Source organism: Bos indicus, chromosome 12 (assembly GCF_029378745.1).
Source record: "Bos indicus isolate NIAB-ARS_2022 breed Sahiwal x Tharparkar chromosome 12, NIAB-ARS_B.indTharparkar_mat_pri_1.0, whole genome shotgun sequence".
In the NCBI taxonomy this organism is placed as follows: Eukaryota; Metazoa; Chordata; class Mammalia; order Artiodactyla; family Bovidae; genus Bos; species Bos indicus.
In genome coordinates this window covers 50,462,570-50,750,927 of record NC_091771.1, presented here as the reverse complement: position 1 = coordinate 50,750,927, position 288,358 = coordinate 50,462,570, and the positions used below count along the sequence as shown (strand labels likewise).

General features: G+C 40.9%; 1 protein-coding gene across 15 annotated transcripts; it reads right to left on the bottom strand.

Annotated features, from left to right (window-relative positions):
- Positions 1-60,095: 60,095 nt before the first annotated feature.
- On the bottom strand, positions 60,096-279,329 carry LMO7 (LIM domain 7). Of its 15 annotated transcripts, none has more exons than XM_019971569.2 (34): positions 278,999-279,328; positions 205,118-205,188; positions 189,892-189,961; positions 164,008-164,114; positions 127,254-127,284; positions 126,152-126,265; positions 122,063-122,261; positions 116,326-116,578; positions 115,700-115,933; positions 115,092-115,370; positions 114,605-114,805; positions 113,028-113,750; positions 111,970-111,999; positions 104,128-104,245; positions 100,944-101,086; positions 99,241-99,673; positions 96,599-96,907; positions 85,338-85,452; positions 84,097-84,258; positions 83,129-83,235; positions 82,070-82,130; positions 80,400-80,456; positions 80,207-80,248; positions 78,493-78,518; positions 77,480-77,584; positions 73,011-73,103; positions 72,178-72,497; positions 71,173-71,238; positions 69,027-69,079; positions 66,245-66,458; positions 65,325-65,603; positions 63,407-63,515; positions 62,239-62,341; positions 60,096-60,863 (listed from the first exon to the last, which is right to left on the bottom strand). In XM_019971569.2, the coding sequence occupies exons 1-34, from the start codon at positions 279,056-279,058 to the stop codon at positions 60,841-60,843; spliced, it is 5,310 nt and encodes a 1,769-aa protein (XP_019827128.2). In that variant the 5' UTR covers positions 279,059-279,328; the 3' UTR covers positions 60,096-60,840. The 15 variants fall into 15 exon arrangements, with proteins under 15 accessions (XP_019827128.2, XP_019827133.2, XP_019827125.2 ...); XM_019971574.2 differs by having other exon boundaries at positions 83,129-83,316; positions 278,999-279,327; XM_019971566.2 differs by having other exon boundaries at positions 83,129-83,316; positions 115,700-115,930; positions 278,999-279,327.
- Between the last annotated feature and the right edge of the window lie 9,029 nt (positions 279,330-288,358).

The following is a 288,358-nucleotide window of genomic DNA, read 5'->3' as shown; positions in this document are numbered from 1 at the left end:
CTTCAGAATGGACTGGTCGGATCTCCTTGCAATCCAAGGGACTCTCAAGAGTCTTCTCCAACACCACAGTTCAAAAGCATCAATTCTTCGGCATTCAGCTTTCTTCACAGTCCAACTCTCACATCCATACATGACCACAGGAAAAACCATAGCCTTGACTAGACTACAACAAATGGTAAATGGTGACCAGAATTTATATTTAGGTCTGTCAGGTTCCAAATTTGATCCATGTCCCACTAAACCACACAGCCTCTTTTTTCCTTAGGTGTATCCCAAAGTCACTGTCAAATTTAATCCATAGTTTATCTCACTTTTCAATGCTTTAAAATGATACCTGAGCTTCTCTGGTGGCTCAGTGGTAAAGAATCTGCCTCCCAATGCAGAAAACCTGGGATCTATCCCTGATCCAGGAAGATCCCACATGCCTCAGAGCAGCTAGGCACGTGTGACCTGACTACTGAGCCTGTGCTCTAAAGCCCGGGAGCCACAACTACTGAAGCCCTGCTCCCTAGAGCCCACGCTCCACAACAAGAAAAGCATTGCAATGAGAAGGCCGTGCACTGCAACCAGAAAGTATTCCCCGCTCACCCGCCGCAACTGCAGAAAAGCCCGTGCAGCCATGAAGACCCAGGACAGCAAAAAACAAATAAAACTTTCAAAGTAAATTTTAAAATGACACGAAGTTTTTAAGAATAATCATGAAACAGTGAGTAAGCCACACTGTTAAAAATATGACAAGATAATATAAAACAACCCTTCAAAATCTATCCCTATTTCAACAATTTTCCTTATATTAGGAAAGAAAAATAAGGCTGAATGACTTTCAACAGAAAGTTTGAAACTAGCATTATAAATTTAATCTTTCATTAAAACAAAAGAATTCAATTAACCAGAACACTTATTTAAGAGTTCTGACAATAAAGATTTAGCCATAATTTTGTAATTTGTAATTCTTTAGAAATATGACTGAACTATCTGGAGACATTCAAGTGAAAAAAAATGATTGCAACTGACATAAAGCAAGAACAAGAATATAATTTAAGTTAATAAGTCATATCAGAAGGCTTTTTTATCTTTCCCTCAGCTCCAGTGCTGACATGAAAAGTATCAAAATCATCAAAATCAGGTGTGCTGATTCCTATTGTGACTAGAATTATAGAATAATATAATACTATGATTCAATGCTGATACCTTTCTCTATCTGCCAGTGAATTTTGTAGTCTCCTGAATCTGTTCTCCCTTTTGAGTAATTCATAAAGCAAAAGCCTTAGACCCCCACTTTAACATCTGTCTAGAATGATTCCTGACATAGTGGGTGTTCAATAAATGTTTATGGACAAATGAACTGTTTTACAATATGTATTAACCAGAGAACTAATACATTTTTCAAAACTCCACAGATACATAGAACCTCAAGTCAATTATTGTTTAATCTTTACAGATACTTTGGAAATAACAAGATTACAAGCTAAAAAAGATAATGATAGAAGAGAAGAATTGGGTGTGATAGATGCCTTTTAGAACTTGTCAAACTGGGAATCTTCACTTTCTACTCTAGGGCAGATTTCATTTCTTACACACTCGTGAAAGCTAATCTTAAGGAGAGTAAAAGAGAATTATTGTACTCAGTAACTCAGTTGTGTTCAACTCTGTAATTCCATAGACTGTATGTAGCCTATGAGATTCCTCTGTCCGTGGAATTTTCCAGGCAAAAATACTCTAGGGGATCTTCCCAACCCAGGGATCAAACCTGCATCTCCTGCATGGACGGGCAGATTCTTTTACCACTGTACCAGCAAATGGGAAACGTGATACAAATTTGAACCTGAGCTGAACATTCAGTTCAGTTCAGTTGAGTCACTCAGTCGTGTCCGACTCTTTGCGACCCCATGAACCGCAGCACGCCAGGCCTCCCTGTCCATCACCAACTCCCGGAGCCTACGCAAACTCATGTCCACTGAGTCGGTGATGCCATCCAAACATCTCATCCTGTGTCGTCCACTTCTCCTCCTGTCCTCAATCTTTCCCAGCATCAGGGTCTTTTCAAATGAGTCAGCTCTTCACATCAGGTGGCCAAAGTATTGGAGTTTCAACTTCAACATCAGTCCTTTCAATGAACCAGGACTGATCTCCTTTAGGATGGACTGGTTGGATGGAGCTGAACATTAGTGTTTTATATATTCTACTTTTTTACAGGTAATGTTCTCAGGGGACTAGAAATAGTCTAGACCAGGCTGGGTTCCTTGTGACAAACCTATGATGTAAGTAAGAATTATTATTTTCTCCATTTTACAAATAAAGACACTAAGCCATGGAGAGGCTAAGCAGCTAGCTGCAGCTCACAGAGCTAATAAGTGGTCTACTCCGGATTCCAACCGAGGAATACGGACCCCGCTCCACGGTTTGTCAGCCCCTGTGACTGAAGAACAAGGTACAGCTCAACCTGGAGGGAGACATTGAGAAAAGAATTTGGGGACCAAATCAAAGGGCTTTGGTTGTAAGATATAAGGTTGTGGTTAATTTCACATGAAAGGCTTAGCTAAGGAGAAATTTCTGAGCATGTAATAGATCATAGGCCGTACTAAGTCACCACCTCTCTGCATCACTAATAAGATGAACAAAAGTGAGCTCCCTTGACTGTGTCAAATACAACTTGTCCCCTGAATTTCGATAACTCTTGCCTTTCCCTTTCTCCTCTCTGAGCTATAGAAGCATAGAAGATTACAGGGTGACAAAGGCTTAAATATGAATTCAACTTCTGCTTAAAAATGCATAAAGCTTTAAGAGAACATCTTTGCCACCCTAACAACTAGAAAAAGTCAAGAAGTCTACAGAATCATAAATTTTCTTCAGGCCATCAGAGAGCTGAGGTTGCAAGGCTCCTAGTGAAATGCAAAATTGAGAAGCTCTGAGGGGGAGGAAAGGACACGTGACTCTTTCACCCTTAGCAGAGCCGAGGAGGAAGAATCAGCTATTATGAAATCAGGTGAGGAAAAAGCAGTTAAAACATTCATGAATCCATATGCAGACTGCTAGAAACCAGTTTAGAGCAAAAGCTTGAAAGGGCTTGGAGAGGGTCAGGAAACTGCCCCCCCCGTCCGCCCACACCATGGCCCAGGTAAAGTCTACTGTTTCTTAGGGAGAAATACAGGCAAAAGTGTGTCCTCCCTGAGGGAGAGCAGATCCTTTCTGTCCCCAGCTCTGAGTCTTACGCTGAGTAACAAGCAATAGGAGTCTCAGCAAAGGGAAAGACAGGGCTAAAGGAGGTGTGTTGTTTAGTCGCTCAGTCGTGTCTGACTCTTTTGCGACCCCATGGACTGCAGCCTGCCGGGTTCCTCTGTCCATGGGACTTCCCAGGCAAGAATACTGGAGTGGGTAGCCATTTCCTTCTCCAGCTGCTGCTGCTGCTAAGTCGCATCAGTCGTGTCCGACCCTGTGCGGCCCCATAGACGGAAGCCCACCAGGCTCCCCCCATCCCTGGGATTCTCCAGGCAAGAACACTGGAGTGGGTTGCCATTTCCTTCTCCAATGCATGAAAGTGAAAAGTGAAAGTGAAGTTGCTCAGTCGTGTCCGACTCTTAGCGGCCCCTCCGGCAGATCTTCCCAAACCAGGGACTGAACCCACATCTCCTTCATTGGCAGGCAGATTCTTTACCACTGGGCGGTAAGAGATGTAAAAGCGTTTTGACTTGCAGGGAGGGGAAGATGCTGGGCTCCGGGATGTTGCACGGATTGCAGACAGAGACATGTTACCAGGGACACGTGAAGGGGGAACTATCTCCTAGCCACCTAAGACCCCCACAGATACAAGGAAGGATTGGGGGTCAACTATTATTAAATGGTAATTTAGCCTACCCAAATTTAACCGTCCTCCTAACCTGAATCAATATTATGGACAAAAAGGGGAATGTGGAGTCCATCTTCAGAAGAAATATAAGATCTGTATTAGCTTGTGAAATATAGATCAGGCCAACTGTTTCTATAATGGGTTTGGGGCTGAGCATCCCTAGTGCAATTTCAGTTCCTGACCTCATTCCTATGACCCTATTAGTATTCTGATCTTTGGACTCCCAAGGCAAAATGTTCTAAATATAATGCAGTCTTTTAGGAATTTCTAAAGCCTGTTATATTATTTAATTTTTGTTGTGGACCAAACACCCTTCTGAATGTTTCCTGTGTAACATTCAAACATTTTTACCTAATGAAAATTGTTCCATTTGAGAATTTTTGGAATATCCCTGGAACAAATCACTTCCATGTTCAAATTTTCTTCTTCTGGCTGCTGGCTTGCTTATTGACCTTTCCTTACCCTAGAGGACACTGAGATAGGATGTGAGGAACACTGAAGAAATCCAAGTAAGCTTTGCCAAGACCTCCCAGGCTCCCTGCCTCCAACTCACCAATCCACAACCTCAGTGAGAAGCCACAGCTCATGCAAGTTTTCAGTTTTTTGCCAATTCATTTACAGTGTTCAGAGTCATCACCAAATACTCTTTGCCCAATCCTCATATCCCTGGCATTTTCAAAGAAAGTATTTGCTTGTAGTGCAAATTTAACCCAGTTTTGTTCCTTAAAGTTCACCAGAGACAAGGTATAATTTCTTTCTTTCTTTCTTTTGCTTTTCTTGCTCAGTGAAGAAATCTAAACTCATGTTTTGCAAAATATTTGAAAAATGTGAATTTTTACAAAGACTTAGCAAACATTGAGTATCTTCTAGATTTGACTCAGCAATGTGTTTTAAAGGTGAAATTTTAAATAGATTTAACAGATACTCATGTAGTACAATCTCTGACTTAGGATGTTTCGATGTATGGTTTTTTCAACTTTTGCATCCATGTACAAGTGAGACAGGCTGGGACCCAGCGCCCTTTGCTGGGATACTTTACTGCAGTGCTCACACATGGACAAACGTCTCCTCCAGCAAAAGAATATTGAGAAAAAAAAAAAAAAAACTACAAAGGATTAAAAATAACTGCATGCATAGGCAGTTGGGGCAAATTATGAACAGTAAGACAGAAAAAGACCAAAAAACCAACTACTGCTTCTGAGGTTCTGGGAGCAACAACAGCTTCTGCGCATGATCCCTGCACATGGCACCACCAGGGGCTGGGTGGACCACCTCAGCCACCCTTCTGGCCCAACCCCTGGACTGCCCCCACCCTCGACTCATTTGAGGGACCCACTCACCCCCTCTTAAAGAGCAAGCAAGGGAAGTTGTTACTTGTTTTTGCTGTCTCCTTTTGCAGCCCAAGTCCCAGTAAAGCCTTGCCTGAATTTCTCATCTGGCCTCTTATCAATTGTTATTGATTAAAGAGTCCAAGAACCCAAGTCAGCAATAAAAGCAATACACATTTAGCAGAAACCATACATGGAATTTTGAATTTTGATCTTTTTCCAGATCAGCTGGGTATAGCAGGGTATATAGCAGGATATGCTCTCGTGATGCCAGGAGCAGTGACAAGCCACAGCACCCAGCAGCCATGTGGTCACAGGGTAGACAAACAGATACACTTACAACCATCTGTTCTGTACCCAGACAACCATCCTGTTTTTCACGCTCAGTAACAGTATCCAACAAATTACGTGAGATATTCAACACTCTGTTATAAAATAGGCCCTGTGTTGGATGATTCTGCCCAATTTTAGGCTAATGTCAATGTTCTAAGCACATTTAAGGTGGGCCAGGCTAAGCTCTCATGTTCAGTGGTGATGGTTTAGTCACTAAGTTGTGTCAGACTCCTCTGTCCATGGGATTTCCCAGGCAAGAATACAGGAGTGATTTGTCATTTCCTTCCCCAGGGGATCTTCCCAACTCAGGCATCGAGCCCACATCTGCTGTATTGCAGGATTCTTTACTGCTGAGCCATCAGGGAAGCCCAGTGTTCAGTAGGCTAGGTGTATTAAATGCATTTTCAACCTAGGACATTTTCTTGTCTTTTTTAAACTTACCTTGGGTTTATCTGAATGTAACCCCATCTTAAATCAAGGAAGACATATACTATAAGTGCACTAGACCCAGTACAAATATTTACTCATTTAATCCTGCTAATATCTAACAGCAGGAAATAAACTATTCCCTATTTTACAGATGAGTACACAGAGCATCAGTTCAGTTCAGTCGCTCAGTCGTGTCTGACTCTTTGTGACCCCATGAAATGCAGCACTCCAGGCCTCTCTGTCCATCAACAGCTCCCGGAGTCCACCCAAACCCATGTCCATCAAGTTGGTGACGCCATCCAACCATTTCATCTTCTGTCGTCCCCTTCTCCTCCTGCGCTCAATCTTTCCCAACATCAGGGTCTTTTCCAATGAGTCAGCTCATCGCATCAGGTGGCCAAAGTATTGGAGTTTCAGTTTCAACATCAGTCCTTCCAATGAACAGCCAGGACTGATCTCCTTTAGGACGGACTGGTTGGATCTCCTTGCAGTCCAAGGGACTCTCAAGAGTCTTCTCCAACACCACAGTTCAAAAGCATCAGCTTTCTTTATAGTCCAACTCTTCTGCGCTCAGCTTTCATTATAGTCCTACTCTCACATCTAGCCTTGACTAGACAGACCTTTGTTGACAAAGTAATGTCTCTGCTTTTTAATATACTGTCTAGGTTGATCATAACTTTTTTCTTCCAAGGAGTAAGCATCTTTTAATTTCATGGCTGTAATCAGATTTTGGAGCCCAGAAAAATAAAATAAAGTCAGCCACTGTTTCCCCATATATTTGATGATCTGGTGATGGGACCAGATGCCATGATCTTTGTTTTCTGAATGTTGAGCTTTAAACCAACTTTTTCACTCTCTTTCACTTTCATCAAGAGGCTTTTTAGTTCCTCTTCATTTTCTGCCATAAGGGTGGTGTTATCTGCATATCTGAGGTTATTGATATTTCTCCCAGAAATCTTGATTCCAGCTTATGTTTCTTCCAGCCCAGCATTTCTCATGATGTACTCTGCATATAAGTTAATAAGCAGGGTGACAATATACACCTTTGATGTATTCATTTTCCTATTTGGAACCAGTCTGTTGTTCCATGTCCAGTTCTAACTGTTGCTTCCTGACCTGCGTATAGGTTTGTCAAGAGGCAGGTCAGGTGGTCTGGTATTCCCATCTCTTTCAGAATTTTCCACAGTTCATTGTGATCCACACAGTCAAAGGCTTTGGAATAGTCAATAAAGCAGAAATAGATGCTTTTCTGGAACTCTCTTGTTTTTTCCATGATCCAGCGGATGTTGGCAATTTGATCTCTGGTTCCTCTGCCTTTTCTAAAACCAGCTTGAACATACAGAAGTTCACGGTTTGCATATTGCTGAAGCCTGGCTTGGAGAATTTTGAGCATTACTTTACTAGCGTGTGAGATGAGTGCAATTGTGTGATAGTTTGAGCATTCTTTGGCATTGCCTTTCTTTGGGACTGGAATGAAAACACCTTTTCCAGTCCTGTGGCCACTGCTGAGTTTTCCAAATTTTCTGGCATATTGAGTGCAGCACTTTCACAGCATCATCTTTCAGGATTTGAAAGAGCTCAACTGGAATTCTATCACCTCCACTAGCTTTGTTCATAGTGATGCTTCCCAAGGCTCACTTGAATGCTTCACATTCCAGGATGTTTGGCTCTAGGTGAGTGGTCACACCATAGTGATTATCTAGATCATGAAGATCTTTTTCATCAGAGCATCAGAGAGGCAGAGTAATTTACCCAAGGTCACACAGCTAGTGAGGGAGAGAATCAGGATTCAATTCCAGGCCACCTAACCACAGAGACTGTGCATGATAACAGGAAGGAGGGATATGAAGAGGCTCTGCTGGGAAAAATAACCAGTTTCAAAGCCTTTGTAGGAAAATCAATGAGAATCATAGTTTTTCTCATAGTTTTTCTCATAGCCTCAAAGCCAAAGGAGTCCCCATTAATTTCCAAAAAATTCAAAGATCTGTGGCTTCCCTCAGACCTCAATTATTTGTGGTTATTGGCTGAAGAACATGTAGGCAAACATACTAGTCAGAAATAAGCCTGTCTTGATATTTATTTGACATAAATTTGCCAAATAAACTTAAGTCTTAATTGTATATATTTCATTCCTTTTCAGGTTAGATGGAAGATAAACTAGTTACGATTTGTAGAAATAGCCAAATAGATAAGACATCCATTTGAAGGGAAAATCGTATTTATTCTTGATCTCCTTACAATCATTTGGTGCATCCAAGGTGGCAATGTTCAGTCTGGAGAAGGAAAGCGACTTAGCTGTGTGTTTTCTGACTGCTCAATGCCAGCATGCCTTCTATGCTGGGGGAGGTCATTCAGTACTAACAAACCACTCACTCACAAACCACATGGAGTTTCTCTGCATAGTCTTACCTCTACACATGTTACAAATGTCAAACTATCAAATTATAAGTGGGTATTCTAGATAAATGTGAATTCATACAATAGTAAGTACATATCATTATCCACAATCAGAACTCACACATACATACAGTAACTTCCAGTGAGCAAAAGAAAGTCAAATTTTTGAAAAATGTAAAAGGAATCATGCTTGTTCCTAGTCCCTCAATTTATGCACAGCTTTCTGTCTAAACCAACAGCTAATTCATTGAATGACCTGCAGCTAATATCTGATTAATGATGCTTAATTACCAAGAAGCACTTTAAAAATATGAAGAGCTGTGTAAATGTTAAGGATATTATCTTCAAAAGTCTTTCTAGTGCTTCCTTAGAGGCAGGATAAAAAGCTCTTCACTCCCATCTGCCTTCGCATTTCTTTTCACTCACCGTGAACAACTCATTCTCTCCTGTAAGCTCATTTTCTTGTTTTTGCAACTCAGAACTAATTCCATCCAGAACTAATTCTCTAGGAATGGTGCCCCCACACTATAGATGACTGTTTTGACAGCTTGCCAAGCCATGGACTGTGCTTTGAAAAAATTCATAAGACATATAATTCATTAGAGAAAGCAAGAGACTGCCCACAAATGATATTATCTTCCAATAGGTAATCAACCACCTTAGCCTTCCTAGAGAGAGCCATATGAACCATCACACAAAATGGAAAAGATAGAGTCATAAGCAAGGCAGAATTAAATACTCTAAGTAAAAAATGCAGTATTCTAAATGACCAGAAATATGAGGGTTACTATTTAACTTACTGTCACCTTGTCACACTATAACACAGATGTTAGCTGCCTCTGTATATGTCCACTTTCAACCCAATTTTCACCCAAACACAGAAAGCACATACGTGTGAAGTCGCTTCAGTCGTGTCCAACTCTTTAAGACACTATGGACTGTAGCCCACCAGGCTCCTCTGTCCATGGCATACTCTAGGCAAGAATACTGCAGTAGCTTGCCATGCCCTCCCCCAGAGGATCTTCCCAACCCAGGGATCGAACCAGCATCTCTTATATATCCTGCATTGGGGAGGCAGGTTCTTTACCACTAGCGCCACCTGGGAATTCCAAACACAGAAAGGCATCCCCTCAAATTTCTCAAAGTATCCACTTATACTCCACTGAATGGAAGAGAGAGAAATTTCCATATCACTGAAGATTTTTACTGGGAGTCTAAGGGTAGAAGCTGAGAAGAGAGAATTGACCGAGCACAAATGAAAACCAACTTGAAGATTCATAAAACACATTTCTCTTTCCCCAAAATTTCTTAAGACTGTGCTGCCCCTGGAGCTCCCAGCTCTAACTCTTCTCCCTCATCCCCACCCATTTTGCCCACAAATTTCCTTTCTCAGATCTCCCTTATAGCAGTTAAGGGATTATCTTTTCTTTCCCAGGCCTGCCCTTTGGGCCTCACTCTCCTATCCCAGGCAATTCACTGAAATCCCTCCCCGCCCCTCCCCACCCACCACACACACACACAGAACAAAGTGCTGTCCCCAAAAGAGACCCTCTGGCCATCAAACTTTTCTTCATCTTGTTACACCTTTTTGGTTAAACTCAGACTTCCTTGGGTTTTTATTTGTTTCACTGAGGCTGGAAAGAAACTGAACCACTATAGTATTATTTCTAAAACAGGGTTTATTTCTGCTTTGTACATCCCTCACTATTCTCCCTTCTTCCCTTCCTAATGAAATTTTCAAAAATGTTTAAAAGAAATGACTATGAATTAAACCTGGGCAGCTTGGCTAAACAACAAGTGAAGCTGATAGCCACTTCAACCCCTAGTCCTTGACTTCAGAAGAGTTTTATTTTTAAGGACATCCTTTCCTTACATGGATTTATAAGATGGTTGCTATCCTGTTGGTTTCAGAGAATCATTTTTGGAAGAGGGCTACTCTATGAAGCAAGTGCCAGATACTATAATCAGATTGTTATTTTACCATTCCTGTGGACATCATGATCCCTTTCATTTGACAGTTATCCAACTAGATGGGAAATTACCCACGAGTTTCTATTTCCACTTGTGCATCACTCCATTTAGCCTTCATGATGAATCCTCAACTGGTTAAAATGTGCTTAATACTACAACCTAGTATTACACACACACACACACACAGAGTGCCTGGGAGGACCTGGCTATGGCGCACAGTCAGGGCAGGGTCAACTCCAGGCCTAAAGAGTTTGTCTCTATTTTCTTCTCCCTCCTTAGCTGGGGTCCCTGCACACACCCCTCCCAGCCATACCTCCACAGGAGAACCTCTCTGACTAACTATGGGGAAGTTTCTTGATCTCTCTACTCCTAGATTTTCCCATCCACCTAATAGACACAGTACTGTGAAATTCATAGGGTTTACTAAAGATTTAAATGTGATGATGTACCTAAAACACTTAACACAGTCCCCCTAAAACACAGTGGATACTCTATGAATACCAACTATTTTTATGGTTATTGATATCAATTGACTCCTTCTAGACCAAATTACATAGTAAAAGAGGCCATGGGAGAACTGTGTCACCAACTCTCCTCCAAAATCATTTCCCTTGAGAAAGAGCAATGGCCCACCTACTCCATCCTAACTCCCTCCCTCCATGTCCTCCCAGAAATGATAATTAAAGGTCTCAATCTTAAAGAATTGCAGATAAGTAACATCTGAACATTATAAAACTGCCTTTACTTCTCCTTCCCCCCAATCCAACTGGAAACCAGTGGGTACCACACCAAACCAGAAAGAAGCTGTTTCAAGACAAAATTCTATATGGAGACCAGCTAACCTAGCTTAGCACACTCAACCTTGTAGGCCAGATGAGACTCAGGTATCTGTTCAGTTCAGTTCAGTTCAGTTCCATAACTCAGTCATGTCAGACTCTTTGCGACCCCATGGACTGAGGCACACCAGGCTTCCCTGTCCATCACCAGCTCACTCCTGGAGCCTGTTCAAACTCAGGTCCATCACATTAGTGATGCCATCCAACCATCTCATCCTCTGTCTTCCCCTTCTCCTTCTGCCTTCAATCTTTCCCAACATCAGGGTCTTTTCCAATGAGCCAGTTCTTCGCATCAGGTGGCCAAAGTATTGGAGTTCAGCATCAGTCCTTCCAATGAATATTCAGGACTAATTTCCTTTAGGATTGACTGGTTGGATCTCTTTGCAGTCCAAGGGACGTTCAAGAGTCTTCTCCAACACCACAGTTCAAAAGCATCAATTCTTTGGTGCTCAGCTTTCTTTATAACTCTCACATCCATACATGACTACTGGAAAAAACCATAGCTTTGACTAGATGGACCTTTGTTGGCAACATAATGTCTAAGCTTTTGAATATGCTGTCCAGGTTGGTCATAGCTTTTCCTCCAAGGAGCAAGCTTCTTTTGATTTCATGGCTGCAGTCACCATCTGCAGTGATTTTTGGAGCCCCCAAAAATAAAATAGCCACTGTTTCCACTGTTTCCCCATTATTTCCCATGAAGTGATGAGACCAGATGCCATGATCTTAGTTTTCTGAATGTTGAGTTTTAAACCAACTTTTTCACTCTCCTCTTTCACTTTCATCAAGAGGCTTTTTAGTTTTTCTTTGCTTTCTGTCATAAGGGTGGTGTCATCTTCGTATCTGAGGTTATTGATATTTGTTTGGGAATCTTGATTCCAGCTTGTGCTTCATCCATCCCAGTGTTTCTCATGATGCATTCTGCATAGAAGTTAAATAAGCAGAGTGACAATATAGAGCCTTGATGTACTCTTTTCCTATTTGGAACCAGTCTGTTGTTCCATGTCCAATTCTAGCTGTTGCTTCTTGACCTGCATACAGATTTCTCAGGAGGCAGGTCAGGTGGTCTGGTATTCCCATCTCTTGAAGAATTTTCCACAGTTTGTTTTGATCCACACAGTCAAAGGCTTTAGGGTAGTCATTAAAGTAGAAGTAAATGTTTTTCTGGCACTCTTTTGCTTTTTTGATGATCCAGCAGATGTTGGCAATTTGATATCTGGTTCCTCTGCCTTTGTAACAAAACCTGGACAGGTTTAAAGACTTAAAAAAAAAAAAACCTCTCAGATTTCTCAGGATCAACTTGAGAGTAACTGAGTCTGTATCTTTCACATGTATATTCTACTATTCATAGTTAAAAAACGTGAATTTCATAAGACAGAAAACTGATTCCAGTTAACAATTTTCCTTTATTATGAAACTGACAACATTTTTTTTGTTTTTCAATCTGGTTTAGATGAATTCTTGTTTAGGTGTCAGATGATTCTTGCCCCATTCATCCATGTTGGGAATTCTGCTTTTTAATCCGAAGCCTTATTACTAAATCCACATTTTTGAGTAACCCTTGACTCAGAGTACTGAGTTCATTAATTGATTTCCATATATGAATATAATGAAGTGCTGCAGATACTTGGGTACAAATACGAGGGCATCTCTGCTATTAACAGTTCACAGTGAAGCTGGCCCAAGCCTCTTCTTATTAGCAAAGCTGGTATCTTCTTGGGGTTTCCCCCTCCTCTGGACAGTCTACAGGGTCAAGGTCAACCCAACTTCTGCACACATGGGTGGGGAGCCAGAAAATCAATGGGCTACAGGCATTGCTTCTCCCTGACACAAAGAGCCCTGGTTCCCTTCTGACTCAGAAACCCATGAGGGTCACGTGGATCTTTGAGGGAAGATAATCCACTTCTCTTTATCTTCAGCAGAAGGCAATTCTGCTGATGTATTCCTTCAACAAACATTCACTGAACGCCTCTAGGTCAGGGGGCAGCAATGTCGAAAGGACAACGTTGTCCTTACTTTCCTTGCACTGACACACAACAAGCACCGTGAGCCCGTGGGGCCCTGACATCTGGGCCACACTCACTAAAGAGCAGCAGAGCCAAAGTCATCTTTGATTTCAAATCCTCTCTCTTAATGTTCCCCTGGATGGTTTGTATTTATTTTGTTGCAGTAAGAACATATGAAATGCACTGTCTTCAGTTTTTAAGTGTATTGTTGACTATAGGCACAGTATTGTACAGCAGATTTCTAAATTGCCAGCCCCTGGCAACCAGCACTCCACTTTGACTCTATGAATTTGACTAGTTTATGTACATCATGTAAGTGGAATCATGGAGTAGACACCACCCTGAACACACCTCAGTTCAGTTCAGTTCAGTTCATTTGCTCAGTCGTATCTGACTCTTTGCAACCCCATGAATTGCAGCTCACCAGCCCTCCCTGTGGAGAAGGCAATGGCAAACCACTCCAGTACTCTTGCCTAGAAAATCCCATGGATGGAGGAGCCTGGTAGGCTGCAGTCCATGGGGTCGCTAGGAGGCGGAGGTGACTGAGCAACTTCACTTTCACTTTTCACTTTCACACAATGGAGAAGGCAATGGCAACCCACTCCATTGTTCTTGCCTGGAGAATCCCAGGGACGGCAGAGCCTGTTGGGCTGCCATCTATGGGGTCGCACAGAGTCGGACACGACTGAAGCGACTTAGCAGCAGCAGCAGCAGCATGCCTCCCTGTCCATCACCGACTCCCGGAGTTTACCCAAGTCGTCCATCAAGTCGGTGATGCCATCCAGCCATCTCATCCTCTGTTATCCCCTTCTCCTCCTGCCCCCAATCCCTCCCAGCATCAGGGTCTTTTCCAGTGAGTCAACTCTTCACATGAGGTGGCCAAAGTACTGGAGTTTCAGCTTTAGCATCAGTCCTTCCAATGAACACCCACAGGGCATAGCTTAGTTTCATTGAGTTAGACAAGGCTGTGGTCTGTGTGATCAGATTGGCTGAACACACCTAATCTCATCTAACTGATTTTTTAAAATTTGCTTAATCTAGATTATTTTTTAATTTCTAGTTTTTTTAAAAAACACAGCTATTAGAAAACAGGACACATCTACCTCACCCAAGCTTGCAATGCATTCAGTGTCATTTGAAAAGAAATATTGTGCACTGCAGAGAAATATTTGGAAGCATTCAAGCCAGGCAGGTACCCACCAGCCTCATCTTAGGAAGGTTTTTGTTTTCACCCCTGTGGCCTTATCCCTTAGGGGTGTTCTAACTCAGAGTTCAGCAAGAGATTGGGAAGAACAATGGCATCTTGGTTGTGGGGAGCAGTGGTTGGGGTGCAGAGATGGCCTGGACTATCTGCAATCGCATGGCCCAGTTAGAAGATAATTGCATACCCATATGACTTTATATTCAGAATCTAACTTTATCCTAAGAGTCAATTGGCCCTGCTAAACAGCACAGTGGTGTGAAGGATAATTACAATGAAAGGCAGCAGCTTCCTAAGGTTCTGGAAGCCAGCGTGGTTTTTAACAAGTCATCTCACACACACTGTCCTAAGAGAAACAGAGAAACAAGGGCCAAGTGGATGGGGCTGGAGCCTGCCCTCAGAGCTCAGGAGTGGCTTTGCACACAGTCTGCCTGCACCATTTGGGGAGCCAGCTGGGAAAGGGACCCGGAGGTTTCCCTCAGCCACTTTGGCCTTGCAACCCTGCCGGGTTTGTCGCCATGGGAGGCAAAGAGCAAAGAGCCTCGCTTGCAGAAAACGGACATTATGAATGCATCTGTTTCGCCAGCTCAGCATGGCAGCAAGACTGGAGATAAATATACTGGCAAACAATCTAACAACTGCTGTTTCCATGGAGGGAGACAGTAGTGCTTGAGCAACACGCATAAATTACAGGGACTTGGAAAATCAAGAGTCCTAACTGCAAAGAGGCTGGTCTGATCTTGTGACGATGGAAGGCCACAGTGAATGAGGTGAGCTTAGGCGCTCGTCTTTTAAAGAACTGAATAAAGTCCTGTACCTCCAGGGAAGCTTTGGAGAGGTGGAACCACAGGAAGGTCAAGGTCTTTGCTGTCTGGCCACAGCCAGGTAGAATATTGCTGCCCCCAGGCCCAGGCTGAGGCAGAGGGAGGGGATGAAAAGCCTCCACGTCCAAATCCCTGTATAGGCCTTTATATGCATTTGGCTCAGAGGTTAAAGCATCTGCCTGCAAAGAGGGAGACCCGGGTTCGATCCCTGGGTCGGGAAGATTCCCTGGAAAAGGAAATGGCAACCCACTCCAGTATTCTTGCCTGGGAAATCCCATGGACGGAGAAGCCTTGTGGCCTACAGTCCATAGGGTCACAAAGAGTCGGACACGACTGAGCAACCTCACTATCACTATCACTAACAAGCTTAGGCAACTTCATTTCTCCTAAACGTTTGCTTTGCATTTCAAATCAGCTCCCAAGATCCTTGCAGAAATTTGCAAAAGCTTCTCTTTGGTTTGGTTTTGTTGATCTTTTCATTTTCATTTCAGTATATTTGCTTTACAATGTTGTTAGTTTCTGCCATATAGCAAAGTGAATCAGCTATGTATGTACATATATCCCCGCTTTTTGGGGGGTTTCCTTCCCAATTCAGTTACCACAGAGCACTGAGTAGAGTTCCCCGTGTTATACAACAGGTTCTCATAGTATCTATTTTATGCGTTGCCTCTTGGCCTTCTGGCTAAGATCAAGTGTAGCATCTATTTTATACATAGTAGTGTAGGTATGAATCTCCCAATTCCTCCCACCCCCTTCTCTGCCTCCCTTGGTGTCCATACATTTGTTCTCTATGTCTGTGTCTCTATTTCTGCTCTGTAAATAAGATCATCTAGACAGTCACCAATTTTTTCAGATTCCACTTATGTGCATTAATATACGATATTTGTCTTTCTCTTTCAGATTTACTTCACGCATGACCATCTCTAGCTCTCTTTGAAAGACAGTTCACACAGAGAGAAGGAAGCGTCCGCATGTCAGATCAATAAGGTTTTTACCTGTGACTGAAGCCAATTACATAGATCGATGGAGTTTGGGACCCCCGTGGGGCATAATTAAAATTATGCAAAGTAATAGTCAATCAACCATGGTTGATAACAGTTATGGTTATAAAAGCCTGTGATTCTCTGCTGTAGTGTCAGCACAACCCCCACCTCCCAGCCCCACCATAAGCTTTTCCAAGAGAGAAAGGTATATTTTTTTTTCATGGCTTCTGCATTCAAGACAGGCAGAAAAAAACCACAAAAAAAGAAACAGGGGTAAAGAGGCCATGACAGCTTATGGAGAAAGAAACTTTTCATTTTCTTGAGAAAAAAGTGCCTTACATTTTATTCTTTTTTAAAAAAATTTTCCCTCTACAGTCTATTGTTTTCCATTTTGTATTGTATTGTATTAATATCTCATTTCTTTCTGAAAATTTGGAAGTGTTTTCTCCCTAGTGATAATGTTCATATTTATGACCTTACATAATACATTTAATCTTCTGTTTCCTTGAAGTTTAGAATAGAATAGAAGTTTCTTTGAATTATCACAGATTATAAATCCTTCTGTTATGGTTTGTGCTGAGGGATCCTTATTTAATAAATTCTTGCCTACTCAGTCACAGGGGCATATTTTTTGCAGTACCAATTAACTCCACACTTTGACCAAAGAGAAATTAGCACATGTATTTTTGCTTTCTCATTGCCTCCCTCTACTCCGCTGCCCGGTTTAGCTGGATGATATTATCTTTTTTGGCATTTTCCTTTGTAATGGTAAGTGTAATTGTACGTTTATCCAGTGGATTACCAAGGATGACTCTATGGAAGCAGCTCATGCCAGATGCCAACAAGAAGAACATGCATTGTTCTTCAGAAAATATTTAAGCATAATAAAACCAGTTGCAAGTCAGTCTGGTCATTATTACCACAATGCTCTAACAAAACAATATCACTGATGAAATATTTTTTCTTATAAGGAGAGACCACTCCACTGCCACCTATTGCGTGTGTGGGTCTCTATCAGTTGCTTTGTCAATTTAACGTTAATATCTTTTAACATTTCACTAAAAGATGAGAAAGCCATCCAAATAATAATAATCCATTCTCCTGTCTTATTATCTCTTTCCAATATCTGTCAGGGTTTGTAACATTTGTGACAGGTTCTAGGCCATATTCCCCATGTTTGTTTATATACATTCAGAACATACCACCCTTCTCTATATTTTGCCACTTTTCTGACTGGCTGAAGTTTATCCTTAAGTAATTTTCAGTACACTTGGAATCAAAATTCCCTGCATTGTAACATGTTCCAAATGTTTGTCTTAATACATGCGGTTTGTATTTATCATTCTAGGTCAAATGTTCTTAGGAAATAGCATGCTCTTTCAAACTATAGATTCTTTTACCCATAAAAATTCGAAATATTTTCCTAAATAATTATCTCCTTTTTTCCTCCTTAGGACACCAGTTATTCATATCACCCTTGTATGTTCATTATTTTTTCTCTAATCTTTTAAACTCTTTGCTTCCACTTTAATGTGTCCCATTTTTATCAGGTCCCTTATTGTACTTCATCACCCTCTAGTCTCTGTTGGGTTGTTTTGCCTTCAGTTCAGAGTAGTTTTGTTTATATTTTATTTATTTTTTTGCTTTGACCCTCCTGAACTCTGCCAGCTCATGCTTTATCTCCTCATACCACCTCCTCTAACCACCACCTCTCCCTCACCTCATATTTCTGCTTTGTCTCTTTTCTATATTAGAGCAATTGCCTTTTTAATTTTTTAATGAATGGTGAAATATCTGGTTACAGTTTCCACCTGCCCTTTATTCTTTATCAATATTCTTCATCAATATTCTTATTCTTTATCATTGATAAAGAATATTCTTTATCAATGATTCATTTCTTATTTCCATTTCTTCTTTTTTCTAGTAATAACTTTATATGTATGCTAATTTTTAAAACATTTTCATCTTTTGAAAGAGGTAAAATTTTCCTGAACCAATTATATGAATGAGGGTCATATCGGGTAGGAGCCATGTCCTGGCTCCTAGTATCCCATAGTATGATCTAAGAGCTCTTTGGGAATTTACTTTTCCCTAGCTGTGTGTGTATGTTCCATGGATTATAGCCCACCAGGCTCATCTGTCCATGGAATTTTCCAGTGCCATTTCCTACTCCAGGGGATCTTCTCAATCCAGGCATCAAACCTGGAATCTCTTGTATCTCCTGCATTGGCAGGTGGATTCTTTAACACTGTGCCACCTGGGAAGCACTCCCTAGCTGTAGAGACTGTCAATTGTTTATAATATAAAGACCCATGCAGTTCCACCCATCACCACAAAGGTGGGCTACTTTTTGCAAATTGTTTTACTTATGCAATTCCTCCTTTGATCTCATTCTTCAATTCTGAGAAAAAAACCAAGCAGAGGGAAAACTTCCACACCAGTCAGTGAACCTTGTTCCCAATTTCCTGGCAAAGGTCTTAGCTTTGCACCTCTAAGGCCCCTGCCTTAGAAAAGCACACTTACTTCTGGGATCTATCTAGAGGAACACCTTCTAATTCTTCCCATCCCTCTGTCTGACCATGACCACCATTATACCACTTCACCTACTTTGTTGTTCCAAATTTATGCTGTCTCCCACTTTTCCTGAAGACAGATATTGTTTTAATTTTTAATTTTTCTTGCATTTGCATAAGACAAAAGGAGAAGAGGGAAATGCCAACTTTAAATGGAAGCCACTGGATCTTCTTACAAGAGAAACAATTCTATACATAAAATGACACTTAGAGAGTAATCAATAGAAAGGGAGAAGAAGGAAATTCAACTTCGCAGTAGAAAATCTGTTCTTTATCAACAAAATCACAGTAGTCACTACACACTCTTGGGTTCTGGTTTGCTTTTTACACTGGTTACTATTTCTATCAGGGAAATGCACTACCATGTCAAGTTGTTTGACATTTCTTGTTAACAAGAAGTTTATGTTACTTTATTCCCAGATAATTGTCATCGCAACAGATACTGCTGATTTAATAGCAATTGCCATAAGTTTTAACTCATAGAAACAGACACTAGAATGGTGGTTGCCAGGGGCTGGAGGTAAGGGGAAATGGGAAATTATTATTGGTTAATACGTATAAAATTTCAATTACAAGAAATGAGTAAGTTCTAGAGATCTACTGTACAATAGTATCTATGGTTAACTATAGGGTACTATGCATCATTAAATGAGGATTGATTTCATATTAATTGTTCTTACCACAAAACACACACATATACATGAGAACACAAGGACATCTTCCGAGATGAAGGATATGTTTAGTACCTTGATGTGATGGCATCACAGGTATATGCATATATCCAGATTTATCAAGATATAGACAGTAAATGTGTGGGGGTTTTCGTATGTCAATTACACCTCAGTAAACTAAAAAGCACAAAAAAAGTAAAATAAATCTTTCTCTTAGTATCAATGAGACTATGATATATCACACTATAGTACTGAATATAGACAGTAAATGTGTGGGGGTTTTCGTATGTCAATTACACCTCAGTAAACTAAAAAGCACAAAAAAAGTAAAATAAATCTTTCTCTTAGTATCAATGAGACTATGATATATCACACTATAGTACTGAATATATTGACTTTTATTTTAAAACAAAATTATAAAGTGAAAACAAGAATAATTCAACAGGGCAGAAGAACTACCTGACACCCATTGACAGTCAGCTTTTTTGCACTTGTGGGTGGCACAAACACTGCTGAAACAAGAGAATTTTCATCACTGAAAGCATCACAAAAATAGCTGTCACATTTGACATTAATGTTAATTGTGGACAAACTGAACCTTCTGACAGGTTTTCTGCAGCCAATAATTTAGTAAAAGTGCTCTGCTTTGGAAAGCCAAGAATGTCAGCTAAAGGTCAATCCCCAGGGCTTTGAAATGCCCCCTTTCTGCAACAAGATGTTAAAATTGGACTATTTCTGCCTCAGTCTAAAATTGGAGAAAGCAAACAATAGGTACTAAGTACCCCTACATTACAAAGTGCAGGGCGAGACCACCTGTGTAGAAGTTGCAAAGCAAATGATAGGAAATCAGTGCGGAAATAGGGCATCATCCAAGATTTGCTCATCCACCCTCTTGAGGGTATAAAAGGATGGAAGTTTAAAGGGACTGCAAACCAAAACTACTGAAGCCAGTTTGGAAGACCATAATATTTTCTTTTCCCATCATAGAGGAGGGAAGAGGGCAAATAAAAGAAGCATCAAGTGAATGGCTGAGAGTGGGTGACCTTGACTGCCTGGCGTATCTGGAGTCCAAGACTGATGTCAGAACCATGCTTGAAAAAGCCTGAGGCAAGAAGCTGAAGCCCATGGCTACAGAGTAAAACCCTACACTGGGAACAAACTGAAATTCTTGGTGGGACAAAGATTTGTGAGCATTTTTAGTGGTGAGATGTGGTCTACGTGGGGAAGCAACTGACCTCAAGCTATCTTAAAGTAAACTTTGCTCAGGTGAGTCCCTGAGTGTATGATGGAACCCTGAAAGAGAGACTTGGAATGGAAGGGGCCACTGGATACACAAAGGTTGAGACCGAAATCATGACAAATACAATTAGAGACCCTTCAGGGGTATTTCTGTGGAAGCCTAAAAGAAAAGTACCTAAAAGAAAAATAATCAGGGTTAGTTCAGTTCAGTTCAGTCACCAGTCGTTTCCAACTCTTTGCGACCCCGTGAATCTCAGCACACCAGGCCTCCCTGTCCATCACCAATTCCTGGAGTTTACCCAAACTCATGTGCATCCAGTCGGCGATGCGATCCAGCCACCTCATCCTCTGTCATCCCCTTCTCCTCCTGCCCCCAATCCCTCCCAGCATCAGAGTCTTTTTCAGTGAGTCAACTCTTCACATGAGGTGGCCAAAGTATTTGAGTTTCAGCTTCACCATCAGTCTTTACAATGAACACCCAGGACTGATCTCCTTTAGGATGGACTGGTTGGATCTCCTTGCAGTCCAAGGGACTCTCAAGAGTCTTCTCCAACACCACAGTTTAAAAGCATCAATTCTGTGGTGTTCAGCTTTCTCCACAGTCTAACTCTCACATCCATACATGACTACTGGAAAAACCATAGCCTTGACTAGACGGACCTTTGTTGGCAAAGTAATGTCTCTGCTTTTCAATATGCTATCTAGGTTGGTCATAACTTTCCTTCCAAGGAGTGAGCGTCTTTCAATTTCATGGCTGCAATCACAATCTGCAGTGATTTTTGGAGCCCAAAAAATAAAGTCTGACACTGTTTCCACTGATTCCCCATCTATTTGCCATGAAGTGATGGGACCGGATGCCGTGATCTTTGTTTTCTGAATGTTGAGCTTTAAACCAACTTTTTCACTCTCCTCTTTCACTTTCATCAAGAGGCTTTTGAGTTCCTGTTCACTTTCTGCCATAAGGGTGGTGTCATCTGCATATCTGAGGTTATTGATATTTCTCCAGAAATCTTGATTCCAGCTTGTGCTTCTTCCAGCCCAGCGTTTCTTATGATGTACTTTGCATATAAGTTAAATAAGCAGGGTGACAATATGCAGCCTTGACATACTCCTTTTCCTATTTGGAACGAGTCTATTGTTCCATGTCCAGTTCTAACTGTTGCTTCCTGACCTGCATATAGGTTTCTCAAGAGGCACGTCAGGTGGTCTGGTATTCCCATCTCTTTCAGAATTTTCCAGTTTATTGTGATCCACACAGTCAAAGGTTTTGGCATAGTCAATAAAGCAGAAATAGATGTTTTTCTGGAACTCTCTTGCTTTTTCCATGATCCAGCAAATGTTGGCAATTTGATCTCTGGTTCCTGTGCCTTTTCTAAAACCAGCTTGAACATCTGGAAGTTCACGGTTCACATATTGCTGAAGCCTGGCTTGGAGAATTTTGAGCATTACTTTACTAGTGTGTAAGATTAGTGCAATTGTGTACTTCCCTGCCAGGGAAGTCAGATCAAGGTTAGGAACTTGCCATAAACAAAGGCAAAAATTTCATCCTCTGTGCAGAGGCAACTACTGTCCAATATTATCACAGATTAGTTTCACTTTTCTAGAACTTTATAAAGTAAATTCATATAATATGCCTTCTTTCATGGCTTATTTTGTTCAGGATAATGTGTTTGAAATACATCCCTGATGTTGCATATTATCAGTGGGTTATTTTTCTTCCTTTTTGTTGAGTACATTGTTATTCAGTCACTAAGTCGTGTCCAACTGTTTGCGACCCAAGGACTGCAGCACACCAGGCTTCCCTGTCCTTCGCTATCTCCTGGAGTTTGCTCAAACTCATGCCCATTGAGTCAGTGATGCCATCCAGCCATCTCATCCTCTGTCACCTGCTTCACCTCCTGCCCTCAATCCTTCCCAGCATCAGGGTCTTTCCCAATGAGTTGGCTCTTCGCATCAGGTGGCCAAAGTATTGGAGTTTCAGCTTCAGCATCAGTCCTTCCAATGAATATTCAGATTTGATTTCCTTTAGGATTGACTGGCTTGATTGTTGAGTATGCTGCTGCTACTGCTGCTAAGTCGCTTCAGTCGTGTTCGACTCTGTGCGACGCCATAGACAGCAGTCCATTACATAAATAAGGTAATGATGTGTTTGTCCATTACATGAATAATGTAATATTTAATGTGTTTATCTAGATGTTCTAACTATTTTGTTCTTACATTTGATTCTACCTTCCAATTTGAGCTGTTTTATATATAGTACAAAGTACGGATTGAGGCTTATTTTTTTCCATATAGACATCCAGCTGTTCTTGCACCATTTCTGGAAAAGACTCATTTACCCATTAAATTATCCTATCACTTTTTCCCCGTAATAAACTATCACAGGAGTGACTGGCTTAGATCAAAGCTTTTACTTTGCTACTTTCTGGGTCAGCAATCTGAGAAAGGCTCTGCTGGACAGTTTAGTTGTGGCGTTTCTCATGTGGATACACTTAGATGTTGCATCGGGTTGCAGAAATCTGAAGGCTCAATTCTGCTGGACTCAAATATGGCTCACTCCAGTGACTGGCAAGCAGGCTGGCTGTAGAGGCTCAGCTGAGAGTGCCAACCAAAATGTTTACACATGACCTCTCCAGCATAGCAACCACAGGGAGACAAACTTCTTACATAAGGAGTGGCTTCCCACAGAAGACGTGTCCAAAGAGAACCTGGCAGAAAAATGTGTTGCCTCTTACTCTCAGAAATCATAGTGTCAATTCCAACCAGGTTCAAGAGAACCCCATATCCTGACGGGACGTATATCTAAGAATCTGCGATCATCTTTAAAACAATAACATCCTGCATGTGTGGGTCTGTTTATGGACTCGATTCCTCCATTCTATTGACCTATTTGTCTATCCTTGTGTGCGTGCTAAGGCACTTCAGTTGTGTCCGACTCTGCCACCCTACAGACTGTGGCCCTCTAGGCTCCTCTCTCCATGGGATTCTCCAGGCAAGAATCCTGAAATGGGTTACCATGCCCGAGATCGAACCAGAGTCTCTTACCTCTCCTGCATTGGCAAACAGGTTCTTTACCACTAGCGCTGTCTGGGAAGTCCCTCGTCTACCCTTACATCAATAATAATATTTGATTATAATAATTTAAGGCAAATCTTGAAATCAACTAGTATAAGTTCTTTCGTTTTAAAATTTTGGGGTCTATTCTAAGTCTTTTGCATATCTATACAAACCAGCTTATTGGTTTCTATTTTTTAAACTGCTTGGATTCAGATTGTCATTGTGTGAATCTATAGGACAATTTGGAAAGAATTGATTTCTTAATATTAAATCTTGTGGTCTATATATGGTATATTTCTTCATAAATTTAGGTCTTTTATACCTTTTTGCAATGTTTTCGGTATTTTGTATAGAATTCGCCTATAATGCAGGAGATACGTGTTCAATTCCTGGGTTGGGAAGATCCCCTGGAGAAGGGATAGGCTACCCACTCCAGTATTCATCAGCTTCTCTGGTGTCTCAGACAGTAAAGAATCTGCCTGCAATGCAGGAGACCTGGGTTCGATCCCTGGGTTGGAAAGATCCCCTGGAGGAGGGCATGGCAACCCACTCCAGTATTCTTGCCTAGAGAATCCCCAGCCTTGCCGAATCTCTCCCTGTACACGTATCTTAGTATTTGGCTGAAGATTTCAGGAGATCCCGAAGCAGATTTCTGAAACTTATTTTCTGACCAGCTGCCTCCTTTCAGATATCCATCCCTACAAGTTCTAGCCTCAGCAGCCCCAAAGTCTGTCCTCAGTTCAGTGAAACTGCCATACTTTGCTAGGGTTTCAAATTCCTCTACCATGGCCTAAAAGTGCCTTCAGTCAAAAATCTGCAGTAATCATGAGGATGATGTATTTTTCTTCTCTCACGGATTACAGTCCATTGCTGTCTGTCATCCATCATCTGAAAACAGTGGCTCTATATCTATTTGTCTAGCTTTATAGTTGTTTATATTGCAAGAGCTAGTCAAATACCAGTTACCATCATGGCTGGAAGGTCAGCTGATATTCTCCCATCTAAGATTGCAAGGAGATCCAACCAGTCCATTCTAAAGGAGATCAGTCCTGGGTGTTCTTTGGAAGGACTGATGCTAAAGCTGAAGCTCCAATACTTTGGCCACCTCATGCAAAGAGTTGACTCATTGGAAAAGACTTTGATGCTGGGAGGGATTGGGAGCAAGGGGAGAAGGGGACAACAGAGGATGAGATGGCTGGATGGCATCACCGACTCTACGGACATGAATTTGGGTAAACTCCAGGACTTGGTGATGGACAAGAAGGCCTGGCGCGCTGCAATTCATGGGGTCGCAAAGAATCGGATACAACTGAGCGACTGAACTGAACTGAAGATTGCCTAAAATCTCAGTGGATAGCTGAGATTTTATCCTAGTTACAGGACTGAAATACCTATAGTGTTTGAGATACTGTGATAAATTGGTTTTCTACTTGTACCCTATGCTGCTGCTGCTAAGTCGCTTCAGTTGTGTCTGACTCTGTGCGAACCCATAGACACAGCCCACAAGGCTCCCCGGTCCCTGAGATTCTTCAGGCAAGAACACTGGAGTGGGTTGCCATTTCCTTCTCCAGTGCGTGAAAGTGAAAAGTGAAAGTGAAGTCGTTCAGTCGTCCGACCCTCAGCGACCCCATGGACTGCAGCCTTCCAGGCTCCCCCGCCCGTGGGGTTTTCCAGGCAAAAGTACTGGAGTAGGGTGCCATTGCCTTCTCCAACTTGTACCCTATAGTTTCAAATAATTCAATATACCAGATATGTTATCATTTCAAAATTTCTATATGTAGAATAAGAAATAGAATGTATTTGTGGAGCACTAACACTGTACCTCAAGTAGGGAATAGAGAAAATGGTGACCAGGAAAACATTAATTATAAAGGAGTAAATCTGGAGTGGTCAGAGCAGAGGGAGACCTGAGTTTGGACCCAGTTTCAACTCTATTAGCATTATTGAGCAAGATATGTAACCTCTCAAAGTCAGTGCCGCCTAACATTCCAGCTGGATTATAATACTGCCCCTTCCATTTAGTCATGAGTAGCAGATGTGAAACTGTTGGCAAACTTTCCATAAATACTAGTTTTCACTGATAGAAACTTGATTTAGGAGCTGTATAAAATAGAAAAACAAAAGCTGAATGCTAGAATGTGGATATAGATTCTATTTCCAAATCTGTCTTCTCTGAACATACATAATAATACTAGCAGTACCCCTGAGTTCAGAGCCTACTACATGCCTGACATCATTTCAGAGGTTTTAAGTAATTTATTTTCTCCAATAAACTTGAATGATAATGATTAACATCTTGATTTTACAGATTGGGGAACTAAGACTAAGCAAACTTAAGAAACTGGCTCAAGGTAAAATGGCAAGTTGAGAAGTCAAGCTCAGATTCCTGTGTCTACAAAGCCTATGTTCTTGCCATGACACCACATTGACCATGGACAGTCATCTTTTCTCTAGGCCTTAGAAATCTCTACCATGAAATGAGGATTTTGAATCATGCAGAAAGTATTACTATCCCTTCTCAACTAAACATGCAGATTACAACATGCTTTTCTAATCTTATTAAACATGAACCATAAAGAAGCTTAATCTAAGTTGATATACTTGGTAATGTTGAATTCCAAGAATATGTTTGGTTTGATTTTCATACTCGTGTGAATTGATCTGATACTTCTGATCTGCTACCAATAAAGACTTCCCTCGAAATAGTGATTTACTTACTTTACTCTAATCAATCACAGGATTTGATGCTCAACTTTTGTTCTCCTCTTTGCTGGTCATATACACAATGCATTTCTAGCTGTATCATCTGCCATTACTTCTCATGGGGAAAATGTATCCTAGGTGGGTCTATTTGAAGACTAGATTCCCCAGTTTATTTTGATCTGTCTCCACTGAGACAAACTGAAAAAAAATCTGTGTGCATTTGTCTGTGAACAGACCAGGTCATGTTGCAGACATTTAATATTTTACGCTATACTCATTAGTACTAATTATCATTTTATCTCTTTGTTTTTGTATCCATACAATCCATGGCAACACTGTTACTAGAGTGTAGAGTTGGCCTGAAAAGGGAGAAAAGGGCAAACATTCATCTTGGTGTCTGCATCATTTTAAATCTTGACAAGATTTAAAATGGGTGGGAGGAAGAGCACATGTCTGCCTCCCATGCAGAAACAGGCCAGCCTTTGAGGCAAGAGGTCATTCCACAAGCATCAGGTGACAGAGGCCATATTTAAATAGGCACAACAAAACACCCATCAAAGAGACATTTATGCCCTTCCTGACAATCACCAAACTCCGTGACAGATAGTACAGTTGGATCTGCACTGCATATGTGAAAGGCATTGAAGAAAAGGAATCACTGAGCAATAAGGCCAGTGAAATTGATTGTTTGACAGGATGGGTTCAGGGAGAAGATAGAGCTGTTTTCCAATGTTTCTGCTGTGGGTAGGGGGATGAAGAAGCACAACCTGGCTCTTCCCAGCACAGATTCCCATTTTCCTGGCACCACCTGGAGCTCCAACATGGTGCTAACCAACCGGGCTTTTCTGGTTCAAACCATTCTTGATAGTCTCTACCTTTATTCTCCAAAGATGATGAGAAACCGACCAGCAGTGAGGCCCTCTCTTGGCTCTCACCTCCCAAGCAGTAATTTTCTCTCTTTGAATAATAGCCACAAGGGTCACTCACAAATCACCTGGCTGAAACACAAGCTTTTAAGGTGCTCTGCCTCCCACAGAAATTCAGTCAGTCTCTAGTCCCAAGTTGACCTCCTTTTCAGTCTCGGGAATTTAAAATTAATTCAGCATCACTGTTTACTGCATGATTGAAGATTCCAAACTCTGAAATGTAATCGTATGCAAAATGTTAGCAGGGCAAAAGATCAAGGACATGTATAAGACAATTTGACACATGCATAGGCCAAGTCAAAAAGGCCACGTCACAAAATAAATTGCAGCTAGCAAGGGCCAGAAGAGCAGCATGGCCATGATTTATAAATTTATGAGCAGTTTGGGCAAAGTGTAGACTCCTTAATTATTGTGGTGAGAAGGGAAATAGAACAAGAGACAGCAGCAAAACGGTGGAGGTATTGAGCATTGTCACCATTATAAAGTATATATCAAATGCCTAGAAAGTATTGGTTTAACTTCAGTTTTGCCAAAAAAAAAAAAAAAAAAAGAGAGAGAGAGAGAGAGAAAATCCAATAATCAGAAGTATAGTTCTTAATATAAGTGAAAGAAAAAGTCAGCCTGAATAGAAAGTACTTTAATCAACTGCTCGCTGGCCATTTCTGAATGTCTCAAAGTCACTGAAACTCTACATAAACATAATAAAAGGCAACACATTTCCATCACAAAGTCTTCTCCTAGGATCTGAAACAAGACAGTGGAGTAGAAATATCCTGAGCTCATCTCCTCCCATAGAAATAGCAAAATTACAGCCGCTTACAGAACAACTATATTTGAGGATGACCTGAAGACTGGCAGAAGAGATTTTTCATAACTAAAGATGTAAAGAAGGAGGAACAACAGAAATGGGAGGAGAAGCAGGTGGAGGTCTAGTCTGGATCCCCGCCCCCAGCAAGGTGACCCACCCGCAAGAGAAAACTCATAACTGCAGAGTTCTCCCAGAGGAGCCAGAAATCCTATTCCCACAGGGAACTCCGCAGCCTGGGGGTCCAGCGCAGGGAAGATGAGCCTGCAAATGTCTGGCTTTGAAAACCAGCAGGGTTTAAATCCAGTTTTAAAAAATGGGCAGAGGACCTGCATATACATTTTGGCAAAGAAGACACACAGATGACCAACAGACACATGAAAATATGCTCTGACATCAATGATCATCAGGAAAATGCAAACCAAAAACACAATGCAATATTACTTCACACCTGTCAGAATGGCCATCATCAAAAAAAATAAATAAATAAATAAAGGAGAGCCCTCATGCACTCTTGATGGGAGAGTAAGTTGGTCTAGCCATTGTGGAAAACAGTATAAAGGTTCCTCAAAAAATTAAAAAGAGAACAGTTGTTGTTTAATCACTAAGTTGTATCCAACTCTTTTGTGACCCTATAGACTGTAACCCACCAGGCTCCTCTGTCCACAGGATTTCCCAGGCAAGAATACTGGAATGGGTTGCCAATTCTTTCTCCAGGGGATCTTCCCCACCCAGAGATTGAACTTGGGTCTCCTGCACTGGCAGGTGGATTCTTTACCACTGAGCTACCAGGGAAGCCCCAGAATTATCATACAATCCAGAAATTTCACTCCGGGGTATTTTCCTGAAGAAAACAAAAACGTTACTATGAAAAGATATATGAACTCATATGTTCATTGCAGCATTATTTGTTATAGCCAAGATATGGAAGCAACCTAGTGTCCAATGATAGATTAATGGATAAAGAAGATACGATAAATCTATGCAGTAGAATATTACTCAGTCATTAAAATAATGAAATCTTGCCAACAATATGGATGAATTTAGAAATTATTATGCTAAGTGACATAAGTCAGAGGAAGACAAATTATCATATGATTTCACTTTTAAGTGGAATCTAAAAATCAAGACAAAATAGAGAACATCCAGAGAACAAACAAACTGGTGGTTGCCAGATGAGAAGGGGGTGGGGAATGGACAAAACAGGTGAAGAGGGTTAAGAGGTCTAAACACTCATTCATACAATAACTGTCATGGAGATGTAACATACAGGACAGGGAATACAGTCAACAATACGGTAGTAACTTCGTATCTCGACAGATGGTTTCTAGACTTATTGTGGTCATTTTGTAATGTATAGAAATATTGAACCACTCTGTTGTACACCTGAAACCAACTGTATGTCAACTAAATATCAATAAAGAAATGCCTCTTGCAATTATTTGCTGTCACTGCCAACGACACTACCATTTATTTTCCCAAACCTTCAGGCCTTGAAACTTTTAAGTCATCACCCTCCCAACTCTAACGTTTATTGCCACCAACTGACTGCCTTCAAAGCATCTCTTCATCTATTTCCTTCTCTGTGTTCAGTGCTTTCTTTTGATCTTTCATGTCACACTTAACATTTACATTTAACTCTAACACTGTCTGTACTTGCCTCTCAGTGTCCACTTATTTTAAACACATTTATTGCAGCAGTTCTTTTCCAAAACTAAAAAAAGTTCCCTCCTTTCTGTCTCATCAATTCTCCACCCACCAGCTTAGCTCAATACAAGATACAAAAACTTATATGTTGTGATTTACCACTTCAGTTCTCTCAATCTTTTCTCCAGTCAATATCAAACCTCTTAGAATGTATGATCCTCTTTCCCATCAAAGGCATGCTCTTTTTTTCCAAGGACCCAGACAGACACAAATGCTAAATATGAACAATGCTTTGACCTAGACTCAGGGAGCCCATTCTTTAGGTCTTGGTTCTGGCAATTAAGGTCTGATTATCATTAGGTGTTTGGACACCTTTGAGTTCTGGTACTGAAAGTAATAAGAGAGAATAGGCAGCAAATCCAATAGCAGCACTGATACTTTGAGCAGAATTTAGTTTGAGCCATTGAGGATGCTTTGCTTACAGAATAAATAAGTGGCTTATATAACCAGAAGCCCACATTCTCAGTGACTTAACTCAGCAAAGATATATTTATCACTGATGCCACAGTCCAACAGAAGTCAGTGAGGCAGGGTGAGGTGTGGAGAGCGAGGAGCAGTGAATAATAGGGGGACCCAGCCTCCCAGACTCCCTTAAAATTCATTTACTTTTTAATGTGACTTCTGAGGATGTGACAGTCCAGAAGGAGAGAAGAGGTGAGGGTCATGCCTAAGAGCTTTTTGTGATTCAGGCAGGGAAGTAACAGGTTTCACTTTACCCATATTCCATTAGGCAAAAGTTGGTCAAATGGCCCCAGAGTAACTGTGAAGATCTGGGAAATATAGTTCAGCTATGTGCCTGGAAAAGAGAGGAAAAGCACAGATATTGAAGATGGTTCTTTCTATCCATCCAAGGGTCCACTCACTAAAGGCTGTCTAAAACCTATTCTTAGATTTGATGTCAAATCCATACCTACTTGTTCCCACTTACATCTCTAATTCCTGTCAGGGACCGATCCTTTGAACCATTTTTATTCATGCTATTTGATCACATGTGTTCCATTATTCCATCTTCTGAATTTTGCCACCTCTGTTTGGTTTTGACTACTGTAGTTTTAGATGGATACAGAGACCACATTCTAATCCTGCCTTACTTCGTAGAACATGAGACCCAGACACTGGTATCTGATCCCTGCTTCTTGAAAGAATAACAGTAATCTCAATTAGAGCAATATTCATACTATAATTACCCACATAGAGAGTTAATAAAACTGACTGCGATCCGTGAGAGGACCTGGATTCAAATCATGCAGGGCTTGCTACTAAGTGACCCCACTGAGCTATTAACGTCCATAAGCTTCAGTTTCCTTATCTGTAAAATGGAGGTACTAACATCTTTCAGAGTTGTTGTGAGGACCAAATGAAATATTTGTTCTACACTTAGCACAAAATTGTCACATTATCAATTGAATGAGGAGGTCACCTGCACGTGTGCTCAGTCACTTCAGTCGTGTCCATCTCTTTGTGACCCCACGGACCATAGCCCACCAGGCTCCTCATGTGATTTTCCCTGCAAAAATACTGAAGTGGGTTGCCGCGCCATTCTTCAGGGGATCTTCCCGACCCAGGGATCAAACGTGCGTCTTCTGCGTCTCCTGCATTGGCAGACAGATTCTTTATAACTGAGCCACCAGAGAAGCCCTGAGGAGGTCATCTGGGTGTTGTCAAAGTGGTGCCAAATTCTTAATAACATCAAGGGAAAAATCAGTAATATTATTTAGGCAATAGCAACAGGCTGATCGGAGAAGTCAATGGCACCCCACTCCAGTACTCCTGCCTGGAAAATCTCATGGACGGAGGAGCCTGGTAGGCTGCAGTCCATGGGGTCTCGAAGAGTCGGACACGACTGAGCGACTTCACTTTCACTTTTCACTTTCATGCACTGGAAAGGAAGGAAATGGCAACCCGCTCCAGTGTTCTTGCCTGGAGAATCCCAGGGACGGGGGAGCCTGGTGGGCTGCCGTCTATGGGCTCACACAGAGTTGGACACGACTGAAGAGACTTAGCAGCAGCAGCAACAAGCTGATGGGGGAGATGTGTGGAAATTAGGTAACAATCTAGGAAGATTCTCTTACAAATTGCATATCTGAATCTGCTTTGTTGAGAACAAGGAAAAAAAATATCTGCTTTCATGGGACAGATAAATACACAGCAAATGTTAGGTACTACAGATCCTGTGATGGCTTTATAATGTGTCAATTTGGCTAGGATGAATTATGTTTTCTAGAATTCCATTTCTGTGTCTTTCTGGTGAGACCACAGGAAGATAGCTGGGAGAGCCAGAGGTAAACTGCTGACCTGCCGAGTTACCCAGAGGCGTACAGCCCTGGCTGAGACTCTCTTTCTCCTTCCTCCTGCTGCTTCTTCAATACCTGGTGTGCGTGTTTAGCTCCCTGATGAAGTGCCTTATCTTCCATAGGTTACTCTTGTCAGTAAGACCAGCGACAAAAAAATGGATACAGATTTTAGTCCATCCTCATGGGGTTCCAGGTCATGCTTGTATGTTCCAGTCAACCCTTTATCTCCCCACTCTACAACCATCTCCCCCTCCTGACCATCACCCTAGGGACACTAAGTGCCAGATGCAAATATTATGTATGTATAAAACTTCATATAATATATATAACATATATATTTATTATATTATATATATTCATATTATGAAATATCATATTATAAACATCACATTATATATTTATATATAAATTTTATATAAATATAAATTTATATATGAAATTAATATATATATTTATTTATATATATAAATTTATATATAAATATATCAGTTCAGTTCAGTTCAGTCACTCAGTCATGTCTGACTCTTTGAGACCCCATGAACCACAGCATGCCAGGCCTCCCTGTCCATCATCAAGTCCCGGAGTTCACTCAAACTCACATCCATCGAGTTGGTGATGCCATTCAGCCATCTCATCCTCTGTCATCCCCTTCTCCTCCTGCCCCCAATTCCTCCCAGGATCAGAGTTTTTTCCAATGAATAAATTCTTCACATGAGGTGGCCAAAGTATTGGAGCTTCAGTTTTAGCATCAGTCCTTCCAAAGAACACCCAGGACTGATCTCCTTTAGAAAGGACTGGTTGGATCTCCTTGCAGTGCAAGGGACTCTCAAGAGTCTTCTCCATCACCACAGTTCAAAAGCATCAATTCTTTGATGCTCAGCTTTCTTCACAGCCCAACTCTCACATCCATACATGACCACTGGAAAAACCATAGCCTTAAATATACATTTATATAATATATGATATCTATATAAAGATAATATACTGAATATAATATGTATAGTATTAGTTTGCTTTGTTGGTTGGCTTAGTCATGTCTGACTTTTGCAGTCCCATGGGCTGTATAGCCTGCCAGGCTCCTCTGTCCATAGAATTTCCCAGACAAGGGTTTTGGAGGGGGTTGCCATTTCCTTCTCCAGGGATAATATATATATATCCATATATAATTTCTGTGCCTAAACCCTGACCTGATACAGGTACTACAGTGTTTTTAGAGTCAAACTAGTATATAGGAAAAGGTTATTCTAGATAAAGTAGTCAGGTAAGTCTCTCTGAGAAGGTACCATTCGAGTCGAAATCTGAATGAGACAGCAAATGAGTCCTGGGAATATCTGAAGGGAAACTGTTCCAGCCGAGGGACTAGCAAGTACAATGGCCCTGGACTCTGACGTGCTAACTCAGTCCAGGCCCTGGGAAGAGTCAGATAAAACGGGAAATCTGCACAGGGGTTTGGGCTATGGGGTATCAGTAGAAGTGATAAGAAGTGTGCAGATTCAACACATATTTCGAAAGTAAAGCTGGTAGGAATTGTTGATGAAATGGATGTGAGTGTGAAGAAAAGGAAACATCAAGAATGAGTTGATTTTCTTTTCCATTGAGGAAACATATGCTAAGCCTAGGAGGATCTAAAATAAGGCATCCACTATGCTCAAGAAAACAGTCTGTTCTTTGGCACAGAGGCCATTCTCAACACCTCCTTCTTCTCCACTCTTTCCAACTCCTCATGGAAATAACTGTGCGTCTCCCGTCTTCACTCAACTTTCTGCTCCATAGAAGCAGGAATTAGTCTTCTTTGCTTTTTTTGCCCAGTTCACTTAGTGCAGTGATTTGCGGAGAATAGGGTTTACTTAAATTTCTTTGTTTGTGTTGATTCTTCTTGAAAAAGATTTGAAACATGCAATCAGTCATAAGCTTCTCTAATTCCTTCAAATCACAACACAATGGTGCTTTAAGGGTTTCTTTGCTAGAAAGCCAATATGTGGATTTGCTTGCCTGTGCTGATTTTCTGTTTGTTTGTTGTTGTTTTTTTCTTTTGGCAAATTTCAGGGATTCAATAATATACCAGGAATCAAAGATTACAAAAGAGGAAATCCTTTTATTCCTGCCATTTATTTCACAAAAGAATTAGAATTTCTTTAACAAAGACTATTCACATATTAGACGGATTTTAGGCAACTAAACTCAAATGGAACCAACCACAGCCAATTCAATATCTTACACATGTTGGGTATTAATTAACACAGTTAATTAAAGCAATTTAAAATCTCCTCCTTTCCCGATTCCATTAGCACTGGCTTTCTCAACTAATAAAGAACCTTTCTTAAGTATAATGGATTGTTATGGAAATCACAAATTGTAGAGGCATTTATGGAGAAGAAATAATTTATTCATTAATTACCAAAATTCACTGACCATAAATTTCTCACTGAAATAAAACTATGGCATTTATGCCCAGATGTACGTACTTATAAATAACTAAATAATTAAACTCACAGCCTCAGAACAAAAGCTGCACAATGGGCACAATGAGATTCAATAAGTGTCTCATGGGACAAAAATAGAACATGTAATAAAAACTATGCTAATCTGCATGGGACCCTTTCAGATCTTTTATGCTAGCAGTTTACAGAAATTCTACTTTGCTTTCCATAACTTACTTCCTACTCGCTGCCCCTTAAGAGTGACAATGAAGGTACTTCCCTGGTGGTCCAGTGGTTAAGGATCTGCTTGGCAATCCAAGGGACACTGGTTCGATCCCTGGTCAGGGAACTAAACTAGAATCCCACATGCCATGGAGCAACACTGAGCCCGCACTCCACAATTAGAGAGCCTGTATGCCACAACTACTGAAGCCCATGTGGCCTGATGCCTGCATACCCTGCAGTCCATGGGTGACAAGTACTGAGCCCACACACCATAACTAGAGAGTCTATGAACTGCAGTGAAAATCCAACACAGCCACATAAATAAATAAATATCTTTTTTAAAAAGAGTAACAACTATTTGGAGCATCCCAAGGCAGACAGGGTCCCTGTAGACACTGTATGGGTTGTGACAATGAGGACTTGGGTCTTTCAGTTTCCAAAGCATATCTTCTCCCAACTTCTCATTTTACCAGCATGGCCCAAGGCCTCCTCCACTGGACGTGAAGATGGAGGAAAGGGAAAGGGAGAGAGGAGAACCAGCATTTACTGAGCACCTACTATATTGAGTAACAATCGCCCAACTCCTGTTCTGAACACATTCACTACGTAGCCTTCACAATCATTGTTTCCTCTGTTTTCAAACCAAAAAAAGAAAAAAAAAACTGATATTGAATGTTTAGTTGATTGCCCTGGTCACACAGGACCAGATGTTTTGTACCCCATGCCTTCTGACTCTGAAGCCTATATTTTACTCTCTGAAATTGGTGTAAGAAGAGTTCTTCAGGTGTCTGGTGTGTACCCATGCTCTGAGGCATCCTACATGGTCAGTCCTAGTGAGGTCTATAGCTCTGCATTTAGTCCACCCTGAACTAACCAGCCATCTCAGATGACAGCAGCATCCTTATGCATCAAGCTATTTTCCTCAACAACTTCTTGTCTTTGGAAAGCAAATCAGTGTATTAAAAGTAGCCCAGAGACTTCTGACATATCAGAAACCTGTTGACTATAGGATATTACACATGCTGTGTTCTTAAATGGTATACAAAAATATGTGGGAAAAGCAACAAAAATCAGCAAAGGAGCCCTTAGATGATGGGTTAGATATGAGAAGAGTGAGTAAATCTCAAAACAAATCGCAATTTCTGCTCCTTCCTACTGGAGAAGGCAATGGCAACCCACTCCAGTACTCTTGCCTGGAAAATCCCATGGACGGAGGAGCCCGGTAGGCTGCAGTCCATGGGGTCGCTAAGAGTCGGACACGACTGAGCGACTTCACTTTCACTTTTCACTTTCATGCATTGGAGAAGGAAATGGCAACCCATTTGAGTATTCTTGCTTGGAGAATCCCAGGGACAGTGGAGCCTGGTGGGCTGCCGTCTATGGGGTCGCACAGAGTCGGACACGACTGAAGCGACTTAGCAGCAGCAGCAGCTCCTTTCTACATTGATAGTTGTTTATAAGAATAACTGGGTTCGATGCACAATACTGGATGCTTGGGGCTGGTGCACTGGGACGACCCAGAGGGAGGGTATGGGGAGGGAGGAGGGAGGAGGGTTCAGGATGGGGAATATAGGTATACCTGTGGCGGATTCATTTCGATATTTGGCAAAACAAATACAATATTGTAAAGTTTAAAAATAAAATAAAATTTAAAAAAAAAAGAATAACTGGGCTCAGGTCCATAGAATTTCAGTTTCTTATTCTTGCTTTCCCAGTTACTAGCTGAGTTACTTTGCCCAAGACTTTTACCTTACAGGGCCTCTGTCTCTACTGCAAAATGGTGTCAATTGTCAACTTGGAACAGTTGCTAGAAGCTCAAATGAGATTGTGAGAATCTGAAAAGAAGTCAACAACTGCCCACATAAATGCAGTGAATGCAGCCCACATAAGTGCTTCATGTGAATAGAGCCATTTTCTTAATGTGAATTTGAACTTGACGTTAATGCCTCTCCCAGTTGGCCACAATTGGCCCCCACCAAACCCTACTGTATTATACCAGGCAGCACCACATATTGTTACCATCCGTCTGGCTCCTGAGGCATTTAAGTTTGTATATGTTTACATGTCTTCTGTAACACTCAGAAACTGTGAGTATTGTAAATATCGTGTGTATCTTTGAAAAATAAATCATACCTCAATGCCCTCATGACATGATAATATACAACAGAATGCCAGGTAGATATTGAACTCTAAATAGAAGCTTCTGGAAATGAAATCATGTTGGTGGTATCTTGACAGAAGTCATGACATTCTCCATAGAGGATTCATCCTCACAAACTCACTCAAACTGCAAAACACTGGTTTCCAGGGTCCAAGACACTAAGAAGCTCTCCTTTCTCTTTCCAGAGATTCACTCAAACTCACTCAAACTGGAAAACACTGGTTTCCAGGGTCCAAGACACTAAGAAGCTCTCCTTTCTCTTTCCAGAGATTCTTTTAAAGAAAGAATCTTAATGTGTGGCTTAGATTGACAACATGTATTTGTATTCTGCAGCAATGGTTCAGGTCATGGACTTTTACAAGGAAATCAAATAAGTAAATCAATAGAACAGAAACTGTTTACCCTAGGGCCCATCTGCTACTCTGTGGTTCATTACAGTACTTAATATTGCCATGATTAGTGTTTCTCCCTTGTGAATTCAAGGAATTCACAAGTATTTTGAATGTATGAAAAGTTGTTATGTATTCACCTAAGTAACTTCAAAGAATCTTTATACACCACTGAGTATTAGGCATTGAAATGCCCTGAGGGGCTCAGCCAGAACCTGAAGCATGAATTGCATGAAGCCAGCTACAGGGAAAGGAAATTAACAAAAATAGCCATTTCGGCCCCATGATTCCCAACTTTCTCTTGCAGGCTGAGTGCCTTTATTCCTATCTACTGGTGAAAGAATAAAATAGACGTAAGAAAATTGTACCTCTCCCCATTAATTTACATAAATGGAAAAAAAGTTCACATCAGTACTACTCCCTTATCCATAATTGGACAGTTTTCTCCAGTGGCTTAAATAATACCTTTCAACCAAAGCTTTCAGATTGTTCCTTCTTATTAACTTTATTCCTCTTGTTCCCCTACGAGCTGGGTTAATAACAGCAGTACTGGAGTCTTTATGTTGCACATAAAATGGGAGTCAAAATGATTAACCCCGAGTCCCAACTCGGGGCTAGAAACTGGATGCTTTCCCTAGTTCTTTTTCCAGTCCCACACCATATTATTGAGACAATGGCTAAAGTTGCCAAGGATCACAGTTGGCAAGATGGGCGCCACCAGATATAAGTGGTGGTCAACACAGACAGAAGTAGGGAAGAATGCATTTCAGGCCAAAGACTTTCAAGACAGTGTGTCTGAGAGAGAGTTTACTAAACCATTCAAGGGACTTCCCTGGTGGGCCAGTGGTGGTCCCCTTGCAGTGCAGGGGATGTGGGTTTGATCCCTGGCCAGGGAACTATGATCCCACGTGCTGCCGAGCAACTCAGCCTGCAGGCCACAACTACAGAGTTCATGCATCACGACTACGACCAGACACGGCCAAATAAACGTAAAGAGATTTGAAAACATTTTATAAACCATCCAGTGTTCTTGTTTTCACTTGATAAAGTAGTAATCCTACATATGTAGGCCATTGGTCACCTAGAGATTGGGAGAGTTAATACAAGGAGGGGTGGAAGAATCTACATTTTCAAAGCATATGTCCTCAAATATTGTCTGTAAATGACATAAATTTCTTGCACATAGAGCTTCTATTTTTAATCTTGTATAGTTTATATGTGTTCCTCTGATTTATAAAACATCACTTCTTTGAAGTGCTATTAAATTTATTGTGGTTTTGTAATTATGCATCACCACAATATAAGATAAATGTACAAATAGTATTTCTTTGAGTGTATGAAGGAGAAAAAATGAGCTTGGGGCATTTAAAAAGCTGGGATCTACTATCCTCAAAGACATGCTCAAGTCTATCCTATAAAATACAATTACATCCAAGGAACTCAGTTTATTTTTGAATAATGGATACTTTTGAAACAAAATTTTCACCATGTTTAAACTCTCTACATTTAATATTTCCATTTATCCATGTGCCCAATCAAGTTTTGTTTCTTGATGAATAGCCATCAAATAATTTATTATTTTGTCATTTCATAGTAGACATATGCTTTCTATTAGAATTTTTAAATTAAGAGTCTCTTTCTCCATTCACTATTGAGTTTAGAGACACCTGATTGGGAATTGCAGCTTTGAATTTTTTAATTTATTTTGAGTTTATTTTTATAGTGATCACAGAATTTCTACCACCGGTTTCTCTACGTTGGAGTCCCTGATAAACACAATGGGTATCTAATCACCACATTTATTTTTACCACTTTCTGACAATCAAGAACATTCTGCATCACTTAGTTTAGAAATAGTACTACATCCAGTGAGCTAGGCCTTTGTTTCAGAACTGGCTCCAAGCCAGATAAGTATGATTGATTCTTCTGCAGAAAGAGTTTTATTTCCCAGAGTTTACTGAAGCAATCTCCAAGCAAACTTGCAGGCATGATACTGATTTCAGTGTAGACTTCCCACTGACCACTGTATTGACTCAAAAACTACTGCCTTACGTTAGAAAATCTGAGAAAAGGGCAGTTGTCATCAAAGGAATTGTACTGGTCTTTTTCTATGGTTGGAGTCTATGAGAGATTAAAAGTTTGGGAAGAGAAGAAATCAGAATTGTCTTAACCTAGAGGGAAAAAATCAAAACAAAACTCTGAGGTTGATTGACTGTCCGTGCTGCCTCAGCTGTGTCCAGCTCTTTTGTGACCCCATGGACTGCTGTCCACCAAGCTCCTCTGTCCATGGGATTTTCCAGGCAAGAATACTGGAGTGGGCTGCTGTGCCCTCCTCCAGGAGATCTTTCCCATCCAGAGATCAAACCCACATATCTTAAGTCTCCTGCATTGGCAGGCAGATTCTTTATAACCAGCACCACCTAGAAAGCCCCTGAAGCTGACTGTGGGATTAGGCAAAAGTCTACCTGCAACAGCCATGAACTTGTCAGTGATACACAATCGATGCTATTGGGTTGGTTTACATGGATCATCATTTTTGTTGTAATCATTATTATTCTACATGTAATGAAACCAAGGCCTAAAATACCACATTTTCATTGGGCTTAATTATAGAATAAAGGTCATATTTCAAATGCAGTTTATGCACACACACAAGCATGGTATAAATCCTTCTGAATGCCCTATCTACATACCACTGTGCTCAGATAATTGGCCTTCATAACCAGGGAAAGAGTTCTGGATCTCAATCAGGAAATAAGGGAGACATCTCAAGAAAAAATAAATAACAATAATGGAATGTTCTCCCCAGTAAGTTAGTGATCAAACCAATTATCAAAAATCACCTTGGGAATTTTTATTTTATGAGTGTAGCCCTGTAGCTAAAAGTTCAGTTGGCCTCAGGCACAACCTGGGGGCTATATTTTTTTAACCCAAAAAGTAACTTCTATTATCAGTCAAGTTTGGGAACCACTCACCTGACCTTCTGTCATGAGATGTCACATACAATTTCATGACCTCCTTAGTATTTTCCTGGACACCCACCGGAGTTGCCAAAGGTAACAGCTGATCCCAGTTTCTCTGCTACCGAGGTCCAGGCAAGAGCTAATGTTGCCTTCACTTTGTTTGCTAGCAATCAGAGAGACTGTAAAACAAATGATTGGACTAATCCTATCTAATATTTAATGGACTCTTCCTGTCTGCATGAGTCATTTATAATTATCATCTGTTTTGAGGCTCACTGCCCGGGGCCAGTCGTTCAATATTTTCAATGTTAGCACCAATACTAACCAGTTAGTAAGAGACCTGGGGCTATTTTGAGTGGTGGGTTTGCTATTTTTGCAGCAACTATAATGAATGTAGAGAAACAAAAGAAAAGATAAGAGAGGGACTTCCCTGGTGGTCCAGTTGTTAAGGATCCGCCTACCAATGCAGGGGACATGGGTTTGATTCCTGGTCCAGGAAGATCCCACATGCCAAGGCAACTAAGCCCATACACCCCAACTACTGAGCCATGAAGCTGGAGCCCATGCTGTGTAACAAGAGAAACCACTGCAATGAGAAGCCCGAGCACCACAGGTAGTGAGTAGCCTCCACTCGCTGCAACTAGAGAATTCCTCTGTGTGAAGCAACGAAGACCCAGCACAGCCAAAAATAAATAAATAATTGAAAAGTTAAGGGAGCTTTTGCTTTTCCCCTCTTGTCTGCACCCAAAGTGACCATGAAGCATGAGAGAAGCCTAGTGATTTTCAGCTGGGAACCTACATACCTGAGAGAGATGGGTCCTCTAGCTGAGTCCTTTTGGTTAAAGGTGACACATAACTTTTCTTTTTTGTTTTAGAGACTAATGGCCAAAACAGTAGCTTCTGTTCAGCTGAGGGGCCCACTCCTTTCGAGATCTAGATAATATCGGCATTCTCACCATGATGTCTGACTCTCGTCAAGCTACTTTGCCTCTTCCCAGGGTTTCTGCAAGAACTCTGGTCTCAAACATTTCATGAATGTTAGAGTTTATTCATAGGGAGACTCACATTGTGAAATAATAAGATTTCCACCAGCTTCCCCATTCCGCTTTCCTCATTCTTGCCATCATCACTGCTGTCCTCCCTTCCACACCCCAGCTCTGAAACTTCAAGACCAGACAGTACCAAAGTCTCAGATATAAGGCAGATAGTGAGCTTGTACGCTAAGTCATTTCAGTCCTGTCTGACTTTTTGCCACTCTATGGACTGTAGTCCACCAGGATCCTCTGTCCACAGGATTCTCCAGGCAAGAATACCGGAGTGGGTTGCCATGCCCTAAGAATTAAAGGCAAGAATTCTGGAGTCAGACTGCCTGGATTAAAATTCTGCTCTGGTCAGCACTCTGCCTTTGGACAAGACTACTGACCAAGAGAGAAGTCATGTGTTAACCACGAATGATAATGGTGTCTGCCTCACTGGGTTTTTGAGCAAATGATACCAGACCATGCCTTAAAGCACAAAATATTACAGGTGATCCTAAATATCCCCCAGTGGGCTTGTTGATGATCCTCTGAGGTACTGAAATGATGCACCCGATCTGATCCCTGCCTCATACATGAGGAACAGAAATGCAATCTAATTCAGCATTGATTTTTATTAACACTAAGTTAAATCTCGAGAGATATCAAACACCAACCATTTCAAGGAACTTATCATTCAGTTAGGAATATACATATAACAAAAACACAAAAGGGGAGATCTGAGAAGCAACATACAAGGTGCCAAAATTAATAAAATAGACACTGAAAACTAAGCAAAAGGCATGCTCAGTGTTGAGTAGTGATATTCAAGGAAAGCATTTTGAAGGAGATATTTTGAACTTGATGTTAAACTACATTATATATTAAAAAAAAAAAAAAAAAAAGAGGCCCTGATAGGTGGCAAGCAGGAGAGAAGTCATCTGAAATGCTGGATGTTGTTAGGAAACATACATTAATTTGCAATCATTGGAAGCAGCAGGTTCCAAGCTCAGGTGAGATGCGGATGGGGCGGAGGGATAACCGTGACGGCCGATGGAAGATTGTGTAATGAATCCTACAACGTTGGCAGCTGTGGGCACCCAACAGAAAGAGTACAGAACCACAAGCTATCACCCCACGTTGGGCACCAGGTGGAGAGAGAACAGGAGAGGATCTAGAGAAAGAAGGCCTCCAGGAGGCAGCAGACTGGGTGGGAGTCTGCTGGAGTGTGGCTTCAGAGTGGGGTGTGGGCTTCAGAGCTCTGAGGGATCAATGGAGACAGTAAAGGTGAACCAGTGATGTTCTAGAAATAAGGCCCTAACTTAACCTTTTCTGTACTAGCAACTTCTAGTTTTATGAAGTCAGAATCACTCATAGAAAGAGATAAGGAGGGCTTTCCTGGTAATTCAGTGGTAAAGAATCCGTCTGCCAATGCAGGAAAAATGGTCTGGATCCCTGGACAAGGAAGATCCCACACGCCGCTGAGCGACTAAGCCCATGCACTATGCAACTACTAAACCTAACCTCTAGAGCGCGGAACCCACAAGTACTGAAGCCCTCACGCCCTAGAGCCGGTGCCCAGCAAGAAGAGAAGCCATCACAATGAGAAGCCTGCGCACCAATGAAGAGTAGCCCCAGCTCACCGCAACTAGAGAAAAGTCAGTGCAGCAATGAAGCCTCAGAACAGCTAAAAATAAATAAAATTATTTAAAGAGAGAGAGAGAGAGAAGTGTTTCCATGACGTAACTGTGCTCAGGAGGACTGCAGGGGCACATGGACGAATTAGACCACGTGCACGGATTCATGCAGCTGTGGAAGGAGGTTACCTGTGACAATAAAGCAGGGTCTGGCCGAGGGGCAATCAGACCTACATCCGAATCCCAGCTTTGCCAGTTGCCAGCTGTGTGACCTCGGGCAAGCCATCTAACCTGGCTGAGATTTACGGTCCTTCCGGGTAAAGTATAAATAAGACTCACTTGCAAAGTTCATTGTGCAGGTGACAGGTAACATGTACAGCACAGCACCTTGCACACAGCAAGTACTCAATAAATGCTAGCCATTGTTGCAACGTACAATACAGAAAACTAAACCCAAACGACAGGAAGGGTGTAATTTACAGTTGAGAGTCTTCAAACACCCCATCAGAAAACTCATGTATTATTGTTCTTGCCTGCGTACTAAGTCACTTCAGTCGTGTCAGACTGTTTGCAACCCCGTGGACCCTAGTCCTCCAGGCTCATCTGTCCATGGTATTTCCCAGGCAAGAATCCTGGAGTGAGTTGCCACGCCCTCCTCCAGAGGATCTTCCCCACCCAGGAATCGAACCTGCATCTCTGGCATCTCCTGCATTGGCAGGTGGGTCCTTTACTACTAGCGCCAGCTGGGAAGACCAACGTGTTATTGTACCATATTTTTAAAACTTCTAAAAACTTATTTATATTAAAACTTTTCATTGTTTACTCCTGCGTGTGAGATGTAAGCACCTCAGGGGTTGTATTTGCCTGCCCCCTAGTGGTATGACAAATCCACTTCAGCTATGAGGCAAAACAGTTCATTTTTATCTAGAAATCAGAGGCTAGAGAGAGAAAACCATCTCCCCAAGATCACTATTAAAAGGCAGAATTGGAATCCTTCTTGTTTTTTTTTCTATCCACTACAGGGCTGAAAAGGGCTGAGGGAAGTTTAAAGTGAAGTGAAGTCACTTAGTCGTGCCCAACTCTTTGCAACCCCAAGGACTAGGCTCCTCTGTCCATGGGATTTTTCAGACAAGAGTACTGGAATGGATTGCCATTTCCTTCTCGAGGGGACCTTCCTGACCCAGGGATCAAACCCTGGTCTCCTGCATTACAGGCAGACGCTTTACCATCTGAACCACCAGGGAAGCCCTGGAGGGAAAGTTTAAACTGAGTGTTTAATGAATACAAAATACTGGTTTCCCTGTGCTTCACCTCTCTTAAGATATAAAGGCTATTTTCCTCTGGTAACGAAGGGGTTTTGCCTTTTCATACTGTTCATGGGGTTCTCAAGACAAGAATGCTGAAGTGGTTTGCCATTCCCTTCTCCAGTGGACCACATTTTGTCAGAACTCTCCACCATGATCCATCTTGGCTGGCCCTACATGGCATGGCTCATAATTTCACTGAGTTAGACAAGGCTGTGGTCCATGTGATTAGATTGGTTACTTTACTGTGATTGTGGTTTTCATTCTGTCTGCCCTCTGAAGGGTGAGGATAAGAGTCTTGTGGAAGATTCCTGATTGGAGGGACTGGCTGTGAGGAAAACTGGGTCTTGCTCTGGTGGGCAAAGTTATGTTCAGTAAATCTGTAATACAATTTTCTGCTGATGGGTAGGGCTGTGTTCCCGCCCTGCAGTTTGGCTTCAGGCCAAACTATGGTAGGCGTAATGGCAACCTCCTCCAAAAGGACTTATGCCAGCATGCCACACTTCCCAGGACTGTTGTATTCTGTGTCATTGACTCTGCAGGAGGTCACTGTCAACCCATGCGCCCACCAGAGACTCTCAAATGCTCACAGACAAGTCAAAACTAGTGGAGGGGATGGAATTCCAGCTGAGCTATTTCAAACTGTAAAAGATGAAGCTATGAAAGTGCTGCACTCAATATGCCAGCAAATTTGAAAAACTCAGCAGTGGCCGCAGGACTGGAAAAGGTCAGTTTTCATTCCAATCCCAAAGAAAGGTAATGCCAAAGAATGTTCAAACTACTACACCATTGCACCCATTTCACATGCTAGCAAGGTAATGCTCAAAATCCTTCAAGCTAGTCTTCAACAGTATGTGAACTGAGAACTTCCAGATATACAGCTGAATTTAGAAAAGGCAGAGAAACGAGAGAGCAAATTACCAACATTGATTGGATCACAGAAAAAGCAAGAGAATTCTAGAAAAACATCTACTTCTGCTTCACTGACTATGTTAAAGCCTTTGACTGTGTGGATTACAACAAACTGTGGAAAATTCTTAAAGAGATGGGAATACCAGACCACATTACCTGCCTCCTGAGAAACCTGTATGCAGGTCAGCAAGCAATAGTTAGAACTGGACATGGAACAACAGACTGGTTCAAAATTGGGAAAGGAATACGTCAAGGCTGTATATTGTCACTCTGCTTATTTAACTTATATGCAAAGTATGTGTGTGTGGTTAGTTGCTCAGTCGTGTCCAACTCTTTGTGACCCCATGGACTATAGCCCACCAGGCTCCTTTGTCCATGGGGATTCTCCAGGCAAGAATACTGGAGTGGGTTGCCATGCCCTCCTCCAGGGAATCTTCCCACCCAGAGATTGAACCCAAGTCTCCCACACTGCAGGTGAATTATTTTACCATCTGAGCCACCAGGGAAGCCCTATATGCAGAGTACATCATGCAAAATGCTGGGCTGCATGAAGCTCAAACTGGAATCAAGATTGCCGGGAGAAATATCAATAACCTTAGATATGCAGGTGACACCACCCTTATGACAGAAAGTGAAGAGGAACTAAAGAGCCTCTTGATCAAGGTGAAAGAGGAAAATGAAAAAGCTGGCTTAAAATTCAACACTCAGAAAACTAAGGTCATGGCACCTGGTCCTATCTCTTCCTGGCAAATAGATGGGGAAACAGTGGAAACAGTGACAGACTTTATTTTGGGGGGCTCCAAAATCACTGTAGAGGGTGACTGCAGCCATGAAATTAAAAGTCACTTGCTCCTTGAAAGAAAAGCTATGACAAACCTAGACAGCATATTAAAAAGCTGAGATACTGCTTTGTCAACAACCCAAGTCAAAACTATGGGTTTTCCAGTAGTCATGTACGGATGTGAGAGTTGGACCATAAAGAATTCTGAGCACTAAAGAACTGATGCTTTTGAACTGTGGAGTTCGAAAAGACTCTTGAGAATCCCTTGGACAGCAAGGAGACAACCCAGTCAATCTTAAAGGAAATCAACCCTGAATATTCATTGTAAGGACTGATGCTGAAGTTGAAGCTCCTGATGCAAAGAACCGACTCGTTGGAAAAGACCCTGATGCTGGTAAAGAAAGGCAGGAGGAGAAGGAGATGACAGAAAATGAGATGGTTGGATGGCAACACTGAGTTAATGGTCCTGAGTTTGAGCAAGCTCCAGGAGTTTGTGATGGATAGGGAAGCTTGCTGAGCTGCAGTCCATAGGGTTGCAAAGAGTCAGAGAGAGCTGAGAAACTGAACACCAATAAAAGTGTTTAAGTGGCCAGGCCCTTGGCCACTTGGCTAACCTTCCACAGACTCCATCACAATGGTAGTTGGGAAAAAAATAATAAGTCTAGGATGCTTCGATGGGACTCAAACTTCCAGAGGTAAAAGGAGCCAAGTCAATCCATATTAGGAAAATACTGATTTAGGAATCACTAAAAACACTTCCTATGAGTAAACTGGTCAGGGTGGGATAGAAGAGATGAAAGCCCTCTCACTTGGGTGATAGTAGGCTGAGATAGAGAAGACTCATAACCAGATGAACTGGTTGGAATCCAGACTGTGTCATCTTGCATCCTGAAACGGGAGGGCACAACCTTTAAAAAGTAACGTAGTGGTTGAGGACACGTCATAAACTGGTTAGAATCAGCTAGGTCTGAGATGGCTGAAGATTCAACTTCCAGATTTTGAGTATCATTATGTGCTCATTGGAATACATTAGCATATGCTAAATGACACAACCCCTGGTGCCACAACAGTTCAGAGGCCAACCATAAAAGGCCCCAAGCTGGGCAGTTGTCCAAGTCCCGGAAATCCCCATCCCTTCCCCAAAACAGTTGGAATAATCCTCCCATTCATTAGCTCATGAAACTAGCCAACCCATAAAAACTAACTGCCCCGTTTTGAAGCCGCTCTCTTACCTTTTGATTCGGACTGCATTCTGTTTATGGAATGGACATCTCCCTCAATAAATCTACTTCCTACCTATCACTTTGCCTCTCACTGAATTCCTTCTGCGCTGAGGCATGAAGAACCTGAGCTTCAGTAAGTCTTGACACCAGGTGGAGGATTTTAATTAAAAGACAGTGAGGTCAAGGCTCAGTCTGAGTTTTGGCTGGGTCTGAGTCCTGGCCCATGGCTCAAGTCCCAATATGAGTTGTGTGGTTTCAATCTTAAACTAACCTAAGCCTAGTTTGAGACCAAAAGTTGCAGGGGGTGGGGGGACGGGGTGGGGGGCGTATATATTTGAGTGCCACATGCCAAAAGTCTCAAAGGTCAAAGTATTAATATTTTGCACATAATAGAGCTTCCTATAAATACAAATTGTTATCATTTTCACATCACACCAGAAGGTGGGTATAACATCTACATCATTTTAAGAAATGTTTCTAAATCATTATGGTTCTGAGGTGAGTGAGGCACTTAAACTCTCTGAGCTCACTTTATTCATCTGAAAAGATACTCTCTTTACAGGTTAATAATGAGAGTTCATGGCATGATGTCTAGATGTTCAATAAATGTTAGTTGAATCTAAAATGAAAACAGCTAACCCTCAATTTTCTTCCTGTCATTGTCCCTCTCATGCCATAAAATACAAAGAGCAGGAACCAGAGAAGGAACTCAAGTCAATCTACTCCATAGTTTGGCTAGAGACTTGGTTGACACATGAAATTACAACTATGGATTTCTGTAAGCCTGGCCCCGTTAACATGATAAGGAGTTAAGGCTGCATTTATAAAAAATATCTGCCTTTTCTTTGAAATTTGTGGATCTTTAGGGTCTGCAAACTGTGTTCTATGAAACAATAAGATTTTGGAGGGTTCCCAGGGCTGTAAAAGAGAAGGATAGTAATAGAGGGCAAATAGTTGGTCTTCTCTGGTGGCTCAGATGGTAAAGAATCCACCTGCAATGCAGGAGATCTGGGTTCAATCCCTGGGTCAGGAAGATCCCCTGGAGAAGGAAATGAAAACCCACTCCAGTATTCTTGCCTGGAGAATCCCATGGACAGAGGAGCCTGGCGGGCTGCAGTCCATGGGGTCTCAAAGAGTCGGACATGACTGAGTGACTTTCACTTTCAGCTGGGCTTCTAGGTGCTCCCCATCTCTGGTTCAACCTGAATAGCTGCATTTTACAAGATTTTATTTTGAGCAGAAAGTTTCTGCTATAAGATAATTTTTTGAGAATATGACCAGGCTAGACCATAACCCTCATGAGGCCTGGTGGCAGGTCCCATCCTGATTAGTTAGGCCTTCTGACATGTGCAGAAGTGCCACCATAAATGCCGATGACTGTTCCAATCAAGGAGAACTGATGAGGCTTAGGGAAGAGCCTGAGCAGGAATCTTCCAGAGAAATCAGTCAGAAGCTGACATGCACCGCACGGCTTTGTGCCAAGCAATGGCTAATGCCCAAAATTAATTCAGCCGATGCTCATAACCACTGCCTGACTTTTGGCACCAAAAATCTGCACACTTAACCTCTGAGCTTCATTGCTTATGCATACAAATAGATCGTGTGAATAATCAAAGCTGCAAACCAGCACCTCCAGTGTTGTTAGGAGGGTCCACACTGGGACAAGGGATCATGTGAGCTCAGTCAATAAGTCATGTCTGATTCTTTGTGACCCCATGGACTGTAACCCACCAGGCTCCTTTGTCAATGGGATTTTCCAGGCAAGAATACTGGAGTGGGTTGCCATTTCCTCCTCCAGGGGATCTTCCTGACCCAGAGATTGAAACGGAGTCTCCTGCATCTCCTGCATTGGCAGGAGGATTCTTTACCACTGAGCCACCTGGAAAACCCAGACAAGGGATCATAAGCCCTCGCCTACTACAGGATAGAACATTTAGACAGAATAGACTTACCTCAGTTTCCTATGGAGGAAGCCCTAATTGTGCAAAGGCTGTGGTGCTGTCCCTATGGCAGGCCACTGCAAGGGAGAAGTTCTTCTGAAAGCTTGTTTTAGCCTAAAAATTCACATATGGTCCACATACTTTATAAATGGAATTTATGTATTTTTAAAAATACTTTGAAATTAAAATGCCTAGTAACCTCACTGAACCTACCTAATCCCACTCCCCTTCACCTTCCACCATACATCCATTAGAGTAACAGTCCCCAAAACAGATGTGTTCACCGCATGGTCTCGTGTCATCCTTGTTGGTGACATACAATTGCACAGGACGGAATATCTGTCTGCCATGGCCAATCAAGTATGTTTTGGAATGTGGTTATATTAAGTGATTCCCCCAAACAAATCCCACACTGCTGGACCTCCTTTGCTTTCAATGACCTAAGGGGAGGGAAGAAATATCTTTCCATTCTAGAAGAGCTGGGTTTTCCATGGTGTTTTTGAAGCTTAAGTCTCAGGACCCCAGTGCCTGTGGTCAGGCGTGTCTGACTGTTTGTGACCCTTACTTGTGCAGAAATGTGTCGACATAGGCATAAGATTTGTAAAGCTTGCAGAAGAAAAATAGCTTAACCACAATCAGTTAAGACCTCTGTCTCTTTCTAGTCCTATTTTCCCTCTGATACATCTCCCCTCTGGTCAGAAGGCAGTGGCACAGTCATGGCATTTTGGGGTCTAAGGGGAGCTAGACTCAAGGACGTGTAATTTGTGTGAGGTGCACCCCTGTGGCTTGTGGTTACTTCTGTGTGTTGTAGTTGTCCTTGTTCAGGAAGGGCTTCCAGAAAATGCTGGAAAATTCCTCCATGCTGACTTACCCTACCATGTCAGGATGTGAAGATAAGAGGGCAAAAGTCAAATGAGATATGATTGTGGTTCCACAGCCCCCATTTTAGAATATACAGTAGTAGGAGAAAAAAAAAAAAACAAGGCTGGAAATGAACAAAACAAGAATTTTCTCTGTGGAAAATTCTTCCAAATCTTACAGCTCATATTTCAAAGAAATTTCAGGGATTTTTCAATTTTGAGAATCTTCGAAACTTACCTGGCATAACCTAAAAGAAACAAGAAGCTGAAAGAAATTTACAAACCATCTATAAGATTTTGTCAACCCTGTTAAAGACAAAATCTATTATCTCTATAAAAATGTATTACACCATCCTAGTCATGTGAAGAAGTGATCAAAGTGTATGTAACCAAAACTATAGGAAAAAATAATTATGTCATAGATGTGTGGAGCAGTTCATGAGTATAATGTCTTTATTGGACTTTGACACTTGCACAATTTATCAACTTTTATAATTTCAGTTTCTTGGGATTTTTATTTATGTATTCAATTTTGCATGTGATTCTTGTTGTTGTTCAGTTGATTAATCATGTCTAACTCTTTGCGACCCCATGGACCACAGCACTCCAGGCTTTCCTGTCCTTCACTATCTCCTGGAGTTTGTTCACACTCAGGTCCATTAAGTCAGTGAGAGTGTGACTGATTTTCATAAGACCCTCTCAATCCACATCTACCCCCGAAGACCTCAGTGCCCCCTGACCCAGTGTCCTCAGAGCATTTACATGTCCCTCCCTCTGGAATAGTCTTATCCTAAGAAGTTGCCTGTTTCACGCCCTCACTTCATTCATGTCTTACTGCTCAAGCTGCTGTAACAGAATAACATAGGCTTGTGGCTCCTAAACAACAGAACTGTATTGCTCATAGCTCTGGAAGTGGGGGTTCCAAGATCAAGGCACCAGTGGATTTGGTGTCTGGTGAGGACTCACTTCCTGGTTCTCACATGGCCATCTGTTCGCTGTGTCTTCACACGGTAGAGAAGGCAGGAGATATATGGAGTCTCCTTTATAAGGGCACTAATCTCACGCACAGGGGCTCCACTCTCATGACCTAATTATCTCCTAAAGGCCCCATCTCCAGATATCATCACATTGGGCGTTAGGATTTAACAGATGAATTGGGGGGATGTCATGGTCCTGCATGGGTTAGAAAAGAATTTCCAGACATGAGACAGAATGAGTGGGAAAAAAAAGTTTATTAGTGGGAGACACTGTTAGAACTGCGGGCCAGCTCAAGGGAGAGCCAAACACTTTCGCCGGCTTGCAGCCAATTCTTACAGCCTCAAGACAGAGAAAATTCCTACTGGAATGGTGGCATTAGGATGCTATAGGGTAGATGGTAGGGTGGGTATTTTCCAGAAGATGGGGCCAGGTAACTGGCTGGTTTAGGCTCATAACAGTTGCTATGGGGCTTGGTCAGTTCCAGAGATTTTTATCCTGTGACCTTGGTACAGGGGAGACAGGAACAAGCCATGGTAATTCAGGTGTCTCCTCAGACATCACCACATTCAGGACTCCTTTCCTGGCCACGCTCTCTGAAACAGAATCCCTTCACTTCCCACCTCTCTCTAGCCCTTTACACCATAATTTCACAGCACTTACCACCTGCCATATTTGTGTGCTACAACATAAGCACCATAGAGGGATGACTTCTGTGTTTCATTCACTGCTTTATCTGCCTTGTTGATATCAATGCTGTGAATGAAAAGTGTTGCCTGCCATCAGTAAACAAAGGATGTTTCAGTTATCAAGCCATCAGCCACTGCAGTCACCCCCAGTTGTGCACCTTCAGGGGATCTGAGAGGGAGAAAAGCAGGATATGGGCCCTATATAGATCAGGTGCATATCAAAGGAACAGTATCAATGAGCCCAGACTCTCCATCTTCCCATACAGAGAAAAGTGCTAACCTCCTTAACTTGAGATGTCTGGCTTTCCTTTAATTAATGTTTTTGTTTTTTTGCCATATCGCAGATCTCAGTTCCCTGACCAAGGATTGAACCCAGGCCTCAATAAAGCTCAGAACCCTAACCACTAAGCAACCAGGGGATTCACAGTCTTATGTTCTAACTACCTGGTCTTTGTCACAAATTTCTATATATCCTGCCTCCTCCCTTACCTCTTCAGAGAAATCCCTCAAAATTATCTGAGAGGCTGCCTTCTAGGGTTAAGTCCTCAATTTTGTCCACCAAATAAAACATAATTCTCAACTTTTAGGTTCTATGTTGTTTTCCAGTGGACAACGGCAGCCTTATAGTGGGCACTCAAGACATACGTGTTAGCTGAATGAATAAAAATCTGTGTATGTGTGTGTGGACAAAAAAAATGAGCTATATGCCCAAATTCAATGAAGACCGCGTCTGCCTGATGGGAATGCTCTGGGTTCCATTAACACAGGGGTGGCCGGGGATCCAACCCAAAGGAATAGGCGTCCTCCTCATCCTTCTGTGGGCCCCGTGCTTTTGGCCAGTTGTGTCTGTTGCATGATTGCATTTTAACATGGGGTAGTCAACCTTCACCCTTCTCAAAGAAGCTCCAGGTGAAAAATCTTAAAACAGTTTAAAAAAAAAAATGTATTTAAAAAACTGGTCGTTTTTAAAATTAAGGCCCAGATGTCCTGGCAATCCCTTGCCTCTCCCACAAAGAAAGTCCGTTATGGCTGCAGCAACACCCACCCGCGCAGAGTGTAGATGGCTCATTAGCTGAGGAAACCTGGAAATAAAACAGGGCAACCTCTCCAAGCTAGCAGCGTGCTCTGGGCCAGCCTCCAGGCCGCTGCTCAGTGGGCTGAAGCGTCCCTAGGTCTATTCCCATGCAGAAACAAAGCTCTAAAATCGGGTGTAACCACCCTATAGAGAAATAAAGATCTCACTTCTCCACGTTGCATCAGCCAGGATTTGCTCCTTATGAAGCAATGAGCATTTAAATTTTCTGTTAATTCTTCAGCCGCTCTTCTGTAGGACTCAGCGCTGGGCTGTGCTCAGACTAAAAATAGGGGACAGATTGGTGATTCAAAAACTAACCAGAAAGTTATCAAACATGATGGGGAAAGGGAGGGGAAAAAATTGTTTTTCCCTCCTCGTGCCAACACTGCCACCTCGTGTTAGAAATACATAAAAGGAACACTGCAAGTAAATCCTTGCAAAGAAATGGGGAATTAGGAACATAGCTGCTCTATTATTTATTGTTGATTTTTAAAAATTGTGTCAACCCTGTATCAACTCAAAAGCTGAAATAAAGTTTTTAGTAGATAATTTAGTAGTATAATTTAGTATTCTTTCTTCCAACACTGTTTACCCTTCAGCTGAGTAGTTAACATGCACTTTTTTTTTTCTTTTTTGCCAACCACTGTCCTAAGACCTTCACATGAATTGATTTGAGGCTGTTCTTGGTCACAAGAAGATCTTGAAATATAGACTATTAGCAATTTCCTTATTATTTTTGTTTTGCACTTAAGTGAGGCACAGAGAGGGGAAGTTAAGTCACTCAAGGCTACAGGTCTAGTGAGCAGGGAGCCGCAGACCCTGCTGCTGAGCCCTGCTGTCCTAAGCATCACGTCATCCTGCCCTCATCCTAAGTGCTAACTGCCATGAAGGTGATACAAAACATTTAAAAATTTGGATCCATCCATCAAGGAGTTGGGGAACAAATACAGTTATTAATGGGAAAACGCAAAATTCAGGATAAGACCTAGCACTTTATTTAGTCACTAAAGGCTTTTCACATGGAGATTTGTGTCTCTGAAAGTTCAAGTTTCTACCCTAGGTGTATTATAACCAAACAAGAGAGTAAATCCTGATGCTAATGCTCCAATTCTCCAACAAATGTGAATGTGTTTTAGTGCAATTCCTTTCACCTAATTTTTAAAATACATTAAAAAGATTTAAGATGGGAAAATCCCAAACAGAACAAGATCTAAGCTGAAGTTCTGGTCTGAAACTCGTTCATCAATTCACTTTACTTTTTTGGTTTTAGTTGCCATAACTGTAAACACCTTTAATCCCAACTTTATAACAAAACACCACCTCAGTTTAGAAAAAAAAAATTAAAAGCAAAGCACATTGCTTCCAATATTAATATTTATGTATAAATCCTTTATGAGCACTGCAATAGGATTTGTACATTAAAATGTGCTAAAAACAGAAGGTAAAAAAGGTAACTATAAAACCAGTATTTAAACTTATTGGTATTTAACAAAAGCCTTTCCTCCCTCAAAATGTTTATTTTCCTAGGTGTTTTGTGAACACAATATGAATATTCTGATTTTACAATATATCTCGGTTGGTGATGAAAAAGATTGGAAGATTTGGTTATGGACTATTGTACAGGCATCCTTGGTTTGATGGCTGGCACAAACAGGTAGGTGAAAGGAATGTGTCCTTGGCTGGATTACAAAGTCACACTTAGCAATTTACTAAGCAACTACTCATTGCTCAATGTCACCTCCCATTTAGGAAGAAATTTGTTAAAGATGAGCTAATTCCCACCCCACTACTGTCACTCACTGACTCTGCCTTTTGTGTGTATTTAAACAAACTGGGTCAAATTCTGCTTGAAGTATATTATTTGAAAATATTGTTAAACCTTTTATAGTTTCTAATGAGAATCGTTGTGTATGTGATATTTAGATTTTGCAACGAAGCCATGTAACAATGGAAACTTTTTAAACATTCATTTTCAAAACAATTCTCTCATGGCATATGTTTCTTTCAAAAGGAGTTACATATTTTATTTGCTTTAAAATTATCACCTTTACTGTACAAGATTATTAAGCTTGTTTTTGTATTTTAAATATCTACTAGGAAAAATACAGGTTAGTCACTTAGGGAGAAGGTCAACAATTTGGAAATTTTTTTTTCTGCAAAGGAAAAAATGCAGAATATCTTCAACTACTGCCAAAGTAATGAAAACAAAGCCATCAAACATTTTTGCCATCAAGTGTAGCAAAAAAAATATTTCATGGTTATTCCCTTTCTCATTACAAAATATTGTTTTAACTTTAGTAAAGATCTTGCTTTTAGAGAGTTGAAAAGTGGTTGCACAGAGGCTCTGGGGGAAGGAAATAGGAAGAGGTTGGTGTTGGAGAAGACTCTTGAGAGTCCCTTGGACTGCAAGGAGATCAAACCAGTCAATCCTAAAGGAAATCAATCCTGAATATTCATTGGAAGGAATGACTGAAGCTGAAGCTGAAACTCCAGTACTTTGACGAGAAGAACTGACTCATTTGAAAAGACCCTGATGCTGGGAAAGACTGAAGGCAGGAGGGGAAGGGAACCACAGAGGATGAGATGGTTGGATGGCATCGCTGACTCGATGGACATTGAGTTTGAGTAAGGTCTGGGAGTTTGTGATGGACAGGAAAGTCTGGAGTGCTGCAGTCCATGGGGTTGCAAAGAGTCGGACACAACTGAGTGATTAAACTGAACTGATAAAACGGTATAAACTTTCGGTTATAAGAGAATAAGGTCTGAAGAGTTGTTGCAGGAAGGGGGACCCCTTCCAGGGCCTGAGAGTGGGCTCTTGTCTAACACTTGGAAATGAACTGTCCAAGGAGATACATGTGCTGACAAACCAAGAGACTTTATTGGGAAGGGGCTCCAGGGAAGAGAGAAGTAGGGTAAGGGAACCCAGGAGAACTACTCTGCCACATGGCTCACAGTCTCAGGTTTTATTAGAGTCTTTCCTGGTGGCAAGAGCATCGGTCAGGCAAGATGGATGCCATAAAGGATGATTCTGGGAGGTTGGTAGGACACACGGACTGGTGTCTCCTCTCTCCTTTTGACCTTTTCTGAATACTTCTGGTTGGTGGTAGTCTGTTAGTTCCATGTTGCTTACCAGGACCTCTTATAAGATAACTCAGACAAGAGGTTACTATCCTGCCTGGCCAGGGCAGGTGGTTTCAGACAGTGGTTCCTCTAACATATCTAATGCAGATCATGGTGACTATAATGGATAACACTGTACTGTATAGCTGAAATCTGCTAAGAGAATAGAACTTAAGTGTTCTCACCAAAAAAAAAGAAAAAGGATAAATATGTGTGGTGATGGAGGTGTCAATTGACTTAAAGGGGGAAATCCTTTCACAATGTGTGTAGCAAATCATTCCGTTGTGTACTTTAAATATCTGGCAATTTTGTCAATTACACCTCAATACAGCTGGAAAAAAAGATTCTGTTTTTATAAAATGAACCATACTCGCTAACTTCTGACTACAATTTGAGACTAAAATTTGCAATAATTAATGCAGTAAAAATAGTACAGTAATAATAATATGAGACTTTGGAACTACATTCTGAAATCTTTATTCTAAAATAGCTGTTCAATCAGTGGATAAATGTACTGAGTTTTACCATAAATCATTATTTTTAATAAAGAAGTAATTTACTGTTGAGTATCTGTCTTCTAAAATATTTTAATGAATGGCTCATAGTTTTTCATATTACATAATTGAAACAGAATTTTGCAAATACTATAAACTGAGATACAATGAAGACACCTGTATTATGTAGCAAATTCCTAACCTCATATTATTTTTCATTCTTGTTTCTTCTTGACTTCAGTGATACAACTTAGCAACTCAACAACAACAACAAAATCTGAAAAAGCTAGAGAGAAGAAACAGATGAGACTAGAATTGAGCTTTCTTGCCTTTAGGTTGAATGGGACTCTAAGTAGATATTAATTTGGACTCCCCATGGACTGTAGCCCACCAGGCTCCTCTGTCCATGGGATTTTCCAGGCACGGATACTGGAGTAGGTTGTCATTTTGTTCTCCAGAGGACCTTCCCAGAGATCAAACCTGGGTCTCCTGCATTGCAGGTGGATTCTTTACCAACTAAGCCAGTAGGGAAGCCACGTTATGGACTATAAAATCATAAATAATTTAAATTATAAAAATGTTAATTTTCATAACAGATTTCATAGTTATTTAATAGTATGAAAATACCACACTTGGTACCTACCACGTCCCTAATAAATCTGGCACCTAATGAAAACTGGATAAAAGCCTATTAAGGTGAACTCAGGTCACGGGCGAGGCTCTTTCCTGGCTTCTCTCTGCACTTCTATTGGCCTCCTCTTCAGCTGTGAGCTATATGCCTAACACCAGAATTTAAAAGTACCCAGAATGAAAGCAACATGGACATCGTACACCTCATGATACATCCGAACTTGAAACTGACACAAACCTAGCATTTTACAACTAACATATCCCAGGAAGCTAGTCAAATTTGAAGGTAGAAATGGATTTAAGAACACACAGGACTTGCAAGTTTGACCCAGGAGCTCTCTTGGCCATCTTTGATGGACCTTTTCCTACTGCCACCGGACAGGCTGAAAGGGCAAGTGAACCTCTGACACACGCAAGAGAAACTTTCTCTTTAGCCTGAAACGGCAGCAGGCAGATCAGTGCCTCCCATGTAGGTCTGTGACATTGAATTCATCATAGATCTAAGAAATCACTTTAGCTATCAAAAAAAAAAGCTTTAAAGTAACTCAAACAGCATGCAAAAATATGTAAATTAAAGCCTGAGTGTGACTTAGAAACCAGCACTGCTGCACCCTTTGCCTGACTTTAATAGGTCTCTCCCATGGAGTTTTAAATAATTCCTTTTATTCCAGTCTAATTTTAATAGCAAGGAGTTTTGATAATCTTTCACAGGACTGTGCTATAAGATTGGTATTGGAAAATACTCTCCAGGATGAGCTTTGAGAATCTTTACAGTGTATGTATTAAAAAGCTTTATATAGAATCACCAAGAGACACTGACTGGGTCAATTATATGTACCAAATAATATATCATGGGGTTACAGTATATAAAATCCACAATCTTAAAAAATTCAATCACAAGAAGATGAGCATTTTACCCACTAATCCCTTTCATGAATTTTTATATAAGAAACTGGAAGAAGTATGGGTCTGTTTTTCACACTTTGTATTCACGAAGTATTCAGAAGTACTCACAAATTATCCAGGTTACCAATTTTTTGCCTCATCACCACCAAGAGCTGATATTTTATATTTGCTTGAAGAGATTAAATTTCCTCATATGAGTACTCCCTCACATGATCCTTGGTGGGTATCGTCTCCTCTCCTGTTGTGATAGTGTTGAAACTCACTGATTTACAAACTTTGAATTTTGAAAGACAAGGTCTCACTCAATGCAAGCACTCAATTTTTAAGAGAATTTACAAAGACTAACTATGGTAAATGTTGTTTGACCCCCAACATTACTCCACCAAACTCCCATTAGTTAGCAATACCACGATTGGGAAATTGATTCTCACTTTAAGCGGGTCCCCTGGTTTAAAAATGGGCAAACAACCCGAGCCTGAAGAAAGCGGTTTTGTTAACGGCTTCTGGAAAAGCTGCCCTTTACACTTAATAGCACTGAGGGATCAGCGTCTCTTCCCGTGAACATGAACCTTTTTAAAGAAGCATAGAGCCTACTCGCCATCTTGAAACGACGGTAGTGAGTAGCCCGAGGGTTAGCCAGCATTGTGTGGCCAAACAGCCTGAGGTGAATGATGGTGGGTCTTAATGATATTAGACTTCTGGATAAACTGACCTTCGTGACTTTCTCTCAGGTGAAGAAATGGACTTATACTTAAGTCAATTTGAGCATGCACATGAACAAATTTTAAAAGATGTCATTTCTTTCTATTTAAACCCAAATTCTTATTCCTTCCTTTCCTTGTATGTCAACACTTCAGTATGCCCAAAACAGAACACATCTCCTCTCTCTACAATATCAGTCTCTACACTGCCCAGGCTTCGGGTCCCACAGTTACTATTTTGCTTCTCTTTAGGTCCTGTCACGTTTTTTGAGTCACAATCTCTCATCTATTGATTTATTCCTTTTTGCAGTCTCATCACCCTATGTCAGATTGTTACCACTCCATGGAGACATGATCCCACATAATATATCCAAGGATCTCCTCATTCTTCTGGCAAAATAGGCCAACGTGTGTATGGTTTTGATTGGAATACAAATAAGGGAGACTCTCTGGGTGTTTGACCCCAACTGAGAAATGGTCTTTTGTTCCTTTATCATGCTCTATCTGCTAAGGTTATATCGACTCTTAAAGATGAAGTTCAAATATCAACTCTGCTGCAAAGCTGCTTCAACTCCCTTAGTGCAAATGTCTCATGGATTCTTACACATTGGATTTCTCTCTTAGCCCTGGTCATTTCTATCAGGCGCTAAATTCTTTGGGTACATACCTTTCCCCTCCATGAGGTTACATATTTCTACTGTATCTCAGTACAGTTCTCATATCCTAGAATTATCAACTCCAGTTTCATTATTATGAAGGATTCAAGTAAGTTTATATTTTTGCTTGAAACATGCTAAAGTTCAATATTCTTGCACGCTTATGCCACATTTCTAAAACATTAGTCTCTATATATTTTTTGCCCTATATATGTTCAAAAATTATAATCTCCTCTTATTACCAAAGGAGCAAAAGAATAGGTAAAGATTTGTTGCAAATCATTCAACAATTCATCATTCACTTCACCTCTTATCATAAAAACATATTGCATTCAAAAGCAACTTTCCATCAAAAACAAAGTTTCTTGTTAAAATTTTTCAGGAAAAACAATATCACAATTACAGTTATAGTTTCACAGGTATACACGTGTCAAACTTGTCACTGTATAGTTTACATTTGTGCATTTTATTGTATATCAGGACGACAGAGAATGAGATGGCTGCATGGCATCATTGACTCGATAGACGTGAGTCTCAGTGAACTCCAGGAGTTGGTGATGGACAGGGAGGCCTGGCGTGCTGCGATTCATGGGGTCACAAAAAGTCGGACACGACTGAGCGACTGAACTGAACTGAACTGAAAGATACTAAAGGGAGAAGGAAATGGCAACCCACTCCAGTATTCTTGCCTGGAGAATCCAAGGAACAGGGGAGCGTGGTGGGCTGCCATCTATGGGGTCGCACAGAGTCAGACACGACTGAAGCAACTTAGTAGCAGCAGCAAAGATGCTAAAAATAAAACTTAGTATCAGAAAAGCCACACACTGAAACATAATTAAAAGTCTTGGAAGGCTGACAAACAGATACACAGAGAAGAAAAGGAAACACTCCTTAAATGCATCAAGCAAGTTTATTTACAAATGCAATTGTACAGAAAGGCTCACTAGTTTCTGAAGAAAACTTCTGGCATACAAACCATGATAATTTTCATGAATGAAAAGCAGCAGCTTTCTACTGAGAACTGCTTAGCAACAATTCTGGTGAAGAAAATAAAGCTCCCCTCATCAAGCAAATAAAATGTTACATAAGCTACAAAAAAAAATTAACCATAATATTACATAAATGAAAAGAAGGATACGCAAAGCAAATTTAGGAGTGGATTTTAGTGAAATTTTCCATATGGCTCTGCATTAATTTAGTATATTTTATAATAAACAGAGCAAATGCAATTACATATTTATATTAACTATTTCAAATAATGTTTCAGAGTTTAAAAAAAAAAACAATAAAATAACCCTCTTCATAACACCGCTAGAAAGTCAATCAGATCCTTATCAGCCTCAAAAAAAATTTTTTTTTGAAGTTCTTGTTTTTTCCTGTGCTCTTATGATACTGAATTCAAAAAGGAAATACTGCACTTTTTGCCACACATCATTACCGTCTTATAAATAAACAACAAAAATACAGGTTCTACCAAGACTATAATGCTCTGATGTAATCTAAAGAGGTCAGAAAAAGTGTTATTCTTTTTAAAAAAACAGAGCAAAAGGATGTTACAACATGTATTTATATATCTATATCAGCGGCAACCACCTCTTCTTCTATCTGCAACAGGGCTTTCGGGTGGAGGCTGACATCACATGGCGGTTGGCCGTCCAGCTGATCAGGCAAGGAGAGAAGAAAGAAAAGCACTTAGATTCAGAAACACTCGAATATTGCCACCGGGATTCATGGTAGGAATGGCTCAGAGAATGACCCCATGAGGTAGAAAGAATAACTCTGTTACTCACTTAGGATAAAGCTAGGCAAACCCACAAAGTCTGGGTTAGCAAGTCTTTTCTTTGCAAAAATGGGAGTAAAAATTAACTGTGGATACAGAAACAAGTTACACTCAACTCTCTGTTATTTGTCCTGGAGGAGAGAAAAGGCATGGGCAGTTTTTCCATGTTGATTCCAAAAATCAATTATATTTGGCTTTGGAATTTGGACTAGAGAGAGAAAAGCTCACACACATACACACACTCCCCCCATTTCATGCCCAGCCTTGACAGTCTCCAGCCTCAGTGCTGGCATCCAGGAATGGCCTGAACCAATGGCAAAAGGAGGCTCAAAACACGCTGACAGATAAGAGAGAGTTGACTGAGCTGACGCCACTTCCAAAGCACTCGTCACAGAAAGGCCATATAAATACCTCAGAGCTCAAAAGCATATGGTTTTGCTGATACACTTGTAACCAAGACCCTTTCACAATAAGGAAGAAACACATGTTACCAGCATCAAGGCTCAAAATATGAAAAGGAGGAATGGTTGTCTTTATGTAGCTATAAACAACAGGCGATCCAATTACACTATCCTATATTTTATAGCACACTTACAGGCAAAAACATGCTTCGACACAAAATAGCATGTGAAGTTTTTTAAAAACCCAGTTTTTTCAAAAATGACACTGAAAGACTATGCAATCAGAATTAATGCTCTTTTTAAACTATTGTATATGTTGATAGGATATGATTATATAGTAACAAACATACACTGACTATTCTTTATTATCCTTTTAAACCACAGTCTTTAAGTTGGTCATATTCTAAATCACATAATCAGACCCACACTGGTAAATAATAGAAATCAGCTAAAACTATGAGGGGGCCAATCCTTAGCCAAGCAACAGATGAGAGACTGTAGAGAAGATTCATTTTAACCGACTTGATTTGTAGTCTTGAGTCTAGAAGCTTCTCTAGACTCTGAGCAGACTAAACTACACTAAACATTGTCCTGACTCCCCAGTCCACATCCGTCTCCAGGTCCTCGGCCCCACACCCAACCCTGTGGAGCTGGAACCTGAGAACTGACCCATTGATCCACTCACTGGACCCTCTTTGAGGGCGATATAGTGAGATTCCTAAAGCCTGGAGCTCTAGGGCAGAGAGCTTGAAGGGGAGCTGGAAGGGGAGCTGGTCGTAGGTTCAGCGAAGTACATGGGAACCCGTGCTCTCTGTAAAAGATAAGAAATTTTCTCCCTGATTTGCTCTCTTACATTTGAATCTGAGATAGCAGTCGTTGCAGTACAGTTGGTTGTTTCGGATTCTGACTTCGGCTCCTGAGGAAGAGCCTCCGAGGTCACACTCGCAGGCCACACACTGAGAGAGAAACAAAAACAACAGGAAACACCCACACTTAGCTCAAGAACCCCTGGGACACTCCCAGAAGGAAAAAAAAATGAGCAAAATAAAATGCAGTTTCTAAGCTCTTAGAGACATTTCAGCAAAGAGGGGGAAAAAAAGGCCAAAAGATAATGAGGTTAAAATGAAGCCTGCGGATGAGACATTAAAGAATTCATAAAGCCAATTTTAAGAGCCAAGATTTCATTCTAACTATACCAAAAGAATAGAAATGATTCGCTGATTGGCTTAAAGAAGCTAACGCTTCCTTTCTCCTGGGGGGATGGACAGGCTAAAGCACCACGGGAAGGAACTGGCCAAGGGCAAGAAGACTAGGTTTCTGGCTCTCTGCCCTGGAGTGGGCCATGCGGGCATCCCCATGAGTGTTCACACATGGTGCTTTCCCAAAATACCCATGGTTGGGTAGTTTGGCTCCACATGCTCAAACACTAATGACTTTGACTCATTCTGTTATGCCAGGAAACAACCCGAGCCAGAGTCAGACAAGCTTAAAACAAGTTGAGCTCTGCAGGACTCCAGGATCAACAACCAGAAGTTCTCTCTCTGGCCCAACACAAGTTCAAGAATCAAATAGCTGTGTCTCTAAAGACAGATACTGCAAAATAAGGCAGTTATATAGCCTTACTTCTTTCTTATGTGTAAGAACGCCTTAGCTGCAACTGTAAAAAAATTTACAATGTAATTTCTTTCACACTCTCCCTATTCAAAGCTAGGTTTCTGGACACTTATAATTTATATCCCCATGCTGTTAATAACCATAGCAGCATGTTAGACGAAGCATTTACGCACTGTAAACTTTACTTATAGAATCTTAGATTGGAGATAGGAAGCGCATGGTGCCTCCAGGGTCAAGGTCTGAGAAGGCAGCAGCAGCAGGAAGCCATTTGTGATTCCAAGTGCAGCGTAGACCGATGGAGGCAGCACCTAGCTTGTTAGTGGCGGGTCCACACCCAGCGCCCAAAGAAGCCATGCGCTCTCCAAGCAAAGCGTTGCAGGCCTGCAGGCTATTTGGCTTAGTCTCACCTTAAAACAATGCAAATGATAACAAAGACCCAGGGACTCGATGATCATGGCGGCTCCTTTGCCCAGAATGTTATGACAGCAGGAGCACACGCGCTTCCCACTGACCGACCTAGACGCAGGACGAGAACGGAAGGGGGCTTTCATCCGTTTCAAACCTCTCATCTGAAGATCACATTCTGGTATTAACATGAACCATCCCTTATGAAAGTCTTTACATATCCATGGGAGGAAAACTTTCACCAGCCAACCAATTATGGCTTGATTATACTGTACCTTGAAGGATCTCCACAATGGTTCTGGTACCCTTGACATCTAGTTAACAGAAATGAATGATTTCTGTGTCATCGGTCCATTCTGCTATCGCCTTTAGGCCACATCTGTACTCGGCAAGGTTCTCATGCCCTTCTAATCCAGCCAACATCTTCTTGCCAGGTAAAGCCACCCAAGCACATCCCTTATCATGTTCTTTGCTTATTGCCACTAAAAGAGCATCCCCAGCTACTTCCACACCCTTATTTTGTCAACCTCCTTCTCATTCACCCAATAACCTAGTTACACAGAAGCATTTCCTTAGAGCTTTCCTTAATGCCTCTGGCTTACTGGACTGCTTCTGAGAAGAATGACGTGAAAACTACTACAGCTGGCATTCAGATAGGCGTGGCAAGTCTCTACTTTGCTTTGTTTACAAGTCTCATCTCCTCTCCCTGACGGGAAGGTGAAGGCTACTTCTTATCTTTGCATCCCACAGGATGGGCACAGCACTTCAGTGTCACTGCAAAAGGCATTGCTGTTGAATGTCCCATGTTAAGAGCACCTTGTGCTCTACAGAGAGACCTTTTCAGGGCAGAGAAGCCCATAGCCCTGTCTCCTTTCTGCTTTCCAAGGGCAGGATTCTCAGTAAGTAAACAGGTACTCTCTCTCTCCTTTGCCTTCCCCTGATTCTATTCTTAACTCCAAATTTACCATGAATCCTCATCGCTCCTTCCCTCAATTCAAACTCTGAGACACATTTTAGCTGGAATAAAAATATCTTCTCTGAATGAAATCCTTTAGTTGATAGCTTAAAAAAAAATCTCAATATTAATCATTGTGTTTCTACTTTGCAGTATTTCATCAGCATTACAGGCTGGGAGAACTCCCTTCAGGTCTCAGCAGAAACACTGCTAGATGTGGTTTCATGAAGCATCAGGGTTTGTGGAGAAGCCACACAGACCTAAAACCCCAACACATGTTGATGTCTGAGCTCTACTCCGTATCAAAAAACAAGACCCACCACTCTAACGCTCATAGTTCCCACAGCATATGACCTGCAGAATTCAGTTGATGTGATCTCAGCAAGATGCTGACCAGCCAGATAAGAGACAAGCAATGGTTTTGGAAATCAAAAGCCCCAAATGCAATAAATAACTTGAGAATTTTTAAAGCCAGTTTGCTCAAAGTTCCACAGATGATGGGGCTGGGTTACAATGTCCTTTACACTCAGTCCCTATAAAATGAGTGTATATTACAGTCTCATTAAAATAGTCCAACATTTTACAGTACTGCTTTTACTCATCACTTTGCCATGCATTCACGAGCTACTGTACGTTTTTATGATTCCACAGCTGAGAACTATTTAGGTCTGTCTGCATTTGAGATACTGACCACAGGCCCAAGTAAATGAGACAGTGGCAGAGTCATAACATTTTTAAAGGCCTCCATGGCTTCATAAGACATCCATAAATACCCTTGGGTTGCCATGGAAAGACATTAAGGAAGCCTTCTGAATTGATCTGGGAAAGGAACACTAAATTTGACACATTCAAAAAGCCTTGTTTTTCTTTTTCATTGGAAAGCTTGGACAAGATCTGGGGAAATTTTTAATGAAAACTATCCCTTGGGTCTAAAGAAAGAAAAAGGAAAACCCTAAGGGCCTCACCTGTTGCGTGGCTGGGAGCCTGGCTGCGGAGCCGCGGGGGAATGGCTACGCGGTATGGGGGACGGGGTGGTGGTCTTCACAGAACCAGCTGAGGGAGGGGGGACGCTGGAGGAGGGGTTCCGCATGTAGGCACGGTTTGATGTGGACAACAGCTGAGGTGGGGGGCGACTGAAGTCTTGGACGGAGGAAGAGGCATAGACTCCTGACGGCTGACTGAGCCACGGGGACTGTCGCCAAGAATTGGTTCTTGGGGAATCCAGGTTATCTAGAGATTCACCTCTGAAACACAGAAAGGATTCATCAGTTTATCAGTGGTGGAAATACTAAACAAAAGTAGCTTCAGTATTCATTTATCCCTGATACCTCTGCTTAGTTCATCCTCTCATCTGAATTAATTTCTATCTATATATTTTCCTTGAAGTTGCAAATACCAGGTTTCCACACTTTGTGAACACCATTTTCATAATTCCAATCTAACCATTATCTTATTATAAACAGAGGCTTCATTTTTTTAAAATTCATTATTCAAGGGAGCACTAAGCATGTCATTTAAATGCCTGAATCACACATCAGAACTCCACATCCAGCCTTGCAGCCTACTAGCCATGTGATTTTGTCCGCGTGCATTCCTTCCTCAAGCCACAGCTTCTTTGTGGAAAAGCAGAATTACCATTCCTGCCTCAAGACATTCTTCCCAGATGAAGTGAGATGATATAGACAAAGTGCCTGCCAAGTGTCTGCCACTAATCAGTGCTCCGTGACAAGTGCCCAATGACATTGGTTCTGCTTCTCTTTCTCTCACAAAATCTTAAGTAAAAGAAACGATGACATCTCTTTCATCCAAAGTAGCCAGCACGCCTAGAAATTAAATATCTGCACCTCAATACAGAAAGGGAAATCATTCCAAAGATGCCTCACACCTTCTCATAATCCCAGGCAGACAAATAGGCTCTTTGTTGACACTGGAACTGCGCTGTCGGATCCAGCTGTTGTCATCATAAAGAGAAGTTCTCTTCCTCATTTCTTGGAGGATTTGCTGTCTCTCCAACTCCGCTCCTGATGGCGCTGGTTCCTTCTTCGAGCTCTTCTGTGATGAGCTACTGTTCCCACTTCGGTCTGCATATCTATTGCTTCCTAAATTAAAAATATCGAAAGCTGCAGGATTAGTGCATTAAAAACAAGGATAGTAATTAAATCTCCAAATACAGTAGAACCAAAAAAAGAATGAGACAGTGGGCACACAGGCTCACATTATCAATTCTCAATGAGACTGCTGCCTCAGAAGATAAAGCAAGTCTCTCCTGTCCCTGGAAATTCCAATTCCAGTCCCAGAGGCATACCAGGGGGACACTCGAGAAAACTAAGGAGCTGCCTAAAAAGGAGACAACTGGTATTGATTGCAGCAGTATTAAATGACAAACTGCTCATCCACAAAGTTTCTCTTCCATTATTTCCTTCCTTGCTAAATTAAAATCAGTCAAGCATCTGCTCATTGAATGCTTGCTGTGATAACTCTGCAAGGGAACAGGGATTTCTATTCTTTCAAAAAATATACACTCACCCTGGGAAGAAAGCCAGACACAAAGGCATATACCTCCAGCTGACAAGGGGCTTCCCTAGTAGCTCAGATGGTAAAGAATCTGCCTGCAATGTGGGAGAACTGGGTTTGATCCCTGGGTTGAAAAGATCTCCTGGAGAAGGGAACGGCTACCCACCCCATTATTCTGGCCTGGAGAACTCCAGGATTATATAGTTCATGGAGTCGCAAAGAGTGGGACACGACCGAGCAACTTTCACTTTCTTTTCTTTCCAGCTGACATGGTGCAAGTCATGGTGTTAAGTCACAGAACAAGTCATGACCAGACCGTAGGAATGACAGCATACTCAATCACTGAAATGGCTTTTGTGAAACTGAAAAATAGCCAAGTAATCCAAATGATGGCTAAGGAATGTTATCAGACTTGTATCTCTTTTAAGAGAACTTACAGAATGGTAGTTTGGATGTTGAATTTACGAATGACAATTAAGTCAGGTTTTATCCTAAAGGTTTTGTCTCCTTAGATTTGCTGATGAATTCCTGACTTGAGTAAAACATCCATAATTTTGAGGGAACTTCCCCGTTTTAATTTGGATTAGGAAATTTCACCTAAGGATTTTTCATTTGCTCTCCAGATTCATGGCTATTGTCTTTCTTTCAAAATTCACACTGCCATAGTTCATCTTCCAGGAAGCAATGAGCAAGGCCACCAAAAATTTCTTATACACATCTATGTTTACATTGGTACATACACACATCTTATCAATTTGGTCAGATTTAGAATAAAATGTTTCCTATTTTAAAGATGCCATACTGGAATAACCAAGTTTTCCAACAAAATATTTGATAATGTCTACTGTGTGCTATTCAAGGGAGGAAATATATGTACAAAAATAGCCAGATCAATAATACAAGTCACAAATATTAAGACTATTTCCAAGAGTCACACTTGTTATTACTAACAGGTCATGTGTTTACTTTCAAATGAGAATATGATCACTGTATGTTAAAAATGTTTCATGGCAGATGGAAGTACTTAAACTATTATTTTAATGGTGACCTCAGGGCACAGTTGGGGAGAAGAAACTGGAAATCCAAACAGGTAAGACCAGAGGAACCAGATCAGAAAGCATCTGATAAGTTGGAAAATGAGAGAATAGTTTGGTTATATTTAAGGGACCCTTATGGAGAAAACAACAAAATAGGCCAAAGAGTTAAACTAGGACCAGATAAGGAAAGGTTCCCTGTGTTAAGGGAAAGGGGGTGATCATGAAACCTACTAGAAACTATAAATTCTACAAGCTTTAACTCGAGGTTTTTGTAAACTAGCTGCCATCAGACCACTGGGGCCTGTGGATATTGTTTGGCTCACAGAGGGTTATACAATTTTTTAAATTCCTGGTCAAACTTCCTTAAAATAAAAATTCAGACTTTTTTTTTATTTCTGTTTTTCAATAGAAAGAGTTGGCAATCCCAAGTCTGTATCTCCCCACAAGGCAGTGACACACTGGAACTGGGGAGTAGTCTTCCACTTAAACGGGCGTGTCCACCGAGTCCACCTCAATCTTCAGCTGGATCTTCAGTCATTTACATAACTGACCAGCACCTCCCTAACTCAAAGCCTGGTATGCAAACTCTGCTTCCAATGGTATTTCTGATTAGTTTTCTTCCCTTAGTTACATAACCTCAGTTATCTATGGTCCAGAAATTCACTTTATACTAAAAATATCAGGTTTCAAATTGCTTTTGCCAAGTTAGTGAAATCATCATTTTGAATTTTTTGCTACCTTGTCGTTTACATGTCCAGTTTCAGGTTTATATACAATTTCCCTGGTCCTCTGCAGAAAACTACTGTCCCAATTCTTTGGCAGCAAAATAAAATCCACTATACCACACGGTATTAGCATCACTTTGCAAATTTTTCACATAATTTCTAAGCTATCTATAATCATTTTAATCTTGCAGTACTCCTTCTATTATAAAGTCAAGCCAAAATAAGCACAAGATAATTCTGCTCTGATATGTAAATGCTAAAAATCCGTAGTATTTCAAATATGTAATCTTAATGAACCTGAAATGTCTTGACCTTAAAAATAGTAATCATAGGGTGTGATAGCATAGTTAAGCAACCATGCTGAAGAATTTTGAAAAAAATTCACATTTACCATTTTTATTTGTGGGGAAATCGTCCAATTCAGTAGTAGATCTGGATTTATTCCTAAAACATAGAACACATTACATATATCTCATGAAGAACAGTCTTTTCGTATTTATGAAGTAAAAAAAGATTATATTTAAAGCAGTTGATTTATTTTCCATGCCTGTTGAGAGCCATATTTATTTTCATAAATAAATTTTTCACGTTGGAAAATGAAGGAAATTTTCATGTTGTACAGACTAGCAGAAAACGGTGACATCTCTAAAGAGAAAAGAGCATGATGCTAGAAACAGACAGAAGCATGTGACAATCCTCTCAGTTTGATGACAATGAAATCCTATGACTTTTTCAAATGACTTGAATACTCTGACCCTCTTCTCTACCAGATATCAATCTTACCAGGCTATATGAAGCATCTATTATCAGACAGCCTAACATCAGACTGAAAATGTTTCCTCCATGCTCCCAAGGGTTAGGAAGTCAACTTAGGGGCCTTAGGGTCCTACTCTGACACAGTAACTCCTCAAATGCCATCCTAGCATTCCAAAGAGGTGCTGGAGCACACTGGCATAGGCAACTTCTGAAATGGCCTGATTCTGTGATGGTAAACTTGGGTCTATATATCAATACATGCTCATCTCATTTTCCCTTTCTGGGCACAATTTCAAATATTAGTAATAACAAATAATAATATATCATGTGCATTATCATATATATATATATGCACATTTATAACATATTAATATAGCACATAATTACATGCAACACAAAATGTATCATAACTGTTAGCAACATTCATGAATGGTTTCATTTGTATTAACATAGGAGAAAATGCTTTTAATGCATGATGTCTAAGCTATACTCCTTAATGCCTCTAGGGCATGCTTTATCACAACTGCCTATAATATTTCATATTTTCTGGGATTCCTTAAGTTTCCTTTCTCAGCAATCTAATTATTTTCTCAAGGTAATGAGCTACATACATGAGGCTTATTTAAATATATAAGTAAATCATATCTTTAAAAAAAGACAGATACACATTTTAATGATCTAGAGTTATTCAGAAACAATGACTGTAAATAAGGTCATCCATCACTAGAAATTTTTTCTAGCTTAATGTCAGCTCATTACTACTTTTATGTATATTCCTTTTCTTTTCCCTTTCTAGTCTTGAGTCCTGTTCAGTCATCTTGATTGCCTATAGAGATGAGTCTTCCCCTATCTCTAAGATAAACTTGCTAAAGAAATTTTAGCTGCAAAAACACAAATTAATAGTCATATAATGGATAAATACAGACTTTTCAGAAGTCCTAAGTGATTTCGAGTGCAAAGCATTTTTAAAATTACTTTAAAATGTCAAATTTAATGTTTTAGGAAATGTATAACTTTTCAGGTATCTGAAATCCGATCTTCATTCCCTGAAACTGACCAGTAGTTCTCATCAAACAAAGAAAAAGTCTTCAAGGTTCATTTTAGATGTCTGAATGGAACGTTCAGTAAACTCAAACTATTGCTTATAACTCCTTTAAAATAAAGCTTCAGGTAGATTGCAAAAACAAACACACTTTTTCTGTGTCCCTTCCACTAGCATTGTGGCTCTTCCCACAAAGAGGTAGGGTTCTTCTCTTCTCCATGAACTTGGGCTGGGCTTGTGACTTTAGGTAACAAAATGTGGCAGAGCAATGGTGTGCCAGGTCAGATCTTAGACTACAAACTGCCTTGCATACTTCCTCTCTTTAATTCTCTCTCTTTTCTTTGTCTAGCCACATGTGGAGGAGACTGCACTGGCTTGCTGGATGTTGAAAGACATATGGCCCAGTTGCTCTCATTGCCCCTGCTGACAGCCAGTCAACCCCCAAAGCAGAATTGCTTAGTAAACTGGTGGTAGATACACTAAGAATCCAGTCAACTAAAAGAACCAGCGACTAAGTCTAGTCCAAAATGCTGACCACAAAATCATAATCACGTCATTAAGTTCAGCGGTAGTTGGTTACACAGCAAAAGCCAATTGATACAAAGATCAATCAGTAGAATATCTCTGTATCCCATAAAAGAGCAAGTGTTAACTCAGTCCTACAAAACCTTACACAAGCCCTCAGATATTCATCTGAAGTCAATTACTCCCACCAAATTATAATTGAAGTTCTACACACCTGTCACTAGGAAGCAACCCTGAAGATTCTTCTTCTCTCTTTGGTATGTCATAGGAATCAATAGGCCTAAAAGATGGAAACGGAGTTTATGGTTCAAAATGTTAGAATTTAATGCCTTCTCAGAGTTTAAGAAATGAATATCAAAATAATGTTATTATAGCCTCTTTCTCAGAATAGACCATTCTCAGAATGGTCTCTGAGTTGAAAACTAAACAAACAGAAGTATTTTAATCCATCTCTACAAAAAACAGAGACCCACTACCATCAATAGACATTTGCAATTCATTCATCCTGCAAACATACACTGATTGCCTGCTATGTTTCAGTACTATTCCAGGACTGGGCTGGTAAACAAAACACACTTATTGGCCTCTTAATACATTTTAGTGGGATAGGCAGGTCAACAGATGAGTAAATAAATGCATAATGTAAAGCAGGCAAGTGCATAACTGGAGAGACGGGGTGAGGGAAGAGGCTTGTATGTCAGGTGAGGTATTCTCCAAAGTCTGACAAGGTGACATAGGAGTAGAGACTTAAAGAAAATGACTGAGCTACACAAGCATGTAAGGGAAGCCTTCTCCAGATACAGGGACTAGAAAATGTGAAAGTCTCAGGGCAGAATAAATAGGACATTTTTATGGAGGGAAAAGGAGGCCCGTGTGACTGCAAGCGACCAAGTGAGGTGAAGAGTGGTCGGAAGCTGGGTAGACCAGAAAGCCAAGATGCAGCTCACCCAAGCTACCTGGGCTTTGGTAAGGACTTTGGATGATGTTGTAATATGGCAGGGAGCAACAGGAGAACTCGGAGCAGGAAGTCAGGTGACAAGCTCAGACTGACAATGGAAAGGGTTCACTCTGCATGGGTTCCCCTGCATAGAGGATGGACGGTGGGGAGCAAGAGGACCAAGTAGGTGCCTCTGAAGTAGGGAATGGATATGGCTGTATCCGTTCAACTAAGCCAAGACAATTGAAAAACCACACGTGCCCTCTGGCCGTGGAGACAGACCTTCTGTACTGGTATATTTTGATGGAAGTTTCCCTCTCTTTCTCTGCCTGGTGCTTCTGCTCTTCCACTTCACGCCGCTTCTGTTGCTGCTCTTCCTGATACTGCTGCTCCTTCAACTTCCTCTCTCTCTCAAGAGTGAGTTGTTCCTGCAGCTTCTTCCTTTGGTCCTCATTCGCATCTTCCTCCTGCTGCTGGTGCCTCATCTTTTCCTCTGCCCGGGTTCCTTCTTTGTCAGGAGACTTGGACTCCTCACCCCTGGTGGCCAGGGCAGGCTCCCGGGCCGTCAGAGAAATGCTGTTTGAGTTCAGGACCATCAGTTCCTACATGACCAGGGAGAAGAGAAACCCGTCTAAATCTGTGCATTTCTATCATTCCACAAAGACATGTCTATATTCAGTTTTAAATGATACTTATTGTAGTTGGCCCAGAATTCCACTTGAAATAATATATATAGTTTTAGAGCTCATTCACATTGATGTATGGAAGAAACCAAGACCAATAATATGCTCTAATTAAAAATGCTCTAAAAAGATAAAAAAAAAAAAAAAAAACAGTTTTATCACAGACAAAATCACATGTGGGGAGTGGAACTGTAACACAGAAGAGGAAGATGCACTTAAAGCCTACTGATAGGATTGCTTAGTGACATAGCAGAGCAACTAGAAGAAAGGCTGAAACATCAAAGCAAAATTGTGGAAACCACAGCCTGGTACATTGAGAGAGCAACATAAGTGAAAGTGTGACCAAAGCCATGTGAAACGGGGTAGTTCCATTTTACAGCCACTTTCAGCAACAAGGTAGGGAAGAAAGAAGATGACATGATCCAATACTACCTCATTCAAGTACTTGGAATTCTCTCTCTCAGCCTCCTGCTTAGCCCTCTGCCACTCTTCCCTCAGTTTTTCCTGTTCTCGTTGATATTTTTCCTATAAGATGAGATGTCATATTAATTAATTAATATGCTAATGATATTAAACAATCCCTTATTTGGATTTTGGCCGGTTCTACCGTCTACCTCCATATTTAAAGACAGAGACACTGATTTAACCAATCAGATTTGCATCACTAACATAGAAAATAGCTCATATTGAGCTAAAATGCAGATAGGAAGAGTAGACATGGAGAACCGAACCCATAACCACCTTTTCCCATGGCTGTAATTCATGGAATCCCCCAGCTAACTGGAAGGGGCACTGAATTACTCTGCAATAGACCGAGCGTACAGTGTATGTGGGTTCAGTTCAGTCCAGTCGCTCAGTCGTGTCCAGCTCTCTGTGACCCCATGAATCGCAGCACGCCAGGCCTCCCTGTCCATCACCAACTCCCGGAGTTCACTCAGACTCATGTCCATCGAGTCAGTGATGCCATCCAGCCATCTCATCCTCCATCGTCCCCTTCTCCTCTTGCCCCCAATCCCTCCCAGCATCAGAGTCTTTTCCAATGAGTCAACTCTTCGCATGAGGTGGCCAAAGTACTGGAGTTTCAGCTTCAGCATCATTCCTTCCAAAGAAATCCCAGGGCTGGTCTCCTTCAGAATGGACTGGTTGGATCTCCTTGCAGTCCAAGGGACTCTCAAGAGTCTTCTCAAGTGTATGTGGGTAGGTCCTTACAAATCTATAGACCTCTCATGAATAAGAAAAGCCACAAAATGATGGTGCTACACTATCTAAAAATATTTGCTGTTGTTCAATCCCTAAGTCATGTTTGACTCTTTGCAACCCCACAGACAGGGGTCTCCAGGCTCCTCTGTCCTCTACTATCTCCCAGAGTTTGCTGAAGTTCATGTTCATTAAGTTTGTAATGTTATCTAACCATCTCATCCTCTGCCACCCACTTCACTTTTTGCCTGCAGTCTTTCCCAGCATCAAGGTCTTTTCCAATGAGTAAGTTCTTTGCATCAGATGGCCAAAGTATCGGAACTTCAGCTTCAGCATCAGTTCTTCCAACGGATATTCAGGGTTGATTTCCTTTAGGATTGTCTGGTTTGATCTCCTTGCAATACAAAAGTTTCTCAAGAGTCTTCTGCAGTACCACAATTCAAAGCATCAATTCTTTGGTGCTCAGCCTTCTTTATGTTCCAACTCTCACATTCGCACATGACTACTGGAAAAACCATAGCTTTGACCATACAGACCTTTGTCAGCAAAGTGATGTCTCTGCTTTGTAATATGCTGCCTAGGTTTGTCAGAGCCTTTCTTCCAAGGAGCAAGCATCTTTTAATTTCATGGCTGCAGTCACCATCCACAGTGATTTTGGAGCCCAAGAAAATAGAATCTGTCTCTCGTGGTGGTGGTGGTTTAGTCACTAACTTGTGTCCATCCAACTCTAGAGACCCCATGGGCTATAGCCTGCCTACCAGGCTCTTCTGTCCATGCGAGTCTTCTGACAAGAATACTGGAGTGGGTTGCCATTTCCTTCTCCAGGGGATCTGACTGATCCAGAAATTGAACCTGGGCCTCCTGCATTGCAGGCAGGTTCCTTACTGACTGAGCTATAAGGGAAGACCCCTTCGAGGGAAGTCACTGCTTCCACTTTTTCCCCTTCTATCTGCCATGAAGTGATGGAACTGCATGCCATGATCTTAGTTTTTTAAATGCTGAGTTTCAAGCCAGCTTTTTCACTGTCCTCTTTCATTTTCATCAAGAGGCTTTTTTGTTCCTTTTCACTTTCTGCCATTAGAGTAGTATCATCTGCATATCTGAGGTTACTAATATTTCTTCTGGCAATCTTGATTCCAACTTGTGATTTATCCAGCCCAGCATTTCGCAGGATATAGTCTACTTATAAATGAAATAAGAAGGGTGACAATATATAGCCTTTTTGTACTCCTTTCCCAATTTTGAATCAGTCTGTTGTTCCATGTATGGTTCTAAATGTTGCTTCTTGGTTTGCATACAGGTTTCTCAGGAGACAGGTATGGTGGTTTGGTATTCCCATCTCTTTAAGAATTTTCCACAGTTGTGATCCATGCAGTCAAAGGCTTTCATATAGTCAATGAAGCAGTAGATGTTTTTGTGGGACTCCCTTGCTTTCTCCATGATCCAATGAATGTTGGCAATTTGATCTCTGGTTCCTCTGCCTCTTCGAAACTGAGCTTGTACATTGGGAAGTTCTTGATTCACATACTGCTGAAGCCTATCTTGATGGATTTTGAGCATAACCTTGCTAGAATGTCAAATAAGCACAACTGTACAGCAGTTTGAACATTCTTTGGCATTGCCCTTATTTGAGATTGGAATGAAAACTGATCTTTTCCAGTCCTGTGGTGCTGCTGAATTTTCCAAATTTGCTGGCATACTGACTGCAGCACTTTTACAGCGTCATCTTTTAGGATTTGAAATAGCTCAGCTGGAATTCTGTCACCTCCACTAGCTTTGCTTGTAGTAATGTTTCCTAAGGCCCACCTAACTTCACACTCTAGAACGTCTGGCTCTAGGTGAGTAACCACACCATCATGGTCATCTGGTCATTAAGATCTTTTTTGTATAGTTCTGTTCTGCTTCTGTTAGGTCCATACTGTTTCTGTCCTTTAATGTGCCCATCTTTGCATGAAATGTTTCCTTGGTATCTTCAATTTTCTTGAAAAGATCTCTAGTCTTTCCCATTCTATTGTTTCCTCTATTTCTCTGCATTGTTCACTAATGAAGGCCTTCTTATCTCTCCCTGCTATTCTCTGGAACTCTGCATTCAGTTGGATGTATCTTTCCCTTTCTCCCTTGCCTTTCACTTCTCTTCTTTTCTCAGCTATTTGTGAAGTCTCCTCAGACAACCTGTTTGCCTTCTTACATTTCTTTTTCTTTGGGATGGTTTTGGTCACTGCCTCCTCCACAATGTTATGAACCTCTGTTCATAGTTCTTCAGGCACTCTGTCTGTCAGATCTAATCCCTTGAATCTATTTGTCACCTCCACTATATCATCTTAAGAGATTTGATTTAGGTCATACCTGAATGGCCCGGTGGTTTTCCCTACTTTCTTCAACTTAAGTCTGAATTTTGCAATAAAGAGCTCATGATCTGTGAGCCACACTCAGCTCCCGGTCTTGTTTTTGCTGACTATATAGAGCTTCTCCATCTTTGGCTGCAAAGAATATAATCAATCTGATTTCAGTATTAAAGAACTGGTGATGTCCATGTGTAGAGTCATCTCTTGGTTTGTTGGAAGAGGGTGTTTGCATGACCAGTGTGTTCTCTTGACAAAACTCTGTAATCCTTTGCCCTGTTTCATTTTGTACTCCAAACTTGCCTGTTACTCCAGGTATCTCTTGACTTCCTACTTTTGCATTACAATCCCCTATGATGAAAAGGACATCTGTTTTTTGTGTTAGTTGTAAAAGGTCTTGTAGGTCTTCATAGAAATGTTCACCTTCAGCTTCTTTGGCCTCAATGGTTGGGGCACAGACTTGGAATACTATAATGTTGAATGGTGTGCCTTAGAGACGAATCATGATCATTCTGTCATTTTTGAGGTTGCCTCCAAGCACTGCATTTCAGACTCTTTTGTTGACTATGAGAGCTACTCCATTTCTTCTAAGGGATTCTTGCCCACAGTAGTAGATATAATGCTCATCTCAATTAAATTCACCCATTCCCATCCATTTCAGTTCGCTGATTCTTAAGATGTCGAAGTTCACTCTTACTATCTCTTACTTGACCACATCCAACTTAATTTGATCCATGAATCTAACATTCCAGGTTCCTATGCAATATTGTTCTTTACAGCATTGGACTTTACTTTCACCACCAAACATATCCACGACTGAGCACTGCTTCTGCTTTGGCCCAGCCACATCATTCTTTCCAGAGCTATTAGTAATTGTCCTCAGCTCTTCCCCAGTAGCGTATTGAACACCTTCCAACCTGGGGGGCTCATCTTCTGCCATCATATCTTTTTGCCTTTTCATACTGTCCATGAGGTTCTCCAGGCAAGAACAGTGCAGTGGGTTGCTATTTTCTTCTCCAGTGGACCAGATTTTGTCAGAACTCTTCACTGTGACCCATCTGCCTTGGGTGGCCCTACGCAGCATGGCTCATAGCTTCATTGAGTTATGCAAGCCCCTTCGGGCATGGTGATCCATGAAGGTGGCTAAAAATATACCCAGGGACTAATAAATAATTTAAAAAGGATGACACTAGAAATTTTCAAAAACAGAAAAGTATTTCATACAAAACATGCTACATATCAAAGCATTTGTTAATCATGTGGTTATTGGCTTTTCATTTTTCAAGTTGCTTCTTAATACCAGTTGACACTGAGCAGGAGAAGCTCTTAGAGCAAATATAGTTTCTGCTGACTTTGCTCTACCTGCAGCAGTCGGTCTTGCTCCTTCTGCCATCTCTCCTGCCGCTTCCGTTCCTCCTCTGGATCCCAGGCCCAGCGACTTGGGGCACTGATGGTTGGGACTGGAAGCTGCCAGGTTATAAGAGGAGAGGGGCAAACCAAGAAGAATATGTTACTTCATGAAGTCATCTACTGAAGTACTTTTGCATACATGAATTATTCAGATCACCCTTGACCTATGCTGTACCAAAGGAGAATGGGCTTTATATTTCAAAGTAGGTCTCGTAACACAAATGGAACTCACCTAAGAAACAGAAAGAGATTCACAAATATAGACAACAGACTCCTGGCTGCCAACGGGGAGGGGGGCAGGGGAATGGGTGAGTACTGGATTGAGAGTTTGGGATTAGAAGATGCAAAGTGTTTTATATAGAATGGATAAATGACAAGGTCTCATTATATAGCACAGAGAACTATATTCAATATCCTGTAATAAATTATAATGGACAAAATTTTAAAAAGAACATATATACATATAACTGAATCACTTTGCTGTACACCGGAAATGAACACAATATTATAAGTCAACTATACTTCAATTACGGAGAAGGCAATGGCACCCCACTCCAGTACTCTTGCCTGGAAAATCCCATGGACAGAGGAGCCTGGTGGCCTGCAGTCCATGGGGTCACTAAGAGTCAGACATGACTGAGCGACTTCACTTTCACTTTTTACTTTCATGTACTGGAGAAGGAAATGGCAACCCACTCCAGTGTTCTTGCCTGGAGAATCCCAGGGACTGGGGAGCCTGGTGGGCTGCCGTCTATGGAGTCGCACAAAGTCTGATACGACTGAATCGACTTAGCAGCAGCAGCAGCATACTTCAATTAAAAAAAGGTCTCTTCATGTTGGAAAGGTCATTCCTGGATAAACTCTCATGCAGCTTAAAGTAACAATAAGTGATACTACTGTGCACTACTAGTTCAGCCCCACCCAAGCCTCCTAGTTTATTCCAAAACCAAACGAAGACTACTTACATCCGGAACCACAGAATCGGAGCTTCCTATGTTACAGCATGTGGGCAAGGAAAGAATAAAAAAACAATATAAGTCTTTATTTCTATGAAATAATTCCCTTCAGAAAACTGTATCACTAAGCTGATTCTATGCCAGTATACTAAGTGACATCAGTTGTTTTCAAACAACAGTAAGCTTCTCTCTTTAGTTCCATCTGCTTGTCACTTATCTTCAGAATTCAAAGCCAGTGAAAAAGATCAACAGTGAATGCCCAAGTTACAGCCCAGCTCGAGGTGCTAGGGCAAAGATACAGGTATATTTCTAAGGGGTTCAGGGTCCTTTTATTAATAGGGTGAATAATATTCTCATAGCCTAATAGAAAAAAATTGAATTTCAAATATTACAACATCTATAGAACCCAATTTTTTTACTCGTTGCTATTCAATTACACTGTGACAGGTGTTAAGTCACATTTTTCAGGGCTTATTGCCAAGGAGCTACTTTTCTGAAATAAGTCACCAACAAACATGTTCATGAACTATTTCCCTTTCCTTGCCTATTATTTGAAACACAAAGATTCAGACTTCACATGTAAACTTATGGGCAGAAGGTCATTCTTTTTATTCTTAGGGGGCCTACATAACTGTGTTTGCCTGAATATAATACAATGATTATAAACATGTAAGCAAATTTCATAAAATACATTCTCGTACTGTATTTTTTCATTTTTCCTGAAACCTCAGCTGTCAGATTATTCACTTACACAACGAAATTTTTCAGAAAACTGCTTTGAGATTTAGGAAAATATTCTTTCCCTAAAATAGTCTGTTGAGGAAAAGGGAGTGAAAATTACCATGGAGAAAGAAAAGGAATTGCTTCATTTTAGCCAATTTGAACTAGAAGTATCAGATGGTTTCAATTAAATTACCACGGAAAAATCAGAGTTGAACAAAAAATGTCAAACCCACCAAGGATACTGACACAAATAGACCCTTGTACGTGCACAGCTGGTAAGCTAGTTCTATTTACGGTTGAAAAGAGATCTTAATTCATCAAAAGTGCCTACGAGGAGATTAACACAAAATACACAGATCCAGTAAGTATCATGTTATAAGGCAAGTTTGTAAATATTATGGATAATCTTAAAAGTAAGAAACAATGACATTTTAGACACCAACAGCACACTCCCTATTGGCTGCGCCATTGCATCTCAAATGTTGGATATTACTTTTAAGTTCTTGATTGCAAAACAGAGAGTTCAAACTGCATCCATGAGACAGAGCATGAGACAAAGGTGAACGGGGAGGAAAAGCCACATGCAAAGCACCCTGTGAAGCAGCACTGCCCGACTACACCAACACAGGGCATGTCAAAGCACACTCGCTGACAGGTGTGTCCGAAATTTACTTTAATTTACTTCAAAGTCAACATAGCAGTCCTAGTAACACTCCAAAGTCATCATCCTCACAGCACTCAATGATTCTGCTCTTTATTCAGAGCATTTTCCATAGCCCAAAATTTGATTTTTTAGGAGTTGGCCAATTGCATGTTGGTGTAATCTAATAGTATGCAATTTGTAGGAAGCAGTAAAGCATACATGAAATTTCTCATTTCTCACTGTCACCCAGTGGCAAGAAGTGTGTGTTTAAACAGCATCTCAAATTTTTTTTTTAATTAAAAAAAAAACAAAAAACAAACTTCAGAGGTATACAAAGGACACGCAAAGACCCATTACCACAGAGGTAGACCCATGAACTGTAAGAAAAGCCTGATGACCCTAGGGAAAGAATGGAAATGGGTTACGTTGCTTGGTCATAATGATGGCCAAATTGAAGAGGCTCAGTGCCGAGCACCACAGACTATCAGGAGAGAGTGGAGAGTGGGAACAATTCCATGAAAGTACATGAATTGTTAGCTTGGCAGTTTACCTTGTTCAAAAAACTGTGATCGCCTTTTTAAGTTTTTCAAAGAAATAGGTTCAGAGGCTAGTTGAAAAATACAAAAAAACAAAAAAGTATATCAATATCATGTCATTCATTTTAATCTCTCACCACTGGAAAACTAAATGATACTTGATACATTTTTCCAACCTGTAGCAATATTATTTTTCAAGTGACAAAACTGATAGCCATAGAAGATAGGGGTTATTTCAATGCACAGAGACACACATAGTTTTAGTAGTCTATAACTACATTCAAATTAGTAACAGGAACTAATATTTTGATTAATAAATTTTAGCAGCTAGCATCATAGTTTCATAGAAGCCGAAGTACTATCTTCCACGCCAGATCACACAGCTTTAGGGAAATGGAAATTAAATTTTTTTGCTTAGGCTAATCAATTCAAATTCTCAAGTACAAGGAGAATTGCTTGTAACTAAGAGTTTCATAATACACAGAAGTTTTAAAAAAGGAACTTAAAAAAATGGGGAGAACAAGAAAATAAAAATATCCAGAGAACAAATTTTTTTAAAGCTACAATTAAAACATTCTTCTTAACTAGGCTTCCCTGGTGTCTCAGACGGTAAAGAATCTGCCTGCAGAGCGGGAGACCTGGGTTCGATCCCTGGGTCAAGATCTCCTGGAGAAGGGAATGGAAGCCCACTCCAATATTCTTGCCAGGAGAATTCTATGGACAGAGAAGCCTGGTGGGCTAAGTTCATGGGGTGGCAAAGAGTCGGACACAACTGAGCAATAGACACTAACTATTTTGCTCTAGTTTCCAAGATCTTATAGCCATTAACTTTAAAAAGGAAAAAAGCAAATGCAGTCACTTCCAGCTATCATAAATTAAATACAAAGATAAATAATCAATAAAGGAAGGGAAATTTATAAACTCGGTTTGACTTTGACATCAGATATTATGAATTGACAAATGCAGACTCAAAATCACCAAACCCCTGAGAAAACCCAGCCCTGTGCCTGGCAGTCTAGTTTCATGTTAAGAGAAGCTTTGACTTCTTTGAGTTTCTCCCTGCCTACAGACCTGTCTATGGACCAGATCTTTCTTATTTACTTTGTCTGCCTAAGCCACAGCACACAGAATGGGGCGGCTCAGTTATTTGCAGATGGACAGGAGAAGGAAAGGAACAGTAACTCCATACTACAAAGTTTCCCTAGATGCTGTATGTCTGCTTTTTCATTACAAATGGGTATATTTTTTCCTAACAATCTTTATTGCCACTGGCATTTCCCTATTACTAGGTGCTTCCAAGCTTGACCCCTTGACAACAATTAAGGGGGAAAGGAAACCTCAAGCATTGTTTCATATTTATCTAAGACTCCCCTTGCCAGCACACCATAGCAAGAAGGTTGATGGCCTCCAGAAAACCAGTCTTTCTTATTTGGATTAGACACATAGGCGCTCAGAGCTCCTGCAGAGGCTGCCAAAGCTTTGTTTGCAGTTCCTGGACTAGTCAACATTGGAACTGAATGCCCTTCCACCTGGCTGCAATTGGATCTGTATGCTAACCTTTGAGTTTCAACTTGCACTGGATCAGTTTTGCTTTCACTCACAGATATTAATTTTTATAATAGCAGGACTTGAGTGTAGTGACTTTTCCTATATTTTAAATGTAAGTTATAATGGTAATGTTTACCTTTTGATTCAAAAGTACTGCTTTCATCACAAATTCCATTGATTTCTTTTGATTCAGTATTCTAGAAAGGATAAAAATGGCAGTTAACATTCTCTCCAGTTGGACACTGGGCTTAAATAATCTGTTTCTCATCAGTAAACATATCTGCTAACAAGATGAGCTTTTCAGGATATTAATATATTCCTTATAGCCTTTTACATATAATAGAAATGTAATTTTTTCATTGTTTTTTTAGGAGCTGTGGAAAATTAATGACTAACTGCAAGCATGAATGGCTTTCAGTTCGACCCCTCATTAATTTTCCAAGAAACATGATGGGCTAAATAACCATTTGTCCATTTGCTTTATTTTTGTAAATAAGCAACAAAGTCATATAGAACCCTCTAACATTTAAACCTTTTTTATACAAGGTTGCAAAATCTCCTTATTAGACCAAAGGAAGCATCTTGGGATGACAACAATTATATCTAGGGAGTCAATGTAAACACATTTATTTGAAAATGTAAATTTAAATATTACTTTGATACTTAGAAAAATGCTTACATTCTAATTAATCAATTTTAATCAATTAAGGTAACTGCACATCTCTTAACTACATATGTAATTCTACCCATCAAATTCACCCACACAAGAACTAAAACTGCTTCATGAGGTTTTTAAATTGCACACAATTACTACACTTATTTTACCAGTAAAGACTAAGGAAAGCATAGAAAAGTTATAGCCTATAATTCTACATAATTAACTTCTTCACATTCACAACGATCTGAGAGATGGGTATAATGATGAACGGTTGGTAAGAAACACCTACAAAAGATCACTGTGGGATCTTTAGATTATTTTCACTATATAACTCACTATTACTTATTATTATTCATGAGTAATGCCTTATGATTTTCAAAGATATATTTTACTCTCATTACTATAAATTACCTTATTATCTATGTTTTTAAAATAGCATCAAAATTGTTCAAAGAAAGTAAACTCCTCCCCCACCTCCAACACATTTCCTATAGTTGCTTTGCTCTACCCAATACGAACACTTCTCAAAATACTTACAGAACTCTGAAGGCTTTCTGAGAAATCGGTTGTTACTGACAGATTTGAAGCTTTGTCTGAGCTGTAAATTCCGGAAGTGGCATCAATCCACTTTGTTTCAGGTGAACCTATAATTTTGGTAGCCATACTGGTGAGATTGAGGGTTTTATGCCGTGTAAATGGCAGGGAAGCCTGGTCTTTGCCCCAATCTGATTGTCACATGAAGATCAAGAAATGAGTACACATAAATGTAGAAGTGGAGAGAACAAGGTTACTGAAATGTACACGTAAAACATACACACACACACGACAAATAAATCAGACAGTATGTGAAAGAAATGAAGAGGTTGAGGCCTTTTACTACCAGATAGCCTTCCAAAACTAGAGGGTTAGAGCATGTTAATAATGAAAAGACTGGCAAATTTGCTGAATCTTTCTGTAAACCAGGACTGGATATTATATTTTGATATCCTAAGTTGGTAGGTCTGGGAAAGCTTAATGCCCTTCCTCATCTAACCTCGACAATTAAGAAACACAATGATGAAATATACACAGAAAGTTCCTTGAGAGTCAACAACTGGGATACAGACCTACTATGTTCTTTCTTATACCAGTTACAGTCAGGATTCTGTAGAGGAAGTGAAACCACAGTGTAATTCTTAATATTCAACATCAGCATATACTCCCAAATGCAGACACAAGTACAAGAGCCTTCAGTTGCTATCTGCATTCAAAGCCAGTTCAGCACATCAATTAGTCAATAAATCATGTAGAATTCAGTAAATTTGCTAGTGAAAAGTTTTCAGACAGAACATCCAAAGAAATATCATTCAAGACGTTTCAACATAACCACAAACATCTTTCAGCCAAAAAACAAAAAAGTGAAATGGAGAGAGAAAAAAAATGTTATTGAAGCAAGCTGTTATAACCACTTGCCAAAGACCAGCTCCCAGTTTAGAAAGCCAAACACAGTGGGATAACCAACTCACCAGACTTTCCATAGCGCCTGATATCCATAACTAGGCTCCCAGTTTCCTGGGCCTTAGCCATGGTTTCCTCCCACTCTTTTGTGTCCTTATATGAAAACCTGGTGTTGTTGATAGCAATAATTTCATCATCTACCTGTAGCTGAGAAAATTCGGCTGGGCTACCTAAATAAAGCAAAATAAATGAAACCACCAATGAAAAATAAAAACCTGTTCTACTAGTCACTGCTCATTTAAATTAAGGAAAATAATGACTTCTTAACCTCATCTAAGCATTTCTCATATCTTTTCAGTTGCAGAAGTGACACAAAATTTCTTAAAGTTATCAAATATTTGAGTAGCTACAAAATTACAAGGCAACCAAAGGCATTTTTTTATTCTATGGTATGTATCTTTCTTAGCATTTAAAGGAGAGATGATAAAGTCATCTGTTCAATAAAATTGCTTTATTAACCTAAGAAGAAAAATTTTAATTATGTTTAAATTAAAAACATAAAGTATATATTGTACTTCAGCTGAGCTTCCAAAGCCAGATGCACTCTGGAATGGAGAGGAAAAAAAAAAAAAGGTCACTTAAAATGGCTTAAAATTACTATCTATCATTATCTAATTAAATCAGCCTTGAAATCTCAAAGAAATAACCAGAGTGAGTATGCATTTTTATATAGCTAAAACATGTAAATGAGGAACTCCTCATATATATAATAGCTTTAATTTTAATTTCAGGTCTTGTAATATTTTGCTAAGAGTTCCTAGACCTAATTTGGAATAATCCTGGGTGGAGGAGGGGCAATCCTTTTTGTAAAAGTCCTGAAGCATCCTCCAGGGTCCACGGGCAACAGATCCATTAGATGCTCAGAAAATACTGATGATATATAATACCTATGTATCCACCACAAACACAAGGACAGTTCTTTCTGGATCTTCAGTTTAGTAGTTTGCTAGTATTTCCAAATATTAAGTCTAAAATTTTGATAAATGAATTCTGTAACACTCACAAAATTATGACTCTTCAAAACTAAAATTAACTAGGCAAGATCAAACAATATGTAATTCATAACCCCATTAGTCTCCAGGAAGAAGACATATCTCTTCACTTTACTGCTGCATTTTTCACATGTGTTTTCTCCTCCTCTTTCAAATAAGCAAATTTCTGGGCAGGGGGAGAGGGTGGGAGGGGGACGTTGAACAGCAAAAGACAACAAATGAGAAAAAACTAGAGTAGAGCAAAATCTATGATTTACCTGCTTCAACTGATGCTACGAAGATCCTGGAAAAAGCCCATTTTACTGTAAACCCAAAGTCAAGACGGCTCCCAGGCGTCTGGTTTATGCTGATTCTCATATCACTGAACTGATCCTGAAAACAAACATGAAACGGTGGGATCAAGTGTCCCTGGCACCCACATGGAGGAAAGTCTATCTGCCAAAGGAGGGAGGCTGCGTGCAGGGCACGCTGGAATTATCTCATGATAAACCAGCAACACCATTCTTCTCCCCCTTGGGTTTGGTACAACTTTCATTTATATATTTCTCAGTTTATTTTCTGCTAAGATAAGGGACATCTTCATATCTGTGGCTATTGTTCTTTGGATGAATACTATAAATCAGTTGATTTATACTGATAAAGCTTAGGCTTTTGCTCATCATATGCTTAAGCCTCAGTTATAGACCATTTGTTGTTACCCAGGAATGGGTTTGACTGAGAAGATATGGCATATATATACATATACATATATATACACTACACACACACACACATATATATACACACAATGGAATATTATTCAGCCATGAGGAAAAGGATATCCTGCCATCTGGACATTATGCTAAAGTGAGGTAAGTCAGACGAAGAAAGACAAGTACATGTAATATCACTTATATGTCGAATCTCAAAGCCAAGCTCATAAAACAGGGAGTAAAGTGGTGGTTGCAAGGGGATGGGGGTGAGAGGAAAGAACAGATGGTGTTTAAGGGTACAAACTTGTAATGAACAGTAAAATGAGCCCTAGAAATCTAATACACAGTATTGTGACTATAAATAATATCTTATTATAATCAAACTTGCTAAGAGACTAGAGTTTCCAACCATAAAGAGAAAAGATAATTATGTAATGTGAGAGATGTTAATTATCACTACGATGGCAATCACATTACAATATATAAATGTATCAAATTAACATGCTGTTCTTTCAAAATTTACCCATTCTATCTCAAATATATGACAACAAAATGCCATTTTGAAAACTCAAAAAAGATTTAAATCACTTATTTTTAAAATTCCACCATACTTTAAAAAATACCTCCAGCATTTAACATATTTAGCTGAATAATTTTGAGGGGTTTGTAGACACAAATCCAGCGACCAGAATCACTTTTCTAGGAGTAGTACCATTCCCTAATAGCATCTCTAAGTCTGCCAAGACATTTTTGCTTCTCCTACTGCTTCATGAAGATGTAGTGGTAAAAGCCACTTATGCTGCAAAATGCAGAACTAGGTCAACCCTGAGGAACCACTAGGAAGATGCCAAGAGGGCCCCCTGAGACACCATGAGCTCCAGGCCACAACCTCCTTGAAGTAACAGCAGCTCACACTCACAAGAGCCTCTTGGACAGCTGGTAGACCTTTATTCTCATCTCCACTACAGTCCACAGCAACAAATTCTCAGTTTCACGGACTTTAAGCCATTTTCCAAAAGAAATGTTTTCAGTTTTACAGTATACTATGTATGTGAAAATTTTAATTAACTTCCATAATTTATATTTTTTGTTTGGGGTAAAGACCAGACATAAATTTGAGCGTTTGTTTCCCAGATTAGTGTTTCCAGTTCTTTGATTCACAATTATCAAGAACTTAGACTTAATTGTTTAAAAAGAAAAATTCCTCTTAAAATCGCTTTATTTTCCAGGAAAAACTTATAACTTCTCAATTTTAATTTGGCAGTTAAACCCAGACCTAGGACATGTGGGCAATTCACAAATTTTTGTACCTTTAAAATAAGTTTAAAAGTCAAGTGACTATATTCTAAGAAAAACTGTGATATTACATATGAATTAGAAGGAAGACAAGAGAGGCACTGAATAAAGGCTCAAGAATTTACTGTATTATATGGACATGAGAAGTAAGTGCTATAACAATATACACTTACTCATTTGTTCAGCTATTATGCATCTATTCTGATTAAAACACTTAGGAAATAAAGATGAATTAGGCATAGTCCTGCTGCTGCTGCTAAGTCACTTCAGTCGTGTCTGACCCTCAGCGACTCTGTGGACTGCAGCCTTCCAGGCTCCTCCGTCCATGGGATTTTCCAGGCAAAGATACTGGAGTGGGGTGCCATTGCCTTCTCCGAGGCATAGTCCTAGGTCTCAAGAAATAATTACTGACTCTTCAAGAGTGGGTACAGAATTTTTAAGAAAAAAAAAAAACAGTATAGCTAATAATATAGAAACTTTTTTTTTTCATCAGACATCATATAAAGCAGTTGAAATATGGGAACGAAGATGTAGGTAGTGAGAATACTCATTAATGATCAGCCTGATGGATACCAGTCTCTGGAATATAATAAAACTCTGCTATGAATAGAAAAAATTACTGGTTAGTTCTACTCCTTAACCAAAACCACCACACACTTAAATTAGAGATGACTCAATGAAAATAAGTGGTCATCTTCACCACTCTTACCCCACTCCACTCCTCCATATTCTGAGCTAAAGCCAATTCGAGTGCAGAATCTATTGCTATATAAGGCCACAGAGACAAACCATGGATTAGAAATTCCAAGATACTAACTGAGGTTTTTTATATCTTGAAGAATATAGTTCCAAACTACAATAAAGAATATTTTGTGGGCAAGAATAAGTCAACAGTATCCTGTTTAGTGGAACAGGATAAAAGAGAATGAGCTTAAGCCATAGATGGAAGAGCCTCACAATTGTATTAGACCATAAGAATTGCCTTCTAAAGGATTGCTCTTACCCTGGAGCTAAATCTCTACTTGAACATAATAAAAAGGCAAATGACCACCTCTCTGAAACAGTTAACAGAGGAGGTCAGCCTCACTGTGGCCACAGTCTGGCAGCCCGTTATGTGGGTCCTGGGGATGCACACAGACAAAGGAGAGAGAACCAATTACAGGTCTATTTCTGTCAACAGCCAGGTAGCCTCAGGCATTTCACTGAGTCTGGCAGAGACTTTCTTTTCACAATGGCATTAATTTTTAAGCTTTCTGTTTCCAAAATCCTATTTTCCCATGCAGACCATCTTCCTCTCAAAACCTATACAGAAAGGATTAAAGTGGGTGGTTGCGGTTCCAGGAAAGAGCCCCAGAGTCCCCTCTTGCATGGCTTCCTCCTATGACAGTCACTGTGGCCTGTCTGTGGAATCCTGAGTTCTTGAATTAGATTATCCTTGAGACTTTTTGTAGGTAAGGTGGCTTTCCCTGGTGGCTCAGATGGTAAATACACCTGCAATGTGGGAGACCCAGGTTTGATCCTTGGGTCAGGAAGATCCACTGGAGAAAGAAATGGCTACCCCCTCTATATTCTTGCTTGGAAAATCCCATGGACAGAGGGGCCTGGAGGGCTACAGACCATGGGGTTGCAAAAAGTCAGGCATGATTGAGCAACTAACATATCTCTATAATTACAGTCGAGCATAATCCATTCAACTCTGATTTCACTTAGGATTTGTACCTCCTGGTTTTTCTCATGAGAAATATGCCATGTAAGGATTCTACAAAGGGTCCAAGTTTTGGAAGATGATGTTGTGGGAATTTGCTTTTGAACTGGATGGAACCAGGAATATACATCATTGGGGGAAATCTAGAGTCTTGAGGACTGATAAAGAACTATGCCAAGTGGTGACAGTTGCCTATTCTGGTAAAGACAGAGTACAATTACCAACATATCAGCATCTAAAATAAAAACAACTTTCCTCAATTTAAAGAGAAATACACACGTTTTAATTTCTCCTCATTCTTCTCAACCTCTCAGTCATCTGACAGTCTCTAGAATGTTTTATTCATTATTTTTGCCTGTGCTGGGTCTTCATTGCTGTGTGGGCTTTTCTCTAGTTGCTGCAAGCAGGGGCTACTCTCCAGTTGTGATGCTTGAGCTTCTCTTATTGTGGAGCATGGGCTCTAGGGTTCCCGGGTTTCATTAGTTTTGTCACACGGGCTCAGCAGTTGCAGCTTGCAAGCTCTAGAGAACAGACTCAACAGTTGTGGCGCACGGGTTGCTCTGGGACATGTGGGATCTTCCTGGATCAGAGATCGAACCCATGTCTCCTGCACTGGCAGGAGCCACCAGCGAAGCCCAGAAACACAGACTTCCAGCTGAGATTTTTAAACAAAAATATGATTATCTGGCATAGCCATGAGAAGATTTTCATGAGATCTAATGAATTAACAGGGCTTTCCTGATAGCTCAGTTGGTAAAGAATCTGCCTGCAATGCAGGAGACTGGTTCGATTCCTGGGTTGGGAAGATCTGCTGGAGAAGGGATAGGCTACCTACTCCAACTATTCTTGGGCTTCCCTTGAGGCTCAGGTAGTACAGAACCCACCTGCGACACAGGAGACCTGGATTCAATCCCTGGATTGGATTCTAGTATCACCACAGATCGAAAGTAATGAACAGCAGGGTCAACCTTATATACTAACAAGTCAGATGGGCATTCTCAAACTTTTCTGATCAGATAAACATATTCACTTAAAGAGAGCCTACTTAAGTCGATAAAATAAAAATACACTAAAAGTAGATTTAGGCTGTAAAATCATAAATAACAAAGGAAATAGACAATCTTTGATGTTGGCTACATGGTTCTTTCGTGTCTTTTTTCAGGGTTTTAGTGGATGAGAACATAGTGGAAGTCGCTCAGTCGTGTCCGACTCTTTGCCACCCCGTGGACTATACAGTCCATGGAATTCTCCAGGCCAGAATACTGGAGTGAGTAGCCTTTCCCTTCTCCAGGGAATCTTCCCAACCCAGGTCCCCCACATTGCAGGCAGATTCTTTACCAGCTGAGCCACAAGGGAAGCCATAGTGAGTAGCCCTCAAATCATGGCACAGCTCACCGAAGATGAGTCTCTATCTACCTTCTCCCCTTCTCCATGATCTACTCCAAGGAAGCAGGTGGTCCTGCCAGCTCTACCACTTGACTGACTCAACCCATCTCCAAGCTTGTCTCTTACCTACCAAATCCATTTTCGGCCCTCATCCCATCAGGCAATACCAACTCCTCTTGCTTTCAGGAAACAACCTTCCATGTCGCCCATTATTCTGCTTCCACTTCCCTCCTCCATCCCTCTGGCCACTTCTTGGTTTCATTAGTATGTTCCTCTCTTTCTAGTTTCCTTTTGTTGCTGCTCCTCTTCCCTAGTCAGTCTCCCACTTTCTTGACCACATGTTTTCCTGAGTAAACCTCATGCGTTGTCATCAACTATTACCTAAGTCCAACACATTCAAAATTATATTTATTCTCTTCCTCCCTAAACCTGCTCTTCTACCTCTTGTTTTTCACATATGGGTTAATTACATCACCATTCAACCAGATGCCCAAGTTAAAAACATCAGGTTCTTTCTGGGCCTCTTCCTCCTTCCTCCCCCTAACTGCTCCCCAGGCTACCTCTACACAATGGGCCCCCCACAATCCATCACACACACGCACTTAATAGAGTGTTAGCAAGTCCACAAGCCATAAATCTACCTTGAATATCCCATCCTTCCATCCTCCTTTAAGCTCACCTTAACTCAGGTCATAGTTTCCCTCTAAACTGCCGTGGGTAACCTTCTAATTGGCTCTCCTGCCTCCAGCCTTTCCTTCCTCCCATCTTCCCCACAGCTGCCTGAACTTTAGTTACAGAAAATGCCAATTATTATATCATACTCTATTAAAAATTTTCTGGTAGCTCCTTATAATCTACTGTGTAGATTTCAAAGTCTGCATCTCAGAATTATATTTAATTGGGCTAAGTTTTAATAAATATCTACCTTCTTTCAAAATACTTTTAAGAATGATTTTCTCTTTATGAACCAGAAGATATTTCAGTCCACACTGGCTCTAAATTCTAAACACATGGCGATGTTAAAATAAGTCAACATTTGGTGTTCTAACTAGAAACAAGGTTCTTTTCCAATTTAAGCATGTCACATTTCAAAAAAATAAATTAGGGTCAGAGAAATTGCAATTGTGGCCTAAGAATCTAACCAGCCTGGGGCATGTTACATAACTTTCAAATCTCAAGTATTTCACTGGTAAAAGTAAGGATAATACCACATACTTTGCTAAATTATTGAGGGGGTTAAATTAAACATTTAAAAGGTGCCAAGGCACATAGGTGATGCCCATTAATTATCTTCTTTTTCCCATGGAAACAATGTTATACATGGTAATATATGCTGCTTAGGCAGTTTCCAGAACAACAAAAAAGATTCCTATTTAACTCTAGCACACACGGCTCTAAAGCTATTATAACAGAACTCAGTCAGCATTCAGCAAATACTTACAGGTACAGGCACTGCACTAACAGTGAGCAAAACAGACTTGCTTCCCACCCTTAGAGAGATTAGGGTCCAGTGAAGGTGACAAGCAGGTAAGATGAACAGGAGGAAGCTGTGAGAAGGTTCAAACCTGGGTACTCTTAAAAGAGGCACTATTGTAGACTTGGGCATCAAAAGGGTAAAAAGCTTCCTTCCCTCCACATGTATTTGTCATCCTGATTCTGGGTTCTGATTTAATAATCTGGAGCAAAGGTCCTGAAACAAGGATTTGGTTGAGATTTGAGAGCAGAGGGCTCAGACAAGACAGAAAACAAAACAAAAACCCAGGCAACACCCTTCTGCGGGGGAAAGGCACACATGCAAGGCAGTCGGAGCAGGCTGCAGGACTCTGGGAGCCACACTGCTTCCTCTTGCCCTGGGTTCCCCTGAGAATTGCCCTGGTAGCCTGGATTGGTAGGGGAGAAGGAAAATGAAGCAATCCCATAAGAGAAGTAGAGGAGAAAGGGAAAGAGAGCGAAATAAACCCCAAATCAGCAATGGAGATGAGAAAGTAAGTCCTGAGCAGATTTTAAACAAGGTCATTACGTTCTTCCTTCATTAAGTCTTTGCTCTTTATGCTATGAACTCCCTTCTTACCATAATTCTGTGACAGGCTACTAGCCCATTTCTGCCCTTAGATTTCACCTCCTCAAAATAATTCTCTAGAACATCACAGTGCTCACATTCCTGACCCACCCCTTAATCCTAAAATTCCCACATTAAAGAACCTATAAGGACCTAAATTACCTGCTGGATCAAATTCATACTTCAGTCTAGTCATCAAGGCCTTGAATGCAATTCAACTCAGTAAACACTTAAGTGAAAACTATGGGTAAAAGCCGAAAAGTGAAAAAAAATGAAAGTGTTAGTCGCTTAGTCATGTCTGACTCTTTGCGACCCTATGGACTGTAGCCTGCCAGGCTCTTCTCTGTCCACAGAATTCTCCAGCCAAGAATACTGGAGTGGGTAACCATTCTTTTCTTCAAGGGATCTTCCCAACCCAGGGATCAAACCTGGGTCTCCTGTATTGCAGGCAGTCTGAGCCACCGGGGAAGAATACCAGTGAAGGAGAAACAAACATATGGACAAGAAAAAATTCAGTGAATGAAACTTTCAAGGGTGAAAAACTCAGTTCCAACAAGGGGGAGGAAACAGACATCTTGACCCATGAAGGAACCAACCCTCTGGGCTTTGAAGGAACAGGAGGACTTAAAAACACGGAGATGGTTGAAATGAACATTTTAAAACAGGGCAACAATAAGAACAAAAATATATGTGATGTGTTCATGAAAGTAAATGGTGTGTTTCAGAGAAGTCAAGCAGTCTCATGCGAAGAGCTTTCAGCTACTTCCCCTCTCTTTCTCACTACACAAGTGGTGTAGGCAACCTTGAGTCAAATGGCCTAAGTTCAAATCCTGACTCCATCACTCCGTACCCTGTGTGGACGTGGAGAAGTATCACGACCACTTCACACCTCAATTTCCACAGCGACAAAACAGCAGTAAGAGGTTCATTGTGAGGATTCAATAAATCACGCACTGCCAAGCCTACTGACATGACGAGCGATCAGCAAACATGAGCTGTGCCAGCGCTACAAAGAGAATTTGGGGCCAGTTATGAGGGACCCCAGTGTTCCCGAGTGCTCTGAACTTCGCTGAAGAAACCACAGCATGCCCCTGGGGGCTTTGAAGCAGAGAAATTATCCAGTCCAGCCTGGCATCATGCAAATTAATCTGGGGCCAGCCTTATGTAGGATGCATAAAGATCTGTGACTATTTTACAAAGTGTTTGCATTAATGAGGGAAAGGGCCGGAACTAGGATAGTGGAAACAAGGATAGAAAAGGGTAACAACATCAAGAGAGATGCTGTAGAAAGACAGGAAAGGATACTGCCCGCACATGTGTAGTAAAGGAAGAAGACCTGAAGAACACTCTTTTCACAAAGCTACCAAGTTATCTACCTGAAACCAATAGAATACTGCAAATCAATTATGCTTCAGTTAAAAGAGAAGGACATCTCAATGTTCAGCCAGACACTACTTTTTATTTTTCTCTACTCTGAACTCCTAGAACTGGATAATCTGCAGGCGTGTTGCAAACACCCTTGCCATACTGGTCCTAGGCTGTTCTGTGCATTCCCCAACCTTTTCCCAGGTCAGCAAGTGCCCTCTGAGTGACAAGAGCAGGGCAATGCTACACAAGTCACTTTCCTCAGAGTGTGGAAGTGGATACATCAAGCATCTCCAGAACAGGCAAGTGATCATATAACAGACGTTTGGTCAAGAATTCCAACTGCTCCACTTATTGGCTGGCTAAGTGGCTAAGTCGCTTCAATCGTGTCCGACTCTGTGTGACCCCATAGACGGCAGCCCCCCAGGCTCCCCCATCCCTGGGATTCTCCAGGCAAGAACACTGGAGTGGGTTGCCATTTCCTTCTCCAATGCATGAAAGTGAAAAGTGAAAGGGAAGTCGCTCAGTCGTGTCCGACTCCACGACCCCATGGACTGCAGCCTACCAGGCTCCTCCGTCCATGGGATTTGCCAGGCAAGAGTACTGGAGTGGGGTGCCATCACCTTCTCCGGCTCCACTTATTAATTCAAGCCTAATTTTGCCTAGTAGCATTCCACTCCAAGTTGGGTGACTAAAAGGCATAAAGGCACTAATGATGAAACCTGAAACCACGCCACGGTAACTCAGGTTCCTCTGAACTGCTCTGACCTGGAACACACACCCACACTTAGGCTTTTTCTTAATCCATGGATGCAGCTAGTCACCTGTCGCCCCGAGGGAGCTGCCATCACTAAGCACACAGGACAATAATCAGGCTGCTTCGTGGGATTTGCTCTTTGAAAAGAGGAAGGCAAACAAGCAAGTCCATAAAACAAAAGGCACCTTGCTCTCACTCTATTATTCATCCACTGGCACCTTATGATCCCCAAGTATAACAGAGGCTGCTATTCTTCTCATCCGTTGAGACTTATGATGCTAATTACATATTCCCAGTTCTTTAAAATGGAAGTTAAAACATAATTTACAACCAGTGATTTTTTAGCAACCTGAAGAAACTGCTTTAGATACATTTGTAAATATGGATAGAAAAACTGGAAGAGATATACCTAAGTGTCAAAGAACCTCTCTAAATGATGGGATTACCAAACCATTTTTATTGTGTATATTTTCCTACATTTCCAAATTTTCTCAAGCACAGAGTCTTTTATAATCATGAAGAGATAAAGCTTACTCTAAACTTGTAAAGCTTTGCTGTAGTGATAAAAACGAATGATACTAAAATACACTGTATCATATTTTACACAAAGGTATTTCATTAATATAACTTAGGCCAAGTTATATACTTGATGTTGTGCCTTGGAAAATATACACTCTATTAAGGTACCAGAAAAGGCTAGACTAAGTCACAGAGCCATAAAAGCACCTCCACACTAAAGGCTTCATACAACTATCAAATTGCTTACTGAAGCTTTTTCCAAAAGAGAAAAGTTTCTTCCGGTTCTCTAGACAAGCAACAGGGCCTCACAGGTGGCGCTAGTGGTAAAGAGCCTGCCTGCCAATGCAGGAGGCCTAAGGGAACTGGGTTGGGTCCCTGGGTCAGGAAGATCCCCTGGAGGAGGCAATCCACTCCAGGATTCTTGCCTGGAGAATCCCATGGACAAAGGAGCCTGGCAGGCTACATTCCATAGGATCTCACAGAGTTGGACACAACTGAAGCAACTTAGCATACACGCAGACAAGCAACAACTTTCCAGCCTATGTATAAAAACATAGTAAAAGAACATTTATTACCTAATAATTCTCTTAAAGCTATCTAATGAGATTTTAAGTAGGAAAAAACTACTAATGACCCCATTCTTCTTCTGATGATACATTTTATTTGGACTCCAAATGTTAAAGAATGCAATTTTCATACTGTAACTAAGGCTCAATATTACCCTTATAAGAAAAGGAGTGGTACAAAATAAATTAGTATTGCAAGTCACTACACTTTTCAGATGGTAAAGCGTCTGCCCACAATGCGGGAGACCCAGGTTCGATCCCTGGGTTGGGAAGATGCCCTGGAGAAGGAAATGGCAACCCATTCCAGTACTCTTGCCTAGAAAATTCCATGGATGGAGGAGTCTGGTGGGCTACAGTCCATGGGGTCACAAAGAGTCGGACACAACTGAGTGACTTCACGACGACACTTTTCATATGTTAGAAAAAGAGGTGCCATGTCCTCACAGGCCAGTCCCTCTCATGTATCAATTTCTCCTTGTGGTTAGGTTCCCTGGTAACTCAGCTGGTAAAGAATCTGCCTGCAGTGCAGGAGACTCGGGTTCAATCCCTGGGTTGGGAAGATCCCCCAGAGAAGGAAATGGCAGCCCACTCCAGTATTCTTGCCTGGAGAATCCCATGGATAGAGAAGCCTGGCAGGCTACAGTCCATGGGGTTACAAGAGTCAGACAGGACTTAGCAACTAAACCACCACCACCACACTTTTCATATAGTACAAAAAGAAGTGCCATGTCCTTACAGGCCAGTCCCTCTCATACGTATCAATTTCTCCTTGTGGTTAAGTTCACTTTCCTGCGAAGCGTCTTTTATTACCCATTTAACTACCAGACCTGCATCTAAAACCCCCTGAGCAACGCTTGCACCTGAACCTGGACTGGTGAGCACCAGCAGTGCAAGTCAACAGCTGCTGAAATGGGGAGCAGGGAGCAAACCCAGCCCAACTAGAGGGAGATTGGTCCAAAAGTCTCCATACACCCATATCATAAGGGTCATCGGGATCCATCAACAGAGTTGGAAGAGATCTACCTCCTCCAAGATCTGTTAAAAATAAAATGCAATATCAATTTCTACATTATCAGCCCAGACTGTCATGCCCAGAGGTGAGAAACACAGTTTTCTGATTTAAATCCTTAAGTTTTTGAGCAGCAGGTTATTAAAAAGCCTTTCCACACTCACCTGTGACCTGGGGACCTCTGCCTGTGGCGAGCTTCTCCCTTCTCCAAGCTCAGATGTTAAATCAGGGCTAGATATTGAAGACAATGTGTCTTTAGAAGTGGCAGCCTGATCCTGGGAAAGAGATGAGCAGGGGGATGTAGGAGAGGGCAACCGCATCACACTTTCTCTGGGTGCTTCGGCCTCTCTTTCGCTGGATGAGCCGGACGCAAGCTGGCGTGTGTCAGGTCTTTGCACAGAGATGCTGATCGAACTGCTCTGGGTTCTCTTCACGCCTTCTATGTCTCCATTATACTTCCAAGCATCATCCATCTAAATAAGAAAAATCACTGTAAACTTACTGTTCTGTTAGATTTCTATTTTAAAGTATATACATTAGATTAATATTTTAAAGTAACAAAAGTAACATATACCTCCCACAGCAAAGTAGCTATTACTAAAAGGCTGGAGCATGTTCTTTGACACTAACAGATATGCACATATGAAGTGGGAGGAACAGTTGATTTTATGGAAGTGTCTATATTATAAACAGACCTTTAAACTATGCTTTGCTCGTTTCCATTACTCCAGGTCAACAGACAGAAATCTAAACTAGTTCAGCTGAATACTCCACACTATGGATATCTATAATTTATTCATTTGATTATGCTTCAATGTCATTTAAAGTGTGCCCAAGATATTACACATACCAGTATGTTTATTTTTACAGCATAAATTCCCAAAAGTAAACTTAACCAAAGAATATTCATATGTGTAATATAAAATATAACTTTTGTATACACACACACATATATATATATATATCTTTTAAAACTGTAACAATGCACTCCCAAATTAACGTATAAGAATGTCAGTGTCTCTGCATCCTTATCAACACCACACATTTTGAACGTTTTAAATCTTTGTCATCTCATGGGTAAAAAGCTGTACACTTCATGTTTGCTCTAATAAGACCACACATGCTTCTATGTGCTTTATGTAACCAACCATTCAAAGTCCTTCTCCCTTGAACTGGCCATTCATTTATATATCCACTTTTCTACCATTTATCTTTTCCTTATCAATTTGTAGGAACATTTTAAATCTTAGGGATATTAAACTTATAGATAAAATACATTTTGCTAATATTTTTCTGAGCCTATATAAATGTAGTCTTTTGACTACATTAACGGTGTCTATCATATAAATTTAATTTTTATGTTGTCAAATATGTCTGTGTTTACTTAATATAATGGTCAGGGGTTTTTCTGGTTGGTTTAGGCAGGCTTTGCTCACTTTGAATTTTTTAACCAAATCTTTTCTTTTAGATTTTTAGGATTCTACATAGGCAGAGGTAAAAGGAATTTGAATACCAAAGTGCTCAAGACTGTCTTGCTTCCTTTTACATAATTCAAATTCATACAGTCACTTTCAGGTACATGGCACTGCTTCATTCTCAGAGCAAATGATTCTATATTCTTTAAAATCCCAATAAAATATGTATTTTTTTGAACCATGAGATACATTTTAATAACTACATTCAAGTGTATCAAGTTCTAATGAAGTGGGAAATGAGGATACATAGAAAATTTGGGCATAATCACCTGAAAATATTTAGGTTAAACCACATGAAATTGCTGTTTTATAGGTCAAAAAGAACTACTGGCAACTTCATATAGTACAACCTAAGACTTCACAATGGGGCCCCCAGGCGGTGCAGTGGTAAAGAATCTGCCCGCTGATGCAGGGGGTACAAGAGACTCTGGGGTGGGAAGATCCCCTAGAGAAAGAAATGGCAACCGGCTCCAGTATTCTCGCCTGGAGAATTTCACGGACGGGCTACAGCCCATGGGATCACAAAGAACTGGAAGCAACTGAGCACACACAGAGTACTCAAAATAGATACATCTGAGAAAATATGACACTAAAAAGTAAACGCTCAAATGCATTCCTTTTTACAGCTGAGTAATATTCCATTGTGTGTATGTACCACAGGTGGATGAAACTGGAGCCTATTTACAGAATGAAGTAAGTCAGAGAGAGAAACACCAATACAGTATATTAATGCATATATATGGGATTTAGAAAGACGATAACAATGATTCTATATGCAAGGCAGCAAAAGAGACAGAGATGTAAAGAACCAGCTTTTGGATTCTGTGGAAGAAGGTGAGGGTGTGATGATTTGAGAAAATAGCATTGAAACACGTATATTACCATATGTAAAGCAGATGACCAGGGCAAGTTCAATGCATGAAGAAAGGCACTCAAAGTCGGTGCTCTGGGATAGGATGGGGAAGGAAGTGGGAGTGGAGTTCAGGATGGGGGGGACACATGTACACAGTGGCCAATTCATGTTGATGTATGGCAAAAACGATCACAATATTATAATTATCCTCCAATTAAAATAAATTCTAAAAACTAAAAAAAAAATTTTTTTTAAAGTAAATGCTCTGCCTTAGGATGTAGTTTATTTTTAAAAATGTGTCAGCTCTACTTTCACTGAATTTGAAAGTTAATCAGTTCTGCATTGTTGCTGTATTTTAAACATTAAATGTCCACTGAATCTAAGATACTTTACATATTATCTCTAACAGAAACTTCTGCACAAATTCACCAGTGTTTTGTGCTGGGGAACAGACCAAGGGAACGGGGAACACATTTACCGTGTAGGATCTCGGGAGAGATGAGATTCCCCTTGACTGAGAGCCAAAGGGTCTCGGTGTGACCACAGAGGTTAACCTGGCCGCATCGGTTTTCTGGTAACTTCTGGGGAGAGTTGCTGAAACTCGAGTCGACTCCATTTGTGTATTCAGCGAATGCTGAGACGACAAGGAGGCTGGGCGCTGTTCTTCCACGGGGCTTCTAGAAGGAAACTGGACTTCAGCTGTGACAGTAGTCTCCCTTTTCGCAAAAGTTGTAGAATCCTGCTTAGGAATTTCTGTCGGATAAGTTGTTCCTTTCTCTTCTACTCTCTCACTCTGGGAATAGGTTTCTGGCATAGGCGGCACAGGGGGACGCTTTTCTTCATTCAATCCGTCATCAAAAGAATACAGCCTCCTTCTCGACGTAACTGTAGACATCTGATTTTGGGATTCCCTTAGCAGAAAGAAACACCACAACCACAAAATTATGCATTTGACACTCAGAGGTGGAGAGACATGTTATTTTGGTCATGAATGTAAAAAAGGATGGGAATAAAAAGATGGCTGACTTAGTATAATAATGTAATAAACAGAATGTGAGAATAAATACATGTGAATTTTTCAACATCACACAAAGGATTAAGAGCTTGACTTTTTTTTTTTTCCCTTAAAGAGGCTAAGAAAAATCTCTGAAGTATTTGCGATTGTAAAAGGATTTTCACAGGAAAATAAGAAAATTTTAAATAAGAGATTATTCAAAGTTCCATAACACACTTTAAAGATAACTGACAACCAATTTGAACCCTCCAAAGATGCAGATTTCTTAACAGGGTTGAGAGTGTTCCTGTATACAATTTACAATCATTTTGTAAAAATAGAAGGCCACAAAAGATTCAGACTTTCAATAAGATCAAGTTAGAAATCAAGCTGATTTCAAACAGCTTGGTAGAATTTGCATGGACAGTTATGGCAGATTAAGAGTCACCATTCCTATTTTCAGAGAGATTGATGAAACGGTCTCTTGGCTACCATTCAGTAAGGAGTACATCTCAAGCCAACTGCATTGCATTCAAGTGAATGAAAGTGTTTACCATTGTCTTCTAGGGACAAAGGAGCTTTGTTTAATTTCACCTGACAGCATATTTCCTTTCTGACATTCTCCTTAAAGCGTATTTGCCTTCTCCCTGACCTGTAAATATCTCAAGGCTTCATGGAGCAACTGCTCCACAGGCAAGCTTAACTGGACCTTTATCCTGTTATGTTGCAAAGCAAAAGATAAACCCCCACAGTGATGTTTATGTAGTCTTCCTTTAAAAATACAATTTTAATTGCACCCTGCCAACGTGAAAAAGAACTTTGTTACATTTTACACAATTTAGTTAAGAATGAGAACCATTTTTTAACCATTCCATTCTTAAATTGACTTTAAAAGGAGGAAAAAGTTGTTTATTTTTGCAAAGATAGCCAACACTAGCCAATTCTGCATGTGAACATACAGTGTGTAAGGAAGGAACAAGGAATACCACTTTTAAGTACACCTTTCATTAATTCAAATCACTACTTATTACAGCAGTACTTTGCTTTTTCACTGCAGAGCAAAACGCTCAAAGGCTTATGCATATTTGATGACAATCTAATATTGGTGCACAAGTACAGCTCACAACCCTTACACAAAATATCTAACACTGGTTTCCCCAACCCTGAGATGCATTCGGTCTCATTACCTGTCCTGCAGCATTTCGTTAAACGTCTTAGATCTTCTCTCCGACTTCTCAAGAGCTTGCTTCTCAATCTCCTCCCTCTCCTCCTTTTTCTTCTGCAGATCCGAAGTGTAGCTTTTCCGACGATCTTTCCATTTTGCAAGGTCCTGACAGAGGAAAATCACGTTAGCCCAGGCACACCTGAATTTCTACACACCCTCTCCAGCAGTGAGTGCACGCCAGAGGATCCCATTACGTCGCTAAAACTATTCACTCCAACTCGATGCCAAGGTGCCCTAATTTTGCTTTTTATAGCCAGCGTTTCTGTACCGAGGCTTTAGCTCCTGCGTCTGTCTAAAAGCCCTGACCTAATAAGACAGAGCCCATTTTTGTTTTCCCAGATAGTGCCTGCCTTGCTGCCCGTTTCACAAAGAATGCTAAACGCTTGTAATTAGATGCCAGGTCAGAAAGGTCGGGAATTGTTTCAAATTTATTTTCATCTCACTCCAATCATCTGGTTCTTACGTGAAATGACATGTTTCATTAGTCAACCTAGAACAGAAACATGACTGTAACATGGCTAAGTATACAGATACACGTGGAACAAATACAGAGGTCGGTCCCTACGTGGAGGCAACGGGGCCACAAACACACAGATGAATGAAGTGTGCTTCCTCTAGAGGAACTCTCAGTCTAGAGGGGAAAGACAGACAGGTAAATAAAGTTCCACAACGAACGTGAAGGGATTGCACGAGAGAGTCAGGGGTGTATAGGGAGAGTGGTCAATTCTACCCTGGGAGGGGAGGGCCAGGTGTGGAAAGGCTTTAACCGGGAAGCCAAACAGAGGACGAGATGGCTGGATGGCATCACGGACTCAACGGACATGAGTTTGAGCAAACTCTAGGAGATACTGAAGAACAGGGAAGCCTGGCTTGCTGCAGTCCATGGGGTCACAAAGAGTCGGACATGACTGAGCTATTGAACAACAAAGACTCAAGAATATGATTTCGAAGCAGTTCAACTCCCCGTAAGAACAGAGCGATAAGGAAGATCACACTGGAAGCAGTGGCCATCTTTTCCCATACATCCATCCAGGACACATCCTGGGAGTGACCCCCGGGACACTCAACCTGATTCATCTTTAAAATTAGTCCTGGAGGCCTAAGCTGGTTCTGACATTCAGGGGGTTAGGCCAGTTTGGATGGTACCAACTTCACTGTGCCACCCAGAGAAGTCCCACGCTGAGAACTCTAGTGGTACTGCAGCCTTATGCAAAGTTCCAGACTGAAGGAAAAAAAAAAAAATCCTCAGGCACATAAAATAGGTTTGGTTTACACCCTTTGGGAGCAGGCAGGGCCATTCCTGCTTAAAAAAAAAAAAAAAAAAAAAAAGCCTGAAATCAATATGAACTATTTCCAGAAAGAACAAAAGCAGTGCACATCAGTCCTGAAGGACTGAAGGAGAACTAGCATGAATTTTCATCTGACTTAACCGAAAGGATAACCCCTCCATCTCTCTCACTTTCATCTCCAGTCACCATGTATTTTGGCAAACTGCCACTGAATTTCTGTTTCTTGACAATGACATTGAGATCCCAAACAAAAGAAGCGGAGTTTAGAAACACAGCCAAGGCAGGGGTTTCATCTTTGTTACTTAATATTTCATTCCTTTGAAAATTAAGATTTACTATCTCTGACCCTTCTGTTCATGCTACCACTCAGCCCTCTTACCATAAAGTTGTCCTCAGATTTCTTTGGATCTGCTATGTATCATTTATCTATCATAACTCTTTACACTCCTTTGCTGGGTGCTGTGCTCAGTCTCTCAGTCATGTCCGACTCTTTGTGGCCCATGGACTGCCAGGCTCCTCTACCCACAGAATTTTTCAGGAAAGAATACTGGAGTGGGGTACCACTTTTTACTCCACGGGATCTTCCTGACTTGGGAGATTGAACCCAATCTCTTATGTCTCCTGTGACTCCTGCATTGGCAGGCAGATTCTTTACCACAAGTGTCACCTAGGAAGCCCCTTAGACTCCTTTGAGAGTGAACTGTGAAAGTGAAAATCACTCAGTCGTGTCCAACTCTGCGACCCCATGGACTGTAGCCCACCAGGCTCCTCTAACCATGGGATTCTCCAGGCAAGAATACTGGAGTGGGACATGTCTCCTGCATTGGCAGGGAGGTTCTTTACCACCACTGCCAGCAGGGAAGCCCATAAATACATACAGTGTATATGTGTCAGTGAAAGTGAAAGTCGCTCAGTCGTGTCTAACTTTTTACGACCCCATGGACTGTAGCCCATCAGGCTCCTCTGTCCATGGAATTCTTCAGGCCAGAATCCTGGGGTGCCATGCCCTCCTCCAGGGGATCTTCCCAACCCAGGGATCGAACCCAGGTCTTCCCGCATTGTGGGCAGATTCTTTACCATCTGAGATACCAGGGAAGCCCAAGAATACTGGAGTGGACAGCCTATCCCTTCTCCCAGGGTATCTTCCTGACCCAGGAATCGAACCGAGGTTTCCTGTATTGCAGGCAGATTCTTTACCGGCTGAGCTACCAAGGAAGTCCTACACTCCTTTGGCCTATAACAATTGACTCTTTTTAAAAAGGCACAGCTCTCTTCTGCCAGGGACAAAACTAAAGATTAAATCTTTATCCAAATAGATATCTGGATATACATCAGCTCTGTGAAAACATCTTATTTTGATTCACATTTGATAACTTTTTTAACCAAAATAGTACTGAATTATCATTCACATTTCTCCCCAAACCTTCTCTATTAACTCTAAGAACACTTTCATCTCTCCCTGCTGATTCCCAGTCTCTGTGCTGGTTCCCTGCTCCCCCTAAACCTTAAGCAAAGTCTTCCCTTTCATGAGCATCACTAACAGTCATACCCCAAATGCAACCACCAGAGCAAGTAAACAAGTTACCTACACTGCAAGGAAGCAGCTTCTCATTTTTGTGAACCCACAGAAAATATCAGAAGATAAGGAGCTTCTGTGTTTCACAATGGCCTTTAAGATACAACAAATAGAGCTGAAGGGTTTAAAACTCTTTTAAAGGGAGTTGCTCATATTTTCTACGGAACTGTAATCTGCCATCAAGAAAAATCGTCCCTTGAGTATACTGACTCTCTTCTTGGAGAAGAAAGAAAAGTCCAGTAAACACATCCTCCCCATCTCCCAATAAGCAGCATACTCACATCCTGCCATTTCTGGTCCTGCTCTTTTAACTGGGACTTGATTCTCTGCATCTCCTCGTAACGTAGCTGACGCAAGCTCTGAATATCCTCTGCGCTGACATCACTCAAGGACTTACTCCTACAACAAAAATACTCATAGTAACCAAGGTTCCTGGGACCGGATTCAAGGTTAAAACTGGAAGGTTGGGCTTATATTTGGAAATTCCATCTACAATTCCGTGGTACTACCTAGATGCTTCGTGATATCACAGAAATAGCACTGCAGAGATAAATGGTGTTTTTCCAAAACGCAGAAACAAGAGCCTAGCACTCCAGCCAAATGTGAATTCTTTCACAGAATGGCTAAATAAACCCTGAACCATGCTGAAAAACATAATCTGACGTTCATATTTAGGGCAGTCGATGCAGAAAAAGATTACATTAGAAAAAAAAAATTATTAGTCCCTAGAACCACCTGTCTTTATCGCCTCCAGAGATAATCTTTTAAGGTTTGGCTGCCTTTTCTGAGTACTTATTAAATTATTTAAAGATTACCTGATATTTTCTCAAGTTCAATGCCATGAAGACATGTGTGTCTGCAGCTGCTTCTCAAGGGTTCTATACAGATATGCGCCACCACTGCACCGTGCTCGGTCTCAAAGACCACAGTGGTTTCCAACACCCAGTTACTATATAACCTCTATTATAATTCTCTTTTGTATTAAGGCAGTTTTTGTTTTGTCCATGTGTGACTGCTGCCATGAGGATGTAATGTGGATTAGGTCTCAAAGAGCTCAAACTAGGATACTTTGAGTAGAGTGGGGTGTTTCCCAGGAATGTGTGCTATACACACATCAGAGGAGGGGAAACTGAGGCAGACCTCCTGGAAAGAGAGGTCAGATCTGCATATTGAGGAGTGAAGAGACACAAAGCTTTTGAGTGTGAGGTACCCAAAATATTATTTCCTACCACTTCTGCTTTTATTTCATTGTAACTGACTCCCCTTTTAGTTGTTTAAATAGCTTTGCACCTCTTTCTTGGGCCCCTAAATTAGCCTTCCCCAAGATTTTGCCATCACCACACTTTTTTAATAACACACTTGCCCAGCTAGCTCAGGAATTCAATAACGATCTCTATGCCAGTGACTCCCAGTCAGTCAGTGACTGACTCAGAGGACCAGTCTCTCTGAATCAATCCCAATTGCTTTTTAAATAAACATCTCTGCACAGATGTCCCCTAGGAATCTCCATTGTAAAAGGATCAATGGAAACAGTATCTAGAAAGAATTTTGTTAAGCGGTAAGTCATATGACTATAAACACATGGTTATTTGGCTACATGATACAGCCAAAAATTTTGTCTCCAAACCTGCTTTTCCTCTTAATAGTGTTACTTGCCCTCCAGTCATTCACATGTAAAATCAGAGAGCCATTTTTCACCTTTGTCTCTCCCTTCTTCCTATGTTCAATTAGTTATCAGGTCCTCTTACTCAGTGTCTTTTTCTTTCCATTTCTGTTGCCAATACCCTAGATCAGAGCACAATCAACTCTTACTCAGACTTTTAAAAAACCTCCTTAAATTATCACTCAGCCTCCAGATGCAGTGAAGGTCTTTCCTGAACTCTTTCCTTCAACTTAAAAGCCCTTTCAACAGTATTTATTCCTTTTTAAATGCCACTCATTCCTCAGGGTCCCTGTGAGACTACAGTCTGGTTGTGTGTGTCTGTGTGTGCTCAGCTGCACCCAGCTCTTTGCACTTCCATGGACTGTAGCCCATCCGGATCCCCTTTCCACAGGATTCTCCAGGCCACTGGAGTGGGTTGCCATTCCCTTCTCCAGGAGATCTTCCCAACCCAGGGATCAAACCTGGGATTCCAGAATTGCAGGCAGATTTCTTACCATAGTCTGGTTGGATGTATGCAACTATTCATTCTCTGCTTGGAAGTCTAATGGGCAACTCAAACTTCACTGAACAGACCAAGACCATGAATGCTCATCCTACAATCCACATTCATCCCATAAGCCATTCCTCTCCTATCTTCCTGATTTCAATAAAAGCCAACTCCATCTTTCCAGGACAAAGGCCAGAAATATTGGAGCCTTCCCAGATTCCTTATTCTCTCACATGTAACTGATCCCATTGGGAAATTCTGCCCCTCTACCTTCTAAATATATCTAGGGGGTGGCCACTTCTCACCACCTCTATCTTGATGACCCTGATCCAAATCATCCTATCTCCTGCCTGGATTATTAGAATCATCAGCCTCCTTCCTTCCACCAGGGTGTATTCTCAACACAGCTCCTCTGTCCATGGGATTCTCCAGGCAATAATACTGGAGTGGGTTGCCATTCCCTCCTCCAGGGGATCTTCCCAACCCAAGAATAGAACCTGCATGTCCTGCATCTTCTGCATGGCAGGTGGATTCTTTATCACTGAGTCACCAGGGAAGCCCACTTAACAGGGTATGACTATACAAAAACCTGATTTGAGAATATAAATTCACTTAAGTTGTAACTACAAAGAATCAGGCTATATGAGCTAATACAATACAAGACACTAAAAAGATTTTCTTTTCAGCTCTAAGGTATGAGGGGAATCTGGATGCCCAACACATGAGGTTATAGAAATTCCAGAACAAAATTGGAAACTTAAGTATTTTAAGTAATATTTTGGTGGGAGGAAGGCTGACCAGTCTCAGCAGATCCAGACCCTTTCAGTCCTCACCCTCCTTCACTGGGAAACTTTAACATGTGTCTTTTCAGAAAACACTGTCATCATGGGGTAGAGGCTCATCACCCTCCTGGGGAGCCCACAGCAGAGCCTGGCACATAGCAAGTGTTAGTTGGTCAGTTGTGTCTGATTCTTTGCCATCCCATGAACAGTAGCCCACCAGGCTCCTCTGTCCACAGCATTTTCCAGGCAAGAATACTGGTGTGGGTTGCCATTTCCCTTTCCAGGGGATCTTCCTGACCCAGAGATGGAACCTTCCCGCATTGCAGGCAGATTCTTTACCATCTGAGCCACCAGGAAAGCCCTCGGTGGTCCCCAATATAAATAAATGAGCCAAACATTGGCCAGAGTAGACAGGTTCCTGTGGAAGGCAGGAATGTGAGCCCCCTGTGTTCCCTGGGATCAAGTTACCTCAAGAAAGCCTGGCACATTCCAAACAGGTTGTGCCAGGCACCAGAATGAGACAGGAAGTAAGACCCAACAGAGGGATCTAATTTTCACCACTCCCTCCCTCCCCACCCCTACCCACTCCCTAAACATCATTTAACTCTTCTCAGTCTCAGTTCCTGATCTGGCTAAACCAGGAAGGACTTGCTGGGAAAAGGGGGTCAGTTTATGTTGATGGCATTTCAAAAACCCATCTGGTGCTATACACCAACTGTTCTTATTAAGGCAAATATGATCATGAGAGATCTACTGAAAACTGACTCCCAAAGCAGTTTCAAATTAGAGAGGTCACCCCAGGCCCCACTGATAAAATCGAGAACGTTTTGAGTGTAGGAGCCTTTCAGCCAGATCATGAAGAATTCTTTCCTTCCTTATCAGAGTTTACAGCATAATAGCAAACTTCTGAGGGCTTACTATGTGCCAACAAGACTGCCCAGCAGTCTCCATCGATCACCTCATTATACGAAGCCCTAGTCTGGTTCTACCAACTCAGGAGCTGCAGATCCTAGGGAAAACTACAGAGTCTATTTATCTTTCTCCACGTCTCTAAAATGCAACTTAATACCTACCTGACTACCTCCCCAAAATAAGTCCCATGGATATTCCCAGGAAGATTGTTTGGGAAAACTATAAAGGACTACACAGCCCTAGTATGTTTTGTATCAGTAGAATGAATTACTATTCACTGGCAAATCACAATTCTCTTGCAATTCATTTACCTCTGTATTTCCTTATTTGGAAAGACTCTGGTTTAGAACTGCATTTGGACTTTTTCCAAAAAAATACAGGTCTAACATGCTGCATTCTCAGATGAATAATTTTTTTAAAAAAAAATAGCATTTAGGGTGAAGAGAAAAAGAAGGGGAAGTTTGCAAAAAAGGGGAGTAGATTATAAAACAAGATCACTAAAACCTTACTTTTTTTTCCCACAATGCTGGGACTAGTGTTACAATAAGCATTTTTGTAAAGAAGTCTCAGGAAATTTACAGATGAATATCTAAGAACTAAGGGATCAAAAAGGACTGACATGTAGCAAAATTTCCTAAATATAAAATCACTGATAATCTTATATGGCAAAGAGCAATTCCATGATACTCAGTTTCGGGTCCTCCACTTTCTAGCAAAGATATGAATATATCTATTTATGTACCTCTAAATATATTTCCATTAACTGTTGCAGGAATTCTCTGAACACAAATCAATACTAAAACCTGGGAAAGAGACTTTAGAATTATCATAAATTATACTGATAAGACAACATACAAGACTTTTCCTTTATAGGTTTAGAGCCTATTATCAGTGTTTCTCTACAGCGGCACTACTGACATTTTGGGGCGAGAAAATTATTTATTGTGGGGGCAGTCTTGTGTATTGTAGAACATATAGCAGTATATCAGTAGCAACGTTGCCTCAACCCATCCAATGTGACTATCAAAAATGTCTACAAACATTGCTGAATGTCTCCTGGTGGAAAAATCTTCAGAAAGTAACTCACATTGACTAGGTTTTTCCTTCCTGTTTGTTGTCTTAAGTGCCCTTATTGTTGTTTAGCTGCTCAGTTGTGTCTGACTCTCTGCAACCCCATGGACTGTAGCCCACCAGGCTTCTCTGTCCATGGGATTTCCCAGGCTAGAATACTGGAGTGGGCTGCCATGTCCTTCTCCAGGGGATCTGCCCAACCCAGGGGTTGAACCAAGGTCCCCTGCATTGTGGGCAGATTCTTTCACTGCTGAGCCATCAGGGAAGTCCAGGTGCCCTTACAGTTCTCCGGAATTTTTTTTTTTTTGGCCAAAACCCATAAGTAAAATACACATATCTTAGTTGACTTTGATTATAACTTCACCTTGCATCACTGTTCATTTCCTGTTGATACTGACAGTAGATGCCACGGCTTAATTAATCACATTACAAAATTACAGCTATATACCATTACAAATTTGTCATTAACAGCTTCTGCCAAGAGGCATCATAACCACATTTTCAAATGTCATGGAAACATATGACAAGTCATGCAACACAAAAGCACACGTGAGAAAATGACAGCCACATACAAAGCATCTTACTAAAAATAAAGTGACAAGTGTTCAATGCCAAATAAAAAAGCAAGCCAGAAATAAACAATCTAAGGCTGGAAAGGGTGATGCACATTTCTCTTTAACTCTTTGGTTCTCACCAAAAAGAAAGCATTCAAGTTACAGGCAGTTATTTTCCATCACAGGATATGGGCCAATAATGATTTTTCCAGGTAAGTATTCCACGCTGGAAAACATGCAAGGTGTCCAGAGAAATATCACCCAGAAATATCACTTGTTTCACGTTTATAATCATTTACAAACATATTTATAAACATGAGACAAATTCTAGGCTAAAAGTCTATACTCAGTTCAATTTAAATTTTTGTTTTCATTGTGGATCAACTTAAGAAAAAACTGGTAACAGAGAAAACTTTTAAACCCCAAATAATAGATTTTTGATTGCAAGTGGTCTAAAATGCACCTGAGTTTTCTAAAGGCCTATCTGTATTACTTTCCATTATTCGACAAGTCATGCATTATTCATTGGTCTCCATTTGTAGACAACCTCGCTTTATTTGTGTTATCCTGGCAGTTAGCTGCATGGGGAACAAAATTTAAAACAAATAGTGTACTATGCAAGCAGCAATCTTGAAACAGTCTACAGAAGGCATTTGCTGCTGCTGGCTAGGGCCCAGAAAAATCCTTAGCTTGCTGAGCTTCGGCATTTGGGTTTCTCTCTCCTTTTCTTAAACCAGTCACACAATGTGTCCCTAAGGGGGAGCACGTACAGTCACTGGAATAGCTGTACAAGTTTACATTTCCATCAAGTACTTGGACTCAGTGTATTCACATTTCCTTTAAGAAAAACAACCTGCTTACATTATAAAGTCTTATTTACCAATGAAAATTCTTCTGAACGTTATCACTCAGAGTGCTTGATGCTGTAAAGATTTTTTATCAAAACAGCTTTCCCATGACGAATCGAGATTAGCAGATGCTTAAGTGTCATGCTAAAAATTGCCTTGTACACCCTCCTGATGGAGATGTTTTAAGCGCACATGAGGAACCAGATAGGAGATAACGTATCTTTGCAAGGCATACTGAAAGCACGCTTGGAGCCTGATTTTTAACATCAGTGGCTGAGAATTACTGGCAATTAATTGCTCGTTGCTCCATTACATCCTTGACATCTAGAATGGCTATATTGCTTTATATAGTGATTTTAGTTGATTTAGTTGATTTTAGTTCCTTATCATAAAGGAAATCAACCCTGAATATTCATTGGAAGGACTGATGCTAAAGCTGAAGCTCCAATAATTCGGCCACCTGATGCAAAGAGCTGATTCTTGGAAAAGACCCTAATGCTGGGAAAGATTGAGGATGGGAAGAGGATGACAGAGGATGAGACGGTTGGACATGAGTTTGAACAAACTCTGGGAGATGTTGAGGGACAGAGAGGCCTGGCATGCTGCAGTCCATGGGGTCACAAAGAGTCAGACACAACTGAGCTACTCAACAAGTGATTTTAGTAACTTCTAAGATCTCCACACTATCAAAATTATCCAAAACTATCAAAATTGGAGAACCATTGAGATGAAGTAAGTTCCAGTAGGGGAAGATACTTAGCTCCTAAGGCTTAGGCAGATTAAAATATTTGTCATACTTCAATTTTCTTCTTGATCAAAAATTATTAGCAGTTGGGTTCACAAAGTTACAGAAAGTTGATGTGAAATATTAAGATGTAGTCACCTGGGTATTCTGCCCTAAGAGTGAGTGAGTATACATTGCTAGTGCATATGAAAAGTTATAAAGTATTTGTTTTAATTCTGCTATTTGAAAAATAGCAAATACTTCCAGAAGGTTGTTTGTATAATATTTTATGTCTGCCAGGTGACAGAGTCAAATGACCCAACAGTCAACCCCTTTATATCCAAGAGCACTGGTTCTGGGAGCTGCATTCCCAGATACAGAGGATCAACTATAGAAATCAAGTGGGAACAGTTTTAAGTATAATCCTTGTACCTTACATGGAAACTACCAATATTTTAATTTTTTGCAGCTTTGGAAGTCTGATTTGGCTTTGTAACACAGCTATGTTATAAAATTTCACCCGAGTCAGCAATCTTGAAAATGTTTCCAAATCCTGAGGGAAAATAATGCCACTCAGCATCCCAACTAAGGAAGCGCTCCTTGAACTAACAGTACACAGATAATGCCAACAATGTGCCTTCTAAATTCAAAGTAAATACCAATATATTTTTTCCATTGAAGATTTTCTAAAATATAGTTATTTGGGCTTCAACATTCAGAAACAAGAAGTTTGGCCTATGTAGCTATCAGATACCAAAATAAATAAACCTAATCTCAGGTATGTGTTTTTGTGACTTTTAATCAACTCCTTAGAGGAGAAGAAAAAAAAAACAAACAAACCAGGATTTGAATTTTCAACTTCTACTAAACAAAATATTGCTGTCATACAGCATTGCATGCACTGGGTACTCAGACAGAAATATGACTGTTCAGTTGCAGAATTAGGAAAAATTTCCCTGTTTCAGGTCTCATGCACAGCACAGACATTCCCATTTAGTGTCATGCCAGGATAGAAACGCAATGACATACCACACAAAGGACAAACAATATGTAGATTTCTTACTGTGAACCACAAGACTTACCCGTTCTCACCATAAATCTTTTGAAAGAGTCTAAGAAATCAGAAAACCAAAAATTAAGTCATGTTTTTCTAGTTGTGTTAGTTTCTAAATATTCAACATCTTCAAGAGTCTAATTAGAGATGGACAAATCTCAAAAGGTTGCTTCTTCAGTCACATTCTTGATCATGTCTCATTCTCATTGATCAATTCTCATTGATCTCATATCTCAAGGAATTCAGATCAAGACAAAGAATTTCCTGTTTTCCTTTGAACCAAATGAACAAATTCATTTAGGAAACAAACAAACAAAAAACTTCCTGTGCCAGGAACTAATCAGAAGTTAGATTTAGGCCTATTAATTTCATTTAACCCATTATTTGTCCATCCCAAAGTTCCACAAACTGAACATTCATCAAAACGGCAAGTTGCATAACACGTAAATGCAGACTCATTGTCAAAATGGCCATAATTACATACATGTAAAGTGTAGCAGACAGCAAATAACATTCATGCACTGTAATAAAATTTGCACTGAACTTTAAACCATCAATGTAAAAAGTCGCACGTCAATAGTCTAAGAAGCCTGGGTCAAAATCAGACATCAAAATCAAGTTAAATGAAACTTGCAATGCCATATTTTAAGGGACATTTTTACACCAAAAATCATGTACTCTGAAATACAAGAAACAGATAAAACCAAACTACAACCAGAGTGTTTCAGAATTGCCTGGACGTGAGAATAAGTCTTGTAAACATAATCAGAAAACAGCTTTGTGAAATGTCATATGGCAGAAGCATATCATAGTCTTCCCTCAAGGCCAAGGGCACTGTTTGCAGATACACACCTTCTTAAACAGGTCTCAGAGAAGTGATTTTGAGACGTGCAAATATGGAATTGCACTTTTTCCACACAACAACTAGATCTGATTTTTCTCAAAGCAAAATCAATGCTTTAACGGGATGCTTCAAAACAGCTGATGACATGCAGAGCTGGGCAATCTGATGCTACTTTCTCACACAAGGGAAGTCACACAAGACCATCCACGACAAGCGTAATCCTTGCACAAACACACTCTGACCTCTCCACCATCAGCCGCTTCCTGTGCCTAAGCCTGCTGGCCTCTCGGATGGACTCCCACTTCTGTAAGTCCGCCTCGCTGCAGGGACCAGGGGTGAAACTGACGGGAGGGACCGCGGTTCCCAGCTTCCAAGACTGGATCTTACGAGCCAACATGTCGTCTTTCTTCTGCCTACAGGAAGGAACTAACACTCTACAGCTAGTACTTTTTTCTTTCGAGGGGCATGTCCTTTCAAGCACACAGAGAAATTTTGCTTGAATTTCTGGAGGAAGCATCCAGGGTTCGGGCAATGGGACTGGCTGATATCTATCAGGGCCTCCTGACAGAGGCACCTCCGTCTTCTGTGCTGGAATGCGGCGAACAATCATATCATCTTTTTCGAGGTCCGGAAAGACAAGTTCCCCTTCCCTACACTGCAGGATTATATCTCGCTCTACAGGATCATCTTGCCCAGACAGACTTCTTAAGTCTTCGAAAGCCCGGAGAACACATGGGTTTGCATGGAAAGCCCTAGTCTTTCTGACAAAGAAGTCGTCATTCTCTAAGTCAGGATCCAGGACTGGCATCTCCAGGGCATCTCCCGGTGCACACCCAGGAGCATAAGAGAGGTTCCTTCTGCGTGTTATGAGCCGGGGGCCAGCCGTGGGGTCGATTTTGATATTTGTTTCAGAAGACAAGATGTCATCAGAATATGTCTGGAGGGCCTGAAGTAATAAAAACTGACTGAAGCATAGGAAAGAAAAAGGAAGGGAGAATCTTATTAAGTTTGGGGAGAAAAGATAATTAGCAGCAAACCAACTAACTAGCCAGTCCCTGTGGGTGAATTATTTAAGGGGGCCATGGGAGGGATTCTAGCTGGGAAGTAAGACCAGCATTTAATGCCATCACCCATGATACCATTTAATGAAATTAGAGCCGAGTCTACTTCTCAGAAAGGTGGATATCATTGAGGCCAAGGGACGGCGCTACAATGGGAAGAGTGAGCCTGCCTGACACACACTGTTCCATCCACCCCTTCCTCATCCCATCAGCCACAACGGCCTGACTCCCTTCCCAGAGAAGCAGCAACAATCCTGAAAGGTTTCCAGAGCTGAGCAATGAATGCTTTATGCAAGAGGCACAGGTGGTCAGCAGAAATTAAATTCAATGCTCTGAAGCTTTGTTTAAAAACTCTGTTGAATTTCTTCTTTGCGTTTTCTCACCAGTCTTGCCTGCCCAGTGTCTGTCTACAGGTTATTTCCTTTCTCCACAGCTCCACACATAGCATAGCTGTATAATTAGGTCAGCAGTCTACAAAGCCTTTTTAAATGGTTTTCAACAAGAACTGGTGATGCCACATGTAACTCTGTACTATTGAACATGATTGTGCTAAAGAACATTTAATCCTATTAGACTTTCAAGCTCACACACTTGCACAGAAAGCATGATATTATATGTTACGCTTTCATAACTCAGTATTGAGTGAGTGAGCATCCATGATTCAGCTCATCACGGTCAGCGGTTAATGGGGCAGCAGAAGTTGGCACAGGTGTCACAGGCTGGACTCTAAGCAGGCGGGCTCATGCAGGCAGGTACACCTGGGCTCATCTGAAACACCATGGGTTCTCCTGGCTGCATGGGGGTCCCAGGAGTTTCTGGCCTGTTTGGTAGCCAGTTCCAGCAGGAGTGAACGTCTTTGACAGTTGCTGTCTAGCCTATGATCTGCATTTTGTATTCTACTAAAAATGGTGGCACTTCTGTCAGAGCCTGAGTCCTCATCGTCAGAGTCTGAATTCCTTCTACTTGGAGTAACACAGAGAAAGGAAAGAGAAAAGACAACAAAGAATGATGTAACTAAAAATACTGTCCAGCTCTGGCTATACAGAAGAATTTTAAAAATCCAGATCCTAAAGTCTAAATTTAAACTGTTTTTTTTTGTTTTTGTTTTTGTTTTTTTACCCCCAGTGAACACGTTTATAGATGCTGGAGGGAAATTAATCTCTCTCATAAAATGCCCACATAGAATGCACCCAGTCAGGGTACCGAATGGACACTGGAATGAAAGAAACATGCACAAAGACAAACCTGAATCCCTGAAATTCTTTATACCACGGTTTGTAAGTTTCCCTTTTTATTCGTTTCCAGTTCACATCCTCTGGGATCCAGCATTTGGGAAGAAACTGATCAAAAGCATTCCCTGGGCTTGGCATGACTGGGCTTAGCTTTCGCACGTAAAGATCATCCTTTACAGTGTTGGGAACGCTTTTCTTGCTTTCGTTCTCTTCCAAATAACAAGAGGAATCTGAAGTTTCTTGTACTGTTGGCCAGTTCTCCACGTTCGTGCCCCAAGTTCTCCTCTCGTTACTGTTCAAAACATCCAACCAGTTAAGACACTGCGTGAGCAATTTGTGACACAGAACACAAGAGGCATGCTTCTGTCTCACAAAGTTCACACTGTGAATGCAGCCAATTCGTTTCCATTCTCATCATTCTCATCATTCCAGCCCCTACAACAAAGTTAAGGCATTATAACAGCATCTCATTTTAATTAGAGAAGAGCTTGATATAGAAGGGCCAGAGACACTTACAAAATGTGTTAAAAGAGAGAAATCACAAACCATCTGGGGTGTTACTTTACGTATTAAAAATCAATAGCACAACAGGCATTCCAATCCAGGAGAAATTTTTCTGACCTCGTCAGTTTGTACAGCCCAGTGGTTAATGGGTCAGGAGGAGAAAAGATGGGTGAACAAGATTTAGGAGAGATGAAACTCTCAGGCCTCTTTTTCACTTGGAATCTACGGTTGGCTAAGTCATCCCAAACTACATCCGGCAGCCTCCGTTCCTCCTCCGAGTCCGATCCACTTTCAGAACCATACACCTCCTTCGGATAGGAAGCTGGATTCGAAATATCGCGCTCTGCTCTGCTGATTTGATGGGAAATGAAAGAATTCTTTTTGTGTTCACTGAGCTCCATCAACACAGATTTTTAAAAAAGGGAAACAAGCAACACAGCAGAGTTCACAATGAACCATGTAAGTCATCCAGGAAGCTGAAAGATAACCAGTGAGTCAAAGGCAAGCATCTAAAAAAAGAACCCGCAGATCTCTATGCCGACATTCTAAAACAGAAGAAATCTCTTCAAGATACGGATGACTAAAAACACAGGTAAGAAAAAGAAAGACTTTCATTAATGACGTTTTATGTTATCTATGAAATACATTTTAAGGATTATTCCTTTTATCAAATTTAAATATCCCAGCAAATTCCCCAAGCCGAATGAATTTTAAAACTCGGTAATCAGCTTGCATCCCAGTACCTTGGAAATGCTCCATCTGCTTCTGTGTAGACGGCACTTGCCCAGCTTCGTCTGTTATCCTCATTTTTGTCCAGCTTTTTCTTCCTCAAGGGTGCCGGCACGTACGATGGCTGTCTACTCTTGTTGGGTAAAAAGCGATTGAAGGGTAAGGCAGACTTGGGTTCAATAGCCGAAATCCTTCTATAGGACATGTCATCTTTATTATGGTCCTGCATTTTGAATGTAAATTCAGAATCTGTGTCACTTTCACAACCTATTAACAACAACAAAAAAAAAAGGCACAGGAATTTGCTTTAGTCTCCAGATTTTTCATCTAACTGAAACCCACACAGCCTGCCTGCTTTGTCTTTCCCTTGGAAACCCAGGGCTCTACTGCTCACTGTGGGGAATATTTTTAGAAATTTGTCATGAAGTTGTGATAAGACCCATTAGGAGGAACTTGCTTTGCATACTGGAGGTACACAGAGTACATTCTTCCACTGGCACACATTCTAAGTAGAAAAAGTTCCAGTTTATGGCTGAACCCCTTTTCTACTCAATCTTCTCATGATTTTTTGTAAAATTTGTTGATGGAAATAGTGTAGCCACAGAATCAAAGATGCTTAACATGGGATCTGAACAGAATTCAAGGGAACCTCACTCATTTAAAATAAACTGTTCCATCAGCCAAAATTTCTGTGAGGCAAGAGACCAGCAAAAACAAAGAAAAGATGCAAAAAGCACATGATCACAAAGAAGTTTGACAGATACGCATGAGACCCTTATGAGCAAGAATCACACATAACATACGTGGTTGGACCAAATGACTCTTAAAGTCCTAAAGGAATATTAAGAGACCACAGAACTCAAGGCATTTTCTGACAGTGGTCACAGAAATATTGGGAACCTTCTATTTTGACTCAATATCATTTATGCACATATCTGAAAGAATACAATTTGATACACCTCAAGGTCAGATAACTACAAACACTACTCTGTTCTCAAAAAAAAAAAAAAAAGCCAGTCTGTCCTTTTAAATACATGGGAAGAAATGAACGTACAAAACACTATAGATACAGCTGAGCTGTCTCCCTTCCTGCCCATTTTTTCCTGCCTGTGTGTGTGTGAAGACAATTTGCAAATGCTATGGTCTTCAGCAGATTGGTAGCTGAGTACTTGGGAGCCACCTGCTCTTAGCAAAAGAACACTTCCAGGTTAACCTGAGCCAAAGGCAGTCTGTCCCCTCTTCCCTGCTGGCAGGAGTCTACAGAGAGTAACACTGAGAGAACCCTACAGGAAGCAGTTGAACACACAGCTAGGAGACCTTGAGACCGGAACAGGGAAAGGAGAGTCATGGCAAAAAGGGAGGAAGTAAAACCAGGTATCACCAGAAATATTAACAGTCAATAATCTGGTGCTTTCTTTTTACTGCCTCCGAAATGAATACATTTCTTGTAAGTAAGAAAAAAATGTCAAGATTCTTACTAAAATTTTGTACGTGTAAAATTTTAAGTATAAAGATAAGGTCCACTTTGGAAATTTTTTAAGTTAATTTTTTTTTTAGTCCACTACAGTATGCTGGAGAGTAGGCAAATATTCTTGTTATGGTAAGAGATGTGGATGAAAACTATCACCTGCCCCATCAATAAACAAAGGCTGTTTCAGCCATCAAGCCATCAGCCACTGCAGCCATCCAGGACTGTGTGCCCTGAGGGCCTTCGGGGTGGATAAAAACAGGATACTAGCCCTAGGTAGTAAAGTGCTAGCGTTGAAGGTATTAGTCACTCTATTGTGTCCAACTTCTTTGCGACTCCATAGACTATAGCCCGCCAGGTTCCTCTGCCATTGGATTCTCCAGACAAAAATACTGGAGTGGGTAGGCATTTTCTTCTCCAGGGGATCTTCCGGAACCAGGGATTAAACCTGGGTCTCCTGCCTTGCAGCTGGACTCTACCATCTGAGTCACTAGGGAAGGTGCATATCAAAGGAATGATTTCAATAAGCTCAGTCTCCAGCATCTTCCTATATATAGAAAAGCTTGAAATTCATTAAGCTGAGATGTCTGGTTTTTCTTTAATTAATAGTAATCTTTTGATGTTCTGACTACCTAGGTGTTTTGGGGCTTTTTTGTTTTTTGGTTGCTGCTGCTGCTGCTAAGTTGCTTCAGTCGTGTCCGACTCTGTGCGACCCCATAGATGGCAGCCCACCAGGCTCCCCATCCCTGGGATTCTCCCGGCAAGAACACTGGAGTGGGTTGCCATTTCCTTCTCCAATGCATGAAACTGAAAAGTGAAAGTGAAGTCGCTGAGTTGTGTCTGACTCTTAGCAGAAACTCCTATATATCCTGGCTCCTCCCTTACTTCTTCAGAGCAGTCCCTCAGAGCTATCTGAGAGGCTGTCTTCAGGGCTAAGTTCTCAGCAAGTCTGCTAAATAAAACATAATTTTCAACCTTTGGATTGCACTTTTTTAAATCTGTCAACAGAGGCTTCCTATATAACTTAGGAATATGACTTTGTAATTCATTAACCTAAAAATATTAATCTTATCATCAATATTATTGATCATCAATTTGGGACTACAAAGAATCTGGTGTAGGTAGCAGAATTTCAACAGACTGATCAAAAAAAAAAAAAAAAAAGTTTTATCATCCTAGAGGGCTTATAGGATTTTTTTTTTTTCCTTCCTTAGTTGTAATTACCAAGTCTTCACATCCACCCTCTTCAAACAAGGTCTGCAACTCCTTTCCCACGATCAGGAAGCAGTGCAACAGTAACCCTCTGCTTTTCGTTACAGGGACCAGGCACCCAGCCCAACAAGTGTCTGAGGAGAAGGCTCACATCACTGAACCACTGCATGTGAACTGACCAGAGGCTATAAACTCCCACACGCCTTCGATGCATGTCCCCTTTATTATTGTTGTGAAGTGAAAGTCGCTCAGTTGTGTCCCACTCTTTGTGACCCCATGGACTACAAAGACACAGTCCATGGACTTCTCCAGGCCAGAACACTGAAGTGGGTAGCCTTTCCCTTCTCCAGGGTTTATTATTGTTGGCCAGACATAAGTCCAAACAAAGCATGTGTTAGGTTCTTCAGTCCAGACAAAGTAATATACTAGGTTGAGAATTTCAACCTCTGCATCCACAGCTTTAATCACTCAGATGAATTATGAACTCAGATTCAGTTCCTTAAAACTATCTGAAGAGTCATCTGGGCTATGAAAACATTACACCGAAATCACAAACAGCCAACAAATACAGCAGTAATTTAAAAGGTTAACTTAAATAGCTATTCACTTTTCTTTGTCGTTAATATTTTTTTTAATTTTAATATATTTCTATTTTTAATAGAAGGATAATTGCTCTATAGTGTTATGTTAGTTTCTGCTGTACAACAACATGAATCAGCTATAAGTATATATGCGTGCATGCACAGTCCCTTCAGTTGTGTCTGACACTTTGAGACCCCATGGACTGTAGCCCGCCAGGCTCCTCTTTCCATGGATTTCTCCAGGCAAGAATACTGGAATGGGATGCATCCCCTGCATTGCCAGGTGGGTTCTTTACCACCAGCGCCACCTGGGAAGCCCGTGCATGTGAAGTCGCTTCAGTCACGTGGGAAGCATGTGTGTGTGTGTGTGATGTAGGAAGCCCGTGTGTGTGTGTGTGTGTGTGTGTGTCAGTCATGTGGGAAGCCCGTGTGTATGTGTGTGTGTGAGTCATGTAGGAAGCCCGTGTGTGTGTGTGTGTGTGTGTGTGTATACAAACATATAAATCCCCTCCCTCTTGAGCATTCCTCCTACCCCCCATCCCACCCCTCTAGGTCATCACAGAACATGGAGCTGAGTTCCCTGTGCTATTCAGAAGCTTCCCACTAGCTATTTATTTCACACATGGGAGTGTATCTATGTTAATGCTACTCTCTCAATTTGTCCCATCCTCTCCTTCCCCCATCCCATTCACTTTTCAAAATTTTAAAAGCTATCACTATTCAAAAAGCTAAATAATTTGGAGTTATAATATTTGCTGATTCATTTTACTTTGGAAAAACAAATTCAGTGTACACTGCTTTTATGTAAATTTAAATTAAGTAAACAGTAGTAATAAAAGGTGAATTCTAGCTCATGATTGCATGCTAAAGCATTTAGAAACAAGTGTAATGTATTCTGAAGTGCCTTGAAAAATAAAATGGATAATTAATGCCTAGAGAACAGGAGCTTGGTGTGTAATAAAGGCAAGCATGGTAAATGTTATGATAGAACTAGGGCAGGTACGAGCATGCTAAGTCACTTCAGTCCTGTCCAATTCTTTGGGACCCTATGGACTGTAGCCTACTAGGTTGCTCTGTCCATGGGATTCTCCAGGCAAGAATACTGGAGTGCACTGTTATGCTCTCCTCCAAGGGATCTTCCCCAATCAGGGATTAAATCCATGTCTCTATGTTTCCTGCATCAGCAGGCACGTTCTTTACCACTGGTGCCACTGGGGAAGCCTGGCAGGTACATAGGTAGGCATATAAAATTCTTCCAACTTTGCTATGTTTGAAAATGTTTTATAATAAAAGCAGGAAAACATTTAAAATAAAAATATAATCAAAATAAACAAGACAAGTGAAATCTCTAACAATCCAGCACAAACTCACAACCAGAACTCTCAATATTTTCATGTTGCTGGTGAAACACAGAAATAGTTCAAGAAACTTCACTTACGGTTTCAATCTAGTCAAATCTGAATCACAAAAGGTTTACAGTCAGAAATTTCTGACGCCACCCAACAGCCATAGGAAAAAGACTTGTATTTAAATGATAGATTGTGCATTGGGATTTTGAAAGAAAACTCCTTCCCACAACAGAATGACTTTCATTAACATGTTCCTTTCCTACTCGTTCTGGATTGACTTTGACCATGACAGAAGCAAAAGATGCTTTCTAACACAATGCCAGTGTTGCTCCTTAATCAACCAAAGCTTAGCATAATATTCTATCAAGACAGATATCAATCACTTCTTTTCTTGGGTAGTGATAATTTTTAAACTAGTGTCCTGTTTTTTCTTAGAAGCTTTTTATCTTTTGCAAAAAAAGAAAAGGGAAGAAAGAAGGTTATTCAGGAACTAAAACACACTTTTACGAATCTTATTTACTTTCTTTTCTATGTCTAGATATATCAGTTATTAGGCCTCAGAGGCAGAGATTGTTAACCCTGAATATGGAGGAAAAAGAATTAGGATAGACTGTCACTGATAAAACAGGTCATAGTTAACTGTCTCTTCCCTTTTGTTTAGTCACTCAGTTGTGTCTGACTCCTTTGGGACCCATGGACTGGAGCCCTCCCGGCTCCTCTGTCCATAGGATTTTCCAGGCAAGAATCCTGGAGTGGGTTGCCATTTCTTCTCCAGGAATCTTCCTGTTCCAGGGATTGAACCCAAGTCTCCTGAATTGGCAGGCAGATTCTTTACTGCTGCCCTAATCCCCTCCAAAAACAGATTTTGAAAAAATGAAACTTTCACCCCTCAAGTGGCAATATAGTCAGGAAAGAACAAGAGAGACAGAGAAAGAGAGAGAGAAAAGGAAGGAAGGAGAGACCAAGAAGACAGGAAAGACAAGATACCCTCAATTCTATTCCAGTCTCCACGATATATACTTCCTGGTGAAGTTTTTGTCTCAATAATTTTCCCTCCACTTTTCTACTCTCTCCCATTCCCAATTTTCTCTCAGTACACTAAGAAATAAAAATAAATTGTCAAGTCCAAAATGCAACTCACCTTCACGTGCCCCCCTCAACGTGATATCAGAGGAGCAGCTTGTGAATGATCTTGATCCCAAAGAGTCCAAGCTCTCAAACGAGTCCTCCCTCTTACAGCTGCCTGGAGAAGCCAGAAGCTCCCCGCGCTCAGGGCCCCAGATGTCGCTGCAACCACTGTCCCTGCCACTCCTCTTCAGGCAGCTGGACTCTTCAAGTGCCTAGAGGACATTTGTTCAGGAATAGTAACTGAGCAAAAACTTCCAAAAATGTCATCAGTTATGGCGTCTTTGTTTGCATAACTCGAGTCATGCTATCTCTGATTAGATGAGGCAATGAGATTTCCCAGTGAAATGTCAGAAAAAAATTTGATAGAAATCAGAATATAAATCTGTAATGTTTTCCCATGACTTAATACTTTAGCACTCATGTGACAACATGGAGGTACCCAATATTATTTAGTAAGGTGATAGAATCTATTTAATAATGAGGAAATTTTCAAAGAACAGCTAATAAGTAGAGTAACATTCAAGAGCTAAAATCAATTCCTGTTTAGTTTTCTGGCAATAAACATAAAAGGAGGCAAAGAGAAAAGTCAACCTTAATTTTGATATCCAAAAGGAGAAAAGAATAAGACTGCATTCAGCCTACCTCCAGGAAATATTAGGGGTCATTTCTATTGAACAAATAGGAAAAAAAAAAAAAATAACAAAGATCCTCAACAAAAAGAAAAGTTTTAAAAGAGAGAGGGGTAAGAATAACAGGTATACACTTCACAAACTTGTCTATTTTCACAGATTATAAAACTAGATCTGAACCAAGGAAAGCTCACTGGTTACAAAACCAGATCTGAACCAAAGAAAGCAGACTTGTTTGCTGATATATAAAACATTTCCCCTGTATCTAGATGAAATATTTGTTTGGCTCCTATATCAGTTATATAGAAATAAAGTAAATGTTATTAACCATCAGTTTGTAAATCATATAGAACTCACTAAAATAAGCACTTTTAACTAACTTTCCTCTAAGAAAATTTATAAATTTATAAAGCCTTTAGCATAGTAAAGGCTTAATAAACATATATAATAATCAGTGAATAGTTAGCAACTCTATACTTTTTTAATACAGTAGAGGTAATCTTGTTACTACAGTAAAATCAGAAATGTTATTTTCAGATAATGATACTAATACAGAGACAAGAATTCCGAGGTTCTTTAACAATCAAATGTAATATGTGAACCTTTCATTAAATCATTATATAGACAAGAAGCTACAAAACAGAATTGGGAAACAATTGGGATGTTCTGAATATAGACTGGATATTAAATAATGGGGAATATTCATGAATGTTCTTTGGTCTGGGAGACACTGTAGATATACAGAAAAATATTCTTACTGTTAAGAACAGCATACTGAGTATTTAGGAGTAAGCAACCTGAAATCTGCATGAAATAATGGATAGATACCTAAATAATGCCAATGTGGGACATGCTTAGTGATTAAATCTGATGGAAAATAGGTGGGTATTTGTTATACTACTCTTTCAATTTTGAATTATGAATATTTTCAACATGTGGGAAAAGTTGAAGAAAAAAGGTTTATAATGAATAATTAGCAGCTATCTCAGGCATACTTTTGGCTAAGACTGGATGTCAATTTGTGGTTGAATTGTGTGACAAGTGTTTAAGTGCCAATAAGGTCCAATAGATTTATTTGAGATTTTATATATTTTATCTGCCACACACTCTGAAATTAGACTTGACATCTCGTCATGCAAATGCAAGCGCCTACCTTGTACTCTATCCCCAAGCAGATGCAGAAGCTGGGACCAGTGTTGGTGCCACCAAAATACTTCTCAAAAAATATAAAATTTAAAATTCGAAGTAAATCTTTAGATTCATCAGGTTTCTTAAACACGTATTTGTTGAAGCCTTAGAGTGCAACACACAGGAAATGATTTTTGACCTAGTAAGTGTTAAAAGTTAATGATGACCTGCCACCATAGTTGTAAAAGAACCGGAGTTTGGCCCTGTTGCCTGGTTCCTACCCCTACCCCCCCCCACCCCCACCAAGGACTTTCCTCTGACAAGTCACCTAAAGTGAGTCACCTACAACTTATAGGATGACTCAAGGTCAACAGTTTTCTGCAAGAATTAAAAAAAAAAAAAAAAAAAACACTTAATTTTTTTTGGCTGCACTGGGTCTTCACTGCTGCATTCAGGCTTTCCCTCCTTGTGGCGAGTGGGAGCTATTCTCTAGTTGCCGTGCACAGGCTTCTCAATGTGGTGGCTTCTCCTGTTGCGGAGCACGGGCTCCAGGGCGCAGGGGCTCAGTTATTATGACACATGGGCTTACGTGCTCCGTGGCACGTACAATCTTCCCAGACCAGGGATCGAACTTGTGTCCCCTGCATTGGCAGTGGATTCTTAACCACTGACCACCACGGAAGTCTCTGCAAGTATTTTTTCTTTATTCATATTTTAGATTGGCCATTAAGCATAACTAGTTAAGGGAGAAAAGTTTGATGAACACAACGATTTTGATTTTAACAGAACAGATGCAAACCATATACTGACATATCTCTTATGGCTCTCCACCCGCCATAATAATGGAATGGAACCACAGCTTTAGCTCTACCTATGACAAATTCTTTGTGTATCTACTCTGGTTTTGACACTGGTGCCAGGAAACAAACTCAAGTACAGCATTCCCAGCACACTCTACGAAGGTTACTGAACCTGAGTCACACTGCCATAAAAAGAACCAAAGACTGTGAAGAGAACACGAATGCAAGGGCCAAAGTCCCATGTTATTTTTAACTGGATGTTTTCTTAGCTGAAAAAACTGTAAGGCAAACTCTGCTCACACTCGAAGCCCCACCACATTCATCCTTCTGAGCCCTGCCCTCCACCATTGCACTGACCTACTTGTTCATCTGTCTGCATCAAACAATTGTGCTCTAAGGATGGTTCATCTCTCTTGTGTGAGTGCTTTCTCAACACCTCATATAATGCCCAGGCATGATATTACCTCAACAATTATCTGAATTAACTGTTTTAAGGATTTTAAATAGGATATTATCAACTCCTTACGATTTAAAAATAAAAATTCAGAAGGAATACACTAACCTTCAAGACTATAATTTCATTTCTCTATAATATATATGGCTGGGCTCAGGCAAAACTAAAGATGAGAGTAGTTATAAGGCAAAAAGATCATTTTCATCCTGGCCTAGAACGTCTATTTTCCAATCATAGTAACTAGCATTTATTATATCCTTACAATGTGCCAGAGACTAATGCTAAATGCCTGGTGGGTACAGAATCATTTACTGATCATAAAGACCCATCAAGCAACTACTATTAATTAGATGGTGACAAATTATTTTGATGACATATTTTCTTCTGAATACTGCAGATTCTCCTACAGAAATACCCCCATGGCGATTAGTTCTCCCATTGGATCTTATGAATGAAGATCTGGCCAACTCTGGTTAGCCTTGGCACTTGACCCTCTTCAGACAGTCTTTAAACACTCAATATTTGCAACACTGATTCCAAAATATGAAGGACTAGAAATGTGTTTAAAATCAAAGATTCTAACTTGAAAATCTTATCAAGTTTCATGTAACAGCATTTACTACTCTTTAGAAAACAGACATTGCATGGTAGAATTGTGAAGATATTGGAATAAGGACATTAGAGATATAGTGACCCATGGCAAGACAATAAGATAAAGAAACTGAGTAACATACACACATTTTAATAGCCTGAAGCAGTTACAGGTCAAGTTCATAATGAATATAGAAACAGTTGGGTTATATCAAGTGTTGAAGAAAGAAAGTTAATGAGTATCTCACTGAGTTACCTAAAATTAAGAAATAAATACCTATACCTATATTATATATCCTGAAAACTGGTCTGAAATACTCACTCCTTGGTGGTGACTTACGAAGTCAGCAGGTAAGTAACAATCCTCCATCCCCATCAGAGCCACCATATTTTGTAGAAAAAGTAAAAGAAGGCAGAGGGCACATGAAAACAAGAGAGGAAGGGGAAGATAAGAACTATTAGTTAGAGTAAGTGTCTCATATAGATAAGAGTTTCCTTACCTTAGTCAGAGCTTGTCCTAAAAGATTCTCAAACGCTTTCAAATTAAGATAGGGACCATTATAGTAGGGGTTACTTTGTGCTTTTCTTCCCAGCCAGTACAAAGTTATCAAAACCTAAAAAAAAAAAAAAAAAAAAATGCCATGAAACAACAGATGAGTCAATTTAGTAATTAATAGCAAGCTCAAATGCAAGTGAGCACTAGATAAAAGACCATATCATTGAAAAGTAGATTTCCTTTTAAATTACATGAAGGAGAAGAGTCATCAAAAATGTTATTCTTCTCTGAGCACATTCTCACACCAAAAGCTTTAGACCCCCAACAGGTATTTGTACATTCTACCAGTACACATGAAGCAGGAAAAAATTCATAGGAAGAAAACCAATTAAACTTTTCAGACAATATTTTTCCAACAAACTTACAGACTAAACACTTAAAATCAATAATTCTCAGCTTCACATTTTTAAATAAAGCTGTCACATTTTTAGAAATTCTTCTAATATGCAGCATACTATAGACATGTCTACACTGGCTAATTCCTCAGAGTTCTTAAACACTTCGTGTTTTTCCTTAAAGTCTGATTTTGGTGGCTTCTGACTTGCTCTCCTAAAAATCCTATAGCCTGTTTATCTGCCTTTGCATGCATGCTAAGTCGCTTCAGTAATGTCCAACTCTTTGCAACCCTATGGACCATAGCCTGCCAGGCTCCTTTCTACGCAGGATTCTCTAGGCGAAAATACTGGAGTGGGTCTCCATGCCCTCCTCCAGTGGATCTTCCTGACTCAGGAATCAAACCCACATCTCTTGCATCTCCTGATTTCACAGCCAAGTTCTTTGCTACTAGCGCCACCTGGGAAGCCCTTATCTGCCTTTACCACATTACTAACATGTGAGGACTCACTTCCTAAATTTAACCCACCTTCTTATACTATGAGGTCAGAGAATACACGTTTCAACCATATTTAAGCATATTCAGAATTTGTTTCTAAAAAAATTCCATTAGAAAAAGGATAGAGAATATATCAGATATTTTTAGTTCTCACTACCTTATTACAGAACATGTAAGAAACCATTTATAATGTTCCATTAAATATGTATCTTACATTTTTCACTCTCCTATCAGTCTCTTCTTGCCTGTAAAGAAGAAAAAAGAAAATATTCATTAAGTAATATCTATGAACCTGAAATTGTTAATTATTAACTAGAAAAAAACTCGTTTGTATTATAAAGTTCTATGAATATTAATATCACCTGGAAGTTCAGAACCTTTACAGGGTGTATTATCCATCAGAGGATTTTTCCATATTCATTTATTTTACGAAATATAATGGTCAGTTTTCTATTAAAAGCAAGGTTGTCTTTTTTTATTTCATTTATTACAGCTTGATTTATAAAATGTGCTATTTGCATTTTTAAAATGTTCATTGTGAACAATGTTTAAATTCAACCAACAGGGGAAAGACATCAACATATGGTCACGGCAGAAAACAATCAGGAAAGGCAAAACATGTAAACAGGAAAAACAAAGTAATTTTGCACGGAGTTTTCTTTTCCATTGTGCATGGTGGTTTTTCACTGAAGTTCCCCAGAGAAAATTGCTCAGAGACCGAACCCCTGCAGATGCTAAAAAGTGCAACTTTTTAAATGCCATAAATCACTGCCTGTGTTATAAGCATCATGAGTTTACCTGGTGGCTCAGAGGGTAAAGTGTCTGCCTGCAATGCGGGAGACCCAGGTTTGATCCCTGGGTCAGGAAGATCCCCTGGAGAAGGTGATGGCACCCCACTCCGGTACTCTTGCCTAGAAAATCCCATGGACGGAGAAGCCTGGTGGGCTACAGCCCATGCGGTCGCAAAGAATCGGAAACGACTGCATGACTTCACTTTCACTTTTCCTAAGCATCATGAGTCCCCCCCAACCCCTATAAAAAGGCATGATATTTATGGGAAAAGTTAAAGAAACAGATGTCACCACAGTGTGGAAGACAAATACACATGAGTTCATTAACAAACAGGTCACTCTAAACTACTGGTGCTTTCCAGAGACTTAAGCAGGATCATTGCTGGTTCAGGAGAGATGCAAGACCCTGAGCTAGATACCCTTCAATGTAGCTTTCCAGTCTAAGAGCCATAGTAGTATGCTGCTGCTGCTGCTGCTGCTGCTGCTAAGTCGAGTCAGTCGTGTCGGACTCTGTGCGACCCCACAGATGGCAGCCCACAAGGCTTCCCCATCCCTGGGATTCTCCAGGCAAGAACACTGGAGTGGGTTGCCATTTCCTTCTCCAATGCATGAAAGTGAAAAGTGAAAGTGAAGTTGCTCAGTCATGTCCGACTCTAGTGACCCCATGGACTACAGCCTACCAGGCTCCTCCATCCATGGGATTTTCCAGGCAAAAGTACTGGAGTGGGGTGCCATTGCCTTCTCCTCATAGTAGTATACTTACAAGAAAAAAAAAAAATATATATATATATATACACACACACACACACTGGCTTTCTTGGTGTCTCAGAGATAAAGATTCTGCCTGCGATGCAGGTGACATGGAAATGTGGGTTCAATCCCTGGGTTGGGAAGATCTGCTGGAGGAGGAAATGGCAACCCACTCTAGTATTCTTGCCCAGAAAATCTCATGGAAAGAAGAACCTGGGGGGCTGCAGTCCATGGGGTTGTGAAGAGTTGGACATAACTGAAGGACTGAGCATATACACACACACAATGTGTGTTTAAGACATAGAAAACATACACACATAACATATATTAACATCTTTAAGAGCTGAATGGATCGATTACGGGATATTCGCACAATGAAATATTCTGTAGCTATGAGAACAAACAACCTGCAGCCATATGGTTCAACCTCACCAACACTGGGAATCAAATGAAGCCAGGCAGAGCACAGGCTGTATTATCCATTCACGTCATGTACAGAAACAGGCAAAACAAAGACAAGATCTTAAGACTCAGGATAGTGTTCACTCCGGTAGGGAGGATGGAAGTGACTGGGAAAAGTGATGCACTTCCGGGAGCCAATTATTTCTTATATTTTGGTCTGTTTGATCTAGTTCTCATATTTTGAATGTACTGCCTACTTATGTGCATTCCATCTCTAAAGTTTGTGAACTGTACACTCAAAATACACTTATAGAAATACATACATATTTCAAAAAAGCAAATAAATTTCACAGCCCAAGTACTTAAACCAGGGCTTATCTCTTGAGTAAAAAGAAAATTACTGTGTTAAAAAAAAAAAATCAACATTTCCAAAGAAGTAGGGGAAAAAAAATCAATAGAAACCAATAATAAAAAATAACAAAGGTATAAAATATATCAGATCAGATCAGTCACTCAGTTGTGTCTGACTCTTTCTAACCCCATGAATCACAGCACACCAGGCCTCCCTGTCCATCACCAACTCCTGGAGTTCACTCAGACTCACGTCCATCGAGTCGGTGATGCCATCCAGCCATCTCATCCTCTGTCGTCCCCTTCTCCTCCTGCCCCCAATCCCTCCCAGCATCAGAGTCTTTTCCAATGAGTCAACTCTTCGCATGAGGTGGCCAAAGTACTGCAGTTTCAGCTTTAGCATCATTCCTTCCAAAGAAATCCCAGGGCTGATCTCCTTCAGAATGGACTGGTTGGATCTCCTTGCAGTCCAAGGGACTCTCAAGAGTCTTCTCCAAAACCACAGTTCAAAAGCATCAATTCTTGGGTGCTCAGCTTTCTTCACAGTCCAATTCTCACATCCATACATGACCACTGGAAAAACCACAGCCTTGACTAGACGAACCTTTGTTGGCAAAGTAATGTCTCTGCTTTTGAATATGTTATCTAGGTTGGTCATAACTTTCCTTCCAAGGAGTAAGTGTCTTTTAATTTCATGGCTGCAGCCTCCTTTTATATTAATGGCCAACATACACACCTCACACATTAATCAAAGCACAAAGAATCATCAATACTCAACACAAAGCATATACTAGGCTGAAAACCAGCGCACTATTAACATTCAATGCAAAGCATCCCACTTTTCTCATAAGCACCCTGAGGGCAGAAGGAACAACAGAGCTCTCTTGAACCCCTGACCTCCTTTCCACACAGCCTTCTCTGAAGCTTTCTAATCCAACACACTCATTGGCTTTTTATTATAATAAAGCAAAAATTGTAAACACAGGGTATGGCCTATTTGGGAATAAACACTCACAATAAACCGTGACCTTGGCACTATAACCTTTCCCTCATTTCACATTCCTTTCTGACCATGAGCATTTATAACATGCTCTTGAACACGGTGACACACAGGCCGGCCAAATTGCTGTTCTATCACTGAAATGTAATGCCAGGAATTCAAGTAGTCAATGATTTGCAGGAGTCAATAGAGGCCAGCTTCTGATACACATAAAAACACATCCCACTGCTTGGAAGTCGAAAACTAGGCAGCTCCTTTTGCCTGCTGTGGCCACAGGGCACAACCTCCAAGCCTTTCAAAGAGAACAAGCGTGAGAGCTGAGGGGAAGCTCATGGTATCAGCCTCTCCATGCACCATAAAAGATGCTGGCCAGCCCAACACAACCGAAAATTAGACAAATCTGATCTACAAGTAGACTACTGCCTTATAACAGATATTTCAACTGTTGGCACAGGATATACCATGGACAGACCTAGAGAGTCTGTCATACAGAATGAAGTAAGTCAGAAAGAGAAAAATGTCGTATATGAAGGCATATATGTGGAATCTAGAAGCATGGTACAGATGACCTATTTGCAGGGCAGGACTAGAGATGAAGACATAGAGAACAGACACGTAGACACAGGATCGGAAGGGAGAGTGAGACAGATTAGGAGATTATGATTGATATATATACACTACCACGGAGCTAGTGGGACCCCACTGTAAGGCACAGGGAGCTCAGCTCAGTGCTCGGTGATGACCTACGGGGTGAGAAGGATGAGGGGGCAGGAGGGAGGTTCAAGAGGGAGGGGATATATGTGTACAACCAGCTGATTCGTTTCATTGAAGTGAACACATTGTGTTACTTTCATAGCAGAAAGTAACAAAGCAATGTGAAGCAATTATATTCCAATTTTGAAAAAGAAAGGAGGATGGTCTTTGGGTCAGATGTAGGTCCCAAGAGCTATGATCATCTTGGCAATTTAACTCTCGACGCTTCAGTTTCCTTCTGGAGAATCTGGAAATAATGGCCAGTATTTCAGGAAATCATCAGAAAAGTACCCGGGTACTTAGCAGAGTCCCTAGCCATATGCTAAGTGCTCACTGAACATCAGTTATCACCAGACTATAAGCTGTCTGAGGGCAGGGATCATCTTACTTACCAAGTTACCCACAAAGGCTTCCTAATGAAGCCATGCTGGATTGCAACATTTAAGTTGCAACCAGCCTGCCTGACATTCCCCATCTCTCATCCCTGCTTTATTTTTGTATTATAACCATCAACTGCATGCATTCATTTATTATCTCTTTATCACCCAAAAGGAATTTTTGTGATTTTATTTATCACCATACCCCAAGGGTCTTAAGACAGGGTCTACCACCTGACAAGGACATTAAAATATTTTTATTAAAAATGTCTAGCACGGTGCATGGCACACAGATGCTCAGGAGCACTAATCTGAACATATCTTTTTAGCTTACAGAAATGTAAGTTAGCAAGAGAAAGCCTGAAACGGTAAAAGCTCAGGAAAATTCCTATGTGATATTAACAATTACATTGCATTAGCTTACTTACAACACCCAATTTTGACTCCAATTGCCCTGATGTTCAAATCTGTGCTTCTTTGTAAAGCTACTTTGTTTAAAACTTCAATAAAAGGAATTATTTATAATCATAGATCAATAACCTTAAAAAGGCACAGATTCAAAAACAAAAAGGAGCTGCAAAGTGCAGAGATTAAGCGCTAATCTCTGTGATGTAAAAGCTTCCCAGCAAAGTCCTGAAAGACAAAGGCCAAAGAACCTAAACCTTCCCTGACACCCAAATTTACCATAAAAAGGGACAGAGATGAAACATTAATAGTTTGAAAAATTACTATGTTGAATACTTCTCTGTGTATTCCCAGGGACGGGGGGAGCCTGGTGGGCTGCCATCTACGGGGTCGCACAGAGTCGGACATGACTGAAGTGACTTAGCAGCAGCAACAGCAACATAGATATCATCTTCAACTCTATTAACGGAACAGCTCTTGTCATTGCCTCACTACGCAGCAAACGACCAGAAGACATGTGTTAATCATAGACCTCTGAACTTTCTGCCAGAGGTCAGGAAGAAAAGAGCCACAAAAGCTCAAGAATGCCCATCTATGAACAAGATCCATCAGTAACCACCTTATCCTAACAGTTTCAAGGTAAACATAGAACTAGGAAGCTCTAGGTCTGATCTTTTCTTTATTCAAGGCTATTTTAAAATACCAGTACAAATCATCAATCAAGAAGTACCGTATCTGGGGCTTCCCTGGTGGCTCAGTGGTAAAGAGTCCGCTTGCCAATGCAGGGGACACGGGTTCGATCCCATATCTGGGAAGATCCCATATGCATGGACCAACTAAGCCTGTGTGCCACACCTATTGAGCCCTCATGGGGCAGCTAATGAAGCCTGTGTGCCCTAGAACCCATGCGCTGCAACAAGAGAAACCACTGCAATGAGAAGCCTGCTCACTGCAACGAGAGCTTGGTCCCCATGCGCCACAACTGGAGAAAAGCCCATGCATAGCAACAAAGACCCAGCACAGCCAAAAATTAATACATTTTTTAAAAAAGGAAGAAGTACCATATCTAAGGAAAAGACCAGGGAAATAAAATTCATTTGGATGCTCTGGCTTCCATCAGGAGACCCCATGCCAGGCAGCTCACCTAGGAGGGCAGGCTCTGGGGCCAGACCTCCTGGGTGTGATTTCTGGCTCCACTTGTAGCAGCTGTGAGAATGCAGTCAAGGTATTTAACACCGCGTCTCCATAGCCTCACCTGGAAACCACACACCCGTCTCACTGGGCTGAAGAGAGACATTTGGAAAGTATTTAACCCGAGCAGATCAAGGAAAGGAAACAATTCAAGCCTACCCTCCAGTCATCCATCTCAACCACACGGCGTGATAGGGGGAAGTTACCGGGGGACGGGCACGTTCCCCACACGTTTTCCCCTAGAAGAGACATTTCTGTGAAGCACAATTCAAGACACTCTTTCATGATCTGCTTTCCTTTCCCTGTTTCTCTGAAAGCTTTGAACAAGAAAGTATTTCAAGTATAAGGTCAAATAAAGAGCAAGGCAAACTAGCGTGGTATTACTGCTGTTGGCCAAACATCCACGCTGGCCCCAAGCCAGCCCTCCTCACCCGCCCTCTATCTACCAGGGACTGCCCAGGCCAATATCCTTCCATTTTCCAAAAGGTCAAAAATCTGAGGTGGAAAAAATGTGTGTATGTGGCCAAAATCTATCTCCCTCATATTTGATACCAAAGTTTGGGGACAGAGTGTTAAAAGGTGAGATTCTCCTTTTATTATAATTTGGTACAGCCAGCTATACTCTAGGGCTGCATTAAAAATATTTCCAATACGTTCTGTTTCCCCAAAAAGCCCACAAGCATGCACCCACCTCAGCCTCTCCAGGCATCTCTCCTGTGGGACTGCAGAGAGCTAGGACCATACCTGACTCATGGCTATACCCTGGGGGAGGTCAACCACAGGCGTGGCTGAGAGCCGCCCAGCATTCAAATGTTCACATATAAGTCACCTAAGCTTCCTTGGTGACTCAGTGGTAAAGAATCCACCTGCAATACAGGAGACACTGGTTCAATCCCTGGATCAGGAAGATCCCGTGGAGAAGGAAATGGTAACCCACTCCAGTATTCTTGCCTGGGAAATCCCATGGACAGAGGAGTGGGCTATAGCCCATGGAGTTGCAAAGAGTCAGACACAACTGAGCAATTAAACAACAACAAAAAGTCACCTAAAGCCACTCACAGAGCCAGTCCAGCAGATCAAGGACAAAGAGTTGGAAGAAGCTGTCACCCCCAATGAGATAAAGCTTCACAGAGCTTACAACCAAATCCCACTCTCTTTTTATGTTCGTCCTCCATATTTTGATACATCTTTTCTTCAAGGTACTAACTTCTCACTGGTAGCACTGCCAGGCTCACTCTTCTCATGTTCTGCCCCAATCTCAATCTCAAAACCCTCTAAGCACTGAATTCTCTGTGCCCCAAAACCATCCCTCCTCTCAAATCCCAGCCCTCTCCCTGCCCACCTCAACCTCAAACACAGCTGTCTTACTGAACCATCACACACGGAAGCGTGTGATTGAAACCTCGTGCTGTAATTTCTGATAGAAGATCTTTGCTTCTGGTACGATGCGAGAAGACTTCCCTACATCCTGACAGGAGAGATGAGCAGTGTGGTACCACCTCCCACTACCTCCAGCTTCTCTGACTACAAGGATTCAACAGGAGACACATGCATAATTTCCTACCCGACCCGGTCTCCTCCCAGCCACACACACTCCCCCCTCTTTCTCTCCCTAATCCTACAGTCCCCATGATCCCCTTTTCTAGGCCCCAGATAAGCCTCTACCTTTGTTCCTCAGAACAACTGCAACTCACTGGGGTGATTATGCCCCCAGGCATCCACTTCCTGAGGCCACTTCCCAGAGTAGGGTGTGGACCCAACCCTTAGAGTCAGTGCTAGCCCTGCCCTGCCCTGCCCTGGGCGGCACCAGCTGACCCGGTATGCCGCTGGGGAAACGGGGCTGACATGAGAGAAGCTGGGCTCACACAATACTTGGTCCTCCTCCAAGCCACCGAGTTATCCGTGCCCTCCAGCTGTTGCTTATGAAGTCTGGCCACCTGTTCACAACGTTTTTAAAAATGGCAAGAAATGAGGCCCTGAATCATGATTTCTTAAGTGGTCACCAGTAGAGAAAGTGTGTGGGTTGTATCTGCTTTCAATCTGTCAGATATGTGTGCGGTGAGGGAGCAGGCATGTGTGTGGCTGGGGGAGATGGCTGAGACCATTCAAAGCAGATGCTCTTCTCATAATCGCGGTGGCATCGTTTTCTATAACAAGAGAGGCTGCCTCCAAATGGAGGGGAAAGGAGGAATTCTTCGGGTTGTTCAGGATACTGAGTGAAATTTGAAGAAGCATAGTGAGAAAATGGGCTTCCCAGGTGGCTTAGATGGTAAAGAATCTGCCTACAATGAGGGAGACCTGGGTTCGATCCCTGGGTCGGGAAGATCCCCTGGAGAAGGAAATAACAACCCAGTCCATTATTCCTACCTGGAGAATTCCATGGACAGAGAAGCCTGGTGGGCTACAGCCCATGGGGTCGCAAAGACACAGCTGTATTGAGGGAAGAGCCTGTTTTTATTCCAAATGAAGGTTTTTAGGAATGTACCAGGTAATGGCTCCTTTTCCTATTAACAGACATTTTTATTCATGGGAGCTCATCCACTGCATCCCATAAAATCTTTCTCTCGTGACTGGCAAATACAAGGAGGAAGAGATGTGCGGACAAAAGTTAAAGATGAATTCTCAGAATACTGTATTCTTTCCTTCTCTCAGAAGGTAAGCTGCATTTTTAAAAGTGAAGTTGAAACTCTTTCTTTCCTCCCACCTTCATCCCTAAAACTGAAACTGTATTCCATTTGACAATCTTCCAGTAATGTGACGCACACGTGACTCAGAGCTTTTCATCTGCCATGGCTACAGAATGAGCTCTACCTGACTGTGACAACTGTAAAAATGGCACTTGTGAAAATAACACCAAATCTGGAGATAATTAGTGAGCACAAATAGATAAACTTGATGATTTCTGTACTTACCTATGTGAGAAAAAACTCTTGGAAATCCAACAGTTTTTGCCCTAGCAACTGTAACGCTGATTCCAAACATGACAAATGAGTAAGTACCAGCTCGTTAAAAATAATTTGTTATTAAATTTCATACCCCTCCCACACGCTACTAAGAATAGCTAAGTTTCACTTAAAGAGAAAGGGGGAAAAAGAAAAAAACATGCATTCGAGGACACTGGCACACAGTCCCCCTTAGAAAATGAAACCGAACAGCACTGCTGCAGGAGCTGAAAGCGGGGTTTTGTTTCTCTCTCAACCACAGCCTGTTTGCAAATCTTCATTTCTACTTTTGTGGAATATGTTTGCTATTATATAAAACTGATTTCACAATTGAGACTCACACATGCATATCTCCAGATAGATGGTAACCCAGAAACAGACAATTCCTGAATACAGAATTTAGTGTCCATGATGCACACTCTTTTTACTAAATGGAGTTATGAGCTTCAATTATATCAAAGAATTATATCAAATGCATTCAATTATACAAAATATATATCAATACTGACACTTATCAATTATAGCAGAGGCTAGAGCTGGGTATCAGTACCTAGATAGGGTACCTAGATAGGTAACAATGCCAGGTTAGCATAGGCTAGAGCTGGGTATCAGAACCTAGATAGGGTACATAGATAGGTAACAATGGCAGGTTAGCATAGGCTAGAGCTGGGTATCAGTACCTAGATAGGGTACCTAGATAGGTAACAATGCCAGGTAGCAGCAATAATGGAAACAGTGGGTTTGGTTTTTAGACATGGGAGGTCTGAGACACATAACAGACAAAACAGAAATATGAAGCAATTGGTAATTAGACATACCAGGAGGATGTTGAAGCTAGAAATCTAAGTTGGAGATACTAATATAATCTGGGGAGTTGTCAGTATAAAGTGTAAAGTCATAAAGCTACAATGAGACAAGTATAGCTAGACAAGAGGTCTAGGATTGACTGAGATCTGAGAAACCCAATGCATAAGGGCTAGAAGTAGAGGAGAAACCAGCAAAGCAAAGAGAAGGACTAGCCAACAGGATGGGAGCTAACGCCAGAGGGAAGGAGAGACAGACAGAGGGAATAGTCCAAAATGTTATTGAGAGGGAAATGAGGATGAGAGTTAGGAAATTACTGCTATGTTATTTTCTTAACCCTTATAATATCTTACACACATATACCCAATTACCAAATTATTAATTATTTCTTTCCAAAGGAAGAAAAAGAATGAAGTATTAACATCAACAAAAATCTCATCAAAACCACTAATGTTTCTAACGAGACAATTTAAGAGAATACTGAGCTACATGGCTCAGGTGCCCTTGCAGACTTTTAAGTTCATGCTCAGTAGAGCCAATAAGAAAAGTTCACTATTGTTATAAATCTTCTATACTGGAACAATAATGTGCCAAGTGAAGAACTTTTCAAGTCAGTATTTCTCAAACCGTGTACCATGAAGCAGGAGAAACTGGCAGATTGAATGGAGCATAAGGTCAAAACTTTTTGCCAAGTGTTGCATATTTTCTTCTTAAATGTACATAATAGAAAATTGAAGTTCTGGTAAGTCCTCTAACAAGAGATCCATTTTACTTACACTAAGAAAAATTTACTTTGTCACATTTTTTGGCACAAATCTTAAGGGACTCTGATATTAATGAAGTATTTCCCAATTATGTTCTGTTTAACTCCACTTCATGCTTAATTATATCATGTATATTAATAATAATTGCTTTATTAAGCACTTTATATTAATCATTATGTTGACAATACTGCATTATCTCCTTTAATCCACACAATACTCTGATGATTTACAGAGCAGAAAACTGGGACTCCAAAGGCTTAAAGACTTTCCTAAAGTCACAAAGCTATTTAAGACACGATGTGATCCATAGTTTTCATAGACTGAGAGCCATGAACTAAGATCCCTGACTTAGCATTAGTATAGTCACCCTTTCTACCTTAATATATTTTTAATAGCTTACTTCTTTCTTAATCCTAAAAAATAAGTCTCTCTGTAATACCCTGAAATATAAATGTCTCTCAATATTCTCTCCAAGTGTTGGCTCAAAATCTATCTATTGCAGTAACACTTTCTTGCCTAAATCTGTCCCTCAAAGACAATGGCAAAAGCTCCCTAGTTTTTCTGGCAAAATCTAGATGGGTATTGTACTATCTTGAACATACAACCCATTATGGGATTCTGCAGATAGAAAATTGTCAAAGCAGTTTCTGAAATTCTTCTAAGTTAATGAAATATATCACAATAATTCTCAGAGAAATGCAAGGCAGAGATTACCTGTTCTTACCACAGCTAAGCCTTTATGAGTATGGTTTCTATAAGGCAAGTATCCATCAAATACAAATAAAAAGATTATAAATTAAGCATAAATAAGATTAAATGGGAAAACATTTTGGTTACTTTCCTGAGGTATATTTTCTGACCTAAAAAAAAAGCAAAAAAGAGAACTATATCTACCTTCGAATTTGTGAAAATTAAACAAAATATATTTAAAGTGCTTAACACGCAAATACTTATTTTCTTTCTGATGAACTTGAAAGAATAAGGTGTAAATTCTTATTAGTAAGTTATTACATCATTACACCAATTCCTTAACTGTAGTTTATATTAAACGTGCTATATGTATATAATACAAACCCACATTGTCAAGGAAGTGTACTCCAAACTACTGATTCAACTACACATTCAAAAGTCTCCATGTTGCTTGTATGTACATTATTCTCCCTTGCCTATAGGTGAGACTTGTTTCAAAATTTTAATTTCCACCATGGGAAAAATCAGTACCATGCCCCCCCTCAAAACAATCTCTAGCCCAAGTTCAACATAAATCACTTTTTTTAATATAAATTTATTTATTTTAATTGGAGGCTAATTTCTTTACATCCAACCAGTCCATTCTGAAGGAGATCAGCCCTGGGATTTCTTTGGGAGGAATGATGCTAAAGCTGAAACTCCAGTACTTTGGCCATCTTATGCGAAGAGTTGACTCATTGGAAAAGACTCTGATGCTGGGAGGGATTGGGGGCAGGAGGAGAAGGGGATGACAGAGGATGAGATGGCTGGATGGCATCACTGATTCGATGGACGTGAGTCTGGGTGAACTCCGGGAGTTGGTGATGGACAGGGAGGCCTGGCGTGCTGCGATTCATGGGGTCGCAGAGTCGGACACGACTGAGCGACTGAACTGAACTGAATTACTTTACAATATTGTATTGGTTTTGCCATACATCAACATGAATCCGCCATGGGTGTACACGTGTTCCCCATCCTGAACCACCCTCCCACTTCCCTCCCTGTACCATAAATCACTTTAGAACTAAATTTTGCCTGTCCTAGATAAGCCTCTTTTATCTTAGTGTTTTTAAAAAATCACTAAATTTCTCACAATTTTATCTAACCCAAAGGTTCATAGGGGCAACATAAATTTAAAACAGAGTTTCTTAACAATATAACCCTTTTGAACCTTACAATTCTTCTTTGTGGGGGATTATCCTGGGCATTGTAGGATGTTAAACAACATTTTTGCCTTTATTCACTAGATACCTCCCCTCACCCTAGTCAGTACAATCGGAAATGTCTAAGATGTTACCAAATATTCCCCGCGGGGAGGGAGGGAGGAAGCAAAACTGCCCACAGTTGAGAACCACAGTTCCACAGATCCACAGTTTCAGAGGATCTAAGAATTTAATGAATTCCTCTTCATAAAGTATACTTAAGGTTCCATGGGCCTTAAATTAGCTGAAACCAAAACCAATCTATCTCACTGGTAGATGTAAATGAAGTATGAGGAATGGACTAATTGTCTGAGAAAGACAAAATATTAAATTGAAAACATATTATGATTTATCTTCCTTGCAATCTGTATAAAGCTGCCTTTCATTAGAGAGTTAATACCGTGCATTATTTTAAATTTTCCATTTACACCTTCCATTGATGTGCCATTTCTTTCTTAGTCTTCCATACAACACTTCAAATTTCAGATTATCAAACTACCACCAATCACTCTGTATGAGTCACCGAGAAAGAAGGGACATGCTTCAAAGGAATACTATAATTACTTCCAATTTCAGATTAATATAACCCTGCCTTCTTCAATTAACTTTCAAGTTCGATACACATTCAATCCCGATGTCCTTCAGAGCAGTTCACATTTCTTACAATCAGTTTCAATTTTCCCACTTTATTTGTGAATACCTTTCGAAACTTCCAAGATTAATGAATCTAATGAGTTTTTTCTTGTTCTCTCTGCCTTCCACAACATTCAGTCTGAACCGAATTCAAATAATACTTCCCAGGCAACTTTTCTCAGATATGCCCTTTATACTCTCACTGGCATTATCTCAGCCCAGAATTTAAATTTAATGTCTTTTTGAGTGCATGCATCATCTAATCCCCAAGCCTATTCATCCTTTCACATGCTCTGCACTGATGAAGGGTACCAAATTTCAGAGCCAGAAATCTAAGACCTAAGCCAAACAACATCTCCCTCAAACTCTCACTTCCCCACCAACCAAATCCTATCAATTCTAGCTCCTAAACCTCTCCATGGTGGTTGAGTCGCTAAGTCGTGTCTGACTCTTGAGACCCCATGGACTGTAGCCTGCCAAGCTCCTCTATCCATGGGATTCTCCAGGCAAGAATACTGGAGTCGGTTGCCATTTCCTTCTGTAGGAGATCTTCCTAACCCAGGGATCGGACCCAGGTCTCCTGCATTTCAGGCAGACTCTTTACCGACTGAGGTAGGAGGGAACCCCCCTGGAATTCATCTTTTCTCACTCAGGTGTATTTCTCTTTGGTCTTCACCCACCACTCCTCCTCCTCCCCAGAGATTCCCGAAAAACCCTCTATTTAAAATAGGATCCTCTCTCTGTCTCGTATCTTGAAATTCTTTTTTCTTATGGTTTATTTCCTCAAGTAAAGTTCAAAATATGGCATTCATATTCATCATCTGCCCTCTCTCAGCCACCACATTTATTGGCCTGCCCCGGCATAAGCCCAACACTTTTTCTATAAAACGACCCTCTCAATAGCCATGAATTCTCCCACCTCCACATAAGAGATAATAGGAGGTTTTTGCTACCTGGAAGGCCCTTGACTGTTCTCCGTTTTTGAACTGTTCATTCTTTCAGATTAAACTTAAGTGTCACCAGCCTCAGAACCTTTCCTATCTTCTAGTGGCTTCTCTCATGTGAGCCTGTGGGTACTTCCATGGCTCTTAAAAGTGTCAGTTGCTCAGTCAGGTCTAACTCTTTGCAACCCCATGGACAATAGCCTGCTAGTCTCCTCTGTCCACGGAATTTTCCAGGCAAGAATACAGGGGTGGGGGGTGGGGCAGGGATGGGGGTTGCCATTCCGTCCTCCAGGAGATTTTCCTGACCCAGGGATCAAACCCAGAGTTCTTTACCCAAGAATGCAGGTGCATTCTTTACCATCTGAGCTACCAGGGAAGCTCAAAGTAAAAGTGCTAGTCGATGAGTCAAGTTTGATTCTATGCGGCTCCATGGACTGTAGCCCACCAGGCTCCTCTGTCCAGGGAATTCTCCAATCAAGAATACTGGAGTGGGTAGCCAGTCTCTCTTCCAGGGGATCTTCCTGACCAAGGGATCGAACCAGGCCTCCTGCATTGAAGGCAGATACTTTACCATCTGAACCACCAGGGAAGCTCTTAAAGCACTCCATTAAATTCTCTTCCCCGTCTCTCCCACAAGACTGTGATTTTCACGGATCGTGAACTTCATGAATTCAGAGACAGAATTCTGTTCATTTCTGGCTAAGTACTTAAAATACAGGCACTAAAATACCACTAGGAAGAAAAGACTAATCTTCAGCCTCTTCTAAAAATCTACTCTACCATCACCTAGAATCCTATCTAAGGGGCCATTTTTGACCACAACATTTACTCCCTCTCATTCCCACTAAATCCTAGGGCTCTCCAGGCTTTATCTTGAATTAATTTTAGTTACATCTCCATTTCCATCTTTCAGTCATTTCCTATTGCATCCTGTTCTGACTTTAGTCAAACAAGTCTAACACAACAGGACAAGTTTACCCTCACTCCAGAGCTAAATATATTCTATTCCTTCAGCCTCAAATGCCCAGAAATTGTCACATATTTAACTCTTAAAGGTCAAATTCCAGGAAACTCCCATAGGATAACGCCATGTCCCTGAAACACTTTAGAGATCCAGTAGCTCCTACAAATATCGAGCCATCCCATTACTCATCCACTTATATCCATTACTGACATTAATATACTTTGTGTGTTTGTCTCACTGCCTTCAAAGTTACCTTTGAGGACTATTTTCCCTTCATAAACATTATTTATATACAGCTGACCCTTGAACAACACTGAACATATAGTATTGTTCAGTTCAGTTGCTCAGTCATGTCGGACTCTTTGTGGCCCCATGGACTGCAGCACACCAGGCCTCCCTGTCCATCACCAACTCCCAGAGTTGACACAAACTCATGTCCATTGAGTCAGTGATGCCATCCAACCATCTCATCCTCTGTCATCCCCTTTTCCTCCTGCCTTTAATCTTTCCCAGCATCAGGGTCTTTTCAAATGAGTCAGCTGTTTGCATCAGGTGGCCAAAGTATCACATGTTAATTTCCTGGGTTTTTTTTTTTTTTTTTTTTTACAACTTAAGCCTCATTTAATTTTATTTTTCTAATCACTCATAATTTATTTCTTATATTTTATAATTTTATTTTTCCTTTGTATTATAATTATTATCTACCTCTCTTTTTATAATCTAAGTGTCAAAATGAATGTGGCAGTTACCATATTAAAACGCAATAACTATATATTACTTTCCTTTAGTATGCAAAATACTTGGACGGTACGGAAATTGCATTCTGAGGTATATCTATGCCATTTTGGCTTTGATGCCTGGGAAAAGTTGCTCCAAAAATTGATATTTTTCTAGTCATTCCCTATATCTCCCCTTTATGATATATTTTTTTAGGTTAACAAAATTTTTTTAGGTTAAGCCAGGTTTCTTAAAATGTAAGTACTCCAGAAGGAATAATAAATCGAGATGCCTATTTACTAATTTAGTAAAGAGCCTGACAGCTGATTTAGAATAAAGCTGATGGTGTCTAGTTCTCTGATGGACCCGGAGGGTTTCTAAGACAATAGGCATATACCCAGAGGTAGTTGTGGGAATCAGTAGGAGTGGGTTGAAGAAAAAATGTTTTTTGTCCAGGGCTGGTATCACATTTTATATTTTCCCCATGCTCATCTGCATTATCTACATTTTGGAAAATCTGTTGATTGTATACTAAAAGATTCTTTTTGTTACATGGTAAATTTATTCTATTGCTATTAATTTAGATGGAGAGAATAATATAGTAAAATAGTAGAATTTCATGAGGAAGACTTGGATTTATACCCAAGATTTATGTAAGTCAGAGAATAATGACCATTTTAAAATTACTACTGCATCCTGTACTGTAGTAGTATGCATTTAGTGAAAAAACTCCACATGTAAATGGACCCTCATAGTTTGAGCTTATGCTGCTCAAAGGTCAACTATACTGGGGATTTTGCTGAATATCTGTATAAGATGAAGTAAAAATATCCTATATTCTTAGGATAATAATGCTAAGAATAATATCTTCTCTTTGAAAGGTTCCCATTGATTTATCCCCTAGGATAGAGATTCTCAAAGCAGAGTCTCCACACCATCAGTATCTACATTACCGTAGAACTTGTTAGAAATAAAAGTCCTCAAACCCTACTCCATACCTAATGAATCAGCAACTCTGGGGTTAGGAGTCCTGGACAGGTGATTCTGACGCATGCGAGTTATTGAGAGTCACTGCCCTAGAAATATACCAAAGTTAAAACTACAGCTTAACTGAAACTATAGCTTCAACTAGTTAAGCTACTTCTCTGAAAAAGGAAGTTCAACGGAAACATAATTCCTCTAGCCTCACCCAACTAGAATTAAAGACAAACAAAAGCACAAAGAAACTCAGAGTTAAGTGAAAATCCTGGAACTACTGCCAATGATTTTCAAGTGTTGACTGAAAAACCTCAGTGTGCTTCACTGGGCTTGGGTGGGCTTAAGAGAGCACCGTGAAAAGGCATTCAATTTCCTGCTGTCACTGCTCACTAAATTTGGCTCTTAGGATGTCTTGCTCCAGGGATCTAAAGAACAGGCAAGATTCTTGAGTTCACTAGTTAACACTTCATGAGCACAAACATTCCATGGGATCCAGAAGAGAACACCCAAACATAAAAACACATATGTCCACAGAACGGAATGTTTCAAGAAGCACAAGAGTGATTTCTTCTGTAAATTTTCTGAAAAGCCAGCCACTGCCACTTTAAAGTGATGGCACCCCACTCCAGTACTCTTGCCTGGAAAACCCCATGGACGGAGGAGCCTGGTGGGCTGCAGTCCATGGGGTCCCAAGGAGTTGGACACGACTGAGCGACTTTACTTTCACTTTTCACTTCCATGCATTGGAGAAGGAAATGGCAACACACTCCAGTGTTCTTGCCTGGAGAATCCCAGGGACAGGGAAGCCTGGTGGGCTGCTGTCTATGGGGTCACACAGAGTCGGACGTGACTGAAGTGACTTAGCAGCAGCAGCAGCCACTTTAAAGGAATGAATGCTATTCAGAAAGTTAAAATAAGTTAACTTTGTTACAGTCATCTTATAATTTCCTCATAGTTTCATGCATTTCTGTTGTATGTCTCTGAAGAAGAACACAACATTTCTGTTGTATCACTCAAAGAAGTAATTGATGAGAAACTAGCCTAAATGTTTTTTTTTTTTAATCACCTAATCTCTAATTTGTTTTCCCCAATTAACAAGGAGGTCTGGATTAAGTAACATTGGAATAATACATCTGGTGAAAGATTAAATGAGCATGACTCTGCTGCTAAGTCACTTCAGTCGTGTCCGACTCTGTGTGACCCCATAGACGGCAGCCCACCAGGCTCCCCCATCCCTGGGGTTCTCCAGGCAAGAACACTGGAGTGGGTTGCCATTTCCTTCTCCAATGCATGAAAGTGAAAAGTGAAAGTGAAGTCGCTCAGTCGAGTCCGACTCTTCGAGACCCTATGGACTGCAGCCTACCAGGCTCCTCCGCCCATGGGATTTTCCAGGCAAGAGTACTGGAGTGGGGTGCCATTGCCTTCTCCGGAGCATGACTCTAAAACCACCTTTTTAGAAAATCCTACACACAAAATTATAATACCAAAATAGCTTCCATAAAAATAGCTATGTATATTAGACTTGTAACACACCACCAGCAAACATCAACACAGACCAAATTGTTGAAAATAGGCACAAAATATGGATTAAAAAAATGTGGAAAGTGGCTCCACAGACAAATTGCCACTGGTAAATTTCCTTCTTTATTTCTAAATGTGAAATTCTAATTCTAAATGTGAATTCTATTCTAAATGTGAAATAATGTGAACATACTGGGGTCTGCTAATTAAAAGAAGGTAGTTGTCCTTAAAATTTTAAGTATATCTCTTATTTTATTCAAGTTACTAATTCTCAAGTAGAATAATAGGCTAAAATATAGATAAAGTATCAATTTAGTAAAGAAAATAACTCACTGAAATAAGAAAAGGTTAAAGCTAGGAGAAATTAAATGTTATTTTTTTTAACTTTTTATTTTATACTGGAGTATAGGATAGCTCAGTTATAAAAAATGTCAGTTGTAAAAAATGAGTAAGTCTAGAGATCTGCTGGTACATTATGCCTACGGTGATGATTGAGTCACTCAGTTGTGTTGAACTCTTTGAGACCCCATGAACTGTAGCCTGCCAGGTTCCTCTGTCCACGCCTATAGTTAACACTGTCTTGGGGCTTCCTTGGTGGCTCAGTGGTAAAGAATCCTTCTGTCAATGCACAAGGCACAGGTTCAATCCCTGGGTTGGGAAGATCCCCTGGAGGAATCATGGCAACCCACTCCAGTATTCTTGCCTGGGAAATCCCATGGAGAGAAGAGCCTGCCATTCTAGAGTCCGTATGTTCACAAAGGGTTGGACATGACTGTGCGACTGAACACACATGCATGCATGGAAGCATTTAATCATCTGATCAAAGCAAGCTACTTTGAATTCAAAACCATATAAAACCTTAAGAACAAAAACTAAACCATCAATTCATTTGTGAGGGTGAAATCTAAATGCAAAGACACAAGCTGTGCCAGCCAGCAGCCTGTCAGATGGGGGGCGGATGCAGAGGAGGGGAGGCCTGACGTGCACAGACACAGAAGCACCCCAACCTTCAGAGGTCAATATGCCTCCCTTCCGACACCTTACTGTGAAATACACTAAAGCTTCAAATCACTGAACGTGTTTCAGGAGATAAGCTTACCAAAACGGTTTATGAGTCTAATAAAATGTAACATTAATCCCAACAGCTAGTTTTATTAGTAGATTTAAAATCTACCAAACGTAGAATTTTATCTAAAAATATGCTTAAAATACCATATCAAAGATATGGTTAAATATCTTAAAATATGCTTAAAATACCAAACATAATCTCTCTACATCCTGACTTATTTTGTCTGATAATCCTATCACATCTGTTACCCTTATATTTCTATTCATTACTGTCCTCTCTATTAGAATTTATGCCTAAGGTGGGCAAGACTTTGTCCTTTTAACCACAAAACTAGATCCTGAATCCCTAGAACAGTGCCATGGCCATAGTAAGAACTCAATAAATACTTGTTAAACTCATTCATTTATCCATCCATTTACTGAATCAAATTACCTGGTATTGAGCCTGTCCTAAAATACTGATAATTTTTCAACCTTGATGAAGAGAAGTGAAAGCAGTTTGGTTATAAACTCTTGCCAAGCTGAATCAGATGTTTTGCAGACTCTGTGGGTTTGTTTTCCAATGCTGTTGTTTGGGAATAGGGTTTGCATTGGTGGGGGAAAAAGCAGGGAGATAAGTACATTTTGTTATATGAATTTGGATGCAGTGTTTCTGAAACAATCTATTCTAAGGGGGTTGCAGATATTTTTGTCTGGAAGAGTTGCTTATAAGAGATGCACAGCTTAGATTTAAAAGATATTGAACAGATAGAAAAGGGACAACTTTTGCTCATGTTGTAGGAGAATGTACAGAACAAGTGAGTGGAGTTAGTTGTGGCCAACACTGGCCCAGACTGTGACTACCACACAAACAGGGTTATTTACGATTTATCCCAAGCCAGGACACACAGTGATGCTTGACTGTCTAAACTGATTTGAATACACAACTGGGTCCAGAGGCCAAGTCCGTGATGTTTACCTTGCGGGCATGACATTCCCACTGCCCTTACTCCAAAGTAGTTCCTAAGGCAAAAAATCAGCCTAACATTTCTGGAAGGCGCTACAGAAAAGAGATTTTGGAATTCAAACAAAATTCCCTCTTCTTGTTGAAGTTTAAAATAAGGAAAAAAGACCATAATCTCTGATTAAATGCATTAACAACTCCTACATTTCCATTCAGATGCTCCACTATCACACCCAATGCAATGTGTTAGAACTTCATTTTCATCTTGTCCCCAAACTGCCTGCCTTTCTGCTAATAGCTGCACAAGCTCAAATACCGGTCCTTCTTTTTCTTTCACTCTAATCAACCCCCATCATGTCTACTTCAAATATCTACTCCTCATTTACATTTCCACTATTTTCAGCAGTTGGCATCCTTATGAAGCAGCCATGTACGCTAAGTCGCTTCAGTCATGTCTGCCTCTTTGTCACCCTATGGACTGCAGCCCACCAGGCTTCTCTGTCCATGGGATTCTCCAGGCAAGAATACTGGAGTGGGTTGCCATGCCCTTCTCCATGGGATCTTCCTGACCCAACCTGTGCCTCTTAAGTCTCCTGCATTGGCAGGTGGGTTCTTTACCACTAGCGCCACCCGGGAAGCCCCAAAACACCCATAACCACTGAACTACCAGGGAAGTCCCAGAAGCAGAGATTCAGAAACATGGGGTAATGGTGTAGTACATAAAATGGACTGACTGAGAACTGACTAGCCTGGAGGCTGGGAGAGATGTCAGGAAACTGTTGCAGTTCATGTGTGTTCTGCAGCAATGTCCTGACACCTCCCCCAAACTCCATGCTGGTCAGTTCACAGTCAATCCACTTTACATTCTACTTCATTACCCAATCTTTCTAAATCTCTGCTTCTGGGACTTCCCTGGTGGTCCAGTGGTTAAGAGTCCATGATTCCAACACAGGGGGCATGGATTCAATCCTTGACTGCGGAAATATTAACAGGGTCCCACATATCAAGTGGCATGCCCCAATTTTTTAATTAAATACATAAATCTCTGCTTCTGACATCGTAACCTTCTGCACCAAGCTTTTGTTAATAATCCCACTGAGAGAGAGTTCAAACTTTCCCAGCCACAATACTCGAAGTACCACTCAAGCTAGCCCCAATGGACTTGTCATCCTGCCTCCAATCAGTCAACCTAGACTTATTTAACTTATATGCAGAGTATATCATGAGAAACACTGGGCTGGAAGAAGAACAAGCTGGAATCAAGATTGCTGGGAGAAATAGCAGTAACCTCAGAAATGCAGATGACACCACCCTTATGGCAGAAGGTGAAGAGGAACTAAAAAGTCTCTTGATGAAAGTGAAAGAGGAGAGTGAAAAAGTTGGCTTAAAGCTCAACATTCAGAAAATGAAGATCATGGCATCTGGTCCCATCACTTCATGGGAAATAGATGGGGAAACAGTGGAAACAGTGTCAGACTTTATTTTTCTGGGCTCCAAAATCACTGCAGATGGTGACCGCAGCCATGAAATTAAGACGCTTACTCATTGGAAGGAAAGTTATGACCAACCTAGATAGCATATTAAAAAGCAGAGACATTACTTTGCCAACAAAGGTCCATCTAGTCAAGGCTATGGTTTTTCCAGTGGTCATGTATGGATGTGAGAGTTGGACTGTGAAGAAAGCTGAGCACCGAAGAATTGATGCTTTTGAACTGTAGTGTTGGAGAAGACTCCTGAGAGTCCCTTGGACTGCAAGGAGATCCAACCAGTCCATTCTGAAGGAGATCAGCCCTGGGATTTCTTTGGAAGGAATGATGCTGAAGCTGAAACTCCAGTACTTTGGCCACCTCACGAGAAGTGTTGACTCATTGGAAAACACTCTGATGCTGGGAGGGATTGGGGGCAGGAGGAGAAGGGGACGACAGAGGATGAGATGGCTGGATGGCATCACCGACTCGATGGACGTGAGTTTGAGTGAACTCCAGGAGTTGGTGATGGACAGGGAGGCCTGGCGTGCTGCGATTCATGGGGTCGCAGAGAGTCGGACACGACTGAGCAACTGAACTGAACTGAGACTAGAAATTCATGCCTCACACCCCCAACCTCTCCCTGCAAATAAGTATAGGCCTCAAGAGTGGATGTCTTACTTAACTTTACTCATTCTTTTGCATCTAAAAGGCTCTCTGAAATGATGGATTAGAACTCCTCTCTGCCTTTAGATTAACAAACCTTCCCGTAGCCTTCTCCCACCTGTCTTATCTTCCAGATCCACACTCAAGCCTTGTTATCTCCCCTGCTATCTTTATTAAACCCTCGCTCCAATATGCAATCACTATCATTCATTGCATAAATCCTTGTTACTCAGAGTGTGGTCTTCACTGTCATGGCCTGGGAGTTTGCTAAAAATGCAGAATCCCAGCCCTGTCCCAACCTAATGAATCAGAATCTGCATTTGACTCCGAGGTGTTTTATACGCACACTGAAATTTGAGAAGCACCAGTTTAAAGCACTGTAACTCAATCAAGTCTGGGTAATTTTTCACGCATATCTTCGAAAAATTACAAATTCTTCTGTATCCACTGAACTTCCTTCCTACCCAACCAACTTAACAGACCTTGTGTCTGACAGATACATATTTACACATTAAAAATTCCCTTGTGTGATGATCCTCTGTCTTTCATTAGGACACATTTAGAGGTGTGTGTGTTAGTCGCTCAGTCGCATCTGACTTTTTGTGACCCCATGGACTGTAGCCCATCAGGCTCCTCTGTTCATGGGATTTCCCAGGCAAGAATACTGGAGTGGGTTGCCATTTCCTTCTCCAACATTTAGAGGTAGAATTATTACAATTCTGGGTTTGAATCCTAATGAAGTTTCCTACTTGTGCTAAGGATGTAACCTCGAATGAGCCACCAAACCTCTCAGATTCCATTCTGTAAACTCAGGCAACAACTCTTGTTTATAAAGACGTTTAAGATTATACAAGGCATTAAGCCAAGCATTCAGGTGCTATTTTCTTTCCACTCTCCTTCACTCCCTCTCTCAAAAGCAGTACTTTCCCTCCTTTCACATAGTCAGTAGTCTCAAAACAAGTGTTTTCTATTATGGCAACTAACTCATTCCACTAGTTGTTTAAAAGGAAACGCTCCTATATTACCATATGTAAAATAGATAGCTAACTGGAATTTGTTGTATGATTCAGGGACCTCAAACCAGAGCTCACTAACAACGTAGACAGGTGGGAGGGATGTTCAAGAGGGAGGGGACATGGGTAAACCTATGGCTGATTCATACCGATGTTTGGCAGATACCAACACAATACTGTAAAGCAATTATCCTTCAAATAAAATAAATATTTTTTAAAAAAGGAAATGTATCCTTGTTTTCATTCTACTCCTGTATCTCTATCTCGGATTACTATGACTTTCATCTATCTTTGGCCCTCTAAAACATCACAATATAAAAGGTTAATAAATATTTCTTCTTATGAATGAAAGGTTTACATTCAACAACTAGCAACACATAACTTCTAATGACTTGGTACAAGAAGTGACCCCTCCATTTGTTGGAAGTCTTAGTAAAGGAATTCTGAAAGTGTCTCTGTGCTTGAGTCATTTCTTGGACTTTACTTTTTTGAGTCACTATCTGATCCTCCAGGAGTTTCATCTTACTGGAATTAGACTGTGCTATTTATTGTAACACTTGGTGCTCTCTCTACCACCTGTTTCAAACCCTCCAATCACCACACTGATAGCATGACTTTTGGCAATGTACTCAAGTTAATTCTTCTTCTTTAATTCTGTAAGCTAGATAATATGACTGTGGTTGATCTTTTTTGCTTACAGTTTAAGCTTTCAAACAGGAGTTTCAATTATCAATCACTAAGGTTTTGTATGAGATTTAATATACAATGACCTAAGCTCTAATGAAAAATGTATATGTAAACACACACACACACACACACACATATATATAAATAATTTATAAGTACTTACTCCCAACCAAGGATGTTTGGATGAGGGAGTTGTGGCTTAGTTTGGTTTTAACAAGTAAAATGAAGTATCAAAAACTGGTGAATAAATCATTTATTTAGAATAATTTCCTGCCAGTTCTATTTTAAAGATAGGTCTCATGCTATGGCTATAAAGGTCAAAGTGTGGTAGTATGATCCCCAGCAACCGAGATTAGTAAGGTTTTACAATCCACAATCTTTGACAAGAATGTTCCACTACCATGGCAAATACAATTGTACATTTATAACTCTTTGTGTCCTTGGAAGGAAAGCTAGGACAAACCTAGAAAGTATATTAAAAAAGCAAAGACATTACTTTGTCAAATCTATGGTTTTTCAAGTAGTCATGTACGGATGTGAGAGCTGGACCATAAAGAAGGCTGAGTGTCCAAGAATTGATGCTTTTGAATTATGTGCTGGAGAAGACTCTTGAGAGTCCCTTGGACTGCAAGGAGATCAAAACAATCAACCCTAAAGGAAATCAACCCTGACTATTCACTGGAAGGAGACTGATGCTGAAACTGAAACTCCAGAACTTTGGCCACCTGATGCAAAGAATCAATTCACTGGAAAACATCATGATGCTGGGAAAGATTGAGGGCACGAGGAGAAGAGGGCAACACAAGATGAGATGGTTAGATAACATCACCGACTCAATGGACATGAGTTTGAGCAGACTTTGGAAGACAGTGAAGGACATGGAAACCTGGCGTGCCACAGTCCACGGGGTCACAAGAGTCGGACACGACTGAGCGACTGAACAACAACTACCTGTGTGACAGTCATAAAGCCTATAAAGGCATTTATGTTACATATCAATAAAATCCAAATACTCCATTATTTCTCTACTAGCCAGGGTGTAAAGACCACACATGTAGCATATTTCTTCTTTTCTAAAGCACATATGAGTCCATTTAACATTCCTAAATTATATGAATTCCTAAGTATCACTGATTTTAGATTCGATGGCACATGACTGAAGTGACTTAACAGCAGCAGCAATATATTTATTTGAAGTTACTTAGATTACAAACTTGGGGAAATTTTTAAATTATAACATGAATATATTTGCCATGAATCAAACGAGATAATATCAATCATACACACAAATCCATCTAGGGTATAGCCCCCCTGGTTAAACAGCAACTCAATTCCAGTCCCATAACACTAGAAAGAATATCAGTAACTTTTTAAAGTCTGTTCAAGTCTGTTTAGACAATTGAGAGGAAGCAGTCCAAGCATTGTAGGCTAAGATACCCCCTGAATTTAAATCCTAGCTCTGTTATTTGTCCAGGATAAGCTAACCACCTTACTCTATTGACTCTTTTCATTTCATGTACCTGAAGCAAAATGGAAATAGCTGCCTAGGCTGTTACTAGGTTAGAAATAACTAATGTAAAACACTTGACAGACAGATATCATCCTCCAGTGTGTCTAAACCTAGACCTAATGGAGTAATCTGAAAATATTCTGGATACTCTAAAAGAGTGATACTCCCACTTAGGTGATATTCATCAGTCCAAATCCATTGTTCCCTTAGAGCTGTACACTGTAGATCATTGCAATGGTCCTTAAGACACAAAAGCAAACATTAAGACTGAATGAGGCTTTGTCATCGTCCCCATTTATGGTTTTAAGAATGAGGTAGTAGGCCTTGCTTCTCTTCTAGCCACCCAGGACTCAGGGTTCATACATAGTGCCTATTAAATAGCCAATGGATGCTGCTGACAAGCCACAGATACAAGGCATACAGATGAGACCTCAATACCCCTAGGCTAAGCCTCATATACCTGCCCACCCACCACCTTCAGCCCATCACGATGGCGCTTCCTCTAGCTACCCAGCAGCAGACAAGTCTGGTTCACGGCTTACATCAGTGGGTGTCAATCTTTAAGGGAATGTTTCCCCCATGCCTCTTTCTGATAAGCAGAATGAAAGAGAATGGAAAATACAAGAAAGGACATAGAGTTCTATTTTTTAATCTGGGATTGGCATGACAATGGACATGCCATTGGACACCTATATTTAATCATACTATTCCTATTTCTCCTCCAAGAGAGGGACCAAGCCCTACTGATGAAATGAATTCTTCACCAAAATAAACAAGGGTCTAGGGACCCTCATGGTCTGGTGCCTCACTCTTCAAAGCCTTTTACAAATTTTCACACATGTTCTTAGTGTGTGTGTACATGTGTGCTCTATCGTACACTTTTGAGATGAATACATATTATACGCAAACTAAAGCTACCCACCTAGTGGAGAATTTTTCTTCTCAATATTCAGTCAAAAGAATTCTAGTAACATGTCAACCAAATTGTCTACCCAAAGATTCTCTTGAAGATTATTTCCATATCTCAATAAATGTAATAAAAAGTACAGAATAAAAGCATTTCAAAGTCTAGCAGCCATTAATATTATTATAAAGCAATAAAATGGTGAAATGTAATAACAGGGATACTTGATATTTAGAGATTTCTCCCCAAATTGCTCAAAATACACAGCACAAACCCTTGTTAAACTAATGGTGGCTGATGCAAACGGAGCTTAATTCAAAGCAGCTGCTTTTCCCAGGCCACCAAGATCTCCCACTTTTTCCATTTTTAACTTAAGAAAAACTGGTTTACCTGAAGTGTGTTCATTCAAACTATGTTTTTAATCTACTTCTCTTTGAATGGAATATTATTACACTATCATATGCATTGGAAGTGGCAGGTGTACTTAAATTTACACGGCAGGTGTATGCTGTTTCCTTAAAGGTTTCTCAGTAACACTTCATGGCAAATAGGGAAAAAATGGAAACAGTGACAGACTTTATTTTCTTGGGCTCCAAAATCACTGTGGACAGTGACTGCAGCAATGAAATTAAAAGACAATTGCTCCTTGGAAGAAAAGCTATGATAAACTTGGATGGCACATTAAAAAGCAGAGACACCACTTTGTCAGCAAAGGTCCATATAGTTAAAGCTACGGTTTTTCCAGTAGTCATGGACAAATGTGAGAGTTGGACCATAAAGAAGGCTGACAGCCAAAGAACTGATGCCTTTGAACTGTGTGCTGGAGAAAACTCTTAAGAGTCCCTTGGACTGCAAGATCAAGACAATCAATCCTAAAGGAAATCAGTCCTGAATGTTCATTGGGAGGACTGATGCTGATGCTGAAGCTCCAATACTTTGGCCACCTGATGTTAAGACCCAACTCACTGGAAAAGACAGGTTGAGGGCAGGAGAATGGGTCGACAGAGAATAAGATGGTTGGATGGCATCACTGACTCAATGGACATGAGTTTGCACAAACTCTGGGATATAATGAAAAACAGGGAAGCCTGGCATGGGATGGCAGGGAAGCCTGGTGCAGTCCATGGAGTCTCAGAATCAGACACAGTTGAGCAACTGAATAACAACGGCAACAGTTTTGGAACATGTTAAGTTTACTGCAAATATTTGGTCAATAGTGTCTGAAGTGATGCTATTAAGCTCTTAAGAGAAAGTGACCATCATCCCACCTCCCAGTTCAGTAGGGATCCTCAGAAGGTATATCTCTGAAAAATGGAAACACAGTCCATCAGTAGCCAATCCCACCTGGGATGTCTGCTCAGCATGACAAATTATACCAGGGCCATTACCCCTAAAATGTAACTACTCCATTAACCTAAACTCTTTAAAATAACCAGTAAGTGGTCAATATACAACTTTTATACCCATTCAACATTTGATAGCAACAGCCTTCATTTAAAAAAAACCAAGTTATACCATTTATGTTAAAGCCTCAACATGAAAGTATACTTCCTACTTTCTTGACACATTTCACCATGTACGAACGGAAGTAAAGAGTAACCAAGGTTTAACCTCTCGGGGCTTCCCTGATAGTTCAGTTGGTAAAGAATCCACCTGCAAAACAGCAGACCCCGGTTCGATTCCTGGGTTGGGAAGATACACTGGAGAAGGGATAGGCTACCCATTCCAGTATTCTGGCCTGGAGAATTCCATGGACACAGGAGCCTGGCAGGCTGCAGTCCCTGGGGTGGCAAAGAGTCAGACACGACTAAGCGACTTTCACTTCGCTTCACTTCATGACCTCACAAAAAGTGGCTATTGCTATTATGACTTTTTTGTGCCCAGAGTTAAAACTATAAATATTTTAGATAATATAATCAAGACCTTTAGCTATTAGTACAGTAGCCTTTTCATGGACAGATGGGAGAGGCCCAAAAGGAGCGACCAAGATTTCTGAGTGAAAACAGGATTGCAGTGTGCATTTGAGTTCTGTAAACAGTATAAACACTTATCTTCCCTCTAAAAATTTCATAAACCCAACAAAATTTTAGAGAATTAGAGAATTTTAAAAATTTAGAATTAAAGAGATTTACATAAAATCTCTTTTAGAGAATAGCATCTGATCTTGCCTATCCAAACGATAACCACCTCTCTTCTCCCAATGACCAAAACAGTAAGAATTTTCCCAGAGAAAAAGGAAAAATGGGATGAAAAAATTAAGCTAATAAGTAAAGTAAAATTTTGGACTTGGATTTGTGTTGTAGACAGCTTGTGGTTTTATCATTTTTTTGCTTAAATATGAAAACACAAACTTTTTAAGAAAAATCCAAATCAAACTAAAACATTTTAATATTTCAAAATATACACAGAAAACTTTTTGAAGTGTCAGAAAGTTAATAAAATTATGTTGATTCCATATACACAGGGGTTGCCATTTCCTCTCCAATGCATGAAAGTGAAAGGGAAGTTGCTCAGTCGTGTCCAACTCTTAGCGACCCATGGACTGCAGCCTACCAAGCTCCTCTGTCCATGGGATTTTCCAGGCAAGAGTACTGGAGTGGGGTGCCATTGCCTTCTCCAATATAAACAGGAGCAAGAGTAAATAACTTAGATACATTGTTCTCTGGTTTCCAGCTTTGCTATTCTAACAAAAGACTGTAAAAAGTTGACTAAACATAAATGTCAGAAAAACATCTGTTTTAACATCTACTAATTGAAAGAAGAGATAAGTTTAAAATGGCCAAAACTCTCACTAAAAAATCAAAGAACCTACAGCTAGTCATCACAATTTAAGTACCTGAAGACCAGATTTTTCCCTGAAGACCAGATGTTCTTTTACAAGGCACACATATCTTCATCGGATCAAGAATCCAAATTACGAAAATGATCACAATTGATAATTCAATACCATTTACTGAATACTACTATGTGTGAAGCACTATAAACTTTACATACATGATTTATGAAAATCACTACAGTGTCCTTGCTGGATAGGACTATTCCCCAAACAGTATTATTTGGTAAGCTCCAGGATATGAGCAATTTCATTTGTCTTGTTCACTAAGAACCAAAGTGATCACAGGCAGGAAAAGTAACCTAAGGTCATTCAGCCACCAGGTGACTAAATGTGCTGTGTGCTTAGTCACTCAGTCGTGTCCGATTCTTTGCAACCCCAAGGACTGCAGCCCACCAGGCTCCTCTGTCCATGGGGATTCTCCAGACAAGAATACTGGAGTAGGTTCCCATGCCCTCCTCCAGGGGATCTTCCCAACCCAGGGATCAAACCCAGGTCTCCAGTACTGCGGGTGGATTCTTTACCAGCTGAGCCACCAGGGAAGCCCTGGTGACTGAATGGGATGGGATTAAAGCCATGGCAGGCACCTAAATTCCTGCTTTTGTCTAAGATGATTATCTATTCATGAGAACGGATGCACATCAACTGAGCTTCTGTTCCGTCCTGGGTGAGAAAGAAACTCAGCCTGGGGTATATTAGAAACAATGCAAATGAACTGCCAAGAAATCTTCATGTTTCTGTGTTCTCCTATTCTTCAGATGGCTTTTATTACGCCAGAGTCAAAGATAATTTGTGATGTTTTTCACATTGGCTTTGACGTTAAATGCTAGGCAAAGGTAAGAGGTACCAAGGCAGATAGCTTGACTTCGGAAGAAACAAGGCTTATTGCAAACTCGGTGGTAAAGCTTCTCATTAAAGTAACTTCAATGACTTCTCATAAGTTACCTCCACTACTGATTTCTGCTTTTAAAAATTTCTATTCCTGACCCTTGAACTTCTATAAGATATCAAAACTACCTATGTAACCACTATATTTTTCCACCAAATCTTAAGCACGCATTTAGAGTGGTGATGATATGGAAACATTAAAATGTTTCTAAACCTTCATATAAATATAAGCATGGAACAGCTCTCAAATCTCAGAAAAAACAATATTAGTATTTATCATTTGACATCAGCATAAGAATTAAAATTCTACCAAATACTTTGGAAAGTACATGGTCCCAAAATCCCAATTTTAGTTTTACTCACACAACTGAGAGGAAACACATATTCTTCTTTTAAACTATATAAGTTTGAAATTATGTTGTAATATTCTGGAATGATAAATAAAAGCAATTCATCTCAAAAGTTTAGTGACTGCTTTGCCAGATCTGCTTTGCAATTTTGAAAGATGAGGAAGACTTAGCTAAGAAAAATTCAGTTCTCATCATCAAAGCCTGGTTTTAAGATTTCCAGGATATGTTCAGAATTAAAATCTGATTCTCAAATAAGCATTAAGCATTCAAATAAGAACCTGAAGGAACTAAGGAGATTAAAGGGAGTAAGTAAGGCATTATCTCTGCCCTCAAATAGTCTCAAGTCTAGGGAAAACTAGATCTAGGTAAAAACAAAAAATACTTGGAAAGCCCAGATGAGAGATCAACATCCCCTTCAATGAGATGTGTTTCTTGATTAAAAAGTGGAAATAACTATTCATCTCTATAGTTCCAGGGAGCCCTGTGCATTGAACACAATGTACTCTAACTGAACTCATGAGGACATTTCCTTGCTTATAATGTGAACCCCTCTAAGGGCATGTCTCCACTTTATGTCTGTATAAGTACTGGCCAGGCTTCCCAGGTGACTCAGTGGGTAAAGAATCCACCTGCAATGTAGCAGACGTAGGAGATGCAGGTTCGATCCCTGGGTTGGAAGGTTACCTGGAGGAAGGCACGGTAACCTGCTCCAGTATTCTTGCCTCGAGACTCCCATAGACAGAGGAGCCTGGCGGGCTACAGCTTGTGGAGCCACAAAGACTCAGATAGGACTGAGCAACTGAGCATGCACACAAGTACTAGCCACAGAGAAGAGACTGAATCAGTGCTTGTTGTAGGACTGGACCCTTACTGGATTAACTGCTACTTTCTCCTCTGTAGGTCCAGAAAGTGTGTAAGCACATGTACCTTTCACATACATGCTTCACTCCAATAATCAGTTAAATCAGACCAGGTTATAGCATGAAAACTGGGGGAAACACGCGCTTAACATCTCTAGTGATTGGTGAAGCTCTCATTTTCAAAAGTGACTGGCAGGACTACAGATATTACAGTGCATGTAGCTGTAAACATTTGATTAATTCAATACAGGCAGTCCTACAGATAATTAGGTGAAAGAAGAATCTCTTCAACAAAAATATATCTTTGGTCTAACCCTTTGGAGGACCAGGTTATAAAATAAATGTGATCTGATTGCAGAAGCAAATTTGACCATCCTCCCATGAACTGACTCAAGACAACTGCTAATCAAGATGAGCTACCAAGTGAGATTCTTTGGAGCCATGAATTTAGGATGGGTTACTTTTGAAGATAAAGATCCTAGCCATAAAATTCTACAACATGAAGTCTCACACAGCAAGCCAAAACAGAATCAAGCTCCGTGGCTTTCTGGATTTGAGGCAGTAAGGAGCTAAGGGAGGAGAGTTGAAATCCAGAAGACATGTTGATCTATCAAAGGAATAAATTAAGAACCAGAAATGGAGAGAAACAAATACCAGATAAAACTTCAGTTATTCTACAGTTTGCCCCTGCAACTCATATCCCAGCACCATCTCTGTGGCTAAGCAGAATCTTAGATATTCAAACTTTGCAATCAAAGATCATTTGAAAATATGACTATGTATTGCTAGCCTTAAAAAGGACCTTGGCAATACAAAAGAATCAATGTTCCCCTTTCAGAAACTACCTAACACCAGAGAATGAATGGGATAGAGATGTGTACACTGCTGTAAACTTCCTTTCTGTTTTATTCTAACTACTTGGTAGGAAGAGAGGGGACATTTTTAAATAGTGACATGAATTGACAGGTGGACGTCTCCATGCTCAAGTTACAGATCCAAGTTTGGATACCATTAAGGTCGCTTTTTTCCTTTTTGTTTTTTGTTTTTTTTTAAATAGATTAAGACATTGAGAAACTCATTTGAAAGACACAGCCTCAAAAAAGTAGTAAAACCAGGTTTAAATCAGAAAAAGTTGAAAATTTTACAATTCGAAGTAGGTATATTTTTACTTACATGAATAAAAACTTTAAATAAATACACATACACATTCATCTCAAGTCCAATTTGGCAGACTATAAAAGAAAGACATCTGGGAACTTGATTCCTAAGACATGACTTTACAGTATTGCTGCAAAATCAAGCACCCTTTTGAAGCTTTAGAGAACAGTTAAATCCCTAAAATATCATTCTGAGCCTCCTCTATTTTCACAAGGGAAATATGCTAACCCTAATCTTGCTTCCAGCTACTGTTCCTTTGGCAACTAGCACATGTAAAAATAACAGATTCTTGATTTCTCCACCCTCCACTTGATAAACAGGTCTTTAAAAAAAAAAACAAAACTCAGTAACATTTCAAGTCACATTTTAGACCTAACATATCAATGTCCTAAATAAGAGTGTATACTAAAATATACTTTTTTTTGGATGACTAAAATATTCTGTTCCAAAGCTTCTCCATCTTCTAACTGTATTATGAACAGAATGTATCTAAGGAAGTGTGAAAAACTGGATTGGAATAGTAAGGGGGGCGGAAAGGAAAAAAAAAAAAAGTTTATAATCTGTTCCAATTCTCAGTTTAAAAAATTTCAATATAGAATTTGGTTAGACCAATGGTTTAAATACAGGACTTAGCTTGAGTCAAACTGCTAGACACAAAACTAAAACCTTTAATGTTCAACCCTACCTTTCTGACAGCTTCAGCTCCTACACTCTAGGACGTCGGGGCTACAGTGCTGAGGTGCTTTCCACGAGTGATCTCTCTCTGGCTCTTAATGTCCAGACGCTACCACGCAGACCATGACATCTACTGCAGGTGCTCTCCAGTGTGTATAGCATGCCTCCCATCACTGTGCTTGCCCTCCAAGAGGACTTTTAGAGAAAGTGTGCAGAGATGGCTCTGTGGGGGTCACACCCTCTCTGCTCTGCAGATTATGTGTGTTTCTAAGCTCAGTATGGATAGCTTGGAAATGGTTAATAATACAATGCAGTTAATCATTGGTGGAGAAGCTAAATTTCATGGCCTCACTACACATCTCAGCTAAGATAGGTCCAACCTCCATCTACCATCACGGATAAGTCATCAGTTTGCCTACTATACTTTTGGGAAGACAATGAAGTGAAGACAGACCCTATCCACCAAGTCAGTAACTTCAAAATTAAAAGTATCAACTGACTTTTGCATATATGTTGCCCCAAAATAAGTGGAGTAATTCAAACATATTTGGAAAATGCAAACTATTACTTCCTTCAAATAAGATAATTCAATTAGAAAATTAATGAGTATGATTAAAGAAATATAGAGTACCCTAGCTTGTTTGACTAGTGAGAATTATTACAAACTAAACAGTAAATCTCAAATTATGAGAAAATAAGATTTGTAGTTAGGTTCAGATTATTGAAGTGAAGTTATTTAACAGCAATGTCTTTAAATTAATTGCTTCTGTTCCTGCCACTCATTCTTACCACCCACAACTCTCCTAGGCTCTGTACATCATCTATGCTGTTAATCACTATTGTCCACTAACAAAAAAAAAAACCTCACCCTTGCCAACATGTAGGTATGAACTGTCCTTTCCTATCTGCTCTCAGTTATGTCCTGCAAACATGTATCTTAGATTATAGTTGCAGCAAGACCAACAACAGATCTGTGAACTGTGAATGCAGTATCTTAGGGGTTGAATTTTGATAGAGAATTTCAAATAATAAATAGTTTGCCACATTTTTGTTAATTTTAATGTATGGAGAAGAGCAAGATAATGTCCAAGTACTGCATGGTCCAATTACAACAAACCTTTCCTTTAAATAAACAAACATACTAACACAGAAATACCTGTCATTATATTCATAAGTAAAGTAATGTTTCAGCTGAATTGAAAGTTTATCCTTCCTGACATACAATTACCTTACTGGCAGAGTGGAAATCTACAAATTCTAAATCAGGGCCTCTCAACCTCAGCACTACTGATATTTGGGATCAGAAATTCTTGTTATGGGGGCTGTCTTGTTAACTAAAGGGTATTTAGCAGCATCTCTGACCCCCTAGGTGGCAGTAGCACCCCCTCACAGCTGTAACAACCAGAAGTACCCCCTGTGCCATACTTAGTAGCTTGGTCATGTCCTACTCTTTGTGGCCTTATGGACTATAGCCCACCAGGCTCCTCTGTTCATGGGATTCTCCATACAAGAATCCTGAAGTGGGTTGCCATGCCCCCTTCCAGGGGATCTTCCCAACCCTGGGATCGAACCCAGGTCTCCTGCGTTGCAGGCGGCTTCTTTACCATCTGAGCCATCAGGGAAGCCCAAACATCATCAAACGTCCCCTGGGGAGCAAAAATGCCCCCAGTTGAGCACTACTAGTCTAACCAACACCAAGTCCTTTAATCTATAGTCAGTATAGAACAAGATCTTTGACCTACAGAAGCTGCCACGTTATGTAAGAAGTGAAGCTAAAGAGAAACGCATTAATTACTATTTCGTAAGGAATTATTTGCTTTCCTACACACCTGCTGCCTTTTATACAAATGCTATCTCAGGGCATAGGAGCTCTGACCAACACGTTTAGCTGAGCCATTCGCCAGTTTCCTCAGGTCTCCACCCTTTGCTTCCTTTGCAGCAGCCCCTCGGTGGACCCCTGTGCTCTTCAGTCCAACAACACGGCACTGTCAGGGGCAATGTCTTAATTCAGAGTCGAGCTCCTGACACAGGCCTTCTCACTAGGACTCCTTGGCCACCTTTTGCTTTTATGGACTTGTGGTTTCCACTGAAACAAGTTGTGCTGCATACTTCCCACTACTGCTGTAACTACGTGACCTCTCGGTTTCAGTTTGTTAGTAATTTCATTGAAGGCTGAGCCCAGATACTGATTTTCCCTTAATACTTTAGAGGTGGTGTCTCATGAGACAGGCTGCAGGCAAGTCTTGCTCAGGGCACTTTTGAAATTAGAAGCCAACCAACGTGTTTGACTTAGTCCCACAGCCTACTTGAACATTGGCTACAGAGGTTCAAAACAGTATAAGTTTGAGAGGGAAAGACTTTTCTTCTTCATGGACGGCAACAATGGAAGAAAAACAAGAATCAAAAATGTCTCTGCCCATGTGATAGGTGTTATGACAGAATGGCGATTAGGAAAAATAAATTAATCTATAGAGTTACTCTTCACGGAAATTAAACATGAGCTCAAATACTGCAGAAGTAAACATGCCAGTTTGACGATGAAACTTACTTAGGATCTCTCCAGAGTCTTCGAGTTAGTGAGAAATGCTGACAGTCTTCCCCGCTATGTACATTATCACTGCTGTGCCGTTTAGAAATGCTTAATCAACAGAACTCGAAGCACACAGACGCAAAATGGCTTGTTCGTTTAAAAAATATATGGTTGCTTTTAAAAGATTAATCCTACCCGGATTTTTAGCTTATACTGCTAAGAGACAACGTATACTATAAAAGATACTTATAGACAGGATTATTCTTCTTTAGGAAAAAAATTGGTCATATTTAAGATCTTACAGTTTTTTAATAACTTTAAAGCTCTCACAACAGGTCTACTAACCATTCAAACTCCATTTCTATGATTTCTATAGATAGAATAAAGGTGTTTGTTTTTCCCTTTGGAAAAAATGCTAATGAGGTTTAAGAGCCACGATAAGGAGGAAGTCATTATTACAGAATTAAATCATTTTCCTGTCACATTTATCTAGTAACACAAGCTTATTCTGACTCACTGAAAGCAAATTTAGATTTATAAGAAAAAAATCTTACAAGAGTTTAAAACCAGATTTCTAAAACCATATATTCACACATAAACAGCATTTTCCATGGAAAACACAACACAAACACCTGCGCACGTTTTCACACACACCCCACTTTCACTTTCTCATCCATACTATTAAAAGAGTGAGGGGGAAAAAAAGTTCATTTTAGAAATCAGACACAATTGACAAAATTCATTAGTGTTGCATGTTGGTTCCGGGCACTGCTGCTTTCCAAATACTGTCTCTTTTCTCACAATCCCACTCTCATTTTTACGTTAGCAATTATGTCTTAATTTCAAATAATTATTTTCACTCTGTAAGCTAGACTATAACCTCTCCATTTTCTTTATAAATATAATAAGCCTCCTCACCATTAGCAACCAAACACAACCATGTTAGGCATTAAAACACAAACCACCATTTCAGTTAATATAGAGTTTTAAAATAACAACATATCATGGTCTCAATTACAGACAGCTTCACACTCACAAAGCTATTTCTTAAATAGTCTGTTTTGGAATACAAACAGAGGAAGACAAGGAGGTGATTTTTCAATAAAAAGAACTCTCAGAAATTATTCACACCAGCTACAAGCCCTAAGTGTAAAGAAGAAGAAAAAAAAAAAAACATATAACAAACCAGTGAAACTTACTTGACAGTGACTCGATTTGATAAATCCTGTAGATCCCCAGGATGGAAAAGCTGGGCTTCTTTCAATCCAATCTGTTCACACGCTTTCAAAAAAACGTTTATATTATCCTGTGAAAAGAAGTGGAAAGTGACTGCTTAGCTGAGCTCTCTCTCAGACAAAGGTTACCAATTTTTATGATATAACTTCCCAGCGTCAAAGTCCAATTACAGCCGGCAAAAAAAAAGGAGGAAGAAAGACCAATGCATTCACATATTTAAAAAAAATTATACTAATCTGTGGGCACGTACAGCCTTTCAGTTTCCCAGAGCATAAACGGCAGTGTTCTCTGATGCCAGGCATATGCCGTTCCTGTGATCTTTGTGACTGGCACGTTAAACATTACCTGTTAGAGGACAAGCGCCTGGCCACCGAGCAGTAATCTACACTTTGATGTCAGGTCTGCTCTGCAAACAAACGCCCTCTTCCCAGCTCTGCACGACAAGCTTCACCTCTCCTCTTTAAAAATAACTCCAGCTACTGACATTCACCCACCCAGAAACTGTTGGCAGGGAGGAAGGGAGAGGAGGAACATTCTGTTTCTATGATTACAAATTACAGAACGACTGTGGAATACCACACCTGGAATCTGGGTTTGGTTGCTGAGCCGGCTCTTGACAGACAGGGAAACCGCACACTAGGACCCGGGAGAAGCCCAGTGTTCATTGGCTGAGCCACAGGGTCGAGGCGTGGTCCTTCCTCAACGCCCTGCACCTGCCTCAGGAGTTGCCTCCACAACCTGAAAATCTCGGTGGCTCTCCTATCTAATTTCAAAACTCAAATCCTCCATTCACAGACCCAGGCTTCTCATTCACGTCAACTGCCACACCCACACTAACAACAGGGACACACGCTGGTCGAGCAGAACTGGCTGGAGCTTCTGTCTGTACTCTACGTAGAGAAAGAAAACCCTTGATGGGGTTGGGCTGCGGCCATGGGACTCTCCACCTCGGATTTGTTAGGTTCTCAGGCAGCAAGAGCTTGGCCTCCTAAGACCTCGCTGCCCTCCCTGACAGGTGGTTATGAGGGAACTTTAAGGGAGGCAGCTCCACGTGGAGACAGGCAGTTACTCTTTCCCATGTTGGGGAGGAAGGCCAGGATGGCAGAGGAAGGGGGAATCATAGACAGAAAAATGGAGGACAGTGAAGATGCTAAGTTCAATAGCTTGGATTATTGAAGAGTGAGGGGATTTAGGGAGAGGGGAACAAACGTATGGCAGAGGAAAGCAGTGCTGTTAGGGAACTCAGGGACAATATTTAAAAAAAAAAAAAAAAACCTGTTTGTAATGGCAGGAAACTATTCTAGTGTATTATCAGTAAAAAGCAGCATGAATGACCTAGCTGAAGGCTGCAATCTATGATTCATTTTAAATAAGAGGTCAAAGATTAAAGGAATTTAATTCAAAAGTTGAACAGCTCAATGGAAGGCATTCGATCTGACTTTGGCGGGGGGGCGGGGGGGTGGGGGGGTGGGGAGGAGTGGTGTTAATAGTAATGTATTGGCAACAGACCAAGGGGGCAAAAGTGATTATTATGTTACATTCACATAACTTTTAAAACCTATACAATCTAATTACCAAACAATTCAAATTAATGGTTCTAAAACTGATCCTCAGAGAAGCAGAAAAGAACAAATGATTTGGGGGGAAAGGGTGTTAGTTGCTCAGTTGTGTCCAACTCTTTGTGACCCTATGAACTGTAGCCTGCCAGGATCCTCTATCCTTGGAATTGCCCAGACAAGAATACTGGAGTGGGTAGCCATTCCCTTCTCCAGGGGAGCATCCCGACCCAGGGATTGAACCCGGGTCTCCTGCATTGCAGGCAGATTCTTTACCATCTGAGTCACACAGGGAAGCCCCTACAGAAGTAAATCTTACTTCAAAAAGGAAAACTAATTCATTAGGAGTCTTCCCACAAATTCAATTTGCTTCTGAATGTTATAAAAAAAAATAAGTTAAATTGGAAGTAAACGCATTGAACTGACAGCCAAAACAATTCTTCACATATTTTATAAAAACATAATAGCATTCATCCAGTTGACAAATATGTACAGTGATAAAAACAGATGAAGCCACACACACCTCAAAACCCATCCAAGTATTTAGAAAGAAACCACTTAAAAACAAAAGGGACTATATTTCGTTGAAGACAAAGAAAAAACATACAATAAATATGATCAAATTCCGGTTCTAAGTAAAGCCTTTACATTAAAAAGTAGAATCTTTTAAACAGTTCAGTGATGCTCAAGTTTTGAAAGAAAATTTTTTTATGAACAAAGTCTCAAATGGCCTATGCAGCAGGAACAGGTTGTACGAAGATCAGAATTGTAAACTAAATCATGCTTGCTGGACTTGAGCCCGCTGGTAATTTAGTTTTTGTAATTTCAAAGGACCTAGGCAGAGAGTTGCCTAAGGGGAGAGACAAAATTATTAAATAAAATTTTCATGTCTGTTAAAACATCAAGAAGCCACACCCAGCTCAACATATTAAAAGAGAAGGATTTAGTCATTATTTAATGGAATCATTTTCCCTTGAAACTAGTAAAGATAAATGCAAGTTAAAACAAAGAGCAAGCCTAAAACGAATCTTATCTCATTGAACTGGTGGCCAGCACAACAAGTTAGCTCTGCCACTCACCAACTGTGTGGCTTTCAGAAACCTTGGTCAATCTTTCTAGCCCCATTCACTTCATCTGTGAAATGAGTGAGTTATGGATCTGTAACCCACTACACCAAGGGCTTCCCAGGTGGCTCAGTGGTAAAAAATCTTCCTGCCACTGCAGGAGATGTAGAAGAGATAAGTTCGATCCCTGGGTTAGGAAGATCCCCTGGAGAAGAGCACGGCAACCCACTCCAATATTCTTGCCTGGTAAACCTCATGGACAGAGAAGCCTGGTGGGCCACAGTTCATGGGGTCACAAAAACGGGCATGACTGAACCACTGATGCATCCAACCCATTACCAAGGAAAATACCTCTCCTGCAAGGGGAGGGAAGCCCAACTCTCCCCTAGCCCAATCGTGCACACAAATATCTCACAGTCTAACTTGCATAAACATCTCAAATCAAAAGCCTGAACTAAATAACTGCAATTCTTACCCTGCTGCTGCTGCTCCTAAGTCGCTTCAGTCATGTCAGACTCTGTGAGGCCCCATAGACGGCAGCCCACCAGGCTCCCCCATCCCTGGGATTCTCTAGGCAAGAATACTGGAGTGGGTTGCCATTTCCTTCTCCAATGCATGAAAGTGAAAAGTGAAAGTGAAGTCACTCAGTCGTGTCCGACTCTTTGTGACACCATGGACTGCAGCCTACCAGGCTCCTCTGTCCATGGGATCTTCCAGGCAAGAGTACTGGAGTGGGGTGCCATTGCCTTCTCCAATTCCTACCCTATGAGGACCCAAAGTAGCTTCACAAAAATAGAAACAAATAAATGATCCCTGAAAATCTGCAATAGCTCCTCTTAGTTTAAAATTTTTCTATGACATGAACAAAACCAGACAGTATATAAACATAAAAGGTTGTTTTTCTGAAGATTTTCATATTCTCTTCAATCTCTTTTCCACCCCCTTAGTCTCGAATCAATTATAAGGGCAGTCATAACAGATGTCGGGTGAAGGGAGTCTGGGTAAATGAGAGATTAATGAATTAGGAATGGTACTCACTAACAACTGAGGCAGGAGGCGTACTCAGTCACTTCAGCTGTGTCTGACTCTTTGCAAGCTATAAACTGTAGCCCAATAGGCTCCTCTGTCCATGGAATTCTCCAGGCAAGAATACTGGAGTGGGGACAGAATACTGTCCTCCTGCAGGGGATCTTCCTGAACTAGGAATCGAACCCATATCTCCTGTATCTCCTGCATTGCAGGCAGGTTCCTAACCCATTGAGCCAGCTGAGAAGCCTGAGGCAGGCAAGATGATGAAGCTACAAAAATTTACCAAGACTCCTGGGTTTCTGTGCGTCCACTGTAATACCTCTATTGGTTATCTACTGCTTCACAGCAGATTATCCTAAACTTAGCAGCTTAAAACCACAGATATTTATGATTTCACATAGTTTCTGAAGGTCAGGAATTTGGGGGCGGCTTAAGTTGCTCCCCTGATGGCTCAAAAGGTAAAGAATCCACCTGCCAATGCAGGAGACACAAGAGACATGGGTTCCATCCCTGGCGTGGAAAGACCCCCTGGAGGATGGCATGGCGACCCACTCCAGTATTCTTGCCTGGAGAATCCCAGCAAGGACAGAGGAGCCTGGGCTACAGTCCACAGGGTCACAAAGAGTCGACACGACTGAGCGACTAACACTAAGTTGCATGGTTCTGGCTTGGAGGTCTGTCATCAGGTTGAAGATAAGGTCAGCTGGGGCTACAGCTGGGGCTACAACTGAAGACCTTCTGGGGCTTGAAGGAGGCACTTACAAGGTGGTAAATCAAGGCTGGCTGTTGGCAGGAAGCCTCAGCTCTTAACCAAATGGAAAGCTCCACAGAGCTGCTTGACTGAGTGATCCCAGTGAAAGCAAGATGGAAGCTGCAGGTTTTCACGACCGAACTTCTTATCCTTCAGAGCAGGTTGAAAGTGAAAGTGAAGTCGCTCAGTCGTGTCTGACTCTTTGCGACCCTGTGGACTGTAGTCCACCAGGCTCCTCCATCCATGGGATTTCCCAGGCAAGAATACTGGAGTGGGCTGCCATTTCCTTCTCAGAGCAGGTTGCTGCTAAGTCGCTTCAGTCGTGTCCGACTCTGTGCGGCCCCATAGACGGCAGCCCATCAGGCTCCCCCGTCCCTGGGATTCTCCAGGCAAGGACACTGGAGTGGGTTGCCATTTCCTTCTCCAATGCATGAAAGTGAAAAGTGAAAGTGAAGTCGCTCAGTCATGTCCAACTCTTAGCGACCCTATGGACTACAGCCTACCAGGCTCTTCCATCCATGGGATTTTCCAGTCAAGAGTACTGGAGTGGGGTGCCATTGCCTTCTCCGCAGAGCAGGTTACATCAGTTCAATTCAGTTGTTCAATCGTTTCCGACTCTTTGTGACCCCATGGACTGCAGCACACCAGGCTTCCCTGTCCATCACCAACTTCTGGAGCTTGCTCAAACTCATGTCCATCAAGTCAGTGATGCCATCCAACCATCTCATCCTCTGTCATCCCCATCTCTTCCTGCCTTCAATCTTTCCCAGCATCAGGATCTTTTCCAATGAGTCAGTTCTTCACATCAGGTGACCAAAGTATTGGAGTTTCAGCTCCAGCATCAGTCCTTCCAATGAATACTCAGGACTGATTTTCTTTAGGATGGACTGGTTGGATCTCCTTGCAGTCCAAGGGATTCTCAAGAGTCTTTTCCAACACCACAGTTCCAGAGCATCCATTCTTCAGTGTTCAGCTTTCTTTATGGTCCAACTCTCACATCCATACATGACTACTGGAAAAACCATAGCTTAGACTAGACAGATCTTTGTTGGCAAAGTAATGTCTCTGCTTTTTAATATGCTGTCTAGGTTACATAGGTCAGCCCTATTCAAGGTAGGATGGACTATACAAGGACATCAATAGCAGGTGGTGAGAATCACCAGAGACAATCTTATGGATTTGATAACATAGCTCACGTTCTGGCCCCAAGATTCATGTTCCTCTCACATGCAAATACACCAACTCCCTCTCAAGGACCTAAAAATTCTCATCCTTTGATAAGGTGACCTCAGAGTCCACAATCTCATCATACAAATCAGATCCAGGTATGAAGGAGGCTCCTCAGGTGTAGTTCCTTCAAAACAGCCCTTGAATACAGTTCTCCCAACTTGAATGCCAGGAAACTAAAGCAACAAAGTTACTGCCCCACGCCCAACACACAAAGGTGGGACAGCTGTAGGGCAACCAGGAAACTCTCTAGTTCAGTGTGTGCCACAATGAAAGGCACACTGATCCACAGAAAGTCTGAAATCCTGCAAAGCATAGGTTGGCAGTCCTTCCTTAGAATTCAAAGCCGTAGAACATTTCCTTCATGGTTTTTTGCTTCACTCTCTGGACACTTCGTTCCACCTTAAAAATTATCTTTCCCTTTCCTTAGAAAGTTGCTTATGTTTGCAGATAGGAACCTTCTCAGTCTGCTCCCTAACTGTAGAAGTTTGGGGGACCAAAGGTCCCTGTATTTTGTAACCCTTTGTCCCTTTCTAAGTTGGTAAAGTTCCTGCAAATACAATTCCATCGAAAATACTACATGTCTCCTGTGAATCTTATTGGACTTCACTCCATTAGTCTAAAGCACACAACCACAAATCCTTACAAGACAAGTCCTTTTCTACCTTAGTCTGCTGAGATGACTAAGGGACACCACCCCTTAAGCTTCTTAGAAGTCCTACTGCTAGACTGGACAGATTTCCAAGGCTCCCTGTAGGATCTTTCTAATGTCTTAAAGGATTTAACAGCCACACTCTCTCAGCTTCACTTTTAGATTACCTTATTTTCCCACCAGTGTTCTGAATTTGATCTTTGCTGAAATTCATTTCTCAATTTTTTCTGGAAAAAAAATCATGATTTATAACAGAAAAAGCCAGGTAATTCTCAAAACCAGCAATTTCTGTGGCCCCTCATGTTTATCATTCTACCCTCACTTTCTCTCTCACATTTTACTATAATCAGGAAGAGAAGGCCAGGCAGCACCTTAACACTCCAACTGGAAATCATTTCAGCTGAAGGACCTAGTTAATTAGGCACAATTTACAGATATAAGGGACTATCAGGTGAGAATCAGTAGAACCATTTTAGAAGCTGGCTACAACACTCGTACAATAAAGCACGCAGACTAGACATCAATCTGGAGTAGAGGGATAAACTGTTTTAAAGATGGTGAGTTTGAGATATCCATATCAAGATTCCCAGCTAATAGTAAATTGGGTTTGGAGGTCATGGGAAGTTTTGAGCTTAAAACATGGCTTGGGGAAATCAAACACACATTAGTAGTAGCCGAAATTAAGGATATGAATGAGCCATCTTAGGAAAAGCAAAGCAAATGAAGGCTTCACAGTCAGACACCAATATTTTTAAAACAGTTTAAAAAAGGAAAAAAAAAAAAAAAAAGCAATCAGAGAAATCAGAGGAAAAGCAGAAGTAAACAGCACCATGGAAAAGAAGGAAAGAAAGGACTTCCCTAGCCATCCAGTGGTTAAAATTCTGTGCTTCCACTGCAGGGGCCATGGGTTCAATCCTTGGCCAGGGAACTAAGGTCCCATATGCTATATACGGTGCAGCCAAAAAAAGAAAGGAAGAGAGAGTTTCAAGATGTAAGAGTCACATGGTCAAATGGAGCTACGAAAAGTTTTAACAAGGCAAGAATGAAAACTATCCAAAGACTCTGTCAAATGGAGGATCCTCAGTCAACATAAACTCCAGAAGTTTAAGGAGTAAATAAGTGAAACTGAAGCTTAGCCTGATGCGAAGAACGGAGTCATCTGAAAAGACTCTGATGCTGGGAAAGATTTAAGGTGGGAGCAGAAGGGGACAACAGAGGATGAGGCGGTTGATGGCATCACCGACTCGATAGAAATGGGTTTGAGTAAACTCTGGGACTTGGTGATGGACAGGGAGGCCTGGTATGCCTCAGTCCATGGGGTTGCAAAGAGTCGGACATGACTGAGCAACTGAACTGAAGATTAGCCATTTACTGTAGAACAAGAATCATCCAAAATCTCCCCTTCTCAGTGCCAGCAGACAGTTTTGTCTTTGATTCAAGTTTCCTTTCATCCCTCCCAAAGCTACCATCTCCCAACCCTCCAATTTAGGACCCTCCAGTGTCCTGTTTCTGAAAGGAGATGAGTGAGAAAAGCAGTTCTCATGCTTCTTCTCCTGGACCCAAATGTAGGACCATGTTCTACTTCCTCCCAGCATTTTCCAGGCTTAAACATGAGCACAATTAGACATTTCTGTAGAGTCTATAGATCAGATCATATCAAAGGAGATCAAATTCCTCTCTAACTCCATTCTAAATCCTGAAAAGAGAGTTATGAGAAAGTAATATGAGGCCAACATGAATTTTCTAACAGCAGATCCAAAGGTAACACAGGACTTTGTAACACTTCCCCTTAGAACCTTTCATCTCATTTTCCTTCAAAAAGCACTTATCCAGCAACATGTTCTCATGTCATCTAAGGAGGTTCCCATGTTCTTTTATCAGAGATAATGGCAGCTGGGGAGCATGTCAGGAGCCCAAAGTTGAATTAATCATATTTTAGCAAGTTCTTATCAGTCAATATTTTGCTATTTTACTGTTTTCCTCTCCATCCCACACCTCCACTCCTCACTCCCAGTCCTCCCCATTAAAAGATAATTTCTCCCTAGGTACATACCCTAAATAACTGATTTTCAAACAAGTACAGTATATGTACATACACATTGATAGCAGCACTAGTCACAACAGTCAAAAGGTGGAAACAGCTAAAACGTCAATTAACAGATAGATGGATAAACAAATTGTGATACATCCATACAATGGATTATTCAGACATAAAAAAACAAAGTACTCACACATGCTATGGAGTGGGTGAACCTCCAGAATACTGCACGAAATAAACCAAAGACGCTAGACACACTAAGATCATACGGTCCATTTATATGAGGTATCCAGAATTGACAGAGCCAAAACAGAACAGAGATAGAATGCAGATGATTGGTTTCTGGGGGTACAGAGGAGGGAGGGTGAAATGGAGAAAAAACAGTTAAAAAGTAAGAGAGTAGTGGAAAGTTTTGGTGGTTGTGCAACGCTGTGAATGTACTAAATGCCACTGAACTGGTCACGTTAAAATGACGAATTTTATGTTATGGGAATTTCACCACCATAAATCATGGTGTAGAATGTGCTTCTGCAAACTCTACCCAATACTCTGCAGTGGCCTATGTGAGAAAAGAATCTTAAAAAATGTGGATACATGTGTATGTATTAACTGATTCACTTTGCTGTATACCTGAAACTAACGCAACACTGTAATCCAACTATACTCCAATAAAAATATAAAAATAAAAAGGTGTATTAGCATTTACATCCGAATTTTAGAATCAGCTTGTTAATTTCTGGAACTTGTTAACAATGCCAGAATGTTATCAGGTATGTGCCAAGAAGAAGTTGTAACCATTGCTGGAAACTGAAATTTATTAATTCTAAAGTCTATGCTTTAGAATAACAGTCTCCTATCAGTCACGTCAGAATTACCAGAGAGGCAGGCAGAAAGTAATCCCTCAAGTTATGCTGTGCTAAGTCGCCTACAGTCACGTCTGACTCTTTGCGACCCTATGAACTGTAGCCCAACAGGCTCCTCTTGTCCATGGGATTCTCCAGGCAAGAATACTGGAGTGGGTCGCCATTTCCTTCTGCAGGGGATCTTCTCAACCCAGGGATCGAACCCAGGTCTCCCACATTGCAGGCAGTCTTTACTGTCTGAGGCACCATGGAAGTCAAGTGATGCTGAGGCACCAACAAATTGAAGAAGAGCTGACCTAGACTGTAGATACTCAATATGAAGTCCACAAACCATAAGCCTTGGCATCACTTGGGAACCTGTCAGAAATGCAGAAATGCTGTATCTCCACCCCAGCTCTGAGTCAGATTCCATATTCTAAGATACTCCTCCAGGTGATTAAAGTCTTGGTAGACAAGTGTTCTGGCAAATAACAAGGAAGCAATTTCCAAATATGATCTAAAACAGAGTTTTTCCTTAGTGTGGACATGAATCACCTAGTGATTACAGAGATCACCATTAGACCGCCACCAAAGTGCCTGAATTTCATCTTTATGATACCCTAATCATGATCAAAATTCTCTTAAAGCAACTCCCAAGAAGCACCGTGACAACAGTCTGTCCACATTTGCATTTTAAGTATGGTTTCCATTAAGAAAGTAGTTTAGTCAAAATTTCCATCAGCTGGCCCGAGCTTTTTTAAAATGTTATGGAAAACTCATCCTGTAGTTTATGGCTTTGTTAATAAATGTAAGCGCTGAAGTAGCACACCTACAATTTATGTCTTTAACATGTAGGTAAATACACAGAGATCCAGCTTCCATACACATTTATAAAGAAAGTAAGCAGCTGGTCTTTTAAGTTCTCCTTGGGTCTTTACCTTTCTACAATGAAAAAGGCTCAGTCATTTGCTGATAAGAAAGGAACTGAGGACAAGGAGAGCAGAAGTTTTGTCTCATGTGAAAATAGGGCCCAACCAGGAATGCTTAATAGGAACTGCCGAGGGACACTGAGGGCCCAGGAGATGATTTACGATGACTATGTCAGCAGCCTGGTGAATTGATTTTGCTCCAGCACTGCTTGGAGGAACAGGAGCAAAGCCAGACTGAGAGAGAGACAGAACTAAGAGATGATAAGTCAGGGCTGCACCAGGTTAGAGGGATAGAGGGCTGAGTGCCTCAGGAAAATACTATTTATTGAAATGCTTAATCTACTCAGGGTATGATTAACTACACAGGAGCAAAAATAGGCTTTGTCAAACTGCAGCATGGATTAAAATACAGTCCTGCATATTATCCAAACTAAATTTTACATCAAAAATGAAGTAATTCTAAGACTTACCTACTACATTAAAAAAAAAAAGATGTTGACATGGATGCTTAAGAAGTTCTGTCAGCAGCTCATACAAGTCAATAGCAGGAAAAAAAAAAAAAAAAAACTTAAAAAGTGAGAAAAAGACCTTGTATTACTGTTCATCCTGCTCACAGCACCAACTGTCTCGCTATTCACACTGTGCCCACTGTTCACAGAACCTAGGGTAGGTAAGGCAAGAGGTAAGAGGCTGGAAGAAAACTCAAGGAGTCGTAGGAACTGCAGACACATTTATTCTCTCCTGCCTGGAGCAGCAGCCACAGCACAGACACACTGTATTCTCTCCTCTCATGGTTGACCCAGCGGACGCAGCCATAATGCAGCCACATGCAGCCTCAGTGCGGCCATAACACAACCTAACCACAACGCAGCCCACCAGGGCCTTCAGGTGAAGCTTATATATGCTTACAGACCAACAGTAGCCGGTGGCCAAGCAAGTACCTTGTGACACACATATGCAGTGCTGTAAGTGATCCCAGCTGCTACATAACTATTTACAAAATTATTTACAAAACGGGGAGCAAGAGCGAGAGACCAGGAGGCAAGAGAGCCTGACCACGCCATCTTGGCTAATTTGCTGTTTTGCTACAGACCTTAACAGGCGTTTCTCCAAAGAAGACATGCAGATGGATAACAAACACATGAAAAGATGCTCAACATCACTCATTATTAGAAAAATGCAAATCAAAACTACAATGAGATATCAACTCACAATGGTCAGAAAGCCCATCATCAAAAAATCTACAAACAAAAAATGCTGGAGAGGGTGTGGAGAAAAGGGAACCCTCTTGCACTGTTGATGGGAATGTAAATTGATCAGCCACTATGGAAGAGAGTATGGAGATTCCTTAAAAGTCTAGGAATAAAACCACCATGTGCCCCAGAAATCCCACTCCTAGACTTGTACCCTGAGGAAACCAAAATTGGAAAAGACACATGTATCTCAATGTTCACTGCAGCACTACTTACAATAGAACATGGAAGCAACCTAGATGTTCATCAACAGATGAATGGATAAGGAAGCTGTGGTAGGTATATACAATGGAATATTACTCAGTTATAAAAGGAAACACAGTTGAGTCAGTTCTGCTGCTGCGTCACTTTAGTCGTGTCCGACTCTGTGCAACCCCATAGACGGCAGCCCACCAGGCTCCCCTGTCTCTGGGATTCTCCAGGCAAGTTCTAGGGAGGTGGATAAACCTAAAGCCCATTATACAGAATGAAGAAAGTCAGAAAGAGGAAAACAAATAACATATACTAACACATATGTATGGAATCTAGAAAGTTGATACTGATGAAATTACTTGCAGGGCATCAGTAGAGACACAGACATAGAGAACAGACTTATGGACACGGGTTGGGAGGGGAGGAAGGAGAGGCTGGATGTATGGAAAGAACAACATGGAAACTTATATCACCTTATATAAAGGAGACAGCCAGTGGGAATTTGCTGTATGACTCAGCGAACTCAAACCAGGGCTCGGTAACACCCTAGAAGGGTGGGATGGGGAGGAGGGTGGGAGGGAGGCTCAAGAGGGAGGAGACATATGTGTACCTACGGCTGATCCATGCTTATGTTTGGCAGAAATCAACACAATTCTGTACAGCAAGTACCCTTCAATTAAAAAATAAAGACATTCAGATTTATTTTAAAAAAAGGAAAGTTTTGTCAGAGGACAGATTGGTAGCTGGCAGAGGTGGAGGGAAGAGGGACAAAATGGGAAGAGAAGAAAACAGTTCTGTCTGTAAGTTATCCATGTTGTATGTTTCGAGCAAAACAAGTAATTGCTTACAGAACCCTGTCATAATGATGCCAAAACCCAGATTTTATAAATCAATAAAGCACATTTAACGGAGGAAAATTACACAGTAACACTTTAGAGGCTGCTAGGGAAGAACTGGTGTTCCTTCACTGCAGTTGCCCCCACCCCCTTCAGGGCCTCTCTTAACAGGGGATGTGTCTGGATCATCAGCCCTTGTTTAAGTCTCTCCAGCCTCAGGGACTCCCTGCTTTATTAGGCTGACTCACTTTTAGTCATTTCTATGTCAGAAAAGCCCAAAGACTTCCTTGCTGTAATTGTAACATATTGATCCTAACTCTGCCTACATAATGCAATATAAATTTCATCTTTTTATATTTTTTCCCCACAAGAGCCCTTGAGCTCTCCTGCCTCATACACTCCACATGGTCCCCCCAACTCACATCTTCTTATTAAATATTCCTGGTTTCCTCAACATCTCTGGTCTCTCACATGACATTTTTCAGTTCTCTTATTATCCCAACTGGCCCTTCACTAATAGCTTATTTCCCCAATAACCTCAACTTCTCATGAAAAGAAGCTTACAACATCTTATTGTTCCCATTTTACACATGGTGAAACTGAGGCTTAAGAGGTATGTGACTTGCTTAGGTCATTCAGTAAGTGGTAGAGTTGAGATTCAAACCAAGCAGTTCAACTTAAGTCCATGCTCTTAACCACTGTATTAAGTTCCCACTAATGCTGTGACAAATTACCATAATTTAATGGCTTAAAACAAGACAAGTCTATGATTTAACAACAGCAGAGGCTAGAAATTCAAAATCCGTCTCACTGGGCTAAAATCAAGGTGTCAGCAGGGCTGTGTTCCTTCTATACGCTCTGGAAGAAAATTTTTTTTTTTTCCTTTCTGAAGCCCACTTCCTCCATCTTCAAAACCAGAAGCATGGGGCTAAGACTCTATTCCATGACTGTCTGCTTCTCACTCCACATTCCACTTAAAGGACCCTGGCGACTACATTGCTCCCTCACCCCCCGGCTAATCCAGGCTCCTCTCCTGCAACCCTAATTTCACCCTAATCCCCCTCGTCTTGCAGTGTATTCACAGATGCAATGGACTAGACTGTGAACACTTTGGGAGCTGGTCTGCCTACAACTACCGTGCCTCCTTTAAAGACAGATTCCTGTGTGCTCTGTCCTCCCTTCTCGGCATGAAGCATCTGCAGCTCAAAACGAGACTCCAAGTGTGGTTAATTATGACCAGAAGCCATCACTTGAAAGGTCATTAATAACGGTCATCTGGTAAAATGAGATAACAGAGTGATTGTGAGGATGGAGTGAGGAAGTAGACATGTAATTGGCATAGTTTCTAGCACTGAGAAAGTGATCAGTGAATAGAGAGAAATTATCCAATTTCTCTTGCTACAGGCCATAGCTACTTTGTATTGCGGCATCTATAGTATACTGTCAGCTAACCGAGATCATGGGAGTTCAATGAAGATACTCTGGAAAAGGAAATGGCAATCCACTCCAGTATTCTTGCCTAAAGAACTCCAGGGACAGAGGAGTCTGGCAGGTAGAGTCCACAGGGTCGCAAAAGAGTCAGACATGACTTAATGACTGAACAACAGGAACAAAACTGAGATCATGTTGTGTTGGCCAAGAAGTTCATTCAGGTTTTTCCAAACGATCTTATAGAAAGACCAGAACAAACTTTCTGGCCAACCCAACACAATGGCAACAGCCAGTTGACAATGACATCACAGTTCACAGGAAGATGATCTGTGAATTTTAACAGATCAGGAGACCAGTCTAATTTAGAATAAAAATGAGGTGGATAGAAAGAATCTGAATTGAAAATCATGTGACACTATTAGTGATGTGTCATGGATAAAAGAATAAAAAGGATGATTCTATTTGCAGATAAAATGAAATCACTGGATTTATGATTGATTTTTTTCAACTAAAATAGTTGAAATGTATTCCTGATAAAACATCCTTTTGGAGACTGAAACCCATATGAATTGTTTTCAGGTTTAGATTTTGATACCCAGTACATGATCTATGCCTTATTGCTCCAACATCTATAAACTAGACTAAATAAATTTCCCATGTTTTCATCCCACATTTTTTTAAAAAATAAAAATAGGGCAAGTATAAGCTCTAAGGCAAGCTACCAGAAACCTCTGTCCAAGTTTACATGGATTTACATCCTGGTCCTTAAACTTGAGCATTTTTTTCTCAACTATTTAAGATTTTGCCTACAGATATTATCTTGTCTGCTTTTCCATCAACTCTACCGAGGCCACAACAACAGACACATTGCAGGAATTAAGACAGATATCTGAAAGGAAAAGGATGGTATATGAATAAGCAAAATATAAATGACTAAAATAGGCATAATGTCAAGGACATGGTAAAAGAGAAGAAGGAAACCAGAGACTCTTATCCTGTCTACAGGATACCCCATATAAAGGTTGTCTTGGGGAAATGCAAGCCTCCTGTTACCAGATTCATTGAAAAACCAGAGACTGAGGATTTTATCTAAAATCTGAAGGTATGCAAATGTTGGTTTAAATTTTTAAAACAAGCAGAAACTGTGAAAGTCAAACAACACCCATCATGGGCTATTGCATGACCTCTAGTGAGTCGCCTGGACCCCTCCCATGGGACCAGTTCAGTGACCTGTTGCTTTAAAGCATTTGTTTACGGTGGACAAGGCTGGCTTCTAGCGATGATCTTCCTTCTTGTTAAATAATCACAAACCATCCCTTTCGTCATCTTTTCTATGATGTTGCTAGGGAATATTTGTAGCTGTGTCCCAAGTTCCTAGAACAGTACCTGGCACAGAGTAGGTGTTCAGTAAGCATTTAGGAAAGGAGGGATAGTCATGGGCCTAAACCCCATCAAGTAACCAATGCCCTGATACCAGTCTTACACCTGGATTCCAGTTCCTATCGTCATCATTTGCTCTTCCCTTTCCAATTTCTATATTTAAACGGTGCCTAAAGAGAAATGTTTGAAGTGTTTTGTATCTGAATAAAACTGTCATGTATGACATAATCTTACTCTGAATCAATTTTTTTAACTCTACAATTACAGTGTTGCTTTAGAAATTCTAATTCATTAATGTTTGAAAAAAGTTGCCCTCAAGGCTGAAAGTTGGCACATAAATGTTCATCTTAGATTTAAAACTCGAGGGAAGTTTTGGAACTCCAGGGAAGTGTTCCTACACTTGTGCCAATGCCATGACTAAGAAGAGATTATGGCTAGAAAGAAAACCGGAGTTTCCTGACTTATAGAGCTGCATCATTATGAAGGGCATTGTAACCAACTTCAATGTTGACACTAAGTTTCTAAGTTTCTACTCTTGGTGATACTTATCTTCAACTAGGAGTTAGAGAGAAGTAGGGTGACAAGGAAACTTAAGGAAATCTCCTAAAAATACTTTATAACTAACTTAAAGTCATCACTGACTTAATTACATGCCATTTACAAGGAGGTATTAAGGCATCTGGATAAAAAGTGAAAAACGTGAAAGTGTTAGTCTCTCAGTCGTGTCCGACTCTTTGCAACCCCATGGGCTGTGTAGCTCACCAGGCTCCTCTGTCCATGGGATTCTACAGGCAAGAACACTGGAGTGGGTAGCCATTCCCTTCTCTGGGGCGTCTTCCTGATCCAGGGATCTAACCCAGGTCTCCTTCATTGCAGGGAGATGCTTGAGCCACCCAGGAAGCCCCAAGGCATTTGGATATTTAATACCTAGTATTTGTTACCTTGAAGACATCCAATACAATCAGTCTGTTTCCTCAGACCTGATAATTGGATAAACCATTTCAAAATACCAATGGTGATACAGAGAAATTCCAGTAAAAGATACATTAGAAAAAAATACTTATATTAAAATACAACCACAGAAAATATTTTAAAGGCACAAAGTGATCTTATTTTCAGTAAATAGCTAACATTTATGCTATGATTTCTTACACAAGTGTAACAGTAAAATAAAAATGGTAACACTATGGTACACGTCTTTCTTAAGAAGTAAGAAAAAGTACTTTGTGTTATTGGTGCTTTGTTTTTAAAGAAAATAGTGAGGCTGGCATCTAGTAAAATAAGAACAGTTTAAATATTGGAGTTTGAAACATAATCACACAGCTTGGAACAGCAGTTCAAATTCCCTTTGAAATAAAAACAAATTTTTAAAGTAGATTTAATCATGAGACTACAACTGAGCAGTTTTAGTCAAGTTTATTGATATAATTTAACCTTCACTGTCTCTATTAGGAAATGAAAGTAAAAAATCTTTTAACTCAATAAAACCCCAAGGTCTGATCCAACATATATGCAGTTGTTCCAATACAGTAATAGGCAAGAAACAGCAATTCATAGAAACATCTAGCTTCGTTATCAACTGTTTAAAAACTAAGAGTGGAGGGAAGAGTAAGGGTTACAGAAGGGGACCCTCTTGTTTACCCTTATCCACTTAAAGATGGGGATGGCAATTAGAATTAGCTCAGCATGAATGCTGCTCTTATTGGCTAAATAATCAAATTGCCAAGGATGAGTGAATCAAAAAGAATTTGCTTGGTGGAAGCCTTTCCCAAGCTCACTAGGTGGAAGATCTCCTTCAACAAATCTACAAAATCAGCCATAAAATTCAAGACCAGAAAATAGACACCACTGATGTTACCATGAAATGGTTATTTTATACCGGCTTCCCTGGTGGCTCAGACAGTAAAGAAGCCGCCTGCATCTCGGGAGACCTGGGTTCAATCCCTGAGTTGGGAATATCCCCTGGAGAAACGAACAGCGACCCACTCCAGTACTCTGGCCTGGAGAATTCCAAGGACAGAGGAGCCTGGCAAGCTACAGTCCATGGGGTCGAAAAGAGCTGGACACTACTGAGAAACTTTCCCTTTCACACCATCTTCCCCTCTTCACATGCTACAGCTTGTTATCAGTGTTTTGCATATATCAACATCCAGATATTTTCACCAATGGTCCTTATTACCAACTAGAGAGATATTCCCTCTGGGATGCAAATTGGGTTTGACCTAGTACAGAGCAACCCTCAATAACCGTCTTTCAAGCAAGGCATATATTTATACTGGCTACTCATCCAAGCCACATTCTAATATTCCTTGAGTACTTTCTCTTCAACCATACAAATGTATTCTTCCCTCTTACCCAGAAAAGAACCACACTTGAATGAAAATAGTAATTATATTTGTACTTTTTACATTATTTCAACTTGGAAAAGAAAAGAAACAGAAGAAAGCTTTTTTCTCCTGAAAATACTATCTTGAGGTCTCACATTTTGGTCTTATTTGTAGAAAGAGCTCACAAACTCAGAGTCTCACAAGCCTCCTCTCTCCCAATTCTTGGGCTTATTTTACTAAAAATTATTTTCAATGGGATAAATATAGTAGTCATTGCTTGAAAGTAGTTTTTAGGAAAGTACATGATAAAAACCTGGATGAGAATGTTTTAATTTTATAGGTGATTCCTCAGGTGAATTTTATATTATAGCTGGAAGAGAATAACTAGATGTTTCAATAGTGACTTTGTCATAGACTAGGCTGTTCTACTTTGCTGACACCCAGGTACAGGTGAGTGAAGATGAATGAATCAGAACTAATGTTACACAGGTGTAAGAACAATGACCACTAATAACCTTCCAATAAATGGTGGTAAGACCAGACCCATAGACTTGTCTTATTTCTTAAAATAACCATTATGAAGGCAGGAGAAAACGACACATCTAATAGCTTAAGCTAGCTGGCATCTTTGCTCATTTGCTGTACTCTAAGGCATTCCTAAATGAGGAGACAATTTTCCCCAGCCTCTACAGTCAACCTTACACATTTCTACTCTTCAAGGAACCTGAAAGAATAACCCTTTAGAGCAAAGATGTTCAAACTGAGCCCATATTTTTCATGCAAGCCTAGATATACTGAGCATTTCTCTACTAAGTCCACTGATGGATAGAAACATTCAAACAAACAAATGATTCATAGTAAAATTTTCTAGGATACCATTGCTTTCAAAGGGAAACCTCAACTGAAATGGCAAGTGTGAGATCAATTCGATCTATAGTCAGCCAGCAAACTAGTCCATGTAAAAAGGGTAGAGTTTACTTTGATTCTTTAGCTCAGTGGTTCTCAACCAGGATAAATTTACCCTAGAGGGGTTACTGGCAATGTCAGGAGTCATTTTTAATTGTCATAACTGGGGGGTGGAGGGCACAGTGATGCTGCTCAACATTCTACAACGCACAGGACAGATGCCTACAACAAAGAACTGCCCAGCCCCAAATGTCAATAGTGCCGAGGCTGAGAAACCTTGCTTTAGAAAATACTAACAAATCATTAGGGGTCCAAGATGACTGTAAGTTTTATGGTTAATAACTTGCTTGATGTTTTCTACACATATTGTATTTCATGCACACTAATGCAACCCATAGTAAAATATTATTCTGGTTCAATGGCTCTTTTCACCATCAGAATATCTTGCCTGTTTTTCAGGGTTTTGTTTTGAGGTGGAGTTTTTTTAACTCTCAAAGTTTTTGTTTTGAGTTTCAATGATTTGAACACACCCACATTTAACACCAGCTAACTTTTTGGAAGGGTGAAACTCTGGGGTTAGAATTTTTAGCATGGCTTTGTAAAGAACAAAGGGAATTTAAATGATAGGGGGAAATGTATTTCTTTACAAAACTCAGTCAAGCAAGAAAAGCCATATCTCTAGAAGATCTATGAGAATATAATTACTGCTTTCCTCAAGAAAAAAAAAATCATCATCTAATCATATGACTGTTTTAAGCAAAGCATTCAGTATATTTCTAAATCATCTTAGCGTCTCCCTCTGTTGTCATTACTCAGGAGACATTCCATGTGTCTCACACAGGTCCATCTGCCATGAATAAATCCAATGCCTCAGCTTCATAGCTAAATACACATGGCAGTGGACATGAGACGGACAAAAGTCATAGCTGAAGAAAGGAGAGTAAAAGAGAAGCCACAGAAAGCAGGGGCCTGAACACCATACTCACACAGCTTAACAAACCCTTACATAGAAATTGTGTAATTATTTCTGTATTTGACTTAACTTGGTATCTACCCTACACAAACCTCATTTACAAAAATCACCTCAACCCATACACCTGAACTGAAAAAAACCAAAGGAAATGAATACTCCTGACCACAGCCTAGTTAGCCAAGACCACTCTCACGCAAGGAACTCATCTACCGGTCGGCCACTAACCCATGGTATCTGTAGCAGGGAAAGAAAAGGGAAGCGTAGACTCACAGATCTCAAAATAAAACTTAAGGTTACCCAAGGCAAAATGTGAGGGGAAGGGATAAATTATGAGATGGAGAAACATACAACACTACTATGTATCAGAAAATGAATAATGGCACAGGGAGCTCCACTCAATATTCTGTAATAACCTCTAATGGGAAAAGAGTGTAACTGAGTCACTTTACTATACACCTGAAACGAATCAACAGTGTAAGTCTACTCTACTCCAATGAAAAGAAAACAAAAGGTAATCCGATCCATTCAGATTCTTCTCTTAGGAAATGCAACTAAGGGATGCCATTTTCTGTCAGAAAAGGGACAGAAAAAAGTAATCATGTGGAATGCAGCTGCCATGGTTATGCCTGAGCACTAGATTAATAAGAGTCCTTTGGAAAATCCTTAAAACACTCTTCATCTCACTTAGCTTGAAAGCATCTCTGCTCTTAGTTACTAAAAGCACTTATAAAAGTTACATATAAAACTGGTGAATCTGATTAAAGTCTTGGGACGCATCAGTGTGAATTCCCGGTTTCAATATTATACCACTTATACAAGATGTCACTATGGGGGAAACATGGTGAAAGGCACAGAGGACTTTTCTGTACTGCTTTTCTGGCAACTTCCTTTGAATTTCAAATTAAAAAAAAAAATAATAAAGATCTCAAAACTTGTTTAAAAAAGCAAGTATTGACTAAAACATTTATCTATCTGTATTAGTTTCCTAAGGCTGTCATAACAAAGTACCACAAACTGAGTGACTTAAAAAAAGAGAACTGTCTCACAGTTCTGGAGACCGCTGCTGCTGCTGCTGCTAAGTTGCTTCAGTTGTGTCTGACTCGGTGCGACCCCATAGACGGCAGCCCCCCAGGCTTCCCCATCCCTGAGATTCTCCAGGCAAGAACACTGGAGTGGGTTGCCATTGCCTTCTCCAATGCATGAAAGTGAAAAGTGAAAGGGAAGTCGCTTAGTTGTGCCCGACTCTTCGTGACCCCATGGACTGCAGCCTACCAGGCTTCTCCGTCCATGGGATTTTCCAGGCAAGAGTACTTGAGTGGGGTGCCATTGCCTTCTCCAGTTCTGGAGACTAGAAGTGGAAAATCGAGGTATTCACAAAGACATGATCCTATGAAACCTGTAGGAGAATCCTTTGCCTCTTGCAGCTTCTGGTGGTTTGATGGCAATATCTGCTCCTCCCTCACTCCAATCCTCAGTTATCACACAGCTTTCTTCCTGTATTTATCTGCCTACATAAGGTCATCTTCATATAAGGATGCCAGTCATATTAGGTTAGGGTAATGCCTACCCTGATTCACTATGACCTCTGTCCTCATACTCCACCTGACAACTCTATTCTCAAATCAGGTCACATTCTGAGGTACTGCAGCTTAGGACTTCAATATATAAACATACCACAGAGATATTGTGGGTCAGGTTCCAGACCACCACAATAAAGCAGGTGACATGAATTGTTTTGTTTCCCAGTGCATATAAAAGTTACGTTTATGTAGTCTATTAAGTGTGCAATATGTCTAATAAAACAGCCTACATACCTTAATTAACAAATGTCATATTGCTAAAGCATGCTACCCATCATTTGAGCCTTCAGAGTTATAGAAGTAACATCAGAGATCACAGGTCACAGATCACCAGAACAAATATAATAATAATAATGAAAAAGTTTGAAATACTGCAAGAATTACCCAAACATGACCTAGAAACATGGGGTGAACAACTGCTGTTAAAAAATGGTGCTGATAAAACTTGTACTATTCAGGGTTGCCATAAGCCTTCAATTTGTTTAAAAAAAAAAAAAAAAACTACAGTATCTGCAAAGTGCACTAAAGCAAAACACAATAAAATGAAGTATCCCTGTATTGTGTCTTTATTTGGAGGACACAATTCAACCTATAACACTATTCCATCAAAGACCTAATTCTGGGGACTTCCTTGATGGTCCAGTGGTTAAGAAGCCACCTTGCAATGCAAGGGACATGGGCTCAATACCTGGTCGGGGAACAAAGTTCCCCCGTGCACGGAGCAACTAAGCCTGCATGCCACAACTACCGAGCTCGTGTGCCCTGGAGCCCATGCACCACAACTAGAGTGTCCAGGCCCCATAAGAGAAGACCCCACATGACGCAACAAAGATCCCACACGATGCAACTGACACCTGTTGCAGCCAAATACATCATTTTCGAGAAAGACCTAATTCTAGAGCCTATTACTTCTCACAATGGAAATCTTGTTCATTCACTCATTCAAAAGAATTGTTGATCTGCTGTATGTACTAGTCACTATGTTAGGTATTTTGAACACAAAAATTACTAGTATGTAGAGTCTGGCTCAAGTTTTATACCTTTCTTCTATAAGTGTCCAAAACTAAGGCTTCTGATATACTATATTTGACGAATTATTAGAGGTCGAGCCTCCCAGTCCAAATCCAACTGCTAATAGGTGTTCAGCAAATGTCACTCTACTATAATTCTCTGCAGCATATTCATTATCTGGTGCTTCCTTGCTCATCTGTTAACTCATTTGCCCAATCCCAACTCCCACACCAGAACATAAGCTCTTTGGGGGTAACGTCTTTGTCTTTGTTTCTCCCATATATCCCTATGAAAGTGAAAGTCACTCAGTCATGCCTGACTCTTTGCGACCCCATGGACTATACAGTTCTATAGTCCATGGGGTCTACTATACTATTCTAGTAGTCTACTAGTAGTCTAGTAGTCTACTATACTATTCTCCAGGCCAGAATACTGGAGTGGGTAGCCGTTCCGTTCTCCAGGAGAGCTTCCCAACCCAGGGTTTGAACCCAGGTCTCCCACTTTGCAGGTGGATTCTTTACCAGCTGAGCTCCCAGGGAAGCCAATATATATCCCTATACACTAGAAAAATTCTTACCTAATAGGCACCCAAGTATTTACTAAAAGAATTAATGTGATACAAAAGAACATTCACAGACCAGACTATATATATATCATCCCTTCCCATCCTCATAACAACCCTAGTAGGTAAATGCAGGGACTCTAATTCACACTTGAAATTAAGGCTTTAAGAAGCTGTGATAGAAAAAAAGCATCCTGACACATAAGCATGAGAAAGAGTCAAATGATGCATGATAACGACTTCAAACCAAATGTGCTTAGCTCAATTCTATGGCTCTGGTCACTCTTTATGCTCCTAAATCCAATTAAAAATACTCAGTGTCCTGTAGTTGTGAAATTACCCTATTAAGTGTACCATACATACATTTTGCTTTAGTTCCTAGAGATAAAATCCAAACTAGATAGAATTTCTCATACTTGAAATAGAAATACTTGGCGAGATCTTTGGATTTAAATATAAAATACATTGGTGCTTTCATCTAATCATAGACTCAGAAGACGGAATAAAACTTCTAGTGGCCAACCATAATAAACCACCACCGCAATTCAAGTTTTCCAAATATTTGGGGTGTTTGGAATCAAAGGTTAATTTTATTGAAAATGCATGTAATTGATCCAAGAAATGACAGTTTAAAAATCTAAGCATTAAACCATCTGAGAATAACTCAAGCCATCTGAAAAGAATGAGTACTTTCAATACAATTCGCACTTTAAATTTTCATAGAAGTTATTTCATAAAAGTTATTTCCATATAAAACATTTTATTAAACAATCTTTCTTTCTGGAAAGACTTCAGAAATCAAAGCTCTTTTTTTCCATAAATAACATCTCTGACTTGCTATATTACTAGAAGTAGTTCATGCATATATGTATATTGCAATATATGCATATATATTACAGTATTTTACCTAACCAAACCTGAAACCAATAAAAATACCCTATCAGTTGCCTAGTCATGACAGAAGTAGAAGAGCTACAACTTGGTAAGAAGGAAGGAATTAATATTTAGCCCAACTGCTCTGGGAACTTGATATATAAACAGCTGACACTTGAACAACCCAGGTTTGAACTGCACTGGTCCACTTACACCTGGATTTTTTCAGTATACTAGAAAATTGTTTGGAGATTTGTGACAATTTGAAAAAACTCAGACAAACCATGTAGCCTACAAATATCAAAAGAAAAAGAGGAAAGCATATCAAGAGTGCATAAAGTATTCATAGACACTGTCCTTACATAGGCATAAGGTGAGTGGTATTTAACATAAACTTATGTGTTAGTTTTCTTACTGTTTTATAACTTTGCTTTCAAGGAATTACATTACAGTACAATATGACTCTCTCTCTCTCTCTTTCTCATGATTGCAGAAACTGCATACCAGACTATCACAACAAGTAAGTGGATTTTTTAATGTAACAGTGTTTCTAACACTATATCATGAATATGACTGTAATACTGTATGTCATAAAAATTGTATAATGATTTACTCACTAGTGTTTAGGCTTGGCAACTGTAAAGCAATCCTAGTGCTATTTTTTGTTATCATTGCATGAATGTGAAAGGGTTAAATCTCTCAGTCGTATCCGACTCTTCAATCCCACAGACTATAGCCCACCAGACTCCTCTGTCCATGGGGTTTTCCAGGCAAGAATACTGGAGTGGGTGGGTTGCCGTTCCCTCCTCCAGGGGATCTTCCCAACCCAGGGATCAAACCCAGGTCTCCTGCACTGCAGGCTGATTCTTTACCAACTGAGCCACCAGGGAAACCCAATGCATGACTACATCTAAATAAATATGAATTTCTTTTTCACATTACCTTCTGAATTTGATGTCTAGCATTAGGAATATGTATACTATCCATGGTGGTTTGTATCATGTGAGATAATATTGATGTACACACTGATAGACAGATGATCTATCTTGTAAATGGATGATGTAAACTTATGGTATCAATAAATACAGTACAGTACTGTAAATGTATTTTTCTCTTCCTTATGATTTTAACATTTTCTTTTCTAACTTCCTTTATTGTAAGAATATAGTGTATAACACATATAACACACAAAATATTTGCTAATCAACTATTTGTGTTATCAGTAAGGCTTCTGGTCAATAGTAAGCTATTAACAGTTAGTTTTGGCAAAGTAAAGTTATATGCAGATTTTCAACTGCATGAGGAGTCAGCACTCCTAACCCTTGCATTGCTCAAGGGTCAACTGCATCCTATATTTCAAAAGAAAATAGTAATTTTGTGATTTTTTTCAAAGAAAAGAACTGTACAACTCTTCTTTCTTTCTCTCCTAGACAGATATTTTCTGTCTATTTTCTGCCACCAACTTATTCCTGTCAAAATTCTGATGAGATCCTCAAGCCAACTGCAAACCCAGACATTTTAGTACTGCTACCTTTAATCTATAATGCCTTTAACATCTGCAAATACATGGATGGCCAAACAGAAGGTGCCTGAATGTATTATAAAGAAACTTGACTACTCCAAAGATAACATATATATTATTTACTTCCAGTTAATAGCTGTCTTAAACTTCAGTGTTCTGTAAAATTAATTTTTTTTTAAACAGACTCCTATCATTAGCCTTGATTCTTTGGGATTGCTAACATTTTGAAAAATATCCCTCATCTGTCATTATAAATTATTTATCTCCAAAGATATAGACCCACCTTACTATTGATCTCTCAAGGGTCTTGATCCAGTAGAAAATTCATGCACAAAATTCTGAATTTAAAGCTAGAAGGAATCTAGAGAATCATGAATAGTTATCTTATGGAAAATATTACTGACGTGAAGCAGAAGACGGTGACTCACCCAACACCACACGGGATGTTGGTAGGAAACCAAAAGAGCAGATAGGTCCAAATACCCTCCAAGACCTGTGTGCCAAGTGAGGGCAACGCCTAAGCACAAGGCACCTGAAATGTAACAATGCATCAGGTTTGGACAGTTTCCATAAACTGTGGTCACCTAGCAACCAATGTATGGAGGCTGAGGTTTGAAAAGAACACGATCCTCAACAAACGCCATCTGTGGGACAAATGGGCCAAGAAAGAGGACACAGGAAGTCCAAGGGCACGAAATGTAAAACAAAGGAAAAACTAAATAAACAGAACAAAAGCTTCGCAGGAAGAATAGAAACAGAAGAGACACTAAATCTATACGGAGATCACAAAAAATACTTTCCTTGAGCAAAAGACTCTAAACCTGATTTCAATGATAATTCCAGATAAGAGAATCTGTTTATGCCCATTTTCTTACAGAGACAAATCTAGTTTTGAAGAAAATTTATTACTTACCAAGCCTGCTATAGGTGTGGACAATCTGTTGATCTTCTTAATGACCCCAGGTTTCAGTTTATTAATTAAACTGAAAGTAAAGAAAGAAACAACACATGCGGTTACAAGAAAGCCAACATTAGTTTCACATTCTTTACAACATTTTCAAAAAACATACATGTCACTCATCCATTTCCAGTATTTTCTTCAGGCCCAAGAAAAAACAACCAATCAAGAAAATACACCAAGAAACAAAAACCAGCACTGTCAACAATAGTGAATAGGTCTCTAAGACCATATAAACACACTTCTACACTGAAGAACATGTCCTTAAAAATAGTTCCACATTTGTTAATGAAAGGTAATATTTGATTCTGTTTTAACAGTTTATGAATCCCTTCCATTATAGTTTAGTTCTCTTCAACCTAAGAATACCTTTTTCTATTAATCATTTGTACTGATTTTTTTCTCAAACTTATCCATGTTTTAAAAGGTAGCTACGCATGCATCCATTTTCCCCCAAATTACCCTGCCATCCAGGCCATCAGATAACATTGGGACAGATGGATATGTGTGTATATATGGCTGGGTCCCTTTGTTGTTCACCTGAAACTGTCACATTGTTAATTGGCTCTGCTGCTGCTAAGTCACTTCAGTCGTGTCCGACTCTGTGCAACCCCATAGACGGCAGCCCACCAGGCTCCGCCATCCCTGGGATTCTCCAGGCAAGAATACTGGAGTAGGTTGCCATTGCCTTCTCCAATGCATGAAAGTGAAAAGTGAAAGTGAAGTCGCTCAGTCGTGTCCGACTCTTAGCGACCCCATGGTCTGCAGCCCACCAGGCTCCTCCATCCATGGGATTTGCCAGGCAAGAGTACTGGGGTGGGGTGCCATTGCCTCTACCTCAATACAAAACACAAACTTTAAAAAATGGGGGGAAAAAGTTGCCTAAAGTAAATGGAAGCTACCAGTCAATGTCTAAATAAAGGATAAATTTCAACCCCAAATGGGCATATTCACTAATACCTTAAAATATAGTTGCCTTAATTATATATTTTATTTAAAATACATTTGCTGTATAATTTTTACATAAGGAAAATTCACAGGAATTTCCCAAACAGAGCTCAATTTCAGCTGCTAATTACAATACTGATGAACAAATTCAGTTGTTATCTGTTGCTGCTGCTGCTGCTGCTGCTGCTGCGGCTGCTAAGTCGCTTCAGTCATGTCCGACTCTGTGCGATCCCATAGACGGAAGCCCACAGACAGAAGACCACCAGGCTACCGTCCCTGGGATTCTCCAGGCAAGAACACTGGCGTGGGTTGCCATTTCCTTCTCCAATGCATGAAAGAGAAAAGTGAAAGTGAAGTCGCTCAGTCGTGTCCGACTCCTAGAGACCCCATGGACTGCAGCCCACCAGGCTCCTCCATCCATGGGATTTTCCAGGCAAGAGTACTGGAGTGGGGTGCCATTGCCTTCTCCTGTTATCTGTTTCCAAACCACTAATGAAACATTAAGAAGTGAAAATATATTACGTTGCTTTCATCACTGTTAATTCTAACATGTGCCAGGCGATTACCAATTCTGTACGGTGTTTTCAAATCTGAGCCTGATAATTACAATTTATAGGTATTTTGTTAAGCTATATTTCACATATATTTTTCTTGAGTATACACTGTCTCTAATGAAAGAATATTCTAGAATATAAAATATTAATATTTTATTATTAAAAAATAAATTTTAAAAATAAATAAGTAGCTTAAAAACAATGTTTGTTTGTTTTGCCAGATTTAAAGGGTGCAATGGAATTCATTCGAACAACCAACTAGTAGCCACTGGTAACTCATTCAAGGCTATGATTGCTTTATTATCACCACAGAATGACTGGGTAAAAATTTAAATCCATCAGAATGCACCCAAATAGGGTAACAGTTACCTCAGAATCTAACATTGAAAAGGTTTCTGTTGTTACAGAATCTGCAAAGATATCTGTAAGTCTCCAGATTCTGAAACATTTTTAAAACCCAGCTTTGACACCTAAAATTTAAGAGTACAATTTGGGGTTCTAAATCTAGATTTTTGTGACTTCTATTTTTTTGTTGCAGTGCTCTGATAACAGTGTCAAGCCATGTAGAAATTTAATACTATAATAGTGCTTTTCTACTATGGCTGCCTGTTTAATCAATCATTAATCACTGCCAGGAAACTAAATTTGAAACAGTGATTTTTCTATTCAATAATGCTGCCACAAAAAAAAAAAAATTTCTTTATTCTTTAACAGAGCTCCAAAATGGAAGCAAATATAGGAGAAACAATCAAACATTCTGCATTTACTGGTCTCCCCTTCACAATGGGCAACAGAAAAAAAAAAAAATCTGACACTTGTGGAATGTCACTCCTTCAACATTCCAGAGATTTATATATACACTTGAGTGTGCTAAAAATAAAAAAAGACAAAAGTCTCAATTTAATGACCTTCAGAATGTTGTTCGACAGGATTCAAAATTACAAAACAGTGGCTTATGAAGACTTAGTCTGGTGAACAAAAGCTGTTTTTCTGTTTTCATACTTTCTTCACACAAAGATCTTTAGACAACTTAACACAGATGGCAGAACCACCCTTCGACTATAAGCATTTCCTAGAACTGTTCCTCTTTGACTCCTCATTTCTTATTTGTGCACTGAAAACCATGTAGGAAGGAAGGCTTTCTCCCTTCATGGTCACAATATTTTTCTTTAATCACTAGCTGAAAAGCTAGAAAAGAGTTGAGCAAGTTTATAAGAAATGACAACTCCAATTTAATTCTTGTAGTTGTTCCCTACGAAGCAAGTATTTCTTGAATTCTATGACTGGTGGCTTTTTGCAATGCACAGTACTAACACTGAAACATCACTTAACAGAAACATAATTCTAGCACAGTGTCAATCAAGAAAGTCACAGTAGTTGATCTCTAGTTTGGCATGGACTTTCCTCCAGGAACTTGACTCTTAAAGTGTAATCTTTCTGAGATATAAAAAGTTAGACACCAATATGAGCTGGGGCAACTTATAAAATGTCAGGGAAGTCTGACATCAGTTGTCCTTATTAAAGGAACAGAGTCATAACTTCCTCCTCCACCCATTTGAGTCACTGGTGACATTGGCCAGAATAGTCCATTTACCTGTTTATGTCACTTACCATTTTTGTATTACTGTGTTAGTAATATCAAGAGAATTTTTTAAGACAGTTTCTAGAATGGATGATAACACAGCCTGTTCTCAGTTAAGTCAATGGAAGGAAGAAAGAAGTAGAAGTAAAGGAAAATAGCACAGATAAATGATGTCTCCCAATAATGAGTTAATGGACTCCTCCCTCAGAAAATTTCAGAGCTATTACTCAGCAATAACATACACCCAGTGGATTGGCGTCTTCCACTCCTGAGCATCCGCATATGTGTACAACATGGACATAACCACAAGGAAAAACAACACTCTGGATAACCTGCGAACTACCTCTAAAATATGGTGTCACTAGAGGAAAATGCAGTTTTACTTTGTCAACTGTGAAAATGTTAAGTGTCAGTTCTAAGCACTAGAGTATGGAGATAATTCTCATACAGTTTCAGTAAAAAGCAAGCATCCAATCTGATTATGTTTGTTTGCAATTATTTTTATATACAACTAAAGGAAGAACTTCCAGGGTATTTCTTCTGGGGCGAAAAATAGGTTTCATGAAATTTAAACTTCTGTGAAATTTAAGTCTATCTAAATGAATAGGGAGGGCATAGTCTTCAGTTCAGTTCAGTTCAGTCGCTCAGTCATGTCCGACTCTTTGCGACCCCATGAATCACAGCACGCCAGGCCTCCCTGTCCATCACCAACTCCAGGAGTTCACTCAGACTCACTTCCATCGAGTCAGTGATGCCATCCAGCCATCTCATCCTCTGTCGTCCCCTTCTCCTCCTGCCCCCAATCCCTCCTAGCATCAGAGTCTTTTCTAATGAGTCAACTCTTCGCATGAGGTGGCCAAAGTACTGGAGTTTCAGCTTTAGCATCATTCCTTCCAAAGAAATCCCAGGGCTGATCTTCAGAATGGACTGGTTGGTGCCACATGAGAGGATACTACTCTCTTTCACAGATAGAGTTTCTTTGCATAACAGTGTTAGTCACTCAGTCATTGGAGTCCACCAGGCTCCTTTGCCCACAGAATTCTCCAGGCAAGAATACTGGAGTGGGGAGCCATTCCCTTTTCCAGGGGATCTTCCAGAACCCAAGGATAGAACCTCGGTCTTCTGCATTGCAAGCAGATTCTTTATTGACTGAGCCACCAGGGAAGCCCCTTTGCATAATCAGATCAGATCAGATCAGTCGCTCAGTCGTGTCCGACTCTTTGCGACCCCATGAATAGTAGCACGCCAGGCCTCCCTGTCCATCACCAACTCCCGGAGTTCACCCAGACTCACGTCCATCGAGTCAGTGATGCCATCCAGCCATCTCATCCTCTGTCGTCTCCTTCTCCTTCTGCCCCCAATCCCTCCCAGCATTAGAGTCTTTTCCAGTGAGTCAACTCTTCGCATGAGGTGGCCAAAGTACTGGAGTTTCAGCTTTAGCATCATTCCTTCTTTAATTATACATGTGGAATTCCTAAAGGCAACACTGACTCCAGGTCACTGGCTGTATTCAGGAACCAAATAACATGCTAACCTTCAAGCTACCTCTGTGCACAAGGAACAACAGGCAGTCAAGGGATCGCTTTATTTCCCTGCACCCCTCTTATCCCACCCCTCTAATCCTAGGTAGAATCATACCACAACTCCCCAAGCTTTCATCAAGCCATGGCATAAATATGGCCATGTGCTTTGCTGGCATACCAGAGATTTGCTCTTTGGGGAAGATGAAAACCAGAACACCTAGAGGTAAAACTAGGAAACAACTATTCACTTTCTATCTCCCAAGACAGAACACTCCCACGAAAAGGCATGACTCCGCTCTTTCCTCTAGTTTTACCTACTGCTTTTCCTCCTCCTCCCCAAAACGTACCGCTCCCTCCTTCTAAGGAGCTGACTTACAGAACAGATGTGAGGAAGTTGCCTCTGTTCAGAAACCTCGCCACCAGTGAATGTGACCTGACTTTAAACATAAAAGTCATAGGTGACACTCCCAAGAAAACTGCACACAGAGCTCAACGTGGCGTCTGGCTCAGTTATTACAGGCTTTCAAGAGAACTAGAACGTGATGCCCTGTCTCTTGGACTCCAGGAACTAGCTCCAAATGCCAAACCTCATTTCCCTTTTATTGGAAAGTTCTCAGGCAGAGGTAGAAAATCGAGAGGCATCTTTTGACTTCCTATTTCCAAAGATTTTTCCAAATGTATTAGAAAGACTGACATCAAAGAGCATATCAATGCAATGAGAATGAACTTCTTAACCTTCAAGTATTTGGTCAGTCGTTCACACATACATATTTCTAATCTTTCTGTTGGCTACATTTTCTAAATATATATCCCCATATGAGTCAAACTTTTCCTATCAGTATGCAAAATATTTGTTTAAAAGATATAATAAAAACATTACATATTCCTTGACAATTAAGGAGCAATGCCCTGTTTTATGTGTTACACATCACTTAATCACTTGCCTAGGTTTCTTCTAGATGCAGACTGTGCTCAACAAACAGGTGTCAACTAGAGACAGAGCAGCCAAGCAGTGAAGGTGCTAAGAGGACACAAAGATGTCCTCTCACTCCCAACACATCTCCTAGGACTTGTCGAGGGACCTGGCATCATCAAGTATTTTATAAATCCACAGTCTAACTTCAAACACAGAAATTTTTCTGTGAATGATTCAAAACTTCTATCTTCTTAGACAGCTTAGAAAAACTTCTTAGAAAGCTTCTTAAAAGCTCAGAAAAACTTTTTTAGTTTCACTCAAATGCTAAAAATGATTTTGTGCTTTTTCCAAACAGGACACCTCCCCTTTATTATTTTCTCTGTTGCCAGATGAGTTAAACCGCATTGTTCTCTCCCAATCGTCAAATGCTGTTCAAGAGCGTAAGCTATCAGTTACATTAATTTAGAGTGGCTACCTTGAGTAAATTTCTTACCAAGACTTTTAATTCATTATCTCCAGCTAAATTCAAAAATTGTGATGTTTTAAAAATAAAAAGCACCTTGAGGAGTAATCACACATTCGTGGCAAAGTAATAAGTATATACAATTTAACATTTTTAAGTTAAAAGGCATTCAATACAAAATTCTATGATCACTTTAGTATTTTCAAAGACTGTTAGTAAAGTTAATATAACTTTAATTTCTAGAATTCCTGTGGTAGTAATTTTGAAAACTGCTGAGTCTGCATAGAGTACAAAGAAATCGTTAACAATACATGCTAAGATGGCAAATTTCATGGAGCAGCAAGAAGCGAGTACCAATGCAACTGATAATCATCATTTCAGGGTGACAGGACTTTCTTTTCAGCCTCACTGTGATGCCTGAAGCATCCTCAAGTGAGCCTGGCAAAGCTTGAGCCTTCTGAGAGCAGAGTCCTCTTATTTTTGGTGAACTCAACAGAGCACTAATGGATCTCACTGAGTGACAGGACATTTGCCAGTACCACAGTGATAGCAACAGGTGTCTACAGGAGGACTCTGGGTTCCCGTACAGGTTCTGTATTAAGTAACATCACAAATTCTGCTCTTCCCTTTATGTCAATCAGAGGATTGTCATAGTCAAACTTAGGTTTCTTCCAGTGTTTGCCTCTGTAAAAATGCCTGGATGTGTCTGTATGTATATCTTTATTCATGCTGCTTATCATTCCTTACATTCTGTTTCAAGATGAAATCATCAGTGTCAAGCTGTTGGTATTGTCTGTGTGTGTGTGCTTAGTCGTTCAGCTGTGTCTGACTCTTTGTGACTCCACGGACTGTAGCCCACAGGCTCCTCTGTCCATGCGGATTCTTTAGGCAAGAATGCTGCAGTGGGTTGCCATGCCCTGCTCCAGGGGATCTTCCCAACTGAGGGATCAAACCCAGGTCTCCCACCTTGCAGGTGGATTCTTTACTGTCTGAGTCACCAGGGAAGCCACCGGGAATGGTCTAGAAAGGAATCTGGTAATATGAATCAATTTACTTTGGCATCAGCAGGCGGCACTCCTGTGCCCACCCGATGGCGTGAAGGACAGCCACAGTTTCCCGGTGCCTGTCAGCTCCTCACTGCATCATCTCCCCAAGTGCTATGGCTTTTATGAGCACTGCTTGTCAGGGATGTAAAAGTTGTACCAATGTTTTATGTACCACGTTTTAGATATTGAAGCTCTTTTTAATATTTCCCACTATGAAGAGTCTTTATGGATATCTTCTTCCCCATGCCCACCAACAGTACACAAGAGTTTCTCAAATCATATAGTTTACCATTACATTTTCAACATACAAACTGAAAGTCTCACACACTTCTCTAAACAATAAACCATGTTCTAAACTTTTTCACTACTGCTTTATCCCACAGTTCTTATCTGACTTTCTGACTGATGACTGTCAGTATGTAAAAATTTTAGAGATCAAGTCTCTCATATAGGCAATGACTCTACTTTTTAACTGATGTGATACCATTATCCATTATATGCTTGCCCTTTTTGCAATATTCAGTTCCCTTTAACACTTCTCATTGCACAGACCAGAATTCCTATACTTTCAACATTTACTAGCCAACACATGTGTTTCCATTTACCTACTTGAGAGCCTTCAATGTATCAAAAAACTACTTCAAAAATAACCTCTCTCTGATCAAATCTAATATAAACTGTTTATATCATATACATTTAGCACATACATTACTCCCATTTATTTTCAGTAGAACAGCAGTCTCATTTTTTACCTCAGAGGCCCTACATTGACATGTTATATGCCCTCCCCTTAGTAATTTATATTTAGGGTGAGAAAGCCCTGTAGATGGTACATGCAAGTTCATGAAACAGGACCAAAGCTTTCAACCTTCAAGTTTGAGGTCACAATGTTTTAAAAACTCCTGAAAAATTTGCAGTCCATCTGTATAATACAACTACCATTTGTTGTTCAGTCACTCAGTCAAGTCCGACTGTTTGAGACCCCATAGACTGCAGCACACCAGGCTTCCCTGTCTTTCACCAACTCCTGGAGCTTGCTCAAACTCATGTCCACTGAGTTGGTGATGCCATTCAACCTTCACGTCCTCTGTCGCTCCCTTCTCGTCCTGCCTTCAATCTTTCCCAGCATCAGAGTCTTTTCCAAAGAACTGATTCTTCGCATCAGGTGGCCAAAGTATTGGAGTTTCAGCTTCAGCATCAGTCCTTCCAATGAATATCCAGGATTGTTTTCCTTTAGGATTGACTGGTTTGATCTCTTTAAAGTCCAAGGGACTCTCAAGAGTCTTCTCCAACACCACAGTTCAAAAGCATCAATTCTTCAGCACTCAGCTTTCTTTATAGTCCAACTCTCATATCCATACATGACTACTGGAAAAATCACAGCTTTGACTAGACAGACTTTTGTCAGCAAAGTAATGTCTCTGCTTTTTAATATGCTGTCTAGGTTGGTCATAGCTTCTTTTCCAAGGAGCAAGCATCTTTTAATTTTATGGCTGCAGTCACCACCTGCAGTGATTTTGGAACTCAAGAAAATAAAGTTCTGTCACTGTCTCCATTGTTTCCTCATCTATTTGACATGAAGTGATGGGACCAGATGCCCTGATCTTAGCTTTTTGAATGCTGAGTTTTAAGCCACGTTTTTACTCTCTTCTTTCACTTTCATCAAGAGGCTCTTTAGTTCCTCTTCACCTTCTGCCATAAAGGTGGTGTCATCTGCATACCTAAGGTTATTGGTATTTCTCCTGGCAATTTGATTCCAGCTTGTGCTTCATCCAGCCCAGCATTTCGCATGATGTACTCTGCATATAAGTTAAATAAGCAGGGTGACAATATACACCCTTGACGTACTCTTTTTCCTATTTGGAACCAGTCTGTTGTTCCATTTCCAGTTCTAACTATTGCTTCTTGACCTGCATACAGGTTTCGCAGGAGGCAGGTAAGGTGGTCTGGTATTCCCATCTTCTTAAGAATTTTCCACAGAAAAACTGACTACCATTACAGAAGTCAAGTTTTTAATTGACATTTACCAAGTCTACCTTCAACTGTAAAAACTAATTTAAAAAAAAAATATGTTTTGCTATATGTGGAAATAAGTTATAGAAAAAATAACTGTGAAGCTTAAAAAGAGAGCACAAAGATAGCGACTGTAAAACACTACCATGAAGAGAAGGCAGTTAATTATCTTTATGAACTTGAAGGATTCCCAATACTTGCATCTCTGTTTGCCTGTATGTGGGTGCTAAGTTGCTTCAGTCATGTTCAACTCTTGGTGACCCCATGGACCATGGCCTGCCAGGCTCCTCTGTCCATGGGATTCTCCAGGCAAGAATATTGGAGTAGGTTGCCATGGCCTTCTCCATGGGATCTTCCCAACTCAGGGATCGAACCCACATTTCTTCATGTCTCCTGCATGTGCAGGCAGGTTCTTTACCACTGGTGCCACTGGGAAGCCCTTGCTTGTTTACTATTGGGTTATCAAATAGTATAGAAACTTCAAAACTTGTATTACTTTAAGTGAAAACAAATAGTTCTTATTACTTAAATTTTAAATGGCTATAATATAGATCAGGGTCAACAGGTTGGTGAGCTGGAGAGTTGTATGAATGCAACTGTCCTCAGGAAATTCAAAACAGAAAGAGCTGTAAGAATAAAAGCCTTCACTCTTGCGGATGGGCATTATACGGAGCCCCGCACAGAAACCCCAAGAACCCTCTGATGTCACTTTCACTCAACACGTGCATGTCTCCAACTCTAACAGAGGAAAGAGCTCTCTCACATGAATGAAGTGGCCAGGTTCTCTTCTCGTCTGATGTTTTAAAACAATCACCTGAGTAGCGTTTTAAAACAATCACCTGAGTAGCCCATAGTACATTCACAGGAGTATTTTTTAATCATTTTTTCCTTCTTCTTTTGAAAGCATCTTCAACAGAATCTTAGATCATTTCAGGAAGACAGGATAGTATTCACACAGCAGATATAAACAAAAATAGGATTTCTCAAACTAATAGGTGAATGTTTATTTGCTCCACTCTTTCCAAGCTGCAAATCAGGGAAAGGAAGGCCTGGTGACAGTATGAGAAGAGTTTGCTCAACAATGTGAGCCATGAGTTCAAAAAGGCATCAATGTCTGAGTGGCTAACTTGGGATGGAGTAAAGACTTGGCATAATTCCAGAGATGGGAAGTACAGACTGACTAAATAGAGACACACCCAGTAAGATTACCTTCAAATACATCTTCTTACTTCATAAGGATCATAAAGAATGTTTTCATTTAAATATTTCCAAGATTGCTATCACAAGATGACTATGAAATTACTCACATCACTAGCTGGATATGCCCCAACTAAATATATTTAGAGAAGAGAAATAATACTGCAGAACCATGGAGCAAGACCAGATTGTGAATATTTTTAAGTATATAGTAAAGGAGTCTTCATGAACTCTAATAAACACTGAAGAGAGGAGACAGATGAATGGATACTATGAATAAAATTCATAGAAAATTATAACAAGGAGCTGACATCACCTTTTAGACTCCTGTCAATCCTTTTACTAATTAGAAAATCCCTCAAATTAGATTTTGTTCCCATTTCACTGTTTAATAAAGCCAAGAGAGATTACATGCCAAAGGCATACAGTAAAATGATTACTACAACAGACTTTAACCAGGGAAGTATTCTTTAGCCCTCCACTGATTAGATTCCACAGTCAATCATATTAAATGATACTAAAATGATTTACAGAAGACACTAACTTCAATAGCCACTCAGATTAAAAAGCAATAAATGCACATAACTACCTTCATTATTCAGATGTGTATCTTGTCTGAAACCTCAGTGCAGCGTTTATACCCAGTTAAAACTATCTGAAATGTCAGTACACTGCCAGTTGGGAAAAAACTATAATGAGCTCATTTCCTCCAACTCCTGACTTTGATATTCCAGAATGCCAGTTCAAACTACTACTAAAGCATAAAAGGCTGCTGACATTGCTAGATAAAATAGTAAGAAAACTCTTTAATGGTGATAATGAACTAGGATGTCTAGAGATTTTTAAAGAGGCAATATGCAGACCCTATATTTCACAAGAATTGGTCATTTTTCTGGCAATGAACTAAATAGAAGTCAGCCTTTTCTTATAGAATATTTTTAAAATCTGAATTTATTCTTTAAATCATATTTCAGCTAAGACTTGATATCTCAGATGGGTAAAATATTCGCAGAGACAGACAGTCTAATATATTTTGTTGCTGTTGTTTAGTCACTCAGTCGTGTCCGACTCTTTTGCAACCCCATGGACTATAGCCCACCAGGCTCCTCTGTCCATGGGATTCTCCAGGCAAGAATACTGGAGTAACTTGCCATTTCCATCTCCAGGGGATCTTCTTGACCCAGGAATTGAACCCACATTTCCTGCACTGGAAAGGGGATTCTTTACCACTGAGCCACCTGGGAAGTCCCTGCTATATTTACCACTAATTTAAAAGTCAAGGTTTATAATACCAGACTTCTGAGCGGCAGGTTTTACTTTCCTCTTAGAAATTACAACTATTCAGGATGATGGGATCAAATAATGATGCTTAACATTTAGCAGACCAACCAGCTAGGCTTTTCTTTAGTTATAAATTTATACAGAATATAATTACCTGGACTTTTTATCTGCTGCTGCTGCTAAGTCACTTCAATCGTGTCCGACTCTGTGCGACCCCACAGACAGCAGCCCACCAGGCTCCGCCGTCCCTGGGATTCTCCAGGCAAAAATACTGGAGTTGGTTGCCATTTCCTTCTCCAATGCATGAAAGTGAAAAGTGAAAGTGAAGTCGCTCAGTCGTGTCCGACTCCTAGCGACCCCATGGACTGCAGCCTCCCAGGCTCCTCTGCCCATGGGATTTTCCAGGCAAGAGTACTGGAGTGGGTTGTCATTGCCTTCTCCGAGGACTTTTTATCTACCCTGGATCTATTAGGTTAAAATGCATTCATTAACCAGGGTTATAAACAATGAAATTCACCAGGAAGAGTTTTGGGTTTTTTTTTTTAATACAAACATCATGTAGTACTTTGGGATCTCATCTTAAACTAAAATTGATGATTAACACAGTTAAATATTTACTTATACTACTTTGGGGAATATTCATTTAAGGAATGCTGCTGCTAAGTCGCTTCAGTCGTGTCCGACTCTGTGCAGCCCCATAGACGGCAGCCCAGCAGGCCCTGCCGTCCCTGGGATCCTCCAGGCAAGAACACTGGAGTGGGTTGCCATTTCCTTCTCCAATGCATGAAAGTGAAAAGTGAAAGTGAAGTCACTCAGTCGTGACCAACTCTTAGTGGCCCCATTTAAGGAATACTGGGTACTAAGTAGATTGACTACTTATTTGGTAATGTACAAAATCCCAAATTGATGTTACTTAATTAGGAAACAAAGAATGAGCTTCTGGAGGCTGTGAATTTAAATGACATTTTAAAAAACCAATGTATCTGTCTCTAAACATGCATCCAAATGTTTGCTGTGGCCATGAAGGTAGAACCATGTATTTAACCTAACAATGCTGCTTGTCATCAAAATATTTTTTTTTAATCAACTCTTAATATCCTCACTGGTGACAATCTACTCAAATTGGATATATTTTTTGGAAATCACCTCAAGTAAATCAGAGCCCAGGCTGGTACATAAATTGCATTTTAAATAAAACACTTAAGTGTCACTGCTGCTGCTGCTGCTGCTAAGTCGCTTTCAGTCGTGTCTGACTCTGTGTGACCTCATAGACGGCAGCCCACCAGGCTCCTCCGTCCCTGGGCAATAACACTGGAGTGGGTTGCCATTTCCTTCTCCAAGGCATGACAGTGAAAAGTGAAAGTGAAGTCGCTCAGTCGTGCCCGACTCTTAGCGACCCCATGGACTGCAGCCTACCAGGCTCCTCCGGCCATGGGATTTTCCAGGCAAGAGTACTGGAGTGGGGTGCCATTGCCTTCTCCGTTAGGTGTCACTACAAGTATGTTTAATGACCTAGTTCTGGAAAGTGATGCCCCCAAAAGGGAGATCCCTTAAAGTGTTGAGTAATAACTCATCACTGGAACTATAAAACCATGAAGTGACCTCTTTGAAAAGATCACCCATTTGGGTTGTTAGACGTGCATTCCTAAGTCTAAAAACACCTCTGTGCTCCATAGGTCTGCCTCCTACATAAACCGAACTACCCCAATCCTGACTTACAGGGCTTGCAATTGACATCAAAGTTATTTTTGTAGCAAGCTTCTAAATAGTGTATACTCATAGCTAAGGTTTCAGATCACATGTATCTAACAGTCATTTTTTTCCCTCCATCTTCTGAACACATTAAAATATATATAATTTGCAAACCAAGATAAAGTAATTTCCTTTGAATGATCAACTGAGCTGACCACATAGCCTACCAAGATTAAACACTATTTGGCTACAATAACTCTAAATGTGGCATCAGAAAAGGACAAGAAACCTCCCTTAAACTTTCCTTGTGGCCCTTGTTCATATAACTGTCCTACTCTCTATTATGTAGAATTGCATGAAATGGACATTTTCTGTAGGTCATTGACGGTTGAATATCAACACTTAATAAGGTTCAACTTAACAACACTGCTCTAAGACAATGAAGTTTGAAACCTACCAACAGAGTGGATGAGAGAGAGACTTTTATCTTCATGGCCATCTACCTAGTAACAACTTGTATGTACATAAAGTTTGATAGTTTATAGAAACCTTGATATATGTATTGGGTTGGCATAAAAGTTTGTTTGGATTTTCTGTAAGATGTTATGGAAAACCCAAACAAACTTTTTGGCCAACCCAATATTATGGGAACTTTGTGAATTAGGTAGATCAGATGCTCTGATCTCTACTTTATAGACAAGAAAATAAGGCTCAGATATTGTCATTTGCTCAAATGTCTGAAAGTATGAAGCAAGGAATCAAACCTAGGCCATGTAACTCCTGATCCTTGCTGTAAACAACCTTCCTATAAAAGGATAAACAAAATCATCTAAGTCTGAGCACACACACTCCCAGTGCATGCTTGTGGACAGATTCCATAAATACGTATGTCATAAGTGCCTAGATTGGAATACGTAAGTGCTTTCAAAAATGTTAGTACGTTCTTAAGTACATTCTTATACTTTATTTGCTCACATCTGCAATCTGCACCCTCACCCAGGAGTTCGTCCTTCCATTCCACAGCCTGCTTGCCCCTCACTCTCAAAGGTCACCACCTGGCAAATTGTACTCTGCCTCCATGGGGGAACAAAATATTACATTAAACAGACACTTTAGGCTCCATACCATCAATCATGGCACAAGCCTCTTAGGATAACCAAAGCTTCAGATGTGATTCTTAATAACATCATATTAAGTGAATGAATGGCTGGCCCATAACTCAAATTGACTGTGGTAATGTAATGACTCCACTTAAAAGTTCAAAGAAGAAACTTGCTAAACTCCAATACTTTGGCCACCTCATGCGAAGAGTTGACTCATTGGAAAAGACTCTGATGCTGGGAGGGATTGGGGGCAGGAGGAGAAGGGGACGACAGAGGATGAGATGGCTGGATGGCATCACCGACTTGATGGACGTGAGTCTCAGTGAACTCTGGGAGTTGGTGATGGACAGGGAGGCCTGGTGAGCTGCGATTCATGGGGTCGCAAAGAGTCAGACACGACTGAGCGACTGAACTGAACTGACTGAAAGTTGTTCTATAATCATCACTATGTACTGATGAAGGAAACAAGTTACATATTAACTTCTAAACCAGGCAACTCTATATATTAGAATACTCACAGCAAGTGAGAGCTGGTGCTATGTGATAAGGCTTTCTCCTCAACCATCCACCACTACTGGCCCATCAAGCAATAATAGAATCTTTCTTGTTTACTAATTTAAAATAATATATATTTCACTAATGCTATCTGTAGATACAGAGACCGATAACCCCTCCTACTATCTGGTACTGTGGGGTGTCGATTTGCAGGGATCAAATCTCACTTGTTACCAGGAAAACATGTCAGTGACTATAGTGGCCACGGAGTGGGGGATAAGACCCCTCATAACATGCACGTGTGCACACACACAGATACACACACACCTTTGCTTTTGAATTATTTTTTAAATGCTTTAAATACTTACTCACACAACAGAACACCATTCTCTAGAGAGGCTCGAAAATCCTTTGTTTCGAAATTCTTCTCTGTTACTGCCTGAAAGACAGATTTGGGGATTAATTTTCTCTTAATCAGGAATAATACACAAGTCAAATTCAGTATCAGATTAATTAATAGGCATCCAGAGTCATACTTAAAGAATGTGCAGATATCACCAAAAGTTGTTCCACATAGGAAATTGTACGTGCATTTCTATGTTACACAGAGAGTGGTTAACCACTTTAGTATGAACAAATATAAACAGAAAAAACCACAGCAAGTGTTCTCTATAATACAACCATTTTATGCAGGATAAACAAAACTTAGAAGCTTTATTTCTAGCATATTTTCTATTTTTAAAAAGCCTAAAAGCAACCTATGCTACTAATGGTAAATAAAACCAAATTAAGGTATAACCTTGAAATATCAACTATACACACACATCATTAATTTCAATTCCACTCTGAAATCCCTCAAGTTTCACTACAAAGATGTATAGCAGAGGGCTAATATGTTTAAGGATATGACTATACTTAAACATCCTCATGAAATGTCCCTGATTTGTGTAAAGAGCTATTTACTGTAATATCCTAAGAAGAAAATCATTAAATCCTGACACTGACAGACAACAGAGAGAGGGAATATGGTATATACTTTAAACAGACAAGTCCACACTTGGGGCTTTTATATATGAGCAGGCCATGCCTATGGTTACTAACAATGTTCTTCGTGAAACTGCTGAGAAAACGTCTACCAATTCTATCTTCCCCTGCCTTTTGAGGGTGAGTGGTTGGAGGAAAGGGGATCCCATAGAGAGAATGTTCAGTTGCTAAGTCACGTCTGACTCTTGAGACTCCATGGATGCAGCATGCCAGGCTTCCCTGTCCTTCGCTATCTCCTGGAGTTTGCTCAGATTCATGTTCATAGAGTCAGTGCTATCTAACCAGCTCATTCTCTGCTGCCCCCTTTTCCTGTTGCCTTCCATCTTTCCCAACATCAGGGTCTTTTCCCTGAGTCAGCTCTTGGCATCAGGTGATCAAAGTATTGGAGCTTCAGCATCAGTCTGTGCGTGCTAAGTCACTTCAGTAGTGTCCAACTCTTTGCAACCCTGTGGGCTGCAGCCTGCCAGGCTCCTCTGTCCATGGGATTCTCAAGGCAAGAATACTGGAGTGGGTTGCCATTTCCTCCCCCAGGGGATCATCCTGACCCAGGGCTCGAACCTGGGTCTCTTATGTGTCCTGCATTGGCAGGCAGGTTCTTTACCACTAGCGCCACCTGGGAAGCTCAGCATCAGTCCTTCCAATGAATAGTCAGGGTTGATTTCTTTTACAATTGACTGATTTGATCTCCTTGCAGTCCAAGGGACTCTCAAGAGTCTTCTTCAACACCACATTTCAAACGCATCGATTCAAAAACACTGGGACAACAGTAGAAGAGAAAATGGAAGCCATTCAGGGAAGGCTGCTCCAAGGACCTCCTAGGACTGGGACCCCTGCCAAGGGTGTTGGCAGATGCACCAAGCAGCTGGGACAGCAGCAGTCCTACAGATGGACACACCACCCACAAGCAGAGGCCTTGCTCTACCACCACTTCAGGAAGAAATCCAATCTCTGAAGCCTGATTGGAAAGTCACTAATCTTAAACCCTCGGTGAACTCTAAAGCTCCTGCTGTCCTGACTCACCACTGACAGCTTTTACAGTCCACTTCCAGTCCCTGTATATCTTCTGTATCTTTTCCACAACACCCAGGAGTGCCATCGCTACTCATAACAATGGGTAACTGACAAAACAATGGCTCTGTCTAGCATTAAAGGTAGTTTCTCATAAGCTGGTTCTAGAAATAAGGACAGGAGCCTGGGCCAGGGGTGACACTTTTGGCTGCAGGAAGTAGCAGATCCTTTCCTACAAAGGGCATTCTTTAAGAAGGGATACATCGCTGCATGAATTAAACATTTGCTGAGTGTCTCCGTTAGATGCACTTACCTGGATAGTGGGTAGAGACCTTAAAAAAAATGCAAGGAGCTCACAGCCACAGAAATAAAACACAGAGTTTAAAAGTGCATTAAAACATATCCAAATGGAACGGTATATTCCTTCAGGAGTTACCTCAAATGTCTCATGGGTTATCCCAGCTAACCCGTGAGGCACAAACTCTTCTGAATTTCCCAAAAAAGATCCAAAAAACTCAAAGTGAGTACTGATCGCAGCTAGTGAAAACACAGTAACATCTCATTTATCTGGGAACTCTTGCATGCGTGCTAAATCGCTTCAGTCATGTCTGACTCTTTGTGACCCTGTAGATTATGGCCTGCCAGGCTCCTCTGTCCATGGGATTCTCCAGGCAAGAACACTGGAGTGGGTTGCCATACCCTTCTCCAGGGAATCTTCCTAACCCAGGGACCAAATCCACAGTCTCTTATATCTCCTGCGTTAGCAGCTGGGTTCTTTACCACTAGCACCACCTGTGAAGCCCTGGAAACTCCTACCCAAAGCTAAAAAACATGAACAAGTCCCAGGAATAACCAAAGCCAATGTCAAAGTCCATTCTCTCCAGTCAGTCACAGGAAAGCCCCTCAGAGCTACAAATTCTTAATTATCCACCACTGAAACTCTCTGTAGATTATGTTCCTAAGTCAAGGTAGATTAAAAGTAGTGAGGGAGAAGGAAAAAGGCGTGCGCCCCGAAGACACACAGAGAGCAGAGTGACAGTCACCAGCACTGGATAGGCCAGTCAAGAGGCAGTGTAGCAAGTGATGAAATGGAAAGAGAAAGGGCTCAAGCCAGACAAAAGCATATTCAAATTCCACTTTCATTATCGTGTAGCTGTGTGATCTTAAGCAAGCAGAACCACCTCCATGAACCCTAGTCTGCTCATCTGAAACTGGATTAATATCACCTATTTGTTAATAATGGCCAAGATGCTGTGCAATCAAGTACCTAAGGGTGGCTCACAGTGGTATATGCTTAACCTCATTACATGCATCAACCTTCGAGTAACACCCAGCAACAGACTGCAATAATTAACCCTCAAAAGAATACCTTTGTACTGTACAGACAACACTGAGTTAGATTCAGAATATTAACAAAGTAGAAATAATGGAATACATAGAGATATTCAGAAAAACCCAACTATCAGAATGGTAAGTTTCTCCAAAAAGACAACAGAAAGGCAAAATCATAGTATGTAGCAGAGTTAAGAGCATCTCCCTCCATATGTCAAAACATGAATGTACTCTTCTTTCTACATGCACATGTGTGTGCATGCTCAATTATGTCAGACTCTTCACCACCCATGGACAATAGTCCACCAGGCTCCTCTGTCTATGGAATTTTCCAGGCAAGAATACTGGAGCTGGTTGCAATTTCCTACTTCAGGGGATCTTCCCGACCCAGGGATTGAACCCATGTTTCTTTCGTTTTCTGCATTCTATAGGTGGATTCTTTACCACTGTCCACTCCAGAAGCCCACTCATTTATAGATATTTGAATGGCATTGAAATACGTATAATATCATATATAGAACGAGTCACCAGTCCAGGTTCTATGCACAATACTGGATGCTTAGGGCTGGTGCATTGGGACGACCCAGAGGGATGGTATGGGGAGGGAGGAGGGAGGACGGTTCAGGATGGGGAACACATGTATACCTGTGGCGGATTCATTTTGATGTTTGGCAAAACCAATACAATATTGTAAAGTTTAAAAATAAAATAAAATTTTAAAAAAATTTTTAAAAAAGATACTTAATCAAAATCTAAATAATGATATAAGACCTGATTCCATTTACACTATATTTACAAAACTAAACAGATTCTTAAAAGTTTATATTTTGAGGACATGGGAATTTGGCATGTTCTATACACTACTGACGGAGAAGGCAATGGCACCCCACTCCAGTACTCTTGCCTGGAAAATCCCATGGACGGAGGAGCCTGGTGGGCTGCAGTCCTTGGGGTCGCTAAGAGTCGGATATGACTGAGCGACTTACTTTTACTTTTCACTTTCATGCATTGGAGAAGGAAATGGCAACCCACTCCAGTGTTCTTGCCTGGAGAACCCCAGGGACGGGGGAGCCTGGTGGGCTGCTGTCTATGGGGTCTCACAGAGTCTGACACGACTGATGAGACTTAGCAGCAGCAGCATACACTACTGAACATAATATAAAATGACACCACTATTCTAGAAGGCAATGTATGAAACGTACCTGACATCTTAAACATGCTACTTTGGGGCACACTATGTGCAGGTCTAGGGATTTATACTAAGACAGGTAAGGACAGGACAAGACACCCGAAGAACTGCTTCACGGGATTTTGCATAATAGCAACAACTAAAAACACTCTGAATGCCCAATAAAAAGAAACTGGATAAACTGTAATATAACCATAAAACAAAACTGCATGAAACTTAAACTCATGTCAGAAAAGTATATTTATCACTTATAAAGAATACTTAACATATTCATTATAAGGCAATTTGTGAAAAAGTACAGAGTATGATCCCAATTTCTATAATTCTATGCATTATGTAAATATGCATAAATATGTGTGCATTATATAAATAAATATAGACTAAAAATATTAACAGCAATGATTTCTAAGTTGCAGAATTATAGCTAATTATAGTATTTTTTTGCTTATGTATATATGACCAACCTAGATAGCATATCAAAAAGCAGAGACATTACTTTGCCAACAAAGGTCCGTCTAGTCAAGGCTATGGTTTTTCCAGTGGTCACGTATGGATGTGAGAGTTGGACTGTGAAGAAAGCTGAGCGCCGAAGAATTGATGCTTTTGAACTGTGGTGTTGGAGAAGACTCTTAAGAGTCCCTTGGACTGCAAGGAGATCCAACCAGTCCATCCTAAAGGAGATCAGTCCTGGGTGTTCATTGGAAGGATTGACGTTGAAGCTGAAATTTCAATACTTTGGCCACCTCATGTGAAGAGTTGACTCATTGGAAAAGACCCTGGTACTGGGAGGGATTGGGGGCAGGAAGAGATGGGGATGACAGACGATGAGATGGCTGAATGGCATCACTGACTTGATGGACATGAGTCTGAGTGAACTCTGGGAGTTGGTGATGGACAGGGAGGCCTGGCGTGCTGTGATTCATGGGGTCACAAAGAGTCGGACACGACTGAGCAACTGAACTGAACTGAACTGATTCTGCTATAGTAACCACAGTGTTTCTTATGCAATACACAAATTAAATTTTTATGACATTCAGAAGAAGTCAGATTCCATCAGATTTAGGTCAATTTCTCGTGTCTCCTACATTTTAAGGATAAAGAAAAGGACACCAGCTTTCAGGTAGGTAATTTTTCTCATTATCTATGAAATGCATATAATCTGAAAGTTTAATAATCCTTACCATTCCCCTGTCACTAGTAAGAAGGTTGAGGTTCAGAAAGTTTAACTTTCTAGAAAGTTACAGAACCATCCACATGGAACAGACACCAAAAACCTACAATATTTTGCAAGCACTCAGTAAGAGAATGTCTCAATTGCATCAGACACAGAGTGCTTCTAAACTAAAACACATTAAGTTGTCTTCCATCTGTGTGACTTCAAAAATAATCCCCCACTGTTAAGTGTACGAAAAAGTTAACTCAGTAAACAAAAAATGTTGAGTTAATTTTTTCAATGTTCCTGAAAATAAGAGACTTGTGTCTGAACACATAACAATTGTGCATATGTTTGTGTGTGTATTAGAGAGAAAGAGAGAGAGAAAATGTACTCTAAATGTTAATAAAATGAAAAGTTATCTGTAAATGGCTTCAGCATTTCTCCTGACATTTTCATGAACATGATAATGCTCACACTGTATATACTATCTACCTCAGCCTCAACAATGAAAAACATCTGATCACTGTCAAGTAAAATTTTTCATTAGCAGTTTACATATCCATATACATATAAACACATCAAGACCTCTCCTAAGAAATTACAACAAAAAATTCTTCCAAGAGCTTTAAACTGAAAAGAGAAATTCATAGAAGGGATTTTCCATCTACAGCAGTTGCCTGGATCACGTTCCTTAAGAAACACACAGAGAGGCCCCTACCATGGCCAGGTGAGGCCAGGGTGGAGCCCTGGAGTTTGTGAAGCCCCACCCCCCACCACCACCACTTCCTACCTGTAACCCTGGACCAGGGTGCTTAACCTCTTTGTTTTCTCACAGATGCAGTACAAAGTACCTAGGTCACAGGGTTGCACAGAGAATTATATGGATTACTGTTATGCAGCCCTCAGAGCTTGCCCAATTCAGGAAGAGCATTCACCAATGTTAGTACAATTAGCTATTATGACGCATCTGTAGAATGAAGATAAAAAGTTTCATCATAGCAAACAAAGAAAAAGTCCATGTTGCCAGAGGTAACATCCTTTACTTAAAAGTACGAAACTGACTTACCACATTATAAACCTCCACTAGACTACCTTCTAAATCTTGGAAAATATTAAAAAAAAAAAAAAAAAATACAGAGATCTAGAAAGGACCTCAAAATAGAGTCAAGGTAGTTTTGGGGTTTTTCCCCCCCCCCAAAAAAAACAAAAAAAATGAAATCATACTTTAAAAATGTGAACCCATCTATATTTGAAGAATTCAGTATGCTAAATGCAGTTACAAAATCTTGAAAGAGAAATTGGTAGTTCTAATCCAACAATTACTCATTGTGTTTTTCAATAATTTTGAACCACACTCATTAGCAAGCTATTTGAGGTGTGATGCATTTTATGTATGAGGCTGTGATTCATAGGACTAAATATAAACCACCTGTTTCCCAATGAGCTATCAAAAGTCAACGCAAACAGGAGTAATCACTATGTCACCAAACAGCCACACCTTCTCTTCTATAAAAACTTGTTTTCTTCCCTCTTCCTTGTCCCTTTCCATATCTTCCTAAAGAAGTTAAAACAAAATCATTACCACTTGAAATAAGTGAAAACATACATCAGATTTCATCTAGGATTCAATCCTGGATCCATCTCACACCACACACTTCTAATAAGTTATTGCTCAGTCCTCTAATTTTCAAACGGAAAGATGTATTTGCCATACCTATTTTAGAGCCTACAAATGATATGTGAAAATATTTGACCCCTTCAAAAAGAAAAGGGGGAGAAAAAGGACTATACACTATAGTTGAGGCCAGTGCATCTTGGAGCCATGTGCCCCTGTGTGCTGAATGCCCAACCTGCTGGAAAGAAGCTGAGAAGTGACAGGGCCAAGTCTGAGGTTCTCGGGTGAGATGCTTCCTGTGAACTTATAATTACTCCCCCTGGGCATGTTAAGGGCAGAACAGTGTGGCAGAAAGCTCACTCTGCACAAACACCACAGCCAAACCTGTCCTACCACCTGTAGCCTCCAAAGAAACCCTTGATAGGAAGTCTTTTTGTTTTTTAGGTATTTATTTATTTGACTGTGTTGGTCTTGGTCACAGCATGTAGGATCTTAGTTCCCTGACCAGAGATCAAACCTGCGTCCCCTGCATCAGAAGGAAGATTCTTAACCACTGGGCCACCAGGGGAAGTCCTGATAGGAAATTTTTAAAGGGCATATGTTGTGAAAGAAAATACCTACCAACCAAACACATCCTCAGTAAGTGCCAAGTTGGCAAATGTCAAAAAAGCCATTTCTTTTGCTATGAAATATATTTAATAAACCAATGGGAATGATCTTCATACCCTTTACTGTTTTGTTTGGGGCTTTATTTTAATCTTCTTGCTGGATGAGATTGGCCACCAATATATAAGCACCAAGTTTCTCTACAGCTTCAGTTCTCAGTTCTGGTTCTGGCCATGAAATCCACATGTCTTAAATCCCAAACATTCTGGGAACTTCTCAAAGCCTACTTCATACCAGACTGGTTATCAGCAAAATACTCATTAACACAAGTCAGCAGGCACTCGCCTCTTTTAAACTTTTCAGTTCCTTTTAAGTAGCCATTTCAAAGACGTTTAGAATCCCCAAAGCACTCTAGACCACGTTTTTGTGTGAATCACAGTGCAAAAACACAGGGCCCACTGGAGGGGAAAGGATGTTTGCTGACAAAACCTAGCTGATGAGCTTCGGCTGGGCTCACAGTGGATTCCAAAGTAAGTTACTAATTGATTGGTCATCTATTAGATCAAGAGATTTAAGATACACGCATATGATCATCATCACGCCAATCATATTCATGTAAGTCATGCCAAAAAACAAATAACAACAACAAAAATCCGAGGAACACAGCATCAGAAGCCACTGTGGATCACAGGAACATTATGGAACAATTCACAAACAATGGGTCTGCCTTAATTGTTCCATTTAGGGACAGAATCTAGCATCCACCTTCCAGTGAGAGCGCCCTTACAGGGTATGGTTTCCAGAGACACACCCCGGGCCAGCGCACATCAAGAAGCTGCTATGTTTTTGGTCTGAAAAGCTGCCAAAGAGATAAAAACACCCTTCCCTCCTTTTTCCATCAAACTTCATTTAATATAATATAATCATTCTATAATCCCCATGACACCACAAAACAGGTCCAATTTTTACAACGAATTCCAGGAGACGTCCATATTACTTATGACTCAATAACTTTGACAAACCTCATTGTCATGCTAAAAACCTATACATGCAAGGATTATGGCACACAGTTGAAAATATTAGGAAAAAACTAAACATAATTTAAATAGATATGTGTCTACCTCCTAGCTCTTTCCTTGCCCAGAGTAAAATTATTGAAAAGGTTATTCACAATAATAGAGAAGCCAATTCTTCCCAAAAGAATGCGCTCTGTCCTTTTTATTCTTTTTATTTTATTGGAGTATAGCTGACTTACAATGTTAGTTTGATTCAAGTGTATAGCAAAGTGATTCAGTTATACACCTGCATATATTCATTCTTTTTCAGACTTTTTTCCCATACAGGTTACTACAGAATATTGAGTAGAGATCCCTGTGCTATACAGTAGGTCCTTGTTGGTTACCTGTTTTATATATAGTAGGATGTGCATGCTCATCCCACACTCCTGATTTTATCCCTTCCCCTGCCACACATTTCCCCTTTGGTAACCATAAACTTGTTTTCAGTATCTTTGAGTCTGGGCTCTGCCCTTTTTAAACTACCCTAATAAAAATTTGAAGTCAGAGAAGCTGACTTCAAACTGTGGTGTTGGAGAAGACTCTTGAGAGGCCCTTGGATTGCAAGGAGACCAAACCAGTCGATCCTAAAGGAAATCAACCCTGAATATTCACTGGAGGGACTGATGCTGAAGCTCCAATACTTTGGCCACGTGATGAGAAGAGCCAACTCCTCATTGGAAAAGACCCTGATGGTGGAAAAGATTGAAGGCAGGAGGAGAAGGGGACTACAGAGGATGAGATGTTGGATGGCATCACCGACTCAATGCAAGTGAATTTGAGCAAACTCCAGGAGATAGTGAAGGACAGGGAAGCCTAGTGTGCTACAGTCCGTGGGGTCGCAAAGAGTCGGACATGACTTAGCGACTGAACTGACTGAATAAAAATCTGAAGTCAGAGAAGCTGAGATGGGAGTCAGACTCTCTTCATGTAAATGAGTAAATAAAGTCTCCTGATTTCCTCAGGCCTCAGTCTTCTCAGCTACATAAGAGGTCCCAGGATTACAACAGTCAACATTTTCTGTTTGCTTTGTGCACAATCTCCCTTAGTCTCCACAGCAACTCAATATGGTGAATGCTTTCACCCCATCTTGACATGAAAAACTGAGTTACACTATGGTAGGGACTTCCCAGGTGGCACTAGTGGTAAACAGTCTGCCTGCCAGTGCAAAAGACTCGGGTTTGATCCCTGGGTCCAGAAAATCCCCTGCAGAAGGAAATGGCAATCCACTCCAGTATCTTTGCCTGGGAAATCCCATGGACAGAGGAGCCTGGCGGGCTACAATTTGTGGGGATGCAAAGAGTTAGACGCAACTGATCACTCACACAGCACAAATGCTTACTTTGGGACCTAGGCTGGTCCTTACGTAACAGGCAGGGAGCATCCAGTGAGTGTCTATGGAACCACTGAGTGAACATTACAGTGTAATTAGGAACCTACCAGGCCCACCCAGCCTACTCTGCACACTCTCAAGGGTAGGACTGTCTTTCAACTTCTCACTGGTTGAAATACAGCTTACACATACTAGTTACTTATGTTAAATCTAATTACTCTTGCAGTGAATATTCGCACTACAAATATTTTAGGCGAGGAAGAACAAGACCCGCCAAAAGGCATAATTGATGGTTAAACTTCAAGTGTCTGGGGGGTAGGGGAGTAGGGAATGGCTGTGTTTTAGAAGAACTTGCCTCAGTTCCCAAAATCACTCACCCTAGTTTCAGCAGTAGCTCAAGAACTATCACTAGTGATACACATTTTTAAAAAGGAATATTCTTAAATGAAAACCTCAATGTTGAGAGCTGTTCACCACTGATTTGCTACATAAAATTTTTCCAGACTGAAGAAAACATTAGAATTCAGCTTTCCATTTAAGTAATCCTTCTTAATTTTAACTAAAATGCTAAGAAAGTATTTGGTTAGTCACTCATTCAAAACCCACGCAATGACAATGGCTATGCATGCACCTGGCCTGGTGCTTGGCACTGGGGATAGAAACAGATAAAGCAATTCTTGGAAATTCCTCTTTAAAAGTCTAACCCTGTTTTGAAATATGTGGTTAAAGTGGTATTTTAAGCCTAGGCATCTCTCTAAAATGTGGTTAATTAACCCTTTGAATTACAGTAAGTTCTTGGTTAGCTTATATTGTATATTCAGCATTGCTTTAAGTGACATAATTCACAAGTCACTGGCGTCTCTTAAGATCTGGCATTGTTCTACACAGTATCCTGACATATACTAGGACTCTTTTTACCAATGCTAATATTACTTGATAGCAAAACCAAAGCCAGCTCACCATCTTCCAAGGTACTGGTATGAGAATTGCACAGATCACAGAATTCTAAATGGAACCCAAAAGGCTCATAGTGGTAGAAAATCTAAACATCTAAACATTTTCTGCCCCACTGCCCACAGTAAGCCCTCAGTCTCAGCGGCTACTGTAAATTACACCTCTCCACCCTACTTCTCCTGGGAAGCTCCCCAAGTCTTCAAGCAGTCAGAAAGGAAGACGAACAGCAAGTACACAGCTCCTGGTGTGATCCTGGATAATTAAAAGCCAACTGTCTTTATATACACTCCAAATTCTCACTCAATCATCATTAGGCCAAATGCCAACTACACTCAGATTTGGGGGGGAGGGCAAAAAAAAAGCATGAGTTTAACCATAACTTCTGGTCCAGGAGAAGTGGCCACTTACCAATACCATTACCAACATTCAGTTTACAGTCTCCAAATATTTTTGCTAAGCCAGAAGTATTAATAAACCACAAATGGAAAACAACTGGAAAGAACTAAATAAAACCAAAGGATGAAAGTTTGCTCCAGGGCTGACAATTTATGAGCCAGGTTTCATCTAGATACGAAATCCAAGACAATCTGAGCCCTATTAGCAGCTAGTTAAAGTCACCAAAAACATCACACACAAAAATGTGCTCAAGTTTTACAGCTATGCTTTGTCCTGTTAACAATCACAAAAACTACTTCTAGAGAATAAAGTACATTTTGTCTATAAATACCAGTTCATACTCCAAATTTATGCTGTGGCAGACAATAGGGAAAATACTGCAAGAGAAAGAAAGTTTACCAAAAGACTAGTCTGGGGCATGAATTATTTTTTTCTCCTAGATCAAGGAGTTTTTGAATAAATAGCACACAAGGTACATGGAGATGTGAATATCCACTATCAGGATATTTTAAGGAGAGTTCAAATGCTTAATATAATCATGGGTTCTCAAGAGTCAAGAGACATCATTGTTTTGTGCAGAAATGTCTCACACACATTAGCAAGTCTCAACAATTACCTGCTTATCTCCTGGTGAATTATTATGAGAGTCATGACTGTGGGAAACATTCATTCTGGGAAACAGTGTGTCTGTATTACCGGTAAGAGTCACTACTTATTTTACATGAACTTCAAATGGGTAGTTACACCCCTGGGACCCAGGATATGCTTTACTCCCCAGTGTAAGTTTGGCATTAAGGGATGACCTTGAGGGGACTGTGACACAGGAATCGTCTAGATGATTCTCAATGAATTCCTACTGCAAGCCAACGTCAGCCTTCTGGTACCCAATCGTCAGCCTTCCTTCCACTTAACAATGAATTTCTAAGAAGAAAGAGATAATTACAATCCTATTCTTAGGTACATATTTGAGAGAAAATAAAAACACATGCCCACGCAAGGAACTCGTATATAAATGTTCATAGCAGAATTATTCGTGTTAGCCCCCAAAAATGAAAATAATCCAATTCATTAACTGATGAATGTATAAATAGAAACATGGTATAAACCATACAATAAAATATCATTCAGCCACGAAATAGAATGAAGAACTGACACATCTGCACCATGGACAAACCTGGAAAATATATGAAGCTAACTGAAAGAAACCAAACACAAAAGGCCACATATTGTTAGATTCCATTCATGTGACATGTCCAGGGTAGGCAAATCCACGAAAACACAGAGTACATTAGTGGTTACCAGGGATTAAGTGAAGGGAAGAACGGGGGTGAGTGCTAACGGGTATAGGGTGTCCTTGGTGGGGTGATGAAAATGTTCTGAAATTAGGCAGTGATGCTGCTGCTGCTGCTGCTAAGTCGCTTCAGTCGTGTCCGACTCTGTGAGACCCCATAGATGGCAGCCCACCAGGCTCCGCCGTCCCTCGGATTCTCTAGGCAAGATCACTGGAGCGGGTTGCCATTTCCTTCTCCAATGCATGAAACTGAAAAGTGAAAGTGAAGTCGCTCAGTCGTGTCTGACCCTCAGCGACGCCATGGACTGCAGCCTACCAGGCTCCTCCGTCCATGGGGTTTTCCAGGCAAGAGTACTGGAGTGGTAGTGATGAGGGTTGCACAATTCCTTGAATACATTAAAAACCAATTAACTGTATACAGAGAGTGAACTGTATGGTACATGAATTCTATCTCAATAAACATGTTCTTAAAAAGCTCAATGAACTGTACACTTAAAAATTAGCGCATTTTATTCAAGTTTAATAAAGATGGCTTTTTAAAAGGCCTTCAACACCATCTCACACAACATACACAAAGAAAGTTCAATCTAAGTTAACTATTAACTTGTTTACTATCTTCCTAAATGTTCACCCACCTTAAAAAAATAATTTATATGTAATTTCATAGGAATAGGTGTAAATTTGCAAAGGGAAATTTTCATCTTACTACCTCACATACAGAAATGCTTTAACTATGGCATTTCATTTTATATATCTGCACCTTTCTATTTTTAAATGTGTCATCTTTGCAGTATCGCTAAACAATTTCACAACACTAAGTTTTCTTAAGTCCATTTATGGCCTTTTTTTATATATATAGTTCACTTTACTTAAATGATTTCAAAACAGAAAATGTATGTAAGGTGTGACAAAGAGGGCCACAGCACCTCCACATTGGCTCCTGTTGTGAATTAATTACTCCCTCCCCACAACAGAATGGTTAAGAAGTCAGTTTTCTTTAAACAACTTGTAGGAACAAAGCTTCTTTTGTGTTCTCTTTAGGGCCTTAATATACCAGTAAAGCTTCCAGATTATCTCAAAACTAGATATTGCTCAGGGTTCTGTAACATTTCTAATGATCAGTTTAACATATCCGTAGCTGAGTAATAACTTTAGTTTTTTATTGGAATCATTCAAGACTACAAAAATTGAAGCACTGAGAATAATTTCTTTAACACTACGATTGGCCCAGGAAACCCTGGGAGACAGTGAAGGACAGGGAAGGCTGGCATGCTGCAATTCATGGGGTCGCAGAGAGTCTGACATGACTTAGCGACCAAACGACAACAGCTGGCCCTCTGCACCGTGGGTTGGGAATGTGGAATGCACGAATGCAAAGGGCCGGCGGTACTAGGGCGTTTTATCAATATATGCGGGACTTGAGCATCCCTGTATTTTGGTATCACCAAGGGATCCAAGAACCAATCCCGCAGTTACCAAAGGACAACTGTATTCTGGTATAATGACATGTAAGAAGACTGCTATGAGTGTCCTGGGATAGGATAACAGAGACTCTGCGTGCACCAGTGAATGAGATTGTCTTTCTCAAAAGTAGCCGACGTTGAGAGCTCAACGTCAGGAACCATGCCTGACCCCCTCACACCGTGCTGAAGACGCCCCCTTCCCCCACCGCAGCTTCTCCTCCTGGCTGCCCGTGACATTCACACCACTGCAAGCAAGCGCATATTTGCCTTTGTGGCTCCCCCACCGGCCTAAGTCCCTATAGGAGATATGACAGCCAAAAGGCTGACTCCAACCTGAACACATGTTTTGTTTGGCCCATGCAGAATGCTGAAGTTTGGAAATAGGAAGCAAAGATCTGCCTTACCAGCTTCTCTCTAAAAAGAAATGGTCTGGCCCCACGGGGCATGCATTAACTCATAGCCACAGCCAGCTGCCCTGAGTTAATGACAGGCAGCCTGGGAGGGAACACTCTGCAGACAGCCACAGACCCTACCCTCCCATCCGTTATGCCCACCCTTCCTCGCTCCACTCACCACCTGGCTGGCCCCGCAGGCATGTCAGTTTGAAAATATATGGAGCTTATTCATTGTATCCTCAAGGCCCAGCATAACTCCTGCCCAGTGGGAAGGACTCCCATTTGTTGACTCAATTTGGTGTGTAAAAGAATCACTTGCAGTGCCTGAAAAACAATAGGGGTCTTAGGACTTTCTCTAAGGGACGATGGTTCAGTCGCTCAGTGATGTCCCACTCTTTGGGACCCTATGGGCTGCAGCCCGCCAAGCTCCTCTGCCCATGAAATTTTCCAGGCAAGAATACTGCAGTGGGTAGCCATTTCCTTCTCCAGGGGAACTTCCTGACCCAGGGATCAAACTCAGGTCTCCTGTATGGCAGTCTCCTACATTGCAGGCAGATTCAGTCAGATTCTTTACCAACTCAGCCATCAGGGATCCTGATTCAAACAGTCTAGACAGACATCCGGCAGCCCAGCTTTTTCAGAAGCACCATAACTGAGTCTTGCTAAGAATGCTCTCTAATAAACACCTCTTTAGCGTTAGGTATCTCGAGTTCTTGTGAGTCTTATTTACTAAAAGAATTTGGAAACCAAGCAGGAAATCCGTTCCTGTTCTCTTCTACCACCTGCTGGCGAGTTTCTGGTACTGCAGAGGCATAAACTACACTTAAGTGAAGTCGCTCAGTCGTGTCTGACTCTTTGCGACCCCATGGACTGAGCCTACCGTGCTCCTCCGTCCATGGGATTTTCAAGGCACGAATACTGGCGTGGGTTGCCATTTCCTTCTCCAAAACTGCACTTAGGGGATTCGTTTTCTATTTTCAATGGCTAGATCCAAGTGCATTTTTTTAAGAAATTCAACAAAATAGCTTAAAAATATAACACCAAGCTACATTTGGTGAAAACAAAAAAAGATAAATATCTTACAATCTGATTTGTCAATTGTACCTCAATGTGTCTGAGAAACCTGTGTGCAGGTCAAGAAGCAACAAGAACTGGACATGAAACAAAGGACTGGTTCAAAACTGGGAAAGGAGTATGCCAAGGCCATATACTGTCACCCTGCTTATTTAAAAAGCAGGCATAACAAATTGAAGATGTGCCTGAATGTTCAGGCAAAACCAAATGCCTGAATGTTTAGACAAACCCAGCAGGGTTCCTGGCAGAGGGCAGCTGGGCGTGACAGAATGTGTGGGAGGTGAGAGGGTTAATCTGGAAAACTTCTCCGTCGTGATTACTTCACCTCCTCGAAACTGTGAGGCCTGATCTGCCAACCACTCCTTCCAAATTCTTCAGGTCACCTGCTCAGTGTTCTCCCTCCACCTCCTAAATTCTGCTCATTCAATTACAAACACCAAGCAGGTAGCCCTGTCCTTCCCCCAAGCACACCTCCAGCCTCACTTCCACGTCTCCCTTGTCCTTCCTCCTGAGAGCCCTTACTTACAACACCACACAGCCTGCATGGAAAGCAGACCTCCCTTTCACCCAGGACTGAACAGCCACACCCCACTTCTACTGAAATCCTGATACCAGGATGCCCAGCTGACCAGACTCAAAACACGAGCATGAACCTTCCTGTCCCTCAAACCCACATCATTCTCTCCACCCAAGTTCTGGGCTTCTCCTCTGGCAGATGTAGCATTTCAACAACTGATTGATCACCCTGCCTTAACCTGCCCCTTCTCTGCTCTGTATTTCAAAGGCTACCTGCCTATCATTCCTTAAAAACAAAAAGGGCTTGATCACCCAAAAAACCACTGCTCAGAATCTTCCAAAGGTCCATTTGACATGTAGATTAAGCCCACCTTCTCTCCCTCCAGGTCTTTCAGCCCTGGATTCTCACATGTGATTCCTTGATTCTGTTGTTGTTCACTCAGTCGTGTCCAATTCTTTGCAACTCCATGGACTGCATCAGGCCAGGCCTCTGTCCTTCACCATCTCCTGCTGCTGCTTCTGCTGCTAAGTCACTTCAGTCGTGTCCAACTCTGTGCAACCCCATAGACGGCAGCCCACCAGGCTGCCCCGTCCCTGGAATTCTCCAGGCAAGAACACTGGAGTGGGTTGCCATTTCTTTCTCCAATGCATGGAAGTGAAAAGTGAAAGTGAAGTTGCTCAGTCGTGTCCGACTCCTAGCGACCCCATGGACTGCAGCCTACCAGGCTCCTCCGTCCATGGGATTTGCCAGGCAAGAGTACTGGAGTGGGGTGCCATTGCCTTCTCCATGGATCATGCTCAAATTCATGTCCATTGAGTCGGTGATGCCATCCAACCATCTCTTCCTCTGTCGTCCCCTTCTCCTGCCCTCAATCTTTCCCAGCATCAGAGTCGTTTCTAATGAGTCAGCTCTTTACATCAGGTGGCCAAAGTATTGGAGTTTCAGCTTCAGCATCAATCATTTCAATGAATATTCAGGATTAATTTCCTTTAGGATCGACTGGTTTGATCCTTGATTCTATGTAAACACAAGAAATCAGCATCCTTTAATGCTTCCATCCCTCCATCTCAACAACTCACAGTATGCTCCTCCACTGTCTTCTCCAAACACCACTACCCCCGAAATTTTCCTTCTTTCTACTCTTCTGGGAAATTGATTTTCTGAGCCACTAATTCAGGAGTTACCCCGTTCTGCCTCATGTCACCATCACATAGTTATCTGCTCTTCTGCCATAGACTGAAACTTTATGGAGGTCAGGAACCTCCATCCAGGTTACACATTTGCTGCCTGACCCCACTGTGTAAAGTGCACAACAGCAAATCTCTGAAAGAAAAAAAAAATCTCAATTCATTTCTCCTAAAGGTCCAAACTGAATATTCATTGGAAGGCTAGATGCTGAAGCTCCAACACTTTGGCCACTTGAGAAGAAGAGCCAACTTACCAGAAAAGACCCTGATGCTGGGAAAGACTGAAGGCAAAAAGAGAAGGAAGTGGCAGAGGATGAGATGGTTAGATAGCATTACTGACTCAATGGACATGAATCTAAGCAAACTCTGGAAGGTAGCGAAGGACAGAAAGGCCTGGCATGCTGCAGTCCACAGGGTCTTGCAGAGTCAGACATGACTGAGCGACTGAACAACAACAAAAGGCCAAAAGGAGAGAAGTAAAGAGAAACTGCTGCGTGAGGTACACAGAGAATGTTTAGTTCAGATTCAGAGATCACAGCTCAGCCAAAAATGATTGACTTTCTGGGAAAAATTTAAAAAATAGGTGTGATGAGAGAAAGATGAGGGCACTCACTACCCAGCAGCTGTGGAAAGTGGGAGGAGACGGGAGAGCCCATGACTCCCTGCCTCTCAGGCCATGATCCGGAAACCAGAGTCCCAGTTCAGACAGATGGTACCTACACCGGGGAAAAACACCTGAGAGCTTCTGGCAGCACACGAGAGCCTAGACTAATGTCTTGAGGGGAAATGGAAAAGCCAAAAGCCAGCGTTCACTAAGATCTTCCTCCCCTAACAGAGAATAATGACAGTCATCGTACATCCTGGAACAGAGAACAGAATCGGAAGATGGAAAAGCTGGAGCAGAAGGAAAACAGATTCAGTGTCGGCAGGGACGGGGGCGGGAGAGCGCATGAAATAATGATCACCCCAGCCCGAGGCTGAGCCAGATGGCAGCCACGGACAATGGAGACCCACGCAGGCCGCATGAAATTTTGATGAATTCCTTCATGGCCACACCACGAAAGCCCATATTCCAGAAAGAGGCTAAGAATAGAACAAATGTCAGAGTGGAATAAAAGACTAAAATCGCCTGCATTATTTACTCATCTATATCTGGACATTTTTCAAAATGTGGCTGTTTAATAAGTGCTTTCACGGATGAGAATGGTCACTGTTTATGACACAAATCCTGCTTCTTTTCTGAAGCCTAAGCTGATGCTCCAGGCCACTGTGATGATTGTATGACCACAAAAGACTAAGTCATACAGCTACCCACACACTTGATCCAAAATGAGAGCCAGAGTCATGGATTAGGGAGAACCATACTCTCCCATGGGCGTCCCAGCTGGCGCTAGTGGTAAAGAACCCTCCTGCCAATTCAGAAGACGTAAAAGATGTGGGTTGGATCCCTGGGTTGAGAAGATTCCCTGGAGGAGGGCATGGAAACCCACTCCAGGATTCTTGCCTGGAGAATTGCAAGGACAGAGGAGCCTATCGGCCTACAGTCCATGGAGTCACAAAGAGTTGGACACAACTGAAGAGACTTAGCACAACACACATACTCCTCCACGCCACTTTCTAGCATCTCAACCTGAGAAATCAAGCCAAGCTACAGCTTCTGTAAAGACATACTCTGAATCCTCAACATGAGCAGACCAACTTATACAAGAGTATGCACAATGCCTGACAAAGTCTGGCTTGTCTAAGCAAGGCAAGATGCTTCTGAATTGCATCCAGACAAAGTCTAAAGTCAAAATAAGGCTGGAGGTCACTGGTCTTGCCTGCTGTGGATAAAAGCCTTGATGAAATTAGTTAAATCTGGAGAGGTTTTTTCCTGGGAAGACATTGTGGAAAAAGGCACAGCCATGTGATAACTGGTGTGAAGTGATATTACAGGTTGAAAGACCTAAAACTTGACTGGAAAACCCAGAAGGAACACTGAGTAGGTATACATGTGTGCAGGATCCAGAGGTAACTGGAAAAGAATTGAGGGAAAATCAGCCCTCCTGCAGGTCCTGGGTAAATAACCTCTCATTAAGAGATACGGCATAATGCACTTCCCTGGGGGTCCAGCGGCTAAGATGCGGGTGCTTCCAATTCAGGTTCGACCCCTGGTCAGGAAACTAAGATCCCACATGCCGTGCAGAGAGAGAGAGAGAAGGAGACACTAACAGAACTAATGATTCAGAAACTAGCTGGGCAACCTGGAGTGTGTCCAGGTCAAGACTATTGGAGCAGGCTGTCGCCAGCTGGGTTTTCCCATGTAGATGTGACAAGAAAGCAAGTCTGAAGACAATCTCCCGTGCAGACTACACTAAGCAGGGGAGGGAAGCAGAGACAGGCAGCTGGTAAGAAGGAAGAAAGGGGTTTGAGGTTGAAAACCTGTTTTCAAATCAACAGGTTTAGTTGCAGCAGTAAGGTAAGATGCTGGACAAGCTGTAGAGTAAGATGCGGGGATGTAATAACTGTAAGTGCAGCCCTCCCAGGAAATAACTAGATCCAGGATGAGGACATCAAAGAAAGTGGCTGGAGGAGAAATCGAAGTCGTGGGCTGGGCAAGTGAGAGAACCTGACGGGCCCTCCCAGTCTACATTGTTTCACCCAGCATGATGGCAGGTCAGGACAGGAGGGAAACATGAGTCAGGTGCTCAAGTCTCCACTGAATAAAAAGGAGCAAGTGAAAGGTCAGAGGTCAACCAGTAATGAGCAGGAAAGATACTGGACAGTCTAAGGTACAGATATTTCATGTGAGCATTTCAGGCTAACCATCTGAAAGTGGCCACTTCTTCCAGCCCTGAGGTGTGGGAGGGATGGCAAACTCCACTGGGAAAAGCTACTGGAAAAGAGAGGACTGGGTTCCTCTTATGGTGCAGAGGTAAAGGGAGGGTTTAGCGGTGGGGTAAACATTGGCAGGTTCACCATAAAATTGCTCCAGGGGACAGAGTGGAAAAGTCTGCGAGGGAGCAGGACACTGGACCAAGAAGCCAAGTGTTGGGCGCCATGACCGAAGCCCCTCCATCTTGGTCGTACGAAGGCTGAGGAAAGACACATGAGCTTAGATGGTTCGGGGAAGACCTCAGTGTGAGACTAAACATTTCCGTGTTACATTTAAGAGTAAGTAACTTGTGACACTAAGTCAGGCCAGGACCATACAGATCCTGCAATTTTTTCTTATGATAAACCATCCTGCATTTTGAAACTACACTGAACAAACATCCTCTATTTAACACACACCCAGAAGATTGATGGGATGAATAATATTTCAAACATGAAGTCACTGGTCTATAAACAGAGAGCTATTTTGGCTATATTCACATTACCTGAAGCAAAACTAATTTTTTAAAGCTTTTTAAAAACATTCTTCTTAGTCACAGTTTGGTTTAGAAAAACCTTCCAGTTTTCTTTAATATGTACATTCCAAATGGGCTTGTCAAAACTTCTCATTTATTAAAATCAAATCTCCAGTTTTTAACTTTAAATATTTATAAATACAACATATAGATGATCCTTCACATGTTCTGAGAACTTCATTGAAGCATTATCAGAAAAACTAGCTATAATTATTATTCAGCCACTAGAAATAACTGTTCATCACTGAACAAAGAACATTCAAAGTACGGTCAACAAAATCAATGTACTTTATGAATCTACTTAGTACTATGTTAAAACAACATGAGAGATAAGATAACTTATTAATTTACTGAAAAGTGAAAGTGTTAGCTGCTCAGTCATGTCCAACTCTTGCAACCCTGGATTGTAGCCTGCCAGACTGCTCTGCCCATGGAAGTCTCCAGACAAAAATACTGGAGTGGGTAGCCATTCCCTTTTCCAGGGGATCTTCCCGACCCAAGGATTGAACCTGGGTCTCCTGCATTACAGATAGATTCTTTACCATCTGAGCCACCAGAAAGTCATTCAGTTGTGTCCGACTCTTTGTGACCCCATGGACTATGAAATTCTCCAGGCCAGAATACTGGAGTTGGTAGCCTTTCCCTTCTCCATGGGTTGCCAGGTCTCCCACACTGCAGGTGGATTCTTTACCAACTGAGCCACAAGGGAAGCCCAAGAATACTGGAGTAGGTAGCCTATCCCTTCTCCAGTGGGTCTTCCTGACCCAGGAATCGAATTGGGGTCTCCTGCATTGCAGGTGGATTCTTTACCAACTGAGCCACCAAAGAAGCCCTTAAACCAGAGACAGGCAAACTAGGGTCTGTTGGCCAACCCCAAGGCTGTCAACTGTTTTTATAAATAAAGTTTTATTAGAACACAGAACACAAACTTCAATTGACTGCAATGAGATTTCTCACTACTGTGTGCAGAGAGAGTCAAGTAGTCCTAACAGAGACCTGGTACCCTATTACCCATGAAGCCTAACAGGAAATTAAATATGGGCTTGGGCTCCTGGTGACAGTTCCAGAGGGCCTGCCAGGAGGCCCAGCATGGGTGGATTAGGCTAGAGAAGACCCCAGCCAGGCCCATACTTTCCTTAGAAGAGGGAGCTTCTACGGAAAGGGCTTTTCTGTCCCACCCAAGTGAGCAGGTAAGGATGTTCCCACTGAGAAAATGGACTATATCTATAATCAGTAAACCCTGGAAAAAACTTACAGTTCCATGGAAATGTCAACAGTCCAGAAATCCCTGGAGAACCTGGCCACTGAGAGCTGTGCCCAGCAGGGCGTCTTCCCATATTGGGAAGAAATGGAAGCTCTGCCCCAGAGCTTGCAGACTTCTGGGTGTGCAGCCAGCACAGAAGGTGTGTCTGTTCTAAGAGTTACTCTCTTAAAGACTGCTTCCTCCTGACCCAAGTTAAGTGATGCTGTATTGGATCCTAAAGATGAAACCTGAACTCACAGGAAGAGAAAGATCAGATAATTAGAAAAACAAATTTCAGATTTTTCTTCAGAGGGACCAAAAGCTGAAACAGAGCTCCATATAAATGCATACAAAGTGTGCCTTCCTGGAATTTTCTTTAATAGGTGGAATAAAGTTCAAGAATTGCATAAATAACATTCCAAACATAAAACCCAAACCTCAAGATTGGGAAGAAGAAGATGGAGTAGACAGAAACTCTCCAGAAAAGATAAATTGAAGAATGAAGAGGCATCTTGTCGGGAACCATCTTGAAATAAAACCCAGTGGAAGAAACACATTCAGTATTTTGGAGACAGTAATAGGTTTGAAGACAAGAAAAAAAAATGATAATAAGGAAGGCTTTCAAAAACAGTGACCAGGTTGTGGATGATTGGACTATGGAAAAAGCTGAGAATCCAGCTACCAAATGACTAGAGAGCTTAGTGTGAAATAGTCAGAGCCACTGTCAGGCATAATTCTGTAGAAGTCAAAAACGATGCTGCAAACTCACAGGTTGTTTGAAAAAAGAATAAACTGGTAGGGGTCTCCCTGGTGGCTCAGTGGTAGAGTCCTCCTGCCAGTGCAGGAGACACAGGTTTGACTTCTGGTCCAGAAAGATCCCACATGCCGCAAAGCAGCTAAACCCGTGAGGCACAGCTACTGAGCCCGTGCTCTAGAGCCCGAGAGCCGCAACTGCTGAACTCATGTGCGGCAACTGCTGAAGTCCACGCACCCAGAGCCCGTGCTCCGCAACAGGAGAAGCTGCCACAATGAAAAGCCTGCGCCACAAGAAAGCACCTCCGCTCGCCACAACTAGAGAAAGCCCATGCAGCAGCGAAAACCCAGCAGAGTCAAAAAAAATGTTTTTTAATTTTTTTAAAAGAATAAACTTGTATGGGGAGGTGGGGAAACTAAAACAATATGAAACATATGGCACTTGGCCCGTATCCTTCACTACATGTGTGAGCTCCATGTGCTCAATTTACTGAAAAAATTTCCCTGCTTGCACTAAATGTGTCAGGAAATTGACTGAAGTAGGAAAATAACTGGAGAAGGCAATGGCACCCCACTCCAGTACTCCTGCCTGGAAAACCCCATGGACGGAGGCAGTCCATGGGGTCGCAAAGAGTCGGACACGACTGAGCGACTTCACTTTCACTTTTCACTTTCATGCGTTGGAGAAGGAAATGGCAACCCACTCCAGTGTTCTTGCCTGGAGAATCCCAGGGATGGGGGAGCCTGGTGGGCTGCCGTCTATGGGGTCACACAGAGTCTGACACGACTGAAGCGACTTAGCAGCAGCATCAGCAGGAAAATAACCACCATAAAATTTGGGACCTAATCATGGAATCTTTTCAATTTTTCTCTAAGGAGTTTACAAAAATGAAATGAATGAAATGAAGCTTTCTGTTATTTGTATAAGAAATTTAAGCAGACATATGGGAAAATGATACACTTGTATATCCCTAGAGTGTAAAATCCATTTTAGTTTTCATCCTTTTATTATGGCATAGTCAATGAGCTTCCCATACTCTAACTCAGTTTAATAGTACTTATTCTGAAATTCTGTATTGCTATTTGTTTATAATGGATTAGTCATAATTAGATGAGTCTCAGTTGATACTGTCTTTGTAAATGACTAATTAATGTTAAAAAAGTAACAAATTTTTATTGGAAAGGTGTAGTAATATTTCATAGTCACATGGTAAAAGCAGTTAATTTTCATGTTCCTTCAAATAAAATATTTCAGTAAAAAAAAAATATATATATATATATATATAATAAGCGCTACATACACATGTGTGCTGAAAACTGGAATAACTCCACTTGGGGAGAAAGGAAAAAACAGAGACAAAAAATGACATTTTATTGGAGCTATTTAGGTAGAGAAAAGGTAGAGAGTGGGACCAGTATAAAGCCAGTACTGTTTCTTCACTCCAGAGGCCACTCCCCTTTCACTCAGTCCTCAGTGATAGTACCTGAAAAGTGAAAGTGCTATTCGTCAGTCATGTCCAACTCTTTGTCACCCCATGGACTGTTGCCCACCAGGCTCTTCTGTCCATGGAATTGTCCAGGCCAGAATACTGGAGTGGGTAGGCATTCCCTTCTCCAAGGGATCTTCCCAACTCAGGGATAGAACCCAGGTCTCCTGCCTTGTAGGTGGATTCTTTACAGTCTGAGCCTTATTTTCAAATAAGGGTTTCAACAGAGTTGTTGAATAAATACTGCCCTCTGGTGGCCCAAAAGTGCTATCCCCTATCAGGGCTTTCTCCCAAATAATTCCAATTGTATAATACAATACTCTGTTCTAACAATTTCCAAGTTCTCTTCCTTCAAAAGTTATAAATCCTTTATTCCAGTCACTTAAGACTTCAATCTCACATGACAGCCTAATGTTACTGACAAAACAAACCCTAATACAGCCAAGTTTTAGCCCTTTCCTATAACCATAGAAACATATCCTGGAAAGTCACTGATAGTAAGTCCAGAACAGGAAGAAGAGCCTTCATGCGAACAGGACCTGTAGACTGTCCCTCATTCCTCAGGGGCTGATCAATTGCACACATAACCTGCTTTCTCCTAAATGTTCCTCTGGTTCTTTCCCTGTGAGAATTTACTTTCAGGTATTGTTTCCACAAATTTTGCCTAGATCCTTCTGTACACATTCCATTAGTCTGTCCTATGAAATATAAAATATATCAAGGTATTTTACCTCTCACCAGGGGTGTAAAAAAAAAAAAACAAATAAGAGGGAGATCTTGATCTGCTGGAGCCTGCTTTCTCAGTGAATTAATATACCTGAGTAGCCACTCTCTCTTCCAATTTATTACCCCTTGTTTCATATACATAATTACAGCTGATTAAAAAAAAAAATGGAGGCCACTCCAGTGGCACAACGCACATCACAAACCTAGATCCAAGTCAGATTGCACTTACAGAAAACGGCCGAGACACCTAACACACACCAGTCACAATCCTCCAGCTCGGCTCGGTTGGCTCACCTCACCCTGGAGAACAGGACCTGTTAGCCTTCCCAGGAAATCCCTGGCCACCTGGTCACTCACGCTCCAAGCTGCTGCCTGTAAGGTTCTCAGTGACTATTAGTTGCTCAGTCATGTCTGACTCTTTGCGACCCCACAGACTATAGTCCGCCAGGCTCCTCTGTCAACGCACTTTCCAGGCAGGAATACTGGAGTGAGTTGCCATTTCCTCTCCAGGTGATCTTCCCGACCCACGGATTGAACCTGGGTCTCCTGCCTTGCAAGCAGACTCTACCATCTGAGCCACCAGGAACTCTTGCCCAAATGCCTCAGGAACAGCGCTCCACTTGTGGGGCCTTGTACTCCCCCAATCCATGGATTACCTTCCCTTGAATAAAGATATCAACTTGGTACTAAATTGTATTATTTTTTGTCATTTGTCACAACTCACAGACACTTCCTCTATATCCAGGCTATTAAAAGCTTCCTCCAATTTCTCTTGCTGTTGAACATTTGGGTCTGTCAGCCACCACCACAGGCCAGAGAGAGTCATGCGCTCAAAGGTGAGCCAGAAAGCATGGCTTTCATTTCAACATGTGCTTCATGAGCCAGTCTGGTACAAACTATGAACAGCTGAGTTCTGAATGAGTTTCCATAGGACAAATCCAGTAAGTATTCCAAGGCTCTGCTGCTTCCTGTCCTTGACAGGGCCTGGAGGCCGCTCAGAGTGGGCGGACAAGAAGATCAAAATGCACTGCCAGGCTTTCATCTTTTAATTGGGTCTCTCTCTCTGCCTTGCTTTTGAAAGACAATAGTGTGGGAAGAGGCTTTAGTTTCCTTCCTCTTTACACAAACACAAGTTAACTACAGCCATAAGGGCTTCATCCTGCTAACTTAGTCACTAAATCACATCCAACTCTTCAGGACCCCGTGGACTGTAGCCCCCAGGCTCCTCTATCAGATTTCCGAGGCAAGAATACTGGAATGGGTTGTCATTTCCTCCTCCAGGGGATCTTCCCAACTTAGGGATCAAATCCTTGTGAACCCTCATCTCCTGCCTTGGCAGCTGGGTTTTTACCTCTGAGCCACCTGGCCAGAAGGGATAGGAATACTCAAATCTGTGGTGTGACAGCCTGGTTCCCAGGGGCCAACAGCGTTCACAGAAACTGCATACCCAGGTTACTCCAAGTTCAAGTTTGCCTTTATAGGATGTTCACTAAGTCTATGAAAAATGAAATGGAGGCAAATTCCATGGAAAATCTAAACCAAAGGGTACTCAAAGGCAAAAATCTTTCCTGTTATCTAACAAATTCTAGGAAAATTACCTGTGGAGTAACAGATTGGAAAGTTACAGAAAATGCACCTAAATTTTCCAATTATCACTACTTTTACACAATAACTTACAAATAGCTGAGACAAGTAGAATTTACTAGAATTGATCCCATAAATCATAAAGTCATAGATGATCAAACTTTGAAGGAGTGGCTAAGATTTCCTAATAACTGACAACCAAAGCTCTTTGTGGGAGAAGGCAGTGGCACCTCACTCCAGTACTGTTGCCTGGAAAATCCCATGGATGGAGGAGCCTGGTAGGCTGCAGTCCATGGGGTCGCTAAGAGTCGGACACGACTGAGCGACTTCACTTTCACTTTCCACTTTCATGCATTGGAGAAGGAAATGGCAACCCACTCCAGTGTTCTTGCCTGGAGAATCCCAAGGACAGAGAGGCCTAGTAGGCTGCGGTCCATGGGGTCGCTCAGAGTCGGACACAACTGAAGCGACTTAGCAGCAGCAGCAGCAAAGCTCTTTGTAAATTATAAATCACTATATATATGAGGATAAAACTAAGGCTCTTCACTGAAAAAGATAAAGAAAAGTAAAATGGCTAGTGAAGAATGGACAGTATATAGTAATAAGCACAGGCTTTCAGTCAGAAGCCTGTTGTCCCATTCAGGCTCTGCCACTCTCTAGCTAAGTTATGGAATAGATAACTCTATTTTTTCTCTTACTGAACCAAATTTTCATAAGAAGGATGGCCAACTCCTATTCTTTCTGTAAGACTTTCTGCCTTCAATGGTAAAAATTTTTTAAAGAAAAAAAAAATGACTACAAATTTTCAATGTGACTAAATTTGGATACCTAGAAAATATTCTTTTCCACTACTCCATAGTACTAATAGATATATTTGATACATCAGTGGGTTTAAAAGAATTGGAAAAGACTGGAATAGATGAACAGGAATCTATTAAGAAAAACAGAAGTATATGATTGCATTAAATAAAAGGATGACAATAATTAGTGTTGTAACACAAATTCTACTCTTGGAAAGACACCAAAAAAAAAAAAAAAAAATCAAATCACTGGGAGAATTTTTACAAGACACAACTGATAAAGGAATTATATCTAGAATATAGAATGCACGTATGCTCAGTCATGTCCAACTCTTTGCAGCCCCATAGACAGCAGCCTGCCAGGCTCCTCTGCCCATGGAATTTTCCAGGCAAGTACACTAAAGTGGGGTGCCATTTCCTATTCCAGGGGATCTTCCTGACCCAGGAATCGAACCTGAGTTTCTTGCATCTCCTGTATTGGCAGGAGGATTCTTTACCACTAGTACCACCTGGGAAGACCAGATTATTATAAAATGCTAGAAATCAACCTATTAGGTAGTTAGAATAGGAAAAAGGAGTCCAAAATAGCAGTGGCTAAAAGACAAAGAAAGGAAAAAGCCCGCAAAAATAGAATAAAGGAAGGTCCAAGGACTGGAATGAGAACCGCAGGTGAAAGAGAAGCCAAAATTGAACCTCTCGCTTCTCTTCTCTTCACTTCACTTCTTTTGGGTCAGCCCACTCTCATGCCTTGAAGATGTATTTTCCTTTGATTGCCAAATAAAACTGAGCTTTAACACCAAGCTGTAACACTGGTCCATCCATCGCTTCAAATTTTTGCTGCAGCAAGACAGAACTGAGGAAATCACACACTCCCCCCAACAAACCCAATTTAAAAGATGGGCAAATGTGAAGACTCTATCAAAGTGTTTGTTATGGAATATCGATGGCAACTAAGCACACAAAAAAATGCTCAACATCGTCAATGTAATAAAGAGAAAGATTCACTGTGGAAAACAGCTTGTCAATTTCTGATAAAGTTTACATACAGTTACAAGAGGACCCATCATCCCATGCCTCAGCATTTACTCAAGGAAAACAAAAAGCCTGTCATGAAAGTTCATCATGGTTTTATAACTGCCAAAAACTAGAAACAACCCAAATATCCTTCAAATGGGAATCGATAAACTGCAGTACATATGTCCCAGGAAAACCACTCAGCCATGAAAAGAAATGAAATACTGATACAAACAACATGAATGAGTCTCAAATGCACTATGCTAAGTGAGAGAAGTGTGATTCCATTAATGAGATATTCTCAAATGACAAAACCATAAGAACCCAGCACTGCCAAAATTAAGTAAGTTTTTATGAAAAAAGAAAATATTCCTTAAAAAATAAGGAATTAGGACTTCTATTAGGACACACAAATCTAGCTAACTTCTACTTAAGCGTTTCAGCAAATTCAGTACATTTGGCTGAGTAATATTAAGTGTAAACAGATAGGAGGAGATAATACTGATAAACATTATTAGATAAATATTATAAGGTAAACAGATAATATTAAGTACTAATATCATTAAGTAATAAACTTAACACTTAATAGTTATTCTGTATGTTTGTCCGGTTAATTCACTAACATATCCCAAGCACCTACAAAGGTCACTAGCCCATAGTAGGTACTCCTACTTACTGAATGAATATTTAAACAAAAAGCAGCTTATAAATATCAATATAAACCATATCCCCAGTGTAGTCAAAATTTAATTGCAAATGCTAGTAAAACTGAATGATAATGGTTAATCCTCCCAGAAAATAACTTCAGTTTTAAAGAAACATTACTAAATGAATCTCTACTTAACCAAAAGTATTAGAGTAGATTTTTGTAGAAAGGACTTTCTGAGGTCTGTATCTCCCACTAGTGGCCATGCCATTACTCCAAACATGCAAGTCTTTATTAGTGTTTAAGGTATGTATGACTAGCCATGTCACTTCTGAACTAAACAAAATCACAGAAAACAATCCAGGAAAAAAAAACACGTGGGCTCATTCTATACCATAGACAAGGCCTTAAAAGCCTTTTCTAAAAAAGAAAGATAAGTTGCTCTTATCTTGGACACAAAATAAATACTGAACAACCAGGATTTGATCCAAAAGCAAAACTTCATAGCTTTCATATCAAAATCTTCAATTATAGACTAAAAGTAGTAAGTCCAATTTACAATGTTAACCATCTAATAGGTTAAAAGCCCTTGAAAAAGGCCCATGGGCAGTAACAAAGAAAGGCCACCTTATTACAAAAAACTATTACCCCCGAATAGTTTTTTGTTTTAAAAACAATAGTGGGGGAGGGGTGTCCTCAACCTCTGTACCTAACACCCATCTTGGCAGCTAAAAGCTTTAATAATGCAAAGTCTTCTCATCTTTATTAGCTAGGGAAACACGGTTTAAGTTTCACATTCAGGGGGTAGCTGCTGTGGAATGCATTAAATAAGGAATGTTTTATCCAGAGGAGAAAAACCTAATCTTCAGGTGTGGATTGATACAAAGGGAGCGCCATTCACAGAATTCAGGAGAATCAACACCTCACAAATTCTTGCTCCCTGCCCTGGTGTTACATTACCTGCTACACTGCATCTAAAGTTCACTCTCCTCCTGCAGTCAAAGATGCAGAGAAGGTATCCGTACTAATGTAAGGAAACCAGCTTCCAGTGCTTGGCTCCTCAGTGTAAAACTCACATAGAGCAGAGCAAGCGCTGAAAAATCTATTTCTGTTAACTATAATTCCATTAGCCATCAGAGAGATCAATGACTAGCAACAATCACTGTTCCATCTAGTCAGTCAAATATTCAGTCTTGAGGAAGTCACATACTTAAAAATTAATATGCTGTACTTGACAGCATAATTTTACTCATCCATTCCATTAATATTTACGGATGGTCTTCTCTGCTCCAGGTAGGATGCTTTTAACAAAAATGTGACTACACTCTGTACATGCGACCTTCTAAAAACATGTGTGGGTGGGGCTGTGGCGGGGGCGGGGGGGTGGGGGGGAGACTTCCCCATGGCTCAGAGGGTAAAAGAATTCACCTGTCAATGCAGGAGACACAAGAGATGCATAGTCAAGCCCTGGGTTGAGAAGATCCCCCAGAGGAGGAAATGGCAACTCACTCCAGTATTCTGGTCTGAAAAATCCCATGGACAGAGAAGCCTGGTAGGCCACAGTCCAAGGGATTGCAAAGAGTCAGACACAACTGAACACGTGAACAGAGAGAAAACTATGTGCAGTTTTAGGGGAAACTTCCTAAATTTTCCCCTGCATTTTGTTTATTACTTTGCTTCTTCCAAGAAAAACTGTAAAAATGACATCCGTGTGTGCGTGATTTACAAGAAGGAGAAATTGAGAGGCCAGTGTATAAAATGGTCTTCCATTTTCTGTTACAAGCCTCATGTCTCATTGACCACGTTCTTCAACTAAGTAAATAAGTCATTCTTTGTTTGAAGAATAGCATTCCAGCAATGAATGGCTGGGTAACATTTAGACACGGAGCACTCTCTCTCAGAAAGCTCACCCACCACCTCCTGAGTTTGCCTCTCGCAACAAAGATGTCTTCGGATTTGTCTCATTGGTTCAGACTTCCATCAACACCACAGAGGAGAGAATATATTCCAAAGAGTGTGTTTAAGTTTATCTTTGGAACTAAAATGAATGCTTAGATTAGGAGAGGGGAAAGGATATATCAACCTAAAAAAAAGCCTGATTTCGTAAACAAGTTGATTTAAATATTGCTTTATGAAAGCATGTGTTTTATAGCCATGGGACCTAAGGTAAACCGGTTTACAAAAGACTTTAACTGAAAGAAAATACAGGATACAGATTTTTAAAATTTTATTTATGTATTTACTTTTGGTTGCACTGAGTCTTCCTTGCTGGCTGACTGGGCTTTTCTCGAGTTGTAGTGAGTAGGGGCTACTCTCAGCTGCAATGCTTGGGTTTCGCACTGAGGTGGTTTCTCTTGGTGTGGAGCACAGGCTCTAGATTGCAGGGTCAGTAGTTGCCCCGTAACATGTAGAATCTTCCCAGACCAGGGATCGAACCTGTGTTCCCTGCATTGGCAGGCAGATTCCTATCCACTGTGCCACCAGGGAAGCCCACAAATAGTTTGAACATGCTTCTGTTATAATCTAACCTGAAGATAAAATTATAAACAGCAGAGAAAGGGAGTTGAAACCATATATTCACCACAACTATTTGCTGCTGCTGGCAGATTCAATCCAGTAATTTTGGTTAAGTGATTACTTGCATTTTCTTAATAATTCAACCTTTATTTTTTAAATATGGGCTACTACTTATTTCATTACTCTAATCAGGATACTGTTTGTCAGCTGAAACCAAATAGATCAATCCTTCGAGGGGATTTTCTCTGCCTTTCAAAACCCAGGGTACAACCCAGTGAGAAAATGGACATATTAACATTGATTTGAGATGACTTCATATTTCAGCGTAGATCTGTGAATAGCCAACTGCCATGTCCAATTTGGGGAAGGCCAATATATTAGGAATAAAAACTAAGAATTCAGCCCTTCTGTTTAGTTGCATTTTTCCATTGTATTTCACACTCTGCTTTAAGGTTGCCAACATACACAGAGGCACTCTGACCTCTGCTGCCAGAGATAGGAATTTTTTCAACAAGTGTTTTATTTCAGTTATATTTCTCTGTAAAGTTCATAGTATCCATCCTCAAAGTATAATCCACAATCATTTCCCCGATGGCCTACAAATGCTGGACACGTGCACTTTATACCCTCACCCAGGCAGGAAAAGAGGGAAATAGTAAAACCAAAAGGTTAGTCTATCGGCCTGTCCTTCTTTACCCCCAAGGGCATAGCTCTCCTGGAAAGTCCACCCCAAAGTCACCTGTGACACATGGACACTCTAAGCACAAGGGTGTCTGAGAAGATGAGTCTTCTCATCTGGATTTACTAACATTCTCACAAATATCACCGTTCAAAGGGTGACAAGAGAAGAAAGGATATCAGATAGACAACTTGTAATATTTGCCACAGGTAGATCACATTTTAAAAAGTGAATTCACCTAGGTAGCTATCTGAGGGAAAAAGAAAGTTAGATCTATAGCTCAGGCCTTAGCGCAAGTTAATTCCAACTAGATCAATGATTGTAAAGTATAAAAGATCTACAAAGTAACCTAAAAAAACAGAGATTTTTGTACTCTAGGAATGAGAAGGGTGCTTATGATACAAAACCACAAAAGATTAATAAACTTAACTATGTATTGCTGCTGCTGCTGCTGCTAAGTCGCTTCAGTCGTGTCCGACTCTGTGCGACCCCATAGACGGCAGCCAACCAGGCTCCCCTGTCCCTGGGATTCTCCAGGCAAGAGCACTGGAGTGGGTTGCCATTTCCTTCTCCACAACTATGTACAGATTTAGTTTATTCATAGAAAAACAGCCAAAACACAAGCCAGCCTGTGCGCGCACACACAGACACACAATAAAAACACCTGCAACTCATCTTACACAAACAGCCAATTTCCTGAATAAAGAGTTCTTACAAAAAGGACTATAAAGACTCAATAAAAAAGCTACAAATTGCTCTTAATATGAAGAGATGGTCAGTCTCATCAGATTAATACAAAATCAAAACTACAAGATACCATCTTCATCTTTCTAACTAACAAGAATAAGAATAGTGGAAACAGAGCCTCTCCTGCCTGACTGGTGGAAGTGTAAATTGGCAGACCCCTCCAGGGAGGCAAAGCAACAATTCACGGCTGGGAACCATCCTATAGTTATAACCACACACATGCAAACTGACGTATGCCCAATATCATTCACAGAAGCCCTGCTTATAATTATAAAAAATCAGGAAAAAATTAAGTATCCATCAAAAGGAGACAAGCTAAATAAATTCTAGTTCACCTGGTCAATAAAATACTATAATTAAAAATATTAGATTTTGCAACTATCAAAAAAAAATTTTAAAGCCCTTTATGTGCCAATATGGAGAAGGCAATGGCACCCCACTCCAGTACTCTTGCTGGAAAATCCCATGGACAGAGGAGCCTGGTAGGCTGCAGTCCATGGGGTCGCGAGGAGTCGGACACGACTAAGCAACTTCACTTTCACTTTTCACTTTCATGCATTGGAGAAGGAAATGGCAACCCATTCCAGTGTTCTTGCCTGGAGAACCCCAGGGATGGTGGAGCCTGATGGGCTGCTGTCTATAGGGTCACACAGAGTCAGACACAACTGAAGCTACTTAGCAGCAGCATGTGCCAATATGGGCTTCCCCAGATGGCGCAGCAGTACAAAATCTACCTGCCAGTACAGGGGATGTAAATTGGATCCCTGGGTCAGGAAGGTCCCCTGGAGGAGGGCATGGTAACCCATTCTAATATTCTCGCCTGGGAAATCCCATGGACAGAGGAGTCTGGCAGACTACAGTCCATATTGAGGCAAAGAGTTGGACAGAAGTGAGCCACCGAGCATACACATGCACAGGTTCCAATATGTAAGAGCAGTCAGGCTATTCCGTTAAGCACCAAAATCATGGGACAAAGTATGTGTATACTATGCTTCCAGTTAACTTGTAGGAATGAAGCATGTACAGAGATTATCCAAAGTATTCAGGCTTCTCAGAAGTCATGTGAATATTTTTTTCCACTTTCTCACCAGGCAGTGACCACTCAAGGTGATATGCAGTTTCCACAGAGGTGAGGAAGGTGGTGGGCTGGCTCTGGACCTGAAACTTCTAAGCTGATTTATTTTACTCCTTGGCTAAAAGAGTCTGGGAAGGGAAGGGTCCAAAATGTTGTTACTCCAAACTTAACCAACTGCAGATTCATTTCTTAACAAGTTTCTAGTTAAGAATTGAATGTTCTAATAAGAATTGATTGTTGGTGGAGAATTTGTTGTTGTTCAGTCGCTCATTCGTGTCTGACTCTTTGCGACCCCATGGACTGCAGCACACAGGGCTTCCCTGGTGGAGAATTAACTCCCATTTAATCTTTGATCAATCCTTTTCACCCTTATCTGATATTAGAAGTACAGTGACACTGGATGGCTTCATTAGGGCTGGAGGGAACAGGAAGAATGCATGTGAAGGTAGCTGTCTTGGGTGAGGAGGGCACTCTGGGAGGCAGGAAAATATTCTACTTCTCAGGACAGAAAATTAAAAGAAGCTGAAGGAATGAGCCACAAAAGCTACTTTGCAGATTTCCTTTAATCGAAGGATATCCAGATGAATTCAGAAAGCTGCAAATTCTCAACTTCCATACTTCAGCTGACCTTTCTCTTTTTTTATTTCTCTTTATTTATTGTTGGTTACACTGGGTCTTTGTTGCTATGTGAGGGCTTTCTCTAGATACAGCCAGCAGTGGCTTCTCTTGTTTCGGGGCAGGAGCTCTAGAGCGCAGGCTCAGTAGTTCCAGCACACGGGCTCAGTTGCCCTGCGGCATGTGGGATCTTCCCGGACCAGGGATGGGACCTGTGTCCCCTGCATTGGTAGGGGGTTTCTTAACCACTGGGCCACCAGGGAAGTCCCAGCTGACTTTTCGGATTCCCACAGTAGTTCAGCCTGGTGTCCCTCCCATCTAATCAATCTTCTGTCCGATTAAGAAAAGAAGCCCAAAAGTGGGAGGAGGGAGGCGTGGGCAGTGGGTATCTATTCCATACTTCTGTTTTTCTCCTGGACAGATTTTTTGAGGGCCTTTCCCTATTCTAGGGGCTTACAAAGGGGAAAACCTTAGGAGGCCAAGCCTATGGTACAGAGCAACCTGGAATCCCCCCCAGGGACCTGAGAGCGTCCAAGGAGAGCTGTAAGGGAAACCCGGCACAGAGATGCTCTCGACGCCCTTGGCACTGCAACCACTGTTTCCACTGGATCGTGGTCCTATCCCATATCCTGAAATCGATGCCAGTGCCATTAACTATATGCAGAGCATAATAAAGGGGGTGACAGGGAAAGAACACCAAACTAAAGAGAAAGGAAATCCTGGTTGTCATGGAGCCCATAATCTCTTTGGGATCAAAAGCTATGAACGTATGTATGCCGGCCCACACAAGCAGTCTCAAAGGCTGGACAGCAGAGCAGCTTTTACAAACTGAAAAATCTCAGGACATAAGCACAAAGAGGATAGTGTGGCAAGGGGCCTGCAACAGATGAGGCCAGGCGGGGCATTGCTATGCTTTTCTTAACCTTGCTCCCCTCTGTCAGGCAATCTCTCCTCACCTTATCACCCAGATTTCCAGCAAGAGAATTCTATACTCCCGTTCTTACTTCTGCCTCTCCATCTCCGATTCACTTCTCAGTGTCTTCCACCTGCACTCTGAAATCGCTCTAAATCCCTAGTGAGCTCCAAATTTGTAGATTAAATAGACATTCTTCAGTCATTTCCCTGAACTTTAATTTGACACTGCTTCCTATTTTTATTGAACTACAGTTAATGTCAGAGAAGGCAATGGCACCCCACTCCAGTGTTCTTGCCTGGAGAATCCCAGGGATGGGGGAGCCTGGCAGGCTGCCATCTCTGGGGTCGCACAGAGTCGTACACGACTGAAGCAACTTAGCAGCACAGTTAATGTACAATGCTGTGTCTATTTCTGCTGCACAGCAAGGTGGCACAGTTGTACATATATACATTCATTTTTATATTCTTTCCTATTATGGTTTATCTCAGGACATTGAATATAGTTGCTTGTGCTATCAGAAGGACTGTGTTTTTATCCACTCTATATGTAATAGTTTGCATCAACTCACCTCAACCTCCCAGTCCATCCTTCCCCCACCTCTCCTCCTCCTTGGCAACCACATAGATAAGCTCATTTGTGTCATTTATTTCAGATTCCATGTACAAGTGATATAGTGGTATCTGCTTTCTCTTTCTGACTTACTTCACTGAGTACGATAACCTCTAGTTCCATCCATGTTGCTGCAAGTGGCATTATTTCATTCTTTTTATGGCTGAATAGCATTCCATTGTATACATGCACCACATCTCCTTTACCCATTCATCTGTCAACGGACATTTAGGCTGTTTCCATGTCTTGGCTATTGTGAGTGGTGCTGCTATGAACATAGGGGTGCAGGTATCTTTTTGAATTATAGCCTTGTCTGGATATATGCCCAGGAGTGACACTGATGGTTCATATGGTAATTCTATTTTAGTTTTCTGAGGAAGCCCCATACTGTTTGCCTTAGTGGCTGTACCAACTTACCAACTCCCACCAACAGTCCCCTTTTCTCCACACCCTCTCCAGCCCTTATTGTTTAGACTATTAGTATGTGGTGGTACCTCATTGTAGTTTTGATTTGCGTTTCTCTAATAATTACTGATAATTACTGATGTTGAGCATCTTTTCATATGTCTATTGGCCATCTGTAAATCTTCTTTGAAGAAGGGTCTATTTAGGTCTTCTCCCCCTTTTGTGATTGAGTTGTTTGCTTTGATACTGTTCCTTTCAACATTTTACTACTTGCGGGTCACACACCTTCCTGGAAATCTGATGAATGCTCTGAACCCTCTTCCCAGAAAAATCCTACACATACACACACTGCAGAGAGTCCAGAAACCACCTGAAACTTAATCTTGGACCAAATGGGTCACGAGATCCCAGGTTAAGAACACGTGACCACTAGCTTGGTTTCTGTAACAACTTTTCCTTACAAATTACAGTTGACTTTTGAACAACTCGGAAGTTGAGAATCTGAGTGTAACTTTACAGTTGACCCTCTGTATCCACAGTTCCACATTCACAGATTCAACCAATGGCTCATGGGTTGTCTAGTACTCTAGTGAAAATTTAATGAAAAAATTCATGTATAAGTGAACCCGTGCAATTCAAACCCAGGTCATTCAAGGGTCCACTGTATTCCACTTACACTTTGAATCTTCTGATTATTCCCTAGAGTTATGAATTATGGTCAATCTTCTCATTCAAAGAACACTCCTACTTTTTCAATCACTCTCTCGATCTCAGTCATCACTGGCATCTTTAGAAGTCCTACACCTGTATCTCCAGCCCAAGCCACTCCTCTAACAGTCACACTTCCATAACTACCACTTGGTAAATAACTCTACTATGGTTAACATCATACTCAATGTGACCAGAATCAAATTCATCTTCCTTCCCCTCACTTCCCCACCTCCCACTTAATTAGGCTCTCTTTCTATAATCTTTCTCAGTAAATAATACCAATACATTATCATAATTCCATTTCTGAAACAGCCCCAGAGCTCCTATCAGATCAGCTCTCCCAGAGAAAAGAACTATAAACCTAAGATGGATGCATTTTTTTTTTTAATGTTCTGGAGAAGAAATGAAAGCAAGCAATTACTGGCAGTGAGTTGACATGCGAAAGAATGAATGAACTACACTAGATGGGGAGAGGCCCGAGTCCGTGCCAGGCAAGTGCTTAAATTCCAGTACAAAATCCACAGTCTCACTGGGCTTCAGAACTAGAGGACACAGCCCAGAACAACCACAGTCCCTAGAAGATGAGAGGAAAATTCCAGGCCATGGAGAGATAGAGAAAGGAAGCATAAATACCCTCCCAAAGCTCTGGAGGCCCCCGAACCACAGATGTGCAGGGAGAGTCCAAGCATACAGACTAAGGGGAAAAGAACTGAACTGAGACTTAAGTTTCCACCACCATAAGTAAGACAGAATTTAGAGTCTGAGTCCAGGCAAATGAAGTGCCTGCATGCTTGCTCATGCTTAGTCATGTCTGACTCTTTGTGATGCCATGGACTGTAACCCACCAGGCTCCTCTGTCTATAGGGTTTACCAAGCAAGAATACTGGAGTATGTTGCCATTTCCTATTCCAAGAGCTCTTCCTAACCCAGGGATCAAAACCCGAGTCTCTGTTTCTCCTGCATTGGCAGGCAGATTCTTTACCACTGAGCCACCTGGGAAGACCAATGACGTACCTGCTTTAAGCATAAAAGTAGAATAGAATAAAATAAAAATACCATTTCTTGGAAAACATGTAAGAGAACTATGAATTCCCACAGCTTATCATTTATAACATCCAGGATACTGTCCAAATTAGTTGACCGGAAAGCACCAAGAGGGCTTTCCTGTTGGCTCAGTGGTGGGGAGTCCACCTGCCTATGCAGGGGACATGGGTTCGATCCCTGGTCCAGGAGCATCCCAAGTCCCCCAGAGAAACTAAGCCTGTGCACCACAAATACTAAGCCTATGATCTAGAGCCTGGGAGCCACAAACACCAAAGCCAGCACACCCTAGAGCCCACGCTCGACAACAAAAGAAGCCACCACAATGAGAAGCCCGTGTACTGCAACTAGAGAGCAGCCCCCGCTACCTGCAACTAGAGGGAAACCGGCACAGCAACAAAGACCAGGCACAGCCAAAAATAAGTATTTTAAAAAAAGGAAAGCACCCGAAAGAGGCTCTCATTCCCAAAGGAAAAGGCAATCATGCGAGATTCTAAGATGCTTCAGATATGCTAAATAGCAAGCAAGTATTTTAGGTCCAATCCTCAGGAATAGAGAGGGGAAATGCTAATAATAATGAACAACAGTCTAGAAAATCAAATAATCATGACAATAAAAGAAAAATTGAGATGAAAATTAAAATTTCTGAAGGAAAAACTTCACTGGAGATCAAGAGCAGAAGCAAGATGACAGAAGAGTCAGTGAACCTACTGAAGATATGCTGAAGACAAAGCAATGTAAATGATTCAATCTGAAGAAAAGATAAAATGTTGGAAAAAAGTGATTCCAGGTACCTAAGGAACATTATTAATCTATGCTCCAGAAAAAGAGAATGAATGGAACAAGAAAACAAAAAAATACTGATAAAATAAAAGGCCAAAATTTCCTCAAAAATAGGGAAATAAGTTTGGTGATTCAAGAAGATAAGCAGATACCAAGCAGGATAAATACAAATAAGACAATACCTTGGCACATCAGAAACAAACTGCTAAAACCTAAGTATAATCAGAAAATCCTGAAAGCAAGCTGAGAGAAGTGAGACAGTGCTTCCAGGACTACAATGATTTGAATTACAGTTTACTTCTCATCAACCGCAACAGAAGCCAGAAAACAGTGAAACAGATCTATAGAATGCTGAAAGAAAAAAATAATCTTTAAAAAGCCTGTCCACTAAGTTTATAATATCCCTGGGTGCCAGCACCCCACATCAGAAACCCAGGAATGAGCTGGACTTTCTTCCTCATCCCCAGACCCTCCCAGGACCACTGATTCTACCTCCTTTGCTGCTGCTGCTGCTGCTAAGTCGCTTCAGTCGTGTCCGACTCTGTGCGACCCCATAGACGGCAGCCCACCAGGCTCCCCCTTCCCTGGGATTCTCCAGGCAAGAACACTGGAGTGGGTTGCCATTTCCTTCTCCAATGCATGAAAGTGAAAAGTGAAAGTGAAGTCGCTCAGTCATGTCCAACTCTTAGCGACCCCATGGACTGCACCCCACCAGGCTCCTCCATCGATGGGATTTTCCAGGCAAGAGTACTGGAGTGGGTTGCCACGCCCTCCTCCAGAGGATTTTCCCAACCCAGGGATCAAACCCATGTCTCTTACATCTCCTGCACTGGGCGGCATCTAGAAAATTCTTAGCATACTCTTGAGAGAATTAGGGTGAAAGGGACAAATAAAATCTTACTACGGTTTTATAGTTTATGTTTATTTTTTATAGTTCATGTTTTAATAGTTTTGTACTTGTAAATCCTCCACAAAAGAGTCTCAGGGACCTACAGGGGGTCTCAATCCACACCTGGAGAATTGCTGCTTCAAAGGGTTCCCTCTGGTGTCTAGATGTCCCTGAAAGCTCCAGCTATACCAACCTTCCAGGAATTCCCTGAGTACACCACTCTCTCATGTTCTGTTCACCCTGTTCCCTCTCCTTAGAAGAAAAGGCTTTGAGTTCCACATTTCCCAACTAACACCTACCCATGGACTGGGATTAAGGACAGCCTGTTTCGAAAGCATTTCCTAATCTCTCCCCTACAGTCTGATTTTTTGAATGTTGAGTTTTAAGTCAGCTTTTTTTTTTTTTTTTCATTTCACTGCTCCATCCTGTTTACTTCATGTTCTTTTTGTTTGTTTGTTTGTTTTTAAACTTTACATAATTGTATTAGTTTTTACTCTTCTCTTTCACTTTCATCAAGAGGCTTTTTAGTTCCTCTTCACTTTCTGCCATAAGGGTGGTGTCACCTGCCTATCTGAGGTTATTGATATTTCAATACCTCAGAATTTGGGGACAAATGTGATGGGTAACAGGAATCATTCCTGATGGTGGAGGAACAACCCTCAAAATGCCTAGTTAATCACACTGGGTCACCAGGAAAAAATTCTAAGATGATAGATGAAGAGTTAAGATGGTCTAGCTGCCACAAAGAAATAAAAAAGCACTCTATGTTTTTCATATAAAGTTTACAAAATAAACAATGAGAAATGTTGAAGAGGGAAGAAAATATGAGAGGGACCAGCAACAGAATTAAAAGTATAGCCAGTCCTCCTTATCCACTGATGGGGAACCCAAGGACATGAAGGGTGGACTGTACCAGGAGACTTTATACAAGTCATTCAAGTGTGTGTGGATTTGGGGTGGGGGGACGGTGGCAGATGGGGAGAAACCCGGGGTTTGGGCAGGGAGTGAAACCAATCTGTAACACACCCTTGCTTGTCAAGGAGGGCAGATGCAGAGGGGTGCAGTTCCCAAGCCTGGTAAATTAAACGACCTATACATGAGTCCTCTCTTAACAGCCTAGGACTGTTCAGTAATTTCCATTCATAACTGAATGGACGTGAATATGAGGAGAGAATGAGAGAAGCAGTGCACCGCCTTTCCATCCCTGTGGAAGGCTGGATGATCTTAGGAACACAGTGAGGCCCCAGGGCTGCAGCAACTCTACACCACTGGTGATCGAGAATATTAAATGCTTTCATCCATTCCTCTGTCGATGGACACTTTGGTTGCTTGTATGTCTTGGCTATTGTAAACAGTGCTGCAATGAACATTAGGGTGCATGTACCCTTCTGTATCATGTTTTTCTCCAGATACATGCCCAGGAGTGAGACTGCAGGGTCATACGACATCTCTAAGATGTGGTACATATATACAATGGACAATTACTCAGCCATTAAAAAGAATGGAATAATACTATTTGTAGCAACATGGACGGACCCAGAGGTTGTCATACTGAGTGAAGTAAGTCAGACAGAGAAGGATAAATATCGTATGATATCCTTTATATGTGGAATCTTAAAAGAAATGATACAAATGAACTTACTTACAAAACAGAAAGAGACTCTCAGAGAACAAACTTAAGGTTCCCCAGGGGGAAGGATGTGGAGAAGGGAAAATTAGGGAATTTGGGATGGAAGTATACACACCACTATATTTAACAAGGACCTACTGTATAGCAGATGGAACTCTACTCAGTGTTATATGGCAGCCTGGATGGGAGGAGACTTTGGGGGAAAATGGATACATGTATGTGTATGGCTCAGTCTCTTTGCTGTTTATCGGAAACTACCACAACATTGTTAATCAGCTATACCCCAATACAAAATAAAAAGTTAAAAAAAAAACTCTAAAAATGTGTAGAGAACTGTCAACTCTAAAAAATATTTTCAGAGTAAATAAGCCACATTTTACTCTAATTAGTTGTGTCTAATTCAATAAGAATTAAGTCATAAATTACTTTCAGATTTTTATAATAACTAAAACAAGGTAAATAAATGTTTTTCTATTGAAAGCAATATTTTTCAGCTATCAATTTCAATCATGAAACATAAATTTTTCCCAAAACACTATCAGTAGAAACACATATATCTATTGTTACCTTCCAAAGATATTTAGAAATATTTTAAAGGACCAGAAGTTATCTAAATGAAAATCAACCTTGTCATTGGATTCCACATGTACCTTGCTTTTCATTTGGTAAATGTTAAGTTCTACACTGAATACATGAAGAAAAAGATATTATTTCCAAGTTATCATATTACTTGATTTTATGTAAAAAAAAATTCATGTAAATGTTTCCAATTTTATGAGAAGTGATACATAAGTATTTTGATCTTACACATTTGATATAAAAACCAAAAATGGTGCCCAAACTGAAGTATACCAGTAATCACCATTCGTGCTGATTTTGAAACTTTAGAAGTTTTTAATTAAACGTTTATAAGTCCTGTTTTGATTCTTAAAGACAAAAGCAATAGTTACAACTGTAGTACATTGAATTTTATGTCACTTTTTTGCATTACACTCCAAGAAGTAGAAGAGAAGGCAATGGCACCCCACTCCAGTACTCTTGCCTGGGAAATCCCACGGACGGAGGAGCCTGGTAGGCTGCAGTCCGTGGGGTCACTAAGAGTCAGACACGACTGAGCGGATTCACTTTCGCTTTTCACTTTCATGCAATGGAGAAGGAAATGGCAACCTACTCCAGTGTTCCTGCCTGGAGAATCCCAGGGAGGGGGGTGCCTGGTGGGCTGCCATCTATGGGGTCGCACAGAGTTGGACACGACTGAAGTGACTTAGCAGCAGCAGCAGCCAGGAAGAATTTTTGTTGTAGCTTTTACCTTTCAACAGAATACAATGTCCTTATTCTGTGTTCCTCACCATAATAATTTGTAAATAATTAGCTGAAAGACAATTACAGGTAAATCTAAACCTATTAGAGCTTACAATTAGCATTTGACCCCAAATGAGCTAAAACTGGTAGGACCAGCTCTACCAAAACATTAACCAAGAGAGGGAAATAAAAAAATACTGGCACTTTATTTTAGTAACTTCAGTATTATTATGTATACTATTTTAAATTCATATTTCTTAAATTGATAGTTTAAAACATTAAAATTTCAAAATCTGAATTCAAAACTCTATTTTAAATCATGTTGGATTAAAGAAGCATGTAATATGAAAAGGAATAAAAATTATGCCTGAATTTGAAAAAATTGTAACTAAATATTTTGTGTAAATCTAAATTTAAAATATAGATACCTCAGAGAAAATCCATAGATGGGCTTTTCTGATGGATATTGCAGAGAAACTCCTTAGATATAGAAGTCTTATGCTTAGCAATCAAGACAGATTAAGGCCTTTGCTATGATCAGGTAAACTGTATACACGATCATGAAGGACATCTCAAAAGCTCATTAGCAATCGTCAACACTCTTGCCCCATACAAAACAAGTCATCCAGCATCAGTATTAAAAGCAAATGAAAACTCGTGTGCTGGTCCCCTGAAAGACATTATTTAGCTTGAGGATGCTACAAGTGCTCCTTTAAACTCTCAGCATTAAACAAAGTAAAAAAATGTCCAAATGGTGGAGGAGGGGAGACTAGAGGGATAATTAAAAGGAATTAAAAGAGGTCCTCTCGTTCATGAACAGGGCCAGGGCTTGGTTTTACTCCCTGAAGCCAACTCCTTTCCTCACAGGAATATATATGTCTTCTTTTTTCTAGGTACACATCAGGAAATCAATAACACTCACTGAGTTAAAATTGAACATTTAAAAACTTTACTTCAACTTTTAATTAACGACTAGAATAACCCGTAGGAAAATATTCTCAATCTATAAAAGATATTAGGATTAAAGTCAGAGGCCCTCAGCTCCACCCTTCAGAAGCTATGTATAAGTTCTTAAGTGAGCTTCAGTGTCCTCACCTGTAAAATGGGAACTTCATCTGCCAGTCCTAACAGAAAGGGATCAGATGAGGGTCAGATGAATTAAAAGGATCAGATGGATCAGATGAGGATGGGTAAGCTTCAGAGCACTAGCCTCAGTATGAGACATGTGAGCCTGGGACACTTAAATCTTTTGCTCTCACCATCATTTTCCAGGAGTTAATCATTATCTCCTCAGGGTAACTGTAAAAAAACTATCTAATACTTAAAGAATGTAAAGATAAATGAGAAAGACAAAAAGCAGCCGAAAATTACAGTCCTTGTGAAATGATCAGTTTCTAAAAATACCATCAGTACTACAGAGAAGAATGCTGGGAACATTAAGAAATTCAGTTTAACATATAATTAAAGGTGAGTCAAGGTTGGGCTTGAGTAGCCATTCAGTTACAGGCATCACTTGTCACGTAAAAAAGAACCTGAAAGCCCAAAGAAGAAAAGTTAAAACTGCCAGGTAAATAAGAATCTGAGGCTATAAATTCCATATACAAAACATCTGTAATTTGCAATTTCTAGTAGTAAAGCACACCCATTCAAAAAAAAAAGATTGTTCAGCTGTAAGGTATAACCCTATGTAATAATGACAATTTCACAGCGTAGGGGGATGCTTAAGAATCTTTAATAAAGCACAGGATTTTATGGGATATAAAATCAGAACCTCATATAAAAGTTGCTAAAATATATATAAAATAGAGCAAAGCGTAGGAGACAGGGCACAGATGCACTCTGAACATGACATCCTGGCATAGCAACTTCTTTTATGCCTCCTGAGCTTCCCAACAAGAAGACGAGAGAGAGACCGGAAGCGGTGACTGGAAGTCGGCCCAGGTTCCGAGTCACTGCTTATTCATTTGTGTGCTCCTAGCGTCTTACCCTTTCCGGAATTTCGCCTTTTCCTTACTTCTGGTGTCCACATCTTCTGCATTCCATAGAAACTACAGTTGAAATAGCTCTCTGCTTGAATCATTTCATCCTCCAAACCCTATGAAGCAGGTCTAACTACTGTTTTACAATAAAACTAAAGCCCAGAGTTCAGTCACTTTCTCATGGTCTCACTTAAGCAGTTTAAAAGCACATGTAAAGTTCATACATGTGAATTTTATTCTTGGCCATCCACTGTCAAGAAGCTACCTTTTCTGTCTAAAATTAGTTTGTGACAATATTTAATAGGGCTTCCCTGGTAGCTCAGCTGGTAAAGAATCCGCCTGCAATGCTCAAGACCTGGGTTCAATCCCTGGGTTGAGAAGATCCCCTGAAGGAGGAAATAGCAACCCACTCCGGTATTCTTGCCTGGAGAATTCCAGGCACAGAGGAAGCTGACAGGCTACAGTCCATGGGGTCGCAAAGAGTCAGACACAACTAAGCACAGCACAACATTTAATATCTCAAACCTTTTTGGCACATATCATATATATATACAGTACTATGGGAAGTCAAAGGTGAAAAAACAGGGTCTCAGCCCTGCAAGTTCCCACATTAGGATGGGAGTGGAAGTCAAGCAAAAATCACTATTTTAAAAGAGAATGACCCAGATAACCACAATGGTGTGGTCACTCACCTAGAGTTAGACATCCTGGAGTGTGAAGTCAAGTGGCCCATAGGAAGTTTACTATAAACAAAGCTAGTGGAAGTGACGAAATTCCAGTTGAGCTATTTAAAATCCTAAAAGATGATGCTGTTAAAGTGCTACACTTAATACATCACTAAACTTGGAAAACTCAGCAGTGGCCACAGGAGAGAGAGAGTTCAGTTTTCTTTTCAATCCCAAAGAAGAGCAATGCCAAAGAATGCTCAAATTACAATACAAGTACACTCATTTCACATGCTAGTATGGTTATGCTCAAAATCCTTCAAGCTAGGCTTCAGCAGTTTATGTACCAAGAACTTCCAGATGTACAAACTGGGTTCATGAAAGGTAGAGGAACCAGAGACCAAATTGCCAACATTCACGGACTCATACAAAAAGCAATGGAATTCCAAAGAAACATCCACTTTTGTTTCATTGACTACATGGAACCCTTTGACTGTGTGGATCACAACAAACTGTGGAAAATTCTAAAAGAGATGGGACTACCAGACCACTTTACTTGTCTCCTGAAAAACCTGTATGTGGGTCAAGAAGCAACAGTTAGAACCTTACATGGAACAACAGACTGGTTCAAAATTAGAAAAGGAGTAAGACAAGGTTGTATATTATTACCCTGTTTATTCATGTGCAGAGTACATCATGTGAAATGCTGGGCTGGATGAATGACAAGCTGGAATCAAGACTGCACAGAGAAATGTCAACCACCTGAGATATGCAGATCACATCCCCCTAACTGCAGGAAGTGAAGAGGAACCAAAGGGCCTCTTGATGAGGATGAAAGAGGGGAGAGAAAAAGCTGGCTTCAAACTCAACATTAAAAAAACTGAGATCATGCAGGAGACATAAGAGATGATGCGGGTTCAATTTTTGGGTGGGAAAGATCCCCTGGAAGAGGATATGGCAACCCATTCCAGTATTCTTGCCTGGAGAATCCCATGGACAGAGGAGCCTGGTGGGCTACAGTCTATGGGGTTGCAGAGTCAGACACGACTGAAGTGACTTAGCATGCATGCACACTACTATATATAAAAGAGATAACCAAGGAGGACATGCTATAGCACAGGGAACTATACTCAGCATTTTGTAACAAACTATAAGGGAAAAGAATCTGAAATCCGATGGAGCAGGCACACAGGAGAATGACACGTAGGAGGAAGAATTACTGCTGGAGAAAAAAAAAAAAATCAATACTTCTTAGAATAAGGAATCTGAAGGAAAAAGAAGATTAAACGTCGAAATACAAGTTTGCAACCCTGACTCCACTCGTGGGGACACCACATGCCCTTACTGACACTCTAAATTCCACTGACAAAGTACCTGTTATCAGCCAACCTTGCTCCTCACCTGCAGCTTCTGACAAGGCATCTCTTCTTACCACTCAGGAGGGAGACACAATCTCAAAAAGTCCAGGGAATGGGTTTCTAAAGGTGGAAGTCATTACAAACTAATGGAACAGTATTTAGGAAACCAAGGTACCTTCTCCTCATGGCACGTGGCCAGTTCGACAACCTCCAGAGACCCAAGTGCCCCTCCTTCCCTGGCAAGCAGAGGTCTCCGAAGAAAAGCAAAAGTAGAGACTAGAGAAGGGGCAAGAGACGCCGAGTCTCCCAGGGCAACAACTGAAGGCACCGCGCCCCAAGAGCTGGCAATCTGAGAAGTTGGGAAAAGCAAGAGTACAAGCCAAGAAACAAGAGGTAAGATTGCTATTAAAGAGAAGGACAGAAACAATGAAATGGAAATCCTATCCCCTGCAAGCTTACCAAAAATAGAAGTGAATAAAACCAAAACTGGTTCTTGGAAATGACCAATAAGATACACATACCACTGGATAGTGTGGTGGAATTTTTCATTTTATTTAAAAAAGATAAACTACAATAACCAAAAGACAGACTAAAGTGGAGCAATAAACAAAAATCTAATCTAATGTCAGCTTGTTTACTTTTTACCTCTCCCCACCAAAATGTCAGTAAGCCCCACAGGCTAGTGACTTACACCTACTTTTTTGTCACTATGATGGTTTAGTCGCTAAGTTGTGTCTGACTCTTGGGACTCAATGGACTGTAGCCTGCCAGGCTCCTATGTCCATGGACTTTTCCAGGCAAGAACATTGGAGTGGGTTGCCATTTCCTTCTCCAGGGGATCTTCCCGACCCAGGGATCAAACTCCGGTCTCCTGCATTACAAACAGTCTCCTGAATTGCAGGCAAATTCTTTACTGAATTCACACACACAATCCTGCGAATCCCAGCATGCTAAGTCACTTCAGTCATGTCCAGCTCTTTGAGACTCTATGGAATGTAGCCCACCAGGCTCCTCTGTCCCTGGGATTCCCCAGGCAAGAATACTGGAGTGGGTTGACATGCCCTCCTCTAGAGGATCTTCCTGACCCAGGGATCAAACCTGCGTCTCTTACGTCTCCTGCACTGGCAGACAGGTTCTTTACAACTAGCAACCTGCTTGTTGCTATTTCCCATTAATTATATCAGATGGAATATAGTCAGTGCTCAATAAACATTTTTTTTCAGGGAATACACAAAGTTTTTTAATGGGTATTATAAATTGGAAACTATTAATTACAATGTGAAAATCTAAAAAGAACTGATAGATTCCTGAAATCTTATGAAATGCCAAAATAAAATGCAAGAAATGGATTTTCAATCAGTTCCTCCCTAAAATGTACCGTTTCTTAAATGTTCCAAAATAGGACAGAAAATGTATTAAAGGAACAAAATATAATGACCATGAAAAATTTAAGACAAAGTTGAAATGCACTAAAGCTTATTTTTAAATGATACTAATCAAGGTTACTTGTGGGTGACAAAAACTTTAGTAATAATTTCAATCCCCAAACAATGATGAGCTCCTATGAATTGGATATTAATTTTACTTTCTCTTAAAATATAAAATTCTTTAAAAATTTTATGTGTGTGTGTAATTATACCTGCCTACCAATACTATTTTAAATCATCAGAGGACAAGTTTGTTTTTCTCACAAAAGGTGACAGAAGAGGTATTGAAACAACACATCAAATTTCCCTAATATATTTCTTTGGTGTAATATGCATATCATCAATTAATGCATTTCCCTTTCCTGATAATACACTTAACCTCACCATAGAGATGCTGGGTCATCCGTGGGTAATTCATGTCAGTGTATGGCAAAAACCACCACAATACTGTAAAGAAATTATCCTCCAATTAAAATAAATTAATTACAAAAAATAAAAGAAGAGAAGAAAGTAAAAGAAGAATACTTCATGCCATTTAAAAATAATATAAAATTCAAAATTTCATATGCATAAGTAAGGTTTTATTGGAACAGTCATACTCATACATTTGTTTCATAACATATATAATGTTTATAACATATAAACATGTTTATACAATTTATTAACATATATATCATTTATAGCTGTTTCTGCGATCTGAGTTGAGTAGTTGTGACACAGATCGTATGGTTTGCAAAGCCTACAATATTTACCCTGTTTATCCTATTTGGTGGTTGAAGGCAAGACTTGGAGCACTGGTTTCCTGTGGCTTAATTTCCAAAAAAATCATTAAAATGTCGAATGCAAATATACTATACACCAAAAAAAAAAAAAAGATAGAGAGAGATGCTGGGTCATCAATAGTGAGTTGGTTTATACAAGAAGACAAGCTAGGGAATCAAGCAGGATTTCAAATGTGAGCCAGTCTCACTCTTTTCTTTGACTCTTGGAGACTATTTCTAGGTAATTATACTACCAGACACACTGTATTGCCTTTGAAATAGACTACACCCTCCTCACTCTGTTCCCCCAACAGCACCCAGAACATCAAGCTGCTTGCAATATGTGCTGCTCAATTTGCGATAACACTATCCCAACTCTAACTTCCAAACACACAGCTCTCTGTAGGGAAAGAAATAAGAAAAATAACAGCTAAGCATAAATTTTTAAGAACTAAGTGTAATTACAGGTTTTAAACATTACACAATGCCAAAAAACACTGGGGGGGGGAAGACTATACTCTAGAACAGGGTTTCTTGACGCCCATACTGCTGGCATCTGGTGTGAGGGCTGACTTGTGGATTTAGGTTGTTTAACAGCATCTCTATCCTCAGCCCATTAGAAGTCAGTAGCATCCCCACCCCAGTGACAGCCAAAACTGTCTCCAGACATGCCCTCATGTCACCTGGTGGGCACAATCACCCCCAGCTGAAAATCAACAACTCCAGAAGAATGGGATTATCATCCTGGTCCCAAGTCGACACAGAGCAGTGTAATATCAAAGAGGGATGCCTGACTCCTTGGAATATTGACTCAAGAAGGGGGGTAAAAAAAAAGAAGGATCCTGAAGTCTAATCTTCTTCATACGGTAGTCCTCAGGCTGCCAGTGTGCCAGACCTGAACTAAGCTTTCCCATAGCCAAAAGAATTGAGGTAACCTTTCCAAGAGCCACATATTTTACATCCAAATGAAAATTGTTGGCTAGGATTTCTCTCCACTGATTATAAATGTCCCATAGTCTACTAACCACAAGCTAAACATGGCATCTCTGAAACCATAACTATGACAACCACTTAGTGTACAAAATCTGCCTGCATTTAATCCAAAGTCATAATTTGAGAGAAAATGTTACCGCCCAGATTTTGAAATGCAAAAACATCTTTTATGCACTGAAAAATGCTGAAGTTTAAAAACTTTTAAACCTACTGTACAGAGGAATAACCGCTCAGAATTGCTTAATAGATGGTCAAAAACATGATAAATATTAATAGTGCATCTACAGAAAGCCTAAGACAGTTTTAAATATAGTGGAGGTGGTAGTGTATCAAATACATAGAGATACGTGTGATAATTAAACATAAGGAATAAAGTTTCACTGAGGTGAATAAAATATGATATTTTCTGATCAAATATTACTAGAAAAAAATATAATCAGCTTCCATACAAGAACTGACACTTTCAAACTGTGCTGTTGGAGAAGACTCTTGAAAGTCCCGTGGTCTGCAGGAAGATCAAACCAGTCAATCCTAAAGGAAATTAATCCTGGATATTCACTAGAAGGATTCATGCTAAAGCTGAAGCTCCAATACTATGGTCTCCTGATGCAAACAGCTGACTCAACTGGAAAAGACACTGATGCTGGGAAAGACTGAAGGCAGGAGGAGAAGGGGACGACAGAGGACGAGGAGGTAAATGAAATCTATGCTGGTGAGTCTGTTTGCTCTAACTCCCACCCCAATCTATTCTCCTGCTTCCCCCAGTCTGATTACACCTGCCTCTTGTCCCCAGAACTGCATCATCTTGGCTACTGAGCCAACTGGTCTGATTGCATTTGTGCAATGGGATTATCAGATGGAGACAAATGATAACAGAAGGATCAGGGTTATTTTTTTCCCTATTCCCTCCCACAGCCTCTCAAGAAGCTTCACAACTAAAACACAAATGTGCCTGCCCTCCTCAGTGGCCCCAGATTTGTTTTAGTGATTTCTAGCAGCAATATTTCCTTCTCTAACCTTTTCATCCACCTTTGCTACCTTCTGTTCCTTGACATCTTTAATTGGTTCCCCTACCTCTTCCTACACATTTGTAAGAACTTGCCTTTTTTAAAAGCTCTTCATTTGAATCATGGGAATTGTGATCTGTTTCCTACTAGAATCCTGATATACAATCCAAATTTCTTATTTGGAGAAAGGGTAGGATAGTGTACCAATGATGAAAATAAGAAAGGGGTATTTTTCATATTAAAAAAAAAAAAACGAGAGCCAATGTTGTCTTATGATTCCATTACATTCACCATAAAGAGACCACTATGGTTGCAAAGAAAAGGAAAAGTACAAAATGAATTTTAATGATTTTCTCATTTTAAGAGGGCTTCTCAGGTCACGCTAGTAGTAAAGAAACCACCTGCAAATTCAGGAGACTTAAGAGACTAGGGTTCAATCCCTGGGTTGAAAAGATCTTCTGGAGAAAGGCACAGCAACCCACTCCAGTATTCTTGCCTGGAGAATCCCATGGACAGAGGAGCCTGGCAGGCTACAGTCCATGGGGCAGCAAAGAGTCAGACACGACTGAAGCAACTTAGCACAAATGCATGCTCAGATCATTCTGCATTATATGATTAGTAAAATCTAACCTAAGTTTACATTTGAGTATAATATAAACATCTCTAGCATTCCTAACGTCAACTTGTGAATTATTTATTGACTAATGATGCCAGAATTACAGGTCTAGATTCACTGAAATAACAGAAAACTATTTACTGGACTGTGTCATTAGAGACTTGAAGTACACTCCCTTTAACCACAAAATACCAGCACCATTACACTCTGTTTCCAGTTGCACTGATGGCTTTCCTGCTCTTACTCAGCATTTCTTTCCTCCAGAAGTTACCCAGCTAAGTCGCCAAGTCTCAGGTCTCGTTCAGTAAGAATTTATAGTACTGTGTGTAAAGCACTCAATTTGTTCAACATTTTCTTCTTTCAAAAAAATCCTACTGAGCCATCATTACAGGTCCAGGCACTGTGCCTGGTCCTGTGTGGTTTGACAACTCCTCAAGAAGCTTACCCCATGGTGCACAGCATGGTGACCATAATTAACAACACTGTGTTGTATATTTGAAAGTTGCTAACAGAGTAGATTTTCTAAAAAAGAATTTTTTTTTTTTTTTACAAGGACCGTGTTTAAAGTCCTTATTGAATCTGTTACAATATTGCTTCTGTTTTATGTTTTGGTTTTTTGGCCGCAAAGCACGTAGGATTTTAGCTCCCAGACCAGGGGTCAAACCCACACCCCCTGCACTGGAAGGTGATGTCTTAACCAACCACTGGGCCGCCAGGGAAATAAATCCCTAAGTGAGTAGATCTTAAAAGTTCTCCTCGCAAGAAAAAATACCTGTGCCTATGTGAGGTGATGGATGTTCACTAAACTTACTGTGTTGATCATTTCATAAAATACCCATATATCAAATTGTTGCATTGTATACTTTAATACAAAGTTATGGTAATTACACCTCAATAAATCTGGGGAAAATAAAATAAATATTCAATCTATATTAGCTTGCAGCAAAGAGACAACTAATCATAACAAGTGAAGGGCTGTTCTCATTTTGGGAAACCTTTACATGAAGGGTGTCACTGGAAGAAACTGTGATGTTGCAGACAGGAGGACAGAAGCCAGGAAACCTTGCTCTTCCCCGGGCACGTTACTCAGGCTCTCTGATTTGCAGGATGCAGCTGTTTGAAGTGACTGGAACCTAGTACTCAATATATGTCAACTTCCTTTTTTTCCCTTGAAGGGCCAAAGTTTTTCAGAGGTGAATGAAAGAGTGTGCATAAAAACTGGGGCTGTGGAAGGCACAGATGGGGCCATGATTCTGTCTCTGAACTGACTGCTAGAAAGTTGAAGCTTATAAACTATTATTATTGCACATAATGGAACACACAGCAGAAACTGCAACTCATTTGTGGCTTTAGTTTATCTTTCTTACATGCATTTTCTGCTTGTCCCACATTCACTATCCCTTTAATTGTGATTTAAATTTTGTCTCATTACAGTGTATGTATAGGGTTTTTTTTTTTAATTTATATAAAGTGACATCTATTTTACTGGTATGAAATTCACCTAGGCAGTTTCCGATTCAGGATGGTCGTGTAGAAGGACATGTGTTTGTCTCCTCCTGCAAGAGCATCAAAATCACAACTAGCTGTTGAACAGCTATCGACAGGAGGATACTAGTGTGTTAGTCGCTCAGTCGTGTCCGACTCTTTGCGACCCCATGGACTGCCGCCCACCAGGCTCCTCTGTCCATGAGATTTTCCAGACAAGGATACTGGAGTGGGTTGCCATTTCCTTCTCCAGGGGATATTCCCAACCCAGGGATTGAACTGGGGTCTCCTCCACTGCAGGCAGATCCTTTACCAACTGAGCTACAAGGGAATCCCCATTGGAATCCACCAAAAAAAAAAAAGAAACCCCATGTCCAAAAAGACAAAGAAGAAGCTGCAAGGAGATGGTAGGAGGGGTACAATCGTGATAAAATCAAATCCCATACCCACCAGGTGGGCAATCCACAATCTGGAGAACAATAATACCAAAGAAGTTCTCATGTCAGGCTTCCTAGCTTGGGGATCCAGCAAGAGAACTGGGGATCCCCAGAGAATGTGACTTTGAAGGTCAGTGGGATTTGATTACAGGACTTCCATAGGACTGGGGGAAACAGAGACTCCACTCTTGGCACAAACAGAACCTTGTGTACACCAAGACCCAGGGGAGAGGAGCAGTGATCCTACAGGAGACTGAACCAGACCTACTCGCCAGTGTTGGAGGATCTCCTGTGGAGGTATGCGTCAACAATGGCCCACCGTGGGGAGGATGGCACAGGCAGCAGCAGTCCCGGAAGGGGCCCCTTGGCATAAGTCCACTTGGAGATCACCATCAACCCTACCATAGAGCCCACAGTCCCCAGGGCTGGGTCCCCTCATTTCAAACAATTTAAGGGAGGGAGTGCAACCCCATCCATCAGCAGAGGATTGGATTAAAGTTGTACTGAGCATGGCCCTGCCCACCAGAGCAAGACATAGTTTTTCCCACCACCAGCACCTCCCATCAGGAAGCTTATTTATAAGCCTCTTAGCCTCATCCACCAGAGGGCAGACAGAAGAAGAACCACAATCTCAGAGGCTAGAACCAAAACCACATCACAGAAAGTTAACCAGGATGAAAAAGCAGAGGATTTTGCCCCAGATGAAGGGACAAGATAAAACCCCAGAAAAAAATAAGCAAATGAAGTGGAGACAGAAAATCTTCCAGAAAAAAGAATTCAGAATAGTGATAGTGAAGATGATCCAGGATCTCAGAAAAAGAATGGAGGAAATTCACCTAGGCAATCATTGCAATCTTCATTCAATCCATGTTTTTCTACTCTTTTATTCTATGATACACACAAATACACACACACACACACACACAACTTCTGCTTGAACACAATGAAGTGGTTACACATTTCTCTCCATTGGCTCCCAAAACCTTACCAAAATGACACACAGAAATATAAGGCATTAACCCACAAAAAGAAAGGGAATTCAAAAAGAGGCAACAGTAGAAGGAAATTTTGAATCAACATTTGGACATTCAAAGTAGGAAGGGTGGTAATCAACCAAACAGAATGGAGGAGATTCCAACTGCAGGACATGCAAAGGGCACAGTGCAGAATCAAAGCTGTCAAGTTCCTCCAGAAAAAGACTCAGAGTCTGCAGGCAACAGGTCCTTTGGGTAGGGAAGGTCCACATACAGAAACTGACAGAAAATCTAGGCAGCAGTTAGACAGTGAGAAACTTTCCATTTAAAAGAGATCAAAGGAGGTGCTAATGCTAAAGAATCCCCAATGAGGTAGACTTAAGAGACTCCAGTTGGATCCCTGAGTTGGTAAGATCCCCTGGAGGAGGAAATGGCAACCCACTCCAGTATTCTTGCTAAAAGAATCCCACAAGAACACTGGGATTCTGGCAGGTTACAATCCATGTGGTCGCAGAGTCAGATACGACTGAGCATCTGAGCACAAAACTGCAAGAAACAGATAATGCAGGGAGTAAGGGGAAATAAAACTATGATATAGCATCTTCAGAGAGCTAGGACACTAGACCGCAGTCATAATAAAGCAAAACAATGCAAGAAAGGAACAGTCAGAAAATAAGTGTTGCAGAGATTTCACTGTCAGTCTCTTCTTCCTTAGTAATGAAACCTCCAAATTGTTGGAAGCAGTTATGTGTCCATCTACATTTTTAGACTCTTCTACAGATAAAGGTAACTAATAAAAAGTAGAAATATTTAGGTGAGCTTCCAAGAAAATTCTGTTTTATGACACTAGCAGAACTTCCTATGGGTCTTCCACATGATCTCCTTAAGGCACATCATAAACTTGTGCTCCAAAATGACCCACCCAAATGTAATTTTCCCCCCAAATGCTCTAGTTGCACGAAGGATTTAACATCACATCAGCCATTACAAGCACAGAGAGGGTGGCTGTACCTAAACTGTATAATGAAACCTTACTTTTAAATGATTTGGTAATAATCAAGAAGCCAGAAACTCATCTGGAGTTTATTAAGCCAAGAAGATTCATTTCCTTACACAAAAAGGATTACTGTAAATTACAGTGTGGTTGTCAACCACATTCTTTTACCAGAACTAAGGCCAAATTTCAAAAGTATCAGCTATTTGGCAAGTGATACCTTTCAGGACTTACAAGCATTTTCCAAGTCTAAAAATGTTTGCAAATTGGCTTAAAAACAATCAGTTCCATAAAGTTATCATTTGAATATAACACCTAAAATGCATTTCCTTTCTTCATGGAAACTATAAAAGCTTCTCTTTTCTAAAATAGCTCATTAGGCTCCTTTTTAGGAAGACATCTAAAAAATGTCTTTATTGGAAGGATCTTACAATTGAATACAGCAGAAAAGCAAAATTAATGACATGACTCAAAGACACACACAAAAAACATAAAAAAGTAACTTGAAGGATTAAAAAGATGCATGAAGAACAAAGAATAATTGAAATAACAGTAACGTATAGAGGTGGCGCCAATGATAAAGAACCTGCCTGCCAATGCAGGAGATGCAAGAGACACGAGTTCTACCCCTGGGTTGGGAAGATTCCTTGGAGTAGGAAATAGCAACCACTGCAGTATCCTTGGCTGGACAACTCCATGCACAGAGGAGCCTGGAGAGCTACAGTCTACAGGGTCACAAAGAGTCAGGCATAACAGAGCATGTACTGGCCCCTGCCCCACTCCCACTTACTGTATAGAGACTTGAAAAAACAGTTTATATGAAAAGACGCTTAATGCAAGTAATCTACATAACCTACTCTCTGATCTGAAACTAGAAGCTGAACAGAAAACAGTAGTGAGAACAGAACACAGGGCTGTGTCTTCAACAGCACAATTAATATAGAATTCTCTTTCTTAAACTTAAAAGGTCTCAGGCAAGTTGATTAGCCTTAGATTTATACTGTAAGTTCACTGACAGGAAAGAATCAGAAGCAAACAAGTGCTAAAACGTACAGAGTCCCTGGAAAGAAAAAGATGAGAGTATCATCAAGAAACAGAATTTAGGGAATTCCCCGTGGTCCAGTGGCTGGGACTCTGCACTTTCACTGCTGAGAGCCTGGGTTCAATCCCTGGATGGGGAACTGGGATCCCACGAGCTGAGTGGCACAGCCCAAAATAAAAGGTAAAACAAACAAACAAAAACAGAACTTATTGCTTGTAAGGCATTTGTTCATTCTAACTTCAAGCCCTTATAAACGAAAGGATTTTTATCACAGCTTAAGAACACTACAGAAGGGACTTAATAAAGACTCAAATTTGAAAATCAAAGGTCAGAATACACAGCAAGTTATCTAAATGCATTGTGGGATTCACACCCACAGGCATCCATGTGCTCGGGTACACACACATATCTGTAAAAATTAGCCATTCTAGGAAACAACAAAAGATATCAATTAATCATCTAATTTTTAACTATATACAGATGTGCGTGTACGTGTGCACACTCACTCACTTGCATCTGACTCTTTGTGACCCCATGGACTGTAGCCCACCAGGTTCCTCTGTCCATGGAATTCTCCAGGCAGGAATACTGAAGTAGCCATTCCCTTCTCCAGGGGATCTTCCCGACCCAAGGATCAAACCTGTGTCTCCTGCATCTCCTGCATTGGCAGGCAGATTCTTTACCACTGTTTCAGAAGAATAAGAACAAGGACACTTATCATCTGTCGAGTACCTACATATCTTTGTTTCCTTTTTTTCCTAAATCTTATGCCACCTTGCAATCCTCATTTTATAGTAGTGAGAACTTAGCCCTAGGGATGCTACGCATCCTGTCCGTGGTCACACATTTTATCTGGACCTGCCACGTATGAGGTATGCCTGGGCAGTATTATCCCAAACTCTGCCCCTCTCGTCACTACAGCACGCTACTCGCAACAAAGGAACAAATCCAACATGCGCAAATGTACACCTTCATGGCAGCAGTGTGCATCTCTAAAAGTTGAAAAAAGCTTTATTTCTTTTCCTACCATCTGTTTCTGATTAATATCACTTCTTAGAGTCACTAAATCAAAACTATTAAGATATATTTATTCTAAATACTATAAACAAAGTATCTTCACCAAATTAATATTAGCTCAAAACCCGAGGGAGAAGAGAGATACTTTCCCTGTTTAGGAAAGAGGAAATAAATTCAGAAGAAGATTAAAATGCCTTCCAGATGATCTCCAGCACATCAAGGGCACAGACCTCTAAAAGACAGCTGTGTACTTCAACTTTAGTACTTTATGGGGAGACCATGATGATGCCTTCAGACCTGCTATCCTAGAGTGTACACCCTTAAGTGTGAATGGTTTGTACCTCTGGTATACGTAAGCTGGGGGTAGGGAACAATTTTGTTAACACAAATGAAGAAAATATAGATTTCCCGGATAGCTCTTCCTACCTCTGCTTCCAGGCATGCCTACCCCCATAACAAGACTTCCCGGAAAGATTTCCTGAAGCTTCACTTGGCTCCCACACTAACACGCCGAAGCTCTATTTTCAACAAGTGAGAGACTTCTCTTGCCAAATTCAACAGCCTTGTTCCATTTTCTCTTCCCTTGATCACTTCTTTTAGTCCTGAACCTTGCTGCTAATTCTCTTCTTTCTATCTTTCATGGAACCAACACTTCCCTTAGGATGCCTAACACACTCCTGGTTTTCTGCCCAGCATTTTGACCACAACCTCTCTTTCCTCTTCCTTTCCTCTGAGCAGAAGACATTTACTGCCGGGATACATACCTTGATCTTCTAGGTGATATGGTCATTCCCTGCTTCTGGTCCCATTCTGTCCCCTGGGTTCCAAATGATGTTGGAACCCAGGGGACAGAAATTATATTAAATTCTATGGCATTTATATTCCAAAATGTTAATTCTTTATCCACACTTTGGGCTTGACATTCTCACTAGCTTCAAATAAGCACTTTCCATGCTAAGTAGACTACAAGCTTCACTGTCCTGACAACAGAACAATCCAATGGGACCTTGCCCATGCCAGAGCCACTGTTGCTGCTGCTGCTAAGTCGCTTCAGTCGTGTCTGACTCTGTGCGACCCCATAGACGGCGGCCCACCAGGCTCCCCCATCCGTGGGATTCTCCAGGCAAGAACACTGGAGTGGGTTGCCATTTCCTTCTCCAATGCATGACAGTGAAAAGTGAAAGTGAAGTCGCTCGGTCGTGTCCGACTCTTCACGACCCCATGGACTGTAGCCAACCAGGGTCCTCTGTCCATGGGATTCTCCAGGCAAGAGTACTGGAGTGGGGTGCCACTGCCTTCTCCAGAGCCACTGCAGCCCAACTTAACTCCCCTGTACACCATGTTCGACCCATCATCTCTCTGGCCCAACTCAAGGACCTTCTCTAAGAGCTTCCAAATTGTTCTCCCATTTCCCCCAAAGATATGCTATACAACATGCAGGCATTTATCCCCATGCCGCCCTGGAACTGTCTCTTACCTGCCAGGAGGAGCTCCAAGAAGTACCACTAAAGTCAGTGCCCCTGTACCCCGCTTCCTCAATACATACAGGCGCATGCATATACACTGTCTCTAAGTCCGTTTCATCTCAACACACGAAATTATTCAACAGTACCTATTCACGTCTTAGTGTTAATTCACACTACATGTATATTAAGTTTGAGCATTTTCTTATGCTTTTTGTGAAATAAGAAACGCACGAGACGGAGGCAGACGTACAGAACGTACAACAGCATGCACATGCCATAGTATTACGTCCAACTACAAAAGAGGGAGAGAAACAGAGGAAGATCAATGAAACAGTTAGGTTTTTCTGTTAGAAAAATCTAACTTCAAACACTGGTTCTATCAGTCCCAGAAGTGCTGGGAAAGAAACTTAACTTCTTTGAGCCACTCTTTTCTCATCTGAAAAAAAAAAATTATTATATTTAACAGCTGGTCACCAGACTTGTGGTGGTGATCACTTTGTAGTATATACAAAGGTCGAATTATCATGCTATCAACTTGAAACAATTATCAAAATCATATTTATAAAATAAAGCACTATCACTGAATTCACATGACAGCTAGGAGGAATAATTTTTTTAAGTGCATTAAGAGAAAGTCAGTTTGTATCCAACAGACAGAACGTTTCAGCTTCCCTTTTGCCCTCATGTCCGAATGCAGTTCTTTGGAAGCCTGCACTCCCCAGCTTCATGTGCCATTGCAGAGTGAGTCCTAAAAAACTGGTATTAAGTGCAGCACCTGGGAAATATGAAGCAGACTGACGTTTGAAACTGGGCTGAAAGGAGAAGTGTTCTCATTCTCAAATTTGTAATTATTTTCTCCTGTTTCCAAACAAAGTGAAGCTATTTTCAGCCTGTCTCCAGTTAGTTCCTGCAGACGGTCCATGCCCAAGCGAGAGGACACCAGTCAGGGAGTTGTAAGACTTTTTCATGACCAATACCCATAGTTTCATGATGATGCACTGTCCCCAGGGCAGGATACTCAGCTGAGGCGGCTCATGTGACAATTTTCTAGGATGTTTATTACCTTATGATACTTGCTCCCCTTTGGGCATCTTTACAATTGGTTGAGCAAACTAAATTTCTCATGGTTGAAACCTGCATTTTAAAAACATGCTTTGAACCTGCTCAATCCAGAGCTGAACTTAAAAAATGAAAAACAAAACCAAAAAAAAAAAATCTTAATATAATAAAATCAACCTGTATTATTGAGTGAAGAACTGCCAGAAAGCCAGTTATATCAGTTAGAAAACATCACACATAAAGAATTAAGACACTTGTTCATTCATCCATTTATTTTTCCATTTATTGACTGCCTTCTAAATAAAATACTCATTCTTATAGGAGTAAGTCAAGTCGAAAATATACATCATATAACAGCAAGTGATGACAAGTGCTATGAAGTACAAGAGTATGGAGTCACAAGTGTGATTACTGTATAGAGAGGGAGACGAGGAGGAGGTGGTGTCATTTAAACTGAGATTTAGGTGAGGGAAATATACTCATGCAGAAGGAACAGCAATGCAAATGTCCTATAATAAAAAACCTCTGCACATTTGAGGAACAGCAGGAAAGCCAGGATGATTGGAGCATGGCAAGCAGATGGAGAGAGGGAGCAGAGATGAGATAGGCAAAAAGGAAATAGGTCTTGTGGGGAAATAGGTCTTGTGGGGCCCTGAAAAACGTGGGTTAAAAATTCAGATTTTGTTCTCAACATAACGGTATCCACTATGGAGGGCAGAGAGGGAAGAGCTGAATAAAAAATTCTCTGGTTCACATTTTTCAGGAGGAACCTGGCTGTAACTTTGGAAAAAGCAGGCAATGAGGGGCAGATTCTGGGTGTATTTGAGGATATGAGCCACTTGGATTTCTTGTCAGCCTGAATGTGGGATGTGATCAAAATGAGCATCAACAATGACTCTGAAGTTGGGAACCTGAGCAAGCGGGTGACCAGTGGTGTCGTTTACTAAAATGGGAAACATTAGAGGAATGAGAAGGTAGTAGTTGGGAGGAGAAACTGAGAATTTTGTTTTGAACCAAGTGTGACGTGCCAATATATTTGACCTACAACTGGAAATCTTGAGTGTGTGTGTGTGTGTGTGTGTGTGTGTGTGTGTGTGTGTATACACATACATGTATGAGGTGGGTCTTAGAAACAATGTCAGGGTCAAGAATATATATGTGGAGGCTATCAGCACACAGAAGGTGTACAAAGCTATGGATCCAATAACGCCTGCAAGGGAGAGGTTGTAGACAAAGAAGAGGTGACACGGAAAGATGAATGAACCCCAGGAGTCTGATATTTACTCGACGAATTAGTCTACAAAGGAAAACCAGAAATATCAAGTAAAATGGGAGAAAAACCCAGAGGGCAATTGCAAAAAATGTTGCAAGAAGCAAGGTGTGGTCAACTTTGTCTGATGCTACTGGTAGATGGACGATATTTTTACAGGCAACAGGGTAAAATTCCAAGTTAATCAAAAAACAGCACTCAAGAAGTAAAGGCAAAAATGTTTATTTTCTCCTTCCTCAGGTAGAATGAGAGACTTTAAAACAAAGAAGAATTCCAGAATCAAACTTTGTTACAAGGTTAGTAACAACTGCCCTTCCCTTCAATATTATGAAATGGTGTTATAATAAAATAAATCAGGTATTCCCTTCCCAGCTCAGACACCTAAGTCAAATTTAAATCTAGTCAAAAATGTGGAATCTTTTATCATGGTCTGTGCTTCAGTCCTTACAAGTCTAAAACATTAACTAGAAAGTGCCCTCATCAAAGGGCTTCCTAAGTAGCTCAGTGGGTCAAGAATCTGCCTGCAATGCAGCAGACACAAGAGACACAGATTTGATCCTTGGATCAGAAAGAGCCCCTGGAGGAGGGCACAGCAACCCACTAAGTATTCTTGCCTGAAGAATCCCATGAACAGAGGAGCCTGGTGGGCTACCATCCCTGGAAGCACAGAGTCAGACACAAATGAAGCAACTGAGCACACACACATGCTCATCAGAAACCGTGACATACATCTCAAAGCACTATATAGTCACAGTCTGAACAATTTTTGCTATACCATGGGCTACTTAAAATCAGGTATAATAAAAGAAAAAATTGAGACTCTTGTAAGTTGTTTAGAGAAGAAGCTAGTTAGGTATCATTTATCTCCTACACTAACTTAAAGTATAGCTTCATGTCATGATGTAAAAATCTTCCCCTTTTTAACACTTTAAAGGGCTTATGAAGCACCTATATACACCAGAGGGCCTCCCTGGTGGCTCAGGGGTAAAGAATCTGCCTGCCAACAAAAGAGACACAGGTTCAATCCCTGGTCCAGGAAGATCCCTTGGAGAAGGAAATGGCAACCCACTCCAGTGTTCTTGTCTGGAAATCCCATGGACAGAGAAGCCTGGTGGGCTATAGTTTATGGGATTGCAAGAGTTGGACACGACTGAACAACACATAACATACACCAGAACATACAAATCTAAAGTCTGCAATTACTTGAGTGTCTATCAGCAATGTTGTGGCTTAAATAATATTCGATCATGCGTTTTCCAGGCACTAACATCACGAGACAGAACCTGTTGCGTGTGCAGGACTTGTCAGAAACAGAAAGCAGCTAATTGCACAGCTGTAGATGGAATGAAGACCGACAGCCCATTGCCTTCCTGATTTCTAAATCCTTCACCACGATTTACTGACCAGTGGCCTCGTGAACAATATGGTATACTGATTAAGAGTCAGACTGCCTGGTTTCAAATCCCCAACCACCATTTACTAGTTCTAGTGTTTCCTTGAGCAAATTATTTTACCTTTCATCCTTCTTTCTCCTCATCTGAAAACACACACACACCTTTGGGAAATAACAGTCCTTCATTCTAAGACCATGTAAGTATAATGCTCTAGCCACGTGTCTTTCACGTGATTAAAAAATAAAATAGTGGTTGCTTCAATGGTCAGTCACTCACCTACTCTTGTAAAACCCTCACTAGGAGGCAAGCCACCATTCAATTCAGTCCATTCTGGTGTAAGACTGCTCTTTATTTATAGAAGGTCTTCAAAATGCTTGAGCTGAAAGTCTCACTGTGCCCACTTAGTAATCACCAGTTCTGCCCTCTGTGTGCGTGCTCAGTCGTGTCCGACTCTTTGCAACCCCATGGCCTGTGGCCCACCAGGCTCCTCCGTCCAGTGGATTTTCTGGGCAAAAATACTGGAGAGGGTTGCCATTTCCTACTCCAAGGGATCTTCCCAACCCAGGGATTGAACTCACGCCTCTTGTGTCTCCTTCAATGGCAGGCGGATTCTTTACCATTGCACCACCTGGCCCTCTGAGCCCAGGGAAAACTTTCCTAATCTCTCTCCTTAAGACAATCCTCCATGTACTTAGAGACAGATGTGATGTCTATGGCTGTGCACCACCATCTAAATGCACATAAGCACCAAATTGAGCATCTTGTACTCAGGAATTAGAACCAGGTTTTGAGAAGTCAATTGGGGAGGATTTTACACTTTCTGAAAAAGCTGTTTATGGGGCCGTGTGGCAATTCATCTGTAAGTGGCAGAGTGAGTGTGCTCACCTCTGTTTCAAAGCTGTGCAGAGATGACAGCTATTATCCTTACTAAGGGCTTTGGGTACATCGAGAGTGTTTTTAAAGAAACATACCCAACAATTACCTTCAGCGACTGTAAACACGGGTACACATAATTTATCATTTCCTTCAGCTCAAATACATTACTGACAGTTGACAGGTTTAAGGAGATCTCCAGACATCAATTAAATCAGTCAACCCTTTGACTGGATGCAAAATTTCATTTGTTCAACAAGCACATGAGAGCTTTCTATCCGGGAGTGGAGGCCATGGGAACGATACAGGAAATTCAGTCTGCAGACAGTAACAGATGAAATAGTTAACCTACACTCTACTTTCTCTGAACTAAAACAGTCTAACTAAAAGGTAATTGTGTTGATGTTGCTTGGTTTTTCTTAACTAACATTCTCAAAACAGTGCTTTTCTAAAACTCACATGCTGTTGAGAAGTGATTTTTTTTACCTTTTTATTTTGTATTGGAGTACAGCCGATTAACAATGTTGTGACAGTTTCAAGTGGACATCAAAGGGACTCAGCCATACATATACACGTATCCTTTCTCCCCTAGACGCCCCTCCCATCCAGGCTGCCACATGAGAAGAGATTTTAAAAGGAAGGAGGCAGTAAAAGGAGTCAATTAGTCTCAAGAGAAACCCTTGACCACCCGAAACACCCTTGGCATCCAGAGAGAGTGAGCGGGCGAGGGCTGCCCCGATGGGTTGAATGAATCGCATACTCCCTGCCACACACTCCGGACATTACTCCTCTCTCAGCCTCAGAGAAGCTTTAAGATTTTCTGTGCTTTGCAAATGGCTGAAGCAACATCAAGGTGCCCTGCCTCCTCATAATGACCGACTGTTCCATTTTTCCTCTCGTAACTGGAGATGAGGTGGAGAACTCGACAGGTCTATCTCCAAACAACCAAAAGCAACGTGGGACCATCAGGAGATACTTCCTCGATGGCCCTACCATGCCCATGACTCTAGAGACTCACCTCAGGAGCCCAGGGGCCCTATGCACCTCTGGTGACCGCCTTTAGGGAAGACCAAACCCTCCTTGTTTCAGCTTCACCCTTCCTCACTGGAAGAAACCCAATGAGTTATCTGTTAGATGGGGCTTCCCTAGCAGCTCAGACAGTAAAAAAATCTGTCTGCAGTGCAGGTGACCAGGGTTCGATCCCTGGGTCAGGAAGATTCCCTGGAGAAGGGAATGGCAACCCACTCCAGTATTCTTGCCTGGAGAATTCCATGGACAGAGGAGCCTGGTGGGCTACAGTTTACAGGGTCACAAGATTCAGACACAACTGAGTGGCTAACGACTTCACTTTTTCATTACTGGTTAGATAAATATCATTAGTGATCTGAGAAAAAGTAGAACATACATTTTTCATCTATTTACTTAGATGGAAAATGCAAATGACAATTTCAATTCTGGTTAGAATAATGAGAGGTTGGGACCCCCTACCCCTGCTCATGGCTGCAAATTAGCACTAAGCTTTCAGAGGGTAACCTGGTGATGTGTGAAAGAGAAAGTGTTAGTTGCGTTCAGTCGTGTCCGTCTCTCTGCGACCCTGTGGACTATAGGCCACCAGGCTCCTCTGTCCATGGGATTTTCCAGGCAAGAATACTGGAGTGGACTGCCATTCCCTTCTCCAAGGGATCTTCCTGACCCAGGGATTAAACCCAGGGCTCCCACATTATCAAGAATCAAAAAATCATTCATTGCCTTTGGCCCAGTGAGTTCATTTCTCTAGCTGGCTCAAGAGCACTCTTTTTATGAAAGGTGCAAGTTCCTGGTATTTTTCCCCACTTTAAGAAAAGGTCCATTTCTAGTTTTCACTATACCAGTACCTTGAAAGGAATCAGGATGACTGACACTGCTAGAATCCTCCCAGTTCCTCAGGAAATACCTTGTCGTATGTGTTTCCACTTTTCGGAGTCAAGCGATTCTAACAGCATCTCAACCCTGGTTCCCGGTTTGTGTGAATCAGTTCCTTCCCAAGAGAATTTTGTGAACGCCCTCATCTCTTACCAACCCTCTTGCCCTAAGACTCCTCCTTATTTGCTAAATAAAGGTATGTGTTCAAGAAACAGTAAAATGCTGCAGAAGTGAAAGTGAAATCTCTCAGTCATGTCCGACTCTTTGCGACCCCATGGACTGTAGCCTACCAGGCTCCTCTGTCCATGGGATTTTCCAGGCAATAGTACTGGAGTGGGGTGCCATTTCCTTCTCCAGGGGATGTTCCCAACCCAGGGATCAAACCTGGGTCTCCCACATTGTAGACACACGCTTTACTGTCTGAGCCACCACGGAAGACTAAAATGCTGCATAAAGAATTAAAAAAAAAAATTGACATGAAGACACCTCTTGGCTGCTCACAACTGCCCTGAGCATTCTATGATGCTAGAAATCAGAAGAGTGGAACGATAAAGACTGATGTGCCCTCTGCAAGGAAACCTTCCTGAGCTATAAAAATACTTGATAACATTATTAGGTTGCTGGGCATGGACCTTTACGTTTGAGGTAAACTGCAACTCTGGGCTTCCCAGGTGGCGCTAGTGGTAAAGAGACTGCCAGCCAATGCAGAAGACTTTGGAGGAGGGCACGGCAACCCACTCCAGTATTCTTGCCTGGAGAATTCCATGGACAGAGGAGCCTGGCGGGCTACATTCACAGGGTTGAAGAGTCAGACACGACTGAGTGACTAACACACACATGCACAGCCCAGCAAATACCTGGTACAAAGTAGGCACATCAAGGGCATTTTTGGATAACAAAATGACTGAATGTAAGTCCCAGGAGGGAAACCATTAACTAGAAGGCAGGAGTAGAGTGACCTCACTCAGGAACAGGGTTGGGGCAGAAAAGGAAATACTGAGCGAACAGGCAAGCACACACTGGCACCCAGAGGAAGGCACATCGTGTAACTGTTCCCAACCGACTGCCAAAGTGAAGAGCTCAGCTTCAGACACTGGGAGAAGGGAAGAATCCCAGTCCTTCAGTTCAGCTCAGTTCAGTTGCTCAGTTGTGTCCAACTCTTTGCAACTCCAGACTGCAGCACGCCAGGCTTCCCTGTCCATCACCAACTCCCAGAGCTTGCTCAAACTCATGTCCATTGAATTAATGATGCCATCCAACTATCTCATCCTCTGTCATCTCCTTCTCCTCCTGCCTTCAATATTTCCCAGCATCAGGGTCTTTTCCAATGAGCCAGTTCTTTGCATCAGGTGGCCAAAGTATTGGAGCTTCAGCATCAGTCCTTCCAATGAATATTCAGGGTTGATTTCCTTTAGAATTGACTGGTTTGATCTCTTTGCAGTCCAAGGGACTCTCAAAAGTCTTCTCCAACACTACGGTTCAAAAGCATCGCTTCTTTGGCACTCCGCTTTCTTTATGGTCCAACTCTCACATCCATACAGGGTACTGGAAAAACCATAGCTTTGACTAGATGGACCTTTGTTGACAAAGTCATATGCTATCTAGGTTGGTCATAGCTTTTCTTCCAAGGAGCAAGCGTCTTTTAATTTTATGGCTGCAATCACCATCTGCAGTGATTTTGGAGCCCAAGAAAAGAAAGTCTGTCACAGTTTCCATTGTTTCCCCATCTATTTGCAGTAAAGTGATGGGACCAGATGCACGATCTCCATTTTTTGAATGTTGGGTTTTAAGCCACCTTCTTCACTCTCCTCTTTCACATTCATCAGGAGGCTCTTTAGTTCTTCTTTACTTTATGCCATAAGGGTGGTGTCATCTGCATATCTGAAGTTATTGATATTTCTCCCAGCAATCTTGATTCCAGCTTCTGCTTCATCCAGCCCTGCATTTCACAAGATGTACTCTGCACAGAAGTTAAACAAGCAGGGTGACAATATACAGCCTTGACGTACTCCTTTCCCAATTTGGAACCAGTGTGTTGTTCCATGTCCAGTTCTAACTGTGGTTTCTTGACCTGCATACAGATTTCTCAGGAGGCAGGTAAAGTGGTCTGGTATTCCCATGTCTTTAAGAATTTTCCACAGTTTGTTGTGATCCACACAGTCAAAGGCTTTGGCATAGTCGATAAAGTCTGGTCCATAGGTTTTGTTAAAGCCACAGCCTTGGGAATTCCCTGGCAGTCCAGTGGTTAAGATTCTGCACTTCCAAGGCAGGGGGCACAGGTTCAATCCCTGGTCAGGGAACTAAGACCCCACATGCCATGCAAAGTGGCAAAAAAAGAAAAGAAAAAAATTTTTAAAGCCACAGCCCCTAAGACTGTACTTTCTCTCAACAAACATGCGGCACTGAGCCAAATCCTCAGGATAAAATGTTGTTCCTGCCTTCAGTTAGCACCTAGTCTAACATGGAAAAATGGACATAATTATACCACAGAGTGCAGAAAGAGAGGTCTACACAAGCAATAGAGACGAGGAAGAACCGAGTCGGGTAGAGGCTTAGTAGCCCAGAAAAGGCCTCACACAAAGGTCAACCAGAGACCCCAAGTGTGGGAGATTAAAGAGGTGTACTGACTATGGAGAACAGTGTGGAAATTCCTTAAAAAACTGGAAATAGAACTGCCTTATGATCCAGCAATCCCAATGCTGGGCATACACACTGAGGAAACCAGAATTGAAAGAGACACATGTACCCCAATGTTCATCGCAGCACTGTTTATAATAGCCAGGACATGGAAGCAACCTAGATGTCCATCAGCAGATGAATGGATAAGAAAGCTGTGGTACATATACACAATGGAGTATTACTCAGCCATTAAAAAGAATACATTTGAATCAGTTCTAACAAGATGGATGAAACTGGAACCCATTATACAGAGTGACGTAAGCCAGAAAGAAAAACACCAATACAGTATACTAACGCGTATATATGGAATTTAGAAAGATGGTAACAATAACCCTGTATAAGAGACAGCAAAAGAGACACTGATGTATAGAACAGTCTTCTGGACTCTGTGGGAGAGGGAGAGGGTGGGAAGATTTGGGAGAATGGCATTGAAACATGTATAATATCATGTATGAAACGAGTCGCCAGTCCAGGTTCGATGCACGATACTGGATGCTTTGGGCTGGTGCACTGGGACGACCCAGAGGGATGGTATGGGGAGGGAGGAGGGTTCAGGTTGGGAAACACATGTATACCTGTGGCGGATTCATTTCGATATTTGGCAAAACCAATACAGTATTGTAAAGTTTAAAAATAAAATAAAATTAAAAAAAGAATAAAGAGGTGTACTGAGTACTCCAATCACAACAGTCTGAAGGTTAGAAATCAGCACCCTGAGCATGGGGAAACACAAGCAAGGATTAGGGAACACTTTTAATGGGCTTCCCTATTGGCTCAGATGGTAAAGAATCTGCCTACAATGCAGGAGACCCACGTTCAATCCCTGGGCCAGTAAAATCCCCTGGAGAAGGAAATGGCTACCCACTTCAGTATTCTTGCCTGGGATATCCCATGGAGAGAGGAGCCTGGGGGCTATGGGCCATGGGGTCACAAAGAGTCAGACATGACTGAGCAACTAACACACAACCTCTGTACAGTCAGCACCTCATCCAGCTGGCATCATCACCACTGGAGGCTCAAAGAAGAAAACCGAGGCCTACAGGATTTGAGAAGCTAGCCACGACTTAAAGATTTAATTTCAAAATGGTGCTTTTTTTCTCTTTTTTCCATTGAGATTTAATTGACATACAGCTTTGTATGGGTGAAAGGTGGATCCCCGAACAATTTGACATATATTGTGAGATGAATACCACCGTAAGCTTATTCAACATCCATCTCTTCAAATAGTTACAGAAAACCTTTTCCTTGTGATAAAAACATGAAGATTTACTCTCTTAGCAACTTTCAAATATGCTATACTGCAATGTTAATTATAGTTATCCTGAATTGGATGATAGTGGTCAAAAGGTATAAACTTCTAGTTGTAAGGTAAATAAGTTCTGGGGATAAATGCATAAATCTGTGCTCTTAATCTCTATGCTATCTGGCAGTTATGTAAATAACAACACACAAAATGAGCAAAAACAAAGACATAAAGCCACAGACCAGACTGTAAAGGGCTGTGGAAGCTACATTTCACAGCTTAATGTATATGCGGACTTTAAAACCTTTTCATGCCTCCACAGAAAACAAAAATCAAAATCAATTTATGTTCTGAAAAACTAATTCCAGTTTCAACAGCTACACTAAGAACTGCTTTCTAACATTTAAAATTTTAAACAAATCTTTATCATCAGTCTTTTCAAGTTTAATATCTGTCCATTGAAACCATATATTATTACCAGAAATGCTTCTATGAATTCAGTTAAGATTTTCAAATGCATGTTTACAACACTTTCCATCCATCTGAAAAGCAACAGTACAAATCATGAGAACCTTTGTTTTGTCTGCAGACAACACCACTAAGCACCGAGGACTCAAGGGCACTCAGCAAATCCTTTCACACCAGACCACAGGTGGGAAACCACCAATAGAAGGGAAACAGCTTACAGAGAAAAAGAGGGCCATCACTTAGGCGGATTATGTAACTATCAGTGGGAGACCCACAGAGTGGAATTCTTTAAAAATTTAGCACTAAATGCACACTAAAGTGATGACCAGCACACGATCCCTAAAGGACAGAAATGGGCAGGTGGAGAAACAGACCAGCTGGAAGTAACTGGGGAAGGATTCATATTCTGGTGCCAGGCACGACAATGAGCTCAACTGGCATCTCTTTGGTCCTTCTACAGGGTGACAGTGATACTGAAAATATCAAACCCAGAGATAACAGGGCTGGCAGGGGAGCAGGTAGGTGTGGAATTAAACTAGCCTGTTCTGCTCCAGTCATAAAAATTACTGCTGTGTTTAAACCTCAACCTAGATAGGAACATGAAAGTCACAGACTGGAAATGGGTAACCAACCAATGCTGTGAGCAATAATGTTCAGTTTTCAATCTCATTGGCATTTTGTCTGTTTATTACAGGTTTTTAATGCTCCCCCCAAAAAGAAAGACGGGGCAACTATTTGGTACAGAAAATTAAAAGGTGCTGCAGAAAAGGACTAAAATTAGAGGGTCTGGAGTGCGTTTTCTGCCACTTCCTCTCCCACTCCATGACCGTGCTAGACTCAAGCTTCCCCTTTGCCATCACCTCCAAACCACTGGCTTCCAATGACTGTTTAATCATAAACTAGCTCGCTACATTATTAATATTCCAAACTGCATTTTCAACCAGATAATAATCCAATATCATGATGTTGAATTATCTTAGAAGGTTATGTTCCTACATTTGTTTTTATTTCAAATATGAAACTAAACAGAAGTTAAGTATATATACACTTTTAAACAGCAAAGAACAATTTGAAATAGTCATAAAATGACAATAACTGTCAGAATAACAAGCACTAGTCCTCACCTTACCCTTTCTCCTCTTCCTCCCAAAACAAAAAATGATTTTAATTTTGGTTGCAGGAGTAATACATTAGTTATTTAGAATCGCTGATGGAGCATGGAAATGGCAAGGACATACCAGCATGGACTCTGGTTATCTTTCAAAGATTTACAAGGTTATTGGAGTCTTTTGACCTTGGGCTAGTCAGAGCTGCAGCTGAAAATAAAGGTAGCTGATTAGGTCATATTACATACAATACATATAATATGTATATTATAGTATTGTTGTTGCTGTTTAGTCGCTAAGTCATGTCTGACATTTCTGCTTCTACTCTGCTTCTGACTCTTCTGTCTACTTCCCATGGACTGTAGTCCGCCAGGCTCCTCTGTCCATGGGATTTCCCAAGCAAGAATACTGGAGTGGGTTGCCATTTCCTTCTCCAGAGGATTGAACCCGTGTCTCCTGCACCAGCAACAGATTCTTTACCACTGAGCCACCAGGGAAGCCCACTGTATGATAGCATATAATATATCAAGGATATATTTATTTGTGTTTAATATGTATATATACATAAATGCCTATATATGACAAAATTTACATAATACATATGTTCATACATGTGCATTATGTATATATACATAAACATGCATACATATGAATGAAACATTTATGCTTCAGTGTATGTAAAGTATAACATAATGGAGCAAGAATATTAGTCAGCAGGAGAAAGATTTATACTATAATAGTCCATGCTTTCCAAAATACTTTATATACTTTGCAATCAATATTTTATTTTCAAATTAGGGGTTCTCAGAGTTAAGATATTTTATGGCAATGAGACAGTCATTCATCCTGCTTCTTTTGGCAAGAGCAATATTTTAAAATATGTGCCCTGGTTGTAATGACAAAGCTAAGAAGAAGGATACATTCGGACACTAACTGAAGAAATAACGTACACCTAGCAGCGAACACCAAGCTGTCACTTTAATGTCCCAAGTTTACCAAAAGTATAGGTGAATATGTCAATTATTCACATATCATCAGTGAATGTACTGCCTTGCTCCCTGGGGCACGAGAAAAAGAAGTCAATTTTAATTTCCTAAGAGTTAACCACATTCATATTATAAGGCAAAGCCTTTAGAAACATTCAGTTTTCTGATAATGAGGAACAAAACACTTTACCAAGTTACCAAATCATTGCTGACAAACACTTTTGGGGGAGTGGGGTGGGGGTTGGGGAGATGAGCACATTCACCATGTACATGAGATACCTTTATCACAACACATCACAAACCCAAAGTTTATCACAAATTTCTCACAGAAATCTTATCCAATTACAAGCAAGTTATCACCAAAACAGAGATTTCAAACTCTGTATACTAAAAAAGGAAAGGATGTGAGATCACCAATAATCACAGGTAAGCAAACACTGAACTTGCAGGTGTAACCTCCACATTGGAGCCCTGTCTGGCCAAAAATGTATCCCATATTTCTTCCCTTCTCCCTCTCTACATCCCTAACACTCAAACAAGGGCAAGTTTTACTTCTAAAATTATGCAGTACACATACTGCTAATGGAAAACTACCTTTGAAAGGCTTGACTTGTCAAGTTTATGAATGGGGGAAGTTATTTCTCTTAACTACATAGCTGGAATTTTTCCACTCTCATTTCAATTCAGAATACAGTGTTTATTCTTCTCCCAACCTCCCCATGCCCTCGCCTCACACCTTTAGGTCACCTTCAAACCAGCTCAGAGTTTCAGTACAAAATGATGGCAAAGCTAATTTCTTAGACGCCCTCCACCGACTGGCTAGGTGGTAGTGAGACATTCAATTTCCTTTAGTGTGAAAACCATAACATTTAAAGCTTATTCTTTTTTCCCCCACATACATTTAATTCTTTAAGAAGAAATAAATTAAGGTACTGTTTGCTATGGAATTCTTGAATATGCTGTCTTTCCCATGGAAAAATCTTTAATCCTAATTTGAATATTTAAATACGTTGAATAGCCCAGCACCTGGCTTCAATAACCCCTAAATGAATGCCAAGCTGGTAAAGACAACACTTCTCTAACAAGCAGTGGTTCCTGATTTACATCTGCTCGGAAAACTTCCTCAGCATCATTATAAAAGTCATCTTTGACATCCAAAAAGATAACGGGCTAGAAGTCCTGGTGTTAACATTTCACAGACAGAAGTAACCCTAAGGCGCTGATCCTGGATATTCCAGGAGACCGTCTCCTTTTAAAGGCCAAGACTGGAGTGGAAGATCTCCTTGAGGCATAGCTGGGTAAATAACCACCCTTGAGTGAGTGATTTCAGGAGATCTTAGTCTTGTCAATGCCGGCTTAGGAAAGCCCACGCGCCCTAACTTACACAACCTGGGCTCCGGAAACTACCTCGGAGAAAGCATCGCTCCAGGGGCGCCACAGGTGTCTTAGGGTCCTCCATCCGCCCTCTCATCCGACACACAGTACTGCCCAAGCTGGTGTATTTCAGGCGTTTGCATTTCTAGCCATCGCCGGAAAAAGGCACCCGAGGACCCTGAGCCGTCTCCGCCCTGCAGAGACATCCCCGGAGTCCTGCCGCGGACGTGGGATGGTCCCCAGGGATGCGCGGTCCCCAAACCCCGCGGGGCCGTGGCAGAGGCGCTCCGGGAAAACTCAGGGAAACAGTTGTGGGGAGGGCAGCGATAAGCTTCGCTGGACGTTAAATGATAAGAGACACGGAACTCGGAAAGTCCCCCGAACTACGGCGCGAACCAGCCTGACGCGCCGCGCCCGCGAAAGTCCGGGGAGACGGCTGAAAGTCCAGTGGCAAGAACGGCCAACTCGTGCGGAAAGGAGAGGAGAAAAGGCACTCACCTCCACCCATCGCTGGGCCTCGGCGAACGCCAGGGCGCAATCGGCCTCCGCCTCCTCCATCCCTTCCAGAACTAGAGGGGGAGAGAGGTGGTGGGTGCGCAGAAAGGCGGCAGTGCCGCGCACGACGGGTCAGATGCCCCGGCCTCTCTCCGGCTGCAAGACTCCGGGGCACGTTGTCTTTTTCCCTTTGTTGCGAAGTTGTTGAAACTTCGGCAAAGTTTCGAACCACAAGAACTTGAAGACGTGGCTTTCTCCAAACTCCCGAAAACGCCGCGGGGACCGGACTGAACGCGGGAGGCGGGGAGGGCGACCGGAGGAGGCGCGCCGCACCAGACCCGAGGGCTGTTTCGACTTCAAAAGTCGCAGCGAGGCCGCCGCCCTCCCGGCATGCCCCGCCCCCGCCCACCCCCAGGCCGCCCAGTCGCCGCTTCCGTACCCCCTCCGCTCCCCCACCCCCACGGCGCCCCGGGGCTCCCGGCCGCAGCCGCCTTTGTGGTCGGACAGTCTGGGCTAGGGGATGCCACCGTCCTCCCAGAGGCCGTGGCCCGGGCCACGCTCTCGCTCCCGCGCCGCCCGCCGGACCGCGGGCCCCCATTCTCTCCCCGGAGGGGAGGCGCCCCCGCGCCCGCATCCTGTCCGCATCCTTCTCGCCTCCGCCCGCCTGGCCGCCTTCCCTCTCCCCGGGCCCCGGGAAGCGGCGCCCCTACAGCTCGCGGCCGCCCGGCCCGCCTGACATACCAGGAATAGCTGCACACAATTGCACCTTTCCCGGCCAAGAACGTCCCCCGCGATGGAGCTCGGCCCGGCCAGCCGCCCTCACCTGCTCCCGCTCCGGCCGAGCCCGCTGCGCACCCGCCCCGCCGCCAGGTGCGGACAGCCCCTCTCCCAGGTCTCCGCCCCCTTCCGTGGCCCGGGCCCTCCTGGCGGCAGGTGAGGGTACTGGCCTAGGCACGTGCAGCCCATTGCCCCCAGCCTGGGCCCGCCCCGCTCCGCTTGGCTTCCAGGTGGGCAAGGAGGAAGGTACCTGCCACTCCAGTCCCGGCCCTCCAATAAGGGTCCGAGGAGAAAGAAAGTCAGCCCCCACCCTGAGCGTCAAACCCGCCATCCTGCGTGGTTTGAGGACACGTCTGGAGCAGTAAGGTGATGCGTGATTCACCATCCGCAGGGGCCCTTGGGTAGGTGCGCAAGTCTGGAGGGTAGGAGGCTCAAAGGCTGGAGTGTGTGGATTCTTTTCATACTCAAATCAGATCTCCGGATAGGAACCTGCTTATCTGTCTAGGCTCCCTGGAACCTCGATTCAAGCTCTTGCCCTATCCTGGCCACACACTGATGGTGTCGTGGTTGGAAGACGATCAAGATGAGTTCTTACTCCAGTAGAGGAAGCAATCCTTTTATTTTTCTTCCTGGTGGATCGTTTACTCTATATGATGAAAAATGACGTCAAAGAGCAAAGAGACTAGCATAAGGACTAGCATAACTAGAATCTATTTTTGCCTTATTTACTTCATCACCTTGTCTACTGAAGATATATTTCCTACTTAAAGAGAGAATTATATTTCACCCATAGATAGCATAATAGACATCTCGTTCTTTAAAGAACACTTTTCTGCATATTATCATTTTCACACTTAACTAAAGCTAACCATAATCACTTAGTATTAATCTACACCCAGTCCAGACTCAGATTCCTCCAATGGATTCCAAAGTGTCTTTTAACCGCTGCTTTAGACCAGAACCCAAACAATAACCACATATTGCCTTTGGTTACCTCTATTTTTTTAGCCTAGAATAGCTTTCTACTTCTCTCCGACTCTACCATCCACCCCCTGTTTTAGAAGGCCATTGCCTTAAGGAAACCAGTTAGCCTTCTGGTTTTGTCTGATGGCTCTCTTTCAGATGTCTTCACAATATTTCTCTTCCCTCAGTATTTCCTGTTGCCTAGACATTAGACCTAAGCTGGGATTAAACTCACTTACTCTTCTGAATAAAGATTTCACCAGCATCCTTCCAGATTTGGGTGACTTCTAGAGGATGGTGTTTGTTTGTTATGTTTATTTTCATCCAATCTTCTTTTCACTGGCATTGTCTGTAATCAGTGGGTCTGTTTAGAAGACTTCACCAGTTGTTTCTGCTAAAGTGAAAAACCATTGGCTGGATCATCCCCTTGCCTCCTGAGGACACCATGATCAGAACAAACCCAATGAGGATGAAAGGATTAAAGAAACTAGGAAGAAATGTCTTTCTGGCTACTTAAGACCTTAACCAAAAATTTCATATGGGCTTTTCATAATATCTTATGGAAAAACCCAAATGAACCTCTTAGCCAACCCAATATTAAATATTTAGCAAGCACCTTATATATGCAATGTGCTGTTTATCATAAGTGATACAAAAATTTTAGACGGTGAATGCTGTGGACTTCCAAACCAATAGAAAGACAGACATTCTGCAAGCTTCATGAGAATTACTACTACTACAGTTATTATACATATATATGTATATAAATATATGTGTGTGTGTGTATATATATATAATGTCATTTAAAGCTACTGCTATGTCAATTGACTTTCAGCAATGGGGGAAGCAGCCCAGGATGGCAAGAAGTGCACAGAAGTGGGAATTTGGATGACTAAGGTTACCAAGTTACCAAATTCTCTGAGCTTCAATTTGCTCACCTGAAAAATGTGATGAGAATAACTACTTCAAATGTTTCTTGTGAGAATTAAAATTATGTTTTATGTAGAAGCCCAGGGCATTGCTTGGCATCAAGCGGGCACTTAGTAAATGATGATTATTTCCCATTCATCTCTATCAGTAATGTGTCAAATATGAATTTTTCCTAATAAGTGGGAATTTCATTTGTTTGCTCAAATACTCACATGGAAAGAGCTATAGGGTACTGCAAATTCTGTTTCAAGTCAGCTCAGGCACCAGCTATTTCTGTCTCTTTAGTGTTGCAAATTTGCAACTCAGAAGACCCAAATCCAATTCTTTGCCGTCTATGGGGTTGCACAGAGTCGGACAGACTGAAGCGACTTAGCAGCAGCAGCAGAAGCAGAAAGAAAGACTTAAAATTCATAATGACAAAACATCATAAATATTATTTATTTTCCAAAAGAATTTGAAGTATCTTTCAATATTTAAAAACATGAAACAGTACAATTGTCATGTTCTTGTACATTAGTGGTGAAATGAACTGTTGATAGGAGAAAATGACCATCTTTTTGGAAGGTAATTTGGCAATAAATATTAAAATTTTTTAAATGCCCTTGCTCTACTGCAGCAATTCTACTTCTGAGAATTTATCCTAAGGATATGGGTAAAGATATATGCATAAAAGGAGTATCCTCAGTGGACACATAGAGGCACTAGCCAAATCTCTCTTTAGAAATCCACCTCAGCTGCAGAGCGCAGCCTCGCCTGAGGCCATGTCCAGTGAAAGTGGCCCCAGGACTTGAAGTTATAAAAAGTCCTGTCATTTCCACCCAATTCGGGACAACTCTGATGGACTCTTTCTATATAAGTGAGGACTGTTGAGGCTGTCAGCCTGTGTCAGAGTTCAACTTCTCCCTCACCCATTCCTGTTCCTTCCCTCTTCACTTACCTGGCATCAGTCCCTGATAACTATCTTATGCTTCAAATGGCATTTCTGTCCGTCTCTGGAGGACTCAACCTGTGATGGCATTATGCATGATTTGTTAGAAATGAGATCCTCAAAGCAATCTAAACAGTAGGGATGGTGGAATAAATTATGGTTTTTCCATAGAATGAGATATTGTGCAATCAGTGAAAATGTAAATGGATAGTCCATGACACAGAGAGATGTTTAAAAATATATTACAATGGATACATGTATATGTATGACTGGGTCACTTTGCTGTACATCTAGAACTATCACAATATTGTTAATTGGTTATACTCCAGCATAAAATAAATAGTAAAATAGAAATATATGCTTATGAAATATATATATATATTACAAAGTGGAAGGAAAGTCATCTATAAAGTGATAAAATTTGTGATTGTATTTTTCTTTTTTCTCTTTTTTATTCTTTAAATTATGAAAATATGATAACACATTTATAGGAGACTCGGAAAATAGAGAACAAAATTACATATAGTTCCACTATAAATTTCAATTTTTTAAGTAGAGAAATTAAGATTTTTAGTTGGAGTTTCATTATCAAACTCTCAAAACTTATTAGAATGAATATACAGAAAAGTAGAAGGATATAGTAGACCTGAAAAGCATTATGAAAAAAAAAAGAAAAGAAAAGCATTATGAACCAATTCAATATAATTAAAAGAATCTGCCTGCAATGCAAGAGACCCAGGTCCGATCCCTGAGTTGGGAAGATCCCCAGCAGAAGGAAGTGGCAACCCACTCCAGTATTCATACCTGGAGAATTCCATGGACAGAGGAGCCTGTTGAGCTACAATCCACAGGGTCGCAAAGAGTTAGACACAACTAAATGACTAACACACAAGATTTATACAATTTTCACAGAACAGTAGGGTACAAATTCCATTCAAGCTCCCATATACTGTAAACTAGTAGACAACAGAACATATCCAGGGACATAAGACCAGGTGCAAAAATTTCATGGTCTAAAGGTATTGATATCATACCTTTAGATGATTCACATAAGAGTCTGTTTTCTTATGTGATTGCATTTGCTTTTGTGATTTTCTGTTTTCTTATGTGATTGCATTCTGTGTGTAATTTTTCCACACAGAACAATTTGGAAGAAACCCCACCCCCTAAAAAATAGGAGTTTCCTGATGGCCTAGTGGTTAGGATTGCCAGCTTTCAGGGATGGGACCCAGGTTCAATCCTTGGTCAGTGAACTGAGATCCAGAAAGCCACTCAGCACAGCCAAAAAAAAAACCACCTTCACCCAAAGTTTAATGCTGGCATTTCTGAATGGAGATTTCATATTTATCTCTCTTCTACAATTTTTTGGCAAAAGGCATGTATGTTGTTACTCACTCACTCAGTCATATCTGACTCTTTGTGACCCTGTGGACTGCGGCACACTAGGCATCCCTGTCCTTAACCAGCTCCTGAAGCTTGCTCAAATTCATGTCCATTGCGTCGGTGATGCCATCCAACCGTCTGATACTCTGTCATCCCCTTCTCCTCCTGCCTTCATCGGGTCTTTCCTAATGAATCGACTCTTCCCATCCAAAGTATTGGAGTTTCAGCTTCAGTATTAGTCCTTCCAATGAATATTCAGGACTAATTTCCTTCAGGATTGACTGGTTTGATCTCCTTGCAGTCCAAGGAACTCTCAAGAGACTTCTCCAACACCACAGTTCAAAAGCATCAATTCTTCAGCAGTAGAGACATGTAAACTACTTTTATAAATGAAAATATTTGTCTGACACAAAGATTTTCCAAAATTGATCTTCTGTCTTATCCCACAGGCTTCCCCTTGCTTTCCCTGACTTGTAAATGGTACCACACCTGAAATCTGGAGGTCATGCTGGACTTCCTCATCTCTCACCTCCATGTCTGCCCCATCCCCAGTCCTGTCCTTGCTGTCTCCTCAATATCACTCCAACTGGCCCCTCTTCCCCATTCTCATTTCCACTTTAGTTCATTAGCTCTCAGCTAGCTTTCAGGAATTGTATGACCTTTCTAAAATTCAATCTTATCATGCCACCCAATTAACTCCTCCTTTAGGACTCCCAGTTGCCAACTTAGGGGCCATCTTGATGGTTGCCATCACGTCGACCTGGTTCAGGACTTGCTACTGCCCTCTTTTCTAATCATGTGTCCTGACCCATGTTTTTCTCTGTGAGAAATGTGCCTTTCTCCCTTCCTTTTCCTGCCTTTCTCCTACATATTCTTCCAGGCTCAATTCAGACCTCTTCCTTCTGAGAATCCTTCCAAAAATCCTTGCAGATCATCCTGGGCTACATTAGGTACATCTTCTTTATGTCATCATAGCCCCTTCAATCACGAGGTTGAACAGTAACTCTGTGTTATGAAAAAGGGAGGAGCAGGAGAGCACTGGGCTGAACAATGCCTGGGGCAAAGATTGTAAGAATGAAGGGACTCTGTGGCTGGAAATTCTTGCAAGAAGAGACAGGTACAGTGGAAACTCTTCTAACAAAATAACTGAGCTTTGTATTCCAGCTGGGTATGTTTCATAAAAATGTCACCTGTTTTCCTCATAAAACCATAAGTAACTTAGGAATGCCTGACCCTGCCTGACATGTATCTGGTTTTCAACAATTGTTTGTTGACTGGTGTGTCGGGGAGGAGGGTATAAAATATGTAACGCAATGCACAGAAGTAATCAAACATTAATAGGAGCAGAGTAGAAAATACCAATGATTACTAAAGCTTATCTAAGTTTTTTTTTTTTTTTTTTTTTCAGTAGGATTTCTCAACAGGTGTACTACTGAGAAGCTGGGCTGGATAATTCTTTGTCGTAAGGGATTGTCGTGTATATGTAATATATTAGCACCATCCCTGGCCTCCACCCACGAGGTGCTAGTAGTACCTCTGTAGATGTGACCATCAAAAACATCTCCAGACACTGTCAAATGTCTCCTGGGGAGAAACCACCACCAGCTGAGAACCACGGCTCCTCAGGGAGAGACTGACTTTGTCAGTTAATGCTTTGGTTCAGTAGATGGGTAACTCAGGTCCAGGTGTTTTGAAGCAAGTGGGTGGGGTAGAGTAGAGAGGATTTAGATGAACTGGAGAAAAAGGAGTTATTCTGAGCTATGGAAGAGGAAGAGGCAGGGGAGCACTGGGCTGAACAATGCCTGGGGCAAAAATCATAAGAATGAAGGGACCTTGTGGCTTGAAATTATTGCAAGAAGAGACAGGTACAGTGGAAACACTTATAAAATAACTGAGCTTTATATCCTGGATGGATAAGGTTCATAAAGATGTCAGCCCTTACAGGTTCAGATAGCCAACATCTGAATTGCAGGTATATTTCTCATGCTTATAAAACTTTTATTAACAGGAAGAATCACTCCTGGAAGGTAGATGAAAAAAACATATTAAGTATGATGAAATCTCTGTTTGCAGATGATACGTTCTTACACAGAGACGATTCTAAAAAATCCACTAAAAAAGCTTAGAACTAATAAAATAATTCAGTAAATCTTTGGATGCAAAATCAACATACAAAAAGCATTTACATTTCTATACACTAACCACAAACTATCTGAAAAAGAAAGAAAACAATCCTATTTATAAAACAATAAAATACTTAGATTTAGCCAAGGAGGTAAAATCTCTGTACTGAAATTTACAAGAGACTGATGAAAGGAATTAGAGAAGACACAAATTCTAAATGAAAAGATATCCAATGATCATGGATTGAAGTGAAAGTCTCTCAGTCATGTCCGACTCTTTGCGACCCCATGGACTATGCAGTCCATAGAATTCTCTAGGCCAGAATATTGGAGTGGATAGCCTTTGTCATTGATTAGAGAATTAATATTGTTAAGTGTTAATACTAGTCAAAGTGACCTATATAGATTCAGTGCAATCCCTATTAAAATCCCAATGGCATTTTCCACAGCAATAGAAAAAACAATCCTAAAATTTTTACAGAACCACAAAAGATCCTTCATAGTCAAAGCAGTCTCAAGAAAGAAGAGCAAAGCTGGAGGTATCATACTTCCTGATTTCAAATTTTATTACAAAGCTATAGTCATTAAAATAGAATGATACTAGCATAGAAACAGACACACAGGCCAATGGAAGAGAATCAATAGCCCTGAAATAAACTCACAAATATCTAGTCAAGGCTATGGTTTTTCCTGTGGTCATGTATGGATGTGAGAGTTGGACTGTGAAGAAGGCTGATCGCCGAAGAACTGATGCTTTTGAACTGTGGTGTTGGAGAAGACTCTTAAGTCCCTTGGACTGCAAGGAGATCCAACCAGTCCATTCTGAAGGAGATCAGCCCTGGGTGTTCTTTGGAAGGAATGATGCTAAAGCTGAAACTCCAGTACTTTGGCCACCTCATGCGAAGAGTTGACTCATTGGAAAAGACTCTGATGCTGAGAGGGATTGGGGGCAGGAGGAGAAGGGGACGACAGAGGATGAGATGGCTGGATGGCATCACTGACTCGATGGACGTGAGTCTGGGTGAACTCCGGGAGTTGGTGATGGACAGGGAGGCCTGGCGAGCTGCGATTCATGGGGTCGCAAAGAGTCGGACACGACTGAGCGACTGATCTGATCTGATCTGAATATTTGACAAGGGAGCCAAGAATACTCATTGGGAAGGTAGACTCACTTCAATAAACTGTGTCGGAAAAACTAGATATTCACATGTTAAAGAATGAAATTGGACCCCTATTCTATACCATTCACAAAAATTAACAGGAAATAAATGAATTGTAATACCAGAAGCCATAAAACGCCTAGAAGAATAAATAGAGAGAAAGCTGCCTGACAGTGGTCTTGGAAATGATTTTTGGATGACACCAAAAGTACTGGCAACAAAAGTGAAAATAAGCAAGTGGGACAACATCAAACTAAAGAGTTTCTGCACGGCAAAGGAAACCATCAGCAAAATTAAAAGTTAAGATATAGAATAGGGAAAACAGTGACAAACCATCTATTTGATAAGGGGTTAATATCCAAAATATATAAGGAATTCATATAGCACACACACAAATCTGATTTAAAGAAAAAACAGTTTTCTGAAGAAGACAAATGGCCAACAGACACACAAAAAGATACTCATAATCACTAACCTTCAGGAAATGCATATCAAAATCACAGTGACATTACACCTGTTAAAATGGCCATTATCAAAAAGATGAGACAAGCGTTGGCAAGAATGTGGGGGAAAGGGAACCCTGTACACTGTTGGTGGGAATGTAAATTGATACAGCCACATGTGGGAAATAGTATGGTGGTTCCTCAAAAAATTCAAAACAGAACTACCATACAGTCCAGTAATTCCACTTCTGAATGTGTATTTTCAGGAAATGAAATCACTCTCTTGAAGGGTAACCCCATGTTCCTGGCAGCATCATTCACAATAGCCAAGACATGGAGACAACTGAAGTGTCTATTGGCAGTTAAGTGGGTGAAGAAAAAATAAACATATAATCTTAAAAAGCCAAACTCATAGAAATAGAGACTAGAATGGTGACTGCCAGGGCAGAGGCTGATGGAAATGGGCAGATATTGGTCAAAGGATAAAGACTTCCAGATTTAAGATGAATGAGTTCTGGGGATTTGATGTACAGCATGGGGCTTCCCTGGTGGTTCAGACAGTAAAGAATCTGCCTACAATGCAATAGACCTAGATTTGATCCCTGGGTTGGGAAGATCCCTTGGAGAAGGAAATGGCTACACACTCCAGCATTCTT

Coding starts and splice junctions, on each gene's coding strand:
- LMO7 (XM_019971574.2), bottom strand. CDS start 279,058: ATGGAGGAGGCGGAGGCCGATTGCGCCCTGGCGTTCGCCGAGGCCCAG. Junction 65,604..66,244: donor CTGCCTGGGATTATGAGAAG/GTGTGAGGCATC, acceptor TCTGTGTTTCAG/AGGTGAATCTCTAGATAACC. Junction 60,864..62,238: donor CTGCTATCTCAGATTCAAAT/GTAAGAGAGCAA, acceptor TTGCCTGATCAG/CTGGACGGCCAACCGCCATG.